This window comes from Oncorhynchus clarkii, unplaced genomic scaffold (genome assembly GCF_045791955.1).
Source record: "Oncorhynchus clarkii lewisi isolate Uvic-CL-2024 unplaced genomic scaffold, UVic_Ocla_1.0 unplaced_contig_4374_pilon_pilon, whole genome shotgun sequence".
NCBI classification, from domain to species: Eukaryota; Metazoa; Chordata; class Actinopteri; order Salmoniformes; family Salmonidae; genus Oncorhynchus; species Oncorhynchus clarkii.
The window spans coordinates 1-270,918 of NW_027261143.1; the positions used below are offsets into that span (position 1 = coordinate 1).

General features: G+C 45.8%; 1 protein-coding gene across 1 annotated transcript; it reads right to left on the reverse strand.

Moving 5' to 3' along the window:
- Positions 1-20,893: 20,893 nt before the first annotated feature.
- On the reverse strand, positions 20,894-175,428 carry LOC139405216 (1-phosphatidylinositol 4,5-bisphosphate phosphodiesterase beta-1-like). The gene is made up of 15 exons (XM_071147647.1): positions 175,425-175,428; positions 170,098-170,252; positions 169,812-169,976; positions 168,856-168,955; positions 168,489-168,593; positions 168,241-168,356; positions 127,381-127,513; positions 127,187-127,240; positions 126,599-126,818; positions 126,156-126,321; positions 125,613-125,689; positions 125,358-125,447; positions 124,968-125,025; positions 122,697-122,783; positions 20,894-22,182 (listed from the first exon to the last, which is right to left on the reverse strand). Exons 1-15 carry the CDS (start codon positions 175,426-175,428, stop codon positions 21,961-21,963), a joined length of 1,752 nt encoding a protein of 583 aa, XP_071003748.1. The 3' UTR covers positions 20,894-21,960.
- Between the last annotated feature and the right edge of the window lie 95,490 nt (positions 175,429-270,918).

Here is a 270,918-nt window from a genome sequence, read left to right on the forward strand (position 1 = left end):
GAGTTTATTTTCGTTGTAATAATGAATACAAATTAGCTAAAGTAAAGACATTGTCAGCGATATGATATGGGCATTTTTTGAACTGGCTAGCCAGCTAAATTAAGGTTAGCTAGCTAGCTAACAAGCTAGAAACTAACAAAAACATTGTTTAGAAAGTTGCTTTTAGTTGCCTGGTTTGCTAGACTGACATATACTACATTTATTTCTTAAACAAATGGGTTTATTGGTGTTAAAATACACTGGTTAAGCTATTTTGGACCACCAGGCTGCTGATGTCATGCATGTGAATCCTTAAAGAGATGGGTGGGCTCAGGCTTAAGAAGGTGTGAACTATGCTGAATGGGTGTAGACAAAGAAGAGCTCTCCAGTAGGTGTATCAAAACATTCAAGGGCCATTTTCTCAAAAGTGGAGTTACAAATGTATCAACTTTCAAAGCAGAATTACTTTCCCATTGTTCCTCAACTGTAGTGTAGGATATACCATTTTCTAGCTCGGAGTCTCTACTTTTAGCCAATGTAAAAAACACAGTATAAAATGTTTCTACATAAGACCGAATCGAGCCTCTCTGTCACATACACAGTCATTGGGCATTACCTTGGAATCATAAGGAGCTGTGTGTTTGTGTATTAGTGTGTGTGTGTGTGTTTGTGTGTGCGCGTCTGTGTGTTATGTTATGTTCTGTTATAGTAAGCTGTACTACAGTAAACTGTGTAATGTGTTACAGTGTTTCGCAACATTATTCTTAGCGTGTCAGTGTCGTAACATTGAGGGTAATAATAGCTATCCTGGAGAGGACACACAGGAGAGGAGAGGAGGAGACACGTTCTGCATTCTGGAACGAAGGTCGTCAGTTTAATTGGAAGTGCAAATTGCGTTCACATGTACAGAAACCCACAGTGGATTGAGGCACGGGTGGAGAACCACCCATGAGCGCGAGATGTGTGTGCGCGTCTGTCCTCCAACCTGAGGTAATTTCACAGCTAAAGGGATGTTACCTGCTGTTGAGGCGACAAGATAATTTGGACAAATATTTGATTTAAAGGAGCGATATTGACTTGTCAATATGTGCTAACACCAGACATCTGTTGGAGGGACAGAGACGTCTTTTCTTCCATCAACATCTTTTTATCATTTCCTCCCTCTCTCCTTTTGCTTGTGAAGGATCGGGTGTTCTCTATTCTCTCTCTCTTTCCATTCTCCCTCTGGACACACACACAGTATGATTCCTCTGCTGCTGAGTGACAGGGTGTGTTCCGGTCGTAACCCCACAGTAGCACACTTCATTCACACACACACACACACACACACACACACACACACAGCCTTTCAGGATCAATGAAGTGTGCGACTGTATAAAAGTAACACACACACACACACACACACAAGCAACAACTCAGGCAGTCACACAGGCTGCTTATCAATGAGTGATGATGGAGAATGTTCTGAGTGCATTTCATATCATTGATACGTGGGAAACTCTATAGGAAATTAGACCTTTACACGTCCATCATTCAACCCAACCAGCGACATCACATCATTCAATGCAGCAGTAGATTCTCAGTGACTTCCAGCTCTCTCCATGTCTCATAGGCTGAGGCCGGAATTCAAACAAACTCAGATAAATGACCCATCTATATTATAATAACGTAAAGCTCTCAGCCACGGGAGGATCTCCTCCTACAATTTTGCACCTATCTTCTTAATTTTAGGCAAAAAAAAGTGTGTCATTGTCTTACATCCATCCGTCTGTCCACTTTATATTCCCTAAATTGACTACATTACCCATAATGCTCATTGACAAGACCTTCCCAAATTATGCATCACAATAGTTGGCTAATACCATTCTATGCAACATGCAGCAATCCACGGTAGGCCTATAGAAGGGACAGTATCAGCTGCACTTATAGTCTATGGCGGGCCCATGCTTAAAATCTTCAAGTGGCATATCTCATGACCCGTTGCCCTGCTTTCCTCAACTCAAAGCATAGGCAACAAACGTGAGCTGGTAGACTAGTCAGCCAGCACTGGAGAGGTGGATGTTTGGGGACACGGACACTTTTGGAGAGAGGAGGGTATCAGCTTTCTGTAGGTATGACATTTATTTCCCCAACTCTCAATATTTACCGTTTTAACACCAAAGTATCTTAGAGACATAGTTTATGGAGCGTGGGATACGCACAACTGACATTCCAGGTGATTGCATAGGTCTTTATAGAGGCGACATCCTATGCTGCAAAGCATTTTAGGACAATACATTTACTGTTAGATGAATAAATAACTATCAGGAAATTAGATTTAGCGATCTAGCTAATGGGTTTTGATATACCACTTCCTCAGATGGTGAATTAGCCCCAAGGCAATTAGCCTATAGATATTCGTACACAAGAAAAAGATGTAAGCAAATTCATCGCTGTTGAGCAAAATAAATATCACATTCTGGAGCCCTATTTCGACTGTAAAATTATAGCAACAATGCCTAATTGTCTACCAAAATTCATGACAACCACTGGTATAAGTATTGCATATCATCAATTTTGCTTAGTCATGTTTGATTAATGTTGCATTATGTAGAAATCACTCTGCCATTTCCTGGTTGCTAAAACTCTTAATAGTTTGCCTCAAAAAAAAAATTATAGTATAGTGTAGAGAATCATGAACAATCTAAACTGCTGTGAAATAGATTTTCCATAACCAAAAATATTGTTGTTTTAGCTGTTTGAAGCTGGTCTGCAAGACGCAAAAACTCCATTTAAGATCGGAAAGCATAGAAATAGAGCACATAGAACATTTCTATGTCAAATTGATTGGTTCGCCTAAAAAAGTTACACATTGCCACTTTAAACGTATCTAAAACGTATTTCTTGAATCATACCATCTCAATAGGCCAAACCCCTCCCTAACCCAGACGACGCTGTGCCAATTGTGTGCCGCCAAGGGCTTCCGAGTGGCGCAGCGGTCTAAGGCACTGCATCGCAGTGCTAGAGGCGTCACTACAGAGCCTGGTTCGATCCCAGGCTGTATCACAACGAGACGTGATCGGGAGCCCCATAGGCCGGTGCACAATTGACCCAGTGTTGTCTGGGTTAGGGGAGGGTTTGGCCGGGGTAGGCCGTCATTGTAAATAAGAGACCTGAAAAAAAGCTGTGCAGCGACGCTCCCCATCCAACCTGACAGAGCTTGAGAGGATCTGCAGAGAAGAATGGGACAAACCCCCCAAATACAGGTGTGCCAAGCTTGTAGCGTCATACCCAAGAATACTTGAGGCTGTAATAACTGACAAAGGTGCTTCCACAAAGTACTGAGTAAAGGGTCTGAATACTTATGTTAAAATTTGCTTTGTCATTATGGGGTATTTCAGAATAAAGTAACAAAATGTGGAAAAAGTCAAGGGGTCAGAATACAAATACTGCATGTTTTGTGTTTGCTTGAAATGTGGCCTGAATCTCTGGTAAATGCAGAAGACTGCACCCAGCTAAGGTAGTGAACGAATGTCAACTCACAGTTAAAAATAGGAACAAACCCTGATATCAATTTCCTATTAAAAACAAATAAAAACCGGAACATTTCCCTTTTAAAAAGTAGGAAGCTGGAGACAGTATGTTCACAAAACATCTGGTCTACAATGGCTACTGTATCATTTTGTTTCCTAGGGGTGTGCCGACTTGTATTCGCAATCGTACCCGTAAGTTGACAGTTGATAGTCGGATAAGATGAGACTTGTGATAAAAAAAAGAATTGAAGTGTTTTAATGTGCCTAAATAAATGCTGTCAAAATACCTCGCTGCACATTATCACTGCAAAAAAAAAAAAAAAAAGCTGCCAATTAAGAGCAGTGCACGGAGGGGTGTGTGTGTGCGCGTGTCTCCTCGAGTTTGCTGTCACTCAGTCAGAATGCGCATCAGCGTTTCATCCTTTTTCCCTACCCTTGGCCCGCTTGTTAGATATCATGCACATTGATAGCGTGATAGCAAACGTCCTCGCCATGTGATTTATCATAATAGAACGCTGCAGCAATCTAAATGATCAGACCGAAAACATGGGAGGAAATGTGATTGGGTGAAATTATGAAGAGAGTGGACAGAGAAATACAAGCTTCACTCTATCCAATCAGAGCAGCAGGGTCAACACATAGCCCGCCTTTCTCTTTACAGCCAGGCAAACTAGCCAGTTGAGTCATTTAGACCATGTAAAACCTTGCACATGACGTGACTAAAAGAGAGTACATTATGGTTTAGTAACTGTGACTGAATGACATGAGAAAGATCCTTCCTGGCACCCAAAAAAGTTACTTTCTTCCAATCGCGGATAATTACAAAAAAAAAATGACTTGGATCATAATGGCACCCAGAAAATTGCCCATATCCGTTTTGATACTCGTTTTGTCCGACTACACGGCACACCCCTATTGTTTACCCATGGTCTGTTTCCACTCCTGCCATATTCAACAGTACCGAGAAGACAAGATCACCTGCTCCTACATGTAGACTATAGATTACATAGGACATGTGTCTCTGTCATTAAGGGCAGGCTGTGGTTCACAAACATTTCTATAACCCTTGCACAAAAAGGCGTCATCTAACATTATGTGTGTTTAATACGCAAGGGCAGGCTGAGATCTAGCAAGACAACCACGATGTCTAAGAGTACAAACAACCACCATTGGTTTCACCGATAACACCAACAGGCATTAGGTCGAAAATAAGTCATCAACTTACCAATTCAGCATGAAGTAAACTTCAGCGGGTGAAACTCATATCTTGGCCTGTGAGATCAGAGAAGGGAAAATGTAATAACAAGTCAGGGCCTAATCTCTGGAGATTAGGATTCTTCCCTGAAACCAGTAAATCCTTAAAACTATGGACATGACCTCACAGATGGACTGGAGACAGACACGGGCGCGCACACACACCACCATGGAGGCTTGGGAAGAGAGGACTGGCATGGCAAATGTCTCGCTAGAACAATAAAGCTGAACGATGTGACTCATAATGTGTTCAAACAAACAATGGATCTGTTCTTTATTACATCGACTGATGTTCAGTGAGTGAGTGAGTGTGTGTGTGTGTGTGTGTGTGTGTGTGTGCTGGGCTACCCTGTCTTTCCCAGACCTTACACAGTATGTCCATTTTTTTTTTATAGATGGATCACTGCAACATGGCTGAGAAGAGGACGAGAGGACCGGACGGGAGGATAACATGATACCTCAGTCAACACAAAGGATGGAAATGGCAATATGGAGTCAGATGGCTGACCTAGAGCAGACAGAGCTGAGAAAAGGCACAAGAGGGTTTCAGCATGCCTCCCCTCAGATGGAGGTGAGAGAATCCTGGGTGATGTGGTTAGGAAACCGTGTGTGAAGAGAGAACGAGAGAGAGAGAGAGACTATGTATGTGTCCTAGGTAGCAGCTGATTCCTTCCGTCTCCAATATTGGCCATTCTGAAATCTGCACAGTATTTTTCGGTCTACAAATATATTTCATCCCACTGTTTCCCTGACCCTGGTGTTCAAGTGGACAACCACAGGTCAACTGAAGTCAGGATCTGTCATCTGTCCCATTGCAACTCCACCAGATGACCAGGTGTTGGACTGACAGATACAAGGTTGCTGGTTCGAGTCCCACTTGGTTTACATACATCTTCAGCAATAGAATGTTGGTTACCTCACCAGTATCAAAACAAACAACCCCACGAAGGAAGACCCAAACAAACACAAGTACCACTTACAGTATGAAGCGGGCAAGACCATGATACCACTACCAACATCTCCAAACACAACAAACCTTGGCCTGTGTGAGTGTGTGTGTGTTTTCTCATATAAATCTCCACGGGCAGGCCAATAGAGCTAGGGGACAGCAGCATGCAGCAGGCCTGAATACCAGCCAACATCCACATTATAGCAACGCTCAACATCCTCACACATAAAATACTGTTGAAGTCGGAAGTTTACATTTTTCACCAGTCCTGACATTTAATCCTAGTACAAATTCCCTTGTCTTAGGTCAGTTAGGATCACCACTTTATTTTAAGAATGTGTAATGTCATAATAATAGTAGAGAGTGATTTATTTCAGCTTCTATTTCTTTCATCACATTCACATTGGGTCAGAAGTTTACATGCTACCAAATACTAATTGAGTGTATTGCCTTTAAATTGTTTAACTTGGGTCAAACTTTCAGGTAGCCTTCCACAAGCTTCCCAAAATAAGTTGGGTGAATTTTGGCCCATTCCTCCTAACAGAGCTGATGTAACCGAGTCAGGTTTGTAGGCCTCCTTGCTCGCACACGCTTTTTCAGTTCTGCCCACAAATGTTCTATAGGATTGAGGTCAGGGCTTTGTGATGGCCACTCCAATACCTTGACTTTGTTGTCCTTAAGCCATTTTGCCACAACTTTGGAAGTATGCTTGGGGTCTTTATTCATTTGGAAGACCCATTTGCGACCAAGCTTTAACTTGATGTCTTGAGATGTTGCTTCAATATATCCACATAATTTTCCATCCTCATGATGCCATCTATTTTGTGAAATGCACCAGTCTCTCCTGCAGCAAAGCACCCCCATAACATGATTCTGCCACCCCCGTGCTTCACGGTTGGGATGGTGTTCTTCGGCTTGCAAGCCTCCCACCTTTATCCTCCAAACATAACGATGGTCATTATGGCCAAACAGTTATTTTTTGTTTCATCAGACCAGAGGACATTTCTCCAAAAAGTACAATATTTTTCCCCATGTGCAGTTGCAAACCGTAGTCTGGCTTTTTTAATGGCAGTGACTTTTTCCTTGCTGAGCGGCCTTTCAGGTTATGTCAATGTAAGACTCGTTTTACTGTGGATATAGATACTTTTGTACCTGTATCTTCACAAGGTCCTTTGCAGTTGTTCTGGGATTGATTTGCACTTTTCGAAACCAAAGTACAGAACGCATCTCCTTCCTGAGTGGTATGACTGCTGCGTGGTCCCATGGTGTTAATACTTGCATACTGTTGTTTGTACAGATGAACGTGAGACCTTCTGGTGTTTGGAAATTGCTCCCAATGATGAACCAGACTTGTGGAGTTCTAGAATTGTTTTTCTGAGGTCTTGACTGATTATTTTCAATTTCCCATGATGTCAAGCAAAGAAGCACTGAGTTTGAAGGTAGGCCTTGAAATACATCCACAGGTACACCTCCAATTGACTCAAATGATGTCAATTATCAGAAGCTTCTAAAGTTATGAAATCATTTTCTGGAATTTTCCAAGTTGTTTAAAGGCACAGTCAATTTAGTGTATGTGAACTTCTGACCCACGGGAATCGTGATACAGTGAATTATAAGTGAAATAATCTGTCTGTAAACAATTGTTGGAAAAATGACTTGTGTCATGCACAAAGTAGTCCTAACCGACCTGCCAAAACTATAGTTTGTTAAGAAGAAATGTGTGGAGTGGTTGAAAAAACTAGTTTTAATGACTCCAACCTAAGTGTATGTAAACTTCTGACTTCAACTGTGCTTTGATTTACTGATAGTCAATACTGAAGGGAAGAAGTATGCAATTCATCTTTTGACTATTTTAACTTGGTCATGGCTGCATTTTTGTCGCCCACAGTAGGCCTAGCTCATACAAAAATAACTGTACTGGGGATACTGGATGCTGACTATCTTAGCTATTTATAATTACATTTCAAACTAATAAAAGACAGCATTAACAACCATTTCCACAAATGCATACAAAGCACTGGGGCTGCTGCTGGATTAATAAATGGCAATGAAATGACTGCAAATGTTCACCCAGTTTGCTGCACCCGACTGTAGTCTTTAAGCTTGTGATACAGCAAAAAATGTTCAACAGTCTGCGTCCCGGAAAATGGACATAGAAGGACAGGAGAATTAGGTCCTCCATAGACATACCTCTCCATCATCTGTCCTCTAAACGCAGTGTGTGTGTATGTGTGTGTGTGTGTCCTCTACCACTAAGAGCCACACAGGAGGAGTCGTATCCTTCTATTTTTGCAGGCGGCAGGGTAAACGCTGTGATTCATAGGAATCCTATCTGTTTGTTTTGCCCGTTTGGCTAAATGTCATTTGGGGGACTCTGATCAGCAAGGATACTGCTTCTAAGTCCCATGCCAATTTTAATTTCCAGTTTAACAGCACACCTGAACATGACGCTTGTGTTTTTAACTCTAGAATAAGGCTATTTTGGGCCTTTTTTTTCACACCGCTTTCCTTTATCCAGTGTTTCTCAATCTTTTCTGAGCCAGGGACCAGCAGCAAGCTACTGTCAACCAGCTACTGTCAGACAACTACCATTTCCACCTTGAAGATGAACGATTAAAACTAGCGATTTTAGCCGCCTAAACCGGTGTCCATTCCCTGGGACTTGTTTTGGTCGACAAACACACACACACACAGCAACCTGATTCACAATGCAGCATCAGCCATTCCATTAACACAGCACAGTCAACATCCATTACAGAATCACTGCATTGTGTAATAAACGCCTTATATCACCTTTTAGGTAACAGGGCCCACAACCTGTCAAATATGCAGCAGCCATGTTTTACACAAGCACCATCTGAGTATTGGCCAATGAACAAACATCTTCAATCTGTATTTAGCCTAAGTCTCCCCCTCAAACAATTACCATACCTTTTGGTCCAAAATAAAACACCCACACACTAAGCTTCTTAACCCATCTCTCCTCATCAGAATCAGTGTTAGGCTACATTGTGGCTTCTATGCCATGCAGGTAAGGTAATTGATTTTGTGCGAGGGAGGGAGGAAAGGTAGGGCAATGTTTGTCTCTCTAATCACCATAAAAGTGCTTATGGCACTGTCAATACTGACCTGCGTAGGGTTCACACACACAGCAGACATACAGTGGCAGGAGCTACTGAACTCAACACACGCAGTCACACAGACAGACATAAACTCTTCAATAGAGATCAGTTAGAGACCTAAAGACATCGCATTAAGTAGCTATTATTGTTACCTTTGTTTTACAGTACGGTTGTTATTGTGGTAAAGAGTGTTTTTAGCCATTATAAACCTCTCATTTCCTACCTGTCTAATGAAAAGCATGCGACACACAAACATACGGTAATACTGTTCTCTTTCTTCATCTGGCAGTTTATTACTTGTTCAATTCATTCTAGTGACCAACAGCAACCTATTTCCTACGCAAGGTCAATTCGACCATTCTTGGGTTAATATCTTTGGTAGAAGCTAAGAAAGCGGGCACTTTTCATTGCATTTTGACCGAGTCGTGGCCAAAGTGTCTCCATCTCCCCCCCCCCCCCCCCATCAGCTAAACGCCACTTCAAACGCAGAGATTGTAAAAAATAAAATAAAAAGTGTCTCCAAACACTTCTTGTTCCCTGTCACTGACCGCACGCACGCACATACAGGACATTGGCCCCGCGCGTGCACGCGAACAGGTGGCGGTTCCGCGCACAGGTGTGTGTCCGTAATTCCCTAGCGTCAACATACATAGTAACTGTTCATTGGTCAAATGCAAATGTAAGTCGTCTTTCTCAATCATTTCATAACAGCAAATGTGCAACATATACAGCAAATGTGCAACATATGGGAAAACGCCATGGAACAATGGACTATCTAATGCATTTCGCTGTCTGCTCATTCTTACAGAAATCAGCCACGATAGCTCAAGAGAAGTATATTGGCTGGCCGTTGTTTCTAGATTGTCTTCCCACCTGGCGTGTGAATGGACGACGCGGAACATGCATGGCAAATTATTTTACACCGCTCATACAGCCCTAAAACATCAGCACAATCGCGTACGTTAGCAGGCTAACGGTTAGCGGTCTAACATCAGCAGACATCGTCGGCATGAGTTGTGATCTAGCCATTTCCACAACATGTAAAAAAAAAAAAAAATTAAATAGAGCAAGCTATTGTTCAATCAATCGTATGTTTGTTCATAGCTAGCTAGTAGCTGCCATATATATATATATTTTTAAACCCAAATAGTGTTGAAGAGGGCTTAGCTACGTAGCATCCAACAGTAGCTATAGCAAGTGCATCCGTCTCACGCAGAACAGCGCGCCAGTATACTTTTATGGGCAAGCAAGCTTGATATCCCTGGTGCTGTCTGTCCCGTCAGCTAACGCTAACAGCTAGCCAGCCGCTAGCTTGGCGGAGGAAACGTCGATTTGTCAAGTTTCTGACGGTGATAAACAGCTGCACGGCTAGACAGCTAACGTTGCACACCATCTGGGACGCCGTTCCGTTCCATTTCATTTTTTTTAAACGAACGCGACGGATGAATATGACAGCCATGCACGTGTTGTGCGCGCATGTACACGAGCTATAATTATTATTCTTTTTTTGCATCAAACCACGAACGAGACCCGTCCCTTTCGAAAATAACCCACATGATTTGCCCCCGTTTCTGCAACGTAGCAGCGGCTTTCCTATCGGGTGGTGCGGAAATTCGCTTGCAGACTGGCCGCTCTGCTAGAGATGGGAGTTGAAGAGTCTCACGGCTTTTTCAACCACCAATATGAACAAGATCATGTTCTCTCTCCGAACCTAGAGACACCCACATACATATGAATCGTACAGCTGTGGTGCTCCGCAACACATCTCCAATGTCCCACTTGCAGGCAATTTGAGGCAAAAAGACAGAAACATGTATATACCCTTACGTGAATTGGTGGTCGACGAGAACGGATTAAATCCGATGTGAAAAATGATGCTTGCAGAGGCTGGGCTGGGATTTTCTCTCTTGCTTCCAGCTGCTGTATCTCCCGCCCTCTCTCTGTCCCTCTCACACACACTCTCTCTCTCTCTTCCCTTGTCTCTCTTTATCCCTCCCTTCCAACAAACCCGGTCCTGTTGTACCACTCGCCCTCCAGTGGAGATTAGCCCGATGCGGTTCGAGGAACTCCACTCTGGGTGTGCGCGCGCGTGTTGGCGTGCGTGCGTCTAGTGTACGTGCGTGCGTGTGAGCCGCAGATGAATGGCAAGTTGTCATGGACAGTGAGGTATCGACTTTCCTCCCCTACAATGCAAACAGCAATTGTCTAGGTCTGCCGATCAACACACATGAGCGCGTTTCTTACAATATAGCATAGCTGCCTAGGCTATGGAGTAAGGGAATATTATGTTATGAGTGCTCAACCCACTAACAGTAGGCTGTAAAACATCCACAAATACAAATGCAAAGGTTTATTTGAGAGATCAGTAAATGTTCATGTTTGAGTAAGTAGAGCCCGCTCTAAATGGTCTTCTTCCTGAGACCACAGATAGCAGTGAGAGAAATGGACACACATTGTGTCTTTGTCAGTCAAATTATATAAATAGGCAAGACAGGAGAATAGCAGGTGCATCTCTTCATAAATGTTCCCTAAGGCTGTGTGGTGCTCAGCCACAAAAATAATCAGTTAGCAAAAATTGGCAAAAAAGTAAAGCTCTGCTAAGCAAAGTGCCTGGATACAGCCCTTAGCTGTGGTACAGTGCATTCGGAAAGTATTCAGAACCCTTGACTTTTCCCACATTTCGTTACCTTACAGCCTTATTCTAAAATGGATTCAAGTGCCCCCCCCCTCAACAACCTACACACAATACCCCATAATGACAAAGCAAAGACAGGTTTTTAGAAATGTTTGCACATTTCTTAGAAACTAAAAACTGAAATATCACATTTAGGTACATTGGGGCAAAAAAGTATTAAGTCAGCCACCAATTGTGCAAGTTCTCCCACTTAAAAAAAGATGAGAGAGGCCTGTAATTTTCATCATAGGTACACTTCAACTATGACAGACAAAATGAGGGAAAGAAAATCCAGAAAATCACATTGTAGGATTTTTAATGAATTTATTTGCAAATTATGGTATTTAATAAGTATATGGTCAATAACAAAAGTTTATCTCAATACTTTGTTATATACCCTTTGTTGGCAATGACAGAGGTCAAATGTTTTGTCTTCACAAGGTTTTCACACACTGTTGCTGTTATTTTGGCCCATTCCTCCATGCAGATCTCTAGAGCAGTGGTGTTTTGGGGCTGTTGCTGGGCAACACAGACTTTCAACTCCCTCCAAAGATGTTCTATGGGGTTGAGATCTGGAGACTGGCTAGGCCACTCCAGGACCTTGAAATGCTTCTTACGAAGCCACTCCTTCGTTGCCCGGGCGGTGTGTTTGGGATCATTGTCATGCTGAAAGACCCAGCCACGTTTCATCTCCAATGCCCTTGCTGATGGAAGGAGGTTTTCACTCAAAATCTCACGATACATGGCCCCATTCATTCTTTCCTTTACACGGATCAGTCGTCCTGGTCCCTTTGCAGAAAAACAGCCCCAAAGCATGATGTTTCCACCCCCATGCTTCACAGTAGGTATGGTGTTCTTTGGATGCAACTCAGCATTCTTTGTCCTCCAAACACGACGAGTTCAGTTTTTACCAAAATTTTATATTTTGGTTTCATCTGACCATATGACATTCTCCCAATCTTCTTCTGGATCATCCAAATGCTCTCTAGCAAACTTCAGACGTGTCTGGACATGTACTGGCTTAAGCAGGGGGACACCTCTGGCACTGCAGGATTTGAGTCCCTGGCGGCGTAGTGTGTTACTGATGGTAGGCTTTGTTACTTTGGTCCCAGCTCTCTGCAGGTCATTCACTAGGTCCCCCTGTGTGGTTCTGGGATTTTTGCTCACCGTTCTTGTGATCGTTTTTACCACACAGGGTGAGATCTTGCGTGGAGCCCCAGATCGAGGGAGATTATCAGTGGTCTTGTATGTCTTCCATTTCCTAATAATTGCTCCCACAGTTGATTTCTTCAAACCAAGCTGCTTAACTATTGCAGATTCAGTCTTCTCAGCCTGGACTTTTTAAGTGGGAGAACTTACACAATTGGTGGCTGACTAAATACTTTTTTTGCCCAAATGTAAGTATTCAGACCCTTTACTCAGTACTTTGTTGAAGCACCTTTGGCAGCGATTAGAGCCTCTAGTCTTCTTGGGTATGACACTACAAACTTGGCACACCTGTATTTGGAGAGTTTCTCACATTCTTCTCTGTAGATCCTCTCAAGCTTTGTCAGGTTAGATGGGGAGTGTCGCTGCACAGCTATTTTCAGGTCTATCCAGAGATGTTCGATCAGGTTCAAGTCCGGGCTCTGGCTGGGCCACTCAAGGACATTCAGAGACTAGTCCCGAAGCCACTTCTGCATTTTCTTGGCTGTGTGCTTAGGGTCGTTGTCCTGTTGGAAGGTGAACCTTGAGCGATCTGGAACAGGTTTTCATCAAGGATATTTAATCAATCAGACCAAAGAGGGTGTGGTATATGGCCAATATACCACTGCTAAGTCTGTTCTTATGCACAACGCAACGTGAAGTGCCTGGACACAGCCCTTAGCCCTGGTATGTTGGCCATGTATCACAAACCCCCAAGGTGCCTTATTGCTATTATAAACTGGTTACCAACGTAATTAGAATCTCTAAAAGTAGTCATTTGAATTGTGTCCCATTACCTTAACCTTACCAGGGGTGAGCTGGCTGCCACACACTTAGGATGACTGAGCTGCCCTGTGCCAGTAGGACTGATTCACTAGACAGAGGCAATAGTGTGGCCCTAGCAGGGTTACTTCTGTACACTTTGATGAAATCAAGACTCTATGGAATGTCTTGGAGTGGTATAACACAAAGATAACAGTGGTCCTCAAATGGCTGACAAATTGTCTAAGTGGCAGGAAACGACTGCCCGGTCACGTGACTGATCCCAGTGATAATGGTCCATCAGCGTGATGTTCTGATAACACACGTGCACACGAGTGGTTCCGCAGATTTCACTGGCCGTGGCAGGAAGTGCTGCTTGTCGTTATACACAGCAGTCTATCATAACCCTATACAATCCATGCACGCATACACAGACACACAGTCTTTCTTCCTCTCCCGCCAATTCTCTCCATTCGACTGTCCTGGTGTGTTTCATTAAAAACCTATTTATCCGACACCTCTTGTCCCCGCAGCAGATGGACAGACGGCAGTCGGTATTCCTGGGAGTTTGGACTCTATGTGTGTGTATATGTGTGTGTGTGTGTGTGTGTGTTTGGACTGGAGGGAGCGGAAAGGCATCAGTGTTTACATATCCTCTGGAATCATATTAAAAACCATGACCCACCCCTTCCGCCTCTAGCCCAGCTTAGCCCAGCGCAGCACAGGGTTAATTATCTGTCTCCGTGGTCCCTGGAATGTTTCGGCGGTTTCTGTGTGTGTGTGTGTGTGTGTGTGTGTGTGTGTACACCTATGAAAGATTCCCTGCATGGTCTACCTCTGAATTTGAATCACCATACATGGATGTGAAGTATGGGTGCTGAGGGTGCAGCAGAGAAAAATACTCCCCTGCACCCACGTAATTACTAGTGGAGGCTGGTGGGAGGAGCTATAGGAGGATAGGCTCATTGTGATGCCTGGAATGGAATCAATGGAACGGAGTCAAACATGTGGTTTCCATATGTTTGATGTGTTTGATACCGTTCCATTGATACCATTCCAGTCATTACAATGCGCCTGTCCTCCTATAGCTTTTCCCACCAACCCCTACTGGTAATTACAGTGCAGTATGCTACACGAACACAGATGTTTTTTTGGATCCCCATGAGCTTTCCCAGAAGCAGCAGCTACTCTTCCTGGGGTCCACAGAAAAAACACAAAACAGGACAAGTAAACAAAACACTGGTACGCTGAAAGACAAGGAAAGTCGAAGACATGTTAAATACACAACCAAAATAATACAAACAACACAACAGCAAAAATAATGTGTGTTTTAGAGTGTGTCTGTGTTGGTGATGAGTGGGTTGATTTATAACCCTCAGTCCCCGCGGGTGGGTTTAGGGTCATTAAGTATTTTGTGGATGAAGGATGGGTGGGTGGCGGGAGGGTTGAATAAAGGGAACACAAAGCACCCAAAAAATCCACAAATGTATCATTCTTGTGCAATGTATGTCTATAGCCTATATTGCGTTTTTTTTCTTTCGTTATTTTTTGTCTATCTGGCATTAGTGCATAAGCCTAAGCTTTAGGGTCTAAACTGTTCGCGTGCCAAATGGCCTACACGCCAATCGCCAAATGCTTTTGGGAACGGGCAGAAAGAATAAGGTCAATGTCGACGTTTAATTCAATAAGATGAAAGATGCGACATGAAGAGTTGAAAATAGAGGGAAGGCAGGGCCATAAAAGTATTGTTTGGGAAAGATTTGGTGAAGTGGTGAAACAGGATGATGGCAGTGCCGGGCTGTGTTATGTGTGATGATTATGAGGCGCTGTACAAATTCGACAGTCACAAGATGGGGATTTCAAATAGGCCTATGGCACGTCAAGGGAACTGTAGCCTACTGTTCAGATGGGTCAAATGAAAACTGCAGTTTGGACACTGACTGCAGGCCTAAAACCTCTCGCATAGCCTTGATATTAACCCCTGCGGAATGAAGCATTTCTTGCAGTAAAATGATACACCAAATTTAAATATTGCATCGGGAACAGGAGTGGAGAAATAGGATTTAATTCTCTCAGCAAATTCGGAGAATGTTGAATGCCCCCGTTAGGGACCATCTGTAGAGGTGCTGTGTTTTATCAGCATCATAAAAGATGATTTGTATTTCAACCACAGAAAATATCGTTTTCACAGCCGTCTATTTCCTTGCAACTGGTCAAACTGATGTCATTTGGACATTTTGCACAGAAGATTTTCCAGTTTTTCATTTCTTCTTCTACTTTCTCCACAGTCCCTACAACGTTTCTACTCCTTGGAAAGAAGCAGAGATGACAGAGGGAACTAGACTGAAGCATTCATTTCATTCTATCGATTTACAACGTTCTTCTTCTAGGGCAACATATCACGACAGAAGAGAAGCTGCATGTACCTACACAGGACAAATTTATTAAACGCAACATGTAAAGTGTTGGTCCCATGTTTGTTGAGCTGAAATATAAGATCAAATAAATGTTTCATATGCACAAAAAAGCTTATTTCTGTCAAATGTGTTTGCATCCCTGTTAGTGAGCATTTCTCCTTTGCCAAGATAATCCATTCACCTGAGAGGTGTGGCATATCAAAAAGCTGAATAAACAGCATGATCATTACACAGGTGCACCTCGGCTGGGGACAATAAAAGGCCACTCTAAAATGTGCAGTTTTGTCACACAACCTCCAACATTGTTTTAGAGAATTTGTTATGTCCAACCGGTACAGTAAGTCCAACCGGCCTCTCACCTGCAGACCACGTGTAGCCACGCCAGCCCAGGACATCAAGCTTCTTCACCACCGGGACTTTCTGAGACCAGCCACGCCAGCACAGGACATCAAGCTTCTTCACCACCGGGACTTTCTGAGACCAGCCACGCCAGCCCAGGACATCAAGCTTCTTCACCACCGGGACTTTCTGAGACCAGCCACGCCAGCCCAGGACATCAAGCTTCTTCACCACCGGGACTTTCTGAGACCAGCCACGCCAGCCCAGGACATCAAGCTTCTTCACCACCGGGACTTTCTGAGACCAGCCACGCCAGCACAGGACATCAAGCTTCTTCACCACCGGGACTTTCTGAGACCAGCCACGCCAGCACAGGACATCAAGCTTCTTCACCACCGGGACTTTCTGAGACCAGCCACGCCAGCCCAGGACATCAAGCTTCTTCACCACCGGGACTTTCTGAGACCAGCCACGCCAGCCCAGGACATCAAGCTTCTTCACCACCGGGACTTTCTGAGACCAGCCACGCCAGCCCAGGACATCAAGCTTCTTCACCACCGGGACTTTCTGAGACCAGCCACGCCAGCCCAGGACATCAAGCTTCTTCACCACCGGGACTTTCTGAGACCAGCCACGCCAGCCCAGGACATCAAGCTTCTTCACCACCGGGACTTTCTGAGACCAGCCACGCCAGCCCAGGACATCAAGCTTCTTCACCACCGGGACTTTCTGAGACCAGCCACGCCAGCCCAGGACATCAAGCTTCTTCACCACCGGGACTTTCTGAGACCAGCCACGCCAGCCCAGGACATCAAGCTTCTTCACCACCGGGACTTTCTGAGACCAGCCACGCCAGCCCAGGACATCAAGCTTCTTCACCACCGGGACTTTCTGAGACCAGCCACGCCAGCCCAGGACATCAAGCTTCTTCACCACCGGGACTTTCTGAGACTAGCCACGCCAGCCCAGGACATCAAGCTTCTTCACCACCGGGACTTTCTGAGACCAGCCACGCCAGCCCAGGACATCAAGCTTCTTCACCACCGGGACTTTCTGAGACCAGCCACGCCAGCCCAGGACATCAAGCTTCTTCACCACCGGGACTTTCTGAGACTAGCCACGCCAGCCCAGGACATCAAGCTTCTTCACCACCGGGACTTTCTGAGACCAGCTACGCCAGCCCAGGACATCAAGCTTCTTCACCACTGGGACTTTCTGAGACCAGCCACGCCAGCCCAGGACATCAAGCTTCTTCACCACCGGGACTTTCTGAGACCAGCCACGCCAGCCCAGGACATCAAGCTTCTTCACCACTGGGACTTTCTGAGACCAGCCACGCCAGCCCAGGACATCAAGCTTCTTCACCACCGGGACTTTCTGAGACCAGCCACGCCAGCCCAGGACATCAAGCTTCTTCACCACTGGGACTTTCTGAGACCAGCCACGCCAGCCCAGGACATCAAGCTTCTTCACCACCGGGACTTTCTGAGACCAGCCACCCGGACAGCTGATGAAACTGTGAGTTTGCACAACCAAAGAATTTCTGCACAAATTTTAAGAAATTGTCTCATGGAAGCTCGTCTACAAGCTCGTCGTCCTCACCAGGGTCTTGGCCTGACTGCCGTTCAGCGTCATAACAAACTTCAGTGGGCAAATGCTCACCTTCGATGGCCACTGACACACTGGAGAAGTGTGCTCTTCACGGATGGATCCCCGGTTTCAACTGTACCGGGCAGATGGCAGACAGCCTGTATGGAGTCGTGTGGGCGAGCAGTTTGCTGACCTCAACGTTGTGAACAGAGTGCCCCATGGGGTGCTATGGTAGGTGCAGGCATAAGCTATGGACAACAAACACAATTGCGTTTTATCGTTGGCAATTTGAATGCACAGAGATACCGTGACGAGATCCTGAGGCCCATTGTCATACCATTCATCTGCCACCATCACCTCATGTTTCAGCATGATAATGCACGGCCCCATGTCCCAGTTCTTCCATGGCCTGCATACTCACCAGATTGAGCACGTTTGGGACGCTCTGGATCGACGTGTACGACAGCATGTTCCAGTTTGCTTAAGTACTTTACACCACTGTATAATACTGTGCGTTGCCGTGAATTCGTATTGGACTTGGGGACTGTGAAGAGACCCCTGGTGACATGTCTTGTGGGGTATGTGTGGGTGCCTGAGCTGAATGCTATTTGATTATACAGATCATTTGGAATTTTCAGTTAAGCAGTTCATCTCTCTTCAATCCTCAACCAGGGAAGACTGGCATGCATGTTGTGGATGTTAGTTCTGTGTGTGCAGTTAAGGGCAAGGACTGCTGCTCTGTTTTGAACCAGCTGAAGCTTTGCTAGGACTTTCTTTGCTACACCATCTCACTGGACAGTAATCAAGTTGGGACAAGACCAGTAGATTTTCGTGTCAAAAATATTTTTATAACAGACATACCCATCCCCATCTTCACAACAACTCAATATGACTTGACCATGATAATTGACCATCCCAATGTTATACTTAGGAGTTTAGCTTCCTCAACTTGCTCAATGGTCATACCCTTTATACACAACTCCAGTTGAGGTTTAGGTCTTAAGATAATGTTTTTAATGTGATTGCAAGTGTGGCTTTGCACTGTTGATATACTTTACTATCCTTAAACCTCTTACAGACCACAGTAGTGACATTCTTGGAAGTCCATTGTCTGCCATTTCAGTACACACACACACACAACACACACACACACACGCACGTACGCACAGACACTACCTCTTCAGTATGTAGAAACATACTCCACGTAATACGCCGAGTGTACAAAACATTAGGAACATCTGCTCTTTCCATGACATAGACTGACCAGATTAATCCAGGTGAAAGCTTTGATCCCTTACTGATGTCACTTGTTAAATCCACTTCAATCAGTGTAGATGAAGGGGAGGAGACGGGTTAAAGAAGGATTTTTAAGCCGTGAGACAATAGAGACATGGATTGTGTATGTGTGCCATTCAGAGAGTGAATGGGAAAGACAAAATATTGAAGTGCCTTTGAACGGGGTATGGTCGTAGGTGCCAGGCACACCGGTTTGTGTCAAGAACTGCAAAGCTGCTGGGTTTTTCATGCTCCACAGCTTCCGGCGTGTGTCAAGAATGAACCACCCATAGGACATCCAGTCAACTTGACACAAAAGTGTTGTGCACTCAGTGTGACCCTGACTTAGTGGATGTTCTTGGAAAAGATTCAGAACAATAAGGTGAGCCTAGTAAGGGGACAGGGACAGTGGAGGAAGTGAAGCTGTTATCATCACAGTGAACCTGCTTTACCTGCATAGGAGGTAAAACATCTATCATAGTATTACTGGGAACTACAAATCAACAAAGACAAGTGTTCACTTCAGCAATGTACAATAGCCACATTTATTAATCACAAGCAGATTCCCTTTACACTTCTATACTATGATCATCATCATCATCTCAATGTTTTCCCTTTACGGAATACACACATTTACAACAACAAAATGCATACACTTAGGTTGATGAACAGAAACAAGTGGTTCAAGACAAAATAAAAATACATGTCTATAATTATTGTCTTTTTAAGGAGCCACTCCTCATCTTCACAAGTGTTTTTAACTCAGTAGTGGTACCGTACTGAAAGTGCACACGGTCTATCCAATAACAGACAGCTTCGTATAATACAATGGCAATTTACACAAAGATGCATTTCACACATTCGACATCAAAACAAGGCAAACCTATTCAAAAGGCACAGGACTCTCACATCAATAAGAACCGTATTTTATAGAAACCAAGTTATACTCGTTTACACGTTATAATGTGATCCTTCACTTTATACTGGTTCAAGTTAATCAATTGAAATAAGTATGCCGACAGCAGACATGACACATCAATGTGGTGTGTATGTATGGCCCTGTCCAGGGTCTTTGACTGACATTTTAATTGAGTATGATGTCACATATCATAGGATGAATGGACCAATAGTGTACAAGATCTTGTTAGAGGCGGTGCACTCAGTATTTTACATGGACATAAAATGACCAAAGGTTTGGCTTTAGAAAGAGTTGAAATCTACCATGTTGCAAACAGTATCTGTGATGACTGTCCTGGGCAGTAAGTACTTACATTATATTACCAAAGGAAAACCATTGAATAAACATTTGGGACATGTATTGATCATAAAACTACATTTAGGGTTTAAATGTTGAAAAAGCCTGGGACATCATTTCAGTGTCTTATGTTAATGGATCAAATGTGTGTGTGCGTGTGTGTGTGTCCAAGTGTTAAGAATTTCAGTCTTTGGTAAGGGGCAGTGATATAGTCTTTTTTTCATTTCATCCCATACCAACACAAGTACTTCATCACTAGTACTGTACAAACAATGTCATAGTTGCAGTTTCAGTTTGATTTCAAATCATTAAGGTCAGGTTAGTGATCTGCTGTACAAGAGGACAGAGAAATGTACATTTTACATTTACGTTACGTCTTCTCTGCTACAGTAACATTTACAATAGTTCAACGGCATGCAGATACGTGATTTACTCTCCCTCATCATCCTCCCTCCATCCCTCATCACCCTCCCTCCATCCCTCATCACCCTCCCTCCATCCCAGATCACCCTCCCTCCATCCCTCAGCCCCTCCCATCCATTTCCCCTCCCTCCGCACCCCCCCACCCCTCCACGGCAGGATTAACCATAAACAATCTAAACGCTAACGTGTCAAAAGCATTACAAAAATGAGAAAATCAAAACGATAAAATAAGTACGTCTCGACCAGGCCAATATATCTTACAAAGCAAAATAGGACAAAATTAGTATTAAAACAAGGTAGCAGCAACACAGAGTAGACTTACTTTTGTGAGGAAGAAATAGAACCAGCAAGCCTCCAGTGCTTGGTGGCGACGATAGAACAGAAGAGTTAGTTCTGTAGAAAGCCTTCAGTGCAAAATATAAATTAGGAGCGATTCGTACTTTTAAATAAAGAAAATAAAGGCTGTGTCCACAGTGGTTGGACAGGAAGTTGAAATTGACTTGCTGTGCCTGGACTTTATTTGGGGCTTGCAATGCAATCACTTTACATTGCAGTGCCATTGTACGTTACAAATTCAACATTGCCCTGGTCTTAACCAATGTCAAATCAATGATACTCATAACTATTCTCTAAGTGCACAGTGAAATCAAAACATTGGCACCACTGACTGACCTACACTATAGTCAGCATTGTGAGAACGTAATCTAACACCTAATACATTGTCCTTTTTAAAAAGTAGGAACACATTAAAAACATTTATTTTTATTTTTAAGAAATGATTCTGTCTGTGCAATGGTTCAAGTATGTAACTTAGTTCCTGCGCATAGTTAGTGCCGAGTCACACATACACGTATCCTGTGTCTGCACCGCCCCGGAGCAAAACAACAAAAACACACAAATACAAAACAAGTATTTACATATCTGAATAGAACTACAGAGTAGGTACTCCCTATTACTGGTCCATGGTCAGATATTGTTTAACCTCCCTACTGGTTCAGGTTAGGAGTTAGCGCAGGGTAATCTGTCCCTAGAATGGCAATTTTCACCTCGAACGACCAACCAGAACTGTCCAATTCAGAGGAAGGGGACGGTTTAGTCTCTAATGAGGTTTCGTCTCTAAAGCCTATTCCCTATATAGTGCACTACTTTTGGACAGTCTTTATATGAGGCTCCGGCCAAAAGTACTGCACTATATAGGGAAAAGGGTGTCATTTCAGATTTGTCTTAAAGGGGTGTGTCAAACACTCTTTCCGACGAGTCTTCTGTATCATCCTCTGACTGGGACGCTTTGTGGTTGAGCCTCTCAGTCGTCGAGGAGACAGACAGGTTGCCATGGGTACTGTCGTCGCTAAGCTTGGCCTTGCTGCTGTCCTGGACAAACTCCTGGATCTCTAGGGGCAACCGTCTGAACTTGTCCTGGTACTCCTGGTCCAGCTCGGTCTGCAGCTATTGGGAGAGAAGAGAACAAAGTATGGTTCTACAACAGAACCAAATAGAACCACAGAACAAACCGTAGCAAGAGAACTACAGCTACAAAGAGAACTGGTCCTGGTCCACCTCTCTGCAGCTACAGGAAGGAGAGAAGACAGAGAATGGGTCTATAAGCAGCAACAGGGAGAGGACAAACGGTATGGGTCTACAAAACCAACAGAGTGGGCCTACATCATTATATACTGAACTTGTCCTTGCTACCCCTGGTACTGTGTAACTGAAGAGGAGAAAATAATATGGTGGCATTGACTAGTGATGACTGATATGGACCGGCTGAGTTGATGTTACCGGTCAACAGGTTTTCTGTTGTTACATTTTCTCTACCTCAATTAGTAATAACGTTACTGAGCTCCTTGCCTTCTGACAGACAGACGGGGAAGTCAGAGAGAGAGAGAGAAGGATACAGTCTGTTTTCTCCCAGGCATAGCCGCCGCTAATGATTACAGATGACAGGATTGTATTCATTCTGATCCAATAATTGCTTTAATGCTGATTTCTCTGTTTAACTACCCTGCTGCGTCCCAGGGGAGGGCCATAATTAAAGGAGAGCAGCAAAGATGAACCACATCACAATCTAAGAGCCTAAGAAAACAGCCCAACCCCTGCTCAGGTAATTCTCCCCATTCCCACTATTTCAGAGAGTTATCATCGTACTGCTACAGACATCCATATTCACAATGGTGTTGTTAGTGATATGTTAGCTCTGTTACAGTTAGCCCAATTCGGAAGCCCACTGTGGTAAGTTTGTCCAGTGCCTTTTTTTTTCTTCAAATACCACAAATATGGATACCCCCCCCTGTTTTCAAATTGCGTAGAGGGCTCGGGCTGTCAACGTAGAGTATGAAGTTTGATGTCAAAGATGGACCTTCCTTATATGTGGGTGCATGACACGAGCTCGGATATTATGGTCCTCATAGAGACTTGGCTAAACGGCTCGATCCTGGATAAGGACATTGACATTGCTGATAACAAAATCTTCAAGTGTAACAGACTGAAAAAAATTGGGAGAGGTGGCTTCACGTTCTCTAAATACCACTTCTGGTATTTACACGTGTCCATAAACCAAAATACACATTTATCTGGGATTTACCACCTGACCACCTGTAGCTGATTGGCAGCTTTTCAGGCAATTATGAAATAGATGCACTTCCTCAATCAAGAAAGCCAAATCTATCTCAGACTCTGCTGGTGATCCGTCTAAATTTTGGAAATCAGTTAACGCACAGAGGAGAGGAAATTCCTTTCCTGCATAAGCAAGTTGTGTCAGACTGACATCATTACTGAGTAAAATGAGAAATAAAGCCTTTATCTCGGCAGGCTTTTTATTTGAAAGAAATGGTGGTTTAATTGACCCTGGTGAGATAGTCGACTGCCTGCCCCTCTTCCAGCCTCCAGTTGGCTCTATGGAAGTTCCGTCAACTTCTTCTTTGTTTTCATTTCAACAACTTTCTACCTGTGATGTGCTGGAGGCCTTGCGCTACGTTGATGTAAAAAAAGAATCCACTGGGGCTGATTTGCCTGGTCCTTTCTCGCTGCAGCTTTCTGCTCATCTGATTACAGAACCTTTAACACATTTTTAAGGGTGCACTATGCAGAAATCGCTCCGCCATTTTCTGGTTGCTAAAATTGTAATCGTTTGCCTATTTTCAGTTTACGTGACAAAACAAGCAAGTAGAGTGTAGAGAATCATTGTACCATCTAAACTGCTGTGAAATATATTTTCCATAACCAAAAATATAGTATTTTCAGCTTTTTGAAGCTGGTGTAGAAAACCTAAAGTAAAAGTCACAAAAACGAAACTTAAGAACGGGTACCATAGAAATAGAGCACATAGAACATATCCACCACGTCTTAGACTTGCTTTCAATGAGAATGACAGATCTATTACTAACATTTCTACGTCACATATTGCAGCTTTAACCTTAGAATTATTTCTGGTACCATCCCGAGGGTCTGGAAGGCAGCCAATATACTTCCCCTTCACAATGTTGGTGACCCGTGTGACCTAAATAATTATCGCCCCATTTCCAAACTCTCTTGCCAACTCAACTTAGATCCTTTTAAACTACGAAATGTATTCTATATGTACACCAGTCAGGATTCAGACAAGGTCATAGTACCATCTTTGCTACTTCTTTGGTTGGAAATTATGTTCTTAATGGCCCAGTGCCGTCAAAAGCATGATTGTCCTGTGTTTTATATAAACTATATGATCAAAAGTATATGGACACCTACTCGTCTAAAATCATGGGCGTTAATATGGAGTTGGTCCCCCCTTTACTGCTATAAATAACAGCCTCCACTCTTCTGGGAACGCTTTCCACTAGATGTTGGAACATTGCAGTGGGGACTTAATTCCATTCAGCAACAAGCGTATTAGTGAGGTTGGAGCGATTAGGCATGGCTCGCAGTCGGCATTCCAATTAATCCCAAATGTATTCAATGGGGTTGAGGTCAGGGCTCTGTGCAGGCCAGTCAAGTTCTTCCACAACGATCTCGACAAACCATTTCTGTATGGACCGCGCTTTGTGCACGGGGGCATTATCATGCTAAAACAGGAAAGGGCCTTCCCCAAACTATCGCCACAAAGTTGGAAGCACAGAATCGTGTAAAATGTTATTCTATGCTGTAGCGTTAAGATTTCCCTTCACTGGAACTAAGGGGCCTAGCCCGAACCATGATAAACAGCCCCAGGCCATTTTTCCCCCTCCACCGAACTTTACAGTTGGCACTATGCATTGGGACAGGTAGCTTTCTACTTGCATCAACCAAACCCAGATTCGTCCGTCGGACTACCAGATGGTGAAGTGTGATTCATCACTACAGAGAACGCGTTTCCAGCCAACGCATGGCATTGCGCATGGTGGGTGATCTTAGGCTTGTGTGTGGCTGCTCGGCAATGTTAACCCATTTCATTAAACTCCCAACGAACAGTTGTTGTGCTGACGTTGCTTCCAGAGGCAGTTTGGAACTCGGTAGTGAAGGTTACAACCAAGGACAGGCGATCTTTCCGCGATACACGCTTCAGCACTCGCCGGTCCCGTTCTGTGAGCTTGTGTGGCCTACCACTTCACGGCTGAGCCGTTGTTGCTCCTAGAAATTTTCACTTCACAATAACAGCACTTACAGTTGACCGGGTCAGCTCTAGCAGGGCAGAAATTTGACAAACTGACTTGTTGGAAAGGTGGCATCCTATGACGGTGCCACGTTGAAAGTCACTGAGCTCTTCAGTAAGGCCATTTCTACTGCCAATGTTTGTCTATGGAGAGTGCGTGGCTGTGTGCTCGATCTTATACACCTGTCGGCAACAAACCCAAACTCATTGGAAAGGGTGTCCACATACTGGGGGAAGCATTGGAGTCATCATGATACAGCTATGGATCATTTGCAACACTTTGTAAAGTCCATGCCCCAACGAACTGAGGCTGTTCTGGGGGGGGGTGCAACTCAACATTAGAAAGGTGTTCCTATTGTTTGGAACACGCAGTGTATCTGTTACTCATTTTGAAGCTGCTAAAGTTGTCTACACTAATGTTGAGGTGATTCTTTGTCTCTAATGTATTTCATTCTATGCTATAGGCTATATTAAGATTCATATCTAACAGCCATCCAAGCCATGTGCTAATGATCATATATTTGGATTCAACTAACTGTTTCCTTGACATTTTGTATTTTCAAATACATGGTCCTTGTAAAAATGTTTACCTTTTATTTATACAGGTGAGCCAATTAAGAACACATTTGAATTAGGACCATGTCAGAATCTAAGCGCTCAACTGAGGCTCGTCGCATTACATGAGATGGGAAAAAAAGGCTGATTTGAATAACTCTCTGATCTTACAGCGGTAGACTCGCGCCAAAAAAAACACACGATCTTTGTAGGATTACTTACTCATCAAAACAACCCTACGATTAATGTATCGCCAAATGGCTTGTGGGCTAATGGTCAGGACTATGGCTGTCTTTGTGGGTAATACACCTTTTATACACAATCAAACTACAGTGAAGTGATCCAATATTAATTAACCTCAGTCCCACTCCAATCCAAGGAGTCATTCTTGAGAGTGGGGCTGTTCAAATCCAAACATGTGTGTACAGAGAAGCCTCCAGGTGTTAAGAGACACTTGTGTGAGACACAGGCAGAGACGGATGAAGACTATCCCACTGGAGGACTGGGGAGAGGAGGAGAGAGGGATGAAGACTATCCAACTGGAAGACTGGGGAGAGGAGGAGAGATGGATGAAGACTATCCCACTGGAGGACTGGGGAGAGGAGGAGAGAGGGATGAAGACTATCCAACTGGAGGATGGGAGAGGAGGAGAGAGGGATGATGACTATCCCACTGGAGGACTGGGGAGAGGAGGAGAGAGGGATGAAGACTATCCCACTGGAGGACTGGAGAGAGGAGGAGAGAGGGATGAAGACTATCCCACTGGAGGACTGGATAGAGGAGGAGAGAGGGATGAAGACTATCCAACTGGAGTACTGGGGAGAGGAGGAGAGAGGGATGAAGACTATCCCACTGGAGGACTGGGGAGAGGAGGAGAGAGGGATGAAGACTATCCCACTGGAGGACTGGGGAGAGGAGGAGAGAGGGATGGAGACTATCCCACTGGAGGACTGGGGAGAGGAGGAGAGATGGATGAAGACAATCCAACTAGGAATTGGAGTGAGGAAAGGAGAGAGGGATGAAGACTATCCCACTGGAGGACTGGATAGAGGAGGAGAGATGGATGAAGACTATCCCACTGGAGGACTGGATAGAGGAGGAGAGATGGATGAAGACAATCCCACTGGAGGACTGGATAGAGGAGGAGAGATGGATGAAGACTATCCCACTGGAGGACTGGATAGAGGAGGAGAGATGGATGAAGACTCTCCCACTGGAGGACTGGATAGAGGAGGAGAGATGGATGAAGACAATCCAACTAGGAATTGGAGTGAGGAAAGGAGAGAGGGATGAAGACTATCCCACTGGAGGACTGGATAGAGGAGGAGAGATGGATGAAGACTATCCCACTGGAGGACTGGATAGAGGAGGAGAGATGGATGAAGACTATCCCACTGGAGGACTGGATAGAGGAGGAGAGATGGATGAAGACTATCCCACTGGAGGACTGGATAGAGGAGGAGAGATGGATGAAGACAATCCCACTGGAGGACTGGATAGAGGAGGAGAGATGGATGAAGACTATCCCACTGGAGGACTGGATAGAGGAGGAGAGATGGATGAAGACTATCCCACTGGAGGACTGGATAGAGGAGGAGAGATGGATGAAGACAATCCAACTAGGAATTGGAGTGAGGAAAGGAGAGAGGGATGAAGACTATCCCACTGGAGGACTGGATAGAGGAGGAGAGAGGGATGAAGACTATCCCACTGGAGGACTGGATAGAGGAGGAGAGATGGATGAAGACAATCCCACTGGAGGACTGGATAGAGGAGGAGAGATGGATGAAGACTATCCCACTGGAGGACTGGATAGAGGAGGAGAGATGGATGAAGACTATCCCACTGGAGGACTGGATAGAGGAGGAGAGATGGATGAAGACTATCCCACTGGAGGACTGGATAGAGGAGGAGAGATGGATGAAGACAATCCAACTAGGAATTGGAGTGAGGAAAGGAGAGAGGGATGAAGACTATCCCACTGGAGGACTGGATAGAGGAGGAGAGATGGATGAAGACAATCCAACTAGGAATTGGAGTGAGGAAAGGAGAGAGGGCTGTATGGAGGAGAGAGGAATGAAGTCAATCACATAGACTAGAGGACAGGTGAGGTGAGTGAGAGGTGATTACTCCTCCACGGACTCTTCAGGAACAAGGAGGAACCACTTGTCCTTCCAGACATTCAGTCCTTTCCTTTACACTTGACTTTCCCTCCATTAAGTCTCCACCTGATCCAAACAGACTCTGACACATCTTTCTGATTCCACTCCTCCTCACGTAGGACAAGCTGTTCTCAGTGACAGAACCTGCCTCTGTACCATGGAAATAATACATTTAGTCATCTGCGTCCTAAATGGCACCCTATCCCCTATATAGAGCACTACTTTTCATCAGTCCTCAATGTAGTGCACCGAGTATACCAAACATTAGGAACACTTTGCAATATCAGAACAGCCTCAACAGGACTCTGCAATGTGTCGAAAGCGCTCAACGGGGATGCTGGCCACACGTAAACAATCCATGTCCCGATTCTCTCAAGGCTTAAAAATCCTTCTTTATCCTGTCTCCTCCCCTTCATCTACACTGATTGAAGTGGATTTAACAAGTGACATCAATAAGGGATCATAGCTTTCACCTGGATTCACCTGGTCAGTCTATGTCACGGAAAGAGCAGGTGTTCTTGATGTTTCGTATACTTAGGTGTATCGGGAAAAGGGAGCAGATTAGGATGCAACACATATCTTATCATCATGCATCACACGTTGGTTTAAAAACAAACACACCCTCTACCTACTAGACACATAAATACGTGAAGATGAGATGATTTCATGTAACTTGTGAAGTGAAGCTGAAGGCAGGTCTCCATTACCTGGGACAGGGCAGTTCTATTCTAATTCGTCTCCCCTTACTCTTTCGCTAACCGAGCTTGAAGTGGTGTCTGCTCTGATTGGACCACCTTTTCTAAGGTGTGTGTGTGTCACATTCATACGGGAGCCTAAGGTGACCTCTGCCCTGATCAGACCACACACCCCAAGGTGACCTTCCAGGAAGAGTGTTTTGACAGATGGCTAAAGACGCTTCGCTCTGCAGCCCGTCTCCTCCCTGCTGCTGACCCACTTAGGAAGGGACAGTCTGCCGCACGCGTGAGTGTGAGAGAGAGATTGTGTACTGTGTGTGTGTGTGTGTGTGAGAGAGAGAGATTGTGTACTGTGTGTGTGTGTGTGTGTGTGTGTGTGTGTGTGTGTGTGTGTGTGTGTGTGTGTGTGTGTGTGTGTGTGTGTGTGTGTGTGTGTGTCGGTTGTGGACAGAGTGTGTGTGTGTCGGTTGTGGACAGGGTGTGTGTGTGTCGGTTGTGGACAGGGTGTGTGTGTGTCGGTTGTGGACAGGGTGTGTGTGTGTGTGTGTGTGTGTGTGTGTGTGTGTGTGTGTGTGTGTGTGTGTGTGTCGGTTGTGGACAGGGTGTGTGTGTGTCGGTTGTGGACAGGGTGTGTGTGTGTCGGTTGTGGACAGGGTGTGTGTGTGTCGGTTGTGGACAGGGTGTGTGTGTGTCGGTTGGGGACAGGGTGTGTGTAGATGTTGGAGACAGGTTGTGTATCAGGACGAGGTGTGTGGGTTGGGACAGGGTGTGTATGTGTCAGTAGGAGACAGGTTGTGTATCAGGACGAGGTGTGTGGGTTGGGACAGGGTGTGTGTGTGTCGGTTGTGGACAGGTGTGTGTGTGTGTGTGTGTGTGTGTGTGTGTGTGTGTGTGTGTGTGTGTGTGTGTGTCGGTTGTGGACAGGGTGTGTGTGTGTCGGTTGTGGACAGGGTGTGTGTGTGTCGGTTGTGGACAGGGTGTGTGTGTCGGTTGTGGACAGGGTGTGTGTGTGTCGGTTGGGGACAGGGTGTGTGTAGATGTTGGAGACAGGTTGTGTATCAGGACGAGGTGTGTGGGTTGGGACAGGGTGTGTATGTGTCAGTTGGAGACAGGTTGTGTATCAGGATGAGGTGTGTGGGTTGGGACAGGGTGTGTGTGTGTCGGTTGTGGACAGGGTGTGTGTGTGTGTGTGTGTGTGTGTGTGTGTGTGTGTGTGTGTGTGTGTGTGTGTGTGTGTGTGTGTGTGTGTGTGTGTGTGTGTGTCGGTTGTGGACAGGGTGTGTGTGTGTCGGTTGTGGACAGGGTGTGTGTGTGTCGGTTGTGGACAGGGTGTGTGTGTGTCGGTTGTGGACAGGGTGTGTGTGTGTCGGTTGGGGACAGGGTGTGTGTAGATGTTGGAGACAGGTTGTGTATCAGGACGAGGTGTGTGGGTTGGGACAGGGTGTGTGTGTGTCGGTTGGGGACAGGGTGTGTAGATGTTGGAGACTGGTTGTGTATCAGGACGAGGTGTGTGGGTTGGGACAGGGTGTGTGTGTGTGTGTTGGGTACAGGGGTGTGACGAACACCACACCTCGTTATCACCTGGGGGTGGAGTGACAGCTGAGGTAATTAAAAGTCACAGGGATGGAGTGAAGAGGGAGGAGAGGGGGAGCAGATGGAGCTAGCAGGGTCTCTTTCTTTCTCTCGCTTTCTGTCAGTCTCCATTTCTTCTCCCACCCCTCTCAATGCGGCATCCAACATAGTGGAGAGCTGAGCCTCCTCCAACAGTGCTGTCTAATAGAAGGTCTCATCAGGTGTCCGGATCTGACTGAGCAACCTCAACTGCCCTTCAGAGACCAGCGCAGTGTTTGTGTTCGTGTGTGTGGTTTCCGCTTGGATCCAAACGAGCACTTAAATACGGTATCTCCTCAGAAGACCCATCATCTGTCAAAACACACACACACTCACTTCTGCCTTTCTTAAAATACTATACTGGATGACTTTCACCATCTGTCCTCATTCTGAGGCGCCATCGAGGGAAGCGGTGTGTGTGTGTGTGTGTCGGAGGGCCTCGGAACTAAATTCGGTTCCAAATGAATGTGTGGCTTCTTGTCACTCTCAGTACTAGAGCTAGTAAGACAGGTTACATAACAGCAGCACTCAACATGTATTACATTGGTGGCTAAGCCTACTCTGCAGGCTTTTACTCCAGCCCTACACACGCAAGGTCCCAGGGAGCAGCTGATTAGTAGAATCAGGTGTGTTAGATTAGGGCTGGAACAAAACCCTGCGGGAGGGGAGCTGTCCAGGAGGATGTTTGGCCACCAGTGATAACATCCATCATTAAGGATTCAGAATCCACCTGTGTTAGGCCTCCCGGGTGGCGCAGTGGTTAAGGGCGCTGTACTGCAGTGCCAGCTGTTCCACCAGAGACTCTGGGTTCGCGCCCAGGCTCTGTCGCGACCGGGAGGTCCGTGGGGCGACGCACAATTGGCCTAGCATTGTCTGGGTTAGGGAGGGTTTGGCCGGTAGGGATATCCTTGTCTCATCGCGCACCAGCGACTCCACCAGAGACTCTGGGTTCGCGCCCAGGCTCTGTCACAACCGGCCGCGACCGGGAGGTCCGTGGGGCGATGCACATTGTCTGGGTTAGGGAGGGTTTGCCCGGTAGGGATGTCCTTGTCTCATCGCGCACCAGCGACTCCTGTGTACAGAGTTAAGTATATTTGTAGCGGGCGCAGTGCACGTTAACAAAGGTTGCCAGGTGAACTGTGTTTCCTCCGGCACATTGGTGCGGCTGGCTTCCGGGTTGGATGCGCGCTGTCTTAATAAGCAGTGCGGCTTGGTTGCGTTGTGTATCGGAGGACGCATGGCTTTCAATCTTCGTCTCTCCCGAGAGTTGTAGTGATGAGACAAGATAGTAGCTACTAAAACAATTGGATAAATTGGGGAGAAAAGGGGTTAAATTAAAAAAATATATATATTTTTTAAAGAATTGTGTACTTATGGGCCTGCATCCCAAATGGCAACCTTTTCCCTACATAGGGACCTAGGGCCCGCAGAGTGCACTTAATAAGGAATACGGATCCATTTAAAAGCTGCTGGGCAATCTTCTGGTACTGTAACATGGTTTAGGTACAGCAGAACCCAGTCCATTTTCAACCCTAGCAGTTCCAACCCACTCCTGTGATATATGCCACACTGTGTGTTTGTCCCCTCCTGTCCTAGATATATCCAAACACAGTCCAATTAGGCTCTCCGTGACCAGGAGGTGAATGAGGGGTCACCACTCTGAAATGTGTGTGCTGGCTGTCTGAGGGGTTGCTTAAGAACCATTTGCATTCTTTCCAGTGGTCCACAGGAGAGGCATAATGAAGGGGAGAGAGCGAGAGAGAGAGAGAGAGAGAGCGAGAGAGCGAGAGAGAGAGAGAGAGAGAGAGAGAGAGAGAGAGAGAGAGAGAGAGAGAGAGATATGGGCTTTATGAATTGTTTATTTGTCTGTGTTGGGCTTTAGCCAAGATTATTCTGTACAGAGTTAAGTATATTTGTCCAGGACTCAATTGTTCCTCGACTAGAGAACGGACAGGTTTTTATACTGCTGTCTTTTCTCTCCTCTCTTTCTCTACCCCCCTCCCCCCCCCCCCCCCCCCATCCCATTCTTTCTATTCCTCTCTCCCTCAGTTTTTCCTTCTATTCTTATAGTAATGCTGATATGTAGAGCAGGCTCATTGTGACAACGTGGAACTATTATACAATGATGTAGAGGGGAGGGTTTCCAGCAGGACAACAAGAGATGTGAAACCTTTCAAGACACCTTCATTAGCCAACACAGACACACACACACACGCGCGTGCGCACACACATCCTGCCATATCTGCCTCAGAGGGTGAGCACCATGGTTTGAGCTTAAACAGCAGCCCTGTCATCCAACACCACAGGCAAGCAGGAGTGTAACCTGGCACGCAACACACACACATGCAGATATACTCACACACACACACACACAAACACACGTAGACACAAAAGTGTGACAAAAGGCTTTGTCTCACTGCATCGGCTTTCCTCTGGGAGTAACAATGTTCCCTGTGGGCAGAGAGTGTGTGTGTGCGTGTGTGTGTGTGCGTGTGTGTGTGTGTGTGTGTGTGTGTGTGTGTGTGTGTGTGTGTGTGTGTGTGTGTGTGTGTGTGTGTGTGTGTGTGTGTGTATTAATTATTGATGTGACCCTATGGAATGGAGAGAGGAGCAGACCAAAGGCAGTGATGAGGGAAGCCATGACCGCCAACAGTCTGAGAGAGGCATAGAGAGAGAGAGGGAGGAAGAGGGAAGGAGGGGAAGAATGAGGAAGAGAGAGAGTGGGATAAAGGGAGAGAGTATAGAGAGGGAGGAAGAGGGAAGGAGGGGAAGAATGAGGAAGAGAGAGAGTGGGATAAAGGGGTAGAGTAGAGAGAGATAGAGGGAAGGAGGAGAAGAATGAGGAAGAGAGAGAGTGGGATAAAGGGGGAGAGTATAGAGAGGGAGGAAGCTGGAAGGAGGGGAAGAATGAGGAAGAGAGAGAGTGGGATAAAGGGGGAGAGTAGAGAGAGGCATTGAGAGAGAGAGGGAGGAAGAAGGAAGGAGAGGAAGAATGAGGAAGAGAGAGAGTGGGATAAAGGGGGAGAGTAGAGAGAGGGAGGAAGAGGGAAGGAGGGGAAGAATGAGGAAGAGAGAGAGTGGGATAAAGGGGGGGGAGTAGAGAGAAAGAGAGAGAGGAAGAGGGAAGGAGGGGAAGAATGAGGAAGAGAGAGAGTGGGATAAAGGGGGAGAGTATAGAGAGGGATGAAGAGGGAATGAGGGGAAGAATGAGGAAGAGAGAGAGTGGGATAAAGGGGGAGAGTATAGAGAGGGAGGAAAAGGGAAGGAGGGGAAGAATGAGGAAGAGAGAGAGTGGGATAAAGGGGGAGAGTAGAGAGAGAGAGGGAGGAAGAGGGAAGGAGGGGAAGAATGAGGAAGAGAGAGAGTTGGATAAAGGGCGAGAGTAGAGAGAGGCATAGAGAGAGAGAGGGAGGAAGAGGGAAGGAGGGGAAGAATGACGAAGAGAGAGAGTGGGATAAAGGCGGAGAGTAGAGAGAGAGAGGGAGGAAGAGGGAAGGAGGGGAAGAATGAGAAAGAGAGAGAGTGGGATAAAGGGGGAGAGTAGAGAGAGAGAGGGAGGAAGAGGGAAGGAGGGGAAGAATGAGGAAGAGAGAGAGTGGGATAAAGCCGGAGAGTATAGAGAGAGAGAGAGGGAGGAAGAGGGAAGGAGGGGAATACTGAGAAAGAGAGAGTGGGATAAAGGCGGAGAGTATAGAGAGAGAGAGAGAGAGAGAGAGAGAGGGAGGAAGGAAGGAAGGAATGATGGTTTTCAGATAAAGGGTCTTTCTCTGTTTTTGTGTCCAGAAACAAGAGCAACAGCCAGATCCATTTGGGCCATAATAAAGCCACTGGACATTTTCTCTCTCATGCTCCCTCATTTTAATTATCTTTCTCTCATTCTCTGTCCCTCTCTCTCTCTCCATCTGTCTATCCTGTCCTCGACTCTCTTAGCCCTCTCCGTCTCTCCGTCTATCCCTCCCTATCTCTCCATCTCTTCGTCTATCCCTTCCTGTATCTCCGTCTATCCCTCCCTGTCTCTCCGTCTATCCCTCCTGTCTCTCCGTCTATCCCTCCCTGTCCATCTGTCTATCCCTCCTGTCTTTCCGTCTATCCCTCCCTCTCTCTCCGTCTATCCCTCCCCGTCTCTCCATCTATCCCTCCCCGTCTCTCTGTCTATCCCTCCTGTCTCTTCGTCTATCCCTCCCTGTCTCTCTGTCCATCCCTCCCTGTCTCTCCGTCTATCCCTCCTGTCTCTCCGTCTATCCCTCCCTGTCTCTCCGTCTATCCCTCCCTGTATCTCCGTCTATCCGTCCCTGTCTCTCCGTCTATCCCTCCCTGTCTCTTCGTCTATCCCTCCTGTCTCTCCGTCTATCCCTCCCTGTCGCTCCGTCTATCCTCCCTCTCTCTCCGTCTCTCCGTCTATCCCTCCCTGTCTCTCCGTCTATCCCTCCCTGTCTCTCCGTCTATCCCTCCTGTCTCTCCGTCTATCCCTCCCTGTCTCTCCGCCTATCCCTCCCTGTCTCTCCGTCTATCCCTCCCTGTCTCTCCGTCTATCTCTCCCTGTATCTCCGTCTATCTGTCACTGTCTCTCCGTCTATCCCTCCCTGTCTCTCTGTCGAATCCCTCCCTGTCTCTCCGTCTATCCCTCCCTGTCTCTCCGTCTATCCCTCCCTCTCTCTCCGTCTATCCCTCCCTGTCTCTCCGTCTATCCCTCCCTGTCTCTCCGTCTATCCCTCCCTGTCTCTCCGTCTATCACTCCCTGTCTCTCCGTCTATCCCTCCCTGTCTCTCCGTCTATCCGTCCCTGTCTCTTAGTCTATCCCTCCCTGTCTCTCCATCTATCCCTCCCTGTCTCTCCATCTATCCCTCCTGTCTCTCCGTCTATCTCTCCCTGTCTCTAAATCTATCCTCCCTTTCTCTCCATCTCTCCGTCTATCCCTCCCTGTCTCTCCGTCTATCCCTCCCTGTCTCTCCGTCTATCCCTCCCTGTCCATCTGTCTATCCCTCCTGTCTTTCCGTCTATCCCTCCCTCTCTCTCCGTCTATCCCTCCCCGTCTCTCCATCTATCCCTCCCCGTCTCTCTGTCTATCCCTCCTGTCTCTCTGTCTATCCCCCCTGTCTCTTCGTCTATCCCTCCCTGTCTCTCTGTCTATCCCTCCCTGTCTCTCCGTCTATCCCTCTTGTCTCTCCGTCTATCCCTCCCTGTATCTCCGTCTATCCGTCCCTGTCTCTCCGTCTATCCCTCCCTGTCTCTTCGTCTATCCCTCCTGTCTCTCCGTCTATCCCTCCCTGTCTCTCCGTCTATCCTCCCTCTCTCTCCGTCTCTCCGTCTATCCCTCCTGTCTCTCCGTCTATCCCTCCCTGTCTCTCCGTCTATCCCTCCCTGTCTCTCCGTCTATCCCTCCCTGTCTCTCCGTCTATCTCTCCCTGTATCTCCGTCTATCCCTCCCTGTCTCTCCGTCTATCCCTCCCTGTCTCTCCGTCTATCCCTCCTGTCTCTCCGTCTATCCCTCCCTGTCTCTCCGTCTATCCCTCCCTGTCTCTCCGTCTATCCCTCCCTGTCTCTTCGTCTATCCCTCCTGTCTCTCCGTCTATCCCTCCCTGTCTCTCAGTCTATCCCTCCTGTCTCTCCGTCTATCCCTCCCTGTCTCTCCGTCTATCCCTCCCTGTCTCTCCGTCTATCCCTCCCTGTCTCTCCGTCAATCCCTCCCTGTATCTCCGTCTATCCCTCCCTGGCTCTCCGTCTATCCCTCCCTGTCTCTCCGTCTATCCCTCCTGTCTCTCCGTCTATCCCTCCCTGTCTCTCCGTCTATCCCTCCCTGTCTCTCCGTCTATCCCTCCCTGTCTCTCCGTCTATCCCTCCTGTCTCTCCGTCTATCCCTCCCTGTCTCTCCGTCTATCCCTCCCTGTCTCTCCGTCTATCCCTCCCTGTCTCTCTGTCTATCTCTCCCTGTATCTCCGTCTATCTGTCCCTGTCTCTCCGTCTATCCCTCCCTGTCTCTCCGTCTATCCCTCCTGTCTCTCCGTCTATCCCTCCCTGTCTCTCCGTCTATCCCTCCCTGTATCTCCGTCTATCCGTCCCTGTCTCTCCGTCTATCCCTCCCTGTCTCTACGTCTATCCCTCCTGTCTCTCCGTCTATCCCTCCCTGTCGCTCCGTCTATCCTCCCTCTCTCTCCGTCTCTCCGTCTATCCCTCCCTGTCTCTCCGTCTATCCCTCCCTGTCTCTCCGTCTATCCCTCCTGTCTCTCCGTCTATCCCTCCCTGTCTCTCCGCCTATCCCTCCCTGTCTCTCCGTCTATCCCTCCCTGTCTCTCCGTCTATCTCTCCCTGTATCTCCGTCTATCTGTCCCTGTCTCTCCGTCTATCCCTCCCTGTCTCTCTGTCGAATCCCTCCCTGTCTCTCCGTCTATCCCGCCCTGTCTCACCGTCTATCCCGCCCACTCTCTCCGTCTATCCCTCCCTGTCTCTCCGTCTATCCCTCCCTGTCTCTCCGTCTATCCCTCCCTGTCTCTCCGTCTATCACTCCCTGTCTCTCCGTCTATCCCTCCCTGTCTCTCCGTCTATCCGTCCCTGTCTCTTAGTCTATCCCTCCCTCCCTGTCTCTCCATCTATCCCTCCCTGTCTCTCCATCTATCCCTCCTGTCTCTCCGTCTATCTCTCCCTGTCTCTAAATCTATCCTCCCTTTCTCTCCATCTCTCCGTCTATCCCTCCCTGTCTCTCCGTCTATCCCTCCCTGTCTCTCCGTCTATCCCTCCCTGTCCATCTGTCTATCCCTCCTGTCTTTCCGTCTATCCCTCCCTCTCTCTCCGTCTATCCCTCCCCGTCTCTCCATCTATCCCTCCCCGTCTCTCTGTCTATCCCTCCTGTCTCTCTGTCTATCCCTCCTGTCTCTTCGTCTATCCCTCCCTGTCTCTCTGTCTATCCCTCCCTGTCTCTCCGTCTATCCCTCTTGTCTCTCCGTCTATCCCTCCCTGTATCTCCGTCTATCCGTCCCTGTCTCTCCGTCTATCCCTCCCTGTCTCTTCGTCTATCCCTCCTGTCTCTCCGTCTATCCCTCCCTGTCTCTCCGTCTATCCTCCCTCTCTCTCCGTCTCTCCGTCTATCCCTCCTGTCTCTCCGTCTATCCCTCCCTGTCTCTCCGTCTATCCCTCCCTGTCTCTCCGTCTATCCCTCCCTGTCTCTCCGTCTATCTCTCCCTGTATCTCCGTCTATCCCTCCCTGTCTCTCCGTCTATCCCTCCCTGTCTCTCCGTCTATCCCTCCTGTCTCTCCGTCTATCCCTCCCTGTCTCTCCGTCTATCCCTCCCTGTCTCTCCGTCTATCCCTCCCTGTCTCTTCGTCTATCCCTCCTGTCTCTCCGTCTATCCCTCCCTGTCTCTCAGTCTATCCCTCCTGTCTCTCCGTCTATCCCTCCCTGTCTCTCCGTCTATCCCTCCCTGTCTCTCCGTCTATCCCTCCCTGTCTCTCCGTCAATCCCTCCCTGTATCTCCGTCTATCCCTCCCTGTCTCTCCGTCTATCCCTCCCTGTCTCTCCGTCTATCCCTCCTGTCTCTCCGTCTATCCCTCCCTGTCTCTCCGTCTATCCCTCCCTGTCTCTCCGTCTATCCCTCCCTGTCTCTCCGTCTATCCCTCCTGTCTCTCCGTCTATCCCTCCCTGTCTCTCCGTCTATCCCTCCCTGTCTCTCCGTCTATCCCTCCCTGTCTCTCTGTCTATCTCTCCCTGTATCTCCGTCTATCTGTCCCTGTCTCTCCGTCTATCCCTCCCTGTCTCTCCATCTATCATCCCTCTCTCTCCGTCTCTCCATCTATCCCTCCCTGTCTCTCCGTCTATCCCTCCCTGTCTCTCCGTCTATCCTCCCTCTCTCTCCATCTCTCCGTCTATCCCTCCCTGTCTCTCCGTCTATCCCTCCCTGTCTCTCCGTCTATCCCTCCCTGTCTCTGCGTCTATCCCTCCCTCTCTCTCCGTCTCTCCGTCTATCCCTCCCTGTCTCTCCGTCTATCCCTCCCTGTCTCTTAGTCTATCCCTCCCTGGCTCTCCATCTATCCCTCCTGTCTCTCTGTCTATCCCTCCCTGTCTCTCTGTCTATCCCTCCTGTCTTTCCGTCTATCCCTCCCTCTCTCTCCGTCTATCCCTCCCCGTCTCTCCATCTATCCCTCCCCGTCTCTCTGTCTATCCCTCCTGTCTTTCTGTCTATCCCTCCTGTCTCTTCGTCTATCCCTCCCTGTCTCTCTGTCTATCCCTCCCTGTCTCTCCGTCTATCCCTCTTGTCTCTCCGTCTATCCCTCCCTGTATCTCCGTCTATCCGTCCCTGTCTCTCCATCTATCCCTCCCTGTCTCTTCGTCTATCCCTCCTGTCTCTCCGTCTATCCCTCCCTGTCTCTCCGCCTATCCTCCCTCTCTCTCCGTCTCTCCGTCTATCCCTCCTGTCTCTCCGTCTATCCCTCCCTGTCTCTCCGTCTATCCCTCCCTGTCTCTCCGTCTATCCCTCCCTGTCTCTCCGTCTATCTCTCCCTGTATCTCCGTCTATCCCTCCCTGTCTCTCCGTCTATCCCTCCCTGTCTCTCCGTCTATCCCTCCTGTCTCTCCGTCTATCCCTCCCTGTCTCTCCGTCTATCCCTCCCTGTCTCTCCGTCTATCCCTCCCTGTCTCTTCGTCTATCCCTCCTGTAACTCCGTCTATCCCTCCCTGTCTCTCAGTCTATCCCTCCTGTCTCTCCGTCTATCCCTCCCTGTCTCTCCGTCTATCCCTCCCTGTCTCTCCGTCTATCCCTCCCTGTCTCTCCGTCAATCCCTCCCTGTATCTCCGTCTATCCCTCCCTGTCTCTCCGTCTATCCCTCCCTGTCTCTCCGTCTATCCCTCCTGTCTCTCCGTCTATCCCTCCCTGTCTCTCCGTCTATCCCTCCCTGTCTCTCCGTCTATCCCTCCCTGTCTCTCCGTCTATCCCTCCTGTCTCTCCGTCTATCCCTCCCTGTCTCTCCGTCTATCCCTCCCTGTCTCTCCGTCTATCCCTCCCTGTCTCTCTGTCTATCTCTCCCTGTATCTCCGTCTATCTGTCCCTGTCTCTCCGTCTATCCCTCCCTGTCTCTCCATCTATCATCCCTCTCTCTCCGTCTCTCCATCTATCCCTCCCTGTCTCTCCGTCTATCCTCCCTCTCTCTCCATCTCTCCGTCTATCCCTCCCTGTCTCTCCGTCTATCCCTCCCTGTCTCTCCGTCTATCCCTCCCTGTCTCTGCGTCTATCCCTCCCTCTCTCTCCGTCTCTCCGTCTATCCCTCCCTGTCTCTCCGTCTATCCCTCCCTGTCTCTTAGTCTATCCCTCCCTGGCTCTCCATCTATCCCTCCTGTCTCTCTGTCTATCCCTCCCTGTCTCTCTGTCTATTCCTCCTGTCTCTCTGTCTATCCCTCCCTGTCTCTCTGTCTATTCCTCCTGTCTCTCTGTCTATTCCTCCTGTCTCTCTGTCTATCTCTCCCTGTATCTCCGTCTATCCCTCCCAGTCTCTCCGTCTATCCCTCCCTGTCTCTCCGTCTATCCCTCCTGTCTCTCCGTCTATCCCTCCCTGTCTCTCCGTCTATCCCTCCCTGTCTCTCCGTCTATCCCTCCCTGTCTCTCCGTCTATCCCTCCTGTCTCTCCGTCTATCCCTCCCTGTCTCTCCGTCTATCCCTCCCTGTCTCTCCGTCTATCCCTCCCTGTCTCTCTGTCTATCTCTCCCTGTATCTCCGTCTATCTGTCCCTGTCTCTCCGTCTATCCCTCCCTGTCTCTCCATCTATCATCCCTCTCTCTCCGTCTCTCCATCTATCCCTCCCTGTCTCTCCGTCTATCCCTCCCTGTCTCTCCGTTTATCCTCCCTCTCTCTCCATCTCTCCGTCTATCCCTCCCTGTCTCTCCGTCTATCCCTCCCTGTCTCTCCGTCTATCCCTCCCTGTCTCTGCGTCTATCCCTCCCTCTCTCTCCGTCTCTCCGTCTATCCCTCCCTGTCTCTCCGTCTATCCCTCCTGTCTCTCCGTCTATCCCTCCCTGTCTCTCCGTCTATCCCTCCCTGTCTCTCCGTCTATCCCTCCCTGTCTCTCCGTCTATCCCTCCTGTCTCTCCGTCTATCCCTCCCTGTCTCTCAGTCTATCCCTCCTGTCTCTCCGTCTATCCCTCCCTGTCTCTCCGTCTATCCCTCCCTGTCTCTCCGTCTATCCCTCCCTGTCTCTCCGTCTATCTCTCCCTGTATCTCCGTCTATCCCTCCCTGTCTCTCCGTCTATCCCTCCCTGTCTCTCCGTCTATCCCTCCTGTCTCTCCGTCTATCCCTCCCTGTCTCTCCGTCTATCCCTCCCTGTCTCTCCGTCTATCCCTCCCTGTCTCTCCGTCTATCCCTCCTGTCTCTCCGTCTATCCCTCCCTGTCTCTCCGTCTATCCCTCCCTGTCTCTCCGTCTATCCCTCCCTGTCTCTCTGTCTATCTCTCCCTGTATCTCCGTCTATCTGTCCCTGTCTCTCCGTCTATCCCTCCCTGTCTCTCCATCTATCATCCCTCTCTCTCCGTCTCTCCATCTATCCCTCCCTGTCTCTCCGTCTATCCCTCCCTGTCTCTCCGTCTATCCTCCCTCTCTCTCCATCTCTCCGTCTATCCCTCCCTGTCTCTCCGTCTATCCCTCCCTGTCTCTCCGTCTATCCCTCCCTGTCTCTGCGTCTATCCCTCCCTCTCTCTCCGTCTCTCCGTCTATCCCTCCCTGTCTCTCCGTCTATCCCTCCCTGTCTCTTAGTCTATCCCTCCCTGGCTCTCCATCTATCCCTCCGTCTCTCCGTCTATCCCTCCCTGTCTCTCCGTCTATCCCTCCTGTCTCTCCGTCTATCCCCCCCTGTCTCTCCGTCTATCCCTCCCTGTCTCTCCGTCTATCCCTCCCTGTCTCTCCGTCTATCCCTCCTGTCTCTCCGTCTATCCCTCCCTGTCTCTCAGTCTATCCCTCCTGTCTCTCCGTCTATCCCTCCCTGTCTCTCCGTCTATCCCTCCCTGTCTCTCCGTCTATCCCTCCCTGTCTCTCCGTCTATCTCTCCCTGTATCTCCGTCTATCCCTCCCTGTCTCTCCGTCTATCCCTCCCTGTCTCTCCGTCTATCCCTCCTGTCTCTCCGTCTATCCCTCCCTGTCTCTCCGTCTATCCCTCCCTGTCTCTCCGTCTATCCCTCCCTGTCTCTCCGTCTATCCCTCCTGTCTCTCCGTCTATCCCTCCCTGTCTCTCCGTCTATCCCTCCCTGTCTCTCCGTCTATCCCTCCCTGTCTCTCTGTCTATCTCTCCCTTTATCTCCGTCTATCTGTCCCTGTCTCTCCGTCTATCCCTCCCTGTCTCTCCATCTATCATCCCTCTCTCTCCGTCTCTCCATCTATCCCTCCCTGTCTCTCCGTCTATCCCTCCCTGTCTCTCCGTCTATCCTCCCTCTCTCTCCATCTCTCCGTCTATCCCTCCCTGTCTCTCCGTCTATCCCTCCCTGTCTCTCCGTCTATCCCTCCCTGTCTCTGCGTCTATCCCTCCCTCTCTCTCCGTCTCTCCGTCTATCCCTCCCTGTCTCTCCGTCTATCCCTCCCTGTCTCTCCGTCTATCCTCCCTCTCTCTCCATCTCTCCGTCTATCCCTCCCTGTCTCTCCGTCTATCCCTCCCTGTCTCTCCGTCTATCCCTCCCTGTCTCTGCGTCTATCCCTCCCTCTCTCTCCGTCTCTCCGTCTATCCCTCCCTGTCTCTCCGTCTATCCCTCCCTGTCTCTCCGTCTATCCCTCCCTGTCTCTCTGTCTATCTCTCCCTGTATCTCCGTCTATCTGTCCCTGTCTCTCCGTCTATCCCTCCCTGTCTCTCCATCTATCATCCCTCTCTCTCCGTCTCTCCATCTATCCCTCCCTGTCTCTCCGTCTATCCCTCCCTGTCTCTCCGTTTATCCTCCCTCTCTCTCCATCTCTCCGTCTATCCCTCCCTGTCTCTCCGTCTATCCCTCCCTGTCTCTCCGTCTATCCCTCCCTGTCTCTCCGTCTATCCCTCCTGTCTCTCCGTCTATCCCTCCCTGTCTCTCCGTCTATCCCTCCCTGTCTCTCCGTCTATCCCTCCCTGTCTCTCTGTCTATCTCTCCCTGTATCTCCGTCTATCTGTCCCTGTCTCTCCGTCTATCCCTCCCTGTCTCTCCATCTATCATCCCTCTCTCTCCGTCTCTCCATCTATCCCTCCCTGTCTCTCCGTCTATCCCTCCCTGTCTCTCCGTTTATCCTCCCTCTCTCTCCATCTCTCCGTCTATCCCTCCCTGTCTCTCCGTCTATCCCTCCCTGTCTCTCCGTCTATCCCTCCCTGTCTCTGCGTCTATCCCTCCCTCTCTCTCCGTCTCTCCGTCTATCCCTCCCTGTCTCTCCGTCTATCCCTCCTGTCTCTCCGTCTATCCCTCCCTGTCTCTCCGTCTATCCCTCCCTGTCTCTCCGTCTATCCCTCCCTGTCTCTCCGTCTATCCCTCCTGTCTCTCCGTCTATCCCTCCCTGTCTCTCAGTCTATCCCTCCTGTCTCTCCGTCTATCCCTCCCTGTCTCTCCGTCTATCCCTCCCTGTCTCTCCGTCTATCCCTCCCTGTCTCTCCGTCTATCTCTCCCTGTATCTCCGTCTATCCCTCCCTGTCTCTCCGTCTATCCCTCCCTGTCTCTCCGTCTATCCCTCCTGTCTCTCCGTCTATCCCTCCCTGTCTCTCCGTCTATCCCTCCCTGTCTCTCCGTCTATCCCTCCCTGTCTCTCCGTCTATCCCTCCTGTCTCTCCGTCTATCCCTCCCTGTCTCTCCGTCTATCCCTCCCTGTCTCTCCGTCTATCCCTCCCTGTCTCTCTGTCTATCTCTCCCTGTATCTCCGTCTATCTGTCCCTGTCTCTCCGTCTATCCCTCCCTGTCTCTCCATCTATCATCCCTCTCTCTCCGTCTCTCCATCTATCCCTCCCTGTCTCTCCGTCTATCCCTCCCTGTCTCTCCGTCTATCCTCCCTCTCTCTCCATCTCTCCGTCTATCCCTCCCTGTCTCTCCGTCTATCCCTCCCTGTCTCTCCGTCTATCCCTCCCTGTCTCTGCGTCTATCCCTCCCTCTCTCTCCGTCTCTCCGTCTATCCCTCCCTGTCTCTCCGTCTATCCCTCCCTGTCTCTCCGTCTATCCCTCCCTGTCTCTGCGTCTATCCCTCCCTCTCTCTCCGTCTCTCCGTCTATCCCTCCCTGTCTCTCCGTCTATCCCTCCTGTCTCTCCGTCTATCCCTCCCTGTCTCTCCGTCTATCCCTCCCTGTCTCTCCGTCTATCCCTCCCTGTCTCTCCGTCTATCCCTCCTGTCTCTCCGTCTATCCCTCCCTGTCTCTCAGTCTATCCCTCCTGTCTCTCCGTCTATCCCTCCCTGTCTCTCCGTCTATCCCTCCCTGTCTCTCCGTCTATCCCTCCCTGTCTCTCCGTCTATCCCTCCCTGTCTCTCCGTCTATCCCTCCCTGTCTCTCCGTCTATCCCTCCCTGTCTCTCTGTCTATCTCTCCCTGTATCTCCGTCTATCTGTCCCTGTCTCTCCGTCTATCCCTCCCTGTCTCTCCATCTATCATCCCTCTCTCTCCGTCTCTCCATCTATCCCTCCCTGTCTCTCCGTCTATCCCTCCCTGTCTCTCCGTTTATCCTCCCTCTCTCTCCATCTCTCCGTCTATCCCTCCCTGTCTCTCCGTCTATCCCTCCCTGTCTCTCCGTCTATCCCTCCCTGTCTCTGCGTCTATCCCTCCCTCTCTCTCCGTCTCTCCGTCTATCCCTCCCTGTCTCTCCGTCTATCCCTCCTGTCTCTCCGTCTATCCCTCCCTGTCTCTCCGTCTATCCCTCCCTGTCTCTCCGTCTATCCCTCCCTGTCTCTCCGTCTATCCCTCCTGTCTCTCCGTCTATCCCTCCCTGTCTCTCAGTCTATCCCTCCTGTCTCTCCGTCTATCCCTCCCTGTCTCTCCGTCTATCCCTCCCTGTCTCTCCGTCTATCCCTCCCTGTCTCTCCGTCTATCTCTCCCTGTATCTCCGTCTATCCCTCCCTGTCTCTCCGTCTATCCCTCCCTGTCTCTCCGTCTATCCCTCCTGTCTCTCCGTCTATCCCTCCCTGTCTCTCCGTCTATCCCTCCCTGTCTCTCCGTCTATCCCTCCCTGTCTCTCCGTCTATCCCTCCTGTCTCTCCGTCTATCCCTCCCTGTCTCTCCGTCTATCCCTCCCTGTCTCTCCGTCTATCCCTCCCTGTCTCTCTGTCTATCTCTCCCTGTATCTCCGTCTATCTGTCCCTGTCTCTCCGTCTATCCCTCCCTGTCTCTCCATCTATCATCCCTCTCTCTCCGTCTCTCCATCTATCCCTCCCTGTCTCTCCGTCTATCCCTCCCTGTCTCTCCGTCTATCCTCCCTCTCTCTCCATCTCTCCGTCTATCCCTCCCTGTCTCTCCGTCTATCCCTCCCTGTCTCTCCGTCTATCCCTCCCTGTCTCTGCGTCTATCCCTCCCTCTCTCTCCGTCTCTCCGTCTATCCCTCCCTGTCTCTCCGTCTATCCCTCCCTGTCTCTTAGTCTATCCCTCCCTGGCTCTCCATCTATCCCTCCGTCTCTCCGTCTATCCCTCCCTGTCTCTCCGTCTATCCCTCCTGTCTCTCCGTCTATCCCCCCCTGTCTCTCCGTCTATCCCTCCCTGTCTCTCCGTCTATCCCTCCCTGTCTCTCCGTCTATCCCTCCTGTCTCTCCGTCTATCCCTCCCTGTCTCTCAGTCTATCCCTCCTGTCTCTCCGTCTATCCCTCCCTGTCTCTCCGTCTATCCCTCCCTGTCTCTCCGTCTATCCCTCCCTGTCTCTCCGTCTATCTCTCCCTGTATCTCCGTCTATCCCTCCCTGTCTCTCCGTCTATCCCTCCCTGTCTCTCCGTCTATCCCTCCTGTCTCTCCGTCTATCCCTCCCTGTCTCTCCGTCTATCCCTCCCTGTCTCTCCGTCTATCCCTCCCTGTCTCTCCGTCTATCCCTCCTGTCTCTCCGTCTATCCCTCCCTGTCTCTCCGTCTATCCCTCCCTGTCTCTCCGTCTATCCCTCCCTGTCTCTCTGTCTATCTCTCCCTTTATCTCCGTCTATCTGTCCCTGTCTCTCCGTCTATCCCTCCCTGTCTCTCCATCTATCATCCCTCTCTCTCCGTCTCTCCATCTATCCCTCCCTGTCTCTCCGTCTATCCCTCCCTGTCTCTCCGTCTATCCTCCCTCTCTCTCCATCTCTCCGTCTATCCCTCCCTGTCTCTCCGTCTATCCCTCCCTGTCTCTCCGTCTATCCCTCCCTGTCTCTGCGTCTATCCCTCCCTCTCTCTCCGTCTCTCCGTCTATCCCTCCCTGTCTCTCCGTCTATCCCTCCCTGTCTCTCCGTCTATCCTCCCTCTCTCTCCATCTCTCCGTCTATCCCTCCCTGTCTCTCCGTCTATCCCTCCCTGTCTCTCCGTCTATCCCTCCCTGTCTCTGCGTCTATCCCTCCCTCTCTCTCCGTCTCTCCGTCTATCCCTCCCTGTCTCTCTGTCTATCCCTCCCTGTCTCTCTGTCTATTCCTCCTGTCTCTCTGTCTATCCCTCCCTGTCTCTCTGTCTATTCCTCCTGTCTCTCTGTCTATTCCTCCTGTCTCTCTGTCTATCTCTCCCTGTATCTCCGTCTATCCCTCCCAGTCTCTCCGTCTATCCCTCCCTGTCTCTCCGTCTATCCCTCCTGTCTCTCCGTCTATCCCTCCCTGTCTCTCCGTCTATCCCTCCCTGTCTCTCCGTCTATCCCTCCCTGTCTCTCCGTCTATCCCTCCTGTCTCTCCGTCTATCCCTCCCTGTCTCTCCGTCTATCCCTCCCTGTCTCTCCGTCTATCCCGCCCTGTCTCTCTGTCTATCTCTCCCTGTATCTCCGTCTATCTGTCCCTGTCTCTCCGTCTATCCCTCCCTGTCTCTCCATCTATCATCCCTCTCTCTCCGTCTCTCCATCTATCCCTCCCTGTCTCTCCGTCTATCCCTCCCTGTCTCTCCGTCTATCCTCCCTCTCTCCATCTCTCCGTCTATCCCTCCCTGTCTCTCCGTCTATCCCTCCCTGTCTCTCCGTCTATCCCTCCCTGTCTCTGCGTCTATCCCTCCCTCTCTCTCCGTCTCTCCGTCTATCCCTCCCTGTATCTCCGTCTATCCCTCCCTGCCTCTCCGTCTATCCCTCCCTGTCTCTCCGTCTATCCCTCCCTGTCTCTCCGTCTATCCCTCCCTGTCTCTCCGTCTATCCCTCCCTGTCTCTCCGTCTATCCCTCCTGTCTCTCCGTCTATCCCTCCCTGTCTCTCCGTCTATCCCTCCCTGTCTCTCCGTCTATCCCTCCCTGTCTCTCTGTCTATCTCTCCCTGTATCTCCGTCTATCTGTCCCTGTCTCTCCGTCTATCCCTCCCTGTCTCTGCGTCTATCCCTCCCTCTCTCTCCGTCTCTCCGTCTATCCCTCCCTGTCTCTCCGTCTATCCCTCCCTGTCTCTTAGTCTATCCCTCCCTGGCTCTCCATCTATCCCTCCTGTCTCTCTGTCTATCCCTCCCTGTCTCTCTGTCTATTCCTCCTGTCTCTCTGTCTATCCCTCCCCGTCTCTCTGTCTATCCCTCCTGTCTCTCCGTCTATCCCTCCCTCTCTCTCCGTCTATCCCTCTCGTCTCTCCGTCAATCCCTCCCGTCTCTCCTTCTATCCCTCCCTGTCTCTCCATCTATCCCTCTCTGTTTCTCCGTCTATCCCTCCCTGTCTCTCCGTCTATCCCTCCCGTCTCTCCGTCTATCCCTCCCGTCTCCTTCTATCCCTCCCTGTCTCTCCGTCTATCCCTGTCTGTCTCTCCCTGTCTGTCTCTCCGTCTATCCCTCCTGTCTCTCCGTCTATCCTTCCTGTCTCTCTGTCTATCCCTCCCTGTCTCTCTGTCTATCCCTCCTGTCTCTCCTTCTATCCCTCCCTGTCTCTCCGTCTATCCATCCCTGTCTCTGTCTATCCCTCCTGTCTCTCCTTCTATCCCTCCCTGTCTCTCCGTCTATCCCTCCTGTCTCTCCGTCTATCCCTCCCTGTCTCTCCGTCTATCCCACCCTGTCTCTCTGTCTATCCCTCCTGTCTCTCCTTCTATCCCTCCCTGTCTCTCTGTCTATCCCTCCTGTCTCTCCGTCTATCTCTCTCCGTCTATCCCTCCCTGTCTCTCCGTCTATCCCTCCCTGTCTCTCTGTCTATCCCTCATGTCTCTCCTTCTATCCCTCCCTGTCTCTCTTTCTATCCCTCCCTGTCTCTCCATCTATCCCTCCCTGTCTCTCCGTCTATCCCTCCCTGTCTCTCCGTCTATCCCTCCCTGTCTCTCTGTCTATCCCTCCTGTCTCTCTGTCTATCCCTCCCTGTCTCTCCGTCTATCCCTCCTGTCTCTCCGTCTATCCCTCCTGTCTCCCTGTCTATCCCTCCCGTCTCCTTCCATCCCTCCTTGTCTCTCCGTCTATCCCTGCCTGTCTCTCCGTCTATCCCTCCTGTCTCTCTGTCTATCCCTCCTGTCTCTCTGTCTATCCCTCCCGTCTCTCCGTCTATCCCTCCCGTCTCTCCTTCTATCCCTCCCTGTCTCTCCGTCTATCCCTCCCTGTCTCTCCGTCTATCCCTCCTGTCTCTCTGTCTATCCCTCCCTGTCTCTCCGTCTATCCCTCCCTGTCTCTCCGTCTATCCCTCTTGTCTCTCCGTCTATCCCTCCCTGTATCTCCGTCTATCCGTCCCTGTCTCTCCGTCTATCCCTCCCTGTCTCTTCGTCTATCCCTCCTGTCTCTCCGTCTATCCCTCCCTGTCTCTCCGTCTATCCTCCCTCTCTCTCCGTCTCTCCGTCTATCCCTCCTGTCTCTCCGTCTATCCCTCCCTGTCTCTCCGTCTATCCCTCCCTGTCTCTCCGTCTATCCCTCCCTGTCTCTCCGTCTATCTCTCCCTGTATCTCCGTCTATCCCTCCCTGTCTCTCCGTCTATCCCTCCCTGTCTCTCCGTCTATCCCTCCTGTCTCTCCGTCTATCCCTCCCTGTCTCTCCGTCTATCCCTCCCTGTCTCTCCGTCTATCCCTCCCTGTCTCTCCGTCTATCCCACCTGTCTCTCCGTATATCCCTCCCTGTCTCTCAGTCTATCCCTCCTGTCTCTCCGTCTATCCCTCCCTGTCTCTCCGTCTATCCCTCCCTGTCTCTCCGTCTATCCCTCCCTGTCTCTCCGTCAATCCCTCCCTGTATCTCCGTCTATCCCTCCCTGTCTCTCCGTCTATCCCTCCCTGTCTCTCCGTCTATCCCTCCTGTCTCTCCGTCTATCCCTCCCTGTCTCTCCGTCTATCCCTCCCTGTCTCTCCGTCTATCCCTCCCTGTCTCTCCGTCTATCCCTCCTGTCTCTCCGTCTATCCCTCCCTGTCTCTCCGTCTATCCCTCCCTGTCTCTCCGTCTATCCCTCCCTGTCTCTCTGTCTATCTCTCCCTGTATCTCCGTCTATCTGTCCCTGTCTCTCCGTCTATCCCTCCCTGTCTCTCCATCTATCATCCCTCTCTCTCCGTCTCTCCATCTATCCCTCCCTGTCTCTCCGTCTATCCCTCCCTGTCTCTCCGTCTATCCTCCCTCTCTCTCCATCTCTCCGTCTATCCCTCCCTGTCTCTCCGTCTATCCCTCCCTGTCTCTCCGTCTATCCCTCCCTGTCTCTGCGTCTATCCCTCCCTCTCTCTCCGTCTCTCCGTCTATCCCTCCCTGTCTCTCCGTCTATCCCTCCCTGTCTCTTAGTCTATCCCTCCCTGGCTCTCCATCTATCCCTCCTGTCTCTCTGTCTATCCCTCCCTGTCTCTCTGTCTATCCCTCCTGTCTTTCCGTCTATCCCTCCCTCTCTCTCCGTCTATCCCTCCCCGTCTCTCCATCTATCCCTCCCCGTCTCTCTGTCTATCCCTCCTGTCTTTCTGTCTATCCCTCCTGTCTCTTCGTCTATCCCTCCCTGTCTCTCTGTCTATCCCTCCCTGTCTCTCCGTCTATCCCTCTTGTCTCTCCGTCTATCCCTCCCTGTATCTCCGTCTATCCGTCCCTGTCTCTCCATCTATCCCTCCCTGTCTCTTCGTCTATCCCTCCTGTCTCTCCGTCTATCCCTCCCTGTCTCTCCGCCTATCCTCCCTCTCTCTCCGTCTCTCCGTCTATCCCTCCTGTCTCTCCGTCTATCCCTCCCTGTCTCTCCGTCTATCCCTCCCTGTCTCTCCGTCTATCCCTCCCTGTCTCTCCGTCTATCTCTCCCTGTATCTCCGTCTATCCCTCCCTGTCTCTCCGTCTATCCCTCCCTGTCTCTCCGTCTATCCCTCCTGTCTCTCCGTCTATCCCTCCCTGTCTCTCCGTCTATCCCTCCCTGTCTCTCCGTCTATCCCTCCCTGTCTCTTCGTCTATCCCTCCTGTAACTCCGTCTATCCCTCCCTGTCTCTCAGTCTATCCCTCCTGTCTCTCCGTCTATCCCTCCCTGTCTCTCCGTCTATCCCTCCCTGTCTCTCCGTCTATCCCTCCCTGTCTCTCCGTCAATCCCTCCCTGTATCTCCGTCTATCCCTCCCTGTCTCTCCGTCTATCCCTCCCTGTCTCTCCGTCTATCCCTCCTGTCTCTCCGTCTATCCCTCCCTGTCTCTCCGTCTATCCCTCCCTGTCTCTCCGTCTATCCCTCCCTGTCTCTCCGTCTATCCCTCCTGTCTCTCCGTCTATCCCTCCCTGTCTCTCCGTCTATCCCTCCCTGTCTCTCCGTCTATCCCTCCCTGTCTCTCTGTCTATCTCTCCCTGTATCTCCGTCTATCTGTCCCTGTCTCTCCGTCTATCCCTCCCTGTCTCTCCATCTATCATCCCTCTCTCTCCGTCTCTCCATCTATCCCTCCCTGTCTCTCCGTCTATCCTCCCTCTCTCTCCATCTCTCCGTCTATCCCTCCCTGTCTCTCCGTCTATCCCTCCCTGTCTCTCCGTCTATCCCTCCCTGTCTCTGCGTCTATCCCTCCCTCTCTCTCCGTCTCTCCGTCTATCCCTCCCTGTCTCTCCGTCTATCCCTCCCTGTCTCTTAGTCTATCCCTCCCTGGCTCTCCATCTATCCCTCCTGTCTCTCTGTCTATCCCTCCCTGTCTCTCTGTCTATTCCTCCTGTCTCTCTGTCTATCCCTCCCTGTCTCTCTGTCTATTCCTCCTGTCTCTCTGTCTATTCCTCCTGTCTCTCTGTCTATCTCTCCCTGTATCTCCGTCTATCCCTCCCAGTCTCTCCGTCTATCCCTCCCTGTCTCTCCGTCTATCCCTCCTGTCTCTCCGTCTATCCCTCCCTGTCTCTCCGTCTATCCCTCCCTGTCTCTCCGTCTATCCCTCCCTGTCTCTCCGTCTATCCCTCCTGTCTCTCCGTCTATCCCTCCCTGTCTCTCCGTCTATCCCTCCCTGTCTCTCCGTCTATCCCTCCCTGTCTCTCTGTCTATCTCTCCCTGTATCTCCGTCTATCTGTCCCTGTCTCTCCGTCTATCCCTCCCTGTCTCTCCATCTATCATCCCTCTCTCTCCGTCTCTCCATCTATCCCTCCCTGTCTCTCCGTCTATCCCTCCCTGTCTCTCCGTTTATCCTCCCTCTCTCTCCATCTCTCCGTCTATCCCTCCCTGTCTCTCCGTCTATCCCTCCCTGTCTCTCCGTCTATCCCTCCCTGTCTCTGCGTCTATCCCTCCCTCTCTCTCCGTCTCTCCGTCTATCCCTCCCTGTCTCTCCGTCTATCCCTCCTGTCTCTCCGTCTATCCCTCCCTGTCTCTCCGTCTATCCCTCCCTGTCTCTCCGTCTATCCCTCCCTGTCTCTCCGTCTATCCCTCCTGTCTCTCCGTCTATCCCTCCCTGTCTCTCAGTCTATCCCTCCTGTCTCTCCGTCTATCCCTCCCTGTCTCTCCGTCTATCCCTCCCTGTCTCTCCGTCTATCCCTCCCTGTCTCTCCGTCTATCTCTCCCTGTATCTCCGTCTATCCCTCCCTGTCTCTCCGTCTATCCCTCCCTGTCTCTCCGTCTATCCCTCCTGTCTCTCCGTCTATCCCTCCCTGTCTCTCCGTCTATCCCTCCCTGTCTCTCCGTCTATCCCTCCCTGTCTCTCCGTCTATCCCTCCTGTCTCTCCGTCTATCCCTCCCTGTCTCTCCGTCTATCCCTCCCTGTCTCTCCGTCTATCCCTCCCTGTCTCTCTGTCTATCTCTCCCTGTATCTCCGTCTATCTGTCCCTGTCTCTCCGTCTATCCCTCCCTGTCTCTCCATCTATCATCCCTCTCTCTCCGTCTCTCCATCTATCCCTCCCTGTCTCTCCGTCTATCCCTCCCTGTCTCTCCGTCTATCCTCCCTCTCTCTCCATCTCTCCGTCTATCCCTCCCTGTCTCTCCGTCTATCCCTCCCTGTCTCTCCGTCTATCCCTCCCTGTCTCTGCGTCTATCCCTCCCTCTCTCTCCGTCTCTCCGTCTATCCCTCCCTGTCTCTCCGTCTATCCCTCCCTGTCTCTTAGTCTATCCCTCCCTGGCTCTCCATCTATCCCTCCGTCTCTCCGTCTATCCCTCCCTGTCTCTCCGTCTATCCCTCCTGTCTCTCCGTCTATCCCCCCCTGTCTCTCCGTCTATCCCTCCCTGTCTCTCCGTCTATCCCTCCCTGTCTCTCCGTCTATCCCTCCTGTCTCTCCGTCTATCCCTCCCTGTCTCTCAGTCTATCCCTCCTGTCTCTCCGTCTATCCCTCCCTGTCTCTCCGTCTATCCCTCCCTGTCTCTCCGTCTATCCCTCCCTGTCTCTCCGTCTATCTCTCCCTGTATCTCCGTCTATCCCTCCCTGTCTCTCCGTCTATCCCTCCCTGTCTCTCCGTCTATCCCTCCTGTCTCTCCGTCTATCCCTCCCTGTCTCTCCGTCTATCCCTCCCTGTCTCTCCGTCTATCCCTCCCTGTCTCTCCGTCTATCCCTCCTGTCTCTCCGTCTATCCCTCCCTGTCTCTCCGTCTATCCCTCCCTGTCTCTCCGTCTATCCCTCCCTGTCTCTCTGTCTATCTCTCCCTTTATCTCCGTCTATCTGTCCCTGTCTCTCCGTCTATCCCTCCCTGTCTCTCCATCTATCATCCCTCTCTCTCCGTCTCTCCATCTATCCCTCCCTGTCTCTCCGTCTATCCCTCCCTGTCTCTCCGTCTATCCTCCCTCTCTCTCCATCTCTCCGTCTATCCCTCCCTGTCTCTCCGTCTATCCCTCCCTGTCTCTCCGTCTATCCCTCCCTGTCTCTGCGTCTATCCCTCCCTCTCTCTCCGTCTCTCCGTCTATCCCTCCCTGTCTCTCCGTCTATCCCTCCCTGTCTCTTAGTCTATCCCTCCCTGGCTCTCCATCTATCCCTCCTGTCTCTCTGTCTATCCCTCCCTGTCTCTCTGTCTATTCCTCCTGTCTCTCTGTCTATCCCTCCCTGTCTCTCTGTCTATTCCTCCTGTCTCTCTGTCTATTCCTCCTGTCTCTCTGTCTATCTCTCCCTGTATCTCCGTCTATCCCTCCCAGTCTCTCCGTCTATCCCTCCCTGTCTCTCCGTCTATCCCTCCTGTCTCTCCGTCTATCCCTCCCTGTCTCTCCGTCTATCCCTCCCTGTCTCTCCGTCTATCCCTCCCTGTCTCTCCGTCTATCCCTCCTGTCTCTCCGTCTATCCCTCCCTGTCTCTCCGTCTATCCCTCCCTGTCTCTCCGTCTATCCCGCCCTGTCTCTCTGTCTATCTCTCCCTGTATCTCCGTCTATCTGTCCCTGTCTCTCCGTCTATCCCTCCCTGTCTCTCCATCTATCATCCCTCTCTCTCCGTCTCTCCATCTATCCCTCCCTGTCTCTCCGTCTATCCCTCCCTGTCTCTCCGTCTATCCTCCCTCTCTCCATCTCTCCGTCTATCCCTCCCTGTCTCTCCGTCTATCCCTCCCTGTCTCTCCGTCTATCCCTCCCTGTCTCTGCGTCTATCCCTCCCTCTCTCTCCGTCTCTCCGTCTATCCCTCCCTGTATCTCCGTCTATCCCTCCCTGCCTCTCCGTCTATCCCTCCCTGTCTCTCCGTCTATCCCTCCCTGTCTCTCCGTCTATCCCTCCCTGTCTCTCCGTCTATCCCTCCCTGTCTCTCCGTCTATCCCTCCTGTCTCTCCGTCTATCCCTCCCTGTCTCTCCGTCTATCCCTCCCTGTCTCTCCGTCTATCCCTCCCTGTCTCTCTGTCTATCTCTCCCTGTATCTCCGTCTATCTGTCCCTGTCTCTCCGTCTATCCCTCCCTGTCTCTGCGTCTATCCCTCCCTCTCTCTCCGTCTCTCCGTCTATCCCTCCCTGTCTCTCCGTCTATCCCTCCCTGTCTCTTAGTCTATCCCTCCCTGGCTCTCCATCTATCCCTCCTGTCTCTCTGTCTATCCCTCCCTGTCTCTCTGTCTATTCCTCCTGTCTCTCTGTCTATCCCTCCCCGTCTCTCTGTCTATCCCTCCTGTCTCTCCGTCTATCCCTCCCTCTCTCTCCGTCTATCCCTCTCGTCTCTCCGTCAATCCCTCCCGTCTCTCCTTCTATCCCTCCCTGTCTCTCCATCTATCCCTCTCTGTTTCTCCGTCTATCCCTCCCTGTCTCTCCGTCTATCCCTCCCGTCTCTCCGTCTATCCCTCCCGTCTCCTTCTATCCCTCCCTGTCTCTCCGTCTATCCCTGTCTGTCTCTCCCTGTCTGTCTCTCCGTCTATCCCTCCTGTCTCTCCGTCTATCCTTCCTGTCTCTCTGTCTATCCCTCCCTGTCTCTCTGTCTATCCCTCCTGTCTCTCCTTCTATCCCTCCCTGTCTCTCCGTCTATCCATCCCTGTCTCTGTCTATCCCTCCTGTCTCTCCTTCTATCCCTCCCTGTCTCTCCGTCTATCCCTCCTGTCTCTCCGTCTATCCCTCCCTGTCTCTCCGTCTATCCCACCCTGTCTCTCTGTCTATCCCTCCTGTCTCTCCTTCTATCCCTCCCTGTCTCTCTGTCTATCCCTCCTGTCTCTCCGTCTATCTCTCTCCGTCTATCCCTCCCTGTCTCTCCGTCTATCCCTCCCTGTCTCTCTGTCTATCCCTCATGTCTCTCCTTCTATCCCTCCCTGTCTCTCTTTCTATCCCTCCCTGTCTCTCCATCTATCCCTCCCTGTCTCTCCGTCTATCCCTCCCTGTCTCTCCGTCTATCCCTCCCTGTCTCTCTGTCTATCCCTCCTGTCTCTCTGTCTATCCCTCCCTGTCTCTCCGTCTATCCCTCCTGTCTCTCCGTCTATCCCTCCTGTCTCCCTGTCTATCCCTCCCGTCTCCTTCCATCCCTCCTTGTCTCTCCGTCTATCCCTGCCTGTCTCTCCGTCTATCCCTCCTGTCTCTCTGTCTATCCCTCCTGTCTCTCTGTCTATCCCTCCCGTCTCTCCGTCTATCCCTCCCGTCTCTCCTTCTATCCCTCCCTGTCTCTCCGTCTATCCCTCCCTGTCTCTCCGTCTATCCCTCCTGTCTCTCTGTCTATCCCTCCCTGTCTCTCCGTCTATCCCTCCCTGTCTCTCCGTCTATCCCTCCCTGTCTCTCCGTCTATCCCTCCCGTCTCTCCTTCTATCCCTCCCTGTCTCTCTGTCTATCCCTCCCTGTCTCTCTGTCTATCCCTCCTGTCCCTCCGTCTATCCCTCCTGTCTCTCCGTCTATCCCTCCTGTCTCTCCATCTATCCTCCCTTTCTCTCCATCTCTCCGTCTATCTCTCCCTGTCTCTCCGTCTATCCCTCCCTGTCTCTCCGTCTATCCCTCCACACTCCAAGACTGCTTCCATCACGTGGACTGGGAGATGTTTCGTATTGCGTCAGATAACAACATTGACGAATACGCTGATTCGGTGTGCGAGTTCATTAGAACGTGCGTTGAAGATGTCGTTCCCATAGCAACGATTAAAACATTCCCTAACCAGAAACCGTGGATTGATGGCAGCATTCGTGTGAAACTCAAAGCGCGAACCACTGCTTTTAATCAGGGCAAGGTGTCTGGTAACATGACCGAATACAAACAGTGCAGCTATTTCCTCCGCAAGGCTATCAAACAAGCTAAGCGCCAGTACAGAGACAAAGTAGAATCTCAATTCAACGGCTCAGACACAAGAGGCATGTGGCAGGGTCTACAGTCAATCACGGACTACAGGAAGAAATCCAGCCCAGTCACGGACCAGGATGTCTTGCTCCCAGGCAGACTAAATAACTTTTTTGCCCGCTTTGAGGACAATACAGTGCCACTGACACGGCCTGCAACGAAAACATGCGGTCTCTCCTTCACTGCAGCCGAGGTGAGTAAGACATTTAAACGTGTTAACCCTCGCAAGGCTGCAGGCCCAGACGGCATCCCCAGCCGCGCCCTCAGAGCATGCGCAGACCAGCTGGCCGGTGTGTTTACGGACATATTCAATCAATCCCTATACCAGTCTGCTGTTCCCACATGCTTCAAGAGGGCCACCATTGTTCCTGTTCCCAAGAAAGCTAAGGTAACTGAGCTAAACGACTACCGCCCCGTAGCACTCACATCCGTCATCATGAAGTGCTTTGAGAGACTAGTCAAGGACCATATCACCTCCACCCTACCTGACACCCAAGACCCACTCCAATTTGCTTACCGCCCAAATAGGTCCACAGACGATGCAATCTCAACCACACTGCACACTGCCCTAACCCATCTGGACAAGAGGAATACCTATGTGAGAATGCTGTTCATCGACTACAGCTCGGCATTCAACACCATAGTACCCTCCAAGCTTGTCATCAAGCTCGAGACCCTGGGTCTCGACCCCGCCCTGTGCAACTGGGTACTGGACTTCCTGACGGGCCGCCCTCAGGTGGTGAGGGTAGGCAACAACATCTCCTCCCCGCTGATCCTCAACACTGGGGCCCCACAAGGGTGCGTTCTGAGCCCTCTCCTGTACTCCCTGTTCACCCACGACTGCGTGGCCACGCACGCCTCCAACTCAATCATCAAGTTTGCGGACGACACAACAGTGGTAGGCTTGATTACCAACAACGACGAGACGGCCTACAGGGAGGAGGTGAGGGCCCTCGGAGTGTGGTGTCAGGAAAATAACCTCACACTCAACGTCAACAAAACTAAGGAGATGATTGTGGACTTCAGGAAACAGCAGAGGGAACACCCCCCCTATCCACATCGATGGAACAGTAGTGGAGAGGGTAGCAAGTTTTAAGTTCCTCGGCATACACATCACAGACAAACTGAATTGGTCCACTCACACAGACAGCATCGTGAAGAAGGCGCAGCAGCGCCTCTTCAACCTCAGGAGGCTGAAGAAATTCGGCTTGTCACCAAAAGCACTCACAAACTTCTACAGATGCACAATCGAGAGCATCCTGGCGGGCTGTATCACCGCCTGGTATGGCAACTGCACCGCCCTCAACCGTAAGGCTCTCCAGAGGGTAGTGAGGTCTGCACAACGTATCACCGGGGGCAAACTACCTGCCCTCCAGGACACCTACACCACCCGATGTCACAGGAAGGCCATAAAGATCATCAAGGACATCAACCACCCGAGCCACTGCCTGTTCACCCCGCTATCATCCAGAAGGCGAGGTCAGTACAGGTGCATCAAAGCTGGGACCGAGAGACTGAAAAACAGCTTCTATCTCAAGGCCATCAGACTGTTAAACAGCCACCACTAACACTGAGTGGCTGCTGCCAACACACTGACACTGACTCAACTCCAGCCACTTTAATAATGGGAATTGATGGGAAATTATGTAAATATATCACTAGCCACTTTAAACAATGCTACCTTATATAATGTTACTTACCCTACATTATTCATCTCATATGCATACGTATATACTGTACTCTATATCATCGACTGTATCCTTATGTAATACATGTATCACTAGCCACTTTAAACAATGCCACCTTGTTTACATACTCATCTCATTTGTACATACTGTACTCGATACCATCTACTGTATCTTGCCTATGCTGCTCTGTACCATCACTCATTCATATATCCTTATGTACATATTCTTTATCCCCTTACACTGTGTACAAGACAGTAGTTTGGAATTGTTAGTTAGATTACTTGTTATTACTGCATTGTCGGAACTAGAAGAACAAGCATTTCGCTACACTCGCATTAACATCTGCTAACCATGTGTATGTGACAAATAAAATTTGATTTGATTTGATTTGTCTCTCCGTCTATCCCTCCCTCTCTCTCCGTCTATCCCTCCCTGTCTCTCCGTCTATCCCTCCCTGTCTCTCCGTCTATCCCTCCTGTCTCTCTGTCTATCCCTCCCTGTCTCTCTGTCTATCCCTCCCTGTCCATCTGTCTATCCCTCCTGTCTTTCCGTCTATCCCTCCCTCTCTCTCCGTCTATCCCTCCCCGTCTCTCCATCTATCCCTCCCCGTCTCTCTGTCTATCCCTCCTGTCTCTCTGTCTATCCCTCCTGTCTCTCTGTCTATCTCTCCCGTCTCTCCGTCTATCCCTCCCGTCTCTCCTTCTATCCCTCCCTGTCTCTCCGTCTATCCCTCCCTGTCTCTCCGTCTATCCCTCCCGTCTCTCCTTCTATCCCTCCCTGTCTCTCCGTCTATCCCTCCCTGTCTCTCCGTCTATCCCTCCTGTCTCTCCGTCTATCCCTCCTGTCTCTCCGTCTATCCCTCCCTGTCTCTCCGTCTATCCCTCCCTGTCTCTCCGTCTATCCCTCCTGTCTCCCTGTCTATCCCTCCCGTCTCCTTCTATCCCTCCCTGTCTCTCCGTCTATCCCTCCCTGTCTCTCCGTCTATCCCTCCCGTCTCTCCTTCTATCCCTCCCTGTCTCTCTGTCTATCCCTCCCTGTCTCTCTGTCTATCCCTCCTGTCTCTCCGTCTATCCCTCCTGTCTCTCCGTCGATCCCTCCTGTCTCTTCGTCTATCCCTCATGTATCTCCGTCTATACCTCCCTGTCTCCCCGTCTATCCCTCCCTGTCTCTCCATCTATCCCTCCCTGTCTCCACGTCTATCCCTCCCTGTCTCTCCATCTTTCCCTCCCTGTCTCTCCATCTATCCCTCCTGTCTCTCCGTCTATCCCTCCCTGTCTCTCCATCTATCCTCCCTTTCTCTCCATCTCTCCGTCTATCCCTCCCTGTCTCTCCGTCTATCCCTCCCTGTCTCTCCGTCTATCCCTCCCTGTCTCTCCGTCTATCCCTCCCTCTCTCTCCGTCTATCCCTCCCTGTCTCTCCGTCTATCCCTCCCTGTCTCTCCGTCTATCCCTCCTGTCTCTCTGTCTATCCCTCCCTGTCTCTCTGTCTATCCCTCCCTGTCCATCTGTCTATCCCTCCTGTCTTTCCGTCTATCCCTCCCTCTCTCTCCGTCTATCCCTCCCTCTCTCTCCGTCTATCCCTCCCCGTCTATCCATCTATCCCTCCCCATCTCTCTGTCTATCCCTCCTGTCTCTCTGTCTATCCCTCCTGTCTCTTCGTCTATCCCTCCCTGTCTCTCTGTCTATCCCTCCCTGTCTCTCCGTCTATCCCTCCAGTCTCTCCGTCTATCCCTCCCTGTCTCTCTGTCTATCTCTCCCTGTATCTCCGTCTATCTGTCCCTGTCTCTCCGTCTATCCCTCCCTGTCTCTCCATCTATCATCCCTCTCTCTCCGTCTCTCCATCTATCCCTCCCTGTCTCTCCGTCTATCCTCCCTCTCTCTCCATCTCTCCGTCTATCCCTCCCTGTCTCTCCGTCTATCCCTCCCTGTCTCTCCGTCTATCCCTCCCTGTCTCTGCGTCTATCCCTCCCTCTCTCTCCGTCTCTCCGTCTATCCCTCCCTGTCTCTCCGTCTATCCCTCCCTGTCTCTTAGTCTATCCCTCCCTGGCTCTCCATCTATCCCTCCTGTCTCTCTGTCTATCCCTCCCTGTCTCTCTGTCTATTCCTCCTGTCTCTCTGTCTATCCCTCCCTGTCTCTCTGTCTATTCCTCCTGTCTCTCTGTCTATTCCTCCTGTCTCTCTGTCTATCTCTCCCTGTATCTCCGTCTATCCCTCCCAGTCTCTCCGTCTATCCCTCCCTGTCTCTCCGTCTATCCCTCCTGTCTCTCCGTCTATCCCTCCCTGTCTCTCCGTCTATCCCTCCCTGTCTCTCCGTCTATCCCTCCCTGTCTCTCCGTCTATCCCTCCTGTCTCTCCGTCTATCCCTCCCTGTCTCTCCGTCTATCCCTCCCTGTCTCTCCGTCTATCCCTCCCTGTCTCTCTGTCTATCTCTCCCTGTATCTCCGTCTATCTGTCCCTGTCTCTCCGTCTATCCCTCCCTGTCTCTCCATCTATCATCCCTCTCTCTCCGTCTCTCCATCTATCCCTCCATGTCTCTCCGTCTATCCCTCCCTGTCTCTCCGTCTATCCTCCCTCTCTCTCCATCTCTCCGTCTATCCCTCCCTGTCTCTCCGTCTATCCCTCCCTGTCTCTCCGTCTATCCCTCCCTGTCTCTGCGTCTATCCCTCCCTCTCTCTCCGTCTCTCCGTCTATCCCTCCCTGTCTCTCCGTCTATCCCTCCTGTCTCTCCGTCTATCCCTCCCTGTCTCTCCGTCTATCCCTCCCTGTCTCTCCGTCTATCCCTCCCTGTCTCTCCGTCTATCCCTCCTGTCTCTCCGTCTATCCCTCCCTGTCTCTCAGTCTATCCCTCCTGTCTCTCCGTCTATCCCTCCCTGTCTCTCCGTCTATCCCTCCCTGTCTCTCCGTCTATCCCTCCCTGTCTCTCCGTCTATCTCTCCCTGTATCTCCGTCTATCCCTCCCTGTCTCTCCGTCTATCCCTCCCTGTCTCTCCGTCTATCCCTCCTGTCTCTCCGTCTATCCCTCCCAGTCTCTCCGTCTATCCCTCCCTGTCTCTCCGTCTATCCCTCCCTGTCTCTCCGTCTATCCCTCCTGTCTCTCCGTCTATCCCTCCCTGTCTCTCCGTCTATCCCTCCCTGTCTCTCCGTCTATCCCTCCCTGTCTCTCTGTCTATCTCTCCCTGTATCTCCGTCTATCTGTCCCTGTCTCTCCGTCTATCCCTCCCTGTCTCTCCATCTATCATCCCTCTCTCTCCGTCTCTCCATCTATCCCTCCCTGTCTCTCCGTCTATCCCTCCCTGTCTCTCCGTCTATCCTCCCTCTCTCTCCATCTCTCCGTCTATCCCTCCCTGTCTCTCCGTCTATCCCTCCCTGTCTCTCCGTCTATCCCTCCCTGTCTCTGCGTCTATCCCTCCCTCTCTCTCCGTCTCTCCGTCTATCCCTCCCTGTCTCTCCGTCTATCCCTCCCTGTCTCTTAGTCTATCCCTCCCTGGCTCTCCATCTATCCCTCCTGTCTCTCTGTCTATCCCTCCCTGTCTCTCTGTCTATTCCTCCTGTCTCTCTGTCTATCCCTCCCTGTCTCTCTGTCTATTCCTCCTGTCTCTCTGTCTATTCCTCCTGTCTCTCTGTCTATCTCTCCCTGTATCTCCGTCTATCCCTCCCAGTCTCTCCGTCTATCCCTCCCTGTCTCTCCGTCTATCCCTCCTGTCTCTCCGTCTATCCCTCCCTGTCTCTCCGTCTATCCCTTCCTGTCTCTCCGTCTATCCCTCCCTGTCTCTCCGTCTATCCCTCCTGTCTCTCCGTCTATCCCTCCCTGTCTCTCCGTCTATCCCTCCCTGTCTCTCCGTCTATCCCTCCCTGTCTCTCTGTCTATCTCTCCCTGTATCTCCGTCTATCTGTCCCTGTCTCTCCGTCTATCCCTCCCTGTCTCTCCATCTATCATCCCTCTCTCTCCGTCTCTCCCTCTATCCCTCCCTGTCTCTCCGTCTATCCCTCCCTGTCTCTCCGTCTATCCTCCCTCTCTCTCCATCTCTCTGTCTATCCCTCCCTGTCTCTCCGTCTATCCCTCCCTGTCTCTCCGTCTATCCCTCCCTGTCTCTGCGTCTATCCCTCCCTCTCTCTCCGTCTCTCCGTCTATCCCTCCCTGTATCTCCGTCTATCCCTCCCTGTCTCTCCGTCTATCCCTCCCTGTCTCTCCGTCTATCCCTCCTGTCTCTCCGTCTATCCCTCCCTGTCTCTCCGTCTATCCCTCCCTGTCTCTCCGTCTATCCCTCCCTGTCTCTCCGTCTATCCCTCCTGTCTCTCCGTCTATCCCTCCCTGTCTCTCCGTCTATCCCTCCCTGTCTCTCCGTCTATCCCTCCCTGTCTCTCTGTCTATCTCTCCCTGTATCTCCGTCTATCTGTCCCTGTCTCTCCGTCTATCCCTCCCTGTCTCTGCGTCTATCCCTCCCTCTCTCTCCGTCTCTCCGTCTATCCCTCCCTGTCTCTCCGTCTATCCCTCCCTGTCTCTTAGTCTATCCCTCCCTGGCTCTCCATCTATCCCTCCTGTCTCTCTGTCTATCCCTCCCTGTCTCTCTGTCTATTCCTCCTGTCTCTCTGTCTATCCCTCCCTGTCTCTCTGTCTATCCCTCCTGTCTCTCCGTCTATCCCTCCCTCTCTCTCCGTCTATCCCTCTCGTCTCTCCGACAATCCCTCCCGTCTCTCCTTCTATCCCTCCCTGTCTCTCCATCTATCCCTCTCTGTTTCTCCGTCTATCCCTCCCTGTCTCTCCGTCTATCCCTCCCGTCTCTCCGTCTATCCCTCCCGTCTCCTTCTATCCCTCCCTGTCTCTCCGTCTATCCCTGTCTGTCTCTCCCTGTCTGTCTCTCCGTCTATCCCTCCTGTCTCTCCGTCTATCCTTCCTGTCTCTCTGTCTATCCCTCCCTGTCTCTCTGTCTATCCCTCCTGTCTCTCCTTCTATCCCTCCCTGTCTCTCCGTCTATCCATCCCTGTCTCTGTCTATCCCTCCTGTCTCTCCTTCTATCCCTCCCTGTCTCTCCGTCTATCCCTCCTGTCTCTCCGTCTATCCCTCCCTGTCTCTCCGTCTATCCCACCCTGTCTCTCTGTCTATCCCTCCTGTCTCTCCTTCTATCCCTCCCTGTCTCTCTGTCTATCCCTCCTGTCTCTCCGTCTATCTCTCTCCGTCTATCCCTCCCTGTCTCTCCGTCTATCCCTCCCTGTCTCTCTGTCTATCCCTCATGTCTCTCCTTCTATCCCTCCCTGTCTCTCTTTCTATCCCTCCCTGTCTCTCCATCTATCCCTCCCTGTCTCTCCGTCTATCCCTCCCTGTCTCTCCGTCTATCCCTCCCTGTCTCTCTGTCTATCCCTCCTGTCTCTCTGTCTATCCCTCCCTGTCTCTCCGTCTATCCCTCCTGTCTCTCCGTCTATCCCTCCTGTCTCCCTGTCTATCCCTCCCGTCTCCTTCCATCCCTCCTTGTCTCTCCGTCTATCCCTGCCTGTCTCTCCGTCTATCCCTCCTGTCTCTCTGTCTATCCCTCCTGTCTCTCTGTCTATCCCTCCCGTCTCTCCGTCTATCCCTCCCGTCTCTCCTTCTATCCCTCCCTGTCTCTCCGTCTATCCCTCCTGTCTCTCTGTCTATCCCTCCCTGTCTCTCCGTCTATCCCTCCCTGTCTCTCCGTCTATCCCTCCTGTCTCCCTGTCTATCCCTCCCGTCTCCTTCTATCCCTCCCTGTCTCTCCGTCTATCCCTCCCTGTCTCTCCGTCTATCCCTCCCGTCTCTCCTTCTATCCCTCCCTGTCTCTCTGTCTATCCCTCCCTGTCTCTCTGTCTATCCCTCCTGTCCCTCCGTCTATCCCTCCTGTCTCTCCGTCTATCCCTCCTGTCTCTCCATCTATCCTCCCTTTCTCTCCATCTCTCCGTCTATCTCTCCCTGTCTCTCCGTCTATCCCTCCCTGTCTCTCCGTCTATCCCTCCCCATCTCTCTGTCTATCCCTCCTGTCTCTCTGTCTATCCCTCCTGTCTCTTCGTCTATCCCTCCCTGTCTCTCTGTCTATCCCTCCCTGTCTCTCCGTCTATCCCTCCCTGTCTCTCCGTCTATCCCTCCCTGTATCTCCGTCTATCCGTCCCTGTCTCTCCGTCTATCCCTCCCTGTCTCTTCGTTTATCCCTCCTGTCTCTCCGTCTATCCCTCCCTGTCTCTCCGTCTATCCCTCCCTGTCTCTCCGTCTATCCCTCCTGTCTCTCCGTCTATCCCTCCCTGTCTCTCCGTCTATCCCTCCCTGTCTCTCTGTCTATCCCTCCCTGTCTCTCCGTCTATCTCTCCCTGTATCTCCGTCTATCTGTCCCTGTCTCTCCGTCTAGCCCTCCCTGTCTCTCCGTCTATCCTCCCTCTCTCTCCGTCTCTCCGTCTATCCCTCCTGTCTCTCCGTCTATCCCTCCCTGTCTCTCCGTCTATCCCTCCCTGTCTCTCCGTCTATCTCTCCCTGTATCTCCGTCTATCTGTCCCTGTCTCTCCGTCTATCCCTCCCTGTTTATCCGTCTATCCCTCCCTGTAACTCCGTCTATCCCTCCCTGTATCTCCGTCTATCCCTCCCTGTCTCTCCGTCTATCCCTCCATGTCTCTCCGTCTATCCCTCTCTCTCTCTCCATCTGTCTATCCTGTCCTCGACTCTCTTCGCCCTCTCCGTCTCTCCCTCCCTATCTCTCCGTCTCTCCGTCTCTCCGTCTATCCCTCCTGTCTCCCCATCTCACCCTCATGTATCTCCGTCTATCCCTCCCTGTCTCCCCGTCTATCCCTCCCTGTCTCTCCATCTATCCGCCCTTTCTCTCCCTCTCTCTCCGTCTATCCCTCCCTGTCTCTCCGTCTATCCCTCCCTGTCTCTCCGTCTATCCCTCCCTGTCTCTGCGTCTATCCCTCCCTGTCTCTCCGTCTATCCCTCCCTCTCTCTACGTCTATCCTTCCCTGTCTCTCCGTCTATCCCTCCCTGACTCTTAGTCTATCCCTCCCTGTCTCTCCATCTATCCCTCCTGTCTCTCTGTCTATCCCTCCCTGTCTCTCTGTCTATCCCTCCCTGTCCATCTGTCTATCCCTCCTGTCTTTCCGTCTATCCCTCCCTCTCTCTCCGTCTATCCCTCCCCGTCTCTCCATCTATCCCTCCCCGTCTCTCCGTCTATCCGTCCTGTCTCTCTGTCTATCCCTCCTGTCTCTTCGTCTATCCCTCCCTGTCTCTCTGTCTATCCCTCCCTGTCTCTCCGTCTATCCCTCCTGTCTCTCCGTCTATCCCTCCCTGTCTCTCCGTCTATCCCTCCCTGTATCTCCGTCTATCCGTCCCTGTCTCTCCGTCTATCCCTCCCTGTCTCTTCGTCTATCCCTCCTGTCTCTCCGTCTATCCCTCCCTGTCTCTCCGTCTATCCTCCCTCTCTCTCCGTCTCTCCGTCTATCCCTCCCTGTCTCTCCGTCTATCTCTCCCTGTATCTCTGTCTATCTGTCTCTGTCTCTCCGTCTATCCCTCCCTGTCTCTCCGTCTATCCTCCCTCTCTCTCCGTCTCTCCATCTATCCCTCCCTGTCTCTCCGTCTATCCCTCCCTGTCTCTCCGTCTATCCTCCCTCTCTCTCCATCTCTCCGTCTATCCCTCCCTGTCTCTCTGTCTATCCCTCCCTGTCTCTCTGTCTATCCCTCCCTGTCTCTGCGTCTATCCCTCCCTCTCTCTCCGTCTCTCCGTCTATCCCTCCCTGTCTGTTAGTCTATCCCTCCCTGGCACTCAATCTATCCCTCCTGTCTCTCTGTCTATCCCTCCCTGTCTCTCTGTCTATTCCTCCTGTCTCTCTGTCTATCCCTCCCTGTCTCTCTGTCTATCCCTCCTGTCTCTCCGTCTATCCCTCCCTCTCTCTCCGTCTATCCCTCCCGTCTCTCCGTCTATCCGTCCCGTCTCTCCGTCTATCCCTCCCCGTCTCTCCATCTATCCCTCCCCGTCTCTCAGTCTATCCCTCCTGTCTCTCTGTCTATCCCTCCTGTCTTTCCGTCTATCCCTCCCTCTCTCTCCATCTATCCCTAACCCGTCTCTCCATCTATCCCTCCCCGTCTCTCAGTCTATCCCTCCTGTCTCTCTGTCTATCCCTCCTGTCTCTTCGTCTATCCCTCCCTGTCTCTCTGTCTATCCCTCCCTGTCTCTCCGTCTATCCCTCCTGTCTCTCCGTCTATCCCTCCCTGTCTCTCCGTCTATCCCTCCCTGTATCTCCGTCTATCCGTCCCTGTCTCTCCGTCTATCCCTCCCTGTCTCTTCGTCTATCCCTCCTGTCTCTCCGTCTATCCCTCCCTGTCTCTCTGTCTATCCTCCCTGTCTCTCCGTCTATCCTCCCTCTCTCTCCGTCTCTCCGTCTATCCCTCCCTGTCTCTCCGTCTATCTCTCCCTGTATCTCTGTCTATCTGTCCCTGTCTCTCCGTCTATCCCTCCCTGTCTCTCCGTCTATCCTCCCTCTCTCTCCGTCTCTCCATCTATCCCTCCCTGTCTCTCCGTCTATCCCTCCCTGTCTCTCCGTCTATCCTCCCTCTCTCTCCGTCTATCCCTGCCGTCTCTCCGTCTCTCCCTCCCATCTCCTTCTATCCCTCCCTGTCTCTCCGTCTATCCCTCCCTGTCTCTGCGTCTATCCCTCCCTCTCTCTCCGTCTCTCCGTCTATCCCTCCCTGTCTCTCTGTCTATCCTCCCTGTCTCTCCGTCTATCCTCCCTCTCTCTCCGTCTCTCCGTCTATCCCTCCCTGTCTCTCCGTCTATCTCTCCCTGTATCTCTGTCTATCTGTCCCTGTCTCTCCGTCTATCCCTCCCTGTCTCTCCGTCTATCCTCCCTCTCTCTCCGTCTCTCCATCTATCCCTCCCTGTCTCTCCGTCTATCCCTCCCTGTCTCTCCGTCTATCCTCCCTCTCTCTCCATCTCTCCGTCTATCCCTCCCTGTCTCTCTGTCTATCCCTCCCTGTCTCTCTGTCTATCCCTCCCTGTCTCTGCGTCTATCCCTCCCTCTCTCTCCGTCTCTCCGTCTATCCCTCCCTGTCTGTTAGTCTATCCCTCCCTGGCTCTCAATCTATCCCTCCTGTCTCTCTGTCTATCCCTCCCTGTCTCTCTGTCTATTCCTCCTGTCTCTCTGTCTATCCCTCCCTGTCTCTCTGTCTATCCCTCCTGTCTCTCCGTCTATCCCTCCCTCTCTCTCCGTCTATCCCTCCCGTCTTTCCGTCTATCCCTCCCGTCTCTCCTTCTATCCCTCCCTGTCTCTCCATCTATCCCTCCCTGTCTCTCTGTCTATCCCTCCCTGTCTCTCCGTCTATCCCTGCCGTCTCTCCGTCTCTCCCTCCCGTCTCCTTCTATCCCTCCCTGTCTCTCCGTCTATCCCTCCCTGTCTCTGCGTCTATCCCTCCCTCTCTCTCCGTCTCTCCGTCTATCCCTCCCTGTCTCTCTGTCTATCCCTCCCTGTCTGTTAGTCTATCCCTCCCTGGCTCTCAATCTATCCCTCCTGTCTCTCTGTCTATCCCTCCCTGTCTCTCTGTCTATTCCTCCTGTCTCCGTCTATCCCTCCCTCTCTCTCCGTCTATCCCTCCCGTCTCTCCGTCTATCCCTCCCGTCTCTCCTTCTATCCCTCCCTGTCTCTCCGTCTATCCTCCCTGTCTCTCCGTCTATCCTCCCTCTCTCTCCGTCTCTCCGTCTATCCCTCCCTGTCTCTCCGTCTATCCCTCCCTGTCTCTCCGTCTATCCCTCCTGTCTCTCCGTCTATCCCTCCCTGTCTCTCCGTCTATCCCTCCCTGTCTCTCCGTCTATCCCTCCCTGTCTCTCCGTCTATCTCTCCCTGTATCTCCGTCTATCTGTCCCTGTCTCTCCGTCTATCCCTCCCTGTCTCTCCGTCTATCCTCCCTCTCTCTCCGTCTCTCCATCTATCCCTCCCTGTCTCTCCGTCTATCCCTCCCTGTCTCTCCGTCTATCCTCCCTCTCTCTCCATCTCTCCGTCTATCCCTCCCTGTCTCTCCGTCTATCCCTCCCTGTCTCTCCGTCTATCCTCCCTCTCTCTCCGTCTCTCCATCTATCCCTCCCTGTCTCTCCGTCTATCCCTCCCTGTCTCTCCGTCTATCCTCCCTCTCTCTCCGTCTCTCCGTCTATCCCTCCTGTCTCTCCGTCTATCCCTCCCTGTCTCTCCGTCTATCCCTCCCTGTCTCTCCGTCTATCTCTCCCTGTATCTCCGTCTATCTGTCCCTGTCTCTCCGTCTATCCCTCCCTGTTTATCCGTCTATCCCTCCCTGTAACTCCGTCTATCCCTCCCTGTATCTCCGTCTATCCCTCCCTGTCTCTCCGTCTATCCCTCCATGTCTCTCCGTCTATCCCTCTCTCTCTCTCCATCTGTCTATCCTGTCCTCGACTCTCTTCGCCCTCTCCGTCTCTCCCTCCCTATCTCTCCGTCTCTCCGTCTCTCCGTCTATCCCTCCTGTCTCCCCATCTCACCCTCATGTATCTCCGTCTATCCCTCCCTGTCTCCCCGTCTATCCCTCCCTGTCTCTCCATCTATCCTCCCTTTCTCTCCCTCTCTCTCCGTCTATCCCTCCCTGTCTCTCCGTCTATCCCTCCCTGTCTCTCCGTCTATCCCTCCCTGTCTCTCCGTCTATCCCTCCCTGTCTCTCCGTCTATCCCTCCCTCTCTCTACGTCTATCCTTCCCTGTCTCTCCGTCTATCCCTCGCTGACTCTTAGTCTATCCCTCCCTGTCTCTCCATCTATCCTTCCTGTCTCTCTGTCTATCCCTCCCTGTCTCTCTGTCTATCCCTCCCTGTCCATCTGTCTATCCCTCCTGTCTTTCCGTCTATCCCTCCCTCTCTCTCCGTCTATCCCTCCCCATCTCTCCATCTATCCCTCCCCGTCTCTCAGTCTATCCCTCCTGTCTCTTCGTCTATCCCTCCCTGTCTCTCTGTCTATCCCTCCCTGTCTCTCCGTCTATCCCTCCTGTCTCTCCGTCTATCCCTCCCTGTCTCTCCGTCTATCCCTCCCTGTCTCTCTGTCTATCCTCCCTGTCTCTCCGTCTATCCTCCCTCTCTCTCCGTCTCTCCGTCTATCCCTCCCTGTCTCTCCGTCTATCCCTCCCTGTCCATCTGTCTATCCCTCCTGTCTTTCCGTCTATCCCTCCCTCTCTCTCCGTCTATCCCTCCCCATCTCTCCATCTATCCCTCCCCGTCTCTCTGTCTATCCCTCCTGTCTCTTCGTCTATCCCTCCCTGTCTCTCTGTCTATCCCTCCCTGTCTCTCCGTCTATCCCTCCTGTCTCTCCGTCTATCCCTCCCTGTCTCTCCGTCTATCCCTCCCTGTCTCTCTGTCTATCCTCCCTGTCTCTCCGTCTATCCTCCCTCTCTCTCCGTCTCTCCGTCTATCCCTCCCTGTCTCTCCGTCTATCCCTCCCTGTCTCTCCGTCTATCCCTCCTGTCTCTCCGTCTATCCCTCCCTGTCTCTCCGTCTATCCCTCCCCGTCTCTCAGTCTATCCCTCCTGTCTCTCTGTCTATCCCTCCTGTCTCTTCGTCTATCCCTCCCTGTCTCTCTGTCTATCCCTCCCTGTCTCTCCGTCTATCCCTCCTGTCTCTCCGTCTATCCCTCCCTGTCTCTCCGTCTATCCCTCCCTGTATCTCCGTCTATCCGTCCCTGTCTCTCCGTCTATCCCTCCCTGTCTCTTCGTCTATCCCTCCTGTCTCTCCGTCTATCCCTCCCTATCTCTCTGTCTATCCTCCCTGTCTCTCCGTCTATCCTCCCTCTCTCTCCGTCTCTCCGTCTATCCCTCCCTGTCTCTCCGTCTATCCCTCCCTGTCTCTCCGTCTATCCCTCCTGTCTCTCCGTCTATCCCTCCCTGTCTCTCCGTCTATCCCTCCCTGTCTCTCCGTCTATCCCTCCCTGTCTCTCCGTCTATCTCTCCCTGTATCTCTGTCTATCTGTCCCTGTCTCTCCGTCTATCCCTCCCTGTCTCTCCGTCTATCCTCCCTCTCTCTCCGTCTCTCCATCTATCCCTCCCTGTCTCTCCATCTATCCCTCCCTGTCTCTCCGTCTATCCTCCCTCTCTCTCCATCTCTCCGTCTATCCCTCCCTGTCTCTCTGTCTATCCCTCCCTGTCTCTCTGTCTATCCCTCCCTGTCTCTGCGTCTATCCCTCCCTCTCTCTCCGTCTCTCCGTCTATCCCTCCCTGTCTGTTAGTCTATCCCTCCCTGGCTCTCCGTCTATCCCTCCCTGTCTCTGCGTCTATCCCTCCCTCTCTCTCCGTCTCTCCGTCTATCCCTCCCTGTCTGTTAGTCTATCCCTCCCTGGCTCTCAATCTATCCCTCCCGTCTCTCCTTCTATCCCTCCCTGTCTCTCCGTCTATCCCTCCCTGTCTCTCCGTCTATCCCTCCTGTCTCTCTGTCTATCCCTCCCTGTCTCTCCGTCTATCCCTCCCGTCTCTCTGTCTATCCCTCCCTGTCTCTCCGTCTATCCCTCCTGTCTCTCTGTCTATCCCTCCCTGTCTCTCCGTCTATCCCTCCCGTCTCTCCTTCTATCCCTCCTGTCTCCCTGTCTATCCCTCCCGTCTCCTTCTATCCCTCCCTGTCTCTCCGTCTCTCCCTCCCTGTCTCTCTGTCTATCCCTCCCGTCTCTCCTTCTATCCCTCCCTGTCTCTCCGTCTATCCCTCCTGTCTCTCTGTCTATCCCTCCCTGTCTCTCCGTCTATCCCTCCCGTCTCTCCTTCTATCCCTCCTGTCTCCCTGTCTATCCCTCCCGTCTCCTTCTATCCCTCCCTGTCTCTCCGTCTCTCCCTCCCTGTCTCTCTGTCTATCCCTCCCGTCTCTCCTTCTATCCCTCCCTGTCTCTCTGTCTATCCCTCCCTGTCTCTCTGTCAATCCCTCCTGTCTCTCCGTCTATCCCTCCTGTCTCTCCGTCTATCCCTCCTGTCTCTCCGTCTATCCCTCCTGTCTCTCCGTCTATCCCTCATGTATCTCCGTCTATCCCTCCCTGTCTCCCCGTCTATCCCTCCCTGTCTCTCCATCTATCCCTCCCTGTCTCCCCGTCTATCCCTCCCTGTCTCTCCGTCTATCCCTCCTGTCTCTCTGTCTATCCCTCCCTGTCTCTCCGTCTATCCCTCCCGTCTCTCCTTCTATCCCTCCCTGTCTCTCCGTCCCTGTCTCTCCGTCTATCCCTCCTGTCTCTCTGTCTATCCCTTCCTGTCTCTCCGTCTATCCCTCCCTGTCTCTCCGTCTATCCCTCCTGTCTCCCTGTCTATCCCTCCCGTCTCCTTCTATCCCTCCCTGTCTCTCCGTCTATCCCTCCCTGTCTCTCTGTCTATCCCTCCCGTCTCTCCGTCTATCCCTCCCTGTCTCCCCGTCTATCCCTCCCTGTCTCTCCATCTATCCCTCCCTGTCTCCCCGTCTATCCCTCCCTGTCTCTCCATCTATCCCTCCCTGTCTCTCCATCTATCCCTCCTGTCTCTCCGTCTATCCCTCCCTGTCTCTCCATCTATCCTCCCTTTCTCTCCATCTCTCCGTCTATCCCTCAATGTCTCTCCGTCTATCCCTCCCTGTCTCTCCGTCTATCCCTCCCTGTCTCTCCGTCTATCCCTCCCTCTCTCTCCGTCTATCCCTCCCGTCTCTCCTTCTATCCCTCCCTGTCTCTCCGTCTACCCCTCCCTGTCTCTCCGTCTATCCCTCCTGTCTCTCTGTCTATCCCTTCCTGTCTCTCCGTCTATCCCTCCCTGTCTCTCCGTCTATCCCTCCTGTCTCCCTGTCTATCCCTCCCGTCTCCTTCTATCCCTCCCTGTCTCTCCGTCTATCCCTCCCTGTCTCTCTGTCTATCCCTCCCGTCTCTCCTTCTATCCCTCCCTGTCTCTCTGTCTATCCCTCCCTGTCTCTCTGTCTATCCCTCCTGTCTCTCCGTCTATCCCTCCTGTCTCTCCGTCTATCCCTCCTGTCTCTCCGTCTATCCCTCCTGTCTCTCCGTCTATCCCTCATGTATCTCCGTCTATCCCTCCCTGTCTCCCCGTCTATCCCTCCCTGTCTCTCCATCTATCCCTCCCTGTCTCCCCGTCTATCCCTCCCTGTCTCTCCATCTATCCCTCCCTGTCTCTCCATCTATCCCTCCTGTCTCTCCGTCTATCCCTCCCTGTCTCTCCATCTATCCTCCCTTTCTCTCCATCTCTCCGTCTATTCCTCAATGTCTCTCCGTCTATCCCTCCCTGTCTCTCCGTCTATCCCTCCCTGTCTCTCCGTCTATCCCTCCCTCTCTCTCCGTCTATCCCTCCCTGTCTCTCCGTCTATCCCTCCCTGTCTCTCCGTCTATCCCTCCTGTCTCTCTGTCTATCCCTCCCTGTCTCTCTGTCTATCCCTCCCTGTCCATCTGTCTATCCCTCCTGTCTTTCCGTCTATCCCTCCCTCTCTCTCCGTCTATCCCTCCCCGTCTCTCCATCTATCCCTCCCCGTCTCTCTGTCTATCCCTCCTGTCTCTTCGTCTATCCCTCCCTGTCTCTCTGTCTATCCCTCCCTGTCTCTCCGTCTATCCCTCCATGTCTCTCCGTCTATCCCTCCCTGTCTCTCCGTCTATCCCTCCCTGTATCTCCGTCTATCCGTCCCTGTCTCTCCGTCTATCCCTCCCTGTCTCTTCGTATATCCCTCCTGTCTCTCCGTCTATCCCTCCCTGTCTCTCCGTCTAGCCTCCCTCTCTCTCCGTCTCTCCGTCTATCCCTCCCTGTCTCTCCGTCTATCCCTCCCTGTCTCTCCGTCTATCCCTCCTGTCTCTCCGTCTATCCCTCCCTGTCTCTCCGTCTATCCCTCCCTGTCTCTCCGTCTATCCCTCCCTGTCTCTCCGTCTATCTCTCCCTGTATCTCCGTCTATCTGTCCCTGTCTCTCCGTCTATCCCTCCCTTTCTCTCCGTCTATCCTCCCTCTCTCTCCGTCTCTCCGTCTATCCCTCCTGTCTCTCCGTCTATCCCTCCCTGTCTCTCCGTCTATCCCTCCCTGTCTCTCCGTCTATCTCTCCCTGTATCTCCGTCTATCTGTCCCTGTCTCTCCGTCTATCCCTCCCTGTTTATCCGTCTATCCCTCCTTGTAACTCCGTCTATCCCTCCCTGTATCTCCGTCTATCCCTCCCTGTCTCTCCGTCTATCCCTCCATGTCTCTCCGTCTATCCCTCTCTCTTTCTCCATCTGTCTATCCTGTCCTCGACTCTCTTCGCCCTCTCCGTCTCTCCCTCCCTATCTCTCCGTCTCTCCGTCTATCCCTCCTGTCTCCCCATCTATCCCTCATGTATCTCCGTCTATCCCTCCCTGTCTCCCCGTCTATCCCTCCCTGTCTCTCCATCTATCCTCCCTTTCTCTCCCTCTCTCTCCGTCTATCCCTCCCTGTCTCTCCGTCTATCCATCCCTGTCTCTCCGTCTATCCCTCCCTGTCTCTCCGTCTATCCCTCCCTGTCTCTCCGTCTATCCCTCCCTCTCTCTACGTCTATTCCTCAATGTCTCTCCGTCTATCCCTCCCTGTCTCTCCGTCTATCCCTCCCTGTCTCTCCGTCTATCCCTCCCTCTCTCTCCGTCTATCCCTCCCTGTCTCTCCGTCTATCCCTCCCTGTCTCTCCGTCTATCCCTCCTGTCTCTCTGTCTATCCCTCCCTGTCTCTCTGTCTATCCCTCCCTGTCCATCTGTCTATCCCTCCTGTCTTTCCGTCTATCCCTCCCTCTCTCTCCGTCTATCCCTCCCCGTCTCTCCATCTATCCCTCCCCGTCTCTCTGTCTATCCCTCCTGTCTCTTCGTCTATCCCTCCCTGTCTCTCTGTCTATCCCTCCCTGTCTCTCCGTCTATCCCTCCAGTCTCTCCGTCTATCCCTCCCTGTCTCTCCGTCTATCCCTCCCTGTATCTCCGTCTATCCGTCCCTGTCTCTCCGTCTATCCCTCCCTGTCTCTTCGTATATCCCTCCTGTCTCTCCGTCTATCCCTCCCTGTCTCTCCGTCTAGCCTCCCTCTCTCTCCGTCTCTCCGTCTATCCCTCCCTGTCTCTCCGTCTATCCCTCCCTGTCTCTCCGTCTATCCCTCCTGTCTCTCCGTCTATCCCTCCCTGTCTCTCCGTCTATCCCTCCCTGTCTCTCCGTCTATCCCTCCCTGTCTCTCCGTCTATCTCTCCCTGTATCTCCGTCTATCTGTCCCTGTCTCTCCGTCTATCCCTCCCTTTCTCTCCGTCTATCCTCCCTCTCTCTCCGTCTCTCCGTCTATCCCTCCTGTCTCTCCGTCTATCCCTCCCTGTCTCTCCGTCTATCCCTCCCTGTCTCTCCGTCTATCTCTCCCTGTATCTCCGTCTATCTGTCCCTGTCTCTCCGTCTATCCCTCCCTGTTTATCCGTCTATCCCTCCTTGTAACTCCGTCTATCCCTCCCTGTATCTCCGTCTATCCCTCCCTGTCTCTCCGTCTATCCCTCCATGTCTCTCCGTCTATCCCTCTCTCTTTCTCCATCTGTCTATCCTGTCCTCGACTCTCTTCGCCCTCTCCGTCTCTCCCTCCCTATCTCTCCGTCTCTCCGTCTATCCCTCCTGTCTCCCCATCTATCCCTCATGTATCTCCGTCTATCCCTCCCTGTCTCCCCGTCTATCCCTCCCTGTCTCTCCATCTATCCTCCCTTTCTCTCCCTCTCTCTCCGTCTATCCCTCCCTGTCTCTCCGTCTATCCATCCCTGTCTCTCCGTCTATCCCTCCCTGTCTCTCCGTCTATCCCTCCCTGTCTCTCCGTCTATCCCTCCCTCTCTCTACGTCTATCCTTCCCTGTCTCTCCGTCTATCCCTCCCTGTCTCTTAGTCTATCCCTCCCTGTCTCTCCATCTATCCCTCCTGTCTCTCTGTCTATCCCTCCCTGTCTCTCTGTCTATCCCTCCCTGTCCATCTGTCTATCCCTCCTGTCTTTCCGTCTATCCCTCCCTCTCTCTCCGTCTATCCCTCCCCGTCTCTCCATCTATCCCTCCCCGTCTCTCTGTCTATCCCTCCTGTCTCTCTGTCTATCCCTCCTGTCTCTCCGTCTATCCCTCCCTGTCTCTCTGTCTATCCCTCCCTGTATCTCCGTCTATCCGTCCCTGTCTCTCCGTCTATCCCTCCCTGTCTCTTCGTCTATCCCTCCTGTCTCTTCGTCTATCCCTCCCTGTCTCTCCGTCTATCCTCCCTGTCTCTCCGTCTATCCTCCCTCTCTCTCCGTCTCTCCGTCTATCCCTCCCTGTCTCTCCGTCTATCCCTCCCTGTCTCTCCGTTTATCCCTCCTGTCTCTCCGTCTATCCCTCCCTGTCTCTCCGTCTATCCCTCCCTGTCTCTCAGTCTATCCCTCCCTGTCTCTCCGTCTATCTCTCCCTGTATCTCTGTCTATCTGTCCCTGTCTCTCCGTCTATCCCTCCCTGTCTCTCCGTCTATCCTCCCTCTCTTTCCGTCTCTCCATCTATCCCTCCCTGTCTCTCCGTCTATCCCTCCCTGTCTCTCTGTCTATCCCTCCCTGTCTCTCTGTCTATACCTCCATGTCTCTGCGTCTATCCCTCCCTCTCTCTCCGTCTCTCCGTCTATCCCTCCCTGTCTGTTAGTCTATCCCTCCCTGGCTCTCAATCTATCCCTCCTGTCTCTCTGTCTATCCCTCCCTGTCTCTCTGTCTATTCCTCCTGTCTCTCTGTCTATCCCTCCCTGTCTCTCTGTCTATCCCTCCCGTCTCTCCGTCTATCCCTCCCGTCTCTCCTTCTATCCCTCCCTGTCTCTCCATCTATCCCTCCCTGTCTCTCCGTCTATCCCTCCCTGTCTCTCCGTCTATCCCTGCCGTCTCTCCGTCTCTCCCTCCCGTCTTCTTCTATCCCTCCCTGTCTCTCCGTCTATCCCTCCCTGTCTCTGCGTCTATCCCTCCCTCTCTCTCCGTCTCTCCGTCTATCCCTCCCTGTCTCTCAGTCTATCCCTCCCTGTCTGTTAGTCTATCCCTCCCTGGCTCTCAATCTATCCCTCCTGTCTCTCTGTCTATCCCTCCTGTCTCTCTGTCTATCCCTCCTGTCACTTCGTCTATCCCTCCCTGTCTCTCTGTCTATCCCTCCCTGTCTCTCCGTCTATCCCTCCTGTCTCTCCGTCTATCCCTCCCTGTCTCTCCGTCTATCCCTCCCTGTATCTCCGTCTATCCGTCCCTGTCTCTCCGTCTATCCCTCCCTGTCTCTTCGTCTATCCCTCCTGTCTCTCCGTCTATCCCTCCCTGTCTCTCCGTCTATCCCTCCCTCTCTCTACGTCTATCCTTCCCTGTCTCTCCGTCTATCCCTCCCTGACTCTTAGTCTATCCCTCCCTGTCTCTCCATCTATCCCTCCTGTCTCTCTGTCTATCCCTCCCTGTCTCTCTGTCTATCCCTCCCTGTCCATCTGTCTATCCCTCCTGTCTTTCCGTCTATCCCTCCCTCTCTCTCCGTCTATCCCTCCCCGTCTCTCCATCTATCCCTCCCCGTCTCTCAGTCTATCCCTCCTGTCTCTCTGTCTATCCCTCCTGTCTCTTCGTCTATCCCTCCCTGTCTCTCTGTCTATCCCTCCCTGTCTCTCCGTCTATCCCTCCTGTCTCTCCGTCTATCCCTCCCTGTCTCTCCGTCTATCCCTCCCTGTATCTCCGTCTATCCGTCCCTGTCTCTCCGTCTATCCCTCCCTGTCTCTTCGTCTATCCCTCCTGTCTCTCCGTCTATCCCTCCCTGTCTCTCCGTCTATCCTCCCTCTCTCTCCGTCTCTCCGTCTATCCCTCCCTGTCTCTCCGTCTATCTCTCCCTGTATCTCTGTCTATCTGTCTCTGTCTCTCCGTCTATCCCTCCCTGTCTCTCCGTCTATCCTCCCTCTCTCTCCGTCTCTCCATCTATCCCTCCCTGTCTCTCCGTCTATCCCTCCCTGTCTCTCCGTCTATCCTCCCTCTCTCTCCATCTCTCCGTCTATCCCTCCCTGTCTCTCTGTCTATCCCTCCCTGTCTCTCTGTCTATCCCTCCCTGTCTCTGCGTCTATCCCTCCCTCTCTCTCCGTCTCTCCGTCTATCCCTCCCTGTCTGTTAGTCTATCCCTCCCTGGCACTCAATCTATCCCTCCTGTCTCTCTGTCTATCCCTCCCTGTCTCTCTGTCTATTCCTCCTGTCTCTCTGTCTATCCCTCCCTGTCTCTCTGTCTATCCCTCCTGTCTCTCCGTCTATCCCTCCCTCTCTCTCCGTCTATCCCTCCCGTCTCTCCGTCTATCCGTCCCGTCTCTCCGTCTATCCCTCCCCGTCTCTCCATCTATCCCTCCCCGTCTCTCAGTCTATCCCTCCTGTCTCTCTGTCTATCCCTCCTGTCTTTCCGTCTATCCCTCCCTCTCTCTCCATCTATCCCTAACCCGTCTCTCCATCTATCCCTCCCCGTCTCTCAGTCTATCCCTCCTGTCTCTCTGTCTATCCCTCCTGTCTCTTCGTCTATCCCTCCCTGTCTCTCTGTCTATCCCTCCCTGTCTCTCCGTCTATCCCTCCTGTCTCTCCGTCTATCCCTCCCTGTCTCTCCGTCTATCCCTCCCTGTATCTCCGTCTATCCGTCCCTGTCTCTCCGTCTATCCCTCCCTGTCTCTTCGTCTATCCCTCCTGTCTCTCCGTCTATCCCTCCCTGTCTCTCTGTCTATCCTCCCTGTCTCTCCGTCTATCCTCCCTCTCTCTCCGTCTCTCCGTCTATCCCTCCCTGTCTCTCCGTCTATCTCTCCCTGTATCTCTGTCTATCTGTCCCTGTCTCTCCGTCTATCCCTCCCTGTCTCTCCGTCTATCCTCCCTCTCTCTCCGTCTCTCCATCTATCCCTCCCTGTCTCTCCGTCTATCCCTCCCTGTCTCTCCGTCTATCCTCCCTCTCTCTCCGTCTATCCCTGCCGTCTCTCCGTCTCTCCCTCCCATCTCCTTCTATCCCTCCCTGTCTCTCCGTCTATCCCTCCCTGTCTCTGCGTCTATCCCTCCCTCTCTCTCCGTCTCTCCGTCTATCCCTCCCTGTCTCTCTGTCTATCCTCCCTGTCTCTCCGTCTATCCTCCCTCTCTCTCCGTCTCTCCGTCTATCCCTCCCTGTCTCTCCGTCTATCTCTCCCTGTATCTCTGTCTATCTGTCCCTGTCTCTCCGTCTATCCCTCCCTGTCTCTCCGTCTATCCTCCCTCTCTCTCCGTCTCTCCATCTATCCCTCCCTGTCTCTCCGTCTATCCCTCCCTGTCTCTCCGTCTATCCTCCCTCTCTCTCCATCTCTCCGTCTATCCCTCCCTGTCTCTCTGTCTATCCCTCCCTGTCTCTCTGTCTATCCCTCCCTGTCTCTGCGTCTATCCCTCCCTCTCTCTCCGTCTCTCCGTCTATCCCTCCCTGTCTGTTAGTCTATCCCTCCCTGGCTCTCAATCTATCCCTCCTGTCTCTCTGTCTATCCCTCCCTGTCTCTCTGTCTATTCCTCCTGTCTCTCTGTCTATCCCTCCCTGTCTCTCTGTCTATCCCTCCTGTCTCTCCGTCTATCCCTCCCTCTCTCTCCGTCTATCCCTCCCGTCTTTCCGTCTATCCCTCCCGTCTCTCCTTCTATCCCTCCCTGTCTCTCCATCTATCCCTCCCTGTCTCTCTGTCTATCCCTCCCTGTCTCTCCGTCTATCCCTGCCGTCTCTCCGTCTCTCCCTCCCGTCTCCTTCTATCCCTCCCTGTCTCTCCGTCTATCCCTCCCTGTCTCTGCGTCTATCCCTCCCTCTCTCTCCGTCTCTCCGTCTATCCCTCCCTGTCTCTCTGTCTATCCCTCCCTGTCTGTTAGTCTATCCCTCCCTGGCTCTCAATCTATCCCTCCTGTCTCTCTGTCTATCCCTCCCTGTCTCTCTGTCTATTCCTCCTGTCTCCGTCTATCCCTCCCTCTCTCTCCGTCTATCCCTCCCGTCTCTCCGTCTATCCCTCCCGTCTCTCCTTCTATCCCTCCCTGTCTCTCCGTCTATCCTCCCTGTCTCTCCGTCTATCCTCCCTCTCTCTCCGTCTCTCCGTCTATCCCTCCCTGTCTCTCCGTCTATCCCTCCCTGTCTCTCCGTCTATCCCTCCTGTCTCTCCGTCTATCCCTCCCTGTCTCTCCGTCTATCCCTCCCTGTCTCTCCGTCTATCCCTCCCTGTCTCTCCGTCTATCTCTCCCTGTATCTCCGTCTATCTGTCCCTGTCTCTCCGTCTATCCCTCCCTGTCTCTCCGTCTATCCTCCCTCTCTCTCCGTCTCTCCATCTATCCCTCCCTGTCTCTCCGTCTATCCCTCCCTGTCTCTCCGTCTATCCTCCCTCTCTCTCCATCTCTCCGTCTATCCCTCCCTGTCTCTCCGTCTATCCCTCCCTGTCTCTCCGTCTATCCTCCCTCTCTCTCCGTCTCTCCATCTATCCCTCCCTGTCTCTCCGTCTATCCCTCCCTGTCTCTCCGTCTATCCTCCCTCTCTCTCCGTCTCTCCGTCTATCCCTCCTGTCTCTCCGTCTATCCCTCCCTGTCTCTCCGTCTATCCCTCCCTGTCTCTCCGTCTATCTCTCCCTGTATCTCCGTCTATCTGTCCCTGTCTCTCCGTCTATCCCTCCCTGTTTATCCGTCTATCCCTCCCTGTAACTCCGTCTATCCCTCCCTGTATCTCCGTCTATCCCTCCCTGTCTCTCCGTCTATCCCTCCATGTCTCTCCGTCTATCCCTCTCTCTCTCTCCATCTGTCTATCCTGTCCTCGACTCTCTTCGCCCTCTCCGTCTCTCCCTCCCTATCTCTCCGTCTCTCCGTCTCTCCGTCTATCCCTCCTGTCTCCCCATCTCACCCTCATGTATCTCCGTCTATCCCTCCCTGTCTCCCCGTCTATCCCTCCCTGTCTCTCCATCTATCCTCCCTTTCTCTCCCTCTCTCTCCGTCTATCCCTCCCTGTCTCTCCGTCTATCCCTCCCTGTCTCTCCGTCTATCCCTCCCTGTCTCTCCGTCTATCCCTCCCTGTCTCTCCGTCTATCCCTCCCTCTCTCTACGTCTATCCTTCCCTGTCTCTCCGTCTATCCCTCGCTGACTCTTAGTCTATCCCTCCCTGTCTCTCCATCTATCCTTCCTGTCTCTCTGTCTATCCCTCCCTGTCTCTCTGTCTATCCCTCCCTGTCCATCTGTCTATCCCTCCTGTCTTTCCGTCTATCCCTCCCTCTCTCTCCGTCTATCCCTCCCCATCTCTCCATCTATCCCTCCCCGTCTCTCAGTCTATCCCTCCTGTCTCTTCGTCTATCCCTCCCTGTCTCTCTGTCTATCCCTCCCTGTCTCTCCGTCTATCCCTCCTGTCTCTCCGTCTATCCCTCCCTGTCTCTCCGTCTATCCCTCCCTGTCTCTCTGTCTATCCTCCCTGTCTCTCCGTCTATCCTCCCTCTCTCTCCGTCTCTCCGTCTATCCCTCCCTGTCTCTCCGTCTATCCCTCCCTGTCCATCTGTCTATCCCTCCTGTCTTTCCGTCTATCCCTCCCTCTCTCTCCGTCTATCCCTCCCCATCTCTCCATCTATCCCTCCCCGTCTCTCTGTCTATCCCTCCTGTCTCTTCGTCTATCCCTCCCTGTCTCTCTGTCTATCCCTCCCTGTCTCTCCGTCTATCCCTCCTGTCTCTCCGTCTATCCCTCCCTGTCTCTCCGTCTATCCCTCCCTGTCTCTCTGTCTATCCTCCCTGTCTCTCCGTCTATCCTCCCTCTCTCTCCGTCTCTCCGTCTATCCCTCCCTGTCTCTCCGTCTATCCCTCCCTGTCTCTCCGTCTATCCCTCCTGTCTCTCCGTCTATCCCTCCCTGTCTCTCCGTCTATCCCTCCCCGTCTCTCAGTCTATCCCTCCTGTCTCTCTGTCTATCCCTCCTGTCTCTTCGTCTATCCCTCCCTGTCTCTCTGTCTATCCCTCCCTGTCTCTCCGTCTATCCCTCCTGTCTCTCCGTCTATCCCTCCCTGTCTCTCCGTCTATCCCTCCCTGTATCTCCGTCTATCCGTCCCTGTCTCTCCGTCTATCCCTCCCTGTCTCTTCGTCTATCCCTCCTGTCTCTCCGTCTATCCCTCCCTATCTCTCTGTCTATCCTCCCTGTCTCTCCGTCTATCCTCCCTCTCTCTCCGTCTCTCCGTCTATCCCTCCCTGTCTCTCCGTCTATCCCTCCCTGTCTCTCCGTCTATCCCTCCTGTCTCTCCGTCTATCCCTCCCTGTCTCTCCGTCTATCCCTCCCTGTCTCTCCGTCTATCCCTCCCTGTCTCTCCGTCTATCTCTCCCTGTATCTCTGTCTATCTGTCCCTGTCTCTCCGTCTATCCCTCCCTGTCTCTCCGTCTATCCTCCCTCTCTCTCCGTCTCTCCATCTATCCCTCCCTGTCTCTCCATCTATCCCTCCCTGTCTCTCCGTCTATCCTCCCTCTCTCTCCATCTCTCCGTCTATCCCTCCCTGTCTCTCTGTCTATCCCTCCCTGTCTCTCTGTCTATCCCTCCCTGTCTCTGCGTCTATCCCTCCCTCTCTCTCCGTCTCTCCGTCTATCCCTCCCTGTCTGTTAGTCTATCCCTCCCTGGCTCTCCGTCTATCCCTCCCTGTCTCTGCGTCTATCCCTCCCTCTCTCTCCGTCTCTCCGTCTATCCCTCCCTGTCTGTTAGTCTATCCCTCCCTGGCTCTCAATCTATCCCTCCCGTCTCTCCTTCTATCCCTCCCTGTCTCTCCGTCTATCCCTCCCTGTCTCTCCGTCTATCCCTCCTGTCTCTCTGTCTATCCCTCCCTGTCTCTCCGTCTATCCCTCCCGTCTCTCTGTCTATCCCTCCCTGTCTCTCCGTCTATCCCTCCTGTCTCTCTGTCTATCCCTCCCTGTCTCTCCGTCTATCCCTCCCGTCTCTCCTTCTATCCCTCCTGTCTCCCTGTCTATCCCTCCCGTCTCCTTCTATCCCTCCCTGTCTCTCCGTCTCTCCCTCCCTGTCTCTCTGTCTATCCCTCCCGTCTCTCCTTCTATCCCTCCCTGTCTCTCCGTCTATCCCTCCTGTCTCTCTGTCTATCCCTCCCTGTCTCTCCGTCTATCCCTCCCGTCTCTCCTTCTATCCCTCCTGTCTCCCTGTCTATCCCTCCCGTCTCCTTCTATCCCTCCCTGTCTCTCCGTCTCTCCCTCCCTGTCTCTCTGTCTATCCCTCCCGTCTCTCCTTCTATCCCTCCCTGTCTCTCTGTCTATCCCTCCCTGTCTCTCTGTCAATCCCTCCTGTCTCTCCGTCTATCCCTCCTGTCTCTCCGTCTATCCCTCCTGTCTCTCCGTCTATCCCTCCTGTCTCTCCGTCTATCCCTCATGTATCTCCGTCTATCCCTCCCTGTCTCCCCGTCTATCCCTCCCTGTCTCTCCATCTATCCCTCCCTGTCTCCCCGTCTATCCCTCCCTGTCTCTCCGTCTATCCCTCCTGTCTCTCTGTCTATCCCTCCCTGTCTCTCCGTCTATCCCTCCCGTCTCTCCTTCTATCCCTCCCTGTCTCTCCGTCCCTGTCTCTCCGTCTATCCCTCCTGTCTCTCTGTCTATCCCTTCCTGTCTCTCCGTCTATCCCTCCCTGTCTCTCCGTCTATCCCTCCTGTCTCCCTGTCTATCCCTCCCGTCTCCTTCTATCCCTCCCTGTCTCTCCGTCTATCCCTCCCTGTCTCTCTGTCTATCCCTCCCGTCTCTCCGTCTATCCCTCCCTGTCTCCCCGTCTATCCCTCCCTGTCTCTCCATCTATCCCTCCCTGTCTCCCCGTCTATCCCTCCCTGTCTCTCCATCTATCCCTCCCTGTCTCTCCATCTATCCCTCCTGTCTCTCCGTCTATCCCTCCCTGTCTCTCCATCTATCCTCCCTTTCTCTCCATCTCTCCGTCTATCCCTCAATGTCTCTCCGTCTATCCCTCCCTGTCTCTCCGTCTATCCCTCCCTGTCTCTCCGTCTATCCCTCCCTCTCTCTCCGTCTATCCCTCCCGTCTCTCCTTCTATCCCTCCCTGTCTCTCCGTCTACCCCTCCCTGTCTCTCCGTCTATCCCTCCTGTCTCTCTGTCTATCCCTTCCTGTCTCTCCGTCTATCCCTCCCTGTCTCTCCGTCTATCCCTCCTGTCTCCCTGTCTATCCCTCCCGTCTCCTTCTATCCCTCCCTGTCTCTCCGTCTATCCCTCCCTGTCTCTCTGTCTATCCCTCCCGTCTCTCCTTCTATCCCTCCCTGTCTCTCTGTCTATCCCTCCCTGTCTCTCTGTCTATCCCTCCTGTCTCTCCGTCTATCCCTCCTGTCTCTCCGTCTATCCCTCCTGTCTCTCCGTCTATCCCTCCTGTCTCTCCGTCTATCCCTCATGTATCTCCGTCTATCCCTCCCTGTCTCCCCGTCTATCCCTCCCTGTCTCTCCATCTATCCCTCCCTGTCTCCCCGTCTATCCCTCCCTGTCTCTCCATCTATCCCTCCCTGTCTCTCCATCTATCCCTCCTGTCTCTCCGTCTATCCCTCCCTGTCTCTCCATCTATCCTCCCTTTCTCTCCATCTCTCCGTCTATTCCTCAATGTCTCTCCGTCTATCCCTCCCTGTCTCTCCGTCTATCCCTCCCTGTCTCTCCGTCTATCCCTCCCTGTCTCTCCGTCTATCCCTCCCTGTCTCTCCGTCTATCCCTCCCTGTCTCTCCGTCTATCCCTCCTGTCTCTCTGTCTATCCCTCCCTGTCTCTCTGTCTATCCCTCCCTGTCCATCTGTCTATCCCTCCTGTCTTTCCGTCTATCCCTCCCTCTCTCTCCGTCTATCCCTCCCCGTCTCTCCATCTATCCCTCCCCGTCTCTCTGTCTATCCCTCCTGTCTCTTCGTCTATCCCTCCCTGTCTCTCTGTCTATCCCTCCCTGTCTCTCCGTCTATCCCTCCAGTCTCTCCGTCTATCCCTCCCTGTCTCTCCGTCTATCCCTCCCTGTATCTCCGTCTATCCGTCCCTGTCTCTCCGTCTATCCCTCCCTGTCTCTTCGTATATCCCTCCTGTCTCTCCGTCTATCCCTCCCTGTCTCTCCGTCTAGCCTCCCTCTCTCTCCGTCTCTCCGTCTATCCCTCCCTGTCTCTCCGTCTATCCCTCCCTGTCTCTCCGTCTATCCCTCCTGTCTCTCCGTCTATCCCTCCCTGTCTCTCCGTCTATCCCTCCCTGTCTCTCCGTCTATCCCTCCCTGTCTCTCCGTCTATCTCTCCCTGTATCTCCGTCTATCTGTCCCTGTCTCTCCGTCTATCCCTCCCTTTCTCTCCGTCTATCCTCCCTCTCTCTCCGTCTCTCCGTCTATCCCTCCTGTCTCTCCGTCTATCCCTCCCTGTCTCTCCGTCTATCCCTCCCTGTCTCTCCGTCTATCTCTCCCTGTATCTCCGTCTATCTGTCCCTGTCTCTCCGTCTATCCCTCCCTGTTTATCCGTCTATCCCTCCTTGTAACTCCGTCTATCCCTCCCTGTATCTCCGTCTATCCCTCCCTGTCTCTCCGTCTATCCCTCCATGTCTCTCCGTCTATCCCTCTCTCTTTCTCCATCTGTCTATCCTGTCCTCGACTCTCTTCGCCCTCTCCGTCTCTCCCTCCCTATCTCTCCGTCTCTCCGTCTATCCCTCCTGTCTCCCCATCTATCCCTCATGTATCTCCGTCTATCCCTCCCTGTCTCCCCGTCTATCCCTCCCTGTCTCTCCATCTATCCTCCCTTTCTCTCCCTCTCTCTCCGTCTATCCCTCCCTGTCTCTCCGTCTATCCATCCCTGTCTCTCCGTCTATCCCTCCCTGTCTCTCCGTCTATCCCTCCCTGTCTCTCCGTCTATCCCTCCCTCTCTCTACGTCTATTCCTCAATGTCTCTCCGTCTATCCCTCCCTGTCTCTCCGTCTATCCCTCCCTGTCTCTCCGTCTATCCCTCCCTCTCTCTCCGTCTATCCCTCCCTGTCTCTCCGTCTATCCCTCCCTGTCTCTCCGTCTATCCCTCCTGTCTCTCTGTCTATCCCTCCCTGTCTCTCTGTCTATCCCTCCCTGTCCATCTGTCTATCCCTCCTGTCTTTCCGTCTATCCCTCCCTCTCTCTCCGTCTATCCCTCCCCGTCTCTCCATCTATCCCTCCCCGTCTCTCTGTCTATCCCTCCTGTCTCTTCGTCTATCCCTCCCTGTCTCTCTGTCTATCCCTCCCTGTCTCTCCGTCTATCCCTCCAGTCTCTCCGTCTATCCCTCCCTGTCTCTCCGTCTATCCCTCCCTGTATCTCCGTCTATCCGTCCCTGTCTCTCCGTCTATCCCTCCCTGTCTCTTCGTATATCCCTCCTGTCTCTCCGTCTATCCCTCCCTGTCTCTCCGTCTAGCCTCCCTCTCTCTCCGTCTCTCCGTCTATCCCTCCCTGTCTCTCCGTCTATCCCTCCCTGTCTCTCCGTCTATCCCTCCTGTCTCTCCGTCTATCCCTCCCTGTCTCTCCGTCTATCCCTCCCTGTCTCTCCGTCTATCCCTCCCTGTCTCTCCGTCTATCTCTCCCTGTATCTCCGTCTATCTGTCCCTGTCTCTCCGTCTATCCCTCCCTTTCTCTCCGTCTATCCTCCCTCTCTCTCCGTCTCTCCGTCTATCCCTCCTGTCTCTCCGTCTATCCCTCCCTGTCTCTCCGTCTATCCCTCCCTGTCTCTCCGTCTATCTCTCCCTGTATCTCCGTCTATCTGTCCCTGTCTCTCCGTCTATCCCTCCCTGTTTATCCGTCTATCCCTCCTTGTAACTCCGTCTATCCCTCCCTGTATCTCCGTCTATCCCTCCCTGTCTCTCCGTCTATCCCTCCATGTCTCTCCGTCTATCCCTCTCTCTTTCTCCATCTGTCTATCCTGTCCTCGACTCTCTTCGCCCTCTCCGTCTCTCCCTCCCTATCTCTCCGTCTCTCCGTCTATCCCTCCTGTCTCCCCATCTATCCCTCATGTATCTCCGTCTATCCCTCCCTGTCTCCCCGTCTATCCCTCCCTGTCTCTCCATCTATCCTCCCTTTCTCTCCCTCTCTCTCCGTCTATCCCTCCCTGTCTCTCCGTCTATCCATCCCTGTCTCTCCGTCTATCCCTCCCTGTCTCTCCGTCTATCCCTCCCTGTCTCTCCGTCTATCCCTCCCTCTCTCTACGTCTATCCTTCCCTGTCTCTCCGTCTATCCCTCCCTGTCTCTTAGTCTATCCCTCCCTGTCTCTCCATCTATCCCTCCTGTCTCTCTGTCTATCCCTCCCTGTCTCTCTGTCTATCCCTCCCTGTCCATCTGTCTATCCCTCCTGTCTTTCCGTCTATCCCTCCCTCTCTCTCCGTCTATCCCTCCCCGTCTCTCCATCTATCCCTCCCCGTCTCTCTGTCTATCCCTCCTGTCTCTCTGTCTATCCCTCCTGTCTCTCCGTCTATCCCTCCCTGTCTCTCTGTCTATCCCTCCCTGTATCTCCGTCTATCCGTCCCTGTCTCTCCGTCTATCCCTCCCTGTCTCTTCGTCTATCCCTCCTGTCTCTTCGTCTATCCCTCCCTGTCTCTCCGTCTATCCTCCCTGTCTCTCCGTCTATCCTCCCTCTCTCTCCGTCTCTCCGTCTATCCCTCCCTGTCTCTCCGTCTATCCCTCCCTGTCTCTCCGTTTATCCCTCCTGTCTCTCCGTCTATCCCTCCCTGTCTCTCCGTCTATCCCTCCCTGTCTCTCCGTCTATCCCTCCCTGTCTCTCCGTCTATCTCTCCCTGTATCTCTGTCTATCTGTCCCTGTCTCTCCGTCTATCCCTCCCTGTCTCTCCGTCTATCCTCCCTCTCTTTCCGTCTCTCCATCTATCCCTCCCTGTCTCTCCGTCTATCCCTCCCTGTCTCTCTGTCTATCCCTCCCTGTCTCTCTGTCTATACCTCCATGTCTCTGCGTCTATCCCTCCCTCTCTCTCCGTCTCTCCGTCTATCCCTCCCTGTCTGTTAGTCTATCCCTCCCTGGCTCTCAATCTATCCCTCCTGTCTCTCTGTCTATCCCTCCCTGTCTCTCTGTCTATTCCTCCTGTCTCTCTGTCTATCCCTCCCTGTCTCTCTGTCTATCCCTCCCGTCTCTCCGTCTATCCCTCCCGTCTCTCCTTCTATCCCTCCCTGTCTCTCCATCTATCCCTCCCTGTCTCTCCGTCTATCCCTCCCTGTCTCTCCGTCTATCCCTGCCGTCTCTCCGTCTCTCCCTCCCGTCTTCTTCTATCCCTCCCTGTCTCTCCGTCTATCCCTCCCTGTCTCTGCGTCTATCCCTCCCTCTCTCTCCGTCTCTCCGTCTATCCCTCCCTGTCTCTCTGTCTATCCCTCCCTGTCTGTTAGTCTATCCCTCCCTGGCTCTCAATCTATCCCTCCTGTCTCTCTGTCTATCCCTCCTGTCTCTCTGTCTATCCCTCCTGTCACTTCGTCTATCCCTCCCTGTCTCTCTGTCTATCCCTCCCTGTCTCTCCGTCTATCCCTCCTGTCTCTCCGTCTATCCCTCCCTGTCTCTCCGTCTATCCCTCCCTGTATCTCCGTCTATCCGTCCCTGTCTCTCCGTCTATCCCTCCCTGTCTCTTCGTCTATCCCTCCTGTCTCTCCGTCTATCCCTCCCTGTCTCTCCGTCTATCCTCCCTGTCTCTCCGTCTATCCTCCCTCTCTCTCCGTCTCTCCGTCTATCCATCCCTGTCTCTCCGTCTATCCCTCCCTGTCTCTCCGTCTATCCCTCCTGTCTCTCCGTCTATCCCTCCAAGTCTCTCCGTCTATCCCTCCCTGTCTCTCCGTCTATCCCTCCCTGTCTCTCCGTCTATCTCTCCCTGTATCTCTGTCTATCTGTCCCTGTCTCTCCGTCTATCCCTCCCTGTCTCTCCGTCTATCCTCCCTCTCTCTCCGTCTCTCCATCTATCCCTCCCTGTCTCTCCGTCTATCCCTCCCTGTCTCTCCGTCTATCCTCCCTCTCTCTCCATCTCTCCGTCTATCCCTCCCTGTCTCTCTGTCTATCCCTCCCTGTCTCTCTGTCTATCCCTCCATGTCTCTGCGTCTATCCCTCCCTCTCTCTCCGTCTCTCCGTCTATCCCTCCCTGTCTGTTAGTCTATCCCTCCCTGGCTCTCAATCTATCCCTCCTGTCTCTCTGTCTATCCCTCCCTGTCTCTCTGTCTATTCCTCCTGTCTCTCTGTCTATCCCTCCCTGTCTCTCTGTCTATCCCTCCTGTCTCTCCGTCTATCCCTCCCTCTCTCTCCGTCTATCCCTCCCGTCTCTCCGTCTATCCCTCCCGTCTCTCCTTCTATCCCTCCCTGTCTCTCTATCTATCCCTCCCTCTCTCTCCGTCTATCCCTCCCTGTCTCTCCGTCTATCCCTGCCGTCTCTCCGTCTCTCCCTCCCGTCTCCTTCTATCCCTCCCTGTCTCTCCGTCTATCCCTCCCTGTCTCTGCGTCTATCCCTCCCTCTCTCTCCGTCTCTCCGTCTATCCCTCCCTGTCTCTCTGTCTATCCCTCCCTGTCTGTTAGTCTATCCCTCCCTGGCTCTGCGTCTATCCCTCCCTCTCTCTCCGTCTCTCCGTCTATCCCTCCCTGTCTGTTAGTCTATCCCTCCCTGGCTCTCAATCTATCCCTCCTGTCTCTCTGTCTATCCCTCCCTGTCTCTCTGTCTATTCCTCCTGTCTCTCTGTCTATCCCTCTCTGTCTCTCTGTCTATCCCTCCTGTCTCTCCGTCTATCCCTCCCTCTCTCTCCGTCTATCCCTCCCGTCTCTCCGTCTATCCCTCCCGTCTCTCCTTCTATCCCTCCCTGTCTCTCCGTCTATCCTCCCTGTCTCTCCGTCTATCCTCCCTCTCTCTCCGTCTCTCCGTCTATCCCTCCCTGTCTCTCCGTCTATCCCTCCCTGTCTCTCCGTCTATCCCTCCCTGTCTCTCCGTCTATCCCTCCCTGTCTCTCTGTCTATCTCTCCCTGTATCTCCGTCTATCTGTCCCTGTCTCTCCGTCTATCCCTCCCTGTCTCTCCGTCTATCCTCCCTCTCTCTCCGTCTCTCCCTCCCTGTCTCTCCGTCTATCCATCCCTGTCTCTCTGTCTATCCCTCCCTGTCTCTCCGTCTATCCCTCCCCGTCTCTCCATCTATCCCTCCCCGTCTCTCTGTCTATCCCTCCTGTCTCTCTGTCTATCCCTCCTGTCTCTTCGTCTATCCCTCCCTGTCTCTCTGTCTATCCCTCCCTGTCTCTCCGTCTATCCCTCCTGTCTCTCCGTCTATCCCTCCCTGTCTCTCCGTCTATCCCTCCCTCTCTCTCCCTCTATCCCTCCCGTCTCTCCGTCTATCCCTCCCGTCTCTCCGTCTATCCCTCCCTGTCTCTCCATCTATCCCTCCCTGTCTCTCCGTCTATCCCTCCCTGTCTCTCCGTCTATCCCTGCCGTCTCTCCGTCTATCCCTCCCGTCTCCTTCTATCCCTCCCTGTCTCTCCCTGTCTGTCTCTTCCTGTCTGTCTCTCCGTCTATCCCTCCTGTCTCTCCGTCTATCCCTCCTGTCTCTCCGTCTATCCCTCCCTGTCTCTCCGTCTATCCCTCCCTGTCTCTCCGTCTATCCCTCCCTGTCTCTCTGTCTATCCCTCCCTGTCTCTCTGTCTATCCCTCCTGTCTCTCCTTCTATCCCTCCCTGTCTCTCTTTCTATCCCTCCCTGTCTTACCATCTATCCCTCCCTGTCTCTCCGTCAATCCCTCCCTGTCTCTACGTCTATCCCTCCCTGTCTCTCCATCTATCCCTCCTGTCTCTCCGTCTATCCCTCCCCGTCTCTCCATCTATCCCTCCCCGTCTCTCTGTCTATCCCTCCTGTCTCTCTGTCTATCCCTCCTGTCTCTTCGTCTATCCCTCCCTGTCTCTCTGTCTATCCCTCCCTGTCTCTCCGTCTATCCCTCCTGTCTCTCCGTCTATCCCTCCCTGTCTCTCCGTCTATCCCTCCCTGTATCTCCGTCTATCCGTCCCTGTCTCTCCGTCTATCCCTCCCTGTCTCTTCGTCTATCCCTCCTGTCTCTCCGTCTATCCCTCCCTGTCTCTCCGTCTATCCTCACTGTCTCTCCGTCTATCCTCCCTCTCTCTCCGTCTCTCCGTCTATCCCTCCCTGTCTCTCCGTCTATCCCTCCCTGTCTCTCCGTCTATCCCTCCCTGTCTCTCTGTCTATCCCTCCCTGTCTCTCTGTCTATCCCTCCTGTCTCTCCTTCTATCCCTCCCTGTCTCTCTTTCTATCCCTCCCTGTCTTACCATCTATCCCTCCCTGTCTCTCCGTCTATCCCTCCCTGTCTCTACGTCTATCCCTCCCTGTCTCTCCATCTATCCCTCCTGTCTCTCCGTCTATCCCTCCCCGTCTCTCCATCTATCCCTCCCCGTCTCTCTGTCTATCCCTCCTGCCTCTCTGTCTATCCCTCCTGTCTCTTCGTCTATCCCTCCCTGTCTCTCTGTCTATCCCTCCCTGTCTCTCCGTCTATCCCTCCTGTCTCTCCGTCTATCCCTCCCTGTCTCTCCGTCTATCCCTCCCTGTATCTCCGTCTATCCGTCCCTGTCTCTCCGTCTATCCCTCCCTGTCTCTTCGTCTATCCCTCCTGTCTCTCCGTCTATCCCTCCCTGTCTCTCCGTCTATCCTCCCTGTCTCTCCGTCTATCCTCCCTCTCTCTCCGTCTCTCCGTCTATCCCTCCCTGTCTCTCCGTCTATCCCTCCCTGTCTCTCCGTCTATCCCTCCTGTCTCTCAGTCTATCCCTCCCTGTCTCTCCGTCTATCCCTCCCTGTCTCTCCATCTATCCCTCCCTGTCTCTCCGTCTATCCCTCCCTGTCTCTCCGTCTATCCCTGCCGTCTCTCCGTCTCTCCCTCCCGTCTTCTTCTATCCCTCCCTGTCTCTCCGTCTATCCCTCCCTGTCTCTGCGTCTATCCCTCCCTCTCTCTCCGTCTCTCCGTCTATCCCTCCCTGTCTCTCTGTCTATCCCTCCCTGTCTGTTAGTCTATCCCTCCCTGGCTCTCAATCTATCCCTCCTGTCTCTCCGTCTATCCTCCCTGTCTCTCCGTCTATCCTCCCTCTCTCTCCGTCTCTCCGTCTATCCATCCCTGTCTCTCCGTCTATCCCTCCCTGTCTCTCCGTCTATCCCTCCTGTCTCTCCGTCTATCCCTCCAAGTCTCTCCGTCTATCCCTCCCTGTCTCTCCGTCTATCTCTCCCTGTCTCTCCGTCTATCCATCCCTGTCTCTCCGTCTATCCCTCCCTGTCTCTCCGTCTATCCCTCCCTGTCTCTCCGTCTATCCCTCCCTCTCTCTACGTCTATCCTTCCCTGTCTCTCCGTCTATCCCTCCCTGTCTCTTAGTCTATCCCTCCCTGTCTCTCCATCTATCCCTCCTGTCTCTCTGTCTATCCCTCCCTGTCTCTCTGTCTATCCCTCCCTGTCCATCTGTCTATCCCTCCTGTCTTTCCGTCTATCCCTCCCTCTCTCTCCGTCTATCCCTCCCCGTCTCTCAATCTATCCCTCCTGTCTCTCTGTCTATCCCTCCTGTCTCTCTGTCTATCCCTCCTGTCACTTCGTCTATCCCTCCCTGTCTCTCTGTCTATCCCTCCCTGTCTCTCCGTCTATCCCTCCTGTCTCTCCGTCTATCCCTCCCTGTCTCTCCGTCTATCCCTCCCTGTATCTCCGTCTATCCGTCCCTGTCTCTCCGTCTATCCCTCCCTGTCTCTTCGTCTATCCCTCCTGTCTCTCCGTCTATCCCTCCCTGTCTCTCCGTCTATCCTCCCTGTCTCTCCGTCTATCCTCCCTCTCTCTCCGTCTCTCCGTCTATCCATCCCTGTCTCTCCGTCTATCCCTCCCTGTCTCTCCGTCTATCCCTCCTGTCTCTCCGTCTATCCCTCCAAGTCTCTCCGTCTATCCCTCCCTGTCTCTCCGTCTATCCCTCCCTGTCTCTCCGTCTATCTCTCCCTGTATCTCTGTCTATCTGTCCCTGTCTCTCCGTCTATCCCTCCCTGTCTCTCCGTCTATCCTCCCTCTCTCTCCGTCTCTCCATCTATCCCTCCTTGTCTCTCCGTCTATCCCTCCCTGTCTCTCCGTCTATCCTCCCTCTCTCTCCATCTCTCCGTCTATCCCTCCCTGTCTCTCTGTCTATCCCTCCCTGTCTCTCTGTCTATCCCTCCATGTCTCTGCGTCTATCCCTCCCTCTCTCTCCGTCTATCCCTCCCTGTCTGTTAGTCTATCCCTCCCTGGCTCTCAATCTATCCCTCCTGTCTCTCTGTCTATCCCTCCCTGTCTCTCTGTCTATTCCTCCTGTCTCTCTGTCTATCCCTCCCTGTCTCTCTGTCTATCCCTCCTGTCTCTCCGTCTATCCCTCCCTCTCTCTCCGTCTATCCCTCCCGTCTCTCCGTCTATCCCTCCCGTCTCTCCTTCTATCCCTCCCTGTCTCTCTATCTATCCCTCCCTGTCTCTCCGTCTATCCCTCCCTGTCTCTCCGTCTATCCCTGCCGTCTCTCCGTCTCTCCCTCCCGTCTCCTTCTATCCCTCCCTGTCTCTCCGTCTATCCCTCCCTGTCTCTGCGTCTATCCCTCCCTCTCTCTCCGTCTCTCCGTCTATCCCTCCCTGTCTCTCTGTCTATCCCTCCCTGTCTGTTAGTCTATCCCTCCCTGGCTCTCAATCTATCCCTCCTGTCTCTCTGTCTATCCCTCCCTGTCTCTCTGTCTATTCCTCCTGTCTCTCTGTCTATCCCTCCCTGTCTCTCTGTCTATCCCTCCTGTCTCTCCGTCTATCCCTCCCTCTCTCTCCGTCTATCCCTCCCGTCTCTCCGTCTATCCCTCCCGTCTCTCCTTCTATCCCTCCCTGTCTCTCAGTCTATCCTCCCTGTCTCTCCGTCTATCCTCCCTCTCTCTCCGTCTCTCCGTCTATCCCTCCCTGTCTCTCCGTCTATCCCTCCCTGTCTCTCCGTCTATCCCTCCTGTCTCTCCGTCTATCCCTCCCTGTCTCTCCGTCTATCCCTCCCTGTCTCTCCGTCTATCCCTCCCTGTCTCTCTGTCTATCTCTCCCTGTATCTCCGTCTATCTGTCCCTGTCTCTCCGTCTATCCCTCCCTGTCTCTCCGTCTATCCTCCCTCTCTCTCCGTCTCTCCCTCCCTGTCTCTCCGTCTATCCATCCCTGTCTGTTAGTCTATCCCTCCCTGGCTCTCAATCTATCCCTCCTGTCTCTCTGTCTATCCCTCCCTGTCTCTCTGTCTATTCCTCCTGTCTCTCTGTCTATCCCTCCCTGTCTCTCTGTCTATCCCTCCTGTCTCTCCGTCTATCCCTCCCTCTCTCTCCGTCTATCCCTCCTGTCTCTCCGTCTATCCCTCCCTCTCTCTCCCTCTATCCCTCCCGTCTCTCCGTCTATCCCTCCCGTCTCTCCGTCTATCCCTCCCTGTCTCTCCATCTATCCCTCCCTGTCTCTCCGTCTATCCCTCCCTGTCTCTCCGTCTATCCCTGCCGTCTCTCCGTCTATCCCTCCCGTCTCCTTCTATCCCTCCCTGTCTCTCCCTGTCTGTCTCTTCCTGTCTGTCTCTGTCTGTCTCTCCGTCTATCCCTCCTGTCTCTCCGTCTATCCCTCCTGTCTCTCCGTCTATCCCTCCCTGTCTCTCCGTCTATCCCTCCCTGTCTCTCTGTCTATCCCTCCCTGTCTCTCTGTCTATCCCTCCTGTCTCTCCTTCTATCCCTCCCTGTCTCTCTTTCTATCCCTCCCTGTCTTACCATCTATCCCTCCCTGTCTCTCCGTCTATCCCTCCCTGTCTCTACGTCTATCCCTCCCTGTCTCTCCATCTATCCCTCCTGTCTCTCCGTCTATCCCTCCCCGTCTCTCCATCTATCCCTCCCCGTCTCTCTGTCTATCCCTCCTGTCTCTCTGTCTATCCCTCCTGTCTCTTCGTCTATCCCTCCCTGTCTCTCTGTCTATCCCTCCCTGTCTCTCCGTCTATCCCTCCTGTCTCTCCGTCTATCCCTCCCTGTCTCTCCGTCTATCCCTCCCTGTATCTCCGTCTATCCGTCCCTGTCTCTCCGTCTATCCCTCCCTGTCTCTTCGTCTATCCCTCCTGTCTCTCCGTCTATCCCTCCCTGTCTCTCCGTCTATCCTCCCTGTCTCTCCGTCTATCCTCCCTCTCTCTCCGTCTCTCCGTCTATCCCTCCCTGTCTCTCCGTCTATCCCTCCCTGTCTCTCCGTCTATCCCTCCCTGTCTCTCTGTCTATCCCTCCCTGTGTCTCTGTCTATCCCTCCTGTCTCTCCTTCTATCCCTCCCTGTCTCTCTTTCTATCCCTCCCTGTCTTACCATCTATCCCTCCCTGTCTCTCCGTCTATCCCTCCCTGTCTCTACGTCTATCCCTCCCTGTCTCTCCATCTATCCCTCCTGTCTCTCCGTCTATCCCTCCCCGTCTCTCCATCTATCCCTCCCCGTCTCTCTGTCTATCCCTCCTGTCTCTCTGTCTATCCCTCCTGTCTCTTCGTCTATCCCTCCCTGTCTCTCTGTCTATCCCTCCCTGTCTCTCCGTCTATCCCTCCTGTCTCTCCGTCTATCCCTCCCTGTCTCTCCGTCTATCCCTCCCTGTATCTCCGTCTATCCGTCCCTGTCTCTCCGTCTATCCCTCCCTGTCTCTTCGTCTATCCCTCCTGTCTCTCCGTCTATCCCTCCCTGTCTCTCCGTCTATCCTCCCTGTCTCTCCGTCTATCCTCCCTCTCTCTCCGTCTCTCCGTCTATCCCTCCCTGTCTCTCCGTCTATCCCTCCCTGTCTCTCCGTCTATCCCTCCTGTCTCTCAGTCTATCCCTCCCTGTCTCTCCGTCTATCCCTCCCTGTCTCTCCATCTATCCCTCCCTGTCTCTCCGTCTATCCCTCCCTGTCTCTCCGTTTATCCCTGCCGTCTCTCCGTCTCTCCCTCCCGTCTTCTTCTATCCCTCCCTGTCTCTCCGTCTATCCCTCCCTGTCTCTGCGTCTATCCCTCCCTCTCTCTCCGTCTCTCCGTCTATCCCTCCCTGTCTCTCTGTCTATCCCTCCCTGTCTGTTAGTCTATCCCTCCCTGGCTCTCAATCTATCCCTCCTGTCTCTCCGTCTATCCTCCCTGTCTCTCCGTCTATCCTCCCTCTCTCTCCGTCTCTCCGTCTATCCATCCCTGTCTCTCCGTCTATCCCTCCCTGTCTCTCCGTCTATCCCTCCTGTCTCTCCGTCTATCCCTCCAAGTCTCTCCGTCTATCCCTCCCTGTCTCTCCGTCTATCTCTCCCTGTCTCTCCGTCTATCCATCCCTGTCTCTCCGTCTATCCCTCCCTGTCTCTCCGTCTATCCCTCCCTGTCTCTCCGTCTATCCCTCCCTCTCTCTACGTCTATCCTTCCCTGTCTCTCCGTCTATCCCTCCCTGTCTCTTAGTCTATCCCTCCCTGTCTCTCCATCTATCCCTCCTGTGTCTCTGTCTATCCCTCCCTGTCTCTCTGTCTATCCCTCCCTGTCCATCTGTCTATCCCTCCTGTCTTTCCGTCTATCCCTCCCTCTCTCTCCGTCTATCCCTCCCCGTCTCTCCATCTATCCCTCCCCGTCTCTCTGTCTATCCCTCCTGTCTCTCTGTTTATCCCTCCTGTCACTTCGTCTATCCCTCCCTGTCTCTCTGTCTATCCCTCCCTGTCTCTCCGTCTATCCCTCCTGTCTCTCCGTCTATCCCTCCCTGTCTCTCTGTCTATCCCTCCCTGTATCTCCGTCTATCCGTCCCTGTCTCTCCGTCTATCCCTCCCTGTCTCTTCGTCTATCCCTCCTGTCTCTTCGTCTATCCCTCCCTGTCTCTCCGTCTATCCTCCCTGTCTCTCCGTCTATCCTCCCTCTCTCTCCGTCTCTCCGTCTATCCCTCCCTGTCTCTCCGTCTATCCCTCCGTCTCTCCGTTTATCCCTCCTGTCTCTCCGTCTATCCCTCCCTGTCTCTCCGTCTATCCCTCCCTGTCTCTCCGTCTATCCCTCCCTGTCTCTCCGTCTATCTCTCCCTGTATCTCTGTCTATCTGTTCCTGTCTCTCCGTCTATCCCTCCCTGTCTCTCCGTCTATCCTCCCTCTCTTTCCGTCTCTCCATCTATCCCTCCCTGTCTCTCCGTCTATCCCTCCCTGTCTATCTGTCTATCCCTCCCTGTCTCTCTGTCTATACCTCCATGTCTCTGCGTCTATCCCTCCCTCTCTCTCCGTCTCTCCGTCTATCCCTCCCTGTCTGTTAGTCTATCCCTCCCTGGCTCTCAATCTATCCCTCCTGTCTCTCTGTCTATCCCTCCCTGTCTCTCTGTCTATTCCTCCTGTCTCTCTGTCTATCCCTCCCTGTCTCTCTGTCTATCCCTCCTGTCTCTCCGTCTATCCCTCCCTCTCTCTCCGTCTATCCCTCCCGTCTCTCCGTCTATCCCTCCCGTCTCTCCTTCTATCCCTCCCTGTCTCTCCATCTATCCCTCCCTGTCTCTCCGTCTATCCCTCCCTGTCTCTCCATCTATCCCTGCCGTCTCTCCGTCTCTCCCTCCCGTCTTCTTCTATCCCTCCCTGTCTCTCCGTCTATCCCTCCCTGTCTCTGCGTCTATCCCTCCCTCTCTCTCCGTCTCTCCGTCTATCCCTCCCTGTCTCTCTGTCTATCCCTCCCTGTCTGTTAGTCTATCCCTCCCTGGCTCTCAATCTATCCCTCCTGTCTCTCTGTCTATCCCTCCTGTCTCTCTGTCTATCCCTCCTGTCACTTCGTCTATCCCTCCCTGTCTCTCTGTCTATCCCTCCCTGTCTCTCCGTCTATCCCTCCTGTCTCTCCGTCTATCCCTCCCTGTCTCTCCGTCTATCCCTCCCTGTATCTCCGTCTATCCGTCCCTGTCTCTCCGTCTATCCCTCCCTGTCTCTTCGTCTATCCCTCCTGTCTCTCCGTCTATCCCTCCCTGTCTCTCCGTCTATCCTCCCTGTCTCTCCGTCTATCCTCCCTCTCTCTCCGTCTCTCCGTCTATCCATCCCTGTCTCTCCGTCTATCCCTCCCTGTCTCTCCGTCTATCCCTCCTGTCTCTCCGTCTATCCCTCCAAGTCTCTCCGTCTATCCCTCCCTGTCTCTCTGTCTATCCCTCCCTGTCTCTCCGTCTATCTCTCCCTGTATCTCTGTCTATCTGTCCCTGTCTCTCCGTCTATCCCTCCCTGTCTCTCCGTCTATCCTCCCTCTCTCTCCGTCTCTCCATCTATCCCTCCTTGTCTCTCCGTCTATCCCTCCCTGTCTCTCCGTCTATCCTCCCTCTCTCTCCATCTCTCCGTCTATCCCTCCCTGTCTCTCTGTCTATCCCTCCCTGTCTCTCTGTCTATCCCTCCATGTCTCTGCGTCTATCCCTCCCTCTCTCTCCGTCTATCCCTCCCTGTCTGTTAGTCTATCCCTCCCTGGCTCTCAATCTATCCCTCCTGTCTCTCTGTCTATCCCTCCCTGTCTCTCTGTCTATTCCTCCTGTCTCTCTGTCTATCCCTCCCTGTCTCTCTGTCTATCCCTCCTGTCTCTCCGTCTATCCCTCCCTCTCTCTCCGTCTATCCCTCCCGTCTCTCCGTCTATCCCTCCCGTCTCTCCTTCTATCCCTCCCTGTCTCTCTATCTATCCCTCCCTGTCTCTCCGTCTATCCCTCCCTGTCTCTCCGTCTATCCCTGCCGTCTCTCCGTCTCTCCCTCCCGTCTCCTTCTATCCCTCCCTGTCTCTCCGTCTATCCCTCCCTGTCTCTGCGTCTATCCCTCCCTCTCTCTCCGTCTCTCCGTCTATCCCTCCCTGTCTCTCTGTCTATCCCTCCCTGTCTGTTAGTCTATCCCTCCCTGGCTCTCAATCTATCCCTCCTGTCTCTCTGTCTATCCCTCCCTGTCTCTCTGTCTATTCCTCCTGTCTCTCTGTCTATCCCTCCCTGTCTCTCTGTCTATCCCTCCTGTCTCTCCGTCTATCCCTCCCTCTCTCTCCGTCTATCCCTCCCGTCTCTCCGTCTATCCCTCCCGTCTCTCCTTCTATCCCTCCCTGTCTCTCCGTCTATCCTCCCTGTCTCTCCGTCTATCCTCCCTCTCTCTCCGTCTCTCCGTCTATCCCTCCCTGTCTCTCCGTCTATCCCTCCCTGTCTCTCCGTCTATCCCTCCTGTCTCTCCGTCTATCCCTCCCTGTCTCTCCGTCTATCCCTCCCTGTCTCTCCGTCTATCCCTCCCTGTCTCTCTGTCTATCTCTCCCTGTATCTCCGTCTATCTGTCCCTGTCTCTCCGTCTATCCCTCCCTGTCTCTCCGTCTATCCTCCCTCTCTCTCCGTCTCTCCCTCCCTGTCTCTCCGTCTATCCATCCCTGTCTCTCTGTCTATCCCTCCCTGTCTGTTAGTCTATCCCTCCCTGGCTCTCAATCTATCCCTCCTGTCTCTCTGTCTATCCCTCCCTGTCTCTCTGTCTATTCCTCCTGTCTCTCTGTCTATCCCTCCCTGTCTCTCTGTCTATCCCTCCTGTCTCTCCGTCTATCCCTCCCTCTCTCTCCGTCTATCCCTCCTGTCTCTCCGTCTATCCCTCCCTCTCTCTCCCTCTATCCCTCCCGTCTCTCCGTCTATCCCTCCCGTCTCTCCGTCTATCCCTCCCTGTCTCTCCATCTATCCCTCCCTGTCTCTCCGTCTATCCCTCCCTGTCTCTCCGTCTATCCCTGCCGTCTCTCCGTCTATCCCTCCCGTCTCCTTCTATCCCTCCCTGTCTCTCCCTGTCTGTCTCTTCCTGTCTGTCTCTCCGTCTATCCCTCCTGTCTCTCCGTCTATCCCTCCTGTCTCTCCGTCTATCCCTCCCTGTCTCTCCGTCTATCCCTCCCTGTCTCTCCGTCTATCCCTCCCTGTCTCTCTGTCTATCCCTCCCTGTCTCTCTGTCTATCCCTCCTGTCTCTCCTTCTATCCCTCCCTGTCTCTCTTTCTATCCCTCCCTGTCTTACCATCTATCCCTCCCTGTCTCTCCGTCTATCCCTCCCTGTCTCTACGTCTATCCCTCCCTGTCTCTCCATCTATCCCTCCTGTCTCTCCGTCTATCCCTCCCCGTCTCTCCATCTATCCCTCCCCGTCTCTCTGTCTATCCCTCCTGTCTCTCTGTCTATCCCTCCTGTCTCTTTGTCTATCCCTCCCTGTCTCTCTGTCTATCCCTCCCTGTCTCTCCGTCTATCCCTCCTGTCTCTCCGTCTATCCCTCCCTGTCTCTCCGTCTATCCCTCCCTGTATCTCCGTCTATCCGTCCCTGTCTCTCCGTCTATCCCTCCCTGTCTCGTCGTCTATCCCTCCTGTCTCTCCGTCTATCCCTCCCTGTCTCTCCGTCTATCCTCCCTGTCTCTCCGTCTATCCTCCCTCTCTCTCCGTCTCTCCGTCTATCCCTCCCTGTCTCTCCGTCTATCCCTCCCTGTCTCTCCGTCTATCCCTCCCTGTCTCTCTGTCTATCCCTCCCTGTGTCTCTGTCTATCCCTCCTGTCTCTCCTTCTATCCCTCCCTGTCTCTCTTTCTATCCCTCCCTGTCTTACCATCTATCCCTCCCTGTCTCTCCGTCTATCCCTCCCTGTCTCTACGTCTATCCCTCCCTGTCTCTCCATCTATCCCTCCTGTCTCTCCGTCTATCCCTCCCCGTCTCTCCATCTATCCCTCCCCGTCTCTCTGTCTATCCCTCCTGTCTCTCTGTCTATCCCTCCTGTCTCTTCGTCTATCCCTCCCTGTCTCTCTGTCTATCCCTCCCTGTCTCTCCGTCTATCCCTCCTGTCTCTCCGTCTATCCCTCCCTGTCTCTCCGTCTATCCCTCCCTGTATCTCCGTCTATCCGTCCCTGTCTCTCCGTCTATCCCTCCCTGTCTCTTCGTCTATCCCTCCTGTCTCTCCGTCTATCCCTCCCTGTCTCTCCGTCTATCCTCCCTGTCTCTCCGTCTATCCTCCCTCTCTCTCCGTCTCTCCGTCTATCCCTCCCTGTCTCTCCGTCTATCCCTCCCTGTCTCTCCGTCTATCCCTCCTGTCTCTCAGTCTATCCCTCCCTGTCTCTCCGTCTATCCCTCCCTGTCTCTCCATCTATCCCTCCCTGTCTCTCCGTCTATCCCTCCCTGTCTCTCCGTCTATCCCTGCCGTCTCTCCGTCTCTCCCTCCCGTCTTCTTCTATCCCTCCCTGTCTCTCCGTCTATCCCTCCCTGTCTCTGCGTCTATCCCTCCCTCTCTCTCCGTCTCTCCGTCTATCCCTCCCTGTCTCTCTGTCTATCCCTCCATGTCTGTTAGTCTATCCCTCCCTGGCTCTCAATCTATCCCTCCTGTCTCTCCGTCTATCCTCCCTGTCTCTCCGTCTATCCTCCCTCTCTCTCCGTCTCTCCGTCTATCCATCCCTGTCTCTCCGTCTATCCCTCCCTGTCTCTCCGTCTATCCCTCCTGTCTCTCCGTCTATCCCTCCATAGTCTCTCCGTCTATCCCTCCCTGTCTCTCCGTCTATCCCTCCCTGTCTCTCCGTCTATCTCTCCCTGTATCTCTGTCTATCTGTCCCTGTCTCTCCGTCTATCCCTCCCTGTCTCTCCGTCTATCCTCCCTCTCTCTCCGTCTCTCCATCTATCCCTCCCTGTCTCTCCGTCTATCTCTCCCTGTCTCTCCGTCTATCCTCCCTCTCTCTCCATCTCTCCGTCTATCCCTCCCTGTCTCTCTGTCTATCCCTCCCTGTCTCTCTGTCTATCCCTCCATGTCTCTGCGTCTATCCCTCCCTCTCTCTCCGTCTCTCCGTCTATCCCTCCCTGTCTGTTAGTCTATCCCTCCCTGGCTCTCAATCTATCCCTCCTGTCTCTCTGTCTATCCCTCCCTGTCTCTCTGTCTATTCCTCCTGTCTCTCCGTCTATCCCTCCCTGTCTCTCTGTCTATCCCTCCTGTCTCTCCGTCTATCCCTCCCTGTCTCTCCGTCTATCCCTCCCGTCTCTCCGTCTATCCCTCCCGTCTCTCCTTCTATCCCTCCCTGTCTCTCTATCTATACCTCCCTGTCTCTCCGTCTATCCCTCCCTGTCTCTCCGTCTATCCCTGCCGTCTCTCCGTCTCTCCCTCCCGTCTCCTTCTTTCCCTCCCTGTCTCTCCGTCTATCCCTCCCTGTCTCTGCGTCTATCCCTCCCTCTCTCTCCGTCTCTCCGCCTATCCCTCCCTGTCTCTCTGTCTATCCCTCCCTGTCTGTTAGTCTATCCCTCCCTGGCTCTCAATCTATCCCTCCTGTCTCTCTGTCTATCCCTCCCTGTCTCTCTGTCTATTCCTCCTGTCTCTCTGTCTATCCCTCCCTGTCTCTCTGTCTATCCCTCCTGTCTCTCCGTCTATCCCTCCCTCTCTCTCCGTCTATCCCTCCCGTCTCTCCGTCTATCCCTCCCGTCTCTCCTTCTATCCCTCCCTGTCTCTCCGTCTATCCTCCCTGTCTCTCCGTCTATCCTCCCTCTCTCTCCGTCTCTCCGTCTATCCCTCCCTGTCTCTCCGTCTATCCCTCCCTGTCTCTCCGTCTATCCCTCCTGTCTCTCCGTCTATCCCTCCCTGTCTCTCCGTCTATCCCTCCCTGTCTCTCCGTCTATCCCTCCCTGTCTCTCTGTCTATCTCTCCCTGTATCTCCGTCTATCTGTCCCTGTCTCTCCGTCTATCCCTCCCTGTCTCTCCGTCTATCCTCCCTCTCTCTCCGTCTCTCCCTCCCTGTCTCTCCGTCTATCCATCCCTGTCTCTCTGTCTATCCCTCCCTGTCTGTTAGTCTATCCCTCCCTGGCTCTCAATCTATCCCTCCTGTCTCTCTGTCTATCCCTCCCTGTCTCTCTGTCTATTCCTCCTGTCTCTCTGTCTATCCCTCCCTCTCTCTCCGTCTATCCCTCCTGTCTCTCCGTCTATCCCTCCCTCTCTCTCCGTCTATCCCTCCCGTCTCTCCGTCTATCCCTCCCGTCTCTCCGTCTATCCCTCCCTGTCTCTCCATCTATCCCTCCCTGTCTCTCCGTCTATCCCTCCCTGTCTCTCCGTCTAACCCTGCCGTCTCTCCGTCTATCCCTCCCGTCTCCTTCTATCCCTCCCTGTCTCTCCCTGTCTGTCTCTTCCTGTCTGTCTCTCCTTCTATCCCTCCTGTCTCTCCGTCTATCCCTCCTGTCTCTCCGTCTATCCCTCCCTGTCTCTCCGTCTATCCCTCCCTGTCTCTCCGTCCATCCCTCCTGTCTCTCCTTCTATCCCTCCCTGTCTCTCCGTCTATCCATCCCTGTCTCTCTGTCTATCCCTCCTGTCTCTCCGTCTATCCCTCCCTGTCTCTCCGTCTATCCCTCCCTGTCTCTCCGTCTATCCCTCCCTGTCTCTCTGTCTATCCCTCCCTGTCTCTCTGTCTATCCCTCCTGTCTCTCCTTCTATCCCTCCCTGTCTCTCTTTCTATCCCTCCCTGTCTTACCATCTATCCCTCCCTGTCTCTCCGTCTATCCCTCCCTGTCTCTACGTCTATCCCTCCCTGTCTCTCCATCTATCCCTCCTGTCTCTCCGTCTATCCCTCCCCGTCTCTCCATCTATCCCTCCCCGTCTCTCTGTCTATCCCTCCTGTCTCTCTGTCTATCCCTCCTGTCTCTTCGTCTATCCCTCCCTGTCTCTCTGTCTATCCCTCCCTGTCTCTCCGTCTATCCCTCCTGTCTCTCCGTCTATCCCTCCCTGTCTCTCCGTCTATCCCTCCCTGTATCTCCGTCTATCCGTCCCTGTCTCTCCGTCTATCCCTCCCTGTCTCTTCGTCTATCCCTCCTGTCTCTCCGTCTATCCCTCCCTGTCTCTCCGTCTATCCTCCCTGTCTCTCCGTCTATCCTCCCTCTCTCTCCGTCTCTCCGTCTATCCCTCCCTGTCTCTCCGTCTATCCCTCCCTGTCTCTCCGTCTATCCCTCCCTGTCTCTCTGTCTATCCCTCCCTGTCTCTCTGTCTATCCCTCCTGTCTCTCCTTCTATCCCTCCCTGTCTCTCTTTCTATCCCTCCCTGTCTTACCATCTATCCCTCCCTGTCTCTCCGTCTATCCCTCCCTGTCTCTACGTCTATCCCTCCCTGTCTCTCCATCTATCCCTCCTGTCTCTCCGTCTATCCCTCCCCGTCTCTCCATCTATCCCTCCCCGTCTCTCTGTCTATCCCTCCTGTCTCTCTGTCTATCCCTCCTGTCTCTTCGTCTATCCCTCCCTGTCTCTCTGTCTATCCCTCCCTGTCTCTCCGTCTATCCCTCCTGTCTCTTCGTCTATCCCTCCCTGTCTCTCCGTCTATCCCTCCCTGTATCTCCGTCTATCCGTCCCTGTCTCTCCGTCTATGCCTCCCTGTCTCTTCGTCTATCCCTCCTGTCTCTCCGTCTATCCCTCCCTGTCTCTCCGTCTATCCTCCCTGTCTCTCCGTCTATCCTCCCTCTCTCTCCGTCTCTCCGTCTATCCCTCCCTGTCTCTCCGTCTATCCCTCCCTGTCTCTCCGTCTATCCCTCCTGTCTCTCAGTCTATCCCTCCCTGTCTCTCCGTCTATCCCTCCCTGTCTCTCCGTCTATCCCTCCCTGTCTCTCCGTCTATCTCTCCCTGTATCTCCGTCTATCTGTCCCTGTCTCTCCGTCTATCCCTCCCTGTCTCTCCGTCTATCCTCCCTCTCTCTCCGTCTTTCCATCTATCCCTCCCTGTCTCTCCGTCTATCCCTCCCTGTCTCTCCGTCTATCCTCCCTCTCTCTCCATCTCTCTGTCTATCCCTCCCTGTCTCTCTGTCTGTCCCTCCCTGTCTCTCCGTCTATCCCTCCCTGTCTCTGCGTCTATCCCTCCCTCTCTCTCCATCTCTCCGTCTATCCCTCCCTGTCTGTTAGTCTATCCCTCCCTGGCTCTCAATCTATCCCTCCTGTCTCTCTGTCTATCCCTCCCTGTCTCTCTGTCTATTCATCCTGTCTCTCTGTCTATCCCTCCCTGTCTCTCTGTATATCCCTCCTGTCTCTCCGTCTATCCCTCCCTCTCTCTCCGTCTATCCCTCCCGTCTCTCCGTCTATCCCTCCCGTCTCTCCTTCTATCCCTCCCTGTCTCTCCATCTATCCCTCCCTGTCTCTCCGTCTATCCCTCCCTGTCTCTCCGTCTATCCCTGCCGTCTCTCCGTCTATCCCTCCCTGTCTCTCTGTCTATCCCTCCCTGTCTCTCCGACCATCCCTGTCTGTCTCTCCCTGTCTGTCTCTCCGTCTATCCCTCCCTGTCTTTCCGTCTATCCCTCCTGTCTCTCCTTCTATCCCTCCCTGTCTCTCCGTCTATCCCTCCTGTCTCTCCGTCTATCCCTCCTGTCTCTCCGTCTATCCCTCCCGTCTCTCCGTCTATCCCTCCCGTCTCTCCTTCTATCCCTCCCTGTCTCTCCGTCTATCCCTCCCTGTCTCTCCGTCTATCCCTCCTGTCTCTCTGTCTATCCCTCCCTGTCTCTCCGTCTATCCCTCCCTGTCTCTCCGTCTATCCCTCCTGTCTCCCTGTCTATCCCTCCCGTCTCCTTCTATCCCTCCCCGTCTCTCCGTCTATCCCTCCCTGTCTCTCCGTCTATCCCTCCCGTCTCTCCTTCTATCCCTCCCTGTCTCTCTGTCTATCCCTCCATGTCTCTCTGTCTATCCCTCCTGTCTCTCCATCTATCCCTCCTGTCTCTCCGTCTATCCCTCCTGTCTCTCCGTCTATCCCTCCTGTCTCTCCATCTATCCCTCCGGTCTCTCCATCTATCCCTCCTGTCTCTCCGTCTATCCTTCCCTGTCTCTCTGTCTATCCCTCCCGTCTCTCCGTCTATCCCTCCATGTCTCTCTGTCTATCCCTCCCTGTCTCTCCGTCTATCCCTCCTGTGTCTCCTTCTATCCCTCCCTGTCTCTCCGTCTTTCCCTCCCTGTCTCTCCGTCTATCCCTCCCTGTCTCTCCATCTATCCCTCTCTCTCTCTCCATCTGTCTATCCTGTCCTCGACTCTCTTCGCCCTCTCCGTCTCTCCGTCTATCCCTCCCTATCTCTCCGTCTCTCCGTCTATCCCTCCTGTCTCTCCATCTATCCCTCCCGTCTCTCCGTCTATCCCTCCATGTCTCTCTGTCTATCCCTCCCTGTCTCTCCGTCTATCCCTCCTGTGTCTCCTTCTATCCCTCCCTGTCTCTCCGTCTTTCCCTCCCTGTCTCTCCGTCTATCCCTCCCTGTCTCTCCATCTATCCCTCTCTCTCTCTCCATCTGTCTATCCTGTCCTCGACTCTCTTCGCCCTCTCCGTCTCTCCGTCTATCCCTCCCTATCTCCCTGTCTCTCCGTCTATCCCTCCTGTCTCCCTGTCTATCCCTCCCGTCTCCTTCTATCCCTCCCTGTCTCTCCGTCTATCCCTCCCTGTCTCTCCGTCTATCCCTCCCGTCTCTCCTTCTATCCCTCCCTGTCTCTCTGTCTATCCCTCCATGTCTCTCTGTCTATCCCTCCTGTCTCTCCATCTATCCCTCCTGTCTCTCCGTCTATCCCTCCTGTCTCTCCGTCTATCCCTCCTGTCTCTCCATCTATCCCTCCGGTCTCTCCATCTATCCCTCCTGTCTCTCCGTCTATCCTTCCCTGTCTCTCTGTCTATCCCTCCCGTCTCTCCGTCTATCCCTCCATGTCTCTCTGTCTATCCCTCCCTGTCTCTCCGTCTATCCCTCCTGTGTCTCCTTCTATCCCTCCCTGTCTCTCCGTCTTTCCCTCCCTGTCTCTCCGTCTATCCCTCCCTGTCTCTCCATCTATCCCTCTCTCTCTCTCCATCTGTCTATCCTGTCCTCGACTCTCTTCGCCCTCTCCGTCTCTCCGTCTATCCCTCCCTATCTCTTCGTCTCTCCGTCTATCCCTCCTGTCTCTCCATCTATCCCTCATGTCTCTCCGTCTATCCCTCCCGTCTCTCCGTCTATCCCTCCCTGTCTCTCTGTCTATCCCTCCTTGTCTCTCCGTCTATCCCTCCTGTGTCTCCTTCTATCCCCCCCTGTCTCTCCGTCTATCCCTCCCTGTCTCTCCGTCTATCACTCCCTGTATCTCCGTCTATCCCTCCCTGTCTCTCCGTCTATCCCTCCCTGTCTCTCCGTCTATCCGTCTCTCTCTCTCCATCTGTCTATCCTGTCCTCGACTCTCTTCGCCCTCTCCGTCTCTCTGTCTATCCCTCCCTTTCTCTCTGTCTCTCTGTCTATCCCTCCTGTCTCTCCATCTATCCCTCCTGCCTCTCCGTCTATCCCTCCCTAACTCTCCGTCCATCCCTCCCTGTCTCTCCGTCTATCCCTCCCTGTCTCTCTGTCTATCCCTCCCGTCTCTCCGTCTATCCCTCCATGTCTCTCTGTCTATCCCTCCCTGTCTCTCTGTCTATCCCTCCTGTGTCTCCTTCTATCCCTCCCTGTCTCTCCGTCTATCCCTCCCTGTCTCTCCGTCTATCCCTCCTTGTCTCTCCGTCTATCCCTCCCTGTCTCTCCGTCTATCCCTCCCTGTTTATCTGTCTATCCCTCCCTGTCTCTCCGTCTATCCCTCCCTGTCTCTCCGTCTATCCCTCTCCCTCTCTCCATCTGTCTATCCTGTCCACGACTCTCTTTGCCCTCTCCGTCTCTCCGTCTATCCCTCCATATCTCTCCGTCTATCCCTCCCTGTATCTCCGTCTATCCCTCTGTCTCCCCGTCTATCCCTCCCTGTCTCCCTGTCTATCCCTCCCTGTCTCTCCGTCTATCCCTCCTTGTCTCTCCGTCTATCCCTCCCTGTATCTCCGTCTATCCCTCCCTGAATCTCTGTCTATCCCTCCCTGTCTCTCCTTCTATCCCTCCCTGTTTCTATGTCTATCCCTCCCTGTCTCTCCGTCTATCCCTCCTGTCTCTCCGTCTTTCCGTCTATCCCTCCCTGTCTCTCCGTCTATCCTCCCTCTCTTTCCGTCTTTCCATCTATCCCTCCCTGTCTCTCCGTCTATCCCTCACTGTCTCTCCGTCTATCCCTCCCTGTCTCTCCGTCTATCCCTCCTGTCTCCCTGTCTATCCCTCCCGTCTCCTTCTATCCCTCCCTGTCTCTCCGTCTATCCCTCCCTGTCTCTCCGTCTATCCCTCCCGTCTCTCCTTCTATCCCTCCCTGTCTCTCCGTCTATCCCTCCCTGTCTCTCCGTCTATCCCTCGCTGTCTCTCCGTCTATCCCTCCTGTCTCTCCGTCTATCCCTCCTGTCTCCCTGTCTATCCCTCCCGTCTCCTTCTATCCCTCCTTGTCTCTCCGTCTATCACTGCCTGTCTCTCTGTCTATCCCTCCTGTCTCTCTGTCTATCCCTCCTGTCTCTCCGTCTATCCCTCCCGTCTCTCCGTCTATCCCTCCCGTCTCTCCTTCTATCCCTCCCTGTCTCTCCGTCTATCCCTCCCTGTCTCTCCGTCTATCCCTCCTGTCTCTCAGTCTATCCCTCCCTGTCTCTCCGTCTATCCCTCCCTGTCTCTCCGTCTATCCCTCCTGTCTCCCTGTCTATCCCTCCCGTCTCCTTCTATCCCTCCCTGTCTCTCCGTCTATCCCTCACTGTCTCTCCGTCTATCCCTCCCGTCTCTCCTTCTATCCCTCCCTGTCTCTCTGTCTATCCCTCCATGTCTCTCTGTCTATCCCTCCTGTCTCTCCATCTATCCCTCCTGTCTCTCCGTCTATCCCTCCTGTCTCTCCGTCTATCCCTCCTGTCTCTCCATCTATCCCTCCGGTCTCTCCATCTATCCCTCCTGTCTCTCCGTCTATCCTTCCCTGTCTCTCTGTCTATCCCTCCCGTCTCTCCGTCTATCCCTCCATGTCTCTCTGTCTATCCCTCCCTGTCTCTCCGTCTATCCCTCCTGTGTCTCCTTCTATCCCTCCCTGTCTCTCCGTCTTTCCCTCCCTGTCTCTCCGTCTATCCCTCCCTGTCTCTCCATCTATCCCTCTCTCTCTCTCCATCTGTCTATCCTGTCCTCGACTCTCTTCGCCCTCTCCGTCTCTCCGTCTATCCCTCCCTATCTCTCCGTCTCTCCGTCTATCCCTCCTGTCTCTCCATCTATCCCTCCTGTCTCTCCGTCTATCCCTCCCGTCTCTCCGTCTATCCCTCCCTGTCTCTCTGTCTATCCCTCCTTGTCTCTCCGTCTATCCCTCCTGTGTCTCCTTCTATCCCCCCCTGTCTCTCCGTCTATCCCTCCCTGTCTCTCCGTCTATCACTCCCTGTATCTCCGTCTATCTCTCCCTGTCTCTCCGTCTATCCCTCCCTGTCTCTCCGTCTATCCGTCTCTCTCTCTCCATCTGTCTATCCTGTCCTCGACTCTCTTCGCCCTCTCCGTCTCTCTGTCTATCCCTCCCTTTCTCTCTGTCTCTCTGTCTATCCCTCCTGTCTCTCCATCTATCCCTCCTGCCTCTCCGTCTATCCCTCCCTAACTCTCCGTCCATCCCTCCCTGTCTCTCCGTCTATCCCTCCCTGTCTCTCTGTCTATCCCTCCCGTCTCTCCGTCTACCCCTCCATGTCTCTCTGTCTATCCCTCCCTGTCTCTCTGTCTATCCCTCCTGTGTCTCCTTCTATTCCTCCCTGTCTCTCCGTCTATCCCTCCCTGTCTCTCCGTCTATCCCTCCTTGTCTCTCCGTCTATCCCTCCCTGTCTCTCCGTCTATCCCTCCCTGTTTATCTGTCTATCCCTCCCTGTCTCTCCATCTATCCCTCCCTGTCTCTCCGTCTATCCCTCTCCCTCTCTCCATCTGTCTATCCTGTCCACGACTCTCTTTGCCCTCTCCGTCTCTCCGTCTATCCCTCCATATCTCTCCGTCTATCCCTCCCTGTATCTCCGTCTATCCCTCTGTCTCCCCGTCTATCCCTCCCTGTCTCCCTGTCTATCCCTCCCTGTCTCTCCGTCTATCCCTCCTTGTCTCTCCGTCTATCCCTCCCTGTATCTCAGTCTATCCCTCCCTGTATCTCTGTCTATCCCTCCCTGTCTCTCCGTCTATCCTCCCTCTCTTTCCGTCTTTCCATCTATCCCTCCCTGTCTCTCCGTCTATCCCTCACTGTCTCTCCGTCTATCCCTCCCTCTCTCTCCGTCTCTCCGACTATCCCTCCCTGTCTCTCCGTCTATCCCTCCCTGTCTCCCCGTCTATCCCTCCCCGTCTCTCCGTCTATCCCTCCCTGTCTCTCTGTCTATCCCTCCTGTCTCTCTGTCTATCCCTCCTGTCTCTCTGTCTATCCCCCCCTTCTCCGTCTATCCCTCCGTCTCTCTGTCTATCCCTCCCGTCTCTCCGTCTATCCCTCCCTGTCTCTCCGTCTATCCTCCCTCTCTCTCCGTCTCTCCGTCTATCCCTCCCTGTCTCTCCGTCTATCCCTCCTGTCTCTCCTTCTATCCCTCCCTGTCTCTCCGTCTATCCCTCCCTGTCTCTCCGTCTATCCCTCCTGTCTCTCCGTCTATCCCTCCTGTCTCTCCGTCTATTCCTCCTGTCTCCCTGTCTATCCCTCCCGTCTCCTTCTATCCCTCCCTGTCTCTCCGTCTATCCCTTCCTGTCTCTCCGTCTATCCCTCCTGTCTCTCTGTCTATCCCTCCCTGTCTCTCCCTGTCTCTCCGTCTATCCCTCCTGTGTCTCCTTCTATCCCTCCCTGTCTCTCCGTCTATCCCTCCCTGTCTCTCCGTCTATCCCTCCCGTCTCTCTGTCTATCCCTCCCGTCTCTCCGTCTATCCCTCCCGCCTCTCTGTCTATCCCTCCCGTCTCTTCGTCTATCCCTCCCTGTCTCTCCTTCTTCCTCACTCATTTTCTCTTCCTCCCTCACTCTCCCTATTTTCTCTTGTGGTTTCTCCATCTCTCTGTCCCTCCCTCTCTCTGTCTTTCTACAGGCCACCACCAGGCAGTCACTTTCCCTGGGTTGTGTCATCAGGCTCCAAATTAACAGATTGCAGAGAGAGTCGTGGATAGAAGATGATGGGGAGGGGTGTGTTTGTGTGTGTGGGGTGGGGGGTGGGGGTGTAGAATGAACGTTTCCATGACGACTGCACAGGGCGTTTGTGTGTGTGCGTCACTGTGTGTGTGTGTGACGGTGACTGTGTGATAGAGAAAACGTGTACGTGAGAGTGTTACAGTAATGGTTCCTGCACTTTGGGACGCTACCATTTTCTGTTGCCTGCTCTAAAAAGGATGAGACAGGGGCTATCTGCCTACACACACATACACCCCACACTCACACCGCATGTGTCTCCCGTTGCACACACGTGTACGTGAGTGACACACGTGACGCATATACACTTCTCTTCCCAGTCGTCTCACATCCTGTGTGAGCAAGTGTGAGAACAGAATAATGGTGTTGTAGGTGTGAATGGCATTTCACCTGTCTAGGCTAGCTACACAGTCAAGTAGGAGGACAACTGGTGCAGTGTGTAGGTGTAGGGTAATAGAGATTACTGTCCAGGTGAATCAGACCCAGAGTTCCCAATTACATTCCTATATCTTAGTCATTCAGCAGACCCTCTTAGCCAGAGTGACCTACAATTAGGGAAGGGAAGACTACCACATAGCATGACTCTCCCATTTAAAACCTTGAAATATGACCTATAATTACTTACTATATGAGTTAAAAAATTAAATATGTTCAAAAGCTGCTTTTCTGTTCCGGAATGGTGTGGGAGTATCACAACAACAGAATGGTGTGGGAGTATCACAACAACAGAATGGTGTGGGAGTATCACAACAACAGAATGGTGTGGGAGTATCACAACAACAGAATGGTGTGGGAGTATCACAACAACAGAATGGTGTGGGAGTATCACAACAACAGAATGGTGTGGGAGTATCACAACAACAGAATGGTGTGGGAGTATCACAACAACAGAATGGTGTGGGAGTATCACAACAACAGAATGGTGTGGGAGTATCACAACAACAGAATGGTGTGGGAGTATCACAACAACAGAATGGTGTGGGAGTATCACAACAACAGAATGGTGTGGGAGTATCACAACAACAGAATGGTGTGGGAGTATCACAACAACAGAATGGTGTGGGAGTATCACAACAACAGAATGGTGTGGGGGTATCACAACAACAGAATGGTGTGGGAGTATCACAACAACAGAATGGTATGGGAGTATCACAACAACAGAATGGTGTGGGAGTATCACAACAACAGAATGGTGTGGGGGTATCACAACAACAGAATGGTGTGGGAGTATCACAACAACAGAATGGTGTGGGAGTATCACAACAACAGAATGGTGTGGGAGTACCACAACAACAGAATGGTGTGGGAGTATCACAACAACAGAATGGTGTGGGGGTATCACAACAACAGAATGGTGTGGGAGTATCACAACAACAGAATGGTGTGGGAGTATCACAACAACAGAATGGTGTGGGAGTATCACAACAACAGAATGGTGTGGGAGTATCACAACAACAGAATGGTGTGGGAGTATCACAACAACAGAATGGTGTTGGGGTATCACAACAACAGAATGGTGTGGGGGTATCACAACAACAGAATGGTGTGGGAGTATCACAACAACAGAATGGTGTGGGAGTATCACAACAACAGAATGGTGTGGGAGTATCACAACAACAGAATGGTGTGGGAGTATCACAACAACAGAATGGTGTGGGAGTATCACAACAACAGAATGGTGTGGGAGTATCACAACAACAGAATGGTGTGGGAGTATCACAACAACAGAATGGTGTGGGAGTATCACAACAACAGAATGGTGTGGGAGTATCACAACAACAGAATGGTGTTGGGGTATCACAACAACAGAATGGTGTGGGGGTATCACAACAACAGAATGGTGTGGGAGTATCACAACAACAGAATGGTGTGGGAGTATCACAACAACAGAATGGTATGGGAGTATCACAACAACAGAATGGTGTGGGGGTATCACAACAACAGAATGGTATGGGAGTATCACAACAACAGAATGGTGTGGGGGTATCACAACAACAGAATGGTGTGGGAGTATCACAACAACAGAATGGTGTGGGAGTATCACAACAACAGAATGGTATGGGGGTATCACAACAACAGAATGGTGTGGGGGTATCACAACAACAGAATGGTGTGGGAGTATCACAACAACAGAATGGTGTGGGAGTATCACAACAACAGAATGGTGTGGGAGTATCACAACAACAGAATGGTGTGGAGTATCACAACAACAGAATGGTATGGGGGTATCACAACAACAGAATGGTGTGGGGGTATCACAACAACAGAATGGTGTGGGGGTATCACAACAACAGAATGGTGTGGGAGTATCACAACAACAGAATGGTGTGGAGGTATCACAACAACAGAATGGTGTGGGGGTATCACAACAACAGAATGGTGTGGGAGTATCACAACAACAGAATGGTGTGGGAGTATCACAACAACAGAATGGTGTGGGGGTATCACAACAACAGAATGGTGTGGGAGTATCACAACAACAGAATGGTGTGGGAGTATCACAACAACAGAATGGTGTGGGAGTATCACAACAACAGAATGGTGTGGGGGTATCACAACAACAGAATGGTGTGGGAGTATCACAACAACAGAATGGTGTGGGAGTATCAAAACAACAGAATGGTGTGGGAGTATCACAACAACAGAATGGTGTGGGAGTATCACAACAACAGAATGGTGTGGGAGTATCACAACAACAGAATGGTGTGGGAGTATCACAACAACAGAATGGTGTGGGAGTATCACAACAACAGAATGGTGTTGGGGTATCACAACAACAGAATGGTGTGGGGGTATCACAACAACAGAATGGTGTGGGAGTATCACAACAACAGAATGGTGTGGGAGTATCACAACAACAGAATGGTATGGGAGTATCACAACAACAGAATGGTGTGGGGGTATCACAACAACAGAATGGTATGGGAGTATCACAACAACAGAATGGTGTGGGGGTATCACAACAACAGAATGGTGTGGGAGTATCACAACAACAGAATGGTGTGGGAGTATCACAACAACAGAATGGTATGGGGGTATCACAACAACAGAATGGTGTGGGGGTATCACAACAACAGAATGGTGTGGGAGTATCACAACAACAGAATGGTGTGGGAGTATCACAACAACAGAATGGTGTGGGAGTATCACAACAACAGAATGGTGTGGGAGTATCACAACAACAGAATGGTATGGGGGTATCACAACAACAGAATGGTGTGGGGGTATCACAACAACAGAATGGTGTGGGAGTATCACAACAACAGAATGGTGTGGGAGTATCACAACAACAGAATGGTGTGGAGGTATCACAACAACAGAATGGTGTGGGGGTATCACAACAACAGAATGGTGTGGGAGTATCACAACAACAGAATGGTGTGGGAGTATCACAACAACAGAATGGTGTGGGGGTATCACAACAACAGAATGGTGTGGGAGTATCACAACAACAGAATGGTGTGGGAGTATCACAACAACAGAATGGTGTGGGAGTATCACAACAACAGAATGGTGTGGGGGTATCACAACAACAGAATGGTGTGGGGGTATCACAACAACAGAATGGTGTGGGGGTATCACAACAACAGAATGGTGTGGGAGTATCACAACAACAGAATGGTGTGGGGGTATCACAACAACAGAATGGTGTGGGGGTATCACAACAACAGAATGGTGTGGGAGTATCACAACAACAGAATGGTGTGGGAGTATCAAAACAACAGAATGGTGTGGGAGTATCACAACAACAGAATGGTGTGGGAGTATCACAACAACAGAATGGTGTGAGGGTATCACAACAACAGAATGGTGTGGGGGTATCACAACAACAGAATGGTGTGGGGGTATCACAACAACAGAATGGTGTGGGGGTATCACAACAACAGAATGGTGTGGGAGTATCACAACAACAGAATGGTGTGGGAGTATCACAACAACAGAATGGTGTGGGAGTATCACAACAACAGAATGGTGTGGGAGTATCACAACAACAGAATGGTGTGGGAGTATCACAACAACAGAATGGTGTGGGAGTATCACAACAACAGAATGGTGTGGGAGTATCACAACAACAGAATGGTGTGGGGGTATCACAACAACAGAATGGTGTGGGAGTATCACAACAACAGAATGGTGTGGGGGTATCACAACAACAGCATGGTGTGGGAGTATCACAACAACAGAATGGTGTGGGAGTATCACAACAACAGAATGGTGTGGGAGTATCACAACAACAGAATGGTGTGGGAGTATCACAACAACAGAATGGTGTGGGAGTATCACAACAACAGAATGGTGTTGGGGTATCACAACAACAGAATGGTGTGGGGGTATCACAACAACAGAATGGTGTGGGAGTATCACAACAACAGAATGGTGTGGGAGTATCACAACAACAGAATGGTGTGGGAGTATCACAACAACAGAATGGTGTGGGAGTATCACAACAACAGAATGGTGTGGGAGTATCACAACAACAGAATGGTGTGGGAGTATCACAACAACAGAATGGTGTGGGAGTATCACAACAACAGAATGGTGTGGGAGTATCACAACAACAGAATGGTGTGGGGGTATCACAACAACAGAATGGTGTGGGAGTATCACAACAACAGAATGGTGTGGGAGTATCACAACAACAGAATGGTATGGGGGTATCACAACAACAGAATGGTGTGGGGGTATCACAACAACAGAATGGTGTGGGAGTATCACAACAACAGAATGGTGTGGGAGTATCACAACAACAGAATGGTGTGGGAGTATCACAACAACAGAATGGTGTGGGAGTATCACAACAACAGAATGGTATGGGGGTATCACAACAACAGAATGGTGTGGGGGTATCACAACAACAGAATGGTGTGGGAGTATCACAACAACAGAATGGTGTGGGAGTATCACAACAACAGAATGGTGTGGAGGTATCACAACAACAGAATGGTGTGGGGGTATCACAACAACAGAATGGTGTGGTATCACAACAACAGAAGTATCACAACAACAGAATGGTGTGGGAGTATCACAACAACAGAATGGTGTGGGGGTATCACAACAACAGAATGGTGTGGGAGTATCACAACAACAGAATGGTGTGGGAGTATCACAACAACAGAATGGTGTGGGAGTATCACAACAACAGAATGGTGTGGGGGTATCACAACAACAGAATGGTGTGGGGGTATCACAACAACAGAATGGTGTGGGGGTATCACAACAACAGAATGGTGTGGGAGTATCACAACAACAGAATGGTGTGGGGGTATCACAACAACAGAATGGTGTGGGAGTATCACAACAACAGAATGGTGTGGGAGTATCAAAACAACAGAATGGTGTGGGAGTATCACAACAACAGAATGGTGTGGGAGTATCACAACAACAGAATGGTGTGAGGGTATCACAACAACAGAATGGTGTGGGGGTATCACAACAACAGAATGGTGTGGGGGTATCACAACAACAGAATGGTGTGGGGGTATCACAACAACAGAATGGTGTGGGAGTATCACAACAACAGAATGGTGTGGGAGTATCACAACAACAGAATGGTGTGGGAGTATCACAACAACAGAATGGTGTGGGAGTATCACAACAACAGAATGGTGTGGGAGTATCACAACAACAGAATGGTGTGGGAGTATCACAACAACAGAATGGTGTGGGAGTATCACAACAACAGAATGGTGTGGGGGTATCACAACAACAGAATGGTGTGGGAGTATCACAACAACAGAATGGTGTGGGGGTATCACAACAACAGCATGGTGTGGGAGTATCACAACAACAGCATGGTGTGGGAGTATCACAACAACAGAATGGTGTGGGAGTATCACAACAACAGAATGGTGTGGGAGTATCACAACAACAGAATGGTGTGGGAGTATCACAACAACAGAATGGTGTGGGAGTATCACAACAACAGAATGGTGTGGGAGTATCACAACAACAGAATGGTGTGGGAGTATCACAACAACAGAATGGTGTGGGAGTATCACAACAACAGAATGGTGTTGGGGTATCACAACAACAGAATGGTGTGGGGGTATCACAACAACAGAATGGTGTGGGAGTATCACAACAACAGAATGGTGTGGGAGTATCACAACAACAGAATGGTATGGGAGTATCACAACAACAGAATGGTGTGGGGGTATCACAACAACAGAATGGTATGGGAGTATCACAACAACAGAATGGTGTGGGGGTATCACAACAACAGAATGGTGTGGGAGTATCACAACAACAGAATGGTGTGGGAGTATCACAACAACAGAATGGTATGGGGGTATCACAACAACAGAATGGTGTGGGGGTATCACAACAACAGAATGGTGTGGGAGTATCACAACAACAGAATGGTGTGGGAGTATCACAACAACAGAATGGTGTGGGAGTATCACAACAACAGAATGGTGTGGGAGTATCACAACAACAGAATGGTATGGGGGTATCACAACAACAGAATGGTGTGGGGGTATCACAACAACAGAATGGTGTGGGAGTATCACAACAACAGAATGGTGTGGGAGTATCACAACAACAGAATGGTGTGGAGGTATCACAACAACAGAATGGTGTGGGGGTATCACAACAACAGAATGGTGTGGGAGTATCACAACAACAGAATGGTGTGGGAGTATCACAACAACAGAATGGTGTGGGGGTATCACAACAACAGAATGGTGTGGGAGTATCACAACAACAGAATGGTGTGGGAGTATCACAACAACAGAATGGTGTGGGAGTATCACAACAACAGAATGGTGTGGGGGTATCACAACAACAGAATGGTGTGGGGGTATCACAACAACAGAATGGTGTGGGGGTATCACAACAACAGAATGGTGTGGGAGTATCACAACAACAGAATGGTGTGGGGGTATCACAACAACAGAATGGTGTGGGGGTATCACAACAACAGAATGGTGTGGGAGTATCACAACAACAGAATGGTGTGGGAGTATCAAAACAACAGAATGGTGTGGGAGTATCACAACAACAGAATGGTGTGGGAGTATCACAACAACAGAATGGTGTGAGGGTATCACAACAACAGAATGGTGTGGGGGTATCACAACAACAGAATGGTGTGGGGGTATCACAACAACAGAATGGTGTGGGGGTATCACAACAACAGAATGGTGTGGGAGTATCACAACAACAGAATGGTGTGGGAGTATCACAACAACAGAATGGTGTGGGAGTATCACAACAACAGAATGGTGTGGGAGTATCACAACAACAGAATGGTGTGGGAGTATCACAACAACAGAATGGTGTGGGAGTATCACAACAACAGAATGGTGTGGGAGTATCACAACAACAGAATGGTGTGGGGGTATCACAACAACAGAATGGTGTGGGAGTATCACAACAACAGAATGGTGTGGGGGTATCACAACAACAGCATGGTGTGGGAGTATCACAACAACAGAATGGTGTGGGAGTATCACAACAACAGAATGGTGTGGGAGTATCACAACAACAGAATGGTGTGGGAGTATCACAACAACAGAATGGTGTGGGAGTATCACAACAACAGAATGGTGTGGGAGTATCACAACAACAGAATGGTGTGGGAGTATCACAACAACAGAATGGTGTGGGAGTATCACAACAACAGAATGGTGTGGGAGTATCACAACAACAGAATGGTGTGGGGGTATCACAACAACAGAATGGTGTGGGAGTATCACAACAACAGAATGGTGTGGGAGTATCACAACAACAGAATGGTGTGGGAGTATCACAACAACAGAATGGTGTTGGCGTGTACCGGTCATTAAGAAAATAAAGACGTGTAGACCGCTGATTGGCCAGCTCATTCTCCTCTAGACCGCCGATTGGCCACCTCATCCTCCTCTAGACCGCTGATTGGCCAGCTCATCCTCCTCAGGAGTATGACATCATACTCTATGATGAAATAGCAATCTTTTTTTTCTTCTTAAATGGTCTGTTTGAGATACAAGTTTGAGTTGGGGTCTTTGAAGCGTTTTTTTTTTCTTTCTCCAATTTATGCTTGGGCCACAAATATGAGCATAGGACGAGTCCATAACATTATTTGGGTATGAGTTAACAGAATATGAACTTCTAAAAGTGATATTTTCACTGGACAGTTAGCTACTTTAAGATAATCTGATTGACAACCATAACACTATGGCTGAGTACCCTGGTGCAATGGTATGTCTTTGAGAGCGATGTTGGAGGTGTGTGTGTGTGTGTGTGTGTGGCCAATCAGCGTCTACCGTGCTGTGGGTGTGAAGCCATTTTGATTAGAACATTAGCAGGACACCATCACCTGAATGCGCACCCGCGGAGAGTGACGACAGACAAGACACGAGCTCTCTCTCCCTCCTCTTTCTCTCCATCCCCTATCCCCTCCCACACACACACTCTCTCTCTCTCTCTCTCTCTCTCTCTCTCTCTCTCTCTCTCTCTCTCCCTCCTTCTCTTCCTCTCCATCAGCTATTCCCTCTCACACTCTCTCTCCCTCCCTCCCCATACCGACTCCATATCTCTCTCTTTCCCCAATTCATCTCTCTCTCTCTTCTGACATATTGCCGTATGGCCATGGCCTAGGCAACACAAACGTTGAAATAACGGAACACATGCTGACGTTTGGAGACCAAAACGCACAGCCCCGCAACCTGGCAGATTCCTCCATGTAAAACAACTGACCCTCCATTGGAACACGGGCTTAAAAGTTCTGCGTCTTCAGACACACAGTAAACGGGTTAGGAGCTATAACATTCACTTCGGCCAGACGGATACAGTAGCAAGTAGGTTGAGTTAAAACTGGACATGGAACATGAGTGGTTATTTGGGTAAACTGGCCTCAGTCGCATCTATTTCCTTCTGCACAGTGGGATAGCAGCTGGCCTGACATACACACAGACACAGACACACACACACACACACACACACACAGCCGTGAGGCAGCGTAGTGTGGTGCTAACCCGGGCTGGCGGGCGGTCGCAGTGAGAGATGTGAGGGTCTCCACAGACCAGGGATGGTTATAGCGGTCCATTAGCGGCTGCTCTGAGCCCAGAGGAGAAATCTGGGTCAGAACCGTGTGTGTGTGAGAGAGAGAGAGAGAGAGAGAGAGTGTGTGTACATGCGTCAGTGAAAATGTGTGTGTGTGTGTCTTCATATTAGCCCTATCCTGGTTAGTCATGCCCTCCTCCATTAGCCCTTCATGGAACTCTCACTTGACTTCATCATCATCGTCATCATCACTCTCTTTTTCTACTCCTCTTTCTTCTACAAACATGTGTCAGTGGTAACACATTACGTATGACTCAGACGGTGTACAAGACAGGAGAGAGAATTGTCATAATATCTGGGCTGGGGGATTCAGAGTGTGATCGAAGGAGAGAGTGATACGACAGGAAACGGGGGGAGAAAATGACATCCTCACAAGCCGTACTCTTACACACCCACACGCACACCGTGAGATAATGAGCACGGAGGATCTGCTACTGTAGGAAGTTGGCTGACTCTAACGACAGCTTAAGACAGTATAACTGTGACTAGCTATTGAGAAAAGCACTATTCATTGTTTCAAGTATGTCTTTCCCATAGTCATCCTCCCTGTGCTGCACTAGTAAGTACAACATCATCCATGCCCCCCCCCTTCTAATATGTCCAATGCATATCACATTTTCATATATCCAAGTATATCTCAACTCCACGATACCGCACCCACCGGAGTTGAGTGCAACTTGGAGTGAACCTCCGACTTCTTCAAAATGTCAATTCTTAAACCCCGTACCGTGTACCTATGTTTGTTCTCTGTTGAGAGCCATGCTGTTCACTGAAGCCCATACTTTTTCAAAATAAAACGTCAATCAAATACAACCACCGACTGTTTCCTCGTTGCTGTTGCTCGAAGATTGCAGTCGGTGGTTGTATTTTATGAAAAAGTATGGATTTCAGCAAACAAAGAAAGGCACGCAACAACAGAGGACAAACAACAGAGGACAAACACCGAGTGTGAGTATACCAAACCTTAGGAACACCTTCCTAATATTGAGTTGCACCCCCCCCCCCCCTCCTTTTAGCCTCAGAAGGTGTTGAAAGTGTTCCACAGGGATGCTGGCCCATGTTGACTCTGATGCTTCCCACAGTTGAGTCAAGTTGGCTGGATGTCCTTTGGGTGGTGGACCAATCTTGAGACACACAGGAAACTGTTGAGGATGAAAAATCCATCAGCGTTGTAGTTCTTGACACAAACCGGTGCGCGCCTGGCCATACCCTGTTCAAAGGCACTTAAATATTCTGTCTTGACGATTCACCCGCAGAATGGCACACATACGCAATCCATGTCTCAATTGCCTCAAGGCTTAAAAGGTTTAAAACTTTTTAAAATCCTTCTTTACCCCGTCTCCTCCCCTTAATTTCCACTGATTTGAAGTGGATTTAACAAGCGACATCAATAAGGGACCATAGCTTTCACTTGGTTTAACCTGGTCAGCCTATGTCACGGAAAGAGCAGGTGTTCTTATTGTTTTGTATACTCAGTGTATGTACACAGTAAAGGTTAAAGAATTAAAAAAGAAAAAATGTAAGTATTGACTTCACAGCAACTTGCGGATATGGTATCGTGGAGTTGAGATGTTCAGTGCATTCGGAAAGTATTCAGACCCCTTCCCTTTTTACACATTTTGTTACGTTACAGCCTTGTTCTAAAATGGATTCAATAAATTTTTTCCCTCATCAATCGACACACAACACCCCATGACGACAAAGCAAAAGCTGTTGAATTGTTTTTGCAACTTTATGATAATAAAAGAAACTGGAATACCTTATTTACATTAGTATTTAGACCCTTTGCAATGAAACTCGAAATTGAGCTCAGGTGCATCTTGTTTCCATTGATCATCCTTGTGATGTTCCAAAAGGCACCTCAAGGACTTTCAGACCATGAGAAACAAGATTCTCTGGTCTCATGAAACCAAGATTGAACTCTTTGGCCTGAATACCAAGCGTCACATCTGAAGGAAACCTGGCACCATCCCTACGGTGAAGCATGGTGGTGGCAGCATCATGCTGTGGGGATGGTTTTCAGCAGCAGGGACTGGGAGACTAGTCAGGATCGAGGGAAAGATGAACGGAGAAAAGCACGGAGAGATCATTGATGAAAACCTGCTCTAGAGCACTCAAGACCTCAGACTAGGGTGAAGATTCACCTTCTAACAGGACAACGACCCTAAGCACACAGCCAAGACAACGCAGGAGTGGCTTCGGGACAAGTCTTTTGAATGTCCTTGAGTGGCCCAGCCAGAGCCCAGACTTGAACCCGATCGATCTCTGGAGAGACCTGAAAATAGCTCTGCAGCGACACTTGGCAGGGTAGCCTAGTGGTTAGAGCGTTGGACTGGTAACCGGAAGGTTGCAAGTTCAAACCCCCAAGCTGACAAGATACAAATCTGTCGTTCTGCCCCTGAACAGGCAGTTAACCTAGGCCGTCGTTGAAAATAAGAATTTGTTCTTAACTGACTTGCCTAGTTAAATAAAGGTAAAATTTAAAAATAAACTCACCATCCAACCTGACAGAGCTTGAGAGGATCAGCAGAGAAGGATGGGAGAAACTCCCCAAATACAGGTGTGCCAAGCTTGTAGCGTCATACCCAAGAAGACTCAAGGCTGTAATCGCTGCCAAAGGTGCTTCAACAAAGTACTGAGGAAAGGGTCTGAATACTTACCTAAATGTGATATTTCAGTTTTTGCATTGTCATTGTGGGGTATTGTGTGTCGATCGATGAGGGGAAAAAACGATTTCATCAATTTTAGAATAAGGCTGTAAGGGACGGGAGACATGGCAAATAAATTATCACGATATCTATATCATTTTATATCATTTTTCAATCGATAACGATAATTATCACGATAGTAATCAAATAATGTTTTAAAGGTGCATATCTGCTTCAAACTCAAGAATATCTTAACAAACCGTGGTTAGAGCGTTGGACCAGTAACTGAAAGGTTGCGAGATCGAATCCCCGAGCTGATACGGTAACAATCTGTCGTTCTGCCCCTGAACAAGGCAGTTAACCCGCTGTTCCCCGATTGCCGTCATTGTAAACAAGAAGTTGTTCTTAACCGACTTGCCTTGTTAAATAAAGGTTACATTTTTTATAATCATGTGAGCTACACATCAAATTATACTTGAAGGAAAATTGTTCCATGTTTGCGGCCAGGGAGCACGCACCTGGGGTCAATTCAATTGATAAGCCTCTTGAAACCTTCCTTTTCGACTGTGCTAATCTCCTTTAGCAATGCAAAATAGCATTTGTGATGTCTTTGTTTTTACGATATTTGCTTGTAGGGCAAAAACGCTATCAGTGTTGACTACTTCGGACGAACATCCCTAGATTGGCTGGTGCTTGAGGGGCGTTTATCAACACCGTGGCACAAACTCAAACACCCTGCATGTTCCAAAGAGTGGTTTTGCTTCAGATGTTGAAAAAGGTTTGTCATATTACCACCCACCTGTCTACGGCACAATTTGCACCGAACACTGGTCTCCTTTTTCGTCAGACTTCAAAAAGCCAAACCGCTTCCAAATGACTGAAACAGTTGAACCCTTTTCATCAATAATTTCTTCGTTGGAAGCTGCTCCTTCTCCATGGCTATCACCGCCACTGTTTTCGCCGACATCACTCATTTCTCGTGGTTAATAGTGGCGACTCCATCACCCGAGGTGCTAAGTGGTTTTTAGTGGGCGTGTACCTCTCCACGTGCATATTGTCACTTCTCCGCACGTTCCTGCTGCGTCACAGGGTTGAAATGGACTGCTGTACCCCATTATTCTATATCGACATTATCGAAAATGAATCGAAACGTTTTTATATCGTTACTGAGCGAAGTAATTACCTCGATAATTATCGATAATGATTTATCGCCCAGCCCCACTGTAACATAACAAAATGTGGAAAAAGTCAAGTCCAAAAAAAGTTTCCAAATGCACTGTACTTGGCTAATTCTCTTATAGACATCGCCAATTCAAAAAGCGTACTTTCTATTCTACATACAATAACAAGGTTAAAAATGAGTTGTTACAACAAACACACGCAGCAATACAACCATAGCTATAGAGCAGAGTATTCAGAGGGAACAGGCCTGAAAATAGTCAATTGTCCCAGACACCCAAACACAGAGCAGAACACTGAGAGTGGGGCAAGAGGGGTAAAGAAACTAGGCCATGGAAATGGGGTTTGGAGATCCAGCTCCGTGTACATAGCAGACAGATGAGACGTGATCGAGGAAAGGAGAGGGGGCGAAGAAGAGAGGGGGCGAAGAGGAGAGGGGGAGAAGAGGAGAGGAAAGAATGACCCGTCTGACAAGGGCACAGAGTATTTGGGAGTGTGAGGTTGAGCTTGGCCTTAAGAGTGCGGTTGCCCATCGAGGTTATTGTTAAAGAAAGGCAGAGTCGGAAGCAAGGTGCACATCCACTTATCATTCTCCAGCTGTTGCCGTCTTATTCAAACCACATAAATTATTTTGTGTTACTGCTTTCTGTTACACATGCTAAAGTATTGAAGCTGTATCAATGCACACTCAGACGCAGAATGTCTTACCCTGGTCCTCTGTCGTACCTCCTTCCTACAATCACAGTAACAATGGACATGATGGAAATTATTAACCAATGGACCCTTTATGGGATGAAAATATGTCTTTGTCCCAAATGTCTCCCTGTTCCCTACATAGTGCATCACTTTTGACTAGTGATCAAAAGGAGTGCACTGTCAAGGGAATATAGTGGCATTTGGAACGCATCCTATACCTGACCATGAATGATTGGTTCGAAGCAACTTCACCCTGCAGTTCTGTATTTGAGGGCAAACGTGTCCATACCTTAGGTTTCTCATCCATAATCTGTTGTCGGATGTCGTTCTGCTTCTCCAGTAGCCTCTCCATTCTCTTACTCTGAGCATCCTCCAACTACACACAGACAAACACAGGGTTAGGCGAGAGTAAGGTGTAGCCACTACATACCGTGTAACAAACACTGACGGACACACACACAGATGGCGGAGGGCGCGTGTCTTGCCGGTTCCTGCTTGACTTTGCTATTTTTAAATGTCTATTTTTGCATTAATTCTTACTTTGTTTGCTCAGAATGTTTGTGCGATCATTTCCTACAAACACTTCTGGATCGTGAATCGGAAGCTATACACATCTCTCAGCCTCCCAGATCTGGAGTACTACATTGGTCTCTTTGTTCCCGGCACAGCGGCTTACCTGTCGCTCCTGGCCGAGATGACCAAAGGCAACGCTGGCGATGAAGAACAGAAAGGAAAGGGGGACTGCGAGCTAATCTGAAAAGACGGGCTACACGGCCTCCACTCCCTAGTATCTTGATGGCTAATGTCCAATCGCAGGAAAATACATTTGTGAACTCAGATCAAGGCTTCAATCGCAGAGGGACGTCAAGGAATGCTGTGTCTGTTTTTACAGAGACATGACTTACGGTCAATTAACTCGACTCTGCTATTCAACCAGATGGCTTTTCCATTTTCCTTATGGACCCGAATGGCGGCTTCTGTTAAGAGTAGGAGGGAGGTGTATGCTTCCTCATCAACAATTCCTGGTGTACTGAAGTTGAAAACATCCCGAGGTCCTGTTCACCCGACCTGGAGTTTCTGAAGCTAAAATACCGACCTCACTATATGTCAAGAGAATTCAAGTGTTATTGTCACAGCTGTGTACTTACAGTAAAACCACAAGCAAGCATCAAGGTGGCACTCATCCAACTGCACAAGAACATTAGCCGGCCAGAAACCTCTCACCGGGAAACAGTCTTTATTGTCACGGGAGATTTTAACCAAGCAAGATTAAAACAAATTCTTTCCTGCCCCATGCATCCTGCCCCCTCTGTGCTGGACCATGTGTGCACAAACATCAGTTATGCGTACAAAGCCCTGTATTCCTGTATTATACTTATGCTAACATGTTTCTTCTATTCTATTGAGCCATTTACTTTATATTTGTATTCTTATATTTTATTATTAGTTGTGCTTGCAACTAAATAAATGATCTCCCAATGCATTTCAATGGCAAACAAAGGCCCGTAGACTTTAGTTGTAAAAAAAAATCTAAATAATCACCAAACCAATGTTGAGATGTTCAGACAGACCAATTTAGATTGCTTGTCAAAGGATATTTGATACTATGTATACTTTTGGAACTATAACCATTTAAAATTTGCGTAAATTAACATGGGCTTGAATGAGAACCATAGGAATACAGTGGTTGATATTCAAAATGGTCCTGCCCCTTGGTTAATTAAGCTACACGACCAACTTTAAAACATTCAGGCTATCTTAACTTCAAATTCTCTGCAACCTTTAAAAACTATAAACACCCGACCTGGGTCCCAAGTTGCGCAGCGGTCTAAGGCACGGCATCATTTTGTGATACTCAATTGGTAGTTACAGTCTTGTCCCATCGCTGCAACTCCCGTATGGACTCGGGAGAGGCGAAGGTCGAGAGCCATGCGTTCTCCGAAACACGATCGCGCTACAGCGCGATGGGACAAGGACATCCCAGCCGGCCAAACCCTCCCCTAACCCGGATCGACGCTGGGCCAATTGTGCGCCGCCTCATGGGTCCCGCGGTCGTGGCTGTCTGCGACAGTCCGGGATCGAACCCAGATCTGTAGTGACGCCTCTAGCACTGCGATGCAGTGCCTTCCATTTTCAATCTATTCTAAATTCAAATTCTTTTACATCTTTATCAACTATAACTATAGACATTTGCATACATTTGCATCTTAAAACTCACCAACAGTAACTCTTGAACCGGTCAAGCTAGAGACACCAAACCAACTGTTACATGTTCAGGCGATCCTTACTGACTTTGTCAACTATAACCAGTCATTACCATTACTACTGCAGTCCCTACCATGACAATAACTTATTTCAAAACCATAAATACTTTAAAACAAGCTAGCAAGCACACCACATTTTCTTCAGGAAAACATACTTTTCTAGTTTCTTATTGTTGTTGCGTTGTCGCGAAGGAACCTGCAAGTAAGAATTTCGTTGGACGTGTATCCTGTACATACAACTAATACAACTTGAAACACACACACACACACACACACACACAAACACACAAACTTACCCGTTTGATATACTGCACCACCTCATTGACAAACGACCTGTTGATTTCCAGCTTCTCTCTGTGAACATCGAGAGGCGTCAGCTCTTACATCACCTTAACATTCCTCAACTCTAACCTAAGATGACTTTATTAACAATCAACACTCCTAACATTCCTGGTTCCAATCTAGCTCAAAGGACCGTAACATAAAAGTCAGTAAGTCTGCCTGATGACCTTTGACACTTTCTAGCGTTAAGTCTTTCTGTCAAAAATAGCGGCATCATTTGATTATATTGCATGTGCTTCGATCAGTCAGATGAATCATGAACCTTCATCGCCATCTGGTGGCCTTGTGCACATACAGATCAACGCACGTGTCAGGAGGCCTCCTCCTCAACCCCATCTGCTTACTCTTCTGTCACGTTCTTGTTGTTGGCCTTGGCTTCATTAATCTTCTCCTGTCTTTTCTTGTCCATCTTCTTCTTCAGGTCTTTCTTTTCCCTGTGGAGAAGGAAGGTGAAACAATCGCCCCGTGTAGTCGATGTGCCCTTGAGCAAGGCACTTCACCCTAATTGCTCCTGTAAGTCACTCTGGATAAAAGTAAGTGTGTGTGTGTGTGTGTGTGTGTGTGTGTGTGTGTGTGTGTGTGTGTGTGTGTGTGCTTACTTGTCACAGATGTCTCGGATCTTCTTCAACTGGGCACTCTGACATTCCTCTGCTATGGTTGTCAACTTCTCCACCAGCTTGAGACACAGTATACAGAGAAACATACCACTGGTTATCCTACAGTTTGTCTCTCATAAGATATGATCCCTGACTCATGTCTTCTGTTTAACTCTGGCCTGATCTGTTGACTTTGGAGAATAGAATTGGTCCAGTCAGTATTGTTCTCTTCTGCATGGATAAACCCTGACACCTCGTACACAGAACCGTGACTATACTCAGCATTTCCATCTACCGTAGCAGTAGTGGAGCACTGGGACGTCTTTACACTGATCTAAGGTCAGCAAAGCAGATGGAGTAATAAAGCCCAGAGGGGAGCCCGCTCATTAAACACAAGCCAAGGCTTAGCATTATACTGAGTTGAGTGTTACCGCACTTGATGCTGATTCAACGCAAATAAAATATGTACGCTGAAATGAGTTTATGTGCTCTTGTTCTCTAGTATCACTCTGCTTGAGGATAGGGATTAGGTGTGTGTGTGTGTACCATTTTGATGTGTTCTTTCTTCTGGTACTTCTCGCTGTAATACTGCTCCTGTCTCAGTGTGAGTAGCTGTTGTTGCTGCTGCTCCTTGAGCTCAGAGAGTCTCTGACTGGACTCCTGGTCCAACACACACAGCTCCTGCTCCAGGGAGGACAGACACTGCTCCGACCTACCACACACACAAATACAGCACACACTGAGGTCGACACACACATGGAGGTAGGTAAGTGCTAACAAACACAAACACACACACACACACACACACGCACACAACCACCACACATACAGTTATCTGTGGAAGGCTCTAGCCACTGAGCACCCACATGGAAGAGAGAAAACATGACCGGAGAGCGAGAGACGTAGAGACCGACACATAGTGAGAGAAACAGAGGGATACAGGAAGAAGGGCAGGGAGGAAGAGTAGGAGGAGAAAGAGGGCCACCTACCTTTTCTTACCGTCTCGTTTGTGGCTCTTCTGCAGCGCGGAGCGCCTGCGCTGGTGCTGGTTCTGCAGCTCTGCAGCCCTGGCCGTGTGCTCCTTGATCAGCTCGCCGGTCTTGCGGTGGTGTTTCCTGACCAACTCCTTCATCTCTTTATACTGCTTCCTCTGCTCCCTCACAAAGCCCTTCTGCTGCTTCAACTCCTCCAGGGTCTGGGCCTCCATCTCTAGAGGAAGGAGGGAGGATAGAGGGATGGAGGGGAGGAAAAGAGAAAGTGAGTGAGGGAGGGAGGGAGGGAGGGAGGGAGAGAGAGAACATGAGTGTTTGACTTTCTACCTGTATTGGTTCTGTTCCTTTACAGATCGTGTGCATCGTTCCCTCATGTTTCAGATTGGCGATGTCATGCAATCTGTTTACATTCATCGATCGAGGGTGGCCGGGCAGGTAGCCTACTGGTTAGAGAGTTGAGCTGGCAACCGGAGGGTTGCCAGTTCGAATCCTGGGTCTGGTGGGCAATTGTTTTTGTCGGGAAGTCTCAATTGACGCATAAAATCATCTTAATAAGAGTTAGTACGAGTCCTACTCCAGTCTTACCTGTAAGAACACTCTGGATTACATCCTCAGTCTTCACTGCTGGTTTCACTGAACCTGATACACAATATATACACTTGTTAGTGAGGCTTTTGTCAGATCAAGTGGGTTGTAAATGTGTTGTGGCGTGACAAATTGAATGTTACTGGTTGCCATATTGGAGTCACTGTAAGTTCAAGTGGAGATTTGACCTGTACCTGTGGGCTGTTGCTGGTGGCTAACAAGGCTGGGGGGTTTGGGGGCGATGATGGGGGCGTGGTTGACTCCGTTCTCTGCGGGCACGGTCACCCGGGGGTCAGGCTCCATGGGGTCATCACCACCCGCATCGACCTGCCAGTCAAATACATTGACAATGATACTGACACATTGCATTTATGAGGCACTATTCCCTGGGTCTCAAAGCATTTTATCAGGTCCATGCTACTTTTCACTGGGTCTCAAAGCATTTTATCAGGTCCACACTGCTATTCACTGGGTCTCAAAGCATTTTATCAGGTCCACACTACTATTCACTGGGTCTCAAAGCCTTTTATCAGGTCCACACTACTATTCACTGGGTCTCAAAGCATTTTATCAGGTCCACACTTCTATTCACTGGGTCTCAAAGCATTTTATCAGGTCCACACTACTATTCACTGGGTCTCAAAGCCTTTTATCAGGCCCACACTGCTATTCACTGGGTCTCAAAGCATTTTATCAGGTAAAACACTACTATTCACTGGGTCTCAAAGCATTTTATCAGGTAAAACACTACTATTCACTGGGTCTCAAAGCATTTTATCAGGTAAAACACTACTATTCACTGGGTCTCAAAGCCTTTTATCAGGTCCACACTACTATTCACTGGGTCTCAAAGCCTTTTATCAGGTCCACACTACTATTCACTGGGTCTCAAAGCATTTTATCAGGTCCACACTGCTATTCACTGGGTCTCAAAGCATTTTATCAGGTCCACACTGCTATTCACTGGGTCTCAAAGCATTTTGTCAGGTAAAACACTACTATTCACTGGGTCTCAAAGCATTCTATCAGGTCCACACTACTATTCACTGGGTCTCAAAGCCTTTTATCAGGTCCACACTACTATTCACTGGGTCTCAAAGCCTTTTATCAGGTCCACACTACTATTCACTGGGTCTCAAAGCATTTTATCAGGTCCACACTGCTATTCACTGGGTCTCAAAGCATTTTATCAGGTAAAACACTACTATTCACTGGGTCTCAAAGCATTTTATCAGGTCCACACTACTATTCACTGGGTCTCAAAGCCTTTTATCAGGTCCACACTACTATTCACTGGGTCTCAAAGCCTTGTATCAGGTCCACACTACTATTCACTGGGTTTCAAAGCCTTTTATCAGGTCCACACTACTATTCACTGGGTCTCAAAGCCTTTTATCAGGTAAAACACTACTATTCACTGTGTCTCAAAGTATTTTATCAGGTAAAACACTACTATTCACTGGGTCTCAAAGCATTTTATCAGGTCCACACTACTATTCACTGGGTCTCAAAGCATTTTATCAGGTCCACACTGCTATTCACTGGGTCTCAAAGCATTTTATCAGGTCCACACTACTATTCACTGGGTCTCAAAGCCTTTTATCAGGCCCACACTGCTATTCACTGGGTCTCAAAGCATTTTATCAGGTAAAACACTACTATTCACTGGGTCTCAAAGCATTTTATCAGGTAAAACACTACTATTCACTGGGTCTCAAAGCATTTTATCAGGTAAAACACTACTATTCACTGGGTCTCAAAGCCTTTTATCAGGTCCACACTACTATTCACTGGGTCTCAAAGCCTTTTATCAGGTCCACACTACTATTCACTGGGTCTCAAAGCATTTTATCAGGTCCACACTGCTATTCACTGGGTCTCAAAGCATTTTATCAGGTCCACACTGCTATTCACTGGGTCTCAAAGCATTTTGTCATGTAAAACACTACTGCTCACTGGGTCTCAAAGCATTTTATCAGGTCCACACTACTATTCACTGGGTCTCAAAGCATTTTATCAGGTCCACACTACTATTCACTGGGTCTCAAAGCCTTTTATCAGGTCCACACTACTATTCACTGGGTCTCAAAGCATTTTATCAGGTCCACACTACTATTCACTGGGTCTCAAAGCATTTTATCAGGTCCACACTACTATTCACTGGGTCTCAAAGCATTTTATCAGGTAAAACACTACTATTCACTGGGTCTCAAAGTATTTTATCGGGTAAAACACTACTATTCACTGGGTCTCAAAGCATTTTATCAGGTAAAACACTACTATTCACTGGGTCTCAAAGCATTTTATCAGGTCCACACTACTATTCACTGGGTCTCAAAGCCTTTTATCAGGTCCACACTACTATTCACTGGGTCTCAAAGCATTTTATCAGGTCCACACTTCTATTCACTGGGTCTCAAAGCATTTTATCAGGTCCACACTACTATTCACTGGGTCTCAAAGCCTTGTATCAGGTCCACACTACTATTCACTGGGTTTCAAAGCCTTTTATCAGGTCCACACTACTATTCACTGGGTCTCAAAGCCTTTTATCAGGTAAAACACTACTATTCACTGGGTCTCAAAGTATTTTATCAGGTAAAACACTACTATTCACTGGGTCTCAAAGCATTTTATCAGGTCCACACTACTATTCACTGGGTCTCAAAGCATTTTATCAGGTCCACACTGCTATTCACTGGGTCTCAAAGCATTTTATCAGGTCCACACTACTATTCACTGGGTCTCAAAGCCTTTTATCAGGCCCACACTGCTATTCACTGGGTCTCAAAGCATTTTATCAGGTAAAACACTACTATTCAATGGGTCTCAAAGCCTTCTATCAGGTCCACACTACTATTCACTGGGTCTCAAAGCATTTTATCAGGTAAAACACTACTATTCACTGGGTCTCAAAGCATTTTATCAGGTAAAACACTACTATTCACTGGGTCTCAAAGCCTTTTATCAGGTACACACTACTATTCACTGGGTCTCAAAGCATTTTATCAGGTCCACACTGCTATTCACTGGGTCTCAAAGCCTTTTATCAGGTCCACACTACTATTCACTGGGTCTCAAAGCATTTTATCAGGTCCACACTACTATTCACTGGGTCTCAAAGCATTTTATCAGGTCCACACTACTATTCACTGGGTCTCAAAGCCTTTTATCAGGTCCACACTACTATTCACTGGGTCTCAAAGCATTTTATCAGGTCCACACTACTATTCACTGGGTCTCAAAGCATTTTATCAGGTCCACACTACTATTCACTGGGTCTCAAAGCATTTTATCAGGTAAAACACTACTATTCACTGGGTCTCAAAGCATTTTATCAGGTCCACACTACTTTTCACTGGGTCTCAAAGCATTTTATCAGGTAAAACACTACTATTCACTGGGTCTCAAAGTATTTTATCAGGTAAAACACTACTATTCACTGGGTCTCAAAGCATTTTATCAGGTCCACACTACTTTTCACTGGGTCTCAAAGCATTTTATCAGGTAAAACACTACTATTCACTGGGTCTCAAAGTATTTTATCGGGTAAAACACTACTATTCACTGGGTCTCAAAGCATTTTATCAGGTAAAACATTACTATTCACTGGGTCTCAAAGCATTTTATCAGGTCCACACTACTATTCACTGGGTCTCAAAGCATTTTATCAGGTCCACACTACTATTCACTGGGTCTCAAAGCATTTTATCAGGTCCACACTACTATTCACTGGGTCTCAAAGCATTTTATCAGGTCCACACTACTATTCACTGGGTCTCAAAGCCTTTTATCAGGTCCACACTACTATTCACTGGGTCTCAAAGCCTTTTATCAGGTCCACACTACTATTCACTGGGTCTCAAAGCATTTTATCAGGTCCACACTACTATTCACTGGGTCTCAAAGCCTTTTATCAGGTCCACACTACTATTCACTGGGTCTCAAAGCATTTTATCAGGTCCACACTACTATTCACTGGGTCTCAAAGCATTTTATCAGGTAAAACACTACTATTCACTGGGTCTCAAAGCATTTTATCAGGTCCACACTACTTTTCACTGGGTCTCAAAGCATTTTATCAGGTAAAACACTACTATTCACTGGGTCTCAAAGCATTTTATCAGGTAAAACACTACTATTCACTGGGTCTCAAAGCCTTTTATCAGGTCCACACTACTATTCACTGGGTCTCAAAGCCTTTTATCAGGTCCACACTACTATTCACTGGGTCTCAAAGCATTTTATCAGGTCCACACTGCTATTCACTGGGTCTCAAAGCATTTTATCAGGTAAAACACTACTATTCACTGGGTCTCAAAGCATTTTATCAGGTCCACACTACTATTCACTGGGTCTCAAAGCCTTTTATCAGGTCCACACTACTATTCACTGGGTCTCAAAGCCTTGTATCAGGTCCACACTACTATTCACTGGGTTTCAAAGCCTTTTATCAGGTCCACACTACTATTCACTGGGTCTCAAAGCCTTTTATCAGGTAAAACACTACTATTCACTGTGTCTCAAAGTATTTTATCAGGTAAAACACTACTATTCACTGGGTCTCAAAGCATTTTATCAGGTCCACACTACTATTCACTGGGTCTCAAAGCATTTTATCAGGTCCACACTGCTATTCACTGGGTCTCAAAGCATTTTATCAGGTCCACACTACTATTCACTGGGTCTCAAAGCCTTTTATCAGGCCCACACTGCTATTCACTGGGTCTCAAAGCATTTTATCAGGTAAAACACTACTATTCACTGGGTCTCAAAGCATTTTATCAGGTAAAACACTACTATTCACTGGGTCTCAAAGCATTTTATCAGGTAAAACACTACTATTCACTGGGTCTCAAAGCCTTTTATCAGGTCCACACTACTATTCACTGGGTCTCAAAGCCTTTTATCAGGTCCACACTACTATTCACTGGGTCTCAAAGCATTTTATCAGGTCCACACTGCTATTCACTGGGTCTCAAAGCATTTTATCAGGTCCACACTGCTATTCACTGGGTCTCAAAGCATTTTGTCATGTAAAACACTACTGCTCACTGGGTCTCAAAGCATTTTATCAGGTCCACACTACTATTCACTGGGTCTCAAAGCATTTTATCAGGTCCACACTACTATTCACTGGGTCTCAAAGCCTTTTATCAGGTCCACACTACTATTCACTGGGTCTCAAAGCATTTTATCAGGTCCACACTACTATTCACTGGGTCTCAAAGCATTTTATCAGGTCCACACTACTATTCACTGGGTCTCAAAGCATTTTATCAGGTAAAACACTACTATTCACTGGGTCTCAAAGTATTTTATCGGGTAAAACACTACTATTCACTGGGTCTCAAAGCATTTTATCAGGTAAAACACTACTATTCACTGGGTCTCAAAGCATTTTATCAGGTCCACACTACTATTCACTGGGTCTCAAAGCCTTTTATCAGGTCCACACTACTATTCACTGGGTCTCAAAGCATTTTATCAGGTCCACACTTCTATTCACTGGGTCTCAAAGCATTTTATCAGGTCCACACTACTATTCACTGGGTCTCAAAGCCTTGTATCAGGTCCACACTACTATTCACTGGGTTTCAAAGCCTTTTATCAGGTCCACACTACTATTCACTGGGTCTCAAAGCCTTTTATCAGGTAAAACACTACTATTCACTGGGTCTCAAAGCATTTTATCAGGTCCACACTACTATTCACTGGGTCTCAAAGCATTTTATCAGGTCCACACTGCTATTCACTGGGTCTCAAAGCATTTTATCAGGTCCACACTACTATTCACTGGGTCTCAAAGCCTTTTATCAGGCCCACACTGCTATTCACTGGGTCTCAAAGCATTTTATCAGGTAAAACACTACTATTCAATGGGTCTCAAAGCCTTCTATCAGGTCCACACTACTATTCACTGGGTCTCAAAGCATTTTATCAGGTAAAACACTACTATTCACTGGGTCTCAAAGCATTTTATCAGGTAAAACACTACTATTCACTGGGTCTCAAAGCCTTTTATCAGGTACACACTACTATTCACTGGGTCTCAAAGCCTTTTATCAGGTCCACACTACTATTCACTGGGTCTCAAAGCATTTTATCAGGTCCACACTGCTATTCACTGGGTCTCAAAGCCTTTTATCAGGTCCACACTACTATTCACTGGGTCTCAAAGCATTTTATCAGGTCCACACTACTATTCACTGGGTCTCAATGCATTTTATCAGGTCCACACTACTATTCACTGGGTCTCAAAGCCTTTTATCAGGTCCACACTACTATTCACTGGGTCTCAAAGCATTTTATCAGGTCCACACTACTATTCACTGGGTCTCAAAGCATTTTATCAGGTCCACACTACTATTCACTGGGTCTCAAAGCATTTTATCAGGTAAAACACAACTATTCACTGGGTCTCAAAGCATTTTATCAGGTCCACACTACTTTTCACTGGGTCTCAAAGCATTTTATCAGGTAAAACACTACTATTCACTGGGTCTCAAAGTATTTTATCGGGTAAAACACTACTATTCACTGGGTCTCAAAGCATTTTATCAGGTAAAACATTACTATTCACTGGGTCTCAAAGCATTTTATCAGGTCCACACTACTATTCACTGGGTCTCAAAGCATTTTATCAGGTCCACACTACTATTCACTGGGTCTCAAAGCATTTTATCAGGTCCACACTACTATTCACTGGGTCTCAAAGCATTTTATCAGGTCCACACTACTATTCACTGGGTCTCAAAGCATTTTATCAGGTCCACACTACTATTCACTGGGTCTCAAAGCCTTTTATCAGGTCCACACTACTATTCACTGGGTCTCAAAGCCTTTTATCAGGTCCACACTACTATTCACTGGGTCTCAAAGCATTTTATCAGGTCCACACTACTATTCACTGGGTCTCAAAGCCTTTTATCAGGTCCACACTACTATTCACTGGGTCTCAAAGCATTTTATCAGGTCCACACTACTATTCACTGGGTCTCAAAGCATTTTATCAGGTCCACACTACTATTCACTGGGTCTCAAAGCCTTTTATCAGGTCCACACTACTATTCACTGGGTCTCAAAGCCTTTTATCAGGTCCACACTACTATTCACTGGGTCTCAAAGCATTTTATCAGGTCCACACTGCAATTCACTGGGTCTCAAAGCATTTTATCAGGTCCACACTGCTATTCACTGGGTCTCAAAGCATTTTGTCAGGTAAAACACTACTATTCACTGGGTCTCAAAGCATTTTATCAGGTCCACACTACTATTCACTGGGTCTCAAAGCATTTTATCAGGTCCACACTACTATTCACTGGGTCTCAAAGCCTTTTATCAGGTCCACACTACTATTCACTGGGTCTCAAAGCCTTTTATCAGGTCCACACTACTATTCACTGGGTCTCAAAGCCTTTTATCAGGTCCACACTACTATTCACTGGGTCTCAAAGCATTTTATCAGGTCCACACTACTATTCACTGGGTCTCAAAGCCTTTTATCAGGTCCACACTACTATTCACTGGGTCTCAAAGCATTTTATCAGGTCCACACTACTATTCACTGGGTCTCAAAGCATTTTATCAGGTCCACACTACTATTCACTGGGTCTCAAAGCCTTTTATCAGGTCCACACTACTATTCACTGGGTCTCAAAGCCTTTTATCAGGTCCACACTACTATTCACTGGGTCTCAAAGCATTTTATCAGGTCCACACTACTATTCACTGGGTCTCAAAGCATTTTATCAGGTCCACACTGCTATTCACTGGGTCTCAAAGCATTTTATCAGGTCCACACTACTATTCACTGGGTCTCAAAGCCTTTTATCAGGCCCACACTGCTATTCACTGGGTCTCAAAGCATTTTATCAGGTAAAACACTACTATTCAATGGGTCTCAAAGCCTTCTATCAGGTCCACACTACTATTCACTGGGTCTCAAAGCATTTTATCAGGTAAAACACTACTATTCACTGGGTCTCAAAGCATTTTATCAGGTAAAACACTACTATTCACTGGGTCTCAAAGCCTTTTATCAGGTACACACTACTATTCACTGGGTCTCAAAGCCTTTTATCAGGTCCACACTACTATTCACTGGGTCTCAAAGCATTTTATCAGGTCCACACTGCTATTCACTGGGTCTCAAAGCCTTTTATCAGGTCCACACTACTATTCACTGGGTCTCAAAGCATTTTATCAGGTCCACACTACTATTCACTGGGTCTCAATGCATTTTATCAGGTCCACACTACTATTCACTGGGTCTCAAAGCCTTTTATCAGGTCCACACTACTATTCACTGGGTCTCAAAGCATTTTATCAGGTCCACACTACTATTCACTGGGTCTCAAAGCATTTTATCAGGTCCACACTACTATTCACTGGGTCTCAAAGCATTTTATCAGGTAAAACACAACTATTCACTGGGTCTCAAAGCATTTTATCAGGTCCACACTACTTTTCACTGGGTCTCAAAGCATTTTATCAGGTAAAACACTACTATTCACTGGGTCTCAAAGTATTTTATCGGGTAAAACACTACTATTCACTGGGTCTCAAAGCATTTTATCAGGTAAAACATTACTATTCACTGGGTCTCAAAGCATTTTATCAGGTCCACACTACTATTCACTGGGTCTCAAAGCATTTTATCAGGTCCACACTACTATTCACTGGGTCTCAAAGCATTTTATCAGGTCCACACTACTATTCACTGGGTCTCAAAGCATTTTATCAGGTCCACACTACTATTCACTGGGTCTCAAAGCATTTTATCAGGTCCACACTACTATTCACTGGGTCTCAAAGCCTTTTATCAGGTCCACACTACTATTCACTGGGTCTCAAAGCCTTTTATCAGGTCCACACTACTATTCACTGGGTCTCAAAGCATTTTATCAGGTCCACACTACTATTCACTGGGTCTCAAAGCCTTTTATCAGGTCCACACTACTATTCACTGGGTCTCAAAGCATTTTATCAGGTCCACACTACTATTCACTGGGTCTCAAAGCATTTTATCAGGTCCACACTACTATTCACTGGGTCTCAAAGCCTTTTATCAGGTCCACACTACTATTCACTGGGTCTCAAAGCCTTTTATCAGGTCCACACTACTATTCACTGGGTCTCAAAGCATTTTATCAGGTCCACACTGCAATTCACTGGGTCTCAAAGCATTTTATCAGGTCCACACTGCTATTCACTGGGTCTCAAAGCATTTTGTCAGGTAAAACACTACTATTCACTGGGTCTCAAAGCATTTTATCAGGTCCACACTACTATTCACTGGGTCTCAAAGCATTTTATCAGGTCCACACTACTATTCACTGGGTCTCAAAGCCTTTTATCAGGTCCACACTACTATTCACTGGGTCTCAAAGCCTTTTATCAGGTCCACACTACTATTCACTGGGTCTCAAAGCCTTTTATCAGGTCCACACTACTATTCACTGGGTCTCAAAGCATTTTATCAGGTCCACACTACTATTCACTGGGTCTCAAAGCCTTTTATCAGGTCCACACTACTATTCACTGGGTCTCAAAGCATTTTATCAGGTCCACACTACTATTCACTGGGTCTCAAAGCATTTTATCAGGTCCACACTACTATTCACTGGGTCTCAAAGCCTTTTATCAGGTCCACACTACTATTCACTGGGTCTCAAAGCCTTTTATCAGGTCCACACTACTATTCACTGGGTCTCAAAGCATTTTATCAGGTCCACACTGCAATTCACTGGGTCTCAAAGCATTTTATCAGGTCCACACTGCTATTCACTGGGTCTCAAAGCATTTTGTCAGGTAAAACACTACTATTCACTGGGTCTCAAAGCATTTTATCAGGTCCACACTACTATTCACTGGGTCTCAAAGCATTTTATCAGGTCCACACTACTATTCACTGGGTCTCAAAGCCTTTTATCAGGTCCACACTACTATTCACTGGGTCTCAAAGCATTTTATCAGGTCCACACTGCTATTCACTGGGTCTCAAAGCATTTTATCAGGTAAAACACTACTATTCACTGGGTCTCAAAGCCTTTTATCAGGTCCACACTGCTATTCACTGGGTCTCAAAGCATTTTATCAGGTAAAACACTACTATTCACTGGGTCTCAAAGCCTTTTATCAGGTCCACACTACTATTCACTGGGTCTCAAAGCGTTTTATCAGGTAAAACACTACTATTCACTGGGTCTCAAAGCCTTTTATCAGGTCCACACTACTATTCACTGGGTCTCAAAGCATTTTATCAGGTAAAACACTACTATTCACTGGGTCTCAAAGCCTTTTATCAGGTCCACACTACTATTCACTGGGTCTCAAAGCATTTTATCAGGTAAAACACTACTATTCACTGGGTCTCAAAGCCTTTTATCAGGTCCACACTACTATTCACTGGGTCTCAAAGCATTTTATCAGGTAAAACACTACTATTCACTGGGTCTCAAAGCCTTTTATCAGGTCCACACTACTATTCACTGGGTCTCAAAGCATTTTATCAGGTCCACACTACTTTTCACTGGTTCTCAAAGCATTTTATCAGGTCCACACTACTATTCACTGGGTCTCAAAGCATTTTATCAGGTAAAACACTACTATTCACTGGGTCTCAAAGCATTTTATCAGGTCCACACTACTATTCACTGGGTCTCAAAGCATTTTATCAGGTCCATACTACTATTCACTGGGTCTCAAAGCATTTTATCAGGTGAAACACTACTATTCACTGGGTCTCAAAGTATTTTATCAGGTAAAATACTACTTTTCACTGGGTCTCAAAGCATTTTATCAGGTCCACACTACTATTCACTGGGTCTCAAAGCATTTTATCAGGTAAAACACTACTATTCACTGGGTCTCAAAGCATTTTATCAGGTCCACACTACTTTTCACTGGGTCGCAAAGCATTTTATCAGGTAAAACACTACTATTCACTGGGTCTCAAAGTATTTTATCAGGTAAAACACTACTATTCACTGGGTCTCAAAGCATTTTATCAGGTAAAACACTTCTATTCACTGGGTCTCAAAGCATTTTATCAGATCTACACTACTATTCACTGGGTCTCAAAGCATTTTATCAGGTCCACACTACTATTCACTGGGTCTCAAAGCATTTTATCAGGTCCACGCTACTATTCACTGGGTCTCAAAGCATTTTATCAGGTCCACACTACTATTCACTGGGTCTCAAAGCCTTTTATCAGGTCCACACTGCTATTCACTGGGTCTCAAAGCATTTTGTCAGGTAAAACACTACTATTCACTGGGTCTCAAAGCATTTTAGCAGGTCCACACTACTATTCAATAGGTCTCAAAGCCTTTTATCAGGTCCACACTACTATTCACTGGGTCTCAAATCATTTTATCAGGTCCACACTACTATTCACTGGGTCTCAAAGCATTTTGTCAGGTAAAACACTACTATTCACTGGGTCTCAAAGCATTTTATCAGGTCCACACTACTATTCACTGGGTCTCAAAGCATTTTATCAGGTCCACACTACTATTCACTGGGTCTCAAAGCATTTTGTCAGGTAAAACACTACTATTCACTGGGTCTCAAAGCATTTTATCAGGTCCACACTACTATTCACTGGGTCTCAAAGCATTTTATCAGGTCCACACTACTATTCACTGGGTCTCAAAGCATTTTATCAGGCTCACACTACTATTCACTGGGTCTCAAAGCCTTTTATCAGGTCCACACTACTATTCACTGGGTCTCAAAGCATTTTATCAGGTCCACACTACTATTCACTGGGTCTCAAAGCCTTTTATCAGGTCCACACTACTATTCACTGGGTCTCAAAGCATTTTATCAGGTCCACGCTACTATTCACTGGGTCTCAAAGCATCTTATCAGGTAAAACACTACTATTCACTGGGTCTCAAAGTATTTTATCAGGTCCACGCTACTATTCACTGGGTCTCAAAGCATTTTATCAGGTAAGACACTACTATTCACTGGGTCTCAAAGTATTTTATCAGGTCCACGCTACTATTCACTGGGTGTCAAAGAATTTTATCAGGTCCACACTACTATTCACTGGGTTTCAAAGCATTTTATCAGGTCCACACTGCTATTCACTGGGTCTCAAAGCCTTTTATCAGGTCCACACTGCTATTCACTGGGTCTCAAAGGATTTTATCAGGTAAAACACTACTATTCACTGGGTCTCAAAGCATTTTATCAGGTCCACACTACTATTCACTGGGTCTCAAAGCATTTTATCAGGTCCACACTGCTATTCACTGGGTCTCAAAGCATTTTGTCAGGTAAAACACTACTATTCACTGGGTCTCAAAGCATTTTATCAGGTCCACACTACTATTCACTGGGTCTCAAAGCATTTTATCAGGTCCACACTACTATTCACTGGGTCTCAAAGCCTTTTATCAGGTCCACACTACTATTCACTGGGTCTCAAAGCCTTTTATCAGGTCCACACTACTATTCACTGGGTCTCAAAGCCTTTTATCAGGTCCACACTACTATTCACTGGGTCTCAAAGCATTTTATCAGGTCCACACTACTATTCACTGGGTCTCAAAGCCTTTTATCAGGTCCACACTACTATTCACTGGGTCTCAAAGCATTTTATCAGGTCCACACTACTATTCACTGGGTCTCAAAGCATTTTATCAGGTCCACACTACTATTCACTGGGTCTCAAAGCCTTTTATCAGGTCCACACTACTATTCACTGGGTCTCAAAGCCTTTTATCAGGTCCACACTACTATTCACTGGGTCTCAAAGCATTTTATCAGGTCCACACTGCAATTCACTGGGTCTCAAAGCATTTTATCAGGTCCACACTGCTATTCACTGGGTCTCAAAGCATTTTGTCAGGTAAAACACTACTATTCACTGGGTCTCAAAGCATTTTATCAGGTCCACACTACTATTCACTGGGTCTCAAAGCATTTTATCAGGTCCACACTACTATTCACTGGGTCTCAAAGCCTTTTATCAGGTCCACACTACTATTCACTGGGTCTCAAAGCATTTTATCAGGTCCACACTGCTATTCACTGGGTCTCAAAGCATTTTATCAGGTAAAACACTACTATTCACTGGGTCTCAAAGCCTTTTATCAGGTCCACACTGCTATTCACTGGGTCTCAAAGCATTTTATCAGGTAAAACACTACTATTCACTGGGTCTCAAAGCCTTTTATCAGGTCCACACTACTATTCACTGGGTCTCAACGCGTTTTATCAGGTAAAACACTACTATTCACTGGGTCTCAAAGCCTTTTATCAGGTCCACACTACTATTCACTGGGTCTCAAAGCATTTTATCAGGTAAAACACTACTATTCACTGGGTCTCAAAGCCTTTTATCAGGTCCACACTACTATTCACTGGGTCTCAAAGCATTTTATCAGGTAAAACACTACTATTCACTGGGTCTCAAAGCCTTTTATCAGGTCCACACTACTATTCACTGGGTCTCAAAGCATTTTATCAGGTAAAACACTACTATTCACTGGGTCTCAAAGCCTTTTATCAGGTCCACACTACTATTCACTGGGTCTCAAAGCATTTTATCAGGTCCACACTACTTTTCACTGGTTCTCAAAGCATTTTATCAGGTCCACACTACTATTCACTGGGTCTCAAATCATTTTATCAGGTAAAACACTACTATTCACTGGGTCTCAAAGCATTTTATCAGGTCCACACTACTATTCACTGGGTCTCAAAGCATTTTATCAGGTCCATACTACTTTTCACTGGGTCTCAAAGCATTTTATCAGGTGAAACACTACTATTCACTGGGTCTCAAAGTATTTTATCAGGTAAAATACTACTTTTCACTGGGTCTCAAAGCATTTTATCAGGTCCACACTACTATTCACTGGGTCTCAAAGCATTTTATCAGGTAAAACACTACTATTCACTGGGTCTCAAAGCATTTTATCAGGTCCACACTACTTTTCACTGGGTCGCAAAGCATTTTATCAGGTAAAACACTACTATTCACTGGGTCTCAAAGTATTTTATCAGGTAAAACACTACTATTCACTGGGTCTCAAAGCATTTTATCAGGTAAAACACTTCTATTCACTGGGTCTCAAAGCATTTTATCAGATCTACACTACTATTCACTGGGTCTCAAAGCATTTTATCAGGTCCACACAACTATTCACTGGGTCTCAAAGCATTTTATCAGGTCCACGCTACTATTCACTGGGTCTCAAAGCATTTTATCAGGTCCACACTACTATTCACTGGGTCTCAAAGCCTTTTATCAGGTCCACACTGCTATTCACTGGGTCTCAAAGCATTTTGTCAGGTAAAACACTACTATTCACTGGGTCTCAAAGCATTTTAGCAGGTCCACACTACTATTCAATAGGTCTCAAAGCCTTTTATCAGGTCCACACTACTATTCACTGGGTCTCAAATCATTTTATCAGGTCCACACTACTATTCACTGGGTCTCAAAGCATTTTGTCAGGTAAAACACTACTATTCACTGGGTCTCAAAGCATTTTATCAGGTCCACACTACTATTCACTGGGTCTCAAAGCATTTTATCAGGTCCACACTACTATTCACTGGGTCTCAAAGCATTTTGTCAGGTAAAACACTACTATTCACTGGGTCTCAAAGCATTTTATCAGGTCCACACTACTATTCACTGGGTCTCAAAGCATTTTATCAGGTCCACACTACTATTCACTGGGTCTCAAAGCATTTTATCAGGCTCACACTACTATTCACTGGGTCTCAAAGCCTTTTATCAGGTCCACACTACTATTCACTGGGTCTCAAAGCATTTTATCAGGTCCACACTACTATTCACTGGGTCTCAAAGCATTTTATCAGGTCCACACTACTATTCACTGGGTCTCAAAGCATTTTATCAGGCCCACACTACTATTCACTGGGTCTCAAAGCATTTTATCAGGTCCACACTACTATTCACTGGGTCTCAAAGCATTTTATCAGGTCCACACTACTATTCACTGGGTCTCAAAGCATTTTATCAGGTCCACACTACTATTCACTGGTTCTCAAAGCATTTTATCAGGTAAAACACTACTATTCACTGGGTCTCAAAGCCTTTTATCAGGTCCACACTACTATTCACTGGGTCTCAAAGCCTTTTATCAGGTCCACACTACTATTCACTGGGTCTCAAAGCATTTTATCAGGTCCACACTACTATTCACTGGGTCTCAAAGCCTTTTATCAGGTCCACACTACTATTCACTGGGTCTCAAAGCATTTTATCAGGTCCACGCTACTATTCACTGGGTCTCAAAGCATCTTATCAGGTAAAACACTACTATTCACTGGGTCTCAAAGTATTTTATCAGGTCCACGCTACTATTCACTGGGTCTCAACGCATTTTATCAGGTAAGACACTACTATTCACTGGGTCTCAAAGTATTTTATCAGGTCCACGCTACTATTCACTGGGTCTCAAAGCATTTTATCAGGTCCACACTACTATTCACTGGGTCTCAAAGCATTTTATCAGGTCCACACTGCTATTCACTGGGTCTCAAAGCCTTTTATCAGGTCCACACTGCTATTCACTGGGTCTCAAAGCATTTTATCAGGTAAAACACTACTATTCACTGGGTCTCAAAGCATTTTATCAGGTCCACACTACTATTCACTGGGTCTCAAAGCATTTTATCAGGTCCACACTACTATTCACTGGGTCTCAAAGCATTTTATCAGGTCCACACTACTATTCACTGGGTCTCAAAGCATTTTATCAGGTCCACACTACTATTCACTGGGTCTCAAAGCATTTTATCAGGTAAAACACTACTATTCACTGGGTCTCAAAGCCTTTTATCAGGTCCACACTACTATTCACTGGGTCTCAAAGCATTTTATCAGGTCCACACTACTATTCACTGGGTCTCAAAGCATTTTATCAGGTCCACACTACTATTCATTGGGTCTCAAAGCATTTTATCAGGTCCACACTACTATTCACTGGGTCTCAAAGCCTTTTATCAGGTCCACACTACTATTCACTGGGTCTCAAAGCCATTTATCAGGTCCACACTACTATTCACTGGGTCTCAAAGCATTTTATCAGGTCCACACTACTATTCACTGGGTCTCAAAGCATTTTATCAGGTCCACACTACTATTCACTGGGTCTCAAAGCATTTTATCAGGTCCACACTACTATTCACTGGGTCTCAAAGCATTTTATCAGGTCCACACTACTATTCACTGGGTCTCAAAGCCTTTTATCAGGTCCACACTACTATTCACTGGGTCTCAAAGCCTTTTATCAGGTCCACACTACTATTCACTGGGTCTCAAAGCATTTTATCAGGTCCACACTACTATTCACTGGGTCTCAAAGCATTTTATCAGGTCCACACTACTATTCACTGGGTCTCAAAGCATTTTATCAGGTCCACACTACTATTCACTGGGTCTCAAAGCATTTTATCAGGTAAAACACTACTATTCACTGGGTCTCAAAGCCTTTTATCAGGTCCACACTACTATTCACTGGGTCTCAAAGCATTTTATCAGGTCCACACTACTATTCACTGGGTCTCAAAGCATTTTATCAGGTCCACACTACTATTCATTGGGTCTCAAAGCATTTTATCAGGTCCACACTACTATTCACTGGGTCTCAAAGCCTTTTATCAGGTCCACACTACTATTCACTGGGTCTCAAAGCCATTTATCAGGTCCACACTACTATTCACTGGGTCTCAAAGCATTTTAACAGGTCCACACTACTATTCACTGGGTCTCAAAGCATTTTATCAGGTCCACACTACTATTCACTGGGTCTCAAAGCATTTTATCAGGTCCACACTACTATTCACTGGGTCTCAAAGCATTTTATCAGGTCCACACTACTATTCACTGGGTCTCAAAGCATTTTATCAGGTCCATACTGCAATTCACTGGGTCTCAAAGCATTTTATCAGGTCCACACTGCTATTCACTGGGTCTCAAAGCCTTTTATCAGGTCCACACTACTATTCACTTGGTCTCAAAGCATTTTATCAGGTAAAACACTACTATTCACTGGGTCTCAAAGCATTTTATCAGGTCCACACTACTTTTCACTGGGTCTCAAAGCATTTTATCAGGTAAAACACTACTATTCACTGGGTCTCAAAGCATTTTATCAGGTCCACACTACTTTTCACTGGGTCTCAAAGCATTTTATCAGGTAAAACACTACTATTCACTGGGTCTCAAAGCCTTTTATCAGGTCCACACTACTATTCACTGGGTCTCAAAGCATTTTATCAGGTAAAACACTACTATTCACTGGGTCTCAAAGCCTTTTATCAGGTCCACACTACTATTCACTGGGTCTCAAATCATTTTATCAGGTCCACACTACTATTCACTGGGTCTCAAAGCATTTTATCAGGTCCACACTACTATTCACTGGGTCTCAAAGCATTTTATCAGGTAAAACACTACTATTCACTGGGTCTCAAAGCATTTTATTAGGTAAAACACTACTATTCACTGGGTCTCAAAGCCTTTTATCAGGTCCACACTACTATTCACTGGGTCTCAAAGCCTTTTATCAGGTCCACACTACTATTCACTGGGTCTCAAAGCATTTTATCAGGTCCACACTACTATTCACTGGGTCTCAAAGCATTTTATCAGGTCCACACTACTATTCACTGGGTCTCAAAGCATTTTATCAGGTCCACGCTACTATTCACTGGGTCTCAAAGCATTTTATCAGGTCCACACTACTATTCACTGGGTCTCAAAGCCTTTTATCAGGTCCACACTGCTATTCACTGGGTCTCAAAGCATTTTGTCAGGTCCACACTACTATTCACTGTTGTCTCAAAGCATTTTGTCAGGTAAAACACTACTATTCACTGGGTCTCAAAGCCTTTTATCAGGTCCACACTACTATTCACTGGGTCTCAAAGCATTTTATCAGGTCCACACTACTATTCACTGGGTCTCAAAGCATTTTGTCAGGTAAAACACTACTATTCACTGGGTCTCAAAGCATTTTATCAGGTCCACATTACTATTCACTGGGTCTCAAAGCCTTTTATCAGGTCCACACTACTATTCACTGGGTCTCAAAGCATTTTGTCAGGTAAAACACTACTATTCACTGGGTCTGAAAGCATTTTATCAGGTAAAACACTACTATTCACTGGGTCTCAAAGCATTTTATCAGGTCCACACTACTATTCACTGGGTCTCAAAGCATTTTATCAGGTCCACACTGCTATTCACTGGGTCTCAAAGCCTTTTATCAGGTCCACACTGCTATTCACTGGGTCTCAAAGGATTTTATCAGGTAAAACACTACTATTCACTGGGTCTCAAAGCATTTTATCAGGTCCACACTACTATTCACTGGGTCTCAAAGCATTTTATCAGGTCCACACTGCTTTTCACTGGGTCTCAAAGCATTTTATCAGGTAAAACACTACTATTCACTGGGTCTCAAAGCCTTTTATCAGGTCCACACTACTATTCACTGGGTCTCAAATCATTTTATCAGGTCCACACTACTATTCACTGGGTCTCAAAGCATTTTATCAGGTCCACACTACTATTCACTGGGTCTCAAAGCATTTTATCAGGTAAAACACTACTATTCACTGGGTCTCAAAGCATTTTATTAGGTAAAACACTACTATTCACTGGGTCTCAAAGCCTTTTATCAGGTCCACACTACTATTCACTGGGTCTCAAAGCCTTTTATCAGGTCCACACTACTATTCACTGGGTCTCAAAGCATTTTATCAGGTCCACACTACTATTCACTGGGTCTCAAAGCATTTTATCAGGTCCACACTACTATTCACTGGGTCTCAAAGCATTTTATCAGGTCCACGCTACTATTCACTGGGTCTCAAAGCATTTTATCAGGTCCACACTACTATTCACTGGGTCTCAAAGCCTTTTATCAGGTCCACACTGCTATTCACTGGGTCTCAAAGCATTTTGTCAGGTAAAACACTACTATTCACTGGGTCTCAAAGCATTTTAGCAGGTCCACACTACTATTCACTGGGTCTCAAAGCCTTTTATCAGGTCCACACTACTATTCACTGGGTCTCAAATCATTTTATCAGGTCCACACTACTATTCACTGTTGTCTCAAAGCATTTTGTCAGGTAAAACACTACTATTCACTGGGTCTCAAAGCCTTTTATCAGGTCCACACTACTATTCACTGGGTCTCAAAGCATTTTATCAGGTCCACACTACTATTCACTGGGTCTCAAAGCATTTTGTCAGGTAAAACACTACTATTCACTGGGTCTCAAAGCATTTTATCAGGTCCACATTACTATTCACTGGGTCTCAAAGCCTTTTATCAGGTCCACACTACTATTCACTGGGTCTCAAAGCATTTTGTCAGGTAAAACACTACTATTCACTGGGTCTGAAAGCATTTTATCAGGTAAAACACTACTATTCACTGGGTCTCAAAGCATTTTATCAGGTCCACACTACTATTCACTGGGTCTCAAAGCATTTTATCAGGTCCACACTGCTATTCACTGGGTCTCAAAGCCTTTTATCAGGTCCACACTGCTATTCACTGGGTCTCAAAGGATTTTATCAGGTAAAACACTACTATTCACTGGGTCTCAAAGCATTTTATCAGGTCCACACTACTATTCACTGGGTCTCAAAGCATTTTATCAGGTCCACACTACTTTTCACTGGGTCTCAAAGCATTTTATCAGGTAAAACACTACTATTCACTGGGTCTCAAAGCCTTTTATCAGGTCCACACTACTATTCACTGGGTCTCAAATCATTTTATCAGGTCCACACTACTATTCACTGGGTCTCAAAGCATTTTATCAGGTCCACACTACTATTCACTGGGTCTCAAAGCATTTTATCAGGTAAAACACTACTATTCACTGGGTCTCAAAGCATTTTATTAGGTAAAACACTACTATTCACTGGGTCTCAAAGCCTTTTATCAGGTCCACACTACTATTCACTGGGTCTCAAAGCCTTTTATCAGGTCCACACTACTATTCACTGGGTCTCAAAGCATTTTATCAGGTCCACACTACTATTCACTGGGTCTCAAAGCATTTTATCAGGTCCACACTACTATTCACTGGGTCTCAAAGCATTTTATCAGGTCCACGCTACTATTCACTGGGTCTCAAAGCATTTTATCAGGTCCACACTACTATTCACTGGGTCTCAAAGCCTTTTATCAGGTCCACACTGCTATTCACTGGGTCTCAAAGCATTTTGTCAGGTAAAACACTACTATTCACTGGGTCTCAAAGCATTTTAGCAGGTCCACACTACTATTCACTGGGTCTCAAAGCCTTTTATCAGGTCCACACTACTATTCACTGGGTCTCAAATCATTTTATCAGGTCCACACTACTATTCACTGTTGTCTCAAAGCATTTTGTCAGGTAAAACACTACTATTCACTGGGTCTCAAAGCCTTTTATCAGGTCCACACTACTATTCACTGGGTCTCAAAGCATTTTATCAGGTCCACACTACTATTCACTGGGTCTCAAAGCATTTTGTCAGGTAAAACACTACTATTCACTGGGTCTCAAAGCATTTTATCAGGTCCACATTACTATTCACTGGGTCTCAAAGCCTTTTATCAGGTCCACACTACTATTCACTGGGTCTCAAAGCATTTTGTCAGGTAAAACACTACTATTCACTGGGTCTGAAAGCATTTTATCAGGTAAAACACTACTATTCACTGGGTCTCAAAGCATTTTATCAGGTCCACGCTACTATTCACTGGGTCTCAAAGCATTTTATCAGGTCCACACTGCTATTCACTGGGTCTCAAAGCCTTTTATCAGGTCCACACTGCTATTCACTGGGTCTCAAAGGATTTTATCAGGTAAAACACTACTATTCACTGGGTCTCAAAGCATTTTAGCAGGTCCACACTACTATTCACTGGGTCTCAAAGCCTTTTATCAGGTCCACACTACTATTCACTGGGTCTCAAATCATTTTATCAGGTCCACACTACTATTCACTGTTGTCTCAAAGCATTTTGTCAGGTAAAACACTACTATTCACTGGGTCTCAAAGCCTTTTATCAGGTCCACACTACTATTCACTGGGTCTCAAAGCATTTTATCAGGTCCACACTACTATTCACTGGGTCTCAAAGCATTTTGTCAGGTAAAACACTACTATTCACTGGGTCTCAAAGCATTTTATCAGGTCCACATTACTATTCACTGGGTCTCAAAGCCTTTTATCAGGTCCACACTACTATTCACTGGGTCTCAAAGCATTTTGTCAGGTAAAACACTACTATTCACTGGGTCTGAAAGCATTTTATCAGGTAAAACACTACTATTCACTGGGTCTCAAAGCATTTTATCAGGTCCACACTACTATTCACTGGGTCTCAAAGCATTTTATCAGGTCCACACTGCTATTCACTGGGTCTCAAAGCCTTTTATCAGGTCCACACTGCTATTCACTGGGTCTCAAAGGATTTTATCAGGTAAAACACTACTATTCACTGGGTCTCAAAGCATTTTATCAGGTCCACACTACTATTCACTGGGTCTCAAAGCATTTTATCAGGTCCACACTACTATTCACTTGGTCTCAAAGCATTTTATCAGGTAAAACACTACTATTCACTGGGTCTCAAAGCATTTTATCAGGTCCACACTACTTTTCGCTGGGTCTCAAAGCATTTTATCAGGTAAAACACTACTATTCACTGGGTCTCAAAGCATTTTATCAGGTCCACACTACTTTTCACTGGGTCTCAAAGCATTTTATCAGGTAAAACACTACTATTCACTGGGTCTAAAAGCATTTTATCAGGTCCACACTACTATTCACTGGGTCTCAAAGCATTTTATCAGGTAAAACACTACTATTCACTCGGTCTCAAAGCATTTTATTAGGTAAAACACTACTATTCACTGGGTCTCAAAGCCTTTTATCAGGTCCACACTACTATTCACTGGGTCTCAAAGCCTTTTATCAGGTCCACACTACTATTCACTGGGTCTCAAAGCATTTTATCAGGTCCACACTACTATTCACTGGGTCTCAAAGCATTTTATCAGGTCCACACTACTATTCACTGGGTCTCAAAGCATTTTATCAGGTCCACGCTACTATTCACTGGGTCTCAAAGCATTTTATCAGGTCCACACTACTATTCACTGGGTCTCAAAGCCTTTTATCAGGTCCACACTGCTATTCACTGGGTCTCAAAGCATTTTGTCAGGTAAAACACTACTATTCACTGGGTCTCAAAGCATTTTAGCAGGTCCACACTACTATTCACTGGGTCTCAAAGCCTTTTATCAGGTCCACACTACTATTCACTGGGTCTCAAAGCCTTTTATCAGGTCCACACTACTATTCACTGGGTCTCAAAGCATTTTATCAGGTCCACACTACTATTCACTGGGTCTCAAAGCATTTTATCAGGTCCACACTACTATTCACTGGGTCTCAAAGCATTTTATCAGGTCCACGCTACTATTCACTGGGTCTCAAAGCATTTTATCAGGTCCACACTACTATTCACTGGGTCTCAAAGCCTTTTATCAGGTCCACACTGCTATTCACTGGGTCTCAAAGCATTTTGTCAGGTAAAACACTACTATTCACTGGGTCTCAAAGCATTTTAGCAGGTCCACACTACTATTCACTGGGTCTCAAAGCCTTTTATCAGGTCCACACTACTATTCACTGGGTCTCAAATCATTTTATCAGGTCCACACTACTATTCACTGTTGTCTCAAAGCATTTTGTCAGGTAAAACACTACTATTCACTGGGTCTCAAAGCCTTTTATCAGGTCCACACTACTATTCACTGGGTCTCAAAGCATTTTATCAGGTCCACACTACTATTCACTGGGTCTCAAAGCATTTTGTCAGGTAAAACACTACTATTCACTGGGTCTCAAAGCATTTTATCAGGTCCACATTACTATTCACTGGGTCTCAAAGCCTTTTATCAGGTCCACACTACTATTCACTGGGTCTCAAAGCATTTTGTCAGGTAAAACACTACTATTCACTGGGTCTCAAAGCATTTTATCAGGTAAAACACTACTATTCACTGGGTCTCAAAGCATTTTATCAGGTCCACACTACTATTCACTGGGTCTCAAAGCATTTTATCAGGTCCACACTGCTATTCACTGGGTCTCAAAGCCTTTTATCAGGTCCACACTGCTATTCACTGGGTCTCAAAGGATTTTATCAGGTAAAACACTACTATTCACTGGGTCTCAAAGCAATTTATCAGGTCCACACTACTATTCACTGGGTCTCAAAGCATTTTATCAGGTCCACACTACTATTCACTGGGTCTCAAAGCATTTTATCAGGTCCACACTACTATTCACTGGGTCTCAAAGCATTTTATCAGGTCCACACTACTATTCACTGGGTCTCAAAGCATTTTATCAGGTAAAACACTACTATTCACTGGGTCTCAAAGCCTTTTATCAGGTCCACACTACTATTCACTGGGTCTTAAAGCATTTTATCAGGTCCACACTACTATTCACTGGGTCTCAAAGCCTTTTATCAGGTCCACACTACTATTCACTGGGTCTCAAAGCATTTTATCAGGTCCACACTACTATTCACTGGGTCTCAAAGCCTTTTATCAGGTCCACACTACTATTCACTGGGTCTCAAAGCATTTTATCAGGTCCACGCTACTATTCACTGGGTCTCAAAGCATCTTATCAGGTAAAACACTACTATTCACTGGGTCTCAAAGTATTTTATCAGGTCCACGCTACTATTCACTGGGTCTCAAAGCATTTTATCAGGTAAGACACTACTATTCACTGGGTCTCAAAGTATTTTATCAGGTCCACGCTACTATTCACTGGGTCTCAAAGCATTTTATCAGGTACACACTACTATTCACTGGGTCTCAAAGCATTTTATCAGGTCCACACTGCTATTCACTGGGTCTCAAAGCCTTTTATCAGGTCCACACTGCTATTCACTGGGTCTCAAAGCATTTTATCAGGTAAAACACTACTATTCACTGGGTCTCAAAGCATTTTATCAGGTCCACACTACTATTCACTGGGTCTCAAAGCATTTTATCAGGTCCACACTACTATTCACTGGGTCTCAAAGCATTTTATCAGGTCCACACTACTATTCACTGGGTCTCAAAGCATTTTATCAGGTCCACACTACTATTCACTGGGTCTCAAAGCATTTTATCAGGTAAAACACTACTATTCACTGGGTCTCAAAGCCTTTTATCAGGTCCACACTACTATTCACTGGGTCTCAAAGCATTTGATCAGGTCCACACTACTATTCAATGGGTCTCAAAGCATTTTATCAGGTCCACACTACTATTCACTGGGTCTCAAAGCATTTTATCAGGTCCACACTACTATTCACTGGGTCTCAAAGCCTTTTATCAGGTCCACACTACTATTCACTGGGTCTCAAAGCCATTTATCAGGTCCACACTACTATTCACTGGGTCTCAAAGCATTTTATCAGGTCCACACTACTATTCACTGGGTCTCAAAGCATTTTATCAGGTCCACACTACTATTCACTGGGTCTCAAAGCATTTTATCAGGTCCACACTACTATTCACTGGGTCTCAAAGCATTTTATCAGGTCCACACTACTATTCACTGGGTCTCAAAGCCTTTTATCAGGTCCACACTACTATTCACTGGGTCTCAAAGCCTTTTATCAGGTCCACACTACTATTCACTGGGTCTCAAAGCCTTTTATCAGGTCCACACTACTATTCACTGGGTCTCAAAGCATTTTATCAGGTCCACACTGCTATTCACTGGGTCTCAAAGCCTTTTATCAGGTCCACACTGCTATTCACTGGGTCTCAAAGCATTTTATCAGGTAAAACACTACTATTCACTGGGTCTCAAAGCATTTTATCAGGTCCACACTACTATTCACTGGGTCTCAAAGCATTTTATCAGGTCCACACTACTATTCACTGGGTCTCAAAGCATTTTATCAGGTCCACACTACTATTCACTGGGTCTCAAAGCATTTTATCAGGTCCACACTACTATTCACTGGGTCTCAAAGCATTTTATCAGGTAAAACACTACTATTCACTGGGTCTCAAAGCCTTTTATCAGGTCCACACTACTATTCACTGGGTCTCAAAGCATTTTATCAGGTCCACACTACTATTCACTGGGTCTCAAAGCATTTTATCAGGTCCACACTACTATTCATTGGGTCTCAAAGCATTTTATCAGGTCCACACTACTATTCACTGGGTCTCAAAGCCTTTTATCAGGTCCACACTACTATTCACTGGGTCTCAAAGCCATTTATCAGGTCCACACTACTATTCACTGGGTCTCAAAGCATTTTATCAGGTCCACACTACTATTCACTGGGTCTCAAAGCATTTTATCAGGTCCACACTACTATTCACTGGGTCTCAAAGCATTTTATCAGGTCCACACTACTATTCACTGGGTCTCAAAGCATTTTATCAGGTCCACACTACTATTCACTGGGTCTCAAAGCCTTTTATCAGGTCCACACTACTATTCACTGGGTCTCAAAGCCTTTTATCAGGTCCACACTACTATTCACTGGGTCTCAAAGCATTTTATCAGGTCCACACTACTATTCACTGGGTCTCAAAGCATTTTATCAGGTCCACACTACTATTCACTGGGTCTCAAAGCCTTTTATCAGGTCCACACTACTATTCACTGGGTCTCAAAGCCTTTTATCAGGTCCACACTAGTATTCACTGGGTCTCAAAGCCTTTTATCAGGTCCACACTACTATTCACTGGGTCTCAAAGCATTTTATCAGGTCCACACTGCTATTCACTGGGTCTCAAAGCCTTTTATCAGGTCCACACTGCTATTCACTGGGTCTCAAAGCATTTTATCAGGTAAAACACTACTATTCACTGGGTCTCAAAGCATTTTATCAGGTCCACACTACTATTCACTGGGTCTCAAAGCATTTTATCAGGTCCACACTACTATTCACTGGGTCTCAAAGCATTTTATCAGGTCCACACTACTATTCACTGGGTCTCAAAGCATTTTATCAGGTCCACACTACTATTCACTGGGTCTCAAAGCATTTTATCAGGTAAAACACTACTATTCACTGGGTCTCAAAGCCTTTTATCAGGTCCACACTACTATTCACTGGGTCTCAAAGCATTTTATCAGGTCCACACTACTATTCACTGGGTCTCAAAGCATTTTATCAGGTCCACACTACTATTCATTGGGTCTCAAAGCATTTTATCAGGTCCACACTACTATTCACTGGGTCTCAAAGCCTTTTATCAGGTCCACACTACTATTCACTGGGTCTCAAAGCCATTTATCAGGTCCACACTACTATTCACTGGGTCTCAAAGCATTTTATCAGGTCCACACTACTATTCACTGGGTCTCAAAGCATTTTATCAGGTCCACACTACTATTCACTGGGTCTCAAAGCATTTTATCAGGTCCACACTACTATTCACTGGGTCTCAAAGCATTTTATCAGGTCCACACTACTATTCACTGGGTCTCAAAGCCTTTTATCAGGTCCACACTACTATTCACTGGGTCTCAAAGCCTTTTATCAGGTCCACACTACTATTCACTGGGTCTCAAAGCATTTTATCAGGTCCATACTGCAATTCACTGGGTCTCAAAGCATTTTATCAGGTCCACACTGCTATTCACTGGGTCTCAAAGCCTTTTATCAGGTCCACACTACTATTCACTTGGTCTCAAAGCATTTTATCAGGTAAAACACTACTATTCACTGGGTCTCAAAGCATTTTATCAGGTCCACACTACTTTTCACTGGGTCTCAAAGCATTTTATCAGGTAAAACACTACTATTCACTGGGTCTCAAAGCATTTTATCAGGTCCACACTACTTTTCACTGGGTCTCAAAGCATTTTATCAGGTAAAACACTACTATTCACTGGGTCTCAAAGCCTTTTATCAGGTCCACACTACTATTCACTGGGTCTCAAAGCATTTTATCAGGTAAAACACTACTATTCACTGGGTCTCAAAGCCTTTTATCAGGTCCACACTACTATTCACTGGGTCTCAAATCACTTTATCAGGTCCACACTACTATTCACTGGGTCTCAAAGCATTTTATCAGGTCCACACTACTATTCACTGGGTCTCAAAGCATTTTATCAGGTAAAACACTACTATTCACTGGGTCTCAAAGCATTTTATTAGGTAAAACACTACTATTCACTGGGTCTCAAAGCCTTTTATCAGGTCCACACTACTATTCACTGGGTCTCAAAGCCTTTTATCAGGTCCACACTACTATTCACTGGGTCTCAAAGCATTTTATCAGGTCCACACTACTACTCACTGGGTCTCAAAGCATTTTATCAGGTCCACGCTACTATTCACTGGGTCTCAAAGCATTTTATCAGGTCCACACTACTATTCACTGGGTCTCAAAGCCTTTTATCAGGTCCACACTACTATTCACTGGGTCTCAAAGCATTTTGTCAGGTAAAACACTACTATTCACTGGGTCTCAAAGCATTTTAGCAGGTCCACACTACTATTCACTGGGTCTCAAAGCCTTTTATCAGGTCCACACTACTATTCACTGGGTCTCAAATCATTTTATCAGGTCCACACTACTATTCACTGTTGTCTCAAAGCATTTTGTCAGGTAAAACACTACTATTCACTGGGTCTCAAAGCCTTTTATCAGGTCCACACTACTATTCACTGGGTCTCAAAGCATTTTATCAGGTCCACACTACTATTCACTGGGTCTCAAAGCATTTTGTCAGGTAAAACACTACTATTCACTGGGTCTCAAAGCATTTTATCAGGTCCACATTACTATTCACTGGGTCTCAAAGCCTTTTATCAGGTCCACACTACTATTCACTGGGTCTCAAAGCATTTTGTCAGGTAAAACACTACTATTCACTGGGTCTCAAAGCATTTTATCAGGTAAAACACTACTATTCACTGGGTCTCAAAGCATTTTATCAGGTCCACACTACTATTCACTGGGTCTCAAAGCATTTTATCAGGTCCACACTGCTATTCACTGGGTCTCAAAGCATTTTATCAGGTCCACACTACTATTCACTGGGTCTCAAAGCATTTTATCAGGTCCACACTACTATTCACTGGGTCTCAAAGCATTTTATCAGGTCCACACTACTATTCACTGGGTCTCAAAGCCTTTTATCAGGTCCACACTACTATTCACTGGGTCTCAAAGCCTTTTATCAGGTCCACACTACTATTCACTGGGTCTCAAAGCATTTTATCAGGTCCATACTGCAATTCACTGGGTCTCAAAGCATTTTATCAGGTCCACACTGCTATTCACTGGGTCTCAAAGCCTTTTATCAGGTCCACACTACTATTCACTTGGTCTCAAAGCATTTTATCAGGTAAAACACTACTATTCACTGGGTCTCAAAGCATTTTATCAGGTCCACACTACTTTTCACTGGGTCTCAAAGCATTTTATCAGGTAAAACACTACTATTCACTGGGTCTCAAAGCATTTTATCAGGTCCACACTACTTTTCACTGGGTCTCAAAGCATTTTATCAGGTAAAACACTACTATTCACTGGGTCTCAAAGCCTTTTATCAGGTCCACACTACTATTCACTGGGTCTCAAAGCATTTTATCAGGTAAAACACTACTATTCACTGGGTCTCAAAGCCTTTTATCAGGTCCACACTACTATTCACTGGGTCTCAAATCATTTTATCAGGTCCACACTACTATTCACTGGGTCTCAAAGCATTTTATCAGGTCCACACTACTATTCACTGGGTCTCAAAGCATTTTATCAGGTAAAACACTACTATTCACTGGGTCTCAAAGCATTTTATTAGGTAAAACACTACTATTCACTGGGTCTCAACGCCTTTTATCAGGTCCACACTACTATTCACTGGGTCTCAAAGCCTTTTATCAGGTCCACACTACTATTCACTGGGTCTCAAAGCATTTTATCAGGTCCACACTACTATTCACTGGGTCTCAAAGCATTTTATCAGGTCCACGCTACTATTCACTGGGTCTCAAAGCATTTTATCAGGTCCACACTACTATTCACTGGGTCTCAAAGCCTTTTATCAGGTCCACACTGCTATTCACTGGGTCTCAAAGCATTTTGTCAGGTAAAACACTACTATTCACTGGGTCTCAAAGCATTTTAGCAGGTCCACACTACTATTCACTGGGTCTCAAAGCCTTTTATCAGGTCCACACTACTATTCACTGGGTCTCAAAGCATTTTATCAGGTCCACACTACTATTCACTGGGTCTCAAAGCATTTTATCAAGTCCACATTACTATTCACTGGGTCTCAAAGCCTTTTATCAGGTCCACACTACTATTCACTGGGTCTCAAAGCATTTTGTCAGGTAAAACATTACTATTCACTGGGTCTCAAAGCATTTTATCAGGTAAAACACTACTATTCACTGGGTCTCAAAGCATTTTATCAGGTCCACACTACTATTCACTGGGTCTCAAAGCATTTTATCAGGTCCACACTGCTATTCACTGGGTCTCAAAGCCTTTTATCAGGTCCACACTGCTATTCACTGGGTCTCAAAGGATTTTATCAGGTAAAACACTACTATTCACTGGGTCTCAAAGCATTTTATCAGGTCCACACTACTATTCACTGGGTCTCAAAGCATTTTATCAGGTCCACACTACTATTCACTTGGTCTCAAAGCATTTTATCAGGTAAAACACTACTATTCACTGGGTCTCAAAGCATTTTATCAGGTCCACACTACTTTTCACTGGGTCTCAAAGCATTTTATCAGGTAAAACACTACTATTCACTGGGTCTCAAAGCATTTTATCAGGTCCACACTACTTTTCACTGGGTCTCAAAGCATTTTATCAGGTAAAACACTACTATTCACTGGGTCTCAAAGCCTTTTATCAGGTCCACACTACTATTCACTGGGTCTCAAAGCATTTTATCAGGTCCACACTACTATTCACTGGGTCTCAAAGCCTTTTATCAGGTCCACACTGCTATTCACTGGGTCTCAAAGCATTTTGTCAGGTAAAACACTACTATTCACTGGGTCTCAAAGCCTTTTATCAGGTCCACACTACTATTCACTGGGTCTCAAAGCATTTTATCAGGTCCACACTACTATTCACTGGGTCTCAAAGCATTTTGTCAGGTAAAACACTACTATTCACTGGGTCTCAAAGCATTTTATCAGGTCCACATTACTATTCACTGGGTCTCAAAGCCTTTTATCAGGTCCACACTACTATTCACTGGGTCTCAAAGCATTTTGTCAGGTAAAACACTACTATTCACTGGGTCTCAAAGCATTTTATCAGGTAAAACACTACTATTCACTGGGTCTCAAAGCATTTTATCAGGTCCACACTACTATTCACTGGGTCTCAAAGCATTTTATCAGGTCCACACTGCTATTCACTGGGTCTCAAAGCCTTTTATCAGGTCCACACTGCTATTCACTGGGTCTCAAAGGATTTTATCAGGTAAAACACTACTATTCACTGGGTCTCAAAGCATTTTATCAGGTCCACACTACTATTCACTGGGTCTCAAAGCATTTTATCAGGTCCACACTACTATTCACTTGGTCTCAAAGCATTTTATCAGGTAAAACACTACTATTCACTGGGTCTCAAAGCATTTTATCAGGTCCACACTACTTTTCACTGGGTCTCAAAGCATTTTATCAGGTAAAACACTACTATTCACTGGGTCTCAAAGCATTTTATCAGGTCCACACTACTTTTCACTGGGTCTCAAAGCATTTTATCAGGTAAAACACTACTATTCACTGGGTCTCAAAGCCTTTTATCAGGTCCACACTACTATTCACTGGGTCTCAAAGCATTTTATCAGGTAAAACACTACTATTCACTGGGTCTCAAAGCCTTTTATCAGGTCCACACTACTATTCACTGGGTCTCAAATCATTTTATCAGGTCCACACTACTATTCACTGGGTCTCAAAGCATTTTATCAGGTCCACACTACTATTCACTGGGTCTCAAAGCATTTTATCAGGTAAAACACTACTATTCACTGGGTCTCAAAGCATTTTATTAGGTAAAACACTACTATTCACTGGGTCTCAAAGCCTTTTATCAGGTCCACACTACTATTCACTGGGTCTCAAAGCCTTTTATCAGGTCCACACTACTATTCACTGGGTCTCAAAGCATTTTATCAGGTCCACACTACTATTCACTGGGTCTCAAAGCATTTTATCAGGTCCACACTACTATTCACTGGGTCTCAAAGCATTTTATCAGGTCCACGCTACTATTCACTGGGTCTCAAAGCATTTTATCAGGTCCACACTACTATTCACTGGGTCTCAAAGCCTTTTATCAGGTCCACACTGCTATTCACTGGGTCTCAAAGCATTTTGTCAGGTAAAACACTACTATTCACTGGGTCTCAAAGCATTTTAGCAGGTCCACACTACTATTCACTGGGTCTCAAAGCCTTTTATCAGGTCCACACTACTATTCACTGGGTCTCAAAGCATTTTGTCAGGTAAAACACTACTATTCACTGGGTCTCAAAGCATTTTATCAGGTAAAACACTACTATTCACTGGGTCTCAAAGCATTTTATCAGGTCCACACTACTATTCACTGGGTCTCAAAGCATTTTATCAGGTCCACACTGCTATTCACTGGGTCTCAAAGCCTTTTATCAGGTCCACACTGCTATTCACTGGGTCTCAAAGGATTTTATCAGGTAAAACACTACTATTCACTGGGTCTCAAAGCATTTTATCAGGTCCACACTACTATTCACTGGGTCTCAAAGCATTTTATCAGGTCCACACTACTATTCACTGGGTCTCAAAGCATTTTATCAGGTCCACACTACTATTCACTGGGTCTCAAAGCATTTTATCAGGTCCACACTACTATTCACTGGGTCTCAAAGCATTTTATCAGGTAAAACACTACTATTCACTGGGTCTCAAAGCCTTTTATCAGGTCCACACTACTATTCACTGGGTCTTAAAGCATTTTATCAGGTCCACACTACTATTCACTGGGTCTCAAAGCCTTTTATCAGGTCCACACTACTATTCACTGGGTCTCAAAGCATTTTATCAGGTCCACACTACTATTCACTGGGTCTCAAAGCCTTTTATCAGGTCCACACTACTATTCACTGGGTCTCAAAGCATTTTATCAGGTAAAACACTACTATTCACTGGGTCTCAAAGCCTTTTATCAGGTTCACACTACTATTCACTGGGTCTCAAAGCATTTTATCAGGTCCACACTACTATTCAATGGGTCTCAAAGCATTTTATCAGGTCCACACTACTATTCACTGGGTCTCAAAGCATTTTATCAGGTCCACACTACTATTCACTGGGTCTCAAAGCCTTTTATCAGGTCCACACTACTATTCACTGGGTCTCAAAGCCATTTATCAGGTCCACACTACTATTCACTGGGTCTCAAAGCATTTTATCAGGTCCACACTACTATTCACTGGGTCTCAAAGCATTTTATCAGGTCCACACTACTATTCACTGGGTCTCAAAGCATTTTATCAGGTCCACACTACTATTCACTGGGTCTCAAAGCCTTTTATCAGGTCCACACTACTATTCACTGGGTCTCAAAGCATTTTATCAGGTCCACACTACTATTCACTGGGTCTCAAAGCATTTTATCAGGTCCATACTGCAATTCACTGGGTCTCAAAGCATTTTATCAGGTCCACACTGCTATTCACTGGGTCTCAAAGCCTTTTATCAGGTCCACACTACTATTCACTTGGTCTCAAAGCATTTTATCAGGTAAAACACTACTATTCACTGGGTCTCAAAGCATTTTATCAGGTCCACACTACTTTTCACTGGGTCTCAAAGCATTTTATCAGGTAAAACACTACTATTCACTGGGTCTCAAAGCCTTTTATCAGGTCCACACTACTATTCACTGGGTCTCAAAGCATTTTATCAGGTAAAACACTACTATTCACTGGGTCTCAAAGCCTTTTATCAGGTCCACACTACTATTCACTGGGTCTCAAATCATTTTATCAGGTCCACACTACTATTCACGGGGTCTCAAAGCATTTTATCAGGTCCACACTACTATTCACTGGGTCTCAAAGCATTTTATCAGGTAAAGCACTACTATTCACTGGGTCTCAAAGCATTTTATTAGGTAAAACACTACTATTCACTGGGTCTCAAAGCCTTTTATCAGGTCCACACTACTATTCACTGGGTCTCAAAGCCTTTTATCAGGTCCACACTACTATTCACTGGGTCTCAAAGCATTTTATCAGGTCCACACTACTATTCACTGGGTCTCAAAGCATTTTATCAGGTCCACACTACTATTCACTGGGTCTCAAAGCATTTTATCAGGTCCACGCTACTATTCACTGGGTCTCAAAGCATTTTATCAGGTCCACACTACTATTCACTGGGTCTCAAAGCCTTTTATCAGGTCCACACTGCTATTCACTGGGTCTCAAAGCATTTTGTCAGGTAAAACACTACTATTCACTGGGTCTCAAAGCATTTTAGCAGGTCCACACTACTATTCACTGGGTCTCAAAGCCTTTTATCAGGTCCACACTACTATTCACTGGGTCTCAAATCATTTTATCAGGTCCACACTACTATTCACTGTTGTCTCAAAGCATTTTGTCAGGTAAAACACTACTATTCACTGGGTCTCAAAGCATTTTATCAGGTCCACATTACTATTCACTGGGTCTCAAAGCCTTTTATCAGGTCCACACTACTATTCACTGGGTCTCAAAGCATTTTGTCAGGTAAAACACTACTATTCACTGGGTCTCAAAGCATTTTATCAGGTAAAACACTACTATTCACTGGGTCTCAAAGCATTTTATCAGGTCCACACTACTATTCACTGGGTCTCAAAGCCTTTTATCAGGTCCACACTACTATTCACTGGGTCTCAACGCATTTTGTCAGGTCCACACTACTATTCACTGGGTCTCAAAGCATTTTATCAGGTCCACACTACTATTCACTGGGTCTCAAAGCCTTTTATCAGGTCCACACTACTATTCACTGGGTCTCAAAGCATTTTATCAGGTCCACACTACTATTCACTGGGTCTCAAAGCCTTTTATCAGGTCCACACTACTATTCACTGGGTCTCAAAGCATTTTATCAGGTAAGACACTACTATTCACTGGGTCTCAAAGTATTTTATCAGATCCACGCTACTATTCACTGGGTCTCAAAGCATTTTATCAGGTCCACACTACTATTCACTGGGTCTCAAAGCATTTTATCAGGTCCACACTGCTATTCACTGGGTCTCAAAGCCTTTTATCAGGTCCCAACTGCTATTCACTGGGTCTCAAAGCATTTTATCAGGTAAAACACTACTATTCACTGGGTCTCAAAGCATTTTATCAGGTCCACACTACTATTCACTGGGTCTCAAAGCATTTTATCAGGTAAAACACTACTATTCACTGGGTCTCAAAGCATTTTATCAGGTCCACACTACTATTCACTGGGTCTCAAAGCATTTTATCAGGTCCACACTACTATTCACTGGGTCTCAAAGCATTTTATCAGGTCCACACTACTATTCACTGGGTCTCAAATCATTTTATCAGGTCCACACTAATATTCACTGGGTCTCAAAGCATTTTATCAGGTCCACACTACTATTCACTGGGTCTCAAAGCATTTTATCAGGTCCACATTACTATGCACTCGGTCTCAAAGCCTTTTATCAGGTCCACACTACTATTCACTGGGTCTCAAAGCATTTTGTCAGGTAAAACACTACTATTCACTGGGTCTCAAAGCATTTTATCAGGTAAAACACTACTATTCACTGGGTCTCAAAGCATTTTATCAGGTCCACACTACTATTCACTGGGTCTCAAAGCCTTTTATCAGGTCCACACTACTATTCACTGGGTCTCAAAGCATTTTGTCAGGTCCACACTACTATTCACTGGGTCTCAAAGCATTTTATCAGGTCCACACTACTATTCACTGGGTCTCAAAGCCTTTTATCAGGTCCACACTACTATTCACTGGGTCTCAAAGCATTTTATCAGGTCCACACTACTATTCACTGGGTCTCAAAGCCTTTTATCAGGTCCACACTACTATTCACTGGGTCTCAAAGCATTTTATCAGGTCCACGCTACTATTCACTGGGTCTCAAAGCATCTTATCAGGTAAAACACTACTATTCACTGGGTCTCAAAGTATTTTATCAGGTCCACGCTACTATTCACTGGGTCTCAAAGCATTTTATCAGGTAAGACACTACTATTCACTGGGTCTCAAAGTATTTTATCAGATCCACGCTACTATTCACTGGGTCTCAAAGCATTTTATCAGGTCCACACTACTATTCACTGGGTCTCAAAGCATTTTATCAGGTCCACACTGCTATTCACTGGGTCTCAAAGCCTTTTATCAGGTCCACACTGCTATTCACTGGGTCTCAAAGCATTTTATCAGGTAAAACACTACTATTCACTGGGTCTCAAAGCATTTTATCAGGTCCACACTACTATTCACTGGGTCTCAAAGCATTTTATCAGGTCCACACTACTATTCACTGGGTCTCAAAGCATTTTATCAGGTCCACACTACTATTCACTGGGTCTCAAATCATTTTATCAGGTCCACACTACTATTCACTGGGTCTCAAAGCATTTTATCAGGTCCACACTACTATTCACTGGGTCTCAAAGCATTTTATCAGGTAAAACACTACTATTCACTGGGTCTCAAAGCCTTTTATCAGGTCCACACTACTATTCACTGGGTCTCAAAGCATTTTATCAGGTAAAACACTACTATTCACTGGGTCTCAAAGCATTTTATCAGGTCCACACTACTATTCACTGGGTCTCAAAGCATTTTATCAGGTCCACACTACTATTCACTGGGTCTCAAAGCCTTTTATCAGGTCCACACTACTATTCACTGGGTCTCAAAGCATTTTATCAGGTCCACACTACTATTCACTGGGTCTCAAAGCCTTTTATCAGGTCCACACTACTATTCACTGGGTCTCAAAGCATTTTATCAGGTCCACACTACTATTCACTGGGTCTCAAAGCATTTTATCAGGTCCACACTACTATTCACTGGGTCTCAAAGCCTTTTATCAGGTCCACACTACTATTCACTGGGTCTCAAAGCCTTTTATCAGGTCCACACTACTATTCACTGGGTCTCAAAGCATTTTATCAGGTCAATACTGCAATTCACTGGGTCTCAAAGCATTCTATCAGGTCCACACTGCTATTCACTGGGTCTCAAAGCATTTTGTCAGGTAAAACACTACTATTCACTGGGTCTCAAAGCCTTTATTCAGGTCCACACTACTATTCACTGGGTCTCAAAGCATTTTATCAGGTAAAACACTACTATTCACTGGGTCTCAAAGCATTTTATCAGGTAAAACACTACTATTCACTGGGTCTCAAAGCCTTTTATCAGGTCCACACTGCTATTCACTGGGTCTCAAAGCATTTTATCAGGTCCACACTACTTTTCACTGGGTCTCAAAGTATTTTATCAGGGAAAACACTACTATTCACTGGGTCTCAAAGCCTTTTATCAGGTCCACACTACTATTCACTGGGTCTCAAAGCCTTTTATCAGGTCCACACTACTATTCACTGGGTCTCAAAGCATTTTATCAGGTCCACACTACTATTCACTGGGTCTCAAAGCATTTTATCAGGTCCACACTACTATTCACTGGGTCTCAAAGCCTTTTATCAGGTAAAACACTACTATTCACTGGGTCTCAAAGCCTTTTATCAGGTCCACACTACTATTCACTGGGTCTCAAAGCATTTTATCAGGTAAAACTCTACTATTCACTGGGTCTCAAAGCCTTTTATCAGGTCCACACTACTATTCACTGGGTCTCAAAGCATTTTATCAGGTAAAACACTACTATTCACTGGGTCTCAAAGCATTTTATCAGGTAAAACACTACTATTCACTGGGTCTCAAAGCCTTTTATCAGGTCCACACTACTATTCACTGGGTCTCAAAGCATTTTATCAGGTCCACACTACTTTTCACTGGGTCTCAAAGCATTTTATCAGGTCCACACTACTATTCACTGGGTCTCAAAGCATTTTATCAGGTCCACACTACTATTCACTGGGTCTCAACGCATTTTATCAGGTCCACACTACTTTTCACTGGGTCTCAAAGCATTTTATCAGGTCCACACTACTATTCACTGGGTCTCAAAGCATTTTATCAGGTCCACACTACTATTCACTGGGTCTCAAAGCATTTTATCAGGTAAAACACTACTATTCACTGGGTCTCAAAGTATTTTATCAGGTAAAACACTACTATTCACTGGGTCTCAATGCATTTTATCAGGTAAAACACTACTATTCACTGGGTCTCAAAGCATTTTATCAGGTAAAACACTACTATTCACTGGGTCTCAAAGCCTTTTATCAGGTCCACACTACTATTCACTGGGTCTCAAAGCATTTTATCAGGTCCACACTACTATTCACTGGGTCTCAAAGCATTTTATCAGGTCCACACTACTATTCACTGGGTCTCAAAGCATTTTATCAGGTAAAACACTACTATTCACTGGGTCTCAAAGCATTTTATCAGGTAAAACACTACTATTCACTGGGTCTCAAAGCCTTTTATCAGGTCCACACTACTATTCACTGGGTCTCAAAGCATTTTATCAGGTTCACACTACTATTCACTGGGTCTCAAAGCATTTTATCAGGTCCACACTACTATTCACTGGGTCTCAAAGCCTTTTATCAGGTCCACACTACTATTCACTGGGTCTCAAAGCATTTTATCAGGTCCACACTACTATTCACTGGGTCTCAAAGCATTTTATCAGGTCCACACTACTATTCACTGCGTCTCAAAGCATTTTATCAGGTAAAACACTACTATTCACTGGGTCTCAAAGCATTTTATCAGGTAAAACACTACTATTCACTGGGTCTCAAAGCCTTTTATCAGGTCCACACTACTATTCACTGGGTCTCAAAGCATTTTATCAGGTCCACACTACTTTTCACTGGGTCTCAAAGCATTTTATCAGGTCCACACTACTATTCACTGGGTCTCAAAGCATTTTATCAGGTCCACACTACTATTCACTGGGTCTCAAAGCATTTTATCAGGTCCACACTACTATTCACTGGGTCTCAAAGCATTTTATCAGGTAAAACACTACTATTCACTGGGTCTCAAAGCATTTTATCAGGTCCACACTACTTTTCACTGGGTCTCAAAGCATTTTATCAGGTAAAACACTACTATTCACTGGGTCTCAAAGCATTTTATCAGGTCCACAGTACTATTCACTGGGTCTCAAAGCATTTTATGAGGTCCACACTACTATTCACTGGGTCTCAAAGTATTTTATCAGGTCCACACTACTATTCACTGGGTCTCAAAGCCTTTTATCAGGTCCACACTGCTATTCACTGGGTCTCAAAGCATTTTGTCAGGTAAAACACTACTATTCACTGGGTCTCAAAGCATTTTAGCAGGTCCACACTACTATTCACTGGGTCTCAAAGCCTTTTATCAGGTCCACACTACTATTCACTGGGTCTCAAAGCATTTTATCAGGTCCACACTACTATTCACTGGGTCTCAAAGCATTTTGTCAGGTAAAACACTACTATTCACTGGGTCTCAAAGCCTTTTATCAGGTCCACACTACTATTCACTGGGTCTCAAAGCATTTTATCAGGTCCACACTACTATTCACTGGGTCTCAAAGCATTTTGTCAGGTAAAACACTACTATTCACTGGGTCTCAAAGCATTTTATCAGGTCCACACTACTATTCACTGGGTCTCAAAGCATTTTATCAGATCCACACTACTATTCACTGGGTCTCAAAGCATTTTATCAGGTCCACACTACTATTCACTGGGTCTCAAAGCCTTTTATCAGATCCACACTACTATTCACTGGGTCTCAAAGCATTTTATCAGGTCCACACTACTATTCACTGGGTCTCAAAGCCTTTTATCAGGTCCACACTACTATTCACTGGGTCTATAAGCATTTTATCAGGTCCACGCTACTATTCACTGGGTCTCAAAGCATCTTATCAGGTAAAACACTACTATTCACTGGGTCTCAAAGTATTTCATCAGGTCCACGCTATTATTCACTGGGTCTCAAAGCATTTTATCAGGTAAGACACTACTATTCACTGGGTCTCTAAGTATTTTATCAGGTCCACGCTACTATTTACTGGGTCTCAAAGCATTTTATCAGGTCCACACTACTATTCACTGGGTCTCAAAGCATTTTATCAGGTTCACACTGCTATTCACTGGGTCTCAAAGCCTTTTATCAGGTCCACACTGCTATTCACTGGTTCTCAAAGCATTTTATCAGGAAAAAACACTACTATTCACTGGGTCTCAAAGCATTTTATCAGGTCCACACTACTATTCACTGGGTCTCAAAGCATTTTATCAGGTCCACACTGCTATTCACTGGGTCTCAAAGCCTTTTATCAGGTCCACACTGCTATTCACTGGGTCTCAAAGCATTTTATCAGGAAAAAACACTACTATTCACTGGGTCTCAAAGCATTTTATCAGGTCCACACTACTATTCACTGGGTCTCAAAGCATTTTATCAGGTCCACACTACTATTCACTGGGTCTCAAAGCATTTTATCAGGTAAAACACTACTATTCACTGGGTCTCAAAGCATTTTATCAGGTCCACGCTACTATTCACTGGGTCTCAAAGCCTTTTATCAGGTCCACACTACTATTCACTGGGTCTCAAAGCCTTTTATCAGGTCCACACTACTATTCACTGGGTCTCAAAGCATTTTATCAGGTCCACACTACTATTCACTGGGTCTCAAAGCCTTTTATCAGGTCCACACTACTATTCACTGGGTCTCAAAGCATTTTATCAGGTCCACACTACTATTCACTGGGTCTCAAAGCATTTTATCAGGTCCACGCTACTATTCACTGGGTCTCAAAGCATTTTTTCAGGTAAAACACTACTATTCACTGGGTCTCAAAGTATTTTATCAGGTAAAACACTACTTTTCCCATTTACTTAGCACATCATCTGGATAGAGTGTATGACACACATGGCACATTACAGCCCAACATATAAATGGTAACGCTGAGAATGTTTTTGCGGCCTATGCAATGAGATTTAAATAAGCAGAGTGGAACCATACGATGCCATTACTCCATTAGAAGCAGAATCTACTGTATGGCAAATACACAACAGCACAATCAACACACCACACACCCAGAGCCTACCTGTAGCCTGTTGGAGAACTTGTAGACATAGCTTTGGTACCCCACTCTCAGCATGGCTCAGACCAACGTCACACTGACAACACTCTCTAACGTTTCACGAACATTTAGCCAATGTTCTCCTTATGTTGTCTCAATGTCCCTCTCTAGGTTCTCTTCAACCCTGACTTGTTGTAGTACTTGGCATGTATTTGTTTGTTAGTGAGTCCTCTCTCCTTAAGCCTGTTTTGGACAGGAGAGGACAATCTGTTCTCCTCTGCTCTCCACTCACATCTTTCTTCCTCTCCCTCTGTCTCTGACACTCCAGCGGGAAGCCCACTATTTCACTAAGCGACCGTTGCCAAGGTGTCAGCATGTACAGGCTCTCTATTGGATGTCCCTGTGGATAATCAGTTCAACTGGCAAATCAGGCGATACAGCTCCCTTGGGGCCGACCTCCACCAACAACTCCCTTACTACCCCTCAGAGCTCACCCCCCTTCTAACCCCAACCTCCCCTCCTTCACCCCCGTGATACCCCTGCCCCCCTCACCCTTCATCTCTGTCTCCCCCTGCCCCACGACTCCCTCCCTCCTAGCCCTCAACCCTTAGTTCCTGAGCCCTGGTCAATAGCTCTAACCCAATCATCTCTTCACAAAGAGACAGGCCTACTGCCTGGGGAAAGGCTCATTGATCTGTTACTTATCGATTAGTGTGGGGATGACGGACGACACACCCACCTCTTTGCTGTCCTCCTCCTCTGCTCCCTCCTCCAGAGTGAGAGCTGCCAGTTGATTGGCTCTCTGCTCCATCAGGTTGACGTAACGGATGGGATTGGACAACGCCTCGATGACATCTGAGGTAGAGAACGGGGGAAAATAATGTATCATCAATGCTGTTATGTAAAGCCAGTGGAAACATAAACATAGTTATAACTCCATGGTTTAGTTCTATACCAGTATTCTGTAAGGTATGTCAGGCATTGTACCTGCGAATGTATCAGGGACATAGTCCTTGACCTCTACATAGACAAACAGAGCAGGGAGGGTCAGAGCCTGGTTCTTCTCATTCCTCAGACCAATGTAGTGGTAACCTGGAACACACACACACACACACACACACACACACACACACACACACACACACACACACACACACACACACACACACACACACACACACACACACACACACACACACACACACACACACACACACACACACACACACACACACACACACACAGGGGTGAGTAATCAGAAGTTCAGAAGTTAAAGGACTGTTACACAGCATCACTCAAGCAGAAAAATGGACCAGAATGGTAGTCAGTCAGACTATTAAGCTATAGGCCTCACCTGGGCGGATGGCATTCACAGGAATGATGCGATGGCCAATGAACTTCCCTCCATCCTCAAACACAGAAATCCTCATTGAGGCCAGAGTGGGCAGAACCACCTGAGGAACCATCACAGACACAGAAACATACACCCATGGATGGTCACATTAGCCTGGGAGTTCTTGGTTTTAAAGAACTACAAATCCCATAAAGATGTGCTCTGTGATGTTTTAAACAGTGATTTACACACATAATTCAATAGCACATTATTTCTCTCTATGGGTTCCTCGAGGATGACAGCCTCCTCATCACAGACAGGGTTGACAACGTTACCCTGGATGATCTAAATGGGGTAAGATCATGATCCAATCCAAGTTTATTTGTCACCTTTATTTGGCAGAGGATGCTCTTCCTCAACAATTCATATCAAACAAGTACACACAATATTATTTCTATTTTTATTTGTACACGAGAATAAAAGACATCTACACTATATGTGTGGGGATGACACACACACACACACACACACACACACACACACACACACACACACACACACACACACACACACACACACACACACACACACACACACACACACACACACACACACACACACACCTCCTTGGGCTACTTTGAAGAATCTCAAATCTAAAATATACGTTGATTTGTTTAACACTTTTTTGGTTACTACATGATTCCATATGTGTTTTTCCATAGTGTTGATGTCTTCACTATTATTCTACAATGTAGAAAATAGTTTTAAAAAATAAAGAAAAACCCTTGAATGAGTACATGTGTCCAAAATGTTGACTGGCACTGTAAATACAAGGTCAATACCAGTAACAATCAATGTCAAGGATACTGGTGACAGGCAAAAAAGGTTGGTAGCAATCGCAATATATTATACAGTATATATGTTTTACCTTAAAGAACTACAAATCCCATAACAGTCTGCCCTATATTATGCTTTACCTTCTTGAGTGTGAAGGCCTCCTCCTCCCAGACAGGGTTGACAGCGTTGCCCTGAGACGTCTTGGTCTTAAAACCCTTCCTTCTGGTGTCCACTGGCAGACCAAACATATCTATCTCCACATACGTCCCCACCTTCTTATCGGTCAGAAACTGGCCTGAGATGATCTGGAGACGGAGAGACGAGGATGATAAAAACAGATGAGAGCTGTGAAGTCCGTGCACCCATACCACATACAGTCAAAACACGCACACGCACGTACTGTACGCGGAACACACAGATAAGCACCTTGACAGACAGCGTGTTGGCTACGATGCCGTCCACAGTGCTCTCAGCGAAGGGGTCAAAGTGTTTGTCCGGTCGTCTCATGAACTCTGGTTTCAGCCTGTAGCCACACTTCCCGTTGTACTCATACATGCCCAGGTTTAACATCATGGACAGGTCTGATGGAGAGAGAGAGAGAGAGAGAGAGAGAGAGAGAGAGAGAGAGAGAGAAGGAGGGAGAGAGAGGTAGGAGGGAGGGAAAGGTGAGTGGGAGAGGGGGAGAGGAGAGGGAGAAAGAGATTGAGAAAGAGACTCAACCTACTAGAATCTGAAGTCAAGTGTCTACTGTTTGCTGATGATCTGGCGCTTCTGTCACCAACCAAGGAGGGTCTACAGCAGCACCGATATCTTCTGCACAGATTCTGACAAACTTGGGCCCTGGCAGTAAATCTCAGTAAGACAAAAATAATGGTGTTCCAAAAGAAGTCCAGTCGCCAGGATCACAAATACAAATTCCATCTAGACACCGTTGCCCTAGAGCACACAAAAAACTATACATACCTCGGCCTAAACATCCGCACCACAGGTAAATCTGTGAACGAGCTGAGAAACAAGGCAAGAAGGGCCTTCTATGTTACCAAAAGGAATATAAAATTCGACATACCAATTAGGACCTGTTATAGAACCCATTGCCCTTTATGGTTGTGAGGTCTGGGGTCTGCTCACCAAACAAGAATTCACAAAATGGGACAAACACCAAATTGAGACTCTGCATGCAGAATTACAAAAAAATATCCCCCGTGTACAGCGTAAAACACCAAATAATGTATGCAGAGCAGAATTAGGCCGATACCATCTAATTATCAAAATCCAGAAAAGAGCTGTTAAATTCTACAACCACCAAAAAGGAAGCGATTCCCAAACCACCCATAACAAAGCCATCTACAGATAAATAAACCTGGAGAAGAGTCTCCTAAGAAAGCTGATCCTGGGGCTCTGTTCACAAACACAAACAGACGCCACAGAGGCCCCAGGACAGCAACACAATTAGACCCAACCAAATCAGGAGAAAACAAAAAGATAATTTGAAACATTGGACAGAATTAACAAAAAAACAGAGCAAACTAGAATGCTATTTGGCCCTAAACAGAGAGTACACAGTGGCAGAATACTTGACCACCATGACTGACCAAAACTTAAGGAAAGCTTTGACTATGTACAGGGTCGCCGAAGGCAGACCTGGCTCTCAAGAGAAGACAGGCTATGTGCACACTGCTCATAAAATGAGGTGGAAACTGAGCTGCACTTCCTAACCACCTGCCCAATGTATGACCATATTAGAGACACATATTTCCCGCAGATTACACAGAGTCACAAAGAATTCGGAAACAAACCCAATTTTGATAAACTCCCATATCTACTGGGTGAAATACCACAGTGTGCATCACAGCAGCAAGATGTGTGACCTGTTGCCACAAGAAAAGGGCAACCAGTGTAGAACAAACACCTTTTCCCTTTTGTACTTTAACTATTTGCACATCATTACAACACCGCATATAGATATAATATGACATTTGAAAATTCTTTATTATTTTGGAACTTCTGTGAGTGTAATATTTACTGTTAATTGCTGTTGTTAATTTCACTTTTGTTTATTATCTACTTATTATCTACTTTGGCAATGTTAACACATGTTTCCCATGCCAATAAAGCCCTTAAATTGAATTGAGAAGGGGAAAGAGAGTGAATGAGAGAGTTACAGGAATACAAGATCAAACAGTACTTTCCCAATTCACTAGTATCACTATACCAACCTCTAACCCCAACCGCGACAAACCGATGATATACTGATTTAGACCTTACCAATAGTTGTGTCAGGTCTTACCTATGGTCTAGTGTAAAATGAATCAGGTCTTACCTATTGTCTAGTGTGAAACGAATCAGGTCTTACTTATTGTCAAATGTGAAATGAATCAGCTCTTACCTAATGTCTAGTGTGAAACGAATCAGGTCTTACCTATTGTCTAGTGTGAAACGAATCAGGTCTTACCTACTGTCTAGTGTGAAACGAATTAGGTCTTACCTATGGTCTAGTGTGAAACGAATCAGGTCTTACTTATTGTCTAGTGTGAAACGAATCAGGTCTTACCTATGGTCTAGTGTGAAACGAATCAGGTCTTACCTATTGTCTAGTGTGAAACGAATCAGGTCTTACTTATTGTCTAGCCTGAAACTAATCAGGTCTTACATATTGTCTAGTGTGAAACGAATCAGGACTTACGTATTGTCTAGTGTGTAACGAATCAGGTCTTACCTATGGTCTAGTGTGAAATGAATCAGGTCTTACCTATTGTCTAGTGCCAAACGAATCAGCTCTTACCTATTGTCTAGTGTGAAATGAATCAGCTTTTACTTAATGTCTAGTGTGAAACGAATCAGGTCTTACCTATTGTCTAGTGTGAAACGAATCAGGTCTTACTTATTATCTAGTGTGAAACAAACGAATCAGGTCTTACCTATTATCTAGTTTGAAACGAATCAGGTCTTACGTATTGCGTCGTGTGAAATGAATCAGGTCTTACCTATGGTCTAGTGTGAAACGAATCAGGTCTTACTTATTGCGTCGTGTGAAATGAATCAGGTCTTACCTATGGTCTAGTGTGAAATGAATCAGGTCTTACCTATGGTCTAGTGGGAAAGGAATCAGGTCTTACGTATTGTCTAGTGTGAAACGAATCAGGTCTCACCTACTATCTAGTGCGAAAATCAGGTCTTACCTACTGTCTAATGTAAAATGAATCAGGTCTTACCTATGGTCTAGTGTGAAACGAATCAGGTCTTACCTATGGTCTAGTGGGAAACGAATCAGGTCTTACCTATTATCTAGTTTGAAACGAATCAGGTCTTACGTATTGCGTCGTGTGAAATGAATCAGGTCTTACCTATGGTCTAGTGTGAAACGAATCAGGTCTTACTTATTGCGTCGTGTGAAATGAATCAGGTCTTACCTATGGTCTAGTGTGAAATGAATCAGGTCTTACCTATGGTCTAGTGGGAAAGGAATCAGGTCTTACGTATTGTCTAGTGTGAAACGAATCAGGTCTCACCTACTATCTAGTGCAAAACGAATAAGGTCTTACCTATGGTCTAGTGAGAAACGAATCAGGTCTTACCTATTGTCTAGCCTGAAACGAATCAGGTATTACCAATTGTCTCGTGTGAAATGAATCAGGACTTCCCTATGGTCTAGTGGGAAACGAATCAGGTCTTACCTACTGTCTAGTGTGAAACGAATCAGGTCTTTCCTACTGTCTAGTGCGAAACAAATCAGGTCTTACCTTCTGTCTAGTGCGAAACGAATCAGGTCTTACTTATTGTCTAGTGTGAAACGAATCAGGTCTTACTTATTGTCTAGTTTGAAACAAATCATGTCTTACCTTTTGTCTAGTGTGAAACGAATCAGATCTTACCTATGGTCTAGTGTGAAACGAATCAGGTCTTACCTATTGTCTAGTGTGAAACGAATCAGGTCTTACCTATTGTCTAGTGTGAAACGAATCAGGTCTTACCTATGGTCTAGTGTGAAATGAATCAGGTCTTACCTATGGTCTAGTGTGAAATGAATCAGGTCTTACCTATGGTCTAGTGGGAAATGAATCAGGTCTTACCTATTGTCTAGTGCCAAACGAATCAGGTCTTACCTATTGACTAGTGCCAAACGAATCAGCTCTTACCTATTGTCTAGTGTGAAATGAATCAGCTCTTACCTATTGTCTAGTGTGAAACGAATCAGGTCTTACCTATTGTCTAGTGTGAAACGAATCAGGTCTTACCTTCTGTCTAGTGCGAAACGAATTAGGTCTTACCTATGGTCTAGTGTGAAACGAATCAGGTCTTACCTATGGTCTAGTGTGAAATTAATCAGGTCTTACCTATGGTCTAGTGTGAAACGAATCAGGTCTTACCTATGGTCTAATGTGAAACGAATCAGGTCTTACCTATGGTCTAGTATGAAACGAATCAGGTCTTACTTATTGACTAGTGCGAAACGAATCAGGTCTTACCTATTGTCTAGTGTGAAACGAATCAGGACTTACGTATTGTCTAGTGTGTAACGAATCAGGTCTTACCTATGGTCTAGTGTGAAATGAATCAGGTCTTACCTACTATCTAGTGCAAAACGAATAAGGTCTTACCTATGGTCTAGTGTGAAACAAATCAGGTCTTACTTATTGTCTAATGTGAAATGAATCAGCTCTTACCTAATGTCTAGTGTGAAACGAATCAGGTCTTACCTATTGTCTAGTGTGAAACGAATCAGGTCTTACCTACTGTCTAGTGTGAAACTAATTATGTCTTACCTATGGTCTAGTGTGAAACGAATCAGGTCTTACTTATTGTCTAGTGTGAAACGAATCAGGTCTTACTTATTGTCTCGTGTGAAACGAATCAGGTCTTACCTATTATCTAGTTTGAAACGAATCAGGTCTTACGTATTGCGTCGTGTGAAATTAATCAGGTCTTACCTATGGTCTAGTGGGAAACGAATCAGGTCTTACCTACTATCTAGTGCAAAACGAATAAGGTCTTACCTATGGTCTAGTGTGAAACGAATCAGGTCTTACCTATTGTCTAGTGTGAAACGAATCAGGTCTTACTTATTGTCTAGCCTGAAACTAATCAGGTCTTACCTATTGTCTAGTGTGAAACGAATCAGGACTTACGTATTGTCTAGTGTGTAACGAATCAGGTCTTACCTATGGTCTAGTGTGAAATGAATCAGGTCTTACCTATGGTCTAGTGTGAAATGAATCAGGTCTTACCTATGGTCTAGTGGGAAATGAATCAGGTCTTACCTATTGTCTAGTGCCAAACAAATCAGGTCTTACCTATTGTCTAGTGCCAAACGAATCAGCTCTTACCTATTGTCTAGTGTGAAATGAATCAGCTTTTACTTAATGTCTAGTGTGAAACGAATCAGGTCTTACCTATTGTCTAGTGTGAAACGAATCAGGTCTTACCTACTGTCTAGTGTGAAACGAATTAGGTCTTACCTCTGGTCTAGTGTGAAACGAATCAGGTCTTACCTACTGTCTAGTGTGAAACGAATCAGGTCTTACTTATTGTCTCGTGTGAAACGAATCTGGTCTTACTTATTATCTAGTGTGAAACGAATCAGGTCTTACCTACTGTCTAATGTGAAATGAATCAGGTCTTACCTATGGTCTAGTGTGAAACGAATCAGGTCTTACCTATGGTCTAGTGGGAAACGAATCAGGTCTTACCTATTATCTAGTTTGAAACGAATCAGGTCTTACGCATTGCGTCATGTGAAATGAGTCAGGTCTTACCCATGGTCTAGTGTGAAACGAATCAGGTCTTACTTATTGCGTCGTGTGAAATGAATCAGGTCTTACCTATGGTCTAGTGTGAAATGAATCAGGTCTTACCTACTGTCTAGTGTGAAAGGAATCAGGTCTTACCTATTGTCTAGTGTGAAACGAATCAGGTCTCACCTACTATCTAGTGCAAAACGAATAAGGTCTTACCTATGGTCTAGTGTGAAACGAATCAGGTCTTACCTATTGTCTAGCCTGAAACGAATCAGGTATTACCAATTGTCTCGTGTGAAATGAATCAGGTATTACCAATTGTCTCGTGTGAAATGAATCAGGACTTCCCTATGGTCTAGTGGGAAACGAATCAGGTCTTACCTACTGTCTAGTGTGAAACGAATCAGGTCTTTCCTACTGTCTAGTGCGAAACAAATCAGGTCTTACCTTCTGTCTAGTGCGAAACGAATCAGGTCTTACTTATTGTCTAGTGTGAAACGAATCAGGTCTTACTTATTGTCTAGTTTGAAACAAATCATGTCTTACCTTTTGTCTAGTGTGAAACGAATCAGGTCTTACCTATGGTCTAGTATGAAACGAATCAGGTCTTACCTATTGTCTAGTGTGAAACAAATCAGGTCTTACCTATTGTCTAGTGTGAAACGAATCAGGTCTTACCTATGGTCTAGTGTGAAATGAATCAGGTCTTACCTATGGTCTAGTGTGAAATGAATCAGGTCTTACCTATGGTCTAGTGGGAAATGAATCAGGTCTTACCTATTGTCTAGTGCCAAACGAATCAGGTCTTACCTATTGTCTAGTGCCAAACGAATCAGCTCTTACCTATTGTCTAGTGTGAAATGAATCAGCTCTTACCTATTGTCAAGTGTGAAACGAATCAGGTCTTACCTATTGTCTAGTGTGAAACGAATCAGGTCTTACCTTCTGTCTAGTGCGAAACGAATTAGGTCTTACCTATGGTCTAGTGTGAAACGAATCAGGTCTTACCTATGGTCTAATGTGAAACGAATCAGGACTTACGTATTGTCTAGTGTGTAACGAATCAGGTCTTACCTATTGTCTAGTGCCAAAAGAATCAGCTCTTACCTATTGTCTAGTGTGAAATGAATCAGCTCTTACCTATTGTCTAGTGTGAAACGAATCAGGTCTTACCTATTGTCTAGTGTGAAACGAATCAGGTCTTACCTTCTGTCTAGTGCGAAACGAATTAGGTCTTACCTATGGTCTAGTGTGAAACGAATCAGGTCTTACCTATGGTCTAATGTGAAACGAATCAGGTCTTACCTATGGTCTAGTGTGAAACGAATCAGGTCTTACTTATTGACTAGTGCGAAACGAATCAGGTCTTACCTATTGTCTAGTGTGAAACGAATCAGGACTTACGTATTGTCTAGTGTGTAACGAATCAGGTCTTACCTATGGTCTAGTGTGAAATGAATCAGGTCTTACCTACTATCTATTGCAAAACTAATAAGGTCTTACCTATGGTCTAGTGTGAAACAAAGTAGGTCTTACCTAATGTCTAGTGTGAAACGAATCAGGTCTTACCTATTGTCTAGTGTGAAACGAATCAGGTCTTACCTACTGTCTAGTGTGAAACGAATTAGGTCTTACCTATGGTCTAGTGTGAAACGAATCAGGTCTTACTTATTGTCTAGTGTGAAACGAATCAGGTCTTACTTATTGTCTCGTGTGAAACGAATCAGGTCTTACCTATTATCTAGTTTGAAACGAATCAGGTCTTACGTATTGCGTCGAGTGAAATGAATCAGGTCTTACCTATGGTCTAGTGGGAAACGAATCAGGTCTTACCTACTATCTAGTGCAAAACGAATAAGGTCTTACCTATGGTCTAGTGTGAAACGAATCAGGTCTTACCTATTGTCTAGTGTGAAACGAATCAGGTCTTACTTATTGTCTAGCCTGAAACTAATCAGGTCTTACCTATTGTCTAGTGTGAAACGAATCAGGACTTAAGTATTGTCTAGTGTGTAACGAATCAGGTCTTACCTATGGTCTAGTGTGAAACGAATCAGGACTTACCTATGGTCTAGTGGGAAATGAATCAGGTCTTACCTATTGTCTAGTGCCAAACGAATCAGGTCTTACCTATTGTCTAGTGCCAAACGAATCAGCTCTTACCTATTGTCTAGTGTGAAATGAATCAGCTCTTACCTATTGTCAAGTGTGAAACGAATCAGGTCTTACCTATTGTCTAGTGTGAAACGAATCAGGTCTTACCTTCTGTCTAGTGCGAAACGAATTAGGTCTTACCTATGGTCTAGTGTGAAACGAATCAGGTCTTACCTATGGTCTAATGTGAAACGAATCAGGACTTACGTATTGTCTAGTGTGTAACGAATCAGGTCTTACCTATTGTCTAGTGCCAAAAGAATCAGCTCTTACCTATTGTCTAGTGTGAAATGAATCAGCTCTTACCTATTGTCTAGTGTGAAACGAATCAGGTCTTACCTATTGTCTAGTGTGAAACGAATCAGGTCTTACCTTCTGTCTAGTGCGAAACTAATTAGGTCTTACCTATGGTCTAGTGTGAAACGAATCAGGTCTTACCTATGGTCTAATGTGAAACGAATCAGGTCTTACCTATGGTCTAGTGTGAAACGAATCAGGTCTTACTTATTGACTAGTGCGAAACGAATCAGGTCTTACCTATTGTCTAGTGTGAAACGAATCAGGACTTACGTATTGTCTAGTGTGTAACGAATCAGGTCTTACCTATGGTCTAGTGTGAAATGAATCAGGTCTTACCTACTATCTATTGCAAAACGAATAAGGTCTTACCTATGGTCTAGTGTGAAACAAAGTAGGTCTTACCTAATGTCTAGTGTGAAACGAATCAGGTCTTACCTATTGTCTAGTGTGAAACGAATCAGGTCTTACCTACTGTCTAGTGTGAAACGAATTAGGTCTTACCTATGGTCTAGTGTGAAACGAATCAGGTCTTACTTATTGTCTAGTGTGAAACGAATCAGGTCTTACTTATTGTCTCGTGTGAAACGAATCAGGTCTTACCTATTATCTAGTTTGAAACGAATCAGGTCTTACGTATTGCGTCGTGTGAAATGAATCAGGTCTTACCTATGGTCTAGTGGGAAACGAATCAGGTCTTACCTACTATCTAGTGCAAAACGAATAAGGTCTTACCTATGGTCTAGTGTGAAACGAATCAGGTCTTACCTATTGTCTAGTGTGAAACGAATCAGGTCTTACTTATTGTCTAGCCTGAAACTAATCAGGTCTTACCTATTGTCTAGTGTGAAACGAATCAGGACTTAAGTATTGTCTAGTGTGTAACGAATCAGGTCTTACCTATGGTCTAGTGTGAAACGAATCAGGACTTACGTATTGTCTAGTGTGTAACGAATCAGGTCTTACCTATGGTCTAGTGTGAAACGAATCAGGTCTTACCTATGGTCTAATGTGAAACGAATCAGGTCTTACCTATGGTCTAGTGTGAAACGAATCAGGTCTTACTTATTGACTAGTGCGAAACGAATCAGGTCTTACCTATTGTCTAGTGTGAAACGAATCAGGACTTACGTATTGTCTAGTGTGTAACGAATCAGGTCTTACCTATGGTCTAGTGTGAAATGAATCAGGTCTTACCTACGATCTATTGCAAAACGAATAAGGTCTTACCTATGGTCTAGTGTGAAACAAAGTAGGTCTTACGTAATGTCTAGTGTGAAACGAATCAGGTCTTACCTATTGTCTAGTGTGAAACGAATCAGGTCTTACCTACTGTCTAGTGTGAAACGAATTAGGTCTTACCTATGGTCTAGTGTGAAACGAATCAGGTCTTACTTATTGTCTAGTGTGAAACGAATCAGGTCTTACTTATTGTCTCGTGTGAAACGAATCAGGTCTTACCTATTATCTAGTTTGAAACGAATCAGGTCTTACGTATTGCGTCGTGTGAAATGAATCAGGTCTTACCTATGGTCTAGTGGGAAACGAATCAGGTCTTACCTACTATCTAGTGCAAAACGAATAAGGTCTTACCTATGGTCTAGTGTGAAACGAATCAGGTCTTACCTATTGTCTAGTGTGAAACGAATCAGGTCTTACTTATTGTCTAGCCTGAAACTAATCAGGTCTTACCTATTGTCTAGTGTGAAACGAATCAGGACTTAAGTATTGTCTAGTGTGTAACGAATCAGGTCTTACCTATGGTCTAGTGTGAAATGAATCAGGTCTTACCTATGGTCTAGTGGGAAATGAATCAGGTCTTACCTATTGTCTAGTGCCAAACAAATCAGGTATTACCTATTGTCTAGTGCCAAACGAATCAGCTCTTACCTATTGTCTAGTGTGAAATGAATCAGCGTTTACTTAATGTCTAGTGTGAAACGAATCAGGTCTTACCTATTGTCTAGTGTGAAACGAATCAGGTCTTACCTACTGTCTAGTGTGAAACGAATTAGGTCTTACCTATGGTCTAGTGTGAAACGAATCAGGTCTTACCTATGATCTAGTGGGAAACGAATCAGGTCTTACCTATTATCTAGTTTGAAACGAATCAGGTCTTACGTATTGCGTCGTGTGAAATGAATCAGGTCTTACCTATGGTCTAGTGTGAAACGAATCAGGTCTTACTTATTGCGTCGTGTGAAATGAATCAGGTCTTACCTATGGTCTAGTGTGAAATGAATCAGGTCTTACCTATGGTCTAGTGGGAAAGGAATCAGGTCTTACCTATTGTCTAGTGTGAAACGAATCAGGTCTCACCTACTATCTAGTGCAAAACAAATAAGGTCTTACCTATGGTCTAGTGTGAAACGAAACAGGTCTTACCTATTGTCTAGCCTGAAACGAATCAGGTATTACCAATTGTCTCGTGTGAAATTAATCAGGTATTACCAATTGTCTCGTGTGAAATGAATCAGGACTTCCCTATGGTCTAGTGGGAAACGAATCAGGTCTTACCTACTGTCTAGTGTGAAACAAATCAGGTCTTTCCTACTGTCTAGTGCGAAACAAATCAGGTCTTACCTTCTGTCTAGTGCGAAACGAATCAGGTCTTACTTATTGTCTAGTGTGAAACGAATCAGGTCTTACTTATTGTCTAGTTTGAAACAAATCATGTCTTACCTTTTGTCTAGTGTGAAACGAATCAGGTCTTACCTATGGTCTAGTATGAAACGAATCAGGTCTTACCTATTGTCTAGTGTGAAACGAATCAGGTCTTGCCTATTGTCTAGTGTGAAACGAATCAGGTCTTACCTATTGTCTAGTGTGAAACGAATCAGGTCTTACCTATGGTCTAGTGTGAAATGAATCAGGTCTTACCTATGGTCTAGTGGGAAATTAATCAGGTCTTACCTATGGTCTAGTGTGAAACGAATCAGGTCTTACCTATGGTCTAATGTGAAACGAATCAGGTCTTACCTATGGTCTAGTGTGAAAAGAATCAGGTCTTACTTATTGACTAGTGCGAAACGAATCAGGTCTTACCTATTGTCTAGTGTGAAACGAATCAGGACTTACGTATTGTCTAGTGTGTAACGAATCAGGTCTTACCTATGGTCTAGTGTGAAATGAATCAGGTCTTACCTATGGTCTAGTGTGAAATGAATCAGGTCTTACCTATGGTCTAGTGGGAAATGAATCAGGTCTTACCTATTGTCTAGTGCCAAACGAATCAGGTCTTACCTTTTGTCTAGTGCCAAACGAATCAGCTCTTACCTATTGTCTAGTGTGAAATGAATCAGGTCTTACCTACTATCTATTGCAAAACGAATAAGGTCTTACCTATGGTCTAGTGTGAAACAAATCAGGTCTTACCTATTGTCTAGTGTGAAACGAATCAGGTCTTACTTATTGTCTAATGTGAAATGAATCAGCTCTTACCTAATGTCTAGTGTGAAACGAATCAGGTCTTACCTATTGTCTAGTGTGAAACGAATCAGGTCTTACCTACTGTCTAGTGTGAAACGAATTAGGTCTTACCTATGGTCTAGTGTGAAACGAATCAGGTCTTACTTATTGTCTAGTGTGAAACGAATCAGGTCTTACTTATTGTCTCGTGTGAAACGAATCAGGTCTTACCTATTATCTAGTTTGAAACGAATCAGGTCTTACATATTGCGTCGTGTGAAATGAATCAGGTCTTACCTATGGTCTAGTGGGAAACGAATCAGGTCTTACCTACTATCTAGTGCAAAACGAATAAGGTCTTACCTATGGTCTAGTGTGAAACGAATCAGGTCTTACCTATTGTCTAGTGTGAAACGAATCAGGTCTTACTTATTGTCTAGCCTGAAACTAATCAGGTCTTACCTATTGTCTAGTGTGAAACGAATCAGGACTTAAGTATTGTCTAGTGTGTAACGAATCAGGTCTTACCTATGGTCTAGTGGGAAAGGAATCAGGTCTTACCTATTGTCTAGTGTGAAACGAATCAGGTCTCACCTACTATCTAGTGCAAAACAAATAAGGTCTTACCTATGGTCTAGTGTGAAACGAAACAGGTCTTACCTATTGTCTAGCCTGAAACGAATCAGGTATTACCAATTGTCTCGTGTGAAATTAATCAGGTATTACCAATTGTCTCGTGTGAAATGAATCAGGACTTCCCTATGGTCTAGTGGGAAACGAATCAGGTCTTACCTACTGTCTAGTGTGAAACAAATCAGGTCTTTCCTACTGTCTAGTGCGAAACAAATCAGGTCTTACCTTCTGTCTAGTGCGAAACGAATCAGGTCTTACTTATTGTCTAGTGTGAAACGAATCAGGTCTTACTTATTGTCTAGTTTGAAACAAATCATGTCTTACCTTTTGTCTAGTGTGAAACGAATCAGGTCTTACCTATGGTCTAGTATGAAACGAATCAGGTCTTACCTATTGTCTAGTGTGAAACGAATCAGGTCTTGCCTATTGTCTAGTGTGAAACGAATCAGGTCTTACCTATTGTCTAGTGTGAAACGAATCAGGTCTTACCTATGGTCTAGTGTGAAATGAATCAGGTCTTACCTATGGTCTAGTGGGAAATTAATCAGGTCTTACCTATGGTCTAGTGTGAAACGAATCAGGTCTTACCTATGGTCTAATGTGAAACGAATCAGGTCTTACCTATGGTCTAGTGTGAAAAGAATCAGGTCTTACTTATTGACTAGTGCGAAACGAATCAGGTCTTACCTATTGTCTAGTGTGAAACGAATCAGGACTTACGTATTGTCTAGTGTGTAACGAATCAGGTCTTACCTATGGTCTAGTGTGAAATGAATCAGGTCTTACCTATGGTCTAGTGTGAAATGAATCAGGTCTTACCTATGGTCTAGTGGGAAATGAATCAGGTCTTACCTATTGTCTAGTGCCAAACGAATCAGGTCTTACCTTTTGTCTAGTGCCAAACGAATCAGCTCTTACCTATTGTCTAGTGTGAAATGAATCAGGTCTTACCTACTATCTATTGCAAAACGAATAAGGTCTTACCTATGGTCTAGTGTGAAACAAATCAGGTCTTACCTATTGTCTAGTGTGAAACGAATCAGGTCTTACTTATTGTCTAATGTGAAATGAATCAGCTCTTACCTAATGTCTAGTGTGAAACGAATCAGGTCTTACCTATTGTCTAGTGTGAAACGAATCAGGTCTTACCTACTGTCTAGTGTGAAACGAATTAGGTCTTACCTATGGTCTAGTGTGAAACGAATCAGGTCTTACTTATTGTCTAGTGTGAAACGAATCAGGTCTTACTTATTGTCTCGTGTGAAACGAATCAGGTCTTACCTATTATCTAGTTTGAAACGAATCAGGTCTTACATATTGCGTCGTGTGAAATGAATCAGGTCTTACCTATGGTCTAGTGGGAAACGAATCAGGTCTTACCTACTATCTAGTGCAAAACGAATAAGGTCTTACCTATGGTCTAGTGTGAAACGAATCAGGTCTTACCTATTGTCTAGTGTGAAACGAATCAGGTCTTACTTATTGTCTAGCCTGAAACTAATCAGGTCTTACCTATTGTCTAGTGTGAAACGAATCAGGACTTAAGTATTGTCTAGTGTGTAACGAATCAGGTCTTACCTATGGTCTAGTGTGAAATGAATCAGGTCTTACCTATGGTCTAGTGTGAAATGAATCAGGTCTTACCTATGGTCTAGTGGGAAATGAATCAGGTCTTACCTATTGTCTAGTGCCAAACAAATCAGGTCTTACCTATTGTCTAGTGCCAAACGAATCAGCTCTTACCTATTGTCTAGTGTGAAATGAATCAGCTTTTACTTAATGTCTAGTGTGAAACGAATCAGGTCTTACCTATTGTCTAGTGTGAAACGAATCAGGTCTTACCTACTGTCTAGTGTGAAACGAATTAGGTCTTACCTATGGTCTAGTGTGAAACGAATCAGGTCTTACTTATTGTCTAGTGTGAAACGAATCAGGTCTTACTTATTGTCTCGTGTGAAACGAATCAGGTCTTACTTATTTTCTAGTGTGAAACGAATCAGGTCTTACCTACTGTCTAGTGTGAAACGAATCAGGTCTTACTTATTGTCTCGTGTGAAACGAATCAGGTCTTACTTATTATCTAGTGTGAAACGAATCAGGTCTTACCTACTGTCTAATGTGAAATGAATCAGGTCTTACCTATGGTCTAGTGTGAAACGAATCAGGTCTTACCTATGGTCTAGTGGGAAACGAATCAGGTCTTACCTATTATCTAGTTTGAAACGAATCAGGTCTTACGTATTGCGTCGTGTGAAATGAATCAGGTCTTACCTATGGTCTAGTGTGAAACGAATCAGGTCTTACTTATTGCGTCGTGTGAAATGAATCAGGTCTTACCTATGGTCTAGTGTGAAATGAATCAGGTCTTACCTATGGTCTAGTGGGAAAGGAATCAGGTCTTACCTATTGTTTAGTGTGAAACGAATCAGGTCTCACCTACTATCTAGTGCAAAACGAATAAGGTCTTACCTATGGTCTAGTGTGAAACGAATCAGGTCTTACCTATTGTCTAGCCTGAAACGAATCAGGTATTACCAATTGTCTCGTGTGAAATGAATCAGGTTTTACCAATTGTCTCGTGTGAAATGAATCAGGACTTCCCTATGGTCTAGTGGGAAACGAATCAGGTCTTACCTACTGTCTAGTGTGAAACGAATCAGGTCTTTCCTACTGTCTAGTGCGAAACAAATCAGGTCTTACCTTCTGTCTAGTGCGAAACGAATCAGGTCTTACTTATTGTCTAGTGTGAAACGAATCAGGTCTTACCTATGGTCTAGTGTGAAATGAATCAGGTCTTACCTATGGTCTAGTGGGAAATTAATCAGGTCTTACCTATTGTCTAGTGCCAAACGAATCAGGTCTTACCTATTGTCTAGTGCCAAACCAATCAGCTCTTACCTATTGTCTAGTGTGAAATGAATCAGCTCTTACCTATTGTCTAGTGTGAAACGAATCAGGTCTTACCTATTGTCTAGTTTGAAACGAATCAGGTCTTACCTTCTGTCTAGTGCGAAACGAATTAGGTCTTACCTATGGTCTAGTGTGAAACGAATCAGGTCTTACCTATGGTCTAGTGTGAAATTAATCAGGTCTTACCTATGGTCTAGTGTGAAACGAATCAGCTCTTACCTATGGTCTAATGTGAAACGAATCAAGTCTTACCTATGGTCTAGTGTGAAAAGAATCAGGTCTTACTTATTGACTAGTGCGAAACGAATCAGGTCTTACCTATTGTCTAGTGTGAAACGAATCAGGACTTACGTATTGTCTACTGTGTAACGAATCAGGTCTTACCTATGGTCTAGTGTGAAATGAATCAGGTCTTACCTATGGTCTAGTGGGAAATGAATCAGGTCTTACCTATGGTCTAGTGTGAAATGAATCAGGTCTTACCTATGGTCTAGTGGGAAATGAATCAGGTCTTACCTATTGTCTAGTGCCAAACGAATCAGGTCTTACCTTTTGTCTAGTGCCAAACGAATCAGCTCTTACCTATTGTCTAGTGTGAAATGAATCAGCTCTTACCTAATGTCTAGTTTGAAACGAATCAGGTCTTACCTATTGTCTAGTGTGAAACGAATCAGGTCTTACCTACTGTCTAGTGTGAAACGAATTAGGTCTTACTTATTGTCTAGTGTGAAACGAATCAGGTCTTACTTATTGTCTCGTGTGAATGAATCAGGTCTTACTTATTTTCTAGTGTGAAACGAATCAGGTCTTACCTACTGTCTAGTGTGAAACGAATCAGGTCTTACTTATTGTCTAGTGTGAAACGAATCAGGTCTTACCTACTGTCTACTGTGAAACGAATCAGGTCTTACGTATTGCGTCGTGTGAAATTAATCAGGTCTTACCTATGGTCTAGTGGGAAACGAATCAGGTCTTACCTACTATCTAGTGCAAAACGAATAAGGTCTTACTTATTGTCTAATGTGAAATGAATCAGCTCTTACCTATTGTCTAGTGTGAAACGAATCAGGTCTTACCTACTGTCTAGTGTGAAACGAATTAGGTCTTACCTATGGTCTAGTGTGAAACGAATCAGGTGTTACCTATGGTCTAATGTGAAACGAATCAGGTCTTACCTATGGTCTAGTGTGAAAAGAATCAGGTCTTACTTATTGACTAGTGCGAAACGAATCAGGTCTTACCTATTGTCTAGTGTGAAACGAATCAGGACTTACGTATTGTCTAGTGTGTAACGAATCAGGTCTTACCTATGGTCTAGTGTGAAATGAATCAGGTCTTACCTACGATCTATTGCAAAACGAATAAGGTCTTACCTATGGTCTAGTGTGAAACGAATCAGGTCTTACCTACTGTCTAGTGTGAAACGAATTAGGTCTTACCTATGGTCTAGTGTGAAACGAATCAGGTCTTACTTATTGTCTAGTGTGAAACGAATCAGGTCTTACTTATTGTCTCGTGTGAAACGAATCAGGTCTTACCTATTATCTAGTTTGAAACGAATCAGGTCTTACGTATTGCGTCGTGTGAAATGAATCAGGTCTTACCTATGGTCTAGTGGGAAACGAATCAGGTCTTACCTACTATCTAGTGCAAAACGAATAAGGTCTTACCTATGGTCTAGTGTGAAACGAATCAGGTCTTACCTATTGTCTAGTGTGAAACGAATCAGGTCTTACTTATTGTCTAGCCTGAAACTAATCAGGTCTTACCTATTGTCTAGTGTGAAACGAATCAGGACTTAAGTATTGTCTAGTGTGTAACGAATCAGGTCTTACCTATGGTCTAGTGTGAAATGAATCAGGTCTTACCTATGGTCTAGTGGGAAATGAATCAGGTCTTACCTATTGTCTAGTGCCAAACAAATCAGGTATTACCTATTGTCTAGTGCCAAACGAATCAGCTCTTACCTATTGTCTAGTGTGAAATGAATCAGCGTTTACTTAATGTCTAGTGTGAAACGAATCAGGTCTTACCTATTGTCTAGTGTGAAACGAATCAGGTCTTACCTACTGTCTAGTGTGAAACGAATTAGGTCTTACCTATGGTCTAGTGTGAAACGAATCAGGTCTTACTTATTGTCTAGTGTGAAACGAATCAGGTCTTACTTATTGTCTCGTGTGAAACGAATCAGGTCTTACTTATTTTCTAGTGTGAAACGAATCAGGTCTTACCTACTGTCTAGTGTGAAACGAATTAGGTCTTACTTATTGTCTAGTGTGAAACGAATCAGGTCTTACTTATTGTCTCGTGTGAATGAATCAGGTCTTACTTATTTTCTAGTGTGAAACGAATCAGGTCTTACCTACTGTCTAGTGTGAAACGAATCAGGTCTTACTTATTGTCTAGTGTGAAACGAATCAGGTCTTACCTATTGTCTAGTGTGAAACGAATCAGGTCTTACCTATTGTCTAGTTTGAAACGAATCAGGTCTTACCTTCTGTCTAGTGCGAAACGAATTAGGTCTTACCTATGGTCTAGTGTGAAACGAATCAGGTCTTACCTATGGTCTAGTGTGAAATTAATCAGGTCTTACCTATGGTCTAGTGTGAAACGAATCAGCTCTTACCTATGGTCTAATGTGAAACGAATCAAGTCTTACCTATGGTCTAGTGTGAAAAGAATCAGGTCTTACTTATTGACTAGTGCGAAACGAATCAGGTCTTACCTATTGTCTAGTGTGAAACGAATCAGGACTTACGTATTGTCTACTGTGTAACGAATCAGGTCTTACCTATGGTCTAGTGTGAAATGAATCAGGTCTTACCTATGGTCTAGTGGGAAATGAATCAGGTCTTACCTATGGTCTAGTGTGAAATGAATCAGGTCTTACCTATGGTCTAGTGGGAAATGAATCAGGTCTTACCTATTGTCTAGTGCCAAACGAATCAGGTCTTACCTTTTGTCTAGTGCCAAACGAATCAGCTCTTACCTATTGTCTAGTGTGAAATGAATCAGCTCTTACCTAATGTCTAGTTTGAAACGAATCAGGTCTTACCTATTGTCTAGTGTGAAACGAATCAGGTCTTACCTACTGTCTAGTGTGAAACGAATTAGGTCTTACTTATTGTCTAGTGTGAAACGAATCAGGTCTTACTTATTGTCTCGTGTGAATGAATCAGGTCTTACTTATTTTCTAGTGTGAAACGAATCAGGTCTTACCTACTGTCTAGTGTGAAACGAATCAGGTCTTACTTATTGTCTAGTGTGAAACGAATCAGGTCTTACCTACTGTCTACTGTGAAACGAATCAGGTCTTACGTATTGCGTCGTGTGAAATTAATCAGGTCTTACCTATGGTCTAGTGGGAAACGAATCAGGTCTTACCTACTATCTAGTGCAAAACGAATAAGGTCTTACTTATTGTCTAATGTGAAATGAATCAGCTCTTACCTAATGTCTAGTGTGAAACGAATCAGGTCTTACCTATTGTCTAGTGTGAAACGAATCAGGTCTTACCTACTGTCTAGTGTGAAACGAATTAGGTCTTACCTATGGTCTAGTGTGAAACGAATCAGGTGTTACCTATGGTCTAATGTGAAACGAATCAGGTCTTACCTATGGTCTAGTGTGAAAAGAATCAGGTCTTACTTATTGACTAGTGCGAAACGAATCAGGTCTTACCTATTGTCTAGTGTGAAACGAATCAGGACTTACGTATTGTCTAGTGTGTAACGAATCAGGTCTTACCTATGGTCTAGTGTGAAATGAATCAGGTCTTACCTATGGTCTAGTGTGAAATGAATCAGGTCTTACCTATGGTCTAGTGGGAAATGAATCAGGTCTTACCTATTGTCTAGTGCCAAACGAATCAGGTCTTACCTTTTGTCTAGTGCCAAACGAATCAGCTCTTACCTATTGTCTAGTGTGAAATGAATCAGCTCTTACCTAATGTCTAGTGTGAAACGAATCAGGTCTTACCTATTGTCTAGTGTGAAACGAATCAGGTCTTACCTACTGTCTAGTGTGAAACGAATTAGGTCTTACTTATTGTCTAGTGTGAAACGAATCAGGTCTTACTTATTGTCTCGTGTGAATGAATCAGGTCTTACTTATTTTCTAGTGTGAAACGAATCAGGTCTTACCTACTGTCTAGTGTGAAACGAATCAGGTCTTACTTATTGTCTCGTGTGAAACGAATCAGGTCTTACTTATTGTCTAGTGTGAAACGAATCAGGTCTTACCTACTGTCTACTGTGAAACGAATCAGGTCTTACGTATTGCGTCGTGTGAAATGAATCAGGTCTTACCTATGGTCTAGTGGGAAACGAATCAGGTCTTACCTACTATCTAGTGCAAAACGAATAAGGTCTTACTTATTGTCTAATGTGAAATGAATCAGCTCTTACCTAATGTCTAGTGTGAAACGAATCAGGTCTTACCTATTGTCTAGTGTGAAACGAATCAGGTCTTACCTACTGTCTAGTGTGAAACGAATTAGGTCTTACCTATGGTCTAGTGTGAAACGAATCAGGTCTTACCTAAGGTCTAATGTGAAACGAATCAGGTCTTACCTATGGTCTAGTGTGAAAAGAATCAGGTCTTACTTATTGACTAGTGCGAAACGAATCAGGTCTTACCTATTGTCTAGTGTGAAACGAATCAGGACTTACGTATTGTCTAGTGTGTAACGAATCAGGTCTTACCTATGGTCTAGTGTGAAATGAATCAGGTCTTACCTATGGTCTAGTGTGAAATGAATCAGGTCTTACCTATGGTCTAGTGGGAAATGAATCAGGTCTTACCTATTGTCTAGTGCCAAACGAATCAGGTCTTACCTTTTGTCTAGTGCCAAACGAATCAGCTCTTACCTATTGTCTAGTGTGAAATGAATCAGCTCTTACCTAATGTCTAGTGTGAAACGAATCAGGTCTTACCTATTGTCTAGTGTGAAACGAATCAGGTCTTACCTACTGTCTAGTGTGAAACGAATTAGGTCTTACTTATTGTCTAGTGTGAAACGAATCAGGTCTTACTTATTGTCTCGTGTGAATGAATCAGGTCTTACTTATTTTCTAGTGTGAAACGAATCAGGTCTTACCTACTGTCTAGTGTGAAACGAATCAGGTCTTACTTATTGTCTCGTGTGAAACGAATCAGGTCTTACTTATTGTCTAGTGTGAAACGAATCAGGTCTTACCTACTGTCTACTGTGAAACGAATCAGGTCTTACGTATTGCGTCGTGTGAAATGAATCAGGTCTTACCTATGGTCTAGTGGGAAACGAATCAGGTCTCACCTACTATCTAGTGCAAAACGAATAGGGTCTTACTTATTGTCTAATGTGAAATGAATCAGCTCTTACCTAATGTCTAGTGTGAAACGAATCAGGTCTTACCTATTGACTAGTGTGAAACGAATCAGGTCTTACCTACTGTCTAGTGTGAAACGAATTAGGTCTTACCTATGGTCTAGTGTGAAACGAATCAGGTCTTACTTATTGTCTAGTGTGAAACGAATCAGGTCTTACTTATTGTCTCGTGTGAAACGAATCAGGTCTTACCTATTGTCTAGTGTGAAACGAATCAGGTCTTACCTACTGTCTAGTGTGAAACGAATTAGGTCTTACCTATGGTCTAGTGTGAAACGAAACAGGTCTTACTTATTGTCTAGTGTGAAACGAATCAGGTCTTACCTATTGTCTAGTGTGAAACGAATCAGGACTTACGTATTGTCTAGTGTGTAACGAATCAGGTCTTACCTATGGTCTAGTGTGAAATGAATCAGGTCTTACCTATGGTCTAGTGTGAAATGAATCAGGTCTTACCTATGGTCTAGTGGGAAATGAATCAGGTCTTACCTATTGTCTAGTGCCAAACGAATCAGGTCTTACCTTTTGTCTAGTGCCAAACGAATCAGCTCTTACCTATTGTCTAGTGTGAAATGAATCAGCTCTTACCTAATGTCTAGTGTGAAACGAATCAGGTCTTACCTATTGTCTAGTGTGAAACGAATCAGGTCTTACCTACTGTCTAGTGTGAAACGAATTAGGTCTTACTTATTGTCTAGTGTGAAACGAATCAGGTCTTACTTATTGTCTCGTGTGAATGAATCAGGTCTTACTTATTTTCTAGTGTGAAACGAATCAGGTCTTACCTACTGTCTAGTGTGAAACGAATCAGGTCTTACTTATTGTCTCGTGTGAAACGAATCAGGTCTTACTTATTGTCTAGTGTGAAACGAATCAGGTCTTACCTACTGTCTACTGTGAAACGAATCAGGTCTTACGTATTGCGTCGTGTGAAATGAATCAGGTCTTACCTATGGTCTAGTGGGAAACGAATCAGGTCTCACCTACTATCTAGTGCAAAACGAATAAGGTCTTACTTATTGTCTAATGTGAAATGAATCAGCTCTTACCTAATGTCTAGTGTGAAACGAATCAGGTCTTACCTATTGTCTAGTGTGAAACGAATCAGGTCTTACCTACTGTCTAGTGTGAAACGAATTAGGTCTTACCTATGGTCTAGTGTGAAATGAATCAGGTCTTACTTATTGTCTAGTGTGAAACGAATCAGGTCTTACTTATTGTCTCGTGTGAAACGAATCAGGTCTTACCTATTGTCTAGTGTGAAACGAATCAGGTCTTACCTACTGTCTAGTGTGAAACGAATTAGGTCTTACCTATGGTCTAGTGTGAAACGAAACAGGTCTTACTTATTGTCTAGTGTGAAACGAATCAGGTCTTACTTATTGTCTCGTGTGAAACGAATCAGGTCTCACTTATTTTCTAGTGTGAAACGAATCAGGTCTTACCTACTGTCTAGTGTGAAACGAATCAGGTCTTACTTATTGTCTCGTGTGAAACGAATCAGGTCTTACTTATTATCTAGTGTGAAACGAATCAGGTCTTACCTACTGTCTAATGTGAAATGAATCAGGTCTTACCTATGGTCTAGTGTGAAACGAATCAGGTCTTACCTATGGTCTAGTGGGAAACGAATCAGGTCTTACCTATTATCTAGTTTGAAACGAATCAGGTCTTACGTATTGCGTCGTGTGAAATGAATCAGGTCTTACCTATGGTCTAGTGTGAAACGAATCAGGTCTTACTTATTGCGTCGTGTGAAATGAATCAGGTCTTACCTATGGTCTAGTGTGAAATGAATCAGGTCTTACCTATGGTCTAGTGGGAAAGGAATCAGGTCTTACCTATTGTCTAGTGTGAAACGAATCAGGTCTCACCTACTACCTAGTGCAAAACGAATAAGGTCTTACCTATGGTCTAGTGTGAAACGAATCAGGTCTTACCTATTGTCTAGCCTGAAACGAATCAGGTATTACCAATTGTCTCGTGTGAAATGAATCAGGTATTACCAATTGTCTCGTGTGAAATGAATCAGGACTTCCCTATGGTCTAGTGTGAAACGAATCAGGTCTTACCTACTGTCTAGTGTGAAACGAATTAGGTCTTACCTATGGTCTAGTGTGAAACGAATCAGGTCTTACTTATTGTCTAGTGTGAAACGAATCAGGTCTTACTTATTGTCTCGTGTGAAACGAATCAGGTCTTACTTATTGTCTAGTGTGAAACGAATCAGGTCTTACGTATTGCGTCGTGTGAAATGAATCAGGTCTTACCTATGGTCTAGTGGGAAATGAATCAGGTCTTACCTATTGTCTAGTGCCAAACAAATCAGGTCTTACCTATTGTCTAGTGCCAAACGAATCAGCTCTTAACTATTGTCTAGTGTGAAATGAATCAGCTTTTACTTAATGTCTAGTGTGAAACGAATCAGGTCTTACCTATTGTCTAGTATGAAACGAATCAGGTCTTACTTATTGTCTCGTGTGAAACGAATCAGGTCTTACCTATGGTCTAGTGTGAAACGAATCAGGTCTTACTTATTGTCTAGTGTGAAACGAATCAGGTCTTACTTATTGTCTCGTGTGAAACGAATCAGGTCTTACTTATTTTCTAGTGTGAAACGAATCAGGTCTTACCTACTGTCTAGTGTGAAACGAATCAGGTCTTACTTATTGTCTAGTGTGAAACGAATCAGGTCTTACTTATTGTCTCGTGTGAAACGAATCAGGTCTTACTTATTTTCTAGTGTGAAACGAATCAGGTCTTACCTACTATCTAGTGTGAAACGAATCAGGTCTTACTTATTGTCTCGTGTGAAACGAATCAGGTCTTACTTATTATCTAGTGTGAAACGAATCAGGTCTTACCTACTGTCTAATGTGAAATGAATCAGGTCTTACCTATGGTCTAGTGTGAAACGAATCAGGTCTTACCTATGGTCTAGTGGGAAACGAATCAGGTCTTACCTATTATCTAGTTTGAAACGAATCAGGTCTTACCTACTGTCTAGTGTGAAACGAATTAGGTCTTACCTATGGTCTAGTGTGAAACGAATCAGGTCTTACTTATTGTCTAGTGTGAAACGAATCAGGTCTTACTTATTGTCTCGTGTGAAACGAATCAGGTCTTACCTATTATCTAGTTTGAAACGAATCAGGTCTTACGTATTGCGTCGTGTGAAATGAATCAGGTCTTACCTATGGTCTAGTGGGAAAAGAATCAGGTCTTACCTATGGTCTAGTGTGAAACGAATCAGGTCTTACCTATGGTCTAGTGGGAAACGAATCAGGTCTTACCTATTATCTAGTTTGAAACGAATCAGGTCTTACGTATTGCGTCGTGTGAAATGAATCAGGTCTTACCTATGGTCTAGTGTGAAATGAATCAGGTCTTACTTATTGCGTCGTGTGAAATGAATCAGGTCTTACCTATGGTCAGGTGTGAAATGAATCAGGTCTTACCTATGGTCTAGTGGGAAAGGAATCAGGTCTTACCTATTGTCTAGTGTGAAACGAATCAGGTCTCACCTACTACCTAGTGCAAAACGAATAAGGTCTTACCTATGGTCTAGTGTGAAACGAATCAGGTCTTACCTATTGTCTAGCCTGAAACGAATCAGGTATTACCAATTGTCTCGTGTGAAATGTATCAGGTATTACCAATTGTCTCGTGTGAAATGAATCAGGACTTCCCTATGGTCTAGTGTGAAACGAATCAGGTCTTACCTACTGTCTAGTGTGAAACGAATTAGGTCTTACCTATGGTCTAGTGTGAAACGAATCAGGTCTTACTTATTGTCTAGTGTGAAACGAATCAGGTCTTACTTATTGTCTCGTGTGAAACGAATCAGGTCTTACTTATTGTCTAGTGTGAAACGAATCAGGTCTTACGTATTGCGTCGTGTGAAATGAATCAGGTCTTACCTATGGTCTAGTGGGAAATGAATCAGGTCTTACCTATTGTCTAGTGCCAAACAAATCAGGTCTTACCTATTGTCTAGTGCCAAACGAATCAGCTCTTAACTATTGTCTAGTGTGAAATGAATCAGCTTTTACTTAATGTCTAGTGTGAAACGAATCAGGTCTTACCTATTGTCTAGTATGAAACGAATCAGGTCTTACTTATTGTCTCGTGTGAAACGAATCAGGTCTTACCTATGGTCTAGTGTGAAACGAATCAGGTCTTACTTATTGTCTAGTGTGAAACGAATCAGGTCTTACTTATTGTCTCGTGTGAAACGAATCAGGTCTTACTTATTTTCTAGTGTGAAACGAATCAGGTCTTACCTACTGTCTAGTGTGAAACGAATCAGGTCTTACTTATTGTCTAGTGTGAAACGAATCAGGTCTTACTTATTGTCTCGTGTGAAACGAATCAGGTCTTACTTATTTTCTAGTGTGAAACGAATCAGGTCTTACCTACTGTCTAGTGTGAAACGAATCAGGTCTTACTTATTGTCTCGTGTGAAACGAATCAGGTCTTACTTATTATCTAGTGTGAAACGAATCAGGTCTTACCTACTGTCTAATGTGAAATGAATCAGGTCTTACCTATGGTCTAGTGTGAAACGAATCAGGTCTTACCTATGGTCTAGTGGGAAACGAATCAGGTCTTACCTATTATCTAGTTTGAAACGAATCAGGTCTTACCTACTGTCTAGTGTGAAACGAATTAGGTCTTACCTATGGTCTAGTGTGAAACGAATCAGGTCTTACTTATTGTCTAGTGTGAAACGAATCAGGTCTTACTTATTGTCTCGTGTGAAACGAATCAGGTCTTACCTATTATCTAGTTTGAAACGAATCAGGTCTTACGTATTGCGTCGTGTGAAATGAATCAGGTCTTACCTATGGTCTAGTGGGAAAAGAATCAGGTCTTACCTATGGTCTAGTGTGAAACGAATCAGGTCTTACCTATGGTCTAGTGGGAAACGAATCAGGTCTTACCTATTATCTAGTTTGAAACGAATCAGGTCTTACGTATTGCGTCGTGTGAAATGAATCAGGTCTTACCTATGGTCTAGTGTGAAATGAATCAGGTCTTAATTATTGCGTCGTGTGAAATGAATCAGGTCTTACCTATGGTCAGGTGTGAAATGAATCAGGTCTTACCTATGGTCTAGTGGGAAAGGAATCAGGTCTTACCTATTGTCTAGTGTGAAACGAATCAGGTCTCACCTACTACCTAGTGCAAAACGAATAAGGTCTTACCTATGGTCTAGTGTGAAACGAATCAGGTCTTACCTATTGTCTAGCCTGAAACGAATCAGGTATTACCAATTGTCTCGTGTGAAATGTATCAGGTATTACCAATTGTCTCGTGTGAAATGAATCAGGACTTCCCTATGGTCTAGTGTGAAACGAATCAGGTCTTACCTACTGTCTAGTGTGAAACGAATTAGGTCTTACCTATGGTCTAGTGTGAAACGAATCAGGTCTTACTTATTGTCTAGTGTGAAACGAATCAGGTCTTACTTATTGTCTCGTGTGAAACGAATCAGGTCTTACTTATTGTCTCGTGTGAAACGAATCAGGGCTTACTTATTATCTAGTGTGAAACGAATCAGGTCTTACCTACTGTCTAATGTGAAATGAATCAGGTCTTACCTATGGTCTAGTGTGAAACGAATCAGGTCTTATCTATGGTCTAGTGGGAAACGAATCAGGTCTTACCTATTATCTAGTTTGAAACGAATCAGGTCTTACGTATTGCGTCGTGTGAAATGAATCAGGTCTTACCTATGGTCTAGTGGGAAATGAATCAGGTCTTACCTATTGTCTAGTGCCAAACAAATCAGGTCTTACCTATTGTCTAGTGCCAAACGAATCAGCTCTTACCTATTGTCTAGTGTGAAATGAATCAGCTTTTACTTAATGTCTAGTGTGAAACGAATCAGGTCTTACCTACTGTCTAGTATGAAACGAATCAGGTCTTACCTACTGTCTAGTGTGAAACGAATTAGGTCTTACCTATGGTCTAGTGTGAAACGAATCAGGTCTTACCTATGGTCTAGTGTGAAAAGAATCAGGTCTTACTTATTGACTAGTGCGAAACGAATCAGGTCTTACCTATTGTCTAGTGTGAAACGAATCAGGACTTACGTATTGTCTAGTGTGTAACGAATCAGGTCTTACCTATGGTCTAGTGTGAAATGAATCAGGTCTTACCTATGGTCTAGTGTGAAATGAATCAGGTCTTACCTATGGTCTAGTGGGAAATGAATCAGGTCTTACCTATTGTCTAGTGCCAAACGAATCAGGTCTTACCTTTTGTCTAGTGCCAAACGAATCAGCTCTTACCTATTGTCTAGTGTGAAATGAATCAGCTCTTACCTAATGTCTAGTGTGAAACGAATCAGGTCTTACCTATTGTCTAGTGTGAAACGAATCAGGTCTTACCTACTGTCTAGTGTGAAACGAATTAGGTCTTACTTATTGTCTAGTGTGAAACGAATCAGGTCTTACTTATTGTCTCGTGTGAATGAATCAGGTCTTACTTATTTTCTAGTGTGAAACGAATCAGGTCTTACCTACTGTCTAGTGTGAAACGAATCAGGTCTTACTTATTGTCTCGTGTGAAACGAATCAGGTCTTACTTATTGTCTAGTGTGAAACGAATCAGGTCTTACCTACTGTCTACTGTGAAACGAATCAGGTCTTACGTATTGCGTCGTGTGAAATGAATCAGGTCTTACCTATGGTCTAGTGGGAAACGAATCAGGTCTCACCTACTATCTAGTGCAAAACGAATAGGGTCTTACTTATTGTCTAATGTGAAATGAATCAGCTCTTACCTAATGTCTAGTGTGAAACGAATCAGGTCTTACCTATTGACTAGTGTGAAACGAATCAGGTCTTACCTACTGTCTAGTGTGAAACGAATTAGGTCTTACCTATGGTCTAGTGTGAAACGAATCAGGTCTTACTTATTGTCTAGTGTGAAACGAATCAGGTCTTACTTATTGTCTCGTGTGAAACGAATCAGGTCTTACCTATGGTCTAGTGTGAAACGAAACAGGTCTTACTTATTGTCTAGTGTGAAACGAATCAGGTCTTACCTATTGTCTAGTGTGAAACGAATCAGGACTTACGTATTGTCTAGTGTGTAACGAATCAGGTCTTACCTATGGTCTAGTGTGAAATGAATCAGGTCTTACCTATGGTCTAGTGTGAAATGAATCAGGTCTTACCTATGGTCTAGTGGGAAATGAATCAGGTCTTACCTATTGTCTAGTGCCAAACGAATCAGGTCTTACCTTTTGTCTAGTGCCAAACGAATCAGCTCTTACCTATTGTCTAGTGTGAAATGAATCAGCTCTTACCTAATGTCTAGTGTGAAACGAATCAGGTCTTACCTATTGTCTAGTGTGAAACGAATCAGGTCTTACCTACTGTCTAGTGTGAAACGAATTAGGTCTTACTTATTGTCTAGTGTGAAACGAATCAGGTCTTACTTATTGTCTCGTGTGAATGAATCAGGTCTTACTTATTTTCTAGTGTGAAACGAATCAGGTCTTACCTACTGTCTAGTGTGAAACGAATCAGGTCTTACTTATTGTCTCGTGTGAAACGAATCAGGTCTTACTTATTGTCTAGTGTGAAACGAATCAGGTCTTACCTACTGTCTACTGTGAAACGAATCAGGTCTTACGTATTGCGTCGTGTGAAATGAATCAGGTCTTACCTATGGTCTAGTGGGAAACGAATCAGGTCTCACCTACTATCTAGTGCAAAACGAATAAGGTCTTACTTATTGTCTAATGTGAAATGAATCAGCTCTTACCTAATGTCTAGTGTGAAACGAATCAGGTCTTACCTATTGTCTAGTGTGAAACGAATCAGGTCTTACCTACTGTCTAGTGTGAAACGAATTAGGTCTTACCTATGGTCTAGTGTGAAATGAATCAGGTCTTACTTATTGTCTAGTGTGAAACGAATCAGGTCTTACTTATTGTCTCGTGTGAAACGAATCAGGTCTTACCTATTGTCTAGTGTGAAACGAATCAGGTCTTACCTACTGTCTAGTGTGAAACGAATTAGGTCTTACCTATGGTCTAGTGTGAAACGAAACAGGTCTTACTTATTGTCTAGTGTGAAACGAATCAGGTCTTACTTATTGTCTCGTGTGAAACGAATCAGGTCTCACTTATTTTCTAGTGTGAAACGAATCAGGTCTTACCTACTGTCTAGTGTGAAACGAATCAGGTCTTACTTATTGTCTCGTGTGAAACGAATCAGGTCTTACTTATTATCTAGTGTGAAACGAATCAGGTCTTACCTACTGTCTAATGTGAAATGAATCAGGTCTTACCTATGGTCTAGTGTGAAACGAATCAGGTCTTACCTATGGTCTAGTGGGAAACGAATCAGGTCTTACCTATTATCTAGTTTGAAACGAATCAGGTCTTACGTATTGCGTCGTGTGAAATGAATCAGGTCTTACCTATGGTCTAGTGTGAAACGAATCAGGTCTTACTTATTGCGTCGTGTGAAATGAATCAGGTCTTACCTATGGTCTAGTGTGAAATGAATCAGGTCTTACCTATGGTCTAGTGGGAAAGGAATCAGGTCTTACCTATTGTCTAGTGTGAAACGAATCAGGTCTCACCTACTACCTAGTGCAAAACGAATAAGGTCTTACCTATGGTCTAGTGTGAAACGAATCAGGTCTTACCTATTGTCTAGCCTGAAACGAATCAGGTATTACCAATTGTCTCGTGTGAAATGAATCAGGTATTACCAATTGTCTCGTGTGAAATGAATCAGGACTTCCCTATGGTCTAGTGTGAAACGAATCAGGTCTTACCTACTGTCTAGTGTGAAACGAATTAGGTCTTACCTATGGTCTAGTGTGAAACGAATCAGGTCTTACTTATTGTCTAGTGTGAAACGAATCAGGTCTTACTTATTGTCTCGTGTGAAACGAATCAGGTCTTACTTATTGTCTAGTGTGAAACGAATCAGGTCTTACGTATTGCGTCGTGTGAAATGAATCAGGTCTTACCTATGGTCTAGTGGGAAATGAATCAGGTCTTACCTATTGTCTAGTGCCAAACAAATCAGGTCTTACCTATTGTCTAGTGCCAAACGAATCAGCTCTTAACTATTGTCTAGTGTGAAATGAATCAGCTTTTACTTAATGTCTAGTGTGAAACGAATCAGGTCTTACCTATTGTCTAGTATGAAACGAATCAGGTCTTACTTATTGTCTCGTGTGAAACGAATCAGGTCTTACCTATGGTCTAGTGTGAAACGAATCAGGTCTTACTTATTGTCTAGTGTGAAACGAATCAGGTCTTACTTATTGTCTCGTGTGAAACGAATCAGGTCTTACTTATTTTCTAGTGTGAAACGAATCAGGTCTTACCTACTGTCTAGTGTGAAACGAATCAGGTCTTACTTATTGTCTAGTGTGAAACGAATCAGGTCTTACTTATTGTCTCGTGTGAAACGAATCAGGTCTTACTTATTTTCTAGTGTGAAACGAATCAGGTCTTACCTACTGTCTAGTGTGAAACGAATCAGGTCTTACTTATTGTCTCGTGTGAAACGAATCAGGTCTTACTTATTATCTAGTGTGAAACGAATCAGGTCTTACCTACTGTCTAATGTGAAATGAATCAGGTCTTACCTATGGTCTAGTGTGAAACGAATCAGGTCTTACCTATGGTCTAGTGGGAAACGAATCAGGTCTTACCTATTATCTAGTTTGAAACGAATCAGGTCTTACCTACTGTCTAGTGTGAAACGAATTAGGTCTTACCTATGGTCTAGTGTGAAACGAATCAGGTCTTACTTATTGTCTAGTGTGAAACGAATCAGGTCTTACTTATTGTCTCGTGTGAAACGAATCAGGTCTTACCTATTATCTAGTTTGAAACGAATCAGGTCTTACGTATTGCGTCGTGTGAAATGAATCAGGTCTTACCTATGGTCTAGTGGGAAAAGAATCAGGTCTTACCTATGGTCTAGTGTGAAACGAATCAGGTCTTACCTATGGTCTAGTGGGAAACGAATCAGGTCTTACCTATTATCTAGTTTGAAACGAATCAGGTCTTACGTATTGCGTCGTGTGAAATGAATCAGGTCTTACCTATGGTCTAGTGTGAAATGAATCAGGTCTTACTTATTGCGTCGTGTGAAATGAATCAGGTCTTACCTATGGTCAGGTGTGAAATGAATCAGGTCTTACCTATGGTCTAGTGGGAAAGGAATCAGGTCTTACCTATTGTCTAGTGTGAAACGAATCAGGTCTCACCTACTACCTAGTGCAAAACGAATAAGGTCTTACCTATGGTCTAGTGTGAAACGAATCAGGTCTTACCTATTGTCTAGCCTGAAACGAATCAGGTATTACCAATTGTCTCGTGTGAAATGTATCAGGTATTACCAATTGTCTCGTGTGAAATGAATCAGGACTTCCCTATGGTCTAGTGTGAAACGAATCAGGTCTTACCTACTGTCTAGTGTGAAACGAATTAGGTCTTACCTATGGTCTAGTGTGAAACGAATCAGGTCTTACTTATTGTCTAGTGTGAAACGAATCAGGTCTTACTTATTGTCTCGTGTGAAACGAATCAGGTCTTACTTATTGTCTAGTGTGAAACGAATCAGGTCTTACGTATTGCGTCGTGTGAAATGAATCAGGTCTTACCTATGGTCTAGTGGGAAATGAATCAGGTCTTACCTATTGTCTAGTGCCAAACAAATCAGGTCTTACCTATTGTCTAGTGCCAAACGAATCAGCTCTTAACTATTGTCTAGTGTGAAATGAATCAGCTTTTACTTAATGTCTAGTGTGAAACGAATCAGGTCTTACCTATTGTCTAGTATGAAACGAATCAGGTCTTACTTATTGTCTCGTGTGAAACGAATCAGGTCTTACCTATGGTCTAGTGTGAAACGAATCAGGTCTTACTTATTGTCTAGTGTGAAACGAATCAGGTCTTACTTATTGTCTCGTGTGAAACGAATCAGGTCTTACTTATTTTCTAGTGTGAAACGAATCAGGTCTTACCTACTGTCTAGTGTGAAACGAATCAGGTCTTACTTATTGTCTAGTGTGAAACGAATCAGGTCTTACTTATTGTCTCGTGTGAAACGAATCAGGTCTTACTTATTTTCTAGTGTGAAACGAATCAGGTCTTACCTACTGTCTAGTGTGAAACGAATCAGGTCTTACTTATTGTCTCGTGTGAAACGAATCAGGTCTTACTTATTATCTAGTGTGAAACGAATCAGGTCTTACCTACTGTCTAATGTGAAATGAATCAGGTCTTACCTATGGTCTAGTGTGAAACGAATCAGGTCTTACCTATGGTCTAGTGGGAAACGAATCAGGTCTTACCTATTATCTAGTTTGAAACGAATCAGGTCTTACCTACTGTCTAGTGTGAAACGAATTAGGTCTTACCTATGGTCTAGTGTGAAACGAATCAGGTCTTACTTATTGTCTAGTGTGAAACGAATCAGGTCTTACTTATTGTCTCGTGTGAAACGAATCAGGTCTTACCTATTATCTAGTTTGAAACGAATCAGGTCTTACGTATTGCGTCGTGTGAAATGAATCAGGTCTTACCTATAGTCTAGTGGGAAAAGAATCAGGTCTTACCTATGGTCTAGTGTGAAACGAATCAGGTCTTACCTATGGTCTAGTGGGAAACGAATCAGGTCTTACCTATTATCTAGTTTGAAACGAATCAGGTCTTACGTATTGCGTCGTGTGAAATGAATCAGGTCTTACCTATGGTCTAGTGTGAAATGAATCAGGTCTTACTTATTGCGTCGTGTGAAATGAATCAGGTCTTACCTATGGTCAGGTGTGAAATGAATCAGGTCTTACCTATGGTCTAGTGGGAAAGGAATCAGGTCTTACCTATTGTCTAGTGTGAAACGAATCAGGTCTCACCTACTACCTAGTGCAAAACGAATAAGGTCTTACCTATGGTCTAGTGTGAAACGAATCAGGTCTTACCTATTGTCTAGCCTGAAACGAATCAGGTATTACCAATTGTCTCGTGTGAAATGTATCAGGTATTACCAATTGTCTCGTGTGAAATGAATCAGGACTTCCCTATGGTCTAGTGTGAAACGAATCAGGTCTTACCTACTGTCTAGTGTGAAACGAATTAGGTCTTACCTATGGTCTAGTGTGAAACGAATCAGGTCTTACTTATTGTCTAGTGTGAAACGAATCAGGTCTTACTTATTGTCTCGTGTGAAACGAATCAGGTCTTACTTATTGTCTCGTGTGAAACGAATCAGGGCTTACTTATTATCTAGTGTGAAACGAATCAGGTCTTACCTACTGTCTAATGTGAAATGAATCAGGTCTTACCTATGGTCTAGTGTGAAACGAATCAGGTCTTATCTATGGTCTAGTGGGAAACGAATCAGGTCTTACCTATTATCTAGTTTGAAACGAATCAGGTCTTACGTATTGCGTCGTGTGAAATGAATCAGGTCTTACCTATGGTCTAGTGGGAAATGAATCAGGTCTTACCTATTGTCTAGTGCCAAACAAATCAGGTCTTACCTATTGTCTAGTGCCAAACGAATCAGCTCTTACCTATTGTCTAGTGTGAAATGAATCAGCTTTTACTTAATGTCTAGTGTGAAACGAATCAGGTCTTACCTACTGTCTAGTATGAAACGAATCAGGTCTTACCTACTGTCTAGTGTGAAACGAATTAGGTCTTACCTATGGTCTAGTGTGAAACGAATCAGGTCTTACTTATTGTCTAGTGTGAAACGAATCAGGTCTTACTTATTGTCTCGTGTGAAACGAATCAGGTCTTACTTATTTTCTAGTGTGAAACTAATCAGGTCTTACCTACTGTCTAGTGTGAAACGAATCAGGTCTTACTTATTGTCTCGTGTGAAACGAATCAGGTCTTACTTATTATCTAGTGTGAAACGAATCAGGTCTTACCTACTGTCTAATGTGAAATGAATCAGGTCTTACCTATGGTCTAGTGTGAAACGAATCAGGTCTTACCTATGGTCTAGTGGGAAACGAATCAGGTCTTACCTATTATCTAGTTTGAAACGAATCAGGTCTTACCTACTGTCTAGTGTGAAACGAATTAGGTCTTACCTATGGTCTAGTGTGAAACGAATCAGGTCTTACTTATTGTCTAGTGTGAAACGAATCAGGTCTTACTTATTGTCTCGTGTGAAACGAATCAGGTCTTACCTATTATCTAGTTTGAAACGAATCAGGTCTTACGTATTGCGTCGTGTGAAATGAATCAGGTCTTACCTATGGTCTAGTGGGAAATGAATCAGGTCTTACCTATTGTCTAGTGCCAAACAAATCAGGTCTTACCTATTGTCTAGTGCCAAACGAATCAGCTCTTACCTATTGTCTAGTGTGAAATGAATCAGCTTTTACTTAATGTCTAGTGTGAAACGAATCAGGTCTTACCTATTGTCTAGTATGAAACGAATCAGGTCTTACCTACTGTCTAGTGTGAAACGAATTAGGTCTTACCTATGGTCTAGTGTGAAACGAATCAGGTCTTACTTATTGTCTAGTGTGAAACGAATCAGGTCTTACTTATTGTCTCGTGTGAAACGAATCAGGTCTTACTTATTTTCTAGTGTGAAACGAATCAGGTCTTACCTACTGTCTAGTGTGAAACGAATCAGGTCTTACGTATTGCGTCGTGTGAAATGAATCAGGTCTTACCTATGGTCTAGTGTGAAACGAATCAGGTCTTACTTATTGCGTCGTGTGAAATGAATCAGGTCTTACCTATGGTCTAGTGGGAAAGGAATCAGGTCTTACCTATTGTCTAGTGTGAAACGAATCAGGTCTCACCTACTATCTAGTGCAAAACGAATAAGATCTTACCTATGGTCTAGTGTGAAACGAATCAGGTCTTACCTATTGTCTAGCCTGAAACGAATCAGGTATTACCAATTGTCTCGTGTGAAATGAATCAGGTATTACCAATTGTCTCGTGTGAAATGAATCAGGACTTCCCTATGGTCTAGTGGGAAACGAATCAGGTCTTACCTACTGTCTAGTGTGAAACGAATCAGGTCTTTCCTACTGTCTAGTGCGAAACAAATCAGGTCTTACCTTCTGTCTAGTGCGAAACGAATCAGGTCTTACTTATTGTCTAGTGTGAAACGAATCAGGTCTTACTTATTGTCTAGTTTGAAACAAATCATGTCTTACCTTTTGTCTAGTGTGAAACGAATCAGGTCTTACCTATGGTCTAGTGTGAAACGAATCAGGTCTTACCTATTGTCTAGTGTGAAATGAATCAGGTCTTACCTATGGTCTATTGTGAAACGAATCAGGTCTTACCTATGGTCTAGTGGGAAACGAATCAGGTCTTACCTATTATCTAGTTTGAAACGAATCAGGTGTTACGTATTGCGTCGTGTGAAATGAATCAGGTCTTACCTATGGTCTAGTGTGAAACGAATCAGGTCTTACTTATTGCGTCGTGTGAAATGAATCAGGTCTTACCTATGGTCTAGTGTGAAATTAATCAGGTCTTACCTATGGTCTAGTGGGAAAGGAATCAGGTCTTACCTATTGTCTAGTGTGAAACGAATCAGGTCTCACCTACTATCTAGTGCAAAACGAATAAGGTCTTACCTATGGTCTAGTGTGAAACGAATCAGGTCTTACCTATTGTCTAGCCTGAAACGAATCAGGTATTACCAATTGTCTCGTGTGAAATGAATCAGGTATTACCAATTGTCTCGTGTGAAATGAATCAGGACTTCCCTATGGTCTAGTGGGAAACGAATCAGGTCTTACCTACTGTCTAGTGTGAAACGAATCAGGTCTTTCCTACTGTCTAGTGCGAAACAAATCAGGTCTTACCTTCTGTCTAGTGCGAAACGAATCAGGTCTTACTTATTGTCTAGTGTGAAACGAATCAGGTCTTACGTATTGTCTAGTTTGAAACAAATCATGTCTTACCTTTTGTCTAGTGTGAAACGAATCAGGTCTTACCTATGGTCTAGTGTGAAATGAATCAGGTCTTACCTATTGTCTAGTGTGAAACGAATCAGGTCTTACCTATTGTCTAGTGTGAAACGAATCAGGTCTTACCTATTGTCTAGTGTGAAACGAATCAGGTCTTACCTATGGTCTAGTGTGAAATGAATCAGGTCTTACCTATGGTCTAGTGTGAAATGAATCAGGTCTTACCTATGGTCTAGTGGGAAATGAATCAGGTCTTACCTATTGTCTAGTGCCAAACGAATCAGGTCTTACCTATTGTGTAGTGCCAAACGAATCAGCTCTTACCTATTGTCTAGTGTGAAATGAATCAGCTCTTACCTATTGTCTAGTGTGAAACAAATCAGGTTTTACCTATTGTCTAGTTTGAAACGAATCAGGTCTTACCTTCTGTCTAGTGCAAAACTAATTAGGTCTTACCTATGGTCTAGTGTGAAACGAATCAGGTCTTACCTATGGTCTAGTGTGAAATTAATCAGGTCTTACCTATGGTCTAGTGTGAAACTAATCAGGTCTTACCTATGGTCTAATGTGAAACGAATCAGGTCTTACCTATGGTCTAGTGTGAAACGAATCAGGTCTTACTTATTGACTAGTGCGAAACGAATAAGGTCTTACCTATTGTCTAGTGTGTAACGAATCAGGTCTTACCTATGGTCTAGTGTGAAATGAATCAGGTCTTACCTATGGTCTAGTGTGAAATGAATCAGGTCTTACCTATGGTCTAGTGGGAAATGAATCAGGTCTTATCTATTGTCTAGTGCCAAACGAATCAGGTCTTACCTTTTGTCTAGTGCCAAATGAATCAGCTCTTACCTATTGTCTAGTGTGAAATGCTTCAGCTCTTACCTAATGTCTAGTGTGAAACGAATCAGGTCTTACCTATTGTCTAGTGTGAAACGAATCAGGTCTTACCTACTGTCTAGTGTGAAACGAATTAGGTCTTACTTATTGTCTAGTGTGAAACGAATCAGGTCTTACTTATTGTCTCGTGTGAATGAATCAGGTCTTACTTATTTTCTAGTGTGAAACGAATCAGGTCTTACCTACTGTTTAGTGTGAAACGAATCAGGTCTTACTTATTGTCTCGTGTGAAACGAATCAGGTCTTACTTATTGTCTAGTGTGAAATGAATCAGGTCTTACCTACTGTCTACTGTGAAACGAATCAGGTCTTACGTATTTTCTAGTGTGAAACGAATCAGGTCTTACCTACTGTCTAATGTGAAATGAATCAGGTCTTACCTATGGTCTAGTGTGAAACGAATCAGGTCTTACCTATGGTCTAGTGGGAAACGAATCAGGTCTTACCTATTATCTAGTTTGAAACGAATCAGGTCTTACGTATTGCGTCGTGTGAAATGAATCAGGTCTTACCTATGGTCTAGTGTGAAACGAATCAGGTCTTACTTATTGCGTCGTGTGAAATGAATCAGGTCTTACCTATGGTCTAGTGTGAAATGAATCAGGTCTTACCTATTGTCTAGTGTGAAACGAATCAGGTCTCACCTACTACCTAGTGCAAAACGAATAAGGTCTTACCTATTGTCTAGCCTGAAACGAATCAGGTATTACCAATTGTCTCGTGTGAAATGAATCAGGTATTACCAATTGTCTCGTGTGAAATGAATCAGGACTTCCCTATGGTCTAGTGTGAAACGAATCAGGTCTTACCTACTGTCTAGTGTGAAACGAATTAGGTCTTACCTATGGTCTAGTGTGAAACGAATCAGGTCTTACTTATTGTCTAGTGTGAAACGAATCAGGTCTTACTTATTGTCTCGTGTGAAACGAATCAGGTCTTACTTATTGTCTCGTGTGAAACGAATCAGGGCTTACTTATTATCTAGTGTGAAACGAATCAGGTCTTACCTACTGTCTAATGTGAAATGAATCAGGTCTTACCTATGGTCTAGTGTGAAACGAATCAGGTCTTACCTATGGTCTAGTGGGAAACTAATCAGGTCTTACCTATTATCTAGTTTGAAACGAATCAGGTCTTACGTATTGCGTCGTGTGAAATGAATCAGGTCTTACCTATGGTCTAGTGGGAAATGAATCAGGTCTTACCTATTGTCTAGTGCCAAACAAATCAGGTCTTACCTATTGTCTAGTGCCAAACGAATCAGCTCTTACCTATTGTCTAGTGTGAAATGAATCAGCTTTTACTTAATGTCTAGTGTGAAACGAATCAGGTCTTACCTATTGTCTAGTATGAAACGAATCAGGTCTTACCTACTGTCTAGTGTGAAACGAATTAGGTCTTACCTATGGTCTAGTGTGAAACGAATCAGGTCTTACTTATTGTCTAGTGTGAAACGAATCAGGTCTTACTTATTGTCTCGTGTGAAACGAATCAGGTCTTACTTATTTTCTAGTGTGAAACGAATCAGGTCTTACCTACTGTCTAGTGTGAAACGAATCAGGTCTTACTTATTGTCTCGTGTGAAACGAATCAGGTCTTACTTATTATCTAGTGTGAAACGAATCAGGTCTTACCTACTGTCTAATGTGAAATGAATCAGGTCTTACCTATGGTCTAGTGTGAAACGAATCAGGTCTTACCTATGGTCTAGTGGGAAACGAATCAGGTCTTACCTATTATCTAGTTTGAAACGAATCAGGTCTTACCTACTGTCTAGTGTGAAACGAATTAGGTCTTACCTATGGTCTAGTGTGAAACGAATCAGGTCTTACTTATTGTCTAGTGTGAAACGAATCAGGTCTTACTTATTGTCTCGTGTGAAACGAATCAGGTCTTACCTATTATCTAGTTTGAAACGAATCAGGTCTTACATATTGCGTCGTGTGAAATGAATCAGGTCTTACCTATGGTCTAGTGGGAAATGAATCAGGTCTTACCTATGGTCTAGTGTGAAACGAATCAGGTCTTACCTATGGTCTAGTGGGAAACGAATCAGGTCTTACCTATTATCTAGTTTGAAACGAATCAGGTCTTACGTATTGCGTCGTGTGAAATGAATCAGGTCTTACCTATGGTCTAGTGTGAAACGAATCAGGTCTTACTTATTGCGTCGTGTGAAATGAATCAGGTCTTACCTATGGTCTAGTGTGAAATGAATCAGGTCTTACCTATGGTCTAGTGGGAAAGGAATCAGGTCTTACCTATTGTCTAGTGTGAAACGAATCAGGTCTCACCTACTACCTAGTGCAAAACGAATAAGGTCTTACCTATGGTCTAGTGTGAAACGAATCAGGTCTTACCTATTGTCTAGCCTGAAACGAATCAGGTATTACCAATTGTCTCGTGTGAAATGAATCAGGTATTACCAATTGTCTCGTGTGAAATGAATCAGGACTTCCCTATGGTCTAGTGTGAAACGAATCAGGTCTTACCTACTGTCTAGTGTGAAACGAATTAGGTCTTACCTATGGTCTAGTGTGAAACGAATCAGGTCTTACTTATTGTCTAGTGTGAAACGAATCAGGTCTTACTTATTGTCTCGTGTGAAACGAATCAGGTCTTACTTATTGTCTCGTGTGAAACGAATCAGGGCTTACTTATTATCTAGTGTGAAACGAATCAGGTCTTACCTACTGTCTAATGTGAAATGAATCAGGTCTTACCTATGGTCTAGTGTGAAACGAATCAGGTCTTACCTATGGTCTAGTGGGAAACGAATCAGGTCTTACCTATTATCTAGTTTGAAACGAATCAGGTCTTACCTACTGTCTAGTGTGAAACGAATTAGGTCTTACCTATGGTCTAGTGTGAAACGAATCAGGTCTTACTTATTGTCTAGTGTGAAACGAATTAGGTCTTACTTATTGTCTCGTGTGAAACGAATCAGGTCTTACCTATTATCTAGTTTGAAACGAATCAGGTCTTACGTATTGCGTCGTGTGAAATGAATCAGGTCTTACCTATGGTCTAGTGGGAAATGAATCAGGTCTTACCTATTGTCTAGTGCCAAACAAATCAGGTCTTACCTATTGTCTAGTGCCAAACGAATCAGCTCTTACCTATTGTCTAGTGTGAAATGAATCAGCTTTTACTTAATGTCTAGTGTGAAACGAATCAGGTCTTACCTATTGTCTAGTATGAAACGAATCAGGTCTTACCTACTGTCTAGTGTGAAACGAATTAGGTCTTACCTATGGTCTAGTGTGAAACGAATCAGGTCTTACTTATTGTCTAGTGTGAAACGAATCAGGTCTTACTTATTGTCTCGTGTGAAACGAATCAGGTCTTACTTATTTTCTAGTGTGAAACGAATCAGGTCTTACCTACTGTCTAGTGTGAAACGAATCAGGTCTTACTTATTGTCTCGTGTGAAACGAATCAGGTCTTACTTATTATCTAGTGTGAAACGAATCAGGTCTTACCTACTGTCTAATGTGAAATGAATCAGGTCTTACCTATGGTTTAGTGTGAAACGAATCAGGTCTTACCTATGGTCTAGTGGGAAACGAATCAGGTCTTACCTATTATCTAGTTTGAAACGAATCAGGTCTTACGTATTGCGTCGTGTGAAATGAATCAGGTCTTACCTATGGTCTAGTGTGAAACGAATCAGGTCTTACTTATTGCGTCGTGTGAAATGAATCAGGTCTTACCTATGGTCTAGTGGGAAAGGAATCAGGTCTTACCTATTGTCTAGTGTGAAACGAATCAGGTCTCACCTACTATCTAGTGCAAAACGAATAAGGTCTTACCTATGGTCTAGTGTGAAACGAATCAGGTCTTACCTATTGTCTAGCCTGAAACGAATCAGGTATTACCAATTGTCTCGTGTGAAATGAATCAGGTATTACCAATTGTCTCGTGTGAAATGAATCAGGACTTCCCTATGGTCTAGTGGGAAACGAATCAGGTCTTACCTACTGTCTAGTGTGAAACGAATCAGGTCTTTCCTACTGTCTAGTGCGAAACAAATCAGGTCTTACCTTCTGTCTAGTGCGAAACGAATCAGGTCTTACTTATTGTCTAGTGTGAAACGAATCAGGTCTTACTTATTGTCTAGTTTGAAACAAATCATGTCTTACCTTTTGTCTAGTGTGAAACGAATCAGGACTTACCTATGGTCTAGTGTGAAACGAATCAGGTCTTACCTATTGTCTAGTGTGAAATGAATCAGGTCTTACCTATGGTCTATTGTGAAACGAATCAGGTCTTACCTATGGTCTAGTGGGAAACGAATCAGGTCTTACCTATTATCTAGTTTGAAACGAATCAGGTCTTACGTATTGCGTCGTGTGAAATGAATCAGGTCTTACCTATGGTCTAGTGGGAAAGGAATCAGGTATTACCAATAGTCTCGTGTGAAATGAATCAGGACTTCCCTATGGTCTAGTGGGAAACGAATCAGGTCTTACCTACTGTCTAGTGTGAAACGAATCAGGTCTTTCCTACTGTCTAGTGCGAAACAAATCAGGTCTTACCTTCTGTCTAGTGCGAAACGAATCAGGTCTTACTTATTGTCTAGTGTGAAACGAATCAGGTCTTACTTATTGTCTAGTTTGAAACAAATCATGTCTTACCTTTTGTCTAGTGTGAAACGAATCAGGACTTACCTATGGTCTAGTGTGAAACGAATCAGGTCTTACCTATTGTCTAGTGTGAAATGAATCAGGTCTTACCTATGGTCTATTGTGAAACGAATCAGGTCTTACCTATGGTCTAGTGGGAAACGAATCAGGTCTTACCTATTATCTAGTTTGAAACGAATCAGGTCTTACGTATTGCGTCGTGTGAAATGAATCAGGTCTTACCTATGGTCTAGTGGGAAAGGAATCAGGTCTTACTTATTGTCTAGTGTGAAACGAATCAGGTCTTACTTATTGTCTCGTGTGAAACGAATCAGGTCTTACTTATTGTCTCGTGTGAAACGAATCAGGGCTTACTTATTATCTAGTGTGAAACGAATCAGGTCTTACCTACTGTCTAATGTGAAATGAATCAGGTCTTACCTATGGTCTAGTGTGAAACGAATCAGGTCTTACCTATGGTCTAGTGGGAAACTAATCAGGTCTTACCTATTATCTAGTTTGAAACGAATCAGGTCTTACGTATTGCGTCGTGTGAAATGAATCAGGTCTTACCTATGGTCTAGTGGGAAATGAATCAGGTCTTACCTATTGTCTAGTGCCAAACAAATCAGGTCTTACCTATTGTCTAGTGCCAAACGAATCAGCTCTTACCTATTGTCTAGTGTGAAATGAATCAGCTTTTACTTAATGTCTAGTGTGAAACGAATCAGGTCTTACCTATTGTCTAGTATGAAACGAATCAGGTCTTACCTACTGTCTAGTGTGAAACGAATTAGGTCTTACCTATGGTCTAGTGTGAAACGAATCAGGTCTTACTTATTGTCTAGTGTGAAACGAATCAGGTCTTACTTATTGTCTCGTGTGAAACGAATCAGGTCTTACTTATTTTCTAGTGTGAAACGAATCAGGTCTTACCTACTGTCTAGTGTGAAACGAATCAGGTCTTACTTATTGTCTCGTGTGAAACGAATCAGGTCTTACTTATTATCTAGTGTGAAACGAATCAGGTCTTACCTACTGTCTAATGTGAAATGAATCAGGTCTTACCTATGGTCTAGTGTGAAACGAATCAGGTCTTACCTATGGTCTAGTGGGAAACGAATCAGGTCTTACCTATTATCTAGTTTGAAACGAATCAGGTCTTACCTACTGTCTAGTGTGAAACGAATTAGGTCTTACCTATGGTCTAGTGTGAAACGAATCAGGTCTTACTTATTGTCTAGTGTGAAACGAATCAGGTCTTACTTATTGTCTCGTGTGAAACGAATCAGGTCTTACCTATTATCTAGTTTGAAACGAATCAGGTCTTACATATTGCGTCGTGTGAAATGAATCAGGTCTTACCTATGGTCTAGTGGGAAATGAATCAGGTCTTACCTATGGTCTAGTGTGAAACGAATCAGGTCTTACCTATGGTCTAGTGGGAAACGAATCAGGTCTTACCTATTATCTAGTTTGAAACGAATCAGGTCTTACGTATTGCGTCGTGTGAAATGAATCAGGTCTTACCTATGGTCTAGTGTGAAACGAATCAGGTCTTACTTATTGCGTCGTGTGAAATGAATCAGGTCTTACCTATGGTCTAGTGTGAAATGAATCAGGTCTTACCTATGGTCTAGTGGGAAAGGAATCAGGTCTTACCTATTGTCTAGTGTGAAACGAATCAGGTCTCACCTACTACCTAGTGCAAAACGAATAAGGTCTTACCTATGGTCTAGTGTGAAACGAATCAGGTCTTACCTATTGTCTAGCCTGAAACGAATCAGGTATTACCAATTGTCTCGTGTGAAATGAATCAGGTATTACCAATTGTCTCGTGTGAAATGAATCAGGACTTCCCTATGGTCTAGTGTGAAACGAATCAGGTCTTACCTACTGTCTAGTGTGAAACGAATTAGGTCTTACCTATGGTCTAGTGTGAAACGAATCAGGTCTTACTTATTGTCTAGTGTGAAACGAATCAGGTCTTACTTATTGTCTCGTGTGAAACGAATCAGGTCTTACTTATTGTCTCGTGTGAAACGAATCAGGGCTTACTTATTATCTAGTGTGAAACGAATCAGGTCTTACCTACTGTCTAATGTGAAATGAATCAGGTCTTACCTATGGTCTAGTGTGAAACGAATCAGGTCTTACCTATGGTCTAGTGGGAAACGAATCAGGTCTTACCTATTATCTAGTTTGAAACGAATCAGGTCTTACCTACTGTCTAGTGTGAAACGAATTAGGTCTTACCTATGGTCTAGTGTGAAACGAATCAGGTCTTACTTATTGTCTAGTGTGAAACGAATTAGGTCTTACTTATTGTCTCGTGTGAAACGAATCAGGTCTTACCTATTATCTAGTTTGAAACGAATCAGGTCTTACGTATTGCGTCGTGTGAAATGAATCAGGTCTTACCTATGGTCTAGTGGGAAATGAATCAGGTCTTACCTATTGTCTAGTGCCAAACAAATCAGGTCTTACCTATTGTCTAGTGCCAAACGAATCAGCTCTTACCTATTGTCTAGTGTGAAATGAATCAGCTTTTACTTAATGTCTAGTGTGAAACGAATCAGGTCTTACCTATTGTCTAGTATGAAACGAATCAGGTCTTACCTACTGTCTAGTGTGAAACGAATTAGGTCTTACCTATGGTCTAGTGTGAAACGAATCAGGTCTTACTTATTGTCTAGTGTGAAACGAATCAGGTCTTACTTATTGTCTCGTGTGAAACGAATCAGGTCTTACTTATTTTCTAGTGTGAAACGAATCAGGTCTTACCTACTGTCTAGTGTGAAACGAATCAGGTCTTACTTATTGTCTCGTGTGAAACGAATCAGGTCTTACTTATTATCTAGTGTGAAACGAATCAGGTCTTACCTACTGTCTAATGTGAAATGAATCAGGTCTTACCTATGGTTTAGTGTGAAACGAATCAGGTCTTACCTATGGTCTAGTGGGAAACGAATCAGGTCTTACCTATTATCTAGTTTGAAACGAATCAGGTCTTACGTATTGCGTCGTGTGAAATGAATCAGGTCTTACCTATGGTCTAGTGTGAAACGAATCAGGTCTTACTTATTGCGTCGTGTGAAATGAATCAGGTCTTACCTATGGTCTAGTGGGAAAGGAATCAGGTCTTACCTATTGTCTAGTGTGAAACGAATCAGGTCTCACCTACTATCTAGTGCAAAACGAATAAGGTCTTACCTATGGTCTAGTGTGAAACGAATCAGGTCTTACCTATTGTCTAGCCTGAAACGAATCAGGTATTACCAATTGTCTCGTGTGAAATGAATCAGGTATTACCAATTGTCTCGTGTGAAATGAATCAGGACTTCCCTATGGTCTAGTGGGAAACGAATCAGGTCTTACCTACTGTCTAGTGTGAAACGAATCAGGTCTTTCCTACTGTCTAGTGCGAAACAAATCAGGTCTTACCTTCTGTCTAGTGCGAAACGAATCAGGTCTTACTTATTGTCTAGTGTGAAACGAATCAGGTCTTACTTATTGTCTAGTTTGAAACAAATCATGTCTTACCTTTTGTCTAGTGTGAAACGAATCAGGACTTACCTATGGTCTAGTGTGAAACGAATCAGGTCTTACCTATTGTCTAGTGTGAAATGAATCAGGTCTTACCTATGGTCTATTGTGAAACGAATCAGGTCTTACCTATGGTCTAGTGGGAAACGAATCAGGTCTTACCTATTATCTAGTTTGAAACGAATCAGGTCTTACGTATTGCGTCGTGTGAAATGAATCAGGTCTTACCTATGGTCTAGTGGGAAAGGAATCAGGTATTACCAATAGTCTCGTGTGAAATGAATCAGGACTTCCCTATGGTCTAGTGGGAAACGAATCAGGTCTTACCTACTGTCTAGTGTGAAACGAATCAGGTCTTTCCTACTGTCTAGTGCGAAACAAATCAGGTCTTACCTTCTGTCTAGTGCGAAACGAATCAGGTCTTACTTATTGTCTAGTGTGAAACGAATCAGGTCTTACTTATTGTCTAGTTTGAAACAAATCATGTCTTACCTTTTGTCTAGTGTGAAACGAATCAGGACTTACCTATGGTCTAGTGTGAAACGAATCAGGTCTTACCTATTGTCTAGTGTGAAATGAATCAGGTCTTACCTATGGTCTATTGTGAAACGAATCAGGTCTTACCTATGGTCTAGTGGGAAACGAATCAGGTCTTACCTATTATCTAGTTTGAAACGAATCAGGTCTTACGTATTGCGTCGTGTGAAATGAATCAGGTCTTACCTATGGTCTAGTGGGAAAGGAATCAGGTCTTACCTATTGTCTAGTGTGAAACGAATCAGGTCTCACCTACTATCTAGTGCAAAACGAATAAGGTCTTACCTATGGTCTAGTGTGAAACGAATCAGGTCTTACCTATTGTCTAGCCTGAAACGAATCAGGTATTACCAATTGTCTCGTGTGAAATGAATCAGGTATTACCAATTGTCTCGTGTGAAATGAATCAGGACTTCCCTATGGTCTAGTGGGAAACGAATCAGGTCTTACCTACTGTCTAGTGTGAAACGAATCAGGTCTTTCCTACTGTCTAGTGCGAAACAAATCAGGTCTTACCTTCTGTCTAGTGCGAAACGAATCAGGTCTTACTTATTGTCTAGTGTGAAACGAATCAGGTCTTACTTATTGTCTAGTTTGAAACAAATCATGTCTTACCTTTTGTCTAGTGTGAAACGAATCAGGACTTACCTATGGTCTAGTGTGAAACGAATCAGGTCTTACCTATTGTCTAGTGTGAAATGAATCAGGTCTTACCTATGGTCTATTGTGAAACGAATCAGGTCTTACCTATGGTCTAGTGGGAAACGAATCAGGTCTTACCTATTATCTAGTTTGAAACGAATCAGGTCTTACGTATTGCGTCGTGTGAAATGAATCAGGTCTTACCTATGGTCTAGTGTGAAACGAATCAGGTCTTACTTATTGCGTCGTGTGAAATGAATCATGTCTTACCTATGGTCTAGTGTGAAATGAATCAGGTCTTACCTATGGTCTAGTGGGAAAGGAATCAGGTCTTACCTATTGTCTAGTGTGAAACGAATCAGGTCTCACCTACTATCTAGTGCAAAACGAATAAGGTCTTACCTATGGTCTAGTGTGAAACGAATCAGGTCTTACCTATTGTCTAGCCTGAAACGAATCAGGTATTACAAATTGTCTCGTGTGAAATGAATCAGGTATTACCAATTGTCTCGTGTGAAATGAATCAGGACTTCCCTATGGTCTAGTGGGAAACGAATCAGGTCTTACCTACTGTCTAGTGTGAAACGAATCAGGTCTTTCCTACTGTCTAGTGCGAAACAAATCAGGTCTTACCTTCTGTCTAGTGCGAAACGAATCAGGTCCTACTTATTGTCTAGTGTGAAACGAATCAGGTCTTACCTATGGTCTAGTGTGAAATGAATCAGGTCTTACCTATGGTCTAGTGTGAAATGAATCAGGTCTTACCTATGGTCTAGTGGGAAATGAATCAGGTCTTACCTATTGTCTAGTGCCAAACGAATCAGGTCTTACCTATTGTCTAGTGTGAAACGAATCAGGTCTTACCTATGGTCTAGTGTGAAATGAATCAGGTCTTACCTATGGTCTAGTGTGAAATGAATCAGGTCTTACCTATGGTCTAGTGGGAAATGAATCAGGTCTTACCTATTGTCTAGTGCCAAACGAATCAGGTCTTACCTATTGTCTAGTGCCAAACGAATCAGCTCTTACCTATTGTCTAGTGTGAAATGAATCAGCTCTTACCTATTGTCTAGTGTGAAACGAATCAGGTTTTACCTATTGTCTAGTTTGAAACGAATCAGGTCTTACCTTCTGTCTAGTGCGAAACTAATTAGGTCTTACCTATGGTCTAGTGTGAAACGAATCAGGTCTTACCTATGGTCTAGTGTGAAATTAATCAGGTCTTACCTATGGTCTAGTGTGAAACAAATCAGGTCTTACCTATGGTCTAATGTGAAACGAATCAGGTCTTACCTATGGTCTAGTGTGAAACGAATCAGGTCTTACTTATTGACTAGTGCGAAACGAATCAGGTCTTACCTATTGTCTAGTGTGAAACGAATCAGGACTTACGTATTGTCTAGTGTGTAACGAATCAGGTCTTACCTATGGTCTAGTGTGAAATGAATCAGGTCTTACCTATGGTCTAGTGTGAAATGAATCAGGTCTTACCTATGGTCTAGTGGGAAATGAATCAGGTCTTACCTATTGTCTAGTGCCAAACGAATCAGGTCTTACCTTTTGTCTAGTGCCAAATGAATCAGCTCTTACCTATTGTCTAGTGTGAAATGCATCAGCTCTTACCTAATGTCTAGTGTGAAACGAATCAGGTCTTACCTATTGTCTAGTGTGAAACGAATCAGGTCTTACCTACTGTCTAGTGTGAAACGAATTAGGTCTTACTTATTGTCTAGTGTGAAACGAATCAGGTCTTACTTATTGTCTCGTGTGAATGAATCAGGTCTTACTTATTTTCTAGTGTGAAACGAATCAGGTCTTACCTACTGTCTAGTGTGAAACGAATCAGGTCTTACTTATTGTCTCGTGTGAAACGAATCAGGTCTTACTTATTGTCTAGTGTGAAACGAATCAGGTCTTACCTACTGTCTACTGTGAAACGAATCAGGTCTTACGTATTGCGTTGTGTGAAATGAATCAGGTCTTACCTATGGTCTAGTGGGAAACGAATCAGGTCTTACCTACTATCTAGTGCAAAACGATTAAGGTCTTACCTATAGTCTAGTGTGAAACGAATCAGGTCTTACCTATTGTCTAGTGTGAAACGAATCAGGTCTTACTTATTGTCTAGCCTGAAACTAATCAGGTCTTACCTATTGTCTAGTGTGAAACGAATCAGGACTTACGCATTGTCTAGTGTGTAACGAATCAAGTCTTACCTATGGTCTAGTGTGAAATTAATCAGGTCTTACCTATGGTCTAGTGTGAAATGAACCAGGTCTTACCTATGGTCTAGTGGGAAATGAATCAGGTCTTACCTTTTGTCTAGTGCCAAACGAATCAGGTCTTACCTATTGTCTAGTGCCAAACGAATCAGGTCTTACCTATGGTCTAGTGTGAAACGAGTCAGGTCTTACTTATTGACTAGTGTGAAACGAATCAGGTCTTACTTATTGTCTCGTGTGAAACGAATCAGGTCTTACTTATTTTCTAGTGTGAAACGAATCAGGTCTTACCTACTGTCTAGTGTGAAACGAATCAGGTCTTACCTATGGTCTAGTGGGAAATGAATCAGGTCTTACCTATCGTCTAGTGCCAAACGAATCAGGTCTTACCTTTTGTCTAGTGCCAAATGAATCAGCTCTTACCTATTGTCTAGTGTGAAATGCATCAGCTCTTACCTAATGTCTAGTGTGAAACGAATCAGGTCTTACCTATTGTCTAGTGTGAAACGAATCAGGTCTTACCTACTGTCTAGTGTGAGACGAATTAGGTCTTACTTATTGTCTAGTGTGAAACGAATCAGGTCTTACTTATTGTCTCGTGTGAATGAATCAGGTCTTACTTATTTTCTAGTGTGAAACGAATCAGGTCTTACCTACTGTCTAGTGTGAAACGAATCAGGTCTTACTTATTGTCTCGTGTGAAACGAATCAGGTCTTACTTATTGTCTAGTGTGAAACGAATCAGGTCTTACCTACTGTCTACTGTGAAACGAATCAGGTCTTACGTATTGCGTTGTGTGAAATGAATCAGGTCTTACCTATGGTCTAGTGGGAAACGAATCAGGTCTTACCTACTATCTAGTGCAAAACGATTAAGGTCTTACCTATAGTCTAGTGTGAAACGAATCAGGTCTTACCTATTGTCTAGTGTGAAACGAATCAGGTCTTACTTATTGTCTAGCCTGAAACTAATCAGGTCTTACCTATTGTCTAGTGTGAAACGAATCAGGACTTACGTATTGTCTCGTGTGAAATGAATCAGGTATTACCAATTGTCTCGTGTGAAATGAATCAGGACTTCCCTATGGTCTAGTGTGAAACGAATCAGGTCTTACCTACTGTCTAGTGTGAAACGAATTAGGTCTTACCTATGGTCTAGTGTGAAACGAATCAGGTCTTACTTATTGTCTAGTGTGAAACGAATCAGGTCTTACTTATTGTCTCGTGTGAAACGAATCAGGTCTTACTTATTGTCTCGTGTGAAACGAATCAGGGCTTACTTATTATCTAGTGTGAAACGAATCAGGTCTTACCTACTGTCTAATGTGAAATGAATCAGGTCTTACCTATGGTCTAGTGTGAAACGAATCAGGTCTTACCTATGGTCTAGTGGGAAACGAATCAGGTCTTACCTATTATCTAGTTTGAAACGAATCAGGTCTTACGTATTGCGTCGTGTGAAATGAATCAGGTCTTACCTATGGTCTAGTGGGAAATGAATCAGGTCTTACCTATTGTCTAGTGCCAAACAAATCAGGTCTTACCTATTGTCTAGTGCCAAACAAATCAGCTCTTACCTATTGTCTAGTGTGAAATGAATCAGCTTTTACTTAATGTCTAGTGTGAAACGAATCAGGTCTTACCTATTGTCTAGTATGAAACGAATCAGGTCTTACCTACTGTCTAGTGTGAAACGAATTAGGTCTTACCTATGGTCTAGTGTGAAACGAATCAGGTCTTACTTATTGTCTAGTGTGAAACGAATCAGGTCTTACTTATTGTCTCGTGTGAAACGAATCAGGTCTTACTTATTTTCTAGTGTGAAACGAATCAGGTCTTACCTACTGTCTAGTGTGAAACGAATCAGGTCTTACTTATTGTCTCGTGTGAAACGAATCAGGTCTTACTTATTATCTAGTGTGAAACGAATCAGGTCTTACCTACTGTCTAATGTGAAATGAATCAGGTCTTACCTATGGTCTAGTGTGAAACGAATCAGGTCTTACCTATGGTCTAGTGGGAAACGAATTAGGTCTTACCTATGGTCTAGTGTGAAACGAATCAGGTCTTACCTATTGTCTAGTGTGAAACGAATCAGGTCTTACTTATTGTCTAGCCTGAAACTAATCAGGTCTTACCTATTGTCTAGTGTGAAACGAATCAGGACTTACGCATTGTCTAGTGTGTAACGAATCAAGTCTTACCTATGGTCTAGTGTGAAATTAATCAGGTCTTACCTATGGTCTAGTGTGAAATGAACCAGGTCTTACCTATGGTCTAGTGGGAAATGAATCAGGTCTTACCTATTGTCTAGTGCCAAACGAATCAGGTCTTACCTATTGTCTAGTGCCAAACGAATCAGGTCTTACCTATGGTCTAGTGTGAAACGAGTCAGGTCTTACTTATTGACTAGTGTGAAACGAATCAGGTCTTACTTATTGTCTCGTGTGAAACGAATCAGGTCTTACTTATTTTCTAGTGTGAAACGAATCAGGTCTTACCTACTGTCTAGTGTGAAACGAATCAGGTCTTACCTATGGTCTTGTGGGAAACGAATCAGGTCTTACCTATTATCTAGTTTGAAACGAATCAGGTCTTACGTATTGCGTCGTGTGAAATGAATCAGGTCTTACCTATGGTCTAGTGTGAAACGAATCAAGTCTTACTTATTGCGTCGTGTGAAATTAATCAGGTCTTACCTATGGTCTAGTGTGAAATGAATCAGGTCTTACCTATGGTCTAGTGGGAAAGGAATCAGGTCTTAACTATTGTCTAGTGTGAAACGAATCAGGTCTCACCAACTATCTAGTGCAAAACGAATAAGGTCTTACCTATGGTCTAGTGTGAAATGAATCAGGTCTTACCTATGGTCTAGTGGGAAACGAATCAGGTCTTACCTATTATCTAGTTTGAAACGAATCAGGTCTTACGTATTGCGTCGTGTGAAATGAATCAGGTCTTACCTATGGTCTAGTGTGAAACGAATCAGGTCTTACTTATTGCGTCGTGTGAAATGAATCAGGTCTTACCTATGGTCTAGTGTGAAATGAATCAGGTCTTACCTATGGTCTAGTGGGAAAGGAATCAGGTCTTACCTATTGTCTAGTGTGAAACGAATCAGGTCTCACCTACTATCTAGTGCAAAACGAATAAGGTCTTACCTATGGTCTAGTGTGAAACGAATCAGGTCTTACCTATTGTCTAGCATGAAACGAATCAGGTATTACCAATTGTCTCGTGTGAAATGAATCAGGTATTACCAATTGTCTCGTGTGAAATGAATCAGGACTTCCCTATGGTCTAGTGGGAAACGAATCAGGTCTTACCTACTGTCTAGTGTGAAACGAATCAGGTCTTTCCTACTGTCTAGTGCGAAACAAATCAGATCTTACCTTCTGTCTAGTGCGAAACGAATCAGGTCTTACTTATTGTCTAGTGTGAAACGAATCAGGTCTTACTTATTGTCTAGTTTGAAACAAATCATGTCTTACCTTTTGTCTAGTGTGAAACGAATCAGGTCTTACCTATGGTCTAGTGTGAAACGAATCAGTTCTTACCTATTGTCTAGTGTGAAATGAATCAGGTCTTACCTATGGTCTAGTGTGAAACGAATCAGGTCTTACCTATGGTCTAGTGGGAAACGAATCAGGTCTTACCTATTATCTAGTTTGAAACGAATCAGGTCTTACGTATTGCGTCGTGTGAAATGAATCAGGTCTTACCTATGGTCTAGTGTGAAACGAATCAGGTCTTACTCATTGCGTCGTGTGAAATGAATCAGGTCTTACCTATGGTCTAGTGTGAAATGAATCAGGTCTTACCTACTGTCTAGTGTGAAACGAATTAGGTCTTACCTATGGTCTAGTGTGAAACGAAACAGGTCTTACTTATTGTCTAGTGTGAAACGAATCAGGTCTTACTTATTGTCTCGTGTGAAACGAATCAGGTCTTACTTATTTTCTAGTGTGAAACGAATCAGGTCTTACCTACTGTCTAGTGTGAAACGAATTAGGTCTTACCTATGGTCTAGTGTGAAACGAAACAGGTCTTACTTATTGTCTCATGTGAAACGAATCAGGTCTTACTTATTTTCTAGTGTGAAACGAATCAGGTCTTACCTACTGTCTAGTGTGAAACGAATCAGGTCTTACTTATTGTCTCGTGTGAAACGAATAAGGTCTTACTTATTATCTAGTGTGAAACGAATCAGGTCTTACCTACTGTCTAATGTGAAATGAATCAGGTCTTACCTATGGTCTAGTGTGAAACGAATCAGGTCTTACCTATGGTCTAGTGGGAAACGAATCAGGTCTTACCTATTATCTAGTTTGAAACGAATCAGGTCTTACGTATTGCGTCGTGTGAAATGAATCAGGTCTTACCTATGGTCTAGTGTGAAACGAATCAGGTCTTACTTATTGCGTCGTGTGAAATGAATCAGGTCTTACCTATGGTCTAGTGTGAAATGAATCAGGTCTTACCTATGGTCTAGTGGGAAAGGAATCAGGTCTTACCTATTGTCTAGTGTGAAACGAATCAGGTCTCACCTACTACCTAGTGCAAAACGAATAAGGTCTTACCTATGGTCTAGTGTGAAACGAATCAGGTCTTACCTATTGTCTAGCCTGAAACGAATCAGGTATTACCAATTGTCTCGTGTGAAATGAATCAGGTATTACCAATTGTCTCATGTGAAATGAATCAGGACTTCCCTATGGTCTAGTGTGAAACGAATCAGGTCTTACCTACTGTCTAGTGTGAAACGAATTAGGTCTTACCTATGGTCTAGTGTGAAACGAATCAGGTCTTACTTATTGTCTAGTGTGAAACGAATCAGGTCTTACTTATTGTCTCGTGTGAAACGAATCAGGTCTTACTTATTGTCTCGTGTGAAACGAATCAGGGCTTACTTATTATCTAGTGTGAAACGAATCAGGTCTTACCTACTGTCTAATGTGAAATGAATCAGGTCTTACCTATGGTCTAGTGTGAAACGAATCAGGTCTTACCTATGGTCTAGTGGGAAACGAATCAGGTCTTACCTATTATCTAGTTTGAAACGAATCAGGTCTTACGTATTGCGTCGTGTGAAATGAATCAGGTCTTACCTATGGTCTAGCCTGAAACGAATCAGGTATTACCAATTTTCTCGTGTGAAATGAATCAGGTATTACCAATTGTCTCGTGTGAAATGAATCAGGACTTCCCTATGGTCTAGTGGGAAACGAATCAGGTCTTACCTACTGTCTAGTGTGAAACGAATCAGGTCTTTCCTACTGTCTAGTACGAAACAAATCAGGTCTTACCTTCTGTCTAGTGCGAAACGAATCAGGTCTTACTTATTGTCTAGTGTGAAACGAATCAGGTCTTACCTATTGTCTAGTGTGAAACGAATCAGGTCTTACCTATTGTCTAGTGTGAAACGAACCAGGTCTTACCTATGGTCTAGTGTGAAATGAATCAGGTCTTACCTATGGTCTAGTGTGAAATGAATCAGGTCTTACCTATGGTCTAGTGGGAAATGAATCAGGTCTTACCTTCTGTCTAGTGCGAAACGAATTAGGTCTTACCTATGGTCTAGTGTGAAACGAATCAGGTCTTACCTATGGTCTAGTGTGAAACGAATCAGGTCTTACCTATGGTCTAATGTGAAACGAATCAGGTCTTACCTATGGTCTAGTGTGAAACGAATCAGGTCTTACTTATTGACTAGTGCGAAACGAATCAGGTCTTACCTATTGTCTAGTGTGAAACGAATCAGGACTTACGTATTGTCTAGTGTGTAACGAATCAGGTCTTACCTATGGTCTAGTGTGAAATGAATCAGGTCTTACCTACTATCTAGTGCAAAACGAATAAGGTCTTACCTATGGTCTAGTGTGAAACAAATCAGGTCTTACCTATTGTCTAGTGTGAAACGAATCAGGTCTTACTTATTGTCTAATGTGAAATGAATCAGCTCTTACCTAATGTCTAGTGTGAAACGAATCAGGTCTTACCTATTGTCTAGTGTGAAACGAATCAGGTCTTACCTACTGTCTAGTGTGAAACAAATTAGGTCTTACCTATGGTCAGGTGTGAAACGAATCAGGTCTTACTTATTGTCTAGTGTGAAACGAATCAGGTCTTACTTATTGTCTCGTGTGAAACGAATCAGGTCTTACCTATTATCTAGTTTGAAACGAATCAGGTCTTACGTATTGCGTCGTGTGAAATGAATCAGGTCTTACCTATGGTCTAGTGGGAAATGAATCAGGTCTTACCTATTGTCTAGTGCCAAACAAATCAGGTCTTACCTATTGTCTAGTGTGAAACGAATTAGGTCTTACCTATGGTCTAGTGTGAAACGAATCAGGTCTTACTTATTGTCTAGTGTGAAACGAATCAGGTCTTACTTATTGTCTCGTGTGAAACGAATCAGGTCTTACTTATTTTCTAGTGTGAAACGAATCAGGTCTTACCTACTGTCTAGTGTGAAACGAATCAGGTCTTACTTATTGTCTCGTGTGAAACGAATCAGGTCTTACTTATTATCTAGTGTGAAACGAATCAGGTCTTACCTACTGTCTAATGTGAAATGAATCAGGTCTTACCTATGGTCTAGTGTGAAACGAATCAGGTCTTACCTATGGTCTAGTGGGAAACGAATCAGGTCTTACCTATTATCTAGTTTGAAACGAATCAGGTCTTACCTACTGTCTAGTGTGAAACGAATTAGGTCTTACCTATGGTCTAGTGTGAAACGAATCAGGTCTTACTTATTGTCTAGTGTGAAACGAATCAGGTCTTACTTATTGTCTCGTGTGAAACGAATCAGGTCTTACCTATTATCTAGTTTGAAACGAATCAGGTCTTACGTATTGCGTCGTGTGAAATGAATCAGGTCTTACCTATGGTCTAGTGTGAAATGAATCAGGTCTTTCCTATGGTCTAGTGTGAAATGAATCAGGTCTTACCTATGGTCTAGTGGGAAATTAATCAGGTCTTACCTATTGTCTAGTGCCAAACGAATCAGGTCTTACCTATTGTCTAGTGCCAAACGAATCAGCTCTTACCTATTGTCTAGTGTGAAATGAATCAGCTCTTACCTATTGTATAGTGTGAAACGAATCAGGTCTTACCTATTGTCTAGTGTGAAACGAATCAGGTCTTACCTTCTGTCTAGTGCGAAACGAATTAGGTCTTACCTATGGTCTAGTGTGAAACGAATCAGGTCTTACCTATGGTCTAGTGTGAAATTAATCAGGCCTTACCTATGGTCTAGTGTGAAACGAATCAGGTCTTACCTATGGTCTAATGTGAAACGAATCAGGTCTTACCTATGGTCTAGTGTGAAACGAATCAGGTCTTACTTATTGACTAGTGCGAAACGAATCAGGTCTTACCTATTGTCTAGTGTGAAACGAATCAGGACTTACCTATTGTCTAGTGTGAAACGAATCAGGACTTACGTATTGTCTAGTGTGAAACAAATCAGGTCTTACCTATTGTCTAGTGTGAAACGAATCAGGTCTTACTTATTGTCTAATGTCAAATGAATCAGCTCTTACCTAATGTCTAGTGTGAAACGAATCAGGTCTTACTTATTGTCTCGTGTGAAACGAATCAGGTCTTACCTATTATCTAGTTTGAAACGAATCAGGTCTTACGTATTGCGTCGTGTGAAATGAATCAGGTCTTACCTATGGTCTAGTGGGAAATGAATCAGGTCTTACCTATTGTCTAGTGCCAAACAAATCAGGTCTTACCTATTGTCTAGTGCCAAACGAATCAGCTCTTACCTATTGTCTAGTGTGAAATGAATCAGCTTTTACTTAATGTCTAGTGTGAAACGAATCAGGTCTTACCTATTGTCTAGTATGAAACGAATCAGGTCTTACCTACTGTCTAGTGTGAAACGAATTAGGTCTTACCTATGGTCTAGTGTGAAACGAATCAGGTCTTACTTATTGTCTAGTGTGAAACGAATCAGGTCTTACTTATTGTCTCGTGTGAAACGAATCAGGTCTTACTTATTTTCTAGTGTGAAACGAATCAGGTCTTACCTACTGTCTAGTGTGAAACGAATCAGGTCTTACTTATTGTCTCGTGTGAAACGAATCAGGTCTTACTTATTATCTAGTGTGAAACGAATCAGGTCTTACCTACTGTCTAATGTGAAATGAATCAGGTCTTACCTATGGTCTAGTGTGAAACGAATCAGGTCTTACCTATGGTCTAGTGGGAAACGAATCAGGTCTTACCTATTATCTAGTTTGAAACGAATCAGGTCTTACCTACTGTCTAGTGTGAAACGAATTAGGTCTTACCTATGGTCTAGTGTGAAACGAATCAGGTCTTACTTATTGTCTAGTGTGAAACGAATCAGGTCTTACTTATTGTCTCGTGTGAAACGAATCAGGTCTTACCTATTATCTAGTTTGAAACGAATCAGGTCTTACGTATTGCGTCGTGTGAAATGAATCAGGTCTTACCTATGGTCTAGTGGGAAATGAATCAGGTCTTACCTATTGTCTAGTGCCAAACAAATCAGGTCTTACCTATTGTCTAGTGCCAAACGAATCAGCTCTTACCTATTGTCTAGTGTGAAATGAATCAGCTTTTACTTAATGTCTAGTGTGAAACGAATCAGGTCTTACCTATTGTCTAGTATGAAACGAATCAGGTCTTACCTACTGTCTAGTGTGAAACGAATTAGGTCTTACCTATGGTCTAGTGTGAAACGAATCAGGTCTTACTTATTGTCTAGTGTGAAACGAATCAGGTCTTACTTATTGTCTCGTGTGAAACGAATCAGGTCTTACTTATTTTCTAGTGTGAAACGAATCAGGTCTTACCTACTGTCTAGTGTGAAACGAATCAGGTCTTACTTATTGTCTCGTGTGAAACGAATCAGGTCTTACTTATTATCTAGTGTGAAACGAATCAGGTCTTACCTACTGTCTAATGTGAAATGAATCAGGTCTTACCTATGGTTTAGTGTGAAATGAATCAGGTCTTACCTATGGTCTAGTGGGAAACGAATCAGGTCTTACCTATTATCTAGTTTGAAACAAATCAGGTCTTACGTATTGCGTCGTGTGAAATGAATCAGGTCTTACCTATGGTCTAGTGTGAAACGAATCAGGTCTTACTTATTGCGTCGTGTGAAATGAATCAGGTCTTACCTATGGTCTAGTGGGAAAGGAATCAGGTCTTACCTATTGTCTAGTGTGAAACGAATCAGGTCTCACCTACTATCTAGTGCAAAACGAATAAGGTCTTACCTATGGTCTAGTGTGAAACTAATCAGGTCTTACCTATTGTCTAGCCTGAAACGAATCAGGTATTACCAATTGTCTCGTGTGAAATGAATCAGGTATTACCAATTGTCTCGTGTGAAATGAATCAGGACTTCCCTATGGTCTAGTGGGAAACGAATCAGGTCTTACCTACTGTCTAGTGTGAAACGAATCAGGTCTTTCCTACTGTCTAGTGCGAAACAAATCAGGTCTTACCTTCTGTCTAGTGCGAAACGAATCAGGTCTTACTTATTGTCTAGTGTGAAACGAATCAGGTCTTACTTATTGTCTAGTTTGAAACAAATCATGTCTTACCTTTTGTCTAGTGTGAAACGAATCAGGTCTTACCTATGGTCTAGTGTGAAACGAATCAGGTCTTACCTATTGTCTAGTGTGAAATGAATCAGGTCTTACCTATGGTCTATTGTGAAACGAATCAGGTCTTACCTATGGTCTAGTGGGAAACGAATCAGGTCTTACCTATTATCTAGTTTGAAACGAATCAGGTCTTACGTATTGCGTCGTGTGAAATGAATCAGGTCTTACCTATGGTCTAGTGTGAAATGAATCAGGTCTTACCTATGGTCTAGTGGGAAATGAATCAGGTCTTACCTATTGTCTAGTGCCAAACGAATCAGCTCTTACCTATTGTCTAGTGTGAAATGGGAATTGATGGGAAATGATGTAAATATATCACTAGCCACTTTAAACAATGCTACCTTATATAAATGTTACTTACCCTACATTATTCATCTCATACGCATACGTATATACTGTACTCTATATCATCGACGGTATCCTTATGTAATACATGTATCACTAGCCACTTTATACTATACTATGCCACTTTGTTTACATACTCATCTCATTTGTACATACTGTACCCGATACCATCTACTGTATCTTGCCTATGCTGCTCTGTACCATCACTCATTCATATATCCTTATGTACATATTCTTTATCCCCTTACACTGTGTACAAGACAGTAGTTTTGGAATTGTTAGTTAGATTACTTGTTATTACTGCATTGTCGGAACTAGAAGCACAAGCATTTCGCTACACTCGCATTAACATCTGCTAACCATGTGTATGTGACAAATAAAATTTGATTTGATTTGATTTGATTTGATTTGAAATGAATCAGCTCTTACCTATTGTATAGTGTGAAACGAATCAGGTCTTACCTATTGTCTAGTGTGAAACGAATCAGGTCTTACCTTCTGTCTAGTGCGAAACGAATTAGGTCTTACCTATGGTCTAGTGTGAAACGAATCAGGTCTTACCTATGGTCTAGTGTGAAATTAATCAGGTCTTACCTATGGTCTAGTGTGAAACGAATCAGGTCTTACCTATGGTCTAATGTGAAACGAATCAGGTCTTACCTATGGTCTAGTGTGAAACGAATCAGGTCTTACTTATTGACTAGTGCGAAACGAATCAGGTCTTACCTATTGTCTAGTGTGAAACGAATCAGGACTTACGTATTGTCTAGTGTGTAACGAATCAGGTCTTACCTATGGTCTAGTGTGAAATGAATCAGGTCTTACCTACTATCTAGTGCAAAACGAATAAGGTCTTACCTATGGTCTAGTGTGAAACAAATCAGGTCTTACCTATTGTCTAGTGTGAAACGAATCAGGTCTTACTTATTGTCTAATGTGAAATGAATCAGCTCTTACCTAATGTCTAGTGTGAAACGAATCAGGTCTTACCTATTGTCTAGTGTGAAACGAATCAGGTCTTACCTACTGTCTAGTGTGAAACGAATTAGGTCTTACCTATGGTCAGGTGTGAAACGAATCAGGTCTTACTTATTGTCTAGTGTGAAACGAATCAGGTCTTACTTATTGTCTCGTGTGAAACGAATCAGGTCTTACCTATTATCTAGTTTGAAACGAATCAGGTCTTACGTATTGCGTCGTGTGAAATGAATCAGGTCTTACCTATGGTCTAGTGGGAAATGAATCAGGTCTTACCTATTGTCTAGTGCCAAACAAATCAGGTCTTACCTATTGTCTAGTGCCAAACGAATCAGCTCTTACCTATTGTCTAGTGTGAAATGAATCAGCTTTTACTTAATGTCTAGTGTGAAACGAATCAGGTCTTACCTATTGTCTAGTATGAAACGAATCAGGTCTTACCTACTGTCTAGTGTGAAACGAATTAGGTCTTACCTATGGTCTAGTGTGAAACGAATCAGGTCTTACTTATTGTCTAGTGTGAAACGAATCAGGTCTTACTTATTGTCTCGTGTGAAACGAATCAGGTCTTACTTATTTTCTAGTGTGAAACGAATCAGGTCTTACCTACTGTCTAGTGTGAAACGAATCAGGTCTTACTTATTGTCTCGTGTGAAACGAATCAGGTCTTACTTATTATCTAGTGTGAAACGAATCAGGTCTTACCTACTGTCTAATGTGAAATGAATCAGGTCTTACCTATGGTCTAGTGTGAAACGAATCAGGTCTTACCTATGGTCTAGTGGGAAACGAATCAGGTCTTACCTATTATCTAGTTTGAAACGAATCAGGTCTTACCTACTGTCTAGTGTGAAACGAATCAGGTCTTACTTATTGTCTCGTGTGAAACGAATCAGGTCTTACCTATGGTCTAGTGTGAAACGAATCAGGTCTTACGTATTGTCTAGTGTGAAACGAATCAGGTCTTACTTATTGTCTCGTGTGAAACGAATCAGGTCTTACCTATTATCTAGTTTGAAACGAATCAGGTCTTACGTATTGCGTCGTGTGAAATGAATCAGGTCTTACCTATGGTCTAGTGTGAAATGAATCAGGTCTTTCCTATGGTCTAGTGTGAAATGAATCAGGTCTTACCTATGGTCTAGTGGGAAATGAATCAGGTCTTACCTATTGTCTAGTGCCAAACGAATCAGGTCTTACCTATTGTCTAGTGCCAAACGAATCAGCTCTTACCTATTGTCTAGTGTGAAATGAATCAGCTCTTACCTATTGTCTAGTGCCAAACAAATCAGGTCTTACCTATTGTCTAGTGCCAAACGAATCAGCTCTTACCTATTGTCTAGTGTGAAATGAATCAGCTTTTACTTAATGTCTAGTGTGAAACGAATCAGGTCTTACCTATTGTCTAGTATGAAACGAATCAGGTCTTACCTACTGTCTAGTGTGAAACGAATTAGGTCTTACCTATGGTCTAGTGTGAAACGAATCAGGTCTTACTTATTGTCTAGTGTGAAACGAATCAGGTCTTACTTATTGTCTCGTGTGAAACGAATCAGGTCTTACTTATTTTCTAGTGTGAAACGAATCAGGTCTTACCTACTGTCTAGTGTGAAACGAATCAGGTCTTACTTATTGTCTCGTGTGAAACGAATCAGGTCTTACTTATTATCTAGTGTGAAACAAATCAGGTCTTACCTACTGTCTAATGTGAAATGAATCAGGTCTTACCTATGGTTTAGTGTGAAATGAATCAGGTCTTACCTATGGTCTAGTGGGAAACGAATCAGGTCTTACCTATTATCTAGTTTGAAACAAATCAGGTCTTACGTATTGCGTCGTGTGAAATGAATCAGGTCTTACCTATGGTCTAGTGTGAAACGAATCAGGTCTTACTTATTGCGTCGTGTGAAATGAATCAGGTCTTACCTATGGTCTAGTGGGAAAGGAATCAGGTCTTACCTATTGTCTAGTGTGAAACGAATCAGGTCTCACCTACTATCTAGTGCAAAACGAATAAGGTCTTACCTATGGTCTAGTGTGAAACTAATCAGGTCTTACCTATTGTCTAGTAAAATCTTCCTTAGGGTCATTGCCCAGAGGATGGCCGAGTACCTGCAAAGGAATGCGTACGTCGATACATCTGTACAGAAGGCAGGAATATCAGGGTTCTCTGGCTGCTTGGAACATTCCAGCATGATCTGGCACCAGATCCAAATGGCCAAGGTGGAAAAAAGGGACCTCCATGTAGTCTTTCTTGACCTCGCCAATGCATTTGGCTCTGTGCCCCATGAACTCCTGTGGTCTGCCTTCAGATTTTTCCACATACCGGACACCATCACAACCCTGGTGAAGTCGTACTTCCAGGATCTGCAGTTCTGCTTTACCACCTCAGAGTTCACCACCTCATGGCAGTGCCTGAATGTAGGTATAATGGCGGGATGTACCATTTCTCCGTTGGCATTCATAATGGCAATGGAGGTTATCATCAGATCCTCAAAATGGGTTGCTGGTGGACAGCGAGTTGACTCTGGTTTCCGCCTCCCTCCACTCAGAGCCTACATGGACGACATTACAACATTGACCACCACTGTCCCATGCACCAGGAGACTGCTCAGAAAACTCGAGGAGAACATCAGCTGGGCCCGTATGAAGATTAAACCATCCAAGTCACGCAGCATCTCGATTGTGAAGGGAGTACTCTCTGACCTGAAATTCTTCATCGGAGATGACCAAATCCCAACAGTGTCTGAGCAGCCGGTAAAAAGCCTTGGAAGGTGGTATGATGCAAGCCTGAAGGACAAAGACCAGGTGCAACAGCTGCGCAAAGACATCAGTAGTAGCCTACAGTCCATCGACAACACCCAGCTACCTGGAAAGTTAAAGGCCTGGTGTCTGCAGTTTGGTCTCCTACCCCGGGTGTTGTGGCCCTTAGCAGTGTATGAGGTTCCAATCTCAACAGTGGAGAAGATGGAAAGAGTAGTCACAGGCTACTTAAAGAAGTGGCTCGGAGTTCCACGATGCCTTACCACCATAGGCCTCTATGGAGATGGTGTCCTCAAGCTGCCCCTCACCAGTCTAACAGAGGAATTCAAGTGCTCAAAAACCAGGCTCCAGATGACACTGAATGAATCTCGAGACCCAGTGGTGAGCAACAACGCGCCGACCTTGGCAACTGGGCGCAAATGGAGGCCAGGAAAAGCAGTCCAGGAGGCAACAGCAGCCCTCAGACATGCTGACATTGTGGGTCATGTTCAGCAAGGGAGAGGAGGCCTTGGGCTAACTAGCCGTGCTGCTTGGAGTAAGGCCACTGCACCAGAGCGGCGGAAGATGGTAGTGCAGGAAGTACGCCATCAGGAGGAGGCTGCAAGGTGGGCCAAGGCAGTCTCTCTTTCCAAACAGGGACAGTGGACTCGATGGGACAGTGTGGAGAAGAGGAAGATAAGCTGGAAGGATCTGTGGGCCATGGAAGCGAGGCGGTTGAGCTTCTCCATCAGAGCAACATATGACGTCCTTCCAACACCAGTTAATCTTCACCAATGGTATGGTGAAGATCCGGACTGTGCCCTCTGTTCCATGCCAGCCAACCTCAGGCACATTCTCACAGGGTGTAAAACAAGCCTCACTCAAGGACGCTACACTTGGCGTCACAACCAAGTCCTTAAAAACCTTGCGTCCGCCCTGGAGGACAAGCGAGCTGCCACCAACTCCCTACCACCCCCAGCAGCATCACACCTCTTACGGACAAACTTTGTCCACGAAGGGGCTAAACCACCGAAGCGCGGCTCGACACCATTAGAGCGAGACCAGCTGCGCTTGGCCCGCGACTGGAAAATGCTAGCTGACATTGGCCGGCAACTTGTGTTTCCTCCGGAGATCGCAACCACCACCCTAAGACCTGACATGGTGCTCTGGTCCCGTTCACTCAAGAAGGTCTTCATCATTGAGCTCACAGTACCCTGGGAAGACTCAGTAGATGAGGCTTATGAGCGAAAGCATCTGCGCTATGCCGATCTAGCTGCCGAAGCACGGCATCATGGCTGGAACACAGAAGTCCGACCAGTGGAGGTGGGCTGCAGAGGTTTTGTGGCAACATCTACAACCAGACTGCTTAGAGACCTTGGAATTAAGGGCCAGAGACAGCGTTCGGCAATCAAAGCTGTATCGGAGGCGGCAGAAGGCAGCAGTCAGTGGCTCTGGATGAAGAGGAAAGACCCCAGCTGGGCCCCGAAGTGAGAGGGCCAGGAGGTATGCGGTCAACAATGCTTGACTCAGGGAGGAGGATGCCCCTGCCATGCATAGTCCCATGGGATGTTGGCTATCATCAACAAGGCAACTCCTATGACTAATTGGGAATGGGACGCAAGCGTAGGATTGATCACCCTGTCGCTGGCCGCCTTTGGGGAGGGTGTATAGTGTGAAAGGCCGAAACACCCTAGGAACCAAAGGTACACTACTGATGATGCGCTCCCCAAATTTCACCAGGCTCACTGTTCATTAACTCTTGGAAGTGCTTGCACAAAGGATAGTAACATCTCATCCTGTGTTCTTGGAATCTGAATATCTGGACTTGTCCAGTGACTGCTGAGAAAGATCAGCTGACAACAGGGGAAAGTCTTTGTGGCGGCACGGAGAGACGGCTGACAGGAGGGAATAGACCCCACTGGGACAGTCATGGGGTAGCTTCCCATTTCTGTAGTTTCCCATGCTTCGCAGTATGTTGGAAACACCCGCTTTTAGCTACAGAAAGTCAACATACGAGAATACCCCTAGAGTCTGCGAGAGCGGGGGCGGAAGATGACTCATCGGCTGACAACATGGTAACGACTGGACCGGAAACGACTACGAGTAATGAGAGCACAGCACAAGAGAACACCACAGCAACTGTCACAAGTTCTGCTGCAACAGCGGGCCACAAACAGATGCAGGTATGTGTCTGTGGTTGGAGGAAAGTTACATCACACCATGGGTTGAGGATCCACCAGGGGAAGAAGGGGTGTTTGGGTAAAGAGAGACAGAGGCCTCGCATTGATTACTTTCTGCGAAAGCGATCAAATCAGTCGAATGAAGCACAGCAACTGGACGCAAACCATAGTTTGCAGTGCATCAGCACCACTGTCATGGAGGACGTAAACTCAAGCACCGAAGTAACAACTGAGGTGGAACCAACAACAGGAGTGGAACTCACCGAGCCTCCCAGACCTGCAGTCGAGAGGAGACTACCAGGGCACAGGCCGTATGTGAAGTGGCCTGGCGCCAGTGACAAGAAGTTGTGGGAAACAGTGAATACTGACCTTACCTTGACCCTCGAGAAACTTCGAGGCACAGTGGAGAAGAAGTTGGAGAGGATGGGGGACATTATCTATGAGTACGGGACAGAAAGATTTGGAGTGGAAGAGGCAAAAGGCGGGAGAAAGGTTCCAACCCCACCAGTTTCCAGGAGGCAACAAGAAATCAAGCGCCTCGTTCAAGAAAGGCGACAGCTTAAGAAACAGTGGAAGAAGGCCTCGGAAGTGGAAAAGGAGGGCATAGAGGCACTTCAGGCTGATATCAAAACCCGGTTGGCATCCCTCCGCAGAGCAGAGAACCTACGGAAACGCAGAAGGAAGAAAGAACAAACTAGAACTCGATTCTATAAAGATCCCTTCAAGTTCCTTAAAAGTCTCTTCACAAAGGAAAAAAGTGGAGCTCTAAAAACAACAAAGAAAGACCTAGAGGAGCACCTGAGAACAACAAACTTTGACTCAAAGCGACATGAACATCTGGCCATTCCATCAGATATCCCACCCATTGAACCCCCGGAACATCATATTGAGACCAGCCCTCCGACATGGAAAGAGGTGGAAAACACAGTTCGACGGGCAAGAACAGCATCAGCCCCGGGGCCAAATGGAGTCCCGTACAAAGTATATAAGAACGCACCAGACGTCCTGAGGTTCCTCTGGAGGCTTATGAGAACAGCTTGGAAAAATAAGATAATACCCAAAGTGTGGCGTAGGGCAGGTGGGGTCCTGATCCCTAAGGAGAAGGATGCAGTGAACATCAGCCAATTCCGCCCAATCTCCTTACTGAATGTTGAGGGTAAAATCTTCCTTAGGGTCATTGCCCAGAGGATGGCCGAGTACCTGCAAAGGAATGCGTACGTCGATACATCTGTACAGAAGGCAGGAATATCAGGGTTCTCTGGCTGCTTGGAACATTCCAGCATGATCTGGCACCAGATCCAAATGGCCAAGGTGGAAAAAAGGGACCTCCATGTAGTCTTTCTTGACCTCGCCAATGCATTTGGCTCTGTGCCCCATGAACTCCTGTGGTCTGCCTTCAGATTTTTCCACATACCGGACACCATCACAACCCTGGTGAAGTCGTACTTCCAGGATCTGCAGTTCTGCTTTACCACCTCAGAGTTCACCACCTCATGGCAGTGCCTGAATGTAGGTATAATGGCGGGATGTACCATTTCTCCGTTGGCATTCATAATGGCAATGGAGGTTATCATCAGATCCTCAAAATGGGTTGCTGGTGGACAGCGAGTTGACTCTGGTTTCCGCCTCCCTCCACTCAGAGCCTACATGGACGACATTACAACATTGACCACCACTGTCCCATGCACCAGGAGACTGCTCAGAAAACTCGAGGAGAACATCAGCTGGGCCCGTATGAAGATTAAACCATCCAAGTCACGCAGCATCTCGATTGTGAAGGGAGTACTCTCTGACCTGAAATTCTTCATCGGAGATGACCAAATCCCAACAGTGTCTGAGCAGCCGGTAAAAAGCCTTGGAAGGTGGTATGATGCAAGCCTGAAGGACAAAGACCAGGTGCAACAGCTGCGCAAAGACATCAGTAGTAGCCTACAGTCCATCGACAACACCCAGCTACCTGGAAAGTTAAAGGCCTGGTGTCTGCAGTTTGGTCTCCTACCCCGGGTGTTGTGGCCCTTAGCAGTGTATGAGGTTCCAATCTCAACAGTGGAGAAGATGGAAAGAGTAGTCACAGGCTACTTAAAGAAGTGGCTCGGAGTTCCACGATGCCTTACCACCATAGGCCTCTATGGAGATGGTGTCCTCAAGCTGCCCCTCACCAGTCTAACAGAGGAATTCAAGTGCTCAAAAACCAGGCTCCAGATGACACTGAATGAATCTCGAGACCCAGTGGTGAGCAACAACGCGCCGACCTTGGCAACTGGGCGCAAATGGAGGCCAGGAAAAGCAGTCCAGGAGGCAACAGCAGCCCTCAGACATGCTGACATTGTGGGTCATGTTCAGCAAGGGAGAGGAGGCCTTGGGCTAACTAGCCGTGCTGCTTGGAGTAAGGCCACTGCACCAGAGCGGCGGAAGATGGTAGTGCAGGAAGTACGCCATCAGGAGGAGGCTGCAAGGTGGGCCAAGGCAGTCTCTCTTTCCAAACAGGGACAGTGGACTCGATGGGACAGTGTGGAGAAGAGGAAGATAAGCTGGAAGGATCTGTGGGCCATGGAAGCGAGGCGGTTGAGCTTCTCCATCAGAGCAACATATGACGTCCTTCCAACACCAGTTAATCTTCACCAATGGTATGGTGAAGATCCGGACTGTGCCCTCTGTTCCATGCCAGCCAACCTCAGGCACATTCTCACAGGGTGTAAAACAAGCCTCACTCAAGGACGCTACACTTGGCGTCACAACCAAGTCCTTAAAAACCTTGCGTCCGCCCTGGAGGACAAGCGAGCTGCCACCAACTCCCTACCACCCCCAGCAGCATCACACCTCTTACGGACAAACTTTGTCCACGAAGGGGCTAAACCACCGAAGCGCGGCTCGACACCATTAGAGCGAGACCAGCTGCGCTTGGCCCGCGACTGGAAAATGCTAGCTGACATTGGCCGGCAACTTGTGTTTCCTCCGGAGATCGCAACCACCACCCTAAGACCTGACATGGTGCTCTGGTCCCGTTCACTCAAGAAGGTCTTCATCATTGAGCTCACAGTACCCTGGGAAGACTCAGTAGATGAGGCTTATGAGCGAAAGCATCTGCGCTATGCCGATCTAGCTGCCGAAGCACGGCATCATGGCTGGAACACAGAAGTCCGACCAGTGGAGGTGGGCTGCAGAGGTTTTGTGGCAACATCTACAACCAGACTGCTTAGAGACCTTGGAATTAAGGGCCAGAGCCAGCGTTCGGCAATCAAAGCTGTATCGGAGGCGGCAGAAGGCAGCAGTCAGTGGCTCTGGATGAAGAGGAAAGACCCCAGCTGGGCCCCGAAGTGAGAGGGCCAGGAGGTATGCGGTCAACAATGCTTGACTCAGGGAGGAGGATGCCCCTGCCATGCATAGTCCCATGGGATGTTGGCTATCATCAACAAGGCAACTCCTATGACTAATTGGGAATGGGACGCAAGCGTAGGATTGATCACCCTGTCGCTGGCCGCCTTTGGGGAGGGTGTATAGTGTGAAAGGCCGAAACACCCTAGGAACCAAAGGTACACTACTGATGATGCGCTCCCCAAATTTCACCAGGCTCACTGTTCATTAACTCTTGGAAGTGCTTGCACAAAGGATAGTAACATCTCATCCTGTGTTCTTGGAATCTAGCCTGAAACGAATCAGGTATTACCAATTGTCTCGTGTGAAATGAATCAGGTATTACCAATTGTCTCGTGTGAAATGAATCAGGACTTCCCTATGGTCTAGTGGGAAACGAATCAGGTCTTACCTACTGTCTAGTGTGAAACGAATCAGGTCTTTCCTACTGTCTAGTGCGAAACAAATCAGGTCTTACCTTCTGTCTAGTGCGAAACGAATCAGGTCTTACTTATTGTCTAGTGTGAAACGAATCAGGTCTTACTTATTGTCTAGTTTGAAACAAATCATGTCTTACCTTTTGTCTAGTGTGAAACGAATCAGGTCTTACCTATGGTCTAGTGTGAAACGAATCAGGTCTTACCTATTGTCTAGTGTGAAATGAATCAGGTCTTACCTATGGTCTATTGTGAAACGAATCAGGTCTTACCTATGGTCTAGTGGGAAACGAATCAGGTCTTACCTATTATCTAGTTTGAAACGAATCAGGTCTTACGTATTGCGTCGTGTGAAATGAATCAGGTCTTACCTATGGTCTAGTGTGAAACGAATCAGGTCTTACTTATTGCGTCGTGTGAAATGAATCAGGTCTTACCTATGGTCTAGTGTGAAATGAATCAGGTCTTACCAATGGTCTAGTGGGAAAGGAATCAGGTCTTACCTATTGTCTAGTGTGAAACGAATCAGGTCTCACCTACTATCTAGTGCAAAACGAATAAGGTCTTACCTATGGTCTAGTGTGAAACGAATCAGGTCTTACCTATTGTCTAGTGTGAAACGAATCAGGTCTTTCCTACTGTCTAGTGCGAAACAAATCAGGTCTTACCTTCTGTCTAGTGCGAAACGAATCAGGTCTTACTTATTGTCTAGTGTGAAACGAATCAGGTCTTACTTATTGTCTAGTTTGAAACAAATCATGTCTTACCTTTTGTCTAGTGTGAAACGAATCAGGTCTTACCTATGGTCTAGTGTGAAATGAATCAGGTCTTACCTATTGTCTAGTGTGAAACGAATCAGGTCTTACCTATTGTCTAGTGTGAAACGAATCAGGTCTTACCTATTGTCTAGTGTGAAACGAATCAGGTCTTACCTATGGTCTAGTGTGAAATGAATCAGGTCTTACCTATGGTCTAGTGTGAAATGAATCAGGTCTTACCTATGGTCTAGTGGGAAATGAATCAGGTCTTACCTATTGTCTAGTGCCAAACGAATCAGGTCTTACCTATTGTCTAGTGCCAAACGAATCAGCTCTTACCTATTGTCTAGTGTGAAACGAATCAGGTTTTACCTATTGTCTAGTTTGAAACGAATCAGGTCTTACCTTCTGTCTAGTGCGAAACTAATTAGGTCTTACCTATGGTCTAGTGTGAAACGAATCAGGTCTTACCTATGGTCTAGTGTGAAATTAATCAGGTCTTACCTATGGTCTAGTGTGAAACGAATCAGGTCTTACCTATGGTCTAATGTGAAACGAATCAGGTCTTACCTATGGTCTAGTGTGAAACGAATCAGGTCTTACTTATTGACTAGTGCGAAACGAATCAGGTCTTACCTATTGTCTAGTGTGAAACGAATCAGGACTTACGTATTGTCTAGTGTGTAACGAATCAGGTCTTACCTATGGTCTAGTGTGAAATGAATCAGGTCTTACCTATGGTCTAGTGTGAAATGAATCAGGTCTTACCTATGGTCTAGTGGGAAATGAATCAGGTCTTACCTATTTTCTAGTGCCAAACGAATCAGGTCTTACCTTTTGTCTAGTGCCAAATGAATCAGCTCTTACCTATTGTCTAGTGTGAAATGCATCAGCTCTTACCTAATGTCTAGTGTGAAACGAATCAGGTCTTACCTATTGTCTAGTGTGAAACGAATCAGGTCTTACCTACTGTCTAGTGTGAAACGAATTAGGTCTTACTTATTGTCTAGTGTGAAACGAATCAGGTCTTACTTATTGTCTCGTGTGAATGAATCAGGTCTTACTTATTTTCTAGTGTGAAACGAATCAGGTCTTACCTACTGTCTAGTGTGAAACGAATCAGGTCTTACTTATTGTCTCGTGTGAAACGAATCAGGTCTTACTTATTGTCTAGTGTGAAACGAATCAGGTCTTACCTACTGTCTACTGTGAAACGAATCAGGTCTTACGTATTGCGTTGTGTGAAATGAATCAGGTCTTACCTATGGTCTAGTGGGAAACGAATCAGGTCTTACCTACTATCTAGTGCAAAACGATTAAGGTCTTACCTATAGTCTAGTGTGAAACGAATCAGGTCTTACCTATTGTCTAGTGTGAAACGAATCAGGTCTTACTTATTGTCTAGCCTGAAACTAATCAGGTCTTACCTATTGTCTAGTGTGAAACGAATCAGGACTTACGCATTGTCTAGTGTGTAACGAATCAAGTCTTACCTATGGTCTAGTGTGAAATTAATCAGGTCTTACCTATGGTCTAGTGTGAAATGAACCAGGTCTTACCTATGGTCTAGTGGGAAATGAATCAGGTCTTACCTATTGTCTAGTGCCAAACGAATCAGGTCTTACCTATTGTCTAGTGCCAAACGAATAAGGTCTTACCTATGGTCTAGTGTGAAACGAGTCAGGTCTTACTTATTGACTAGTGTGAAACGAATCAGGTCTTACTTATTGTCTCGTGTGAAACGAATCAGGTCTTACTTATTTTCTAGTGTGAAACGAATCAGGTCTTACCTACTGTCTAGTGTGAAACGAATCAGGTCTTACCTATGGTCTAGTGGGAAACGAATCAGGTCTTACCTATTATCTAGTTTGAAACGAATCAGGTCTTACGTATTGCGGCGTGTGAAATGAATCAGGTCTTACCTATGGTCTAGTGTGAAACGAATCAGGTCTTACTTATTGCGTCGTGTGAAATGAATCAGGTCTTACCTATGGTCTAGTGTGAAATGAATCAGGTCTTACCTATGGTCTAGTGGGAAAGGAATCAGGTCGTAACTATTGTCTAGTGTGAAACGAATCAGGTCTCACCAACTATCTAGTGCAAAACGAATAAGGTCTTACCTATGGTCTAGTGTGAAATGAATCAGGTCCTACCTATGGTCTAGTGGGAAACGAATCAGGTCTTACCTATTATCTAGTTTGAAACGAATCAGGTCTTACGTATTGCGTCGTGTGAAATGAATCAGGTCTTCCCTATGGTCTAGTGGGAAACGAATCAGGTCTTACCTATGGTCTAGTGTGAAACGAATCAGGTCTTTCCTACTGTCTAGTGCGAAACAAATCAGATCTTACCTTCTGTCTAGTGCGAAACGAATCAGGTCTTACTTATTGTCTAGTGTGAAACGAATCAGGTCTTACTTATTGTCTAGTTTGAAACAAATCATGTCTTACCTTTTGTCTAGTGTGAAACGAATCAGGTCTTACCTATGGTCTAGTGTGAAACGAATCAGGTCTTACCTATTGTCTAGTGTGAAATGAATCAGGTCTTACCTATGGTCTAGTGTGAAACGAATCAGGTCTTACCTATGGTCTAGTGGGAAACGAATCAGGTCTTACCTATTATCTAGTTTGAAACGAATCAGGTCTTACGTATTGCGTCGTGTGAAATGAATCAGGTCTTACCTATGGTCTAGTGTGAAACGAATCAGGTCTTACTTATTGCGTCGTGTGAAATGAATCAGGTCTTACCTATGGTCTAGTGTGAAATGAATCAGGTCTTACCTATGGTCTAGTGGGAAAGGAATCAGGTCTTACCTATTGTCTAGTGTGAAACGAATCAGGTCTCACCTACTATCTAGTGCAAAACGAATAAGGTCTTACCTATGGTCTAGTGTGAAACGAATCAGGTCTTACCTATTGTCTAGCCTGAAACGAATCAGGTATTACCAATTGTCTCGTGTGAAATGAATCAGGTATTACCAATTGTCTCGTGTGAAATGAATCAGGACTTCCCTATGGTCTAGTGGGAAACGAATCAGGTCTTACCTACTGTCTAGTGTGAAACGAATCAGGTCTTTCCTACTGTCTAGTGCGAAACAAATCAGGTCTTACCTTCTGTCTAGTGCGAAACGAATCAGGTCTTACTTATTGTCTAGTGTGAAACGAATCAGGTCTTACTTATTGTCTAGTTTGAAACAAATCATGTCTTACCTTTTGTCTAGTGTGAAACGAATCAGGTCTTACCTATGGTCTAGTGTGAAACGAATCAGGTCTTACCTATGGTCTAGTGTGAAACGAATCAGGTCTTACCTATTGTCTAGTGTGAAATGAATCAGGTCTTACCTATGGTCTAGTGTGAAACGAATCAGGTCTTACCTATGGTCTAGTGGGAAACGAATCAGGTCTTACCTATTATCTAGTTTGAAACGAATCAGGTCTTACGTATTGCGTCGTGTGAAATGAATCAGGTCTTACCTATGGTCTAGTGTGAAACGAATCAGGTCTTACTTATTGCGTCGTGTGAAATGAATCAGGTCTTACCTATGGTCTAGTGTGAAATGAATCAGGTCTTACCTATGGTCTAGTGGGAAAGGAATCAGGTCTTACCTATTGTCTAGTGTGAAACGAATCAGGTCTCACCTACTATCTAGTGCAAAACGAATAAGGTCTTACCTATGGTCTAGTGTGAAACGAATCAGGTCTTACCTATTGTCTAGCCTGAAACGAATCAGGTATTACCAATTGTCTCGTGTGAAATTAATCAGGTATTACCAATTGTCTCGTGTGAAATGAATCAGGACTTCCCTATGGTCTAGTGGGAAACGAATCAGGTCTTACCTACTGTCTAGTGTGAAACGAATCAGGTCTTTCCTACTGTCTAGTGCGAAACAAATCAGGTCTTACCTTCTGTCTAGTGCGAAACGAATCAGGTCTTACTTATTGTCTAGTGTGAAACGAATCAGGTCTTACTTATTGTCTAGTTTGAAAAAATTATGTCTTATCTTTTGTCTAGTGTGAAACGAATCAGGTCTTACCTATGGTCTAGTGTGAAACGAATCAGGTCTTACCTATTGTCTAGTGTGAAACGAATCAGGTCTTACCTATTGTCTAGTGTGAAACGAATCAGGTCTTACCTATTGTCTAGTGTGAAATGAATCAGGTCTTACCTATGGTCTAGTGTGAAATGAATCAGGTCTTACCTATGGTCTAGTGGGAAATGAATCAGGTCTTACCTATTGTCTAGTGCCAAACGAATCAGGTCTTACCTATTGTCTAGTGCCAAACGAATCAGCTCTTACCTATTGTCTAGTGTGAAATGAATCAGCTCTTACCTATTGTCTAGTGTGAAACGAATCAGGTTTTACCTATTGTCTAGTTTGAAACGAATCAGGTCTTACCTTCTGTCTAGTGCGAAACGAATTAGGTCTTACCTATGGTCTAGTGTGAAACGAATCAGGTCTTACCTATGGTCTAGTGTGAAATTAATCAGGTCTTACCTATGGTCTAGTGTGAAACGAATCAGGTCTTACCTATGGTCTAATGTGAAACGAATCAGGTCTTACCTATGGTCTAGTGTGAAACGAATCAGGTCTTACTTATTGACTAGTGCGAAACGAATCAGGTCTTACCTATTGTCTAGTGTGAAACGAATCAGGACTTACGTATTGTCTAGTGTGTAACGAATCAGGTCTTACCTATGGTCTAGTGTGAAATGAATCAGGTCTTACCTATGGTCTAGTGTGAAATGAATCAGGTCTTACCTATGGTCTAGTGGGAAATGAATCAGGTCTTACCTATTGTCTAGTGCCAAACGAATCAGGTCTTACCTTTTGTCTAGTGCCAAATGAATCAGCTCTTACCTATTGTCTAGTGTGAAATGCATCAGCTCTTACCTAATGTCTAGTGTGAAACGAATCAGGTCTTACCTATTGTCTAGTGTGAAACGAATCAGGTCTTACCTACTGTCTAGTGTGAAACGAATTAAGTCTTACTTATTGTCTAGTGTGAAACGAATCAGGTCTTACTTATTGTCTCGTGTGAATGAATCAGGTCTTACTTATTTTCTAGTGTGAAACGAATCAGGTCTTACCTACTGTCTAGTGTGAAACGAATCAGGTCTTACTTATTGTCTAGTGTGAAACGAATCAGGTCTTACCTACTGTCTACTGTGAAACGAATCAGGTCTTACGTATTGCGTTGTGTGAAATGAATCAGGTCTTACCTATAGTCTAGTGTGAAACGAATCAGGTCTTACCTATTGTCTAGTGTGAAACGAATCAGGTCTTACTTATTGTCTAGTTTGAAACAAATCATGTCTTACCTTTTGTCTAGTGTGAAACGAATCAGGTCTTACCTATGGTCTAGTGTGAAACGAATCAGGTCTTACCTATTGTCTAGTGTGAAATGAATCAGGTCTTACCTATGGTCTAGTGTGAAACGAATCAGGTCTTACCTATGGTCTAGTGGGAAACGAATCAGGTCTTACCTATTATCTAGTTTGAAACGAATCAGGTCTTACGTATTGCGTCGTGTGAAATGAATCAGGTCTTACCTATGGTCTAGTGTGAAACGAATCAGGTCTTACTTATTGCGTCGTGTGAAATGAATCAGGTCTTACCTATGGTCTAGTGTGAAATGAATCAGGTCTTACCTATGGTCTAGTGGGAAAGGAATCAGGTCTTACCTATTGTCTAGTGTGAAACGAATCAGGTCTCACCTACTATCTAGTGCAAAACGAATAAGGTCTTACCTATGGTCTAGTGTGAAACGAATCAGGTCTTACCTATTGTCTAGCCTGAAACGAATCAGGTATTACCAATTGTCTCGTGTGAAATGAATCAGGTATTACCAATTGTCTCGTGTGAAATGAATCAGGACTTCCCTATGGTCTAGTGGGAAACGAATCAGGTCTTACCTACTGTCTAGTGTGAAAAGAATCAGGTCTTTCCTACTGTCTAGTGCGAAACAAATCAGGTCTTACCTTCTGACTAGTGCGAAACGAATCAGGTCTTACTTATTGTCTAGTGTGAAACGAATCAGGTCTTACTTATTGTCTAGTTTGAAACAAATCATGTCTTACCTTTTGTCTAGTGTGAAACGAATCAGGTCTTACCTATGGTCTAGTGTGAAACGAATCAGGTCTTACCTATGGTCTAGTGTGAAACGAATCAGGTCTTACCTATTGTCTAGTGTGAAATGAATCAGGTCTTACCTATGGTCTAGTGTGAAACGAATCAGGTCTTACCTATGGTCTAGTGGGAAACAAATCAGGTCTTACCTATTATCTAGTTTGAAACGAATCAGGTCTTACGTATTGCGTCGTGTGAAATGAATCAGGTCTTACCTATGGTCTAGTGTGAAACGAATCAGGTCTTACTTATTGCGTCGTGTGAAATGAATCAGGTCTTACCTATGGTCTAGTGTGAAATGAATCAGGTCTTACCTATGGTCTAGTGGGAAAGGAATCAGGTCTTACCTATTGTCTAGTGTGAAACGAATCAGGTCTCACCTACTATCTAGTGCAAAACGAATAAGGTCTTACCTATGGTCTAGTGTGAAACGAATCAGGTCTTACCTATTGTCTAGCCTGAAACAAATCAGGTATTACCAATTGTCTCGTGTGAAATGAATCAGGTATTACCAATTGTCTCGTGTGAAATGAATCAGGACTTCCCTATGGTCTAGTGGGAAACGAATCAGGTCTTACCTACTGTCTAGTTTGAAACGAATCAGGTCTTTCCTACTGTCTAGTGCGAAACAAATCAGGTCTTACTTATTGTCTAGCCTGAAACTAATCAGGTCTTACCTATTGTCTAGTGTGAAACGAATCAGGACTTACGCATTGTCTAGTGTGTAACGAATCAAGTCTTACCTATGGTCTAGTGTGAAATTAATCAGGTCTTACCTATGGTCTAGTGTGAAATGAATCAGGTCTTACCTATGATCTAGTGGGAAATGAATCAGGTCTTACCTATTGTCTAGTGCCAAACGAATCAGGTCTTACCTATTGTCTAGTGCCAAACGAATCAGGTCTTACCTATGGTCTAGTGTGAAACGATTCAGGTCTTACTTATTGACTAGTGTGAAACGAATCAGGTCTTACTTATTGTCTTGTGTGAAACGAATCAGATCTTACTTATTTTCTAGTGTGAAACGAATCAGGTCTTACCTACTGTCTAGTGTGAAACGAATCAGGTCTTACCTATGGTCTAGTGTGAAATGAATCAGGTCTTACCTATGGTCTAGTGTGAAATGAATCAGGTCTTACCTATGGTCTAGTGGGAAATGAATCAGGTCTTACCTATTGTCTAGTGCCAAACGAATCAGGTCTTACCTTTTGTCTAGTGCCAAATGAATCAGCTCTTACCTATTGTCTAGTGTGAAATGCATCAGCTCTTACCTAATGTCTAGTGTGAAACGAATCAGGTCTTACCTATTGTCTAGTGTGAAACGAATCAGGTCTTACCTACTGTCTAGTGTGAAACGAATTAGGTCTTACTTATTGTCTAGTGTGAAACGAATCAGGTCTTACTTATTGTCTCGTGTGAATGAATCAGGTCTTACTTATTTTCTAGTGTGAAACGAATCAGGTCTTACCTACTGTCTAGTGTGAAACGAATCAGGTCTTACTTATTGTCTCGTGTGAAACGAATCAGGTCTTACTTATTGTCTAGTGTGAAACGAATCAGGTCTTACCTACTGTCTACTGTGAAACGAATCAGGTCTTACGTATTGCGTTGTGTGAAATGAATCAGGTCTTACCTATGGTCTAGTGGGAAACGAATCAGGTCTTACCTACTATCTAGTGCAAAACGATTAAGGTCTTACCTATAGTCTAGTGTGAAACGAATCAGGTCTTACCTATTGTCTAGTGTGAAACGAATCAGGTCTTACTTATTGTCTAGCCTGAAACTAATCAGGTCTTACCTATTGTCTAGTGTGAAACGAATCAGGACTTACGCATTGTCTAGTGTGTAACGAATCAAGTCTTACCTATGGTCTAGTGTGAAATTAATCAGGTCTTACCTATGGTCTAGTGTGAAATGAACCAGGTCTTACCTATGGTCTAGTGGGAAATGAATCAGGTCTTACCTATTGTCTAGTGCCAAACGAATCAGGTCTTACCTATTGTCTAGTGCCAAACGAATAAGGTCTTACCTATGGTCTAGTGTGAAACGAGTCAGGTCTTACTTATTGACTAGTGTGAAACGAATCAGGTCTTACTTATTGTCTCGTGTGAAACGAATCAGGTCTTACTTATTTTCTAGTGTGAAACGAATCAGGTCTTACCTACTGTCTAGTGTGAAACGAATCAGGTCTTACCTATGGTCTAGTGGGAAACGAATCAGGTCTTACCTATTATCTAGTTTGAAACGAATCAGGTCTTACGTATTGCGGCGTGTGAAATGAATCAGGTCTTACCTATGGTCTAGTGTGAAACGAATCAGGTCTTACTTATTGCGTCGTGTGAAATGAATCAGGTCTTACCTATGGTCTAGTGTGAAATGAATCAGGTCTTACCTATGGTCTAGTGGGAAAGGAATCAGGTCGTAACTATTGTCTAGTGTGAAACGAATCAGGTCTCACCAACTATCTAGTGCAAAACGAATAAGGTCTTACCTATGGTCTAGTGTGAAATGAATCAGGTCCTACCTATGGTCTAGTGGGAAACGAATCAGGTCTTACCTATTATCTAGTTTGAAACGAATCAGGTCTTACGTATTGCGTCGTGTGAAATGAATCAGGTCTTCCCTATGGTCTAGTGGGAAACGAATCAGGTCTTACCTATGGTCTAGTGTGAAACGAATCAGGTCTTTCCTACTGTCTAGTGCGAAACAAATCAGATCTTACCTTCTGTCTAGTGCGAAACGAATCAGGTCTTACTTATTGTCTAGTGTGAAACGAATCAGGTCTTACTTATTGTCTAGTTTGAAACAAATCATGTCTTACCTTTTGTCTAGTGTGAAACGAATCAGGTCTTACCTATGGTCTAGTGTGAAACGAATCAGGTCTTACCTATTGTCTAGTGTGAAATGAATCAGGTCTTACCTATGGTCTAGTGTGAAACGAATCAGGTCTTACCTATGGTCTAGTGGGAAACGAATCAGGTCTTACCTATTATCTAGTTTGAAACGAATCAGGTCTTACGTATTGCGTCGTGTGAAATGAATCACGTCTTACCTATGGTCTAGTGTGAAACGAATCAGGTCTTACTTATTGCGTCGTGTGAAATGAATCAGGTCTTACCTATGGTCTAGTGTGAAATGAATCAGGTCTTACCTATGGTCTAGTGGGAAAGGAATCAGGTCTTACCTATTGTCTAGTGTGAAACGAATCAGGTCTCACCTACTATCTAGTGCAAAACGAATAAGGTCTTACCTATGGTCTAGTGTGAAACGAATCAGGTCTTACCTATTGTCTAGCCTGAAACGAATCAGGTATTACCAATTGTCTCGTGTGAAATGAATCAGGTATTACCAATTGTCTCGTGTGAAATGAATCAGGACTTCCCTATGGTCTAGTGGGAAACGAATCAGGTCTTACCTACTGTCTAGTGTGAAACGAATCAGGTCTTTCCTACTGTCTAGTGCGAAACAAATCAGGTCTTACCTTCTGTCTAGTGCGAAACGAATCAGGTCTTACTTATTGTCTAGTGTGAAACGAATCAGGTCTTACTTATTGTCTAGTTTGAAACAAATCATGTCTTACCTTTTGTCTAGTGTGAAACGAATCAGGTCTTACCTATGGTCTAGTGTGAAACGAATCAGGTCTTACCTATGGTCTAGTGTGAAACGAATCAGGTCTTACCTATTGTCTAGTGTGAAATGAATCAGGTCTTACCTATGGTCTAGTGTGAAACGAATCAGGTCTTACCTATGGTCTAGTGGGAAACGAATCAGGTCTTACCTATTATCTAGTTTGAAACGAATCAGGTCTTACGTATTGCGTCGTGTGAAATGAATCAGGTCTTACCTATGGTCTAGTGTGAAACGAATCAGGTCTTACTTATTGCGTCGTGTGAAATGAATCAGGTCTTACCTATGGTCTAGTGTGAAATGAATCAGGTCTTACCTATGGTCTAGTGGGAAAGGAATCAGGTCTTACCTATTGTCTAGTGTGAAACGAATCAGGTCTCACCTACTATCTAGTGCAAAACGAATAAGGTCTTACCTATGGTCTAGTGTGAAACGAATCAGGTCTTACCTATTGTCTAGCCTGAAACGAATCAGGTATTACCAATTGTCTCGTGTGAAATTAATCAGGTATTACCAATTGTCTCGTGTGAAATGAATCAGGACTTCCCTATGGTCTAGTGGGAAACGAATCAGGTCTTACCTACTGTCTAGTGTGAAACGAATCAGGTCTTTCCTACTGTCTAGTGCGAAACAAATCAGGTCTTACCTTCTGTCTAGTGCGAAACGAATCAGGTCTTACTTATTGTCTAGTGTGAAACGAATCAGGTCTTACTTATTGTCTAGTTTGAAAAAATTATGTCTTATCTTTTGTCTAGTGTGAAACGAATCAGGTCTTACCTATGGTCTAGTGTGAAACGAATCAGGTCTTACCTATTGTCTAGTGTGAAACGAATCAGGTCTTACCTATTGTCTAGTGTGAAACGAATCAGGTCTTACCTATTGTCTAGTGTGAAATGAATCAGGTCTTACCTATGGTCTAGTGTGAAATGAATCAGGTCTTACCTATGGTCTAGTGGGAAATGAATCAGGTCTTACCTATTGTCTAGTGCCAAACGAATCAGGTCTTACCTATTGTCTAGTGCCAAACGAATCAGCTCTTACCTATTGTCTAGTGTGAAATGAATCAGCTCTTACCTATTGTCTAGTGTGAAACGAATGAGGTTTTACCTATTGTCTAGTTTGAAACGAATCAGGTCTTACCTTCTGTCTAGTGCGAAACGAATTAGGTCTTACCTATGGTCTAGTGTGAAACGAATCAGGTCTTACCTATGGTCTAGTGTGAAATTAATCAGGTCTTACCTATGGTCTAGTGTGAAACGAATCAGGTCTTACCTATGGTCTAATGTGAAACGAATCAGGTCTTACCTATGGTCTAGTGTGAAACGAATCAGGTCTTACTTATTGACTAGTGCGAAACGAATCAGGTCTTACCTATTGTCTAGTGTGAAACGAATCAGGACTTACGTATTGTCTAGTGTGTAACGAATCAGGTCTTACCTATGGTCTAGTGTGAAATGAATCAGGTCTTACCTATGGTCTAGTGTGAAATGAATCAGGTCTTACCTATGGTCTAGTGGGAAATGAATCAGGTCTTACCTATTGTCTAGTGCCAAACGAATCAGGTCTTACCTTTTGTCTAGTGCCAAATGAATCAGCTCTTACCTATTGTCTAGTGTGAAATGCATCAGCTCTTACCTAATGTCTAGTGTGAAACGAATCAGGTCTTACCTATTGTCTAGTGTGAAACGAATCAGGTCTTACCTACTGTCTAGTGTGAAACGAATTAAGTCTTACTTATTGTCTAGTGTGAAACGAATCAGGTCTTACTTATTGTCTCGTGTGAATGAATCAGGTCTTACTTATTTTCTAGTGTGAAACGAATCAGGTCTTACCTACTGTCTAGTGTGAAACGAATCAGGTCTTACTTATTGTCTAGTGTGAAACGAATCAGGTCTTACCTACTGTCTACTGTGAAACGAATCAGGTCTTACGTATTGCGTTGTGTGAAATGAATCAGGTCTTACCTATAGTCTAGTGTGAAACGAATCAGGTCTTACCTATTGTCTAGTGTGAAACGAATCAGGTCTTACTTATTGTCTAGTTTGAAACAAATCATGTCTTACCTTTTGTCTAGTGTGAAACGAATCAGGTCTTACCTATGGTCTAGTGTGAAACGAATCAGGTCTTACCTATTGTCTAGTGTGAAATGAATCAGGTCTTACCTATGGTCTAGTGTGAAACGAATCAGGTCTTACCTATGGTCAAGTGGGAAACGAATCAGGTCTTACCTATTATCTAGTTTGAAACGAATCAGGTCTTACGTATTGCGTCGTGTGAAATGAATCAGGTCTTACCTATGGTCTAGTGTGAAACGAATCAGGTCTTACTTATTGCGTCGTGTGAAATGAATCAGGTCTTACCTATGGTCTAGTGTGAAATGAATCAGGTCTTACCTATGGTCTAGTGGGAAAGGAATCAGGTCTTACCTATTGTCTAGTGTGAAACGAATCAGGTCTCACCTACTATCTAGTGCAAAACGAATAAGGTCTTACCTATGGTCTAGTGTGAAACGAATCAGGTCTTACCTATTGTCTAGCCTGAAACGAATCAGGTATTACCAATTGTCTCGTGTGAAATGAATCAGGTATTACCAATTGTCTCGTGTGAAATGAATCAGGACTTCCCTATGGTCTAGTGGGAAACGAATCAGGTCTTACCTACTGTCTAGTGTGAAAAGAATCAGGTCTTTCCTACTGTCTAGTGCGAAACAAATCAGGTCTTACCTTCTGACTAGTGCGAAACGAATCAGGTCTTACTTATTGTCTAGTGTGAAACGAATCAGGTCTTACTTATTGTCTAGTTTGAAACAAATCATGTCTTACCTTTTGTCTAGTGTGAAACGAATCAGGTCTTACCTATGGTCTAGTGTGAAACGAATCAGGTCTTACCTATGGTCTAGTGTGAAACGAATCAGGTCTTACCTATTGTCTAGTGTGAAATGAATCAGGTCTTACCTATGGTCTAGTGTGAAACGAATCAGGTCTTACCTATGGTCTAGTGGGAAACAAATCAGGTCTTACCTATTATCTAGTTTGAAACGAATCAGGTCTTACGTATTGCGTCGTGTGAAATGAATCAGGTCTTACCTATGGTCTAGTGTGAAACGAATCAGGTCTTACTTATTGCGTCGTGTGAAATGAATCAGGTCTTACCTATGGTCTAGTGTGAAATGAATCAGGTCTTACCTATGGTCTAGTGGGAAAGGAATCAGGTCTTACCTATTGTCTAGTGTGAAACGAATCAGGTCTCACCTACTATCTAGTGCAAAACGAATAAGGTCTTACCTATGGTCTAGTGTGAAACGAATCAGGTCTTACCTATTGTCTAGCCTGAAACAAATCAGGTATTACCAATTGTCTCGTGTGAAATGAATCAGGTATTACCAATTGTCTCGTGTGAAATGAATCAGGACTTCCCTATGGTCTAGTGGGAAACGAATCAGGTCTTACCTACTGTCTAGTTTGAAACGAATCAGGTCTTTCCTACTGTCTAGTGCGAAACAAATCAGGTCTTACTTATTGTCTAGCCTGAAACTAATCAGGTCTTACCTATTGTCTAGTGTGAAACGAATCAGGACTTACGCATTGTCTAGTGTGTAACGAATCAAGTCTTACCTATGGTCTAGTGTGAAATTAATCAGGTCTTACCTTTTGTCTAGTGCCAAATGAATCAGCTCTTACCTATTGTCTAGTGTGAAATGCATCAGCTCTTACCTAATGTCTAGTGTGAAACGAATCAGGTCTTACCTATTGTCTAGTGTGAAACGAATCAGGTCTTACCTACTGTCTAGTGTGAAACGAATTAGGTCTTACTTATTGTCTAGTGTGAAACGAATCAGGTCTTACTTATTGTCTCGTGTGAATGAATCAGGTCTTACTTATTTTCTAGTGTGAAACGAATCAGGTCTTACCTACTGTCTAGTGTGAAACGAATCAGGTCTTACTTATTGTCTCGTGTGAAACGAATCAGGTCTTACTTATTGTCTAGTGTGAAACGAATCAGGTCTTACCTACTGTCTACTGTGAAACGAATCAGGTCTTACGTATTGCGTTGTGTGAAATGAATCAGGTCTTACCTATGGTCTAGTGGGAAACAAATCAGGTCTTACCTACTATCTAGTGCAAAACGATTAAGGTCTTACCTATAGTCTAGTGTGAAACGAATCAGGTCTTACCTATTGTCTAGTGTGAAACGAATCAGGTCTTACTTATTGTCTAGCCTGAAACTATTCAGGTCTTACCTATTGTCTAGTGTGAAACGAATCAGGACTTACGCATTGTCTAGTGTGTAACGAATCAAGTCTTACCTATGGTCTAGTGTGAAATTAATCAGGTCTTACCTATGGTCTAGTGTGAAATGAATCAGGTCTTACCTATGATCTAGTGGGAAATGAATCAGGTCTTACCTATTGTCTAGTGCCAAACGAATCAGGTCTTACCTATTGTCTAGTGCCAAACGAATCAGGTCTTACCTATGGTCTAGTGTGAAACGAGTCAGGTCTTACTTATTGACTAGTGTGAAACGAATCAGGTCTTACTTATTGTCTTGTGTGAAACGAATCAGGTCTTACTTATTTTCTAGTGTGAAACGAATCAGGTCTTACCTACTGTCTAGTGTGAAACGAATCAGGTCTTACCTATGGTCTAGTGGGAAACGAATCAGGTCTTACCTATTATCTAGTTTGAAACGAATCAGGTCTTACGTATTGCGTCGTGTGAAATGAATCAGGTCTTACCTATGGTCTAGTGTGAAACGAATCAGGTCTTACTTATTGCGTCGTGTGAAATGAATCAGGTCTTACCTATGGTCTAGTGTGAAATGAATCAGGTCTTACCTATGGTCTAGTGGGAAAGGAATCAGGTCTTAACTATTGTCTAGTGTGAAACGAATCAGGTCTCACCAACTATCTAGTGCAAAACGAATAAGGTCTTACCTATGGTCTAGTGTGAAATGAATCAGGTCTTACCTATGGTCTAGTGGGAAACGAATCAGGTCTTACCTATTATCTAGTTTGAAACAAATCAGGTCTTACGTATTGCGTCGTGTGAAATGAATCAGGTCTTACCTATGGTCTAGTGTGAAACGAATCAGGTCTTACTTATTGCGTCGTGTGAAATGAATCAGGTCTTACCTATGGTCTAGTGTGAAATGAATCAGGTCTTACCTATGGTCTAGTGGGAAAGGAATCAGGTCTTACCTATTGTCTAGTGTGAAACGAATCAGGTCTCACCTACTATCTAGTGCAAAACGAATAAGGTCTTACCTATGGTCTAGTGTGAAACGAATCAGGTCTTACCTATTGTCTAGCCTGAAACGAATCAGGTATTACCAATTGTCTCGTGTGAAATGAATCAGGTATTACCAATTGTCTCGTGTGAAATGAATCAGGACTTCCCTATGGTCTAGTGGGAAACGAATCAGGTCTTACCTACTGTCTAGTGTGAAACGAATCAGGTCTTTCCTACTGTCTAGTGCGAAACAAATCAGGTCTTACCTTCTGTCTAGTGCGAAACGAATCAGGTCTTACTTATTGTCTAGTGTGAAACGAATCAGGTCTTACTTATTGTCTAGTTTGAAACAAATCATGTCTTACCTTTTGTCTAGTGTGAAACGAATCAGGTCTTACCTATGGTCTAGTGTGAAACGAATCAGGTCTTACCTATTGTCTAGTGTGAAACGAATCAGGTCTTACCTATTGTCTAGTGTGAAACGAATCAGGTCTTACCTATTGTCTAGTGTGAAACGAATCAGGTCTTACCTATGGTCTAGTGTGAAATGAATCAGGTCTTACCTATGGTCTAGTGTGAAATGAATCAGGTCTTACCTATGGTCTAGTGGGAAATGAATCAGGTCTTACCTATTGTCTAGTGCCAAACGAATCAGGTCTTACCTATTGTCTAGTGCCAAACGAATCAGCTCTTACCTATTGTCTAGTGTGAAATGAATCAGCTCTTACCTATTGTCTAGTGTGAAACGAATCAGGTCTTACCTATTGTCTAGTGTGAAACGAATCAGGTCTTACCTTCTGTCTAGTGCGAAACGAATCAGGTCTTACCTATGGTCTAGGGTGAAACGAATCAGGTCTTACCTATTGTCTAGTGTGAAACGAATGAGGTCTTACCTACTGTCTAGTGTGAAACGAATTAGGTCTTACTTATTGTCTAGTGTGAAACGAATCAGGTCTTACTTATTGTCTCGTGTGAATGAATCAGGTTTAACTTATTTTCTAGTGTGAAACGAATCAGGTCTTACCTACTGTCTAGTGTGAAACGAATCAGGTCTTACTTATTGTCTCGTGTGAAACGAATCAGGTCTTACTTATTGTCTAGTGTGAAACGAATCAGGTCTTACCTACTGTCTACTGTGAAAGGAATCAGGTCTTACGTATTGCGTTGTGTGAAATGAATCAGGTCTTACCTATGGTCTAGTGGGAAACGAATCAGGTCTTACCTACTATCTAGTGCAAAACGATTAAGGTCTTACCTATAGTCTAGTGTGAAACGAATCAGGTCTTACCTATTGTCTAGTGTGAAACGAATCAGGTCTTACTTATTGTCTAGTGTGAAACGAATCAGGTCTAACCTATGGTCTAGTGGGAATCGAATCAGGTCTTACCTATTGTCTGGTGTGAAACGAATCAGGTCTTACCTACTGTCTAGTGCGAAACGAATTAGGTCTTACCTATGGTCTAGTGTGAAACGAATCAGGTCTTACTTATTGTCTCGTGTGAAACGAATCAGGTCTTACTTATTGTCTAGTGTGAAACGAATCAGGTCTTACCTACTGTCTAGTGTGAAACGAATCAGGTCTTACTTATTGTCTCTTGGGAAACGAATCAGGTCTTACTTATTGTCTAGTGTGAAACGAATCAGGTCTTACCTATGGTCTAGTGTGAATCGAATCAGGTCTTACTTATTGTCTAGTGTGAAATGAATCAGGTCTTACTTATGGTCTAGTGGGAAACGAATCAGGTCTTACCTATTGTCTGGTGTGAAACGAATCAGGTCTTACCTATGGTCTAGTATGAAACGAATCAGGTCTTACCTATGGTCTAGTGTGAAACGAATCAGGTCTTACTTATTGACTAGTGTGAAACGAATCAGGTCTTACCTATGGTCTAGTGTGAAAAGAATCAGGACTTACGTATTGTCTAGTGTGTAACGAATCAGGTCTTACCTATGGTCTAGTGTGAAACGAATCAGGTCTTACTTATTGACTAGTGCGAAACGAATCAGGTCTTACCTATGGTCTAGTGTGAAACGAAGGTCTTACCTAGGTCTTACCTATGGTCTAGTGGGACATGAATCAGGTCTTACTAATTGTCTAGTGCCAAATGAATCAGGTCTTACCTATTGTCTAGTGCCAAACGAATCAGCTCTTACCTATGGTCTAGTGTGAAATGAATCAGGTCTTACCTATGGTCTAGTGTGAAACGAATCAGGTCTTACCTATTTTATAGTGTGAAATGATTTAGGTCTTACCTATTGTCTAGTGTGAAATGAATCAGGTCTTACCTATGGTCTAGTGGGAAACGAATCAGGTCTTACCTACTGTCTAGTGTGAAACAAATCAGGTCTTACCTACTGTCTAGTGCGAAACGAATTAGGTCTTACCTATGGTCTAGTGTGAAACAAATCATGTCTTACCTACTGTCTAGTGCGAAACGAATTAGGTCTTACCTATGGTCTAGTGTGAAAACGAATAAGGTCTTACCTATGGTCTAGTGTGAAACTAATCAGGTCTTACCTATTGTCTAGCCTGAAACGAATCAGGTATTACCAATTGTCTCGTGTGAAATGAATCAGGTATTACCAATTGTCTCGTGTGAAATGAATCAGGACTTCCCTATGGTCTAGTGGGAAACGAATCAGGTCTTACCTACTGTCTAGTGTGAAACGAATCAGGTCTTTCCTACTGTCTAGTGCGAAACAAATCAGGTCTTACCTTCTGTCTAGTGCGAAACGAATCAGGTCTTACTTATTGTCTAGTGTGAAACGAATCAGGTCTTACTTATTGTCTAGTTTGAAACAAATCATGTCTTACCTTTTGTCTAGTGTGAAACGAATCAGGTCTTACCTATGGTCTAGTGTGAAACGAATCAGGTCTTACCTATTGTCTAGTGTGAAACGAATCAGGTCTTACCTATTGTCTAGTGTGAAACGAATCAGGTCTTACCTATTGTCTAGTGTGAAACGAATCAGGTCTTACCTATGGTCTAGTGTGAAATGAATCAGGTCTTACCTATGGTCTAGTGTGAAATGAATCAGGTCTTACCTATGGTCTAGTGGGAAATGAATCAGGTCTTACCTATTGTCTAGTGCCAAACGAATCAGGTCTTACCTATTGTCTAGTGCCAAACGAATCAGCTCTTACCTATTGTCTAGTGTGAAATGAATCAGCTCTTACCTATTGTCTAGTGTGAAACGAATCAGGTCTTACCTATTGTCTAGTGTGAAACGAATCAGGTCTTACCTTCTGTCTAGTGCGAAACGAATCAGGTCTTACCTATGGTCTAGGGTGAAACGAATCAGGTCTTACCTATTGTCTAGTGTGAAACGAATGAGGTCTTACCTACTGTCTAGTGTGAAACGAATTAGGTCTTACTTATTGTCTAGTGTGAAACGAATCAGGTCTTACTTATTGTCTCGTGTGAATGAATCAGGTTTAACTTATTTTCTAGTGTGAAACGAATCAGGTCTTACCTACTGTCTAGTGTGAAACGAATCAGGTCTTACTTATTGTCTCGTGTGAAACGAATCAGGTCTTACTTATTGTCTAGTGTGAAACGAATCAGGTCTTACCTACTGTCTACTGTGAAAGGAATCAGGTCTTACGTATTGCGTTGTGTGAAATGAATCAGGTCTTACCTATGGTCTAGTGGGAAACGAATCAGGTCTTACCTACTATCTAGTGCAAAACGATTAAGGTCTTACCTATAGTCTAGTGTGAAACGAATCAGGTCTTACCTATTGTCTAGTGTGAAACGAATCAGGTCTTACTTATTGTCTAGTGTGAAACGAATCAGGTCTAACCTATGGTCTAGTGGGAATCGAATCAGGTCTTACCTATTGTCTGGTGTGAAAAACGTCTTACCTACTGTCTAGTGCGAAACGAATTAGGTCTTACCTATGGTCTAGTGTGAATCGAATCAGGTCTTACTTATTGTCTAGTGTGAACTGTCTATGAATCAGGTCTTACTTATGAAACGTCAGGTCTTACTTATTGTCTAGTGTGAAACGAATCAGGTCTTACCCTGAATTGTCTTACTTATTGGTGTGAAACGAATCAGGTCTTACCTATGGTCTAGTATGAAACTATGGTCTAGTATGAAACGAATCAGGTCTTACCTATGGTCTAGTGTGAAACGAATCAGGTCTTACTTATTGACTAGTGTGAAACGAATCAGGTCTTACCTATGGTCTAGTGTGAAAAGAATCAGGACTTACGTATTGTCTAGTGTGTAACGAATCAGGTCTTACCTATGGTCTAGTGTGAAACGAATCAGGTCTTACTTATTGACTAGTGCGAAACGAATCAGGTCTTACCTATGGTCTAGTGTGAAACGAATCAGGTCTTACCTATGGTCTAGTGTGAAATGAATCAGGACTTACCTATGGTCTAGTGGGACATGAATCAGGTCTTACTAATTGTCTAGTGCCAAATGAATCAGGTCTTACCTATTGTCTAGTGCCAAACGAATCAGCTCTTACCTATGGTCTAGTGTGAAATGAATCAGGTCTTACCTATGGTCTAGTGTGAAACGAATCAGGTCTTACCTATTTTATAGTGTGAAATGATTTAGGTCTTACCTATTGTCTAGTGTGAAATGAATCAGGTCTTACCTATGGTCTAGTGGGAAACGAATCAGGTCTTACCTACTGTCTAGTGTGAAACAAATCAGGTCTTACCTACTGTCTAGTGCGAAACGAATTAGGTCTTACCTATGGTCTAGTGTGAAACGAATCAGGTCTTACTTATTGTCTCGTGTGAAACAAATCAGGTCTTACTTATTGTCTCGTGTGAAACGAATCAGGTCTTACTTATTGTCTAGTGTGAAACGAATCAGGTCTTACCTACTGTCTAGTGTGAAACGAATCAGGTCTTACTTATTGTCTCTTGGGAAACGAATCAGGTCTTACTTATTGTCTAGTGTGAAACAAATCAGGTCTTACCTACTGTCTAGTGCGAAACGAATCAGGTCTTACCTATGGTCTAGTGTGAAACGAATCAGGTCTTACTCATTGTCTAGTGTGAAACGAATCAGGTCTTACCTATAGTGTAGTGTGAAACGAATCAGGTCTTACCTATTGTCTGGTGTTAAACGAATCAGGTCTTACCTATGGTCTAGTGTGAAACGAATCAGGTCTTACCTATGGTCTAGTGTGAAACGAATCAGGTCTTACTTATTGACTAGTGCGAAACGAATCAGGTCTTACCTATGGTCTAGTGTGAAAAGAATCAGGACTTACGTATTGTCTAGTGTGTAACGAATCAGGTCTTACCTATGGTCTAGTGTGAAATGAATCAGGTCTTACCTATGGTCTAGTGTGAAATGAATCAGGTCTTACCTATTGTCTAGTGTGAAATGAATCAGGTCTTACCTATGGTCTAGTGGGAAATGAATCAGGTCTTACCTATTGTCTAGTGGGAAACGAATCAGGTCTTACCTATTGTCTAGTGTGAAACGAATCAGGTCTTACCTACTGTCTAGTGCGAAACGAATTAGGTCTTACCTATGGTCTAGTGTGAAACGAATCAGGTCTTACTTATTGTCTAGTGTGAAACGAATCAGGTCTTACTTATTGTCTAGTGTGAAACGAATCAGGTCTTACTTATTGTCTCGTGTGAAACAAATCAGGTCTTACTTATTGTCTAGTGTGAAACGAATCAGGTCTTACTTATTGTCTAGTGTGAAACGAATCAGGTCTTACCTATGGTCTAGTGTGAAACGAATCAGGTCTTACCTATTGTCTAGTGCGAAACGAATCAGGTCTTACCTATGGTCTAGTGGGAAACTAATCAGGTCTTAACTATGGTCTAGTGTGAAACGAATCAGGTCTTACCTATTGTCTAGTGCCAAACGAATCAGGTCTTACCTATTAACTAGTGTGAAACGAATCAGGTCTAACCTATGGTCTAGTGGGAATCGAATCAGGTCTTACCTATTGTCTGGTGTGAAACGAATCAGGTCTTACCTATGGTTTAGTGTGAAACGAATCAGGTCTTACCTAAGGTCTAGTGTGAAATGAATCAGGTCTTACCTATTGTCTAGTGCGAAATGAATCAGGTCTTACCTATGGTCTAGTGGGAAACGAATCAGGTCTTACCTATGGTCTAGTGTGAAATGAATCAGGTCTTACCTATTGTCTAGTGCCAAACGAATCAGGTCTTACCTATTGTCTAGTGTGAAACGAATCAGGTCTAACCTATGGTCTAGTGGGAATCGAATCAGGTCTTACCTATTGTCTGGTGTGAAACGAATCAGGTCTTACTTATTGTCTCGTGTGAAACGAATCAGGTCTTACTTATTGTCTAGTGTGAAACGAATCAGGTCTTACCTATTGTCTGGTGTGAAACGAATCAGGTCTTACCTATGGTCTAGTGTGAAACGAATCAGGTCTTACCTATGGTCTAGTGTGAAACGAATCAGGTCTTACTTATTGACTAGTGCGAAACGAATCAAGTCTTACTTATTGTCTCGTGTGAAACGAATCAGGTCTTACTTATTGTCTAGTGTGAATCGAATCAGGTCTTACCTACTGTCTAGTGTGAAACGAATCAGGTCTTACTTATTGTCTCGTGTGAAATGAATCAGGTCTTACCTATGGTCTAGTGTGAAACGAATCAGGTCTTACCTATGGTCTAGTGTGAAACGAATCAGGTCTTACTTATTGTCTAGTGTGAAACAAATCAGGTATTTCTTATTGTCTCGTGTGAAACGAATCAGGTCTTACTTATTGTCTAGTGTGAAACTAATCAGGTCTTACCTACTGTCTAGTGTGAAACGAATCAGGTCTTACCTATTGTCTAGTGTGAAATGAATCAGGTCTTACCTATGGTGTAGTGTGAAACGAATCAGGTCTTACCTATGGTCTAGTGGGAAACTAATCAGGTCTTACCTATGGTCTAGTGTGAAATGAATCAGGTCTTACCTATTGTCTAGTGCCAAACGAATCAGGTCTTACCTATTGTCTAGTGTGAAACGAATCAGGTCTTACCTATGGTCTAGTGTGAAACAAATCAGGTCTTACCTATGGTCTAGTGGGAAACGAATCAGGTCTTACCTATGGTCTAATGGGAAACGAATCAAGTCTTACCTATGGTCTAGTGCGAAACGAATCAGGTCTTACCTATTGTCTAGTGCGAAACAAATCAGGTCTTACCTATTGTCTAGTGTGAAACGAATCAGGTCTTACCTATTGTCTAGTGTGAAATGAATCAGGTCTTACCTATTGTCTAGTGTGAAACGAATCAGGTCTTACCTATGGTCTAGTGTGAAACGAATCAGATCTTACTTATTGTCTAGTGTGAAACGAATTAGGTCTTACTTATTGTCTAGTGTGAAACGAATCAGGTCTTACTTATTGTCTCGTGTGAAACAAATCAGGTCTTACTTATTGTCTAGTGTGAAACGAATCAGGTCTTACTTATTGTCTAGTGTGAAACGAATCAGGTCTTACTTATTGTCTCGTGTGAAACAAATCAGGTCTTACTTATTGTCTAGTGTGAAACGAATCAGGTCTTACTTATTGTCTAGTGTGAAACGAATCAGGTCTTACCTATGGTCTAGTGTGAAACGAATCAGGTCTTACCTATTGTCTAGTGCGAAACGAATCAGGTCTTACCTATGGTCTAGTGGGAAACGAATCAGGTCTTAACTATGGTCTAGTGTGAAATTAATCAGGTATACCTATTGTCTAGTGCCAAACGAATCAGGTCTTACCTATTAACTAATGTGAAACGAATCAGGTCTAACCTATGGTCTAGTGGGAATCGAATCAGGTCTTACCTATTGTCTGGTGTGAAACGAATCAGGTCTTACTTATTGTCTCGTGTGAAACGAATCAGGTCTTACTTATTGTCTAGTGTGAAACGAATCAGGTCTTACCTATTGTCTGGTGTGAAACGAATCAGGTCTTACCTATGGTCTAGTGTGAAACGAATCAGGTCTTACCTATGGTCTAGTGTGAAACGAATCAGGTCTAACCTATGGTCTAGTGGGAATCGAATCAGGTCTTACCTATTGTCTGGTGTGAAACGAATCAGGTCTTACTTATTGTCTCGTGTGAAACGAATCAGGTCTTACTTATTGTCTAGTGTGAAACGAATCAGGTCTTACCTATTGTCTGGTGTGAAACGAATCAGGTCTTACCTATGGTCTAGTGTGAAACGAATCAGGTCTTACCTATGGTCTAGTGTGAAACGAATCAGGTCTTACTTATTGACTAGTGCGAAACGAATCAGGTCTTACCTATGGTCTAGTGTGAAAAGAATCAGGACTTACGTATTGTCTAGTGTGTAACGAATCAGGTCTTACCTATGGTCTAGTGTGAAATGAATCAGGTCTTACCTATGGTCTAGTGTGAAATGAATCAGGTCTTACCTATTGTCTAGTGTGAAATGAATCAGGTCTTACCTATGGTCTAGTGGGAAATGAATCAGGTCTTTCCTATTGTCTAGTGGGAAACGAATCAGGTCTTACCTATTGTCTAGTGTGAAACGAATCAGGTCTTACCTACTGTCTAGTGCGAAACGAATTAGGTCTTACCTATGGTCTAGTGTGAAACGAATCAGGTCTTACTTATTGTCTAGTGTGAAACGAATCAGGTCTTACTTATTGTCTAGTGTGAAACGAATCAGGTCTTACTTATTGTCTCGTGTGAAACAAATCAGGTCTTACTTATTGTCTAGTGTGAAACGAATCAGGTCTTACTTATTGTCTAGTGTGAAACGAATCAGGTCTTACCTATGGTCTAGTGTGAAACGAATCAGGTATTACCTATTGTCTAGTGCGAAACGGATCAGGTCTTACCTATGGTCTAGTGGGAAACTAATCAGGTCTTAACTATGGTCTAGTGTGAAACGAATCAGGTCTTACCTATTGTCTAGTGCCAAACGAATCAGGTCTTACCTATTAACTAGTGTGAAACGAATCAGGTCTAACCTATGGTCTAGTGGGAATCGAATCAGGTCTTACCTATTGTCTGGTGTGAAACGAATCAGGTCTTACCTATGGTTTAGTGTGAAACGAATCAGGTCTTACCTAAGGTCTAGTGTGAAAGGAATCAGGTCTTACCTATTGTCTAGTGCGAAATGAATCAGGTCTTACCTATGGTCTAGTGGGAAACGAATCAGGTCTTACCTATGGTCTAGTGTGAAATGAATCAGGTCTTACCTATTGTCTAGTGCCAAACGAATCAGGTCTTACCTATTGTCTAGTGTGAAACGAATCAGGTCTAACCTATGGTCTAGTGGGAATCGAATCAGGTCTTACCTATTGTCTGGTGTGAAACGAATCAGGTCTTACTTATTGTCTCGTGTGAAACGAATCAGGTCTTACTTATTGTCTAGTGTGAAACGAATCAGGTCTTACTTATTGTCTAGTGTGAAACGAATCAGGTCTTACTTATTGTCTCGTGTGAAACGAATCAGGTCTTACTTATTGTCTAGTGTGAAACGAATCAGGTCTTACCTATTGTCTAGTGTGAAACGAATCAGGTCTTACCTACTGTCTAGTGCGAAACGAATCAGGTCTTACCTATGGTCTCGTGTGAAATGAATCAGGTCTTACTTATTGTCTAGTGGGAAACGAATCAGGTCTTACTTATTGTCTCGTGTGAAACGAATCAGGTCTTACTTATTGTCTAGTGTGAATCGAATCAGGTCTTACCTATGGTCTAGTGGGAAACTAATCAGGTCTTACCTATGGTCTAGTGTGAAATGAATCAGGTCTTACCTATTGTCTAGTGCCAAACGAATCAGGTCTTACCTATTGTCTAGTGTGAAACGAATCAGGTCTAACCTATGGTCTAGTGGGAATCGAATCAGGTCTTACCTATTGTCTCGTGTGAAACGAATCAGGTCTTACCTATGGTCTAGTGTGAAACAAATCAGGTCTTACCTATGGTCTAGTGGGAAACGAATCAGGTCTTACCTATGGTCTAATGGGAAACGAATCAAGTCTTACTTATTGTCTCGTGTGAAACGAATCAGGTCTTACTTATTGTCTAGTGTGAATCGAATCAGGTCTTACCTACTGTCTAGTGTGAAACGAATCAGGTCTTACTTATTGTCTCGTGTGAAATGAATCAGGTCTTACCTATGGTCTAGTGTGAAACGAATCAGGTCTTACTTATTGTCTAGTGTGAAACGAATCAGGTCTTACCTATGGTCTAGTGTGAAACGAATCAGGTCTTACTTATTGTCTAGTGTGAAACAAATCAGGTATTTCTTATTGTCTCGTGTGAAACGAATCAGGTCTTACTTATTGTCTAGTGTGAAACTAATCAGGTCTTACCTACTGTCTAGTGTGAAACGAATCAGGTCTTACCTATGGTCTAGTGTGAAATGAATCAGGTCATACCTATGGTGTAGTGTGAAACGAATCAGGTCTTACCTATGGTCTAGTGGGAAACTAATCAGGTCTTACCTATGGTCTAGTGTGAAATGAATCAGGTCTTACCTATTGTCTAGTGCCAAACGAATCAGGTCTTACCTATTGTCTAGTGTGAAACGAATCAGGTCTTACCTATGGTCTAGTGTGAAACAAATCAGGTCTTACCTATGGTCTAGTGGGAAACGAATCAGGTCTTACCTATGGTCTAATGGGAAACGAATCAAGTCTTACCTATGGTCTAGTGCGAAACGAATCAGGTCTTACCTATTGTCTAGTGCGAAACAAATCAGGTCTTACCTATTGTCTAGTGTGAAACGAATCAGGTCTTACCTATTGTCTAGTGTGAAATGAATCAGGTCTTACCTATTGTCTAGTGTGAAACGAATCAGGTCTTACCTATGGTCTAGTGTGAAACGAATCAGGTCTTAGTTATTGTCTAGTGTGAAACGAATTAGGTCTTACTTATTGTCTAGTGTGAAACGAATCAGGTCTTACTTATTGTCTCGTGTGAAACAAATCAGGTCTTACTTATTGTCTAGTGTGAAACGAATCAGGTCTTACTTATTGTCTAGTGTGAAACGAATCAGGTCTTACTTATTGTCTCGTGTGAAACAAATCAGGTCTTACTTATTGTCTAGTGTGAGACGAATCAGGTCTTACTTATTGTCTAGTGTGAAACGAATCAGGTCTTACCTATGGTCTAGTGTGAAACGAATCAGGTCTTACCTATTGTCTAGTGCGAAACGAATCAGGTCTTACCTATGGTCTAGTGGGAAACGAATCAGGTCTTAACTATGGTCTAGTGTGAAATGAATCAGGTATACCTATTGTCTAGTGCCAAACGAATCAGGTCTTACCTATTAACTAATGTGAAACGAATCAGGTCTAACCTATGGTCTAGTGGGAATCGAATCAGGTCTTACCTATTGTCTGGTGTGAAACGAATCAGGTCTTACCTATGGTTTAGTGTGAAACGAATCAGGTCTTACCTAAGGTCTAGTGTGAAATGAATCAGGTCTTACCTATTGTCTAGTGCGAAATGAATCAGGTCTTACCTATGGTCTAGTGGGAAACGAATCAGGTCTTACCTATGGTCTAGTGTGAAATGAATCAGGTCTTACCTATTGTCTAGTGCCAAACGAATCAGGTCTTACCTATTGTCTAGTGTGAAACGAATCAGGTCTAACCTATGGTCTAGTGGGAATCGAATCAGGTCTTACCTATTGTCTGGTGTGAAACGAATCAGGTCTTACCTACTGTCTAGTGCGAAACGAATTAGGTCTTACCTATGGTCTAGTGTGAAACGAATCAGGTCTTACTTATTGTCTCGTGTGAAACGAATCAGGTCTTACTTATTGTCTAGTGTGAAACGAATCAGGTCTTACCTACTGTCTAGTGTGAAACGAATCAGGTCTTACTTATTGTCTCTTGGGAAACGAATCAGGTCTTACTTATTGTCTAGTGTGAAACAAATCAGGTCTTACCTATGGTCTAGTGTGAATCGAATCAGGTCTTACTTATTGTCTAGTGTGAAATGAATCAGGTCTTACTTATGGTCTAGTGGGAAACGAATCAGGTCTTACCTATTGTCTGGTGTGAAACGAATCAGGTCTTACCTATGGTCTTGTATGAAACGAATCAGGTCTTACCTATGGTCTAGTGTGAAACGAATCAGGTCTTACTTATTGACTAGTGTAAAACGAATCAGGTCTTACCTATGGTCTAGTGTGAAAAGAATCAGGACTTACGTATTGTCTAGTGTGTAACGAATCAGGTCTTACCTATGGTCTAGTGTGAAACGAATCAGGTCTTACTTATTGACTAGTGCGAAACGAATCAGGTCTTACCTATGGTCTAGTGTGAAACGAATCAGGTCTTACCTATGGTCTAGTGTGAAATGAATCAGGACTTACCTATGGTCTAGTGGGACATGAATCAGGTCTTACTAATTGTCTAGTGCCAAATGAATCAGGTCTTACCTATTGTCTAGTGCCAAACGAATCAGCTCTTACCTATGGTCTAGTGTGAAACGAATCAGGTCTTACCTATGGTCTAGTGGGAAACGAATCAGGTCTTACCTACTGTCTAGTGTGAAACAAATCAGGTCTTACCTACTGTCTAGTGCGAAACGAATTAGGTCTTACCTATGGTCTAGTGTGAAACGAATCAGGTCTTACTTATTGTCTCGTGTGAAACAAATCAGGTCTTACTTATTGTCTCGTGTGAAACGAATCAGGTCTTACTTATTGTCTAGTGTGAAACGAATCAGGTCTTACCTACTGTCTAGTGTGAAACGAATCAGGTCTTACTTATTGTCTCTTGGGAAACGAATCAGGTCTTACTTATTGTCTAGTGTGAAACAAATCAGGTCTTACCTACTGTCTAGTGCGAAACGAATCAGGTCTTACCTATGGTCTAGTGTGAAACGAATCAGGTCTTACTCATTGTCTAGTGTGAAACGAATCAGGTCTTACCTATAGTGTAGTGTGAAACGAATCAGGTCTTACCTATTGTCTGGTGTGAAACGAATCAGGTCTTACCTATGGTCTAGTGTGAAACGAATCAGGTCTTACCTATGGTCTAGTGTGAAACGAATCAGGTCTTACTTATTGACTAGTGCGAAACGAATCAGGTCTTACCTATGGTCTAGTGTGAAAAGAATCAGGACTTACGTATTGTCTAGTGTGTAACGAATCAGGTCTTACCTATGGTCTAGTGTGAAATGAATCAGGTCTTACCTATGGTCTAGTGTGAAATGAATCAGGTCTTACCTATTGTCTAGTGTGAAATGAATCAGGTCTTACCTATGGTCTAGTGGGAAATGAATCAGGTCTTACTTATTGTCTAGTGTGAAACGAATCAGGTCTTACTTATTGTCTAGTGTGAAACGAATCAGGTCTTACTTATTGTCTCGTGTGAAACAAATCAGGTCTTACTTATTGTCTAGTGTGAAACGAATCAGGTCTTACTTATTGTCTAGTGTGAAACGAATCAGGTCTTACCTATGGTCTTGTGAAACGAATCAGGTCTTACCTATTGTCTAGTGCGAAACGAATCAGGTCTTACCTATGGTCTAGTGGGAAACTAATCAGGTCTTAACTATGGTCTAGTGTGAAACGAATCAGGTCTTACCTATTGTCTAGTGCCAAACGAATCAGGTCTTACCTATTAACTAGTGTGAAACGAATCAGGTCTAACCTATGGTCTAGTGGGAATCGAATCAGGTCTTACCTATTGTCTGGTGTGAAACGAATCAGGTCTTACCTATGGATAGTGTGAAACGAATCAGGTCTTACCTAAGGTCTAGTGTGAAATGAATCAGGTCTTACCTATTGTCTAGTGCGAAATGAATCAGGTCTTACCTATGGTCTAGTGGGAAACGAATCAGGTCTTACCTATGGTCTAGTGTGAAATGAATCAGGTCTTACCTATTGTCTAGTGCCAAACGAATCAGGTCTTACCTATTGTCTAGTGTGAAACGAATCAGGTCTAACCTATGGTCTAGTGGGAATCGAATCAGGTCTTACCTATTGTCTGGTGTGAAACGAATCAGGTCTTACTTATTGTCTCGTGTGAAACGAATCAGGTCTTACTTATTGTCTAGTGTGAAACGAATCAGGTCTTACCTATTGTCTGGTGTGAAACGAATCAGGTCTTACCTATGGTCTAGTGTGAAACGAATCAGGTCTTACCTATGGTCTAGTGTGAAACGAATCAGGTCTTACTTATTGACTAGTGCGAAACGAATCAGGTCTTACCTATGGTCCAGTGTGAAAAGAATCAGGACTTACGTATTGTCTAGTGTGTAACGAATCAGGTCTTACCTATGGTCTAGTGTGAAATGAATCAGGTCTTACCTATGGTCTAGTGTGAAATGAATCAGGTCTTACCTATTGTCTAGTGTGAAATGAATCAGGTCTTACCTATGGTCTAGTGGGAAATGAATCAGGTCTTTCCTATTGTCTAGTGGGAAACGAATCAGGTCTTACCTATTGTCTAGTGTGAAACGAATCAGGTCTTACCTACTGTCTAGTGCGAAACGAATTAGGTCTTACCTATGGTCTAGTGTGAAACGAATCAGGTCTTACTTATTGTCTAGTGTGAAACGAATCAGGTCTTACTTATTGTCTAGTGTGAAACGAATCAGGTCTTACTTATTGTCTCGTGTGAAACAAATCAGGTCTTACTTATTGTCTAGTGTGAAACGAATCAGGTCTTACTTATTGTCTAGTGTGAAACGAATCAGGTCTTACCTATGGTCTAGTGTGAAATGAATCAGGTCTTACCTATTGTCTAGTGCGAAACGAATCAGGTCTTACCTATGGTCTAGTGGGAAACTAATCAGGTCTTAACTATGGTCTAGTGTGAAACGAATCAGGTCTTACCTATTGTCTAGTGCCAAACGAATCAGGTCTTACCTATTAACTAGTGTGAAACGAATCAGGTCTAACCTATGGTCTAGTGGGAATCGAATCAGGTCTTACCTATTGTCTGGTGTGAAACGAATCAGGTCTTACCTATGGTTTAGTGTGAAACGAATCAGGTCTTACCTAAGGTCTAGTGTGAAATGAATCAGGTCTTACCTATTGTCTAGTGCGAAATGAATCAGGTCTTACCTATGGTCTAGTGGGAAACGAATCAGGTCTTACCTATGGTCTAGTGTGAAATGAATCAGGTCTTACCTATTGTCTAGTGCCAAACGAATCAGGTCTTACCTATTGTCTAGTGTGAAACGAATCAGGTCTAACCTATGGTCTAGTGGGAATCGAATCAGGTCTTACCTATGGTCTGGTGTGAAACGAATCAGGTCTTACTTATTGTCTCGTGTGAAACGAATCAGGTCTTACTTATTGTCTAGTGTGAAACGAATCAGGTCTTACTTATTGTCTAGTGTGAAACGAATCAGGTCTTACTTATTGTCTCGTGTGAAACGAATCAGGTCTTACTTATTGTCTAGTGTGAAACGAATCAGGTCTTACTTATTGTCTAGTGTGAAATGAATCAGGTCTTACCTATGGTCTAGTGGGAAACGAATCAGGTCTTACCTATTGTCTAGTGTGAAACGAATCAGGTCTTACCTACTGTCTAGTGCGAAACGAATCAGGTCTTACCTATGGTCTCGTGTGAAATGAATCAGGTCTTACTTATTGTCTAGTGGGAAACGAATCAGGTCTTACTTATTGTCTCGTGTGAAACGAATCAGGTCTTACTTATTGTCTAGTGTGAATCGAATCAGGTCTTACCTATGGTCTAGTGGGAAACTAATCAGGTCTTACCTATGGTCTAGTGTGAAATGAATCAGGTCTTACCTATTGTCTAGTGCCAAACGAATCAGGTCTTACCTATTGTCTAGTGTGAAACGAATCAGGTCTAACCTATGGTCTAGTGGGAATCGAATCAGGTCTTACCTATTGTCTCGTGTGAAACGAATCAGGTCTTACCTATGGTCTAGTGTGAAACAAATCAGGTCTTACCTATGGTCTAGTGGGAAACGAATCAGGTCTTACCTATGGTCTAATGGGAAACGAATCAAGTCTTACTTATTGTCTCGTGTGAAACGAATCAGGTCTTACTTATTGTCTAGTGTGAATCGAATCAGGTCTTACCTACTGTCTAGTGTGAAACGAATCAGGTCTTACTTATTGTCTCGTGTGAAATGAATCAGGTCTTACCTATGGTCTAGTGTGAAACGAATCAGGTCTTACCTATGGTCTAGTGTGAAACGAATCAGGTCTTACTTATTGTCTAGTGTGAAACAAATCAGGTATTTCTTATTGTCTCGTGTGAAACGAATCAGGTCTTACTTATTGTCTAGTGTGAAACTAATCAGGTCTTACCTACTGTCTAGTGTGAAACGAATCAGGTCTTACCTATGGTCTAGTGTGAAATGAATCAGGTCATACCTATGGTGTAGTGTGAAACGAATCAGGTCTTACCTATGGTCTAGTGGGAAACTAATCAGGTCTTACCTATGGTCTAGTGTGAAATGAATCAGGTCTTACCTATTGTCTAGTGCCAAACGAATCAGGTCTTACCTATTGTCTAGTGTGAAACGAATCAGGTCTAACCTATGGTCTAGTGGGAATCGAATCAGGTCTTACCTATTGTCTCGTGTGAAACGAATCAGGTCTTACCTATGGTCTAGTGTGAAACAAATCAGGTCTTACCTATGGTCTAGTGGGAAACGAATCAGGTCTTACCTATGGTCTAATGGGAAACGAATCAAGTCTTACCTATGGTCTAGTGCGAAACGAATCAGGTCTTACCTATTGTCTAGTGCGAAACAAATCAGGTCTTACCTATTGTCTAGTGTGAAACGAATCAGGTCTTACCTATTGTCTAGTGTGAAATGAATCAGGTCTTACCTATTGTCTAGTGTGAAACGAATCAGGTCTTACATATGGTCTAGTGTGAAACGAATCAGGTCTTACTTATTGTCTAGTGTGAAACGAATTAGGTCTTACCTATGGTCTAGTGTGAAACGAATCAGGTCTTACTTATTGTCTAGTGTGAAACAAATCAGGTCTTTCTTATTGTCTCGTGTGAAACGAATCAGGTCTTACTTATTGTCTAGTGTGAAACTAATCAGGTCTTACCTACTGTCTAGTGTGAAACGAATCAGGTCTTACCTATGGTCTAGTGTGAAATGAATCAGGTCTTACCTATTGTCTAGTGTGAAATGAATCAGGTCTTACCTATTGTCTAGTTTGAAATGAATCAGGTCTTACCTATGGTCTAGTGTGAAACGAATCAGGTCTTACCTATTGTCTAGTGCCAAACGAATCAGGTCTTACCTATTGTCTAGTTTGAAACGAATCAGGTCTAACCTATGGTCTAGTGGGAATCGAATCAGGTCTTACCTATTGTCTGGTGTGAAACGAATCAGGTCTTACCTATTGTCTAGTTTGAAATGAATCAGGTCTTACCTATGGTCTAGTGTGAAACGAATCAGGTCTTACCTATTGTCTAGTGCCAAACGAATCAGGTCTTACCTATTGTCTAGTTTGAAACGAATCAGGTCTAACCTATGGTCTAGTGGGAATCGAATCAGGTCTTACCTATTGTCTGGTGTGAAACGAATCAGGTCTTACCTATGGTTTAGTGTGAAACGAATCAGGTCTTACCTATGGTCTAGTGTGAAATGAATCAGGTCTTACCTATTGTCTAGTGTGAAACGAATCAGGTCTTACCTATGGTCTAGTGTGAAACGAATCAGGTCTTACCCATTATCTAGTGTGAAACGAATCAGGTCTTACCTATTGTCTAGTGCGAAATGAATCAGGTCTTACCTATTGTCTAGTGTGAAACGAATCAGGTCTTACCTATGGTCTAGTGGGAAACGAATCAGGTCTTACCTATGGTCTAGTGTGAAATGAATCAGGTCTTACCTATTGTCTAGTGCCAAACGAATCAGGTCTTACCTATTGTCTAGTGTGAAACGAATCAGGTCTAACCTATGGTCTAGTGGGAATCGAATCAGGTCTTACCTATTGTCTGGTGT

Bases quoted from the DNA above. Each gene is read 5' to 3' on its own strand.
- LOC139405216 (XM_071147647.1), bottom strand. The intron at 168,956-169,811 runs GTAAAGCATAAT...ATGGTTCCTCAG, and splicing joins AGGCCTTCACACTCAAGAAG to GTGGTTCTGCCCACTCTGGC. The intron at 125,690-126,155 runs GTACACACACAC...CTGTGTCTCAAG, and splicing joins AGAAAGAACACATCAAAATG to CTGGTGGAGAAGTTGACAAC.